A 286,275-nucleotide genomic window follows, 5' to 3' on the forward strand; every position below is an offset into this window, starting at 1 on the left:
GACAAAAATACAGACCTGCTCCGTTTCGTTTCTTCTCAGGGAAAATCCTTCATTAAAGACGCTCTGAAGTGTAAGGCTCATGCCTTGAGGCATAAATTCAGCTGCATCAGCCGTAAGTGCCCTGCCATTAAAGAGATGGTGTTCCAGTTACAGCGGGAGTGCTACCTGAAGCATGACCTCTGCTCCGCTGCCAAGGAGAACGTCCAGGTCATTGTGGAGATGATTCACTTCAAAGACCTGCTGCAGCATGAGTAAGTGCCTCCATGCCAGTGTAGTCAGGGGTGTGGGAGCTCCTTCCAGGAGCATGATGGTGCCAATGGGCTGTGCAGCTGCCCAAGAGCTGTTCCACCTCCTTCTGGTCTTAAGCATGTCTTGTTTTCCCATGTCCTAGGCTGAGCTAATGCTTTCTTCGCAGGGGCCCTTAAACTGGATTATTTACAAAGGGCTAGATGTGACTGTGAATGAGATAGAATGGATTGAAGTTGGATCTCCCTGTCTCTTTGGTCCTTTAGCAAATACAGTGTTGGTCTTTGTTTCCAGAGGCATCTCTCAATGTCTCTGCACTTTCTGAGCTCAAAGGCAACATTCCTGACCCCAGTATCCGTTAAAGATGACAGCTGGAGGAGAAGGGGAAAGAAGGTCTATGCAAAGTTGTCAGTAAGATGACAATTTCTTCTTTAAATACATACTTTTAAATGTCTTGTAGTTAATTGTCCTTGAAAGAGCTGCAGTCCCCCAGGTAATCTCCCATTCATCTTACTCCTTATTAATCTCAGATGCTTTTTAATAAAACATGGAGGTGTACGAAGTGAAGGCACAAGTCAGACTTTGAGGAGCTCATCCCTCAGACTCGGAACACAGCTGCCCTCCAAGGAATGGCAGGCATGAATCCTATTTGGAATTGATCAAAGCTGCTACGTGACAGCAACAAACCAGGCACAAGCTGCTTGTACCAACTCTTTGTGCACAGATGCAAAAATCAGAGGCTGTTTTTCTTGCAGGTGAACATCGCGTTCTCAAACAAGAAGGCTGAGCCACAGCCTGGCAGTAGGTTTAACCTAAGAGCATCTTCTTACCACACCTCTATGCTTTCTTAGTCCTATTGAATACTAGCGCAGAAACACCAAATCCCAGCAGTTGGGATGGATCCTGTTTGGGTTTGGAGGATTTTTGTTTGGTGGGCTGATTTCTTGCTTGCCTTTTCTGTTTGGTTTTTTTTCTGGACTCTTAGCCTTGCATTTTCATTGGTCTCCAAAAGAGCTGTACCATGATTTCCCGTATTTTCTGTTGAAAATCACCCCCCTGATACTTAGGCTGCAGTTGCAGAGAGATGCTTTGATGCCAGTTTACTCTCAAATGCAGTATCGTTTGCTGTGGCTTCTATGAGCTGAACGTGGCCTGGAAGCAAGGCCCTTTGGGCATTCCTGAGGCTGGAATCAAACAGAGCTGGTGACAGGTCTTGGCAAGGCCAAGACCACTGGCTGTGCCCAGGGTTAAGGGCAGCATCCTGCTGCCTCGGGAAGCAGGGCTGTGTCCTGCACAGCAGCACTTCTCTCAGACTTTGTTAGTAGGCTCTAAATTAGGTACTTGGTCCTAATTAACCCTCCCCTCATCCTTTAGAGTGGAGAAAAACGATGAAAGCTCTGTCTAAAGAGAAGTTATCCTTGATTTACAAATAGGCTAAAGCAGGAATGCTCAGAGGCAGCTGCTTATTTCTGGAGAGCTTAAATGGGGGGTTCCCAGTTTGAGAAGAGACGGATCATTCAGCTGAACACCTATAATTTGCACGATCTCATTAGAGCTTCCTACGCTTCAGCATCTCACCGAGTCGAAGCTTAGCTTTCCTATGCAGGACTCCCCAAATAGAAGCCAGCCAGCCTCCTCCCCTCCCCTAAATTTAGAGGCCATCTCTGAAGCTTTTGAAGTAAGGAACTTGTTCAAGATCAATAGGCAAGTGTGGCAGAGCTGGAAATAAAGTCACATCTGCTGACTTGCAGCCTTGTGCTCAGTTCAGGTACCACGGGCAGGCCAGCTGCACTGCAGAAAGTAAAACAGGGAAGGAGAAATGGGCCAGTATTAATCCGCAGGGCTCTGGCAGACTCTGAATACCTGAAATATTTGGCAGCTGAACCACTTTTTAGTCATACCAGCAACTTTTTCCTTACAAAGATTTTTGTAAAGGTTATGCCCCATTTCAACAACTGATAGTTCTCTGCTCTCTCGTTTCTTCTTTCTGCCGGATCACTTTGAATGCGATGTGCTCAGTCCTCTCTCATCTTCTATTTCATGTTTAAAACAAAACCTAAGAGCAGAGAAGCCAGTGGCAGCTCTCAGACTTGTTCTCTGACTGTTTTATTCTGTTTTCTCCCGATGAGTGTTGTGGAAGGCGATGAGGGCGGCGAAGTCTCCTCCTGAGTCAGCTGCAGTGAGGTGGGGCTCAGGCCAATTTGTGACGGTGAAGTGGTGACAGGCCCTGGCAGATCGGTCACTGCTGCATTCCAAAGGGCTTTTTTATTTTTAATGGCAGAAACAATCCAAATGTGGGATGTATTTTGAGATTGGGGAATAGGTGGCTCTCCAAGATTAGTCATTCAAAATGAGCTTAAGCAGTGGGGCAAAGTAAAATCAGAGTAGTGTCAGACACTGATCATAATCTGTTGGTTTGCCTCGTCTCTTCTGACTTAGTTCATGGGAGGAGGTTTAGACTGTCCAAAGCCACCACAGCTAGTGGACAGTGTGCCCAGAAGGTGCACCCCCACCACCCCATACAACCACGACTGCTGACTCCAGGCAGTTCTCCACTTGAAAGTGTGGGTGGTTCCTAACGTGGAAGGCTTTTAAGCACGCCCTTCTGGACCTCCCCCCCGCCGCTTGCAGCTGAGCTGTTGTGTCAATAGACAACATCAATATTGACCCACAAAGCTTGTGACCACAACTATTTTCAAATTGCTGCACTCGATGACCCGTGGCTGAGGAAGCCAAAGCAGCTGCACTCAGGGTGCATTGTGCTGTAGGGGCACAGAGGGATGGGTGAGAAGCAGAAAAAGTGTTGTGCCACAGCTTGTTTGGAGTCCTTGTTTGTCTGGGAAAAGGTACATAGTGAAAGCTGTAAGGAAATGAAGAAAATAAACTTGGTGTGAGGAGAAACAGGGCAAACAAAGTAGATTCACACGTGTCTGAGCTCTCTGCAGTGTGCTCCTGAGTCTAGATAGGTTCTTGCTTGTCATGGGGAGAGCAACACACAGTGAAAAGGCGATGAGAAAAGCCAGAGAGCCTCTAGCTGAGTGTCTGATCTTTGCAGAGGTGAGGAAATGCAGAGTAGTGATTGGTGTATGCTCTGTGCCACCTGGAAATAGCAAGCTGTTTGATGAAGTTGATGGCACTCAGCATGAACAGGTTTCTTTCCTCGTGTGTCCTGACTTAAGGTGAAGGGGTGTGGAAAGAGATAGAGGTATGAGGTGTGAGACAGCAGTTCTTCCATTTGAGAGCTCCATTTGTCCAGTGTGTAGAGCTCATATTCCTCTCATGGTCATTTCAGTTCTCCCAGATAGTCTCTGGCACAATCGGGCAGGTCCAGTGTTTAAGTGAAGCTCTGTTTGACAGGATGCCATTGTGTGTCTTTCTTAACACAATATGGCCAAATAGAATGTAATACATGGCATGGTGCTGTATGCCAGGGAGGGTAAGGCAGAGAGGCCATCACACTTGTTCACCCATAGATAACGCTTCAGCAGTTTTTAACTATCCTCTCCCTGTCTCCTTCACCCCTAGGCCATATGTTGACCTGGTGAATATCCTGCTCACTTGCGGCGAGGAGGTGAAAAAGGCAATAACAAGAAGCGTTCAGGCCCAGTGTGAACAGAACTGGGGAAGCCTCTGCTCCATCCTGAGCTTCTGCACCTCGGCTGTGCACGGTGAAGCTCTCCTGGGCCCCGAGAAGAAGGCGGGTGAAGGCAGCAAGGCCGCTGCAGGCCGCGGGGACGTGCTGGCCCACTCCGACCCCGACCACAGGGAGAGCTCGCGAGCGTCCAAGGCAGAAAGAGGTACTAAGGGCCAGCTGAGTGCCCACGGCCGGGGCAAAGCTGGAGGCCACGGTCCCAAAGGGGCACATGGGATCATGGACCGGGCAGATGAACTGTCCGACTTCTCTGACATCCGGAGGTGAAAAGAGGCACCAGCTCCCCCGTTCCCTCCATCCTCCCCCTCCCTCCACTGGAAGCCACCTCCGTTGAGTCCCATCTTCCCGTCTATGGACATTCCAAAGCATTTCCCATTCAGAGGTCAAGCACAGGGCATTGCAAGATATATATGGACCTCAGCAACAGTGTATATAGTAGCAAAGGGAGAGCAGTGGCAATGGGTTATTGATCCAGCAAACTCGACACTTGCGCAGCCACCAAACGTGGCAAAATGTTTCTGACTAAATTCTTTTCCCCTGTTTTATAGAGTGGACATCAGATGAAATTTAGGATCTTGTTTGGGGGTTGTTGGGTTGTTTTGGGTGTTTGTTTGGTTGGGATTTTTGTTTTTTTCTTGGTCCCCTTGGCTGGGGAGAAGGTTCCAAGAGGGCTCTGACAGATTGCATCTGGCTGCTTGTGGCTTAGCACCTCCGGAGGTTTGGGGCACAGCCTTGCAGCAGATGGCTGAATTCCAGGGGGATATGGTTTCTGCCTGTGGCTGAGAATGCAAGAGCTCAAGGCTCTCTATGTGACACTCTTTAATGAAATAGCTACCCCAGTCACTGGCACAGGAACCATGGGGTCTGGAGCTCCACCACTTTCTCTTACCTAACTTCTGAGCCGTTGGTCCCATCCGGGTGATGCTGCCTAGTTTAAGTGCCCCCTGTTTGTTTTTTAACCACTGCATAACTTGACACTTGCTAATCCAGTCACTTTAGCATATAAGGCAAGTAGTCAGCTTCCAGACATGGCAATGTGACTGTTAAGACTTGCATGGTATGGAGTACCTCCAAGAGTATGCTCGCGCACCTCTAAAACCCCTGTGCATATTCTCTGCTGGCACCTGCCCACTCAGTGATACAGGTCCTCTTCCTCTAGGGGCAGACCAAGGTTAAAGGATGGGTGTAGGCTCAGACAGCGAAGGACCCCATACATTTAGCTCTTCTGCAGGGCTGTGTTGAAGGCCCATCAGAGATCTGTCTCTCCTTAGCAGGAGCATGGTGCAGTCTGCTGGGATGTTGAGCCCCACCCTAACCTGCCTATCAGCTGTGGTTTATCCAAATGCCAAAGATAAGGAGAGGGGGTTGACTTGCATTTTGTTTTGAACTGTCACGCAGATAGTGACCACCAATCTCTGCAGAATGAGTTACTAAAGATGAAGAGTGTCAAGAGCTTATTGTCTCAAAGCGGGTTTTCAGTGTGAATGAGGTGTTTGGGCACATCTCTCCTACCCCCTATGCAATTGCAATGCTCAGGTTGCAGCTCTGCAATCCTATATCCCCAGACATTGTGCTGGAAATGGAGGTTACAGCATCCACAGGGGACAAAAGGGTGAGCTCTTGGTGAGTTTTCTTAGACAGGAAAAAAAAAGCAAGCAAGTTTTCTTAGAAAGTGGGAATCACACCAGGGATTGGAGCCTTCTCATTTAGAAAGTTTGGGAGGAAAGCTGTGGGGGCCGGAAGGCAGTTCAGTAGAGACAGAACGTACCCGGTGAACTAACGTACGTCTTGTCGCATGGTGGGAAGGAGCTGCATAAACAGTAGAGGGTGTTGGAATTTGGCTACAAGCTCCAACTCAGTTTCTGCTAAGTGAACGCAGCTCCTAATAGCTGTATGCAGGGTTTAATGCATGTACCCACCTGCAGAATTTTAGAGGCATTGCTTTTAATAGAAGCCATGTAGGAAGCGAGAGAGGACCGTTAAGTTGAAAAGGTGTGTCTCTATGTGAGCACCAGGCCTTTGCTTAAGGACATGACCTTGATCCTGCCTGGTTTTAGCTGAGTGCTGTGACTATATGTTTTAATTGGGAAGAAGTGGGGCCAGGCCTGCTTCTGACAGCAGCCAGCTCCTCTGCTCCCAAACCTACGTGGCTGCTGGTTTCTAGTGTGCCTCCATGGGTTTCCCCGTGAGCATCCTCTCCCCCCTTGGTGACATACAGTCACCATGAAGAACAAGCTCAAACCAAAAAGGAAAAAAAAAAGACAATCCAAGCATTTTAGTAAAACCAAAACAAACACAAAACAGAAGCAACAACTCGCTGCCAAGGTAATGTTCTTGCATTGAACTAAAACAAGATCCCTCACTCGTTAGAGGTCTGATTCGTCAATGGGAACCAAACAGACAGATCTACATCCTCGAATGTCTCCAGTCAACGTACCACCTCAGCATGCATACAGTTTTGTTTGTATTCATTTGTTCTGGGGGGGGGAAATTGTATATTCCCCTTGTTTAGTGGATGAAAATTTGGGGGGGAGGGTAAGCTGTGGGTGGGAGGGAATTTTTGTATAAGGCATAACTTTTTTTTCCTCTGTGTGTGAAGATTTTATGTGTTCATCTACTGATTCCACATATGCTATTATTGTAAATATTTAACATTTCTATTTATTATAGTGTCTCCATTTAAAAAAGAAAAAAGAACACTGCTGGCTATGATAATTTAAACATATGTCATGACCTGTGTTGTATATATTCATGCCACTAGTATGGGGGGGTTTTTTATGTTTAAATCTACGTAAATATAGTTTTATACAGTTCCATAATGTTATTGACAGCTTAAATCATTTATTTATTGTTAAACCTTCTTTCATATCTAACAAATAGGGTGCGTTTTACCTGAGATTATTTTATTGTGACATCTACATAGCCTTAATTCTTTATAAAAAAGGTCCATTTAGATACTGTATGATGCTTTAATTACCATTCCTTATGAACGTGCTGTTCATGAAGGAGGCTTAGCTTAAAAGCCCAAGGTATGAATGTTTCCCTTTATGCTTTGCATCTGGAATGAGCCTTGTTCTGGAATGAAAATACTGGGAGAAGCAAAATGCCTACTGGAATAAAGATAGCAGTAAACCCTGGAAAGTGCTGTCCCTAACTTAAAGTACTGAACTAAAATGAGAAGAGGAAAAGAGATACAAACTGTCCTTAATTCCAAGTCTCTGGGAGAAAAACGTACTAGTTTTATCTCATGTAGAATTTGCAGCCAAATAAGCTTGTAAAAAAAGAAAATGCATATGGCTTTAGACAAAGCTCTGTACCTTTCACACTATTATTTTTCCTTAAACACTAATAAATGTTTTGAATAAGTCCGTGGCTGGGTTTTGTTTAGCTGGAATTTCAGCTGCTGCGATAAGGGGCAAGAAAAGCCCTCTGAAGCTGGGCCAGCAGCTTCAGCCGAGGAGGGCAGAGGTGATCTGTCTGCTCGTCCCCTCAGAGCCCATTCCCTGTGCCAAGCAGAAGGGCCCTGGCTGGGGCAGACGGGCACAGAGCCAGCCCTTCCTCTCTGGATGTTGGGGAGAGCCAGTGCAGGGGCAGAGACCTCACCGGAGTGTCATTCCCCTGGGGGAGGGAGACCTTGTTGGCTGCTTAGCTGGGACTTGGCAGCTCAGCTTCAGGGCAGAAGGGTGGATGCAGAACAAAGGAGAGAGAATGAAAAACACGAGGAGCAGAAGCTCGTGCCCTTCTCTGGCTCAGACAAAGCCCCTGCTTGCTTCAGGAGGTTGCTGCCTTAGCAGGAGCCATGGATTGGGTTCACTGCAGCATGTTGGAGCCACTTCATCTGCTTTAGATTAGTCTATGTTCAGGTTAGGAACGGATGAGGATGCAGGTGCTCATGTGTTTCTTCTCACTGCCCTTGGATTACAAAATCCCTTTGGGAGGTGGGCATGCTGAGCTCAGCAAGGTTAGCTATTGGTGCAGCTCAGCATCCCATAAGGGCCAGGAAAGGGATCTTGGCTGATCACAGACCCTGCCTGCAGGCAAGGTGTCATCAGACCCCAGCACAGGACCAAAGCCCTAAACACGGGATTTCAGCCAGACCTGTTAAATCTAAAATATCAGTGCTTTCTAAAAGCCATAATAGCTGATCAAGACTTGTCCTGCATGTATAAAAGACCCAGTCGGTTCGTGTAAATAGCAAGAGTTACTCCTTCAAGATTTTACCTTAAAACGAGAGGACATCAGCTATTAATAACTGATCAATAAGTGCCAGCCAATGGCTCCATGCAGAGATGTTACAGGCACGTAGAGTAGCTGTAATTGTCTCTGGAATCACTCTGCCACCATCCCAGCAATGGCCAGATATCAAAATCTTAAATGGTTAACTGGAGTTTCAGCAAAGGAGAAGAGCAAAATCCCCAGATTTCCAAAAAGCAAGCTGCAGAAGCAGCACTTTGTGTTGTCTCCAAAGGCATTTTCATACAGTGTCGGGGTGTAGGCAGCAAGGGGATGGGGGAATTATGAGAAAGCACCTCAGAACATAAAGCACAGGGTTTTTTTTAAGGCTGCTTGCATGAAAAAGCACATTTTTAACACTCCTTCTGTGGAGTTTAAAAATAACTAGTCCAGTTGAAGCCTTTGGATGAGATGGGCTTCTCAAGCCTAAATGTGATTCGCAGCGATCTAGGACCTGTAGCACTTCTTTGCCTTCGGGTGCAGCAGCTCTTTATAACCCCACCATGGATTGCCATCAAACACCAATGGGAAGGTGCATCATGCCAGCAAAGATGGGACAGTTTGGTGGGATGTAATCTCAGACCAGCCTGCAGTCAGGCTACAGCCGAGGAATAGCTTATGCTGGTGGGGGACCACTCGTTGCCATTAAAGATCCCTCCAGTTTTTGCCAGAGCTGGTAAGCACCGTGGCTGTGATGCAGAACTGCATTCTGCCCTCTACCATCCTCCTTGCAATTTCAGATGGAAAAGTTATTTTTCATCTCCTGGTGCATCAAGTGGTGAGGCTGCATTCTGCTCCAAAAAGTGGCAAGACGTTAGTGATGGAGAAGTGACCCTTACCTTCCCTTAGGGCATCACGTCTCATGAAACAGCACAGTGAGTAACAGAGTGCTGACGTTAAAAAATACAGCAGCACAGAGAGAAAAAGAAGCCCTGAACCATACTGCAGAGCAGGGATTCTGCATTGCACAACCCTGAGAAGTGTCTAACTTAAAATGGGTTTAATACCAGCATACAACTCTGCTTCAAGGATTGAGTGATCTTAGTTCAATTTGATCCGAGTCGCTTTACAAGCGAGATAAGGAAAACCAAGTCAAGGCAATTCAAACTGCAAGTGGCACGTCCATACACGGGTCTCATCCAATTGAACAAGTCCCACCAAGATTCGTACAATGTGGTCCATTTGGATTTATTCCCCTCCAGGCTCCCTGTCTAGCCTCCCAAAAGAACAAAATTAACTCCAGATACTGGCTTGCTCAGGCATACCAAAACATTTACAAATGTATATGGCAATTTACATATGTCAGCCCACGTAGGGAGCTGAGTCAAACCTACTGCCAGTGCTTCTGTGTTCATATTTGCTGGTTCCTAAGTGCTGCCCTTCGCTCTCCCCCCTGCCTGGAGCCCACGCCTGGAGCTGCCAGGAGAGCAGAGGCAGCTCCTGAGCATCTCTCTGCTGTGTCACGCCTGATGGATTCATCTCAGCGATCTTCCCAGGTGAGGGAATAGTTAAAAGTTTGCTGGGAAGCCTCTCAGCAGTGCATTTTTAAAGCTATTTCCTGACACCTCACCAGAAACACAAATCCCACTCAGTTTTCGCTGCTAGTTCTGTTCGTGTTTCCATGCTCTCCACGCAGACTCTCGCAGGAAAGGCTTCTCTCACACCTGCTAAAGGCAGAAATTGCTGCAGCCTTCCCCAGCGACAAACAGCAGATCTCGAGCCTTGAGCAACACCGGGCAGCCTGCATCACCCAGACCCACCACAGCCAGCTGCCCAGCAGCCAACCCTAACTGACCCATGGGGAGGGGATGCCAGGGGCTGCAGCTGGACCTCCCCAGAGCCAAGAGCTCCACCGATGCCTTGCAAAGTGCCTCCCAGCTCTGTTCCTTCGGTCGCAGCACTGACAGGTCCTGGCAGAGGGCTGGAGCTAAGCATAACCGTATCATTAGTGAAATCCTATCCATTTTTGTTGCTGTACATTTTCTTTGGGGGGGGGGGGGGCAATGCATCCCAGCCAGTGGACCGTTTCATTTTTGAAATCAAAACCTCATGTGTTTCTTGATGGGGAATGTGAAATGGGGACTTGAGGGTTTAAAGAGATGACAAATTATGGGAAGCTGCAGGGGCTGAGAATTCCTATCTCCGAGGATGCCGACTGTTATAGCCTTGACCTTTCCTGCAAATACCATCCTCCCTTATAAAAATGTGGCTTGGAGTTTATTTAGAAATTCTTTTAAAATAAGGAGCTGTCTTTGGAGAGGCTGCTGTGAGGTTCTCCACGGAGATGGGGGGTACAGCTATTTTTAGGGGTATCTTTTTTAAGGGTAGTGCCCAAGGAGCGGTGCCACTGCAATGAATGTGCTGGGTACAAGCTGTGCATCTCAGTGGCTGTGGTAACACCACAGAGATCAGCTCAGACACGTGGTCCTGCAAGAGGAACCTCAGTGAGGATGAAATCAAGGGTGGATCGGCTTAACGCGGTGCAAGAACAAAATGCCCCCGTGGCACAGGCAGCACCAGTTTCCCCGGTGTCATTGGAAACAGCAGCTTCTGGAAAGGCTAAAGCCAGGCTGCATTTTAACACAGCACAGGATCAGCCCTCTGCTATCTAAGACATTATGGCATGTAATCCCCTCTGTAAACCCCGCTTCCATTGCTCAAATTTTCTGCAGTTTGTATCTGCTTCTCTCTGTCCCACAATCACACCGGGCTACATTTGTCACCCATGAATAATCCCACTTACACTGCAGAATCTCTTCCTACCCTGGAGAAAAATGCAGTGGGAGGTGTGGGGAAGCTCAGTGAAAGCTGACAGCCAGGAGAGACTGGGAAAGGCCTACAGAGTGCCTTATTTAGATGTCCTATTTTAAGATAAAATGAAGAGGAACTATGCACATTCAGCATTTTGTTAAACTGACATGAAATCAAGCCACTATGAAATCAGTTTGCAGAGGGGTGCAGTGTACATTCCTGAAGCCTCCTTGAAAATATCATTATTGTCATTATTTATAATTTTGATAGTTCCTGGCTGCCAGTAAGTTCCAACCTTGGGGCTACCGATCCGTATATCACAGGAACCCTGGCCAAAACAGGTTTCCATCAGTAGAAAACCTCCACCTGCAGAAAACTAAACAGTGTCTACCTGGGCACTCAGCATTAACTCACTGCACAAGATGCTCCTGAACAGTAATCACAGCAATTACATGGTTTTTTTTCTCTCAGATCTACCACCCACACTCGCTAGTCCAAAAGTTAGCAGTAGCTGATGATGAGTCTGCAGAAGCCCAGTAAAAGCATTTTGGCCGGTACAGAAAGAGGGATTTAAACAGCCAGGATGCCTTGGAGAGGGGATAGAGAATGCCCAGGGAAGCTGAAACTGCTCTGCAGCAAGAAAGGGCTCCTGAGGGTCTGGGCAGCCCCTGGCAGCAGCTGCCTGACTCTGCAGATTCCTGGAAGAGATGTATTTTGTGGCTATCTGCATTACATGGACTAGTGAAAGCTGGCCACAGCTGATGATCCAGGACCAAGAAATGAGTTTTAGATAATAACTAAAGGCCCAATCGTGGGTTCACCAAAGTCTCTGGTAAAACATCTTACTGATAATAGTAGGACATGAGGCTGAAGCTCCTGCTGGAGCTGGGAATCACTGAAGCCTTCCTGACTACACAGGCTTAGCAGAAATAGTCTTAACAAAATCAGAAAATAGATGAGGCTGAAAATAATCTGTTCTCAAACATCCCACATGCAGAAATGCCTGGATCTGAGGCACAGTGGGGAGGGGGTTATTTGCAGCACTCCCTAAGCACAGACCATTTGCAAGCCATGGAAGAGCAGGCAACCCTTAGTGTCTTTCAATAGCAGCCAGAATTGTTTGACACTCAAAAAGTGGCAGAGATAGGACTCAAATGCTGCGTTTAAAAACCTTCAATGAAGTTTACTAGGCTTTATAACACTGTGTACCACAGCTTTAGCCCAGCCTGGAAAATTGGTCAGGCTCTTTCTTCAATGGTAAAAAGACCAGCTCCACCTTTCCAGTGAAGAGGGCAGCAGGACCATAGCATTTATTTGGGAAAATAGAGCAATGATTCTGAGCAGTAACACAGAAGTCAAAAAATGTGAAAGGGTGGAGTAAAAAAGGACCAGGAGACAGTAGTGAGTGTATGTGATGATGCAGTTCAAGAACATAAACTCATTTAGGAGCTTGCTTGGAACAAGCTGTTCTTACAGTATTGCCAGACTGACCAGAAACAAGAAGAGCATTAAGGTCCAATTGACCAATAAGGTAGTCAAACCCTCTCTCATGAGACTGCCAGCCAAAACTGTAAACACTGAAGGTCAGACAAACACACAAATGTTGCAACTTATTGGATTCACATTCCTCTGGCGATTCACCTATGTTTTCTTCTGTCAGGACTACGAGATGGTGGGCAGCTAACAGGAGGATCGTGTTTTCTGCCTGCACGAGGCAGTAGAAAGCCAAAGCTTCCATAGGAAAAAGCAACCCCAGTCCCCAAAGCAACACCCATCCTTATCTCTGAAAGAAAACCACGAGAACTTTCTGATCTTCGCAATTCCCTCAAGGATGAGAAAATGAGTGACCTTTAAATCCTTCAAGGGCCATAAAACCTGACAAAGCCATTATAAATCAGGTACTACCACTGAGGGATTGCTTTGGCGCAGCAACAGCAGCAGCAAGAGACAGAATAACCTGAGAGGTGGCTCATCTGCAACAGGCTCGGCATGTGCCTGAAAGCAGCAAGGACAGAGCGAGGCACAGTGTTGCTGGGTGGGCTGCTCCAGAAAAGGCACATGCTTGTGCAGCTCACCAGAGTCCCTCCACAGCCCTGCTCCCTGTGTGCAGACCACAGCCAGGCACATCAGCTGTGGTGAGCACGCTCTGTCCTGAGGGCTGTCACCGGCAGAAGCCACACGCGCTGGCAGCTGCTGTGGGCTCCAAGGTTGTGCCCTGACTGACTGCAGGGCTGTGAGTGTAGCTGCACCGTGGTGCCCCCCCCCGTAGTAACGCTTACGCAACCCCAGCTCTAATACGCTCCAGGACACACACCCCCACAAACACAGGTTACTCCTCCAGCAGAAACACAGCAGGGCCAGTCTTAGGCACTCTGTCTGGGACTGGCAGCTCTGCTCAGTGCTGGTGCCCCCAGTATGGTACCTGGTATTTAAATGCAGGAAAACCCCATTCTGATTGCAATCTCACAAGCCACCAAAATCGCTGCAAAAGCATAAAGCTGGCTTCAAACTGTGCTCCTGATGTTGATATGGTGCATCTCAACTGGATGTGTGTTACTGAGCAGCCTGTTAGTGCACAGAGTCAGCGAGGTCTGTGGGACGCGTGGCATCAGCTCACAGGTTACACAAACAGAGCATGCAATTAGCTAAAATGCTGCTACTGGCAGTAACAGTACAATGGGCCCCAGCTGAGGCTGCAATACCCTTGCCCCGAGCTCATATGAAAATGGCAAAAAAAGGACATAGAGTCCAACCAGAACAGGGGGAAAAGGTGAAGAAAGAAAAAGTAACAGAAACAACAGTTCTTATCCGTAGGATCATGATGATTCTCAGTCAGTACTATCTGCAAATGGAGCAAATCTGTAGAAAAACCAGGCAGAGACGGAAGGAGAGGGAGAGAATACATTAATAGTCATCCCTGCACCTGTCCTGAAGGCTGGCTTTATTAAATTATCCTGCAGTTCAAATGCTTCCAAGCTCCAGAAAGATAAGGAATTAGGGTTTATTGCTGTTGCAGAGCTGTATTTCTAAGGCAAACAGAAAGATATCAGAAGGAGAGGATGCAAGGCAGTGACTGGATTAGCTGCCTTTAACTGCTTGGGTCTCTTTTGATCAGATAGGTGGAATTGCCAGCAACAACAACAAAAAGCCAGGAGGGACAAGCCTGCTGTCTCTAGACTCAAGAAACAGTTGCTAGAGCCCATTCATGGTAGAAAAAAAAATGAATGCTGTGGGAACATTTGCCAATATCTTCACATCACTGGTCAGGAACTGCGCAATCAGCCAGGAGAAGGGTGGGTGGATCAGCCCAACACTGACAGGCCCAGCTGGCTCTGCCCTTCGCCCTCCTGAGAGTTTCCAAAGACAGGGCAACGATTTACCATAAAGAGGCCCTGGGGCACCGACTCCTTGTTTTATTTCTGGCTTTGAACTTGAGAAACATCCAGGATCCACCGTCCTGCATCCTCTCTCACACCAGGTGAATTCACCCCAGGTCCCAGCCTCAGCCTCAGCTTCGGTGCCTGCTTTCCATCTGACAGCAGCACAGCTGAACAAGAGAGATGCAAAACTAATTGTACGGAGCAGGGAGCCAAAAAGGGATTCCAGCAACATGAAAACCAGAGGGAAATGCCAGAGTCATGCTATCTGTGATCAGTATCTGTGACCCTTCATTTTCCAAGAAGCAGCAACGATAAGGCAGCTCTGTCCAGGTGAAAGATATCAGCAGGGCTAATTGTAGCTGAGCAGACTGATTCTCATGGCAATGCTGTTATCTCCCTGGATTCCAGCTCCCAGCAGCTGCTGTCACTGCTCATAATACCCAGCAGCAAGAGAGAAAGGAAGAGAAAGGCAGAGAAAGGAGAGAGGGGGGGAAAAATGAAGAAGGAACAGAGAGGGAAATAACAAATAGGAGAGAAAATGTCAGAACAGACAAAAAGAAAGGGAAGGGACAGAGAAGATATGGGCAGAAACAAAGGCAAATAGGAGCCCTTTGCTTCTCCAAAATTTGCTCTTAAAAGGAGCTTCAAGAGAGTGAAGCTGATGGCAGAAATTGCTCACTGTGGGTGGATGCAAGAGGCAAGCTCAGCTCGTCCCTTCCCTGAGGAGGTACATCTTCTTCAAGGAGAGACTGAGCAGACATGGAAGGCACAGAGAGTAAAGAAATTACTCCAGAGACATCACCTCTGTGCTGTCCCTGCCAGCTGCTTGCTGAGTGTAGAAGCTTTTTTGTAAAACAGTAATAAAAAAAAGAGATGAGTACTACTAATGAGCTGGTAATGAGGCTTAGCCTGTTCCCACAGCATAGCACAGAAAGGGAGGCTGCTCTGGTCTCTGAAAACTCTGCCTCAAGTGCAAAGAGATGTACCTGTCGAATGGGAAGGGAAAGGCAAAGCACTGGTAACTTTGCATCCACTGCCACTGCATCTCCATCCCCAATCTTGCACCTATCCACGAATTTTCTAGTTCCCCCTGCCCTTCCCTTACAGTGCTCTACTCAGTTTCCAGTGTTTGGACAGCCTCAGCTTCAAATGGGCCTGATTACAGGCAGGCTGCCCCCACACAGCCCCCGCGCCGTGCCCTGCGCATTGGCAGCCTGCTGGGCACCGGCACGGGCACAGCCGGCTGGACCGGTCAGACCTGCTGCTGCTGGCAGGTGGGACTGGGCCACATGGTTATTATGCTTTTTATTCCTCCTCAGAGCCAGGTAAATACATGGTACAAGAGTCCATGGACCAAGGGAATGACGCTCAAAACACCCACAGCGAAGGATGAAAGAAGCAGTGAGAAGTGACTTGCTCAAGAGCAGAACAACGGCAGTGTCTGGTGTGAGATGGAAGGGTTTTGGTATCAGGTATCAGGAGCCAGCTGATATGTGCCAAGTTATCTAAAATATCCACCTAGGGCAGTCAGGTATGACCCAGGACATCCTGGAGACTGATGGTCTTCAGGAGCAGTAGCTGGAGGCCAAGGAGGACACTTAAGTTTGCAAAATTGACTCCAGGCTGATTGTAAGAGCAGCACCTGATGCCCCAGGCCACACTGTCTCCTCATGCAAGGATTCAGTACTCTGCACTGGGGAAACACCTCCAGCTGGGATTTGGAAGCAGAGTCATGTGGATTCTGAGGAAGGAGATCTAAACACCTCACAACAACTCTTAGGGCTGGATGCTTTAGAAATGAGTGTCATGAGGATGAGAAAAGAAAATAAGACATCATACCCAGTCAAGGCTGATATCATCACCAGAACCAGTGCCAGCCTCAAAGCAACTTGCTGGGTCATATGGAGACAGCCAGTGGGTGCTCTCAGTGTAGATAAATATTAACCTGTTCTTATTAAATGTTGTTTTTTCGTTTCCCCTACAGACATTGCAAATGACACTAGAGAAACAGAATCTAACTTATTTCTCAATCTGATGAAATCCTCTGCACTACAAACTAAAACTGTACAAATCACAGGTGATGACAGCATTCTGAAGGAAAGTCAGACTGAAATGGTGGAAGCCACAGACCACGATCAGAACATGTGACAAAGCTCAACAAGCTTTTGATGAAAGTAACTTTTACTCCAAGTATGGGGAAAAAAACCAGTAAGACTTGTTCATTCCTATTTATTCAATCAGTTTGGTTGTGGTACTTTATCATTCAGGTGTTAATTAATGCCTTGAGAGCAGGAAAGTTAGTTTTCTAGCCATGAAAAAGTATTTTAGAATGCATTCTGCTAGTACTAAATCCTTGAAGACCTTGACCAGGAAAAACACCTCATTTAACTCCTTAAAAATAACCTTGATGCATCAGCTTTACAGGCAGAACTGGCCTCTATATACTCACTTTGTTTCTCAAATGTATTTCATGCAGTAGACAGTTTCATTTAGATAATAATTCCTTCCCATTCCTCTTCTGAATTTCCATTCCAATCCTGATAAATCTTAAGATAAATCACAAAAGAAAGCCAAGCCTGGCAAAACAGATAAATGAGCAAATGAGCAAAACCTCAAAGGTGCTATGCATCATTTCCTTATCTAATAAAGTCCCCTCATGAGAATCTGAATAAGTGTATGATAGGCTGTATAACTGTGTAAGCAAATGTGTGCAGGTATGGCAAAAACCAGAACAAATGTCGTGCAAGAGTTGTATTTAGGGCTCTGACCTACATCCTCTGGTCAACCACAGCAAACCAGTTTAAGATGCCCACAGGATTTTGCTGTGGCTTCTTGACAGTCACCACTCCTGGAGCAAAACCAGCATCGTGGGACACACACCTGCACTTCAGGAGTTCCAGAGTGGGGTTTGTCACATCAGCTTGTCACCAGCAAAGAAGCTATCAGGCTGGAGAACTCAAAGCAGGGCTCATCATGTCCCTCAGGAACACAAGCCAGGAAATTGGGGCAGTAATATCTTAAACTGCTGTTGCTAGATAAGACTGGACTGCAAACAGTCCCAACAGCATGAACCAGGATTTATGCAAGGAAATAACTACAACCTACTTCAGTGTGAGGCAGGACTGTGATTCACAACATAAACATCTCCATTTGAAGTGTGATAATGCCAGTGATCATCACTCACACACAGACCAGCCCACCATGCTGAAGCCAAATCTGCCCTTCTCCTGTGTATGAGGCAGTAAAAGGCACAGCAGTATGGCATAAGCACCTAAGGAATTCCCACCCATATTGCCCTGACACTCCCATATCTGTAGAGCAGGCAAGAGATGGAGGAATCACCAGTGAGTTGGTTTTCTGCAGGGAAGGCCCTGTCCTCCAGCAGCAATGCCTATTGCACACTCTGGCTCTGAGACCCAGCTGCTCTCACAGGCACATTTCCCTGTTCTGCAGCACCACCTTGCAGCAAGAGGGAGGAAAGCACCTTCCTCAGAGAACAGCACGAAGAGGTCTACCTGAAGGACATGGCAGTGTGGACTGTGGTTGCAATCAGAAGCAAAACAGACAATAGATTAAAGACTTTGATTAGGGATGGGGATTTGTACCATCAAATTTGTACCAGCATCAGCGCTGGGGTTCAACTGAACTTGAGAATAGTTTGCAGGATTCAGTGGTTTTAAACTCTTCTTCCCTGACAGTCTCTTTTCTGCCTAATTCCCTTGCTGGTGGCTGCTTCTCACTCAACTGAAACCAAGATATCTGCAAAATATTCCCTCTGAACCTCCCCATGAGCATTGCTCCCAGCACAGCCCTCCAGCAGCCACCAACCTGCTCAGCCACATCTGTGAAGGAAAAGAGGTTTGTCCACACAAAGGCAGCAGCAAGCATCTAAAAAGTCTCATACATCCCCACAATCTCTAAAATGTTGTTCCCTAGTACCAGGTTTTTCATGGTCTCTCCCACTCAGAGCATTGGAGAGAGCAAAGGATGTGACTGAAACCATTGCAGCAACAGCAAAATGACCATTTACACTCTTTTGCCTCCAACTGCTCAGGCAATATCAGACAAGAATGGTGAGAGGACACAGAGCACGTGGAGATGTTTGCTTTGAGTTTTCAGTTTGTTTGATAATACTCTTAGTTTGGTCTCCTCACTTCCAGAGACGAATTCACCTGTCTCCTGTCAGTGTCTAAATTTCTCAGGTAACTGAGAACAGCAGAAGAGGTGCAAGTACTTAGAATAGGAAGAATATTAATTTAGAAGTACCAAAAATAGCCAATGGACTTTGAAGCAAAGAAATCTTGATGTTAACTTTAAGTAAGCTTTAAGGGATTACTTTAAGAGATTTTTTAGTAAGGCATTTCAATTTAAGGAAGCTATTTGCAGGAAAATGACAGGCTGCTCGTGTCATTAGTTCTGCAGCTTGTTGCATTTTTCATGAGAAAAAATGATCCAAATGGACCAAAATTACCTGTCACCAAGACATCACATGTTCTAATTCTCCACTAAAAGCAAAGCAGAGTGTGCAGCTGGGAAACAGGGCAACGCTCATCCTCTTGCACACTGCAGGATGCATTCTCCCCTTTGTGCCAGTGAGTGTGAGCACCCATAAAAACTTGGTTTTATTAAGGAAAAACCCTGCTAACTTAACCAGAGGAAGGCTGAGAACAGCCACCACATTGTGTGTTGACTGGTGAAGGCAAAGCCTCACCTCCTTTTGGCAACACCAGCTTTTCCCACAAAACCACAGCTCGCATTTGTATGCAGCAGTGGGGAAGGAGTACAAACTGTTTCTAAACTCAGTGGGTTGTACTGGCCACACATTATGGTCGGGAATACCAAAGTTATGTACATTTTCTCAAATTAATGGGTGGTGTTTTTCTGTTCCTGTGTCTTTTCTTCACAGGCTCTTGTGCTCTGAACTCTAGAGCTCTAGCTGGGAGTACAGCTCCCAAACCTGCTTCAGTCTTGTCCTGTTATCCTCGCCTCCCTGCAGTACCTTTCTGTTTTCACTTGAAGGCAACCTTGCACCGCACATATCTATAAAAAGAACCAGGCTGGGAAAGCACTGCAGCTTCACCCACCAGACAGACATCCCACCTTGCAGGTGGAAAGAGAATGAGCAGCAAGCCCAGAGGAGAAACAGCTTCATTGTCCTTACAAGGTTTGCCTCACCAATGTTTGCACACTGCTGACTTTTCATTCCCCTCCTCTAAATGTGATTTCACCATTCACCGATCGCAGCCATGTCAAGTGACAATCTACATCTGTGCAGCAGTGTGCATGTCCCTGCTGATGCCTCAGTGCTCATTGCCTCTTTTGGCTCTTCTCTTTACCAAAAGCATCAACAAGGACCACAATTAATAGCAGGGATGGAACAGAAGGTCAATTTTGAGCAGAGGTAGAACATGCTGGAAAGTGATAGGTAAGAGTAGTATTTCCTAATCAGCCATGTCCAAGGAATTTTATCCTTGGATACTCTTTGACACAGTTACCTTGGCCATTGTGAGGGACAGGTGAGATACCAGCAGGTGGGCAAAGGCAACATCTCCCTTCAAAAGCAGGAGACAGGAGGAACTCAGCAATTAGAGACCTGTCTGCTTAACTGTGATACTGGGAAAAATAACAGGAGAAGTAAGTACCTGAAAAACCCAAGATGAATAGCAGGACCCACAAGAATGGTCAAGAGCAAGTGGTACAACATGATGAGTTGTTTTATGCAGAGAAGAAGAATGCAAGGTGATGCACTAGAGAAAAATTTAAGAGTCCAGGGCTTTAAACACGTCTTTTAAATTCATTTCAGGGAACAGGCACGTTGATAAATTATATCCATCCAGCTCTTGACACGACACTACTTTGGAAAGAACAACCAGTAACCTTACTGTGCATTAAGCTGCATTTATGAAACCACTCTTCAAAGCAGAGCAGTATTTAACATTTTCTTCTTTTCCTTCTGTTCAAAATGACCATCTGGCAACTGAGATTCTGGAATGGAGCCTTTTCTCTGGTTTCTGTTTGCGGACAAATCTGTGCCAGCTTCCAGCAGTTCATGTGATTTAGGGAAGCAGAATACACTTCTCTTCTGAAACTTACGTGGGCTTGAAGTCAAATTCAGATACCAAAAGGAGCTGGTGTAAAACAAGCTGTGGGTTACAATAAGGTTTCCTCTATGTGCATGCAATATGTCAAAGTAGAAAGATTTGCATCCCTTTCCACACAGTCTCAGCCTAAGTGGTAAATTCTGTCTGTTTTCCACAGTTATTTCACTTGCCCTAAGCTAACCCCATCAAGCCTGTCTGAAGTTTCTGTTAAAGCCTATAGGAACTTTCATTTCAGGATGTAAGGTCCCCCTTAGATATAACAGGCATAGTTATGGTCAATTAACTTGTCATTGAACATAAAAAAACACACCACAAATTCAAACTGCAAGAAGCTAAGAGGATTCTGGGGCAAAAACTCCCATTTCATGAGGATGTGGGAATCTGGGAAGACACTGCAGACTATCCCTAAAGGAAGAACAACTCTCCCTGTGCATCAGCCTGTGTTGGTTTTAGAAGCAACATCTAAAACTGTCAAGAACTGGAGTGTAGTGTGTATGCTCAGTCATCACTGCACACACAGAACCCTGGAGACACAGCCAGGAGAGAACAAATAGTCTCACCTGCACCTGCACTGCCTCTGTAACTCTCTGGTCCCAGTTCTGCCTGATCTGGGCAGAAAATGGTAGGAAATGAAATGTAAGACCCTGCTTGGAAACTTCAAGATAGGTTTCTGATCTTTTTTCCAAATGTCCCAGCAGACTGGTGGCAGAGCTTTGAAAGCTGCCCATGACCATCTGAGGCACAGGAGCAGGCAAGGAGCTGCACAGCCAACGCTGGGAGAGAGCATCAGCACGAGAGGGTGAGCTGGGGTCTCCAGGCTGAGAGTCATCAGAGGATTAAGAAGAGGACAGGCATGTGGCTTGGGGAATGCCACCAATCTCTCATTATTTCTCAGGGAAGTCTCCAGGAAATTATCATCAAATGAACCTTTTTTTTCTTAAAGGATTCCTCTTTCTCAGTCTAAAATGTGGGAGGATGGTGTTAGAGTGTGTTAGAAATGGATTAAAAGTATCTTGACTTTTATTGCTTGGAGAAAAAAAATGTGAATAAACAGTATTTCCAAGACACCATTTCCAGTTTCTACCTTAGTGTCTAAGTAGAGGAAAAGATACAGACAGCCTCTTTGCCTTGATGAACAGAATGAAGTGCAAAAATTAACATCAAAACCCAGGAGAAATACATTACTTTTTACAGTTCCTTTCACCACTCCCAGCTTTTATTTCCCTTTATTAGATCTGCTAAAGCAGGAGGCTCAAGGCAAAATTTTTACATCATCAAATCATGTTGCTTCTCTTCCAACAGCCCCAAAAGCAGTCCACAGTTTTCAATGATGTCTTTACTTAGCTTCATCTTTTTTTAAGGAAATGACCACTTTAGAAGCCATCCCAAAATGAAAACAAAGTGTCTGTCAATAAATCTGAAAAGGATGTTGCATAGTGTTTGCTTTAGTCTTTGAGGGGGCAAGGGTTAATAATAAAAGCTGGTACGACTGGTTACAGCCCAGTCCAAACTGTGCTGGTGTGCAAGTGCTGCACAAACATACATTAGAAGGCAGATCACGTTCCAAAAACCTTCCAATCAACAGTAAGGAGATGGACAGGGTCTTATCATCGTTTTGCAGGTGAAACAAACAGGTTTGCATCCTCCCAGGGAGGCACTTGCTCTCTGGTACAATGAGGAAGGCTCTAAGTTCAGGGGAGGCACTGGGAGCACCACCCCAGAGCTGCACCATGGAAAATCAGCCCTTATTGCCTACATCAGACCCCTCAAGGAGCTTTCTGGAGAGACCCTGGGACAAGCCTGCACAAGACAGAGACTGAGAGCCCTTCCAGGGTTTAAAATAGAAACCAAGCTTTCCTTGTAATGACAGAGAGGAATCTTCATGTCATTTTTAGTAAGCCTGTAGGATTTTTTGCAGTGGCTCTTGGTTCCTGGTGAGCTGACATCCACTCCCTGCACACCCTCCCGTTTCTGGTAGGTGGGCCAGGCCTTTGTGGTTTTTAGCAGACAATTGAGCAAGCTGCATCCACTGGGTACGTGTTTCACATCGTAGGGGCATTGTGCTGAGAATATAGTGGCTCTCTTGAGATAACAGCAGCGTCAGAAGCACATGGCTCTCCAATGCAGGACAGCCACTCAATCTACTCTAGTTAATATCGCTGGTGAAGTGGAACAAGTGTACAGTCTCCTGCCTGATTCACCTTCAGCAGTTTGGATGCTTTCATAGTGAACCTTTCTCATCATTTGCCATTTTTCCTTCAGGAAATTGGATAAAGCATCAAATATCTCCATTCACACAAGACCCACCCAAAAACCTGCACCCCTGAGGTCGTATGTGTGAATGGCTCCTAGACATAGCCATGGAGGAAATAAGATGCTGAGTTGGCTTTTTGACCACTTCTCAAATGCTTGCTGCTGCCTCCTGGCAAATAGTAAATAAAGGCTACTCCCCACTCTGAAAGTTACAGCAGCTTGGTTTACCTCCCTGCCAGAAAGACTATAACCTAATTGCATGCCCTGTGGCTTTACTCAGTGGTTGTTCCTTCCTTTCTACTATCACATTGTACCCACTGAGGGTACATTGGGCTGGCACTTGGTCTGCAGCACATCCTGAGGCAGCCTTCCTTATGCACCTCTAGAGACCAAAATAAGAGGAGGATGTGTGCTAGGGGTGCTGGATCACAAACCTTAGCACAGTGTTACCCAACAGTGAAGCCAAAGGATGTGATTTGTCAGGAAACCTTGATACACAGTTTTTGTTAACTCTCCTGAGTGAGCAATAGCTCTGGCCCAGCAGTGACTGTTGACCAGGAGCACAAGGGTATTTGGCTGTTCAGAGCTTATAGGCCTCTCTACTGTGGGTGCACACTGCTTACAGGGAATTCCTGCTGATAAAACTTACAGCTCTTTTCAGTATTATAAAATAGCCAAAGAGTAGAGGTAAAGAACTACAGCAAGATGTTTCTATCAAACAGATAGGCAAAGACTGACTTAGTGCAATGGTTCAAGCTGGCAAAAAAGGGGAAAAAATAAGATAAAAATAAGATAGAGGAGAGCAGCAGAGAAGGGATGGATGTGGAGCTTGTGGAAAGGTTAGCTAGCTGTACTGTATTGGTTCGATTCGTTTGGGAGAAGACAACTGAGACAATTAGCTTATCCAGCCAACAAGCTGGAAGGGAGTCCTGGACAAACATGCAAGAGGCATAGGCCAGTGTGTGCTTGTGGGTGTTCCTGGTGTCATAGGAACTCCATTGCTTCTCCAGGAGATGTAGAAGCAGCCAAGTCAGATGGCAAGCAGCCAGTTCCTAAGTATCCAGAAGAAGATCTGCTTCAGGCCTTGCTCTCAGATAAGCAGGCAGCTCACATCTAGATGCGTTATAGACCTGGATATATAGTCACGTGGGCATGAGGGGTTTACCAGTGCCAAGGTCAGCTCCTCAAAATGCTTAGACAGAGGAATACAGCAGGCAGAAGCAGAGGTTACTCCTGTCAGGATCTATCCTTTCCTAGACTGTCGTATACAAAAAGAGAATAAAAAGCAGTTCCTATTCCCCTGACTCTGCCAAAAGCTGGCAGCAGGGTACATGATCCAAGCACTGGTTCCCTCTGTAGAAATTAGTCCATCAAGCCTCCTTCCCAGTCACAAATAGCCCCTATCTCTCTGAAGATCCCACCCAGCACTGACCTCTTGCCTTTCTGCTCAGACCATCTCTCTAACTAGCTTTCTTCTGACATGACTGTTAACCTTTTGCATCCACTAAATTCAAAGCAATGTGTTGGAGAAGCCAAACAGGAAAAACTACAGAGCCTCCCTTCCCTGGAGCACCTGCTCAGACTGTCTTCCACCCAGTTAAAACAGAGTGAGTCCCAGTTCCATGTACACAGATACAGATAACAGAGTGCATTACCTGCTGAAATCAGGCAGGAACGTCAGACTGCTCTGCATTAAAAGAGGAAAGAAGCTCTGAGTTCACTCCACAGACAGCTGTCAGCTCCTTGGACCCGCCAGCTGTGCTTTGGCCACAGCCAGGCTACAATCTACCAGCCGTGTCAAATGTCCCGTTTCCCCAAGTCTGCAGAGCTCAGAGAAAAGAGGATCCAGACAGTGCTTTATCTTGGTGACAACTTTCTTTTCTGAAATCAGTTGGGAACAACATGTTCAGCTATTGCCAAAAAGATCACCAGCAGCTATTAGCATCAGCAGCCCTCAGTTATGTGGTTTCCCAAGTGACACAAGGGATGACAGATTCATAATAATTCCAGTCATCAAATGGATTATAAATACTCCCCCAGCCAGTTGCCACCTGATAGGACCGTCCTTGAGTCTTCCAATTGTGGAAGGGAGTTGTCAACTCTAAATTTACCCACCAACATCTATTGTATAAAACATGCTAGTCTGCAATCCTTGGTAGCCACTTGTGCTGTAGCCCAGCATGGATTAGGCCAGAAACTGCTAGTTCTGTCAGACATCTCACCATCGCTTATCTCAAGGCTTCGACGGCAGGAAGGAGAGAGGGATGGGTTTGACAGGATGCGTTGGTGTATTGGTCATGCAATTGCCACGCCAGTCCCATCAAGTCTGAGTTCAGAGAGTGATCAAAAGCTCGGCCCACCTAACACCTTTCTGATGAGGTAACAGCTTCTCTTCCTAAGGATAGCCTTTCCCATCAGAAAAATGTCCCACCACGACTGATATACGTAAATCCACTCCAAGGATGGGGTGTTCAAAGACAGACAGAGCTGATACAAAGCAGACTGAGATAGTATTCCCTGTAAAAAGCAGTAGGCAGGACGTTAAAACTGTGTATACATGGACTGTTCACTTGAAGTGACTGTAATTAGATGGATTTAACTTTGCAAAACAAAAGGCAAGCAAAAAGAAAGCAAATGGGGAGCTCCACTTTTTTCTAGCTGTAGAAGGGTCCTAATGTCTGCAAACTGGGAAGATGCACAGGGCAGTGGCATCTGTTTGCAGTAGATTTTCTCACCCACCCCCCCCCACCCCCAAAAAAAAAAAGGGGTCAGCCTGAGTGGGAGGGCAGTCTGTAAATGATCAGTTCGGGGCACTTCACTAAAGTGAGCCCATTTTAATGGCTGTTGCTTGTTCATTTACACAAGCTTTCCAAGTTCATCAGCTGGAGACAGCATCTCATCCCTGTTGCTCACTGACCATAGCTAAAATCTGCCCTCAGTTAGACAAAGACAGGGGAGTTTCTGTGTGATCTGATCTAGGTGAATCTACTTTGGCAGGGGGGTTGAACTGGATGATCTCTAGAGGTCTCTTCCAATCCCTACCATTCTGTCATTCTGTGAGCTACCAGAGGTTGTGTGACATCTTACTCCACTTTGAGCTTGTTCTGATTTCTCTCTCTGCTCTTCAGCTCTCCTGAGGATACCAAGAGCCTTCTGCTCACCATCTACACTCACAGCCCGGTTACCCACCTTGCCTCAAACCCTGCAAGCCTTGGGGGCTCCCAGGCAGGGCTGCAGGTCCCACAAGATGGCACTCAGCCCCAGGGAGAGGGACAGCAGCCCAACAGCCCAGCCCTAGCTCCTGCACAGAGCAGGCTCTCCAGTCTAATTGTTATTTTTACCTGCTGAGCACTTTTTAGCAGTTGAGCCAAAACAGTACCTGCTTGCTTTCTGGAAAAGCTCAGGGGACAGCAAAGCTGGGAAATGATGCATCACAAAACACCTGGGGATCTCTGCTTTGAGAAACTCTATGACACCCCTGTGTTTAGGACAAGATCTGGCCTTGTGCCTTTGTATCAAGAAGAGGCTTTCTGTCACCTATATAAGAATCACCCTAAATATAGCAAACTATACACCCTGCTAAAAGCAGTTTCTCCATTCCTTCTGTGTACTTGAAAGACTGTAGTATCTTTTAACATCAAAAATACTTTTAACTGGCACTGCAGCTCTCTCACATGATGTACCTCAAATCAGTGGATGCTTTTAACCTCAAACTCTGCACCTTAAATTCTTTAGGCCATAAGGGTAAAGCTCCTGGATTATTTCCTCCCCACTTGTGGGACAGGCGAGGGCAGCACTCATACCTTCAAAGCACTTGGGCACCTCTGAAATGAGAGAGGAACTGAAAAACTCCTACTCTGTGATTTAGCAGCTTGCTGTGGAACGAGGCCTGGAGCTCAACAGGAGGGATAAAACTAAATATTGAATGGCTGCTTGTTGCACAAGCACTGTGCATCCTGTACACTTTGTGAGACAGAGGCTTTAGGGAAAAAACAACAAGGCTGAAACATAACCAAAAGCCCGATGGGGAATGTACACAACAGAGAGCCGTGTCCTGAGTGCTGAGCGCCTGACTTTGCAGCTCACAGAATCCCCCTTTCACCTCATTTTTCCTCATGTGTGATACAAGTAAAAAGTAGCTCAAAGTCACTGCAGCCACACAACAGGCTTTGTCAAAACACAGATTTACTCCAGGGCTGATGGAGCTTCTCATTGAAAAGTACCTAGAGCCACAATCATTTCCTCACATCAAAATGCAGAGTAGAAATCTGTATTGCAGGACATTTTGTGCTACTGGAACTTTAATCCAGCTAACACTGACCAGTCACTCAGAATAAATGTGATGGCAATGAGAACAGGAGAGAGAGTCAACCAAGCAATTGCATCTACTCTATTTCCATTTGCACTCCACTACAGAGCTACACCAGCAGTGATGAGGCCCTTGCCTCCTCCTGCACACCACCTGAAGTGTCAGCACTAATGCAGACAAGGATTAAGCTCACAAAAGCACATCCTCAATGAATTTTTAAGTTCCCAAGACAGGAGATATGTGGTCATTTCCCGTTCTGTTGTTGCCACAACTTCCATCACCTTAAGTGCAAAGCACTCCCTGAATGTGAACTGCCAGATCAGGTTCATATTTTGTAAGTATGATTGTTATTTTGTGAACTTTGGCATCCATAAGAGTAAAGCTAGAGAGGCTGGGATATGACACAAGCATTTTGAGCTTGATTGGGTTTTGTTCATTTTTTTTCAAGTAGGGAAGGAGAAAGAAAAGGATAGTTTAGGCTTGTGGTTAAACACTTTTTTTTCTCTAGAGACATTTTTTTGCCTTTGCTTTGTTTATTCCTCTTTGTAACTAAGTAAAGTCACATTTTTAAACATAGGACAACCCCCCTTTCCTTTTTAAATACTAATAATCTAAGAGTCACCCTAAACAAGGCTCAGGTTGCTCTGACTCCTTGGAGCCAAATGCATCCTTCAGAATGTTTTCTTGTGGCCTAAGAAAGTATTTACTTTTGCAGTCTTTCCACTTGGATGTACCTTTGTTCCTTTTCCAGGAGCAATTCAGTTTCACAATTTCTTGCTTCTAAATCACAATGTGTAAGAGAGTCCCTAGTTTGGGCCCCAGTTCTGTTACGATGCTTCAGGCACATGGGTGATCCTTGTAATTCAGGTATTTAAATTTTGACCAGCACTTTGCAATCTTACTGAACCAGTGCTTGCTTACATAACTCCCTATTTCTCTATTGGGGGTTTACTGTCTTCTCACTTTTCCTGAAAGGGGATGAATACAGCTCTGATTCACATATAATAAAGAGCAAGTTTTTACCAAAGCTTGTTTTGACAGCATGAGTGGTGAAGATCAGGGTCCTGGCTGAATGTATGGATGTACCCCTCCTCTCCAGAATGGACTCTGCCAAAAGGGAGGGCTGGAAGCCATGGGGCAACTAATCTTGAACTATACATATGGGAGTAGTGGGAGAAACAATTTCTGCTGGACACAGCAAAGGGAAAAACCCTCAGAAAATACTCCTTAGAGGATAAATGTTTCCACCTCCCCAGGCTGGCTGAGTCTAAAATGTGTTTCCAAACCTGAGGAGCCACAGTGAGGATCCTGGAGGTTTCAGTCCCCCTGCACAAACAGTGTCAAATCTCTGTCAGCTGGAGCTGGAGGTCGGGAGTGCACAGCCCAAGCAGAGTGCCCTGGGCACAGAGGGGCTGTGCTGGAGCAGACAGAGGGTTGGAGCAGAGAAAGCGTGTGGGAAGAAGCAATGCAGAGCCTGACAGCTCAGAGCTGACCAGATGTTTTCATCATTATGGAAAAAATCTGTTGGTGCCTCTTTGCCCAGAGAAACACTGGAGAAGGAAGTATCCTCTTGAGCTCCAGTTAGGGTTGGACTGTGATGGGCCGGGGTCAAGAAGTAACAGAAACGGGAGGAAGGGATCTTTTCTGACTCTGGTTCTAATGTTTAATGTGGAAGTGCCCCAAAAGGCTGTGCTACCTCCCCAGGGATGGAGATCACTGCCTCAAAGAGCCAGAGAGACGGGACCTGAAAGATGGGCTCAAGTGATGTTGCTCCCACTCCCCCCCCGCCCCCAATCTCAGTCCTCCCTCATCCCTCCCGCTGCAGCAGGTGCTGTCCTGCTCATAGGCAGCCCTGGGAACGTGTCCCTCTGGGCTTCACAGCTTTGGAGACAGGCACTCCTGGGGCTGCAAGGAGACTGAGCACAGCACTAACACAACCAGGGGCTGGAGATCCCTGCCTTGGCTTACAAAACAAGCAGTGAAGGAATACAACTGCCCTTGTGCTCTCCTGCCCACCCCAGGCCCCTGCTTTTGTGATGGCACTAACACCAGGAGACACCCAAGAGCAAAACCCAGACTCAGGGCTGGGGTTTTCAGCTGCACGGGGTGGCAGGTTCCAGGTTTTCCTTTCTCTCCTCCCATCCCTGGCTCCCGTGCTCCCCTCAGCCCGAGGGTCCCCCATGGTCAGCCCCTGCCCTGGGGCTCCCCCCCACGCAGCTCCTCGACAGTCATTTCCCCCTTCCCCTGTCCCCCATGGGATCCTGCACCCAGGCACGAAAGGTACAATGCAATTAAAACACAGAAGGAAGCTCCGAGGACGCCCGGCAGAACAGAGTGTAAAACCGTCAGAAAACGGCACCAGCCAAACCCAAATCCCTCCGGTTTCTATACGAAATCAATCCCGTCCGCGAAGTAAAGGGTCGATTAACGTTTTTCAGACGGATTTGTTGTTGTTGTTGCTGTTTAATTGCCAAACAGCACAAGCGAGCGGCGTCTGGGCTGGGGAGCGGGGGGTAACCGGCGCAAGGCTGGGGGGAATGAGGGGCGCAGACCCCGGCACCGCGGGACACTCTCACGCCGAGCCTCCCTCTTCCTTCTACAGCATCGCTGCGGCTCCAAGGGAAAAACAAACCAAACCAAAACCAGGCTGCCCAACAGTGCTTTTCTCTCTACCGTTGAAAAAAAATGAGGCGGTATTTAATTCGGGAATTGGGGGGAAAAAAGATGCAGATTTGGTTTATTTATGCCACCTTCCTTTGAAATTTAAAGACCCTTGTGAAGATATCGGAAACTTGGGATTTTTAGACAGAAAAAACAAGTTCAAAAAGTGAAAATCTAGAAGAACTTGAAGAAGATTTTCGTTTCTTCCCACCTTTTTTCTCCTTGATACACGCTTGAAATGCGTCGCATTTTTGTTCGGTGAATGGTGTGTTCACCAGGCCGACGAAAACACTTTTCTGCGCGTACATTTCACAGCTTCTTTCTCTTATCTATTTTATTTTTGCTCCGATTTTTTCCCCCAACCGTTTTTCTCGGTGCAAAACAAGCCGAGGGAGCACTCGGAGTTTTATTTTTAAGGGGAAGACGGAGAAACGGGACCTTTCAGAGGAACCGGCCCATTGCCAAACCGACACAAAAAGCAATTTGCCCGTTTCTGCGGGGATGGTGGGGGAAAGAATAACCCACAAACAAACAAAACTCCACCCAAACTCGAGTGAAAGGCCTGATCCTGGTGCCGGGGATGCAGGGCTTGAGCCCCACGGGGGCTGGCAGCGTCCCGCCGGCCCCGCTGGAGCCCGTTTGCAGAATCCCAGGGTGGGGAAAGAGGAACTGTCTCCGCCAAACTCGGGGCAAAAATGAGAGCGGGTCGCAGCTTCCCGGGCTAGCAGGAGGGGTGGGGGATTTTTTTTGGTTGTGTTGAGTTTGTGGGGGTTTCTTTTCTTGTTTGGGGTTGGGGAGGAAGGGGTGGCTTTTTTGTTATTTATTATTACCTAGAAGGCAGCCGGCACTCCCCCCCGGAGCAGCAGCCGCCCCGGGGGCTGGGGGCATTTTGCAGGACAGGGATGAGGCCCGGCCCGGCTGTCCCTCGCTCCCCCGGGGCAGCCCAGCTCCACTGCGGCAAGTGCGGGAAGGGGAACGGGGCCGTGCCGGGAAGCCGCCTTCCCGGTGCGTGGGGCAAGGAGGAAAGGCAGAGTCACTCACCCTGCAAAGGCCCCGAAGGGGCAGCTTGGCTGGGACAGGGACCTCCCTTCCCTGTCTGGCCCTTGGAGCAGCCGATTTCATGCCTCTCTGGTTGTGGGTCACAGGCTGGGCCCTCGCCGGAGCAGAGGTGGGGGTCAGGGCTCTGTAACTCTACTCGCCCGGGTCCATCCTCTCACCCGTCTCTGTAGAGCTGGGTTTTGATGCAAGGAGTCCCGGGGGAGCCCGCAGCTCTGGGGCGAGACCTGCGGCAGCCCGGCGGAGCTAGGAGCCGGCATCCCGGGCAGGGCGGGGGCTGGGAGCGCTGCCGGGCTCTCATCTCCGGGAGGGGCGAGGGGGAGATCACTTTTAAGACAAATAAAGTCCAAACGCTGACCCATGTCAAATATGTCCCCGTCCGCCTCCCTCCCCGCCCCGACCTGCGCCTCCAGGCTGCGCTCCCCTTCCCGGGCAGACCCGGCTCCCGGGGGAGGTCGGAGCGGGGCCCCGCTGCCCCGGCCGTGCCCGCTGCCCCGACCCTGCCCGGGGAACCCCCCCTGGGCTGCCGGGGAGCGCAAAGCGCGCATGATGATATCTTAAGGCGGATCGGATTTGCACGGCCGGCGGGAAACATCCGAGAAGCCGGACCTTTATCTCTTCTGGAAAACATCGTGAGGACAGACCGGCTGAGAACGCCCCGGGATCCTCACGGTGGTTTCGAGCTTCTCAGCCAAGCTCTGCTCCAGCTCCCACCGGCGCCGGTGGGAACCTTCCCGAGGGAGAGGGCAGGGCAACCCCGCCGCATTTAGAGCTTTGTCCTTCGAAACTGCCCACACCTCACAGTGCCTGGAAGGTATTTCGTTTTTAAAACAGTTTTCTTGACCGTCACTAGGCACCGGTGCGTCCTGGCTGCTGGACGCGTGTGTCAAACCGTTGTTGCATTTACTAAACGGGAAAGTCTCTTCGATCATTTAAGCTCCCCGTCCCTAAAATAGCCGTATTGCTCCTGCCTTCCCCTTGGAAATGTAACGAACAAGCTCTTTTGTAATTAACTGCCCTCGTTGAAAGAGATTTAACTCGAACACAGGAAAGCGGCGGGTGCTGGAAGCAGCGTTAATACCGGGAGCCACCGTTAGTAACGGGATCGCTGCAGCAACGCCCCGGTGCCGGGAGAGAGGCAGCAGGAAGGACCACGAAATCCCAGGTCGCTCTCTCCTCACCAGTGAAACCGGCAAAGTTACAGGCAGGAAAAGTTATAGGCAGAGAAAAGTTAAAGCTTTTGATTCATCTGACTAGTTCCCAGCTTTCACTTCATCCGTGGGGGGAAAAAACCTCACCTCCAGTGCCCGGGGTGCAAGACTTTAACTGTGAGATTCCAGGCACGGAGCCCGGGAGAGGAGGGGAAAATCCCCGGTGGTGTTCGCTACCCCAGTCCCCCAGCCCAGGTCACCCTGTCAGAGTCACCGATGGAAGTGGAAAGCGGGGAGCCAGACACATTGGGGGCTGGAGGTCCTGAAACCGAGATACTACGGAGCAGTTAATTCCGGGCTTTGCAAAAATTGGCCTGAAATCAAAGGAAAACGCTTCGCTGCGTTCGCGTGCTGTTCACGGACACCGGCTTGCCCGGCGGCATCGGCGCTCTGCAGACGGTGTGTAGGGAGGGAGAGGGCCCGGCATCCTCCAGAGGGCACGGCAGGATGAGATGGGACCCTACGGCGGCGAGCAGCAGCCCCGGAGCCCGAGCAGAGGCGGCGGGGATGGCGGTGGGACAGCCGCCTCGCACCCGCCCCGCTGCCCGATCGCGGGGCCGTCCCGGAGAAGCGTGTCCCGTGTCCCCCCTGCTCACGGCGCAGCAGTCGCGACCCCCGGGGCAGAGGCGAGGCCCCTCGCCAAAGCCGCCGTCACGTCAAGGTCTAAACAATCATTTTCTTGCGCAAATGCCGGGGCCGTGGAGCAGAGCGGAGCCGCCCTCCCCTCCAGCAGCCCGGGCGCTGGGAGCGGAGCGGGGCAGACGGGGAAGGCGAGCTTCGGTAGAGCTCTGCCGGGGACGAAAGAAAAGAATGGGGGGAAAAGGAGGGAAAAAACCCCAAACAGGGGGCAAGAAAAAGGAGAACATTTTAGACGCGACAGAGCGGAGGGCCTGGACAGCTCCAAATCCATTTTCCTCCGCAGAAATTCGGAGGGCTGAAAGCAAACCCTTCCCCGGGCCCTGCCGCTCCCCGCAGCCGGGCAGCGCGGCTCACCCGCCACCTCTAGGTCCCCTCCGGGACCCGCCGTGGGCCCTCGCAGCTATAACCGCGCCAGAAGTGTTTATTCGACCAGGGCTCGCCGTTTTGTAGCATCCCTTTTCATTCGTTTGAGAGAAATATCTGGCCAAGAGGCCTCGAGAGCCCCCGGGGACCCGCAGAGGTGCCGAGGTCCCAGCGGCTCCCGCCGCCCGCGATAGGAACCGGGCGATTGGCACAAGTTCTCGCAAGCAAACCCTAATAGGCTATTTCTGGACTACAGGCTCTTAACAAATCTATAGCACCTGAAGTGTTAGCACTCAATTAGTGACAAGGTTTCAAACTCCGGCGTTTACTGGCGAGGTATAAACAGACTCCTCGGGAGATAGCCGGGAATTAGAGCGAGAGGGGGCCCTGGACATCTTAACCGACTGGGATTAAGAGGAAAACTTTTTTAAAAGGCCCCATTTCTCTCTCTCTAACTAGTCCGAGGTGTCGAAAGCTCAGGGAGAGCGAGGACGTGGTCTCCGCAGCTAATTGCGGGGTAGGGTTTTTTGTTTGTTTGTTTTCAGCAAGAAAATTGGGGTTTGATTTTCATGTGGGTTTTTTTTTCCTTAAACGAATTGCATTTAGCTATCCAGGAGAGAAGAAACGAGTGGGTGTGGAGGGGCCTGCAAGGTGCTTTTCTGGGCTTGGGGGCCAGACCCTGTCCGGAGGGGGCGGCGAGAGCAGTCTGCAACCAGCGCCCCCGCCTCCCCTGCTTTGCTCACCCCATCTCTCCCACGGCCACTCTCGGAGCCTGGATGAGCTGGAGAAGCTGCCTCATTGAGCTTCTCCGGGGCCCTGTCTCCGTTTACTCCTTTTTCAGTGCTATTTAAACGCCATTCTAATTTCGACAGCGGTCAGAAGCAACCCCAGGGAAGGCAAAAGCTGTGCGCAGGAGCGAGGTGCGGGTGGTGCCTCCTCTCCCGGGGCATCACCCCGGGCTGGGCAGGACGAACGAGCCGTGTCTAGCAGGGTCCGGAGCTGGATGAATCGGTCGTCTTTGTGCCCCTCTGCTCGGCTGCCCCGAGCCGAGCCGCAGCTTGTAGTCGGAGCCTGATTTCAGTGGGCTGCTGGCGAGTGCCGGGACGGAGAGAATGGGGGTGGGGGGAAATGGGTGCTGAGCCCCGACCCGGAAAGTCTGTGAGCTGCTGTATGTCAGTAACTTACTCATCAATCAGCCGGACACAGAGCAGACCTGGCCTCTCTTTGCGGAGTGTTTGCTTTTTCACCAATTATTGCGGCCCTGCAGCTCTTTTTGTTGATACAGTAGTTCTAAAAAGTGCTAATGTTCATTTATCAGGGGGCCGAGCCCGGGACTCCCACTAGTTGTGATTCTTCCAAAAATATAAACACCAAGAGAAGGGCTAAGGCTAAACCCCCATTTGTTTCTAAACTGCAGTATTAAAAGTGATGCATTGTTGAAGATAAAGCGGAGATAACGCTGTCTGTCTCCAATGAATGTCTCCCCGACGCATTAATGACATTCCAAATGATAGCTCCGGCTTATCGTTCAATTAATCACTTCCACCCTCTGCAGCCGGGCCCACATCGATCGAGAGCCGCCGTGTGACTGGGGGTCTGGAGTGAGCCCGTCAATCCTCAGTCCATGGCAGTCTGTCCTCCCACCGGACGCATGGCCGGGACGTGCTCGGGATACCCCCGGGTCCGTGCCGCCTTCCCCCCATCCCGATTCTCCAGGAGGAGATGGACTCCGGGGCAGGTGCTGCCCTGCGAGCTCTGGGCCCGACCTGGGCAGGGTATTTTGGGCCCGGGGTGGAGGGAATGAGTGGTTGGACCCCGTTTGTCCCATCCCGAGGGAGGTGGATGTCACCAAGGCGGGTGAACCTACGGCAGTGGATCTGGGCTGGGGGGCGGGGAATTAGGATCACCGAGTTATTTTAGCATTTATCTAACCTGTCCCTGTTAGCTCGTAATTTAAAAGCGGCAACGAAGTTAGGAAGATTGCAGAGCGGTGCAAAAAGTCACGGGGTGCCGCCGGCACCCGGCAAAGTCCCGCCGCAGACCCCTCTCCCGCGCCGGGCTGCCTCTGCCCTCCCCGGGCACTTCAGCCGTCGCGGCTGCCCCTCTGAGAGCCTGCCCGGGCAGGCGCAGCCGCTCGGCCACCCTCCTCCCCTCACTAAACAGCAATAATTCAAGCCTCCCCGTACACACTAATCGCTCCGACTGTCACCGCAAGATCCGGATCTGGTTCGACGGCAAAGCGCTCCCGAGACACCCAGCAGACGGCCGCAGCGAAAGGCTGCCAGCGCCGGGCAGCCGTCCGCTCAGAGCGGGGCCAAAGTCACCGCACCGCCCGCAAAAACATCCTTCACTGAATTCCCCTGAACACAGCCCGAGGGTGCCGAGGCACACAATCGCAAGGAGGGGCAGAGCGGGGGTTGGGGGGGAGGCAGGAGCTCGCGTCCTCACCTGCCTCGGAGTTCCTCCTTTGCGGGAGCAGGATTTGCAAAGCGCTCCTGGGCGACCTCGTGGTGTCTCCGGGCAAGGGCCCGGCCGAGAGATCCCACAAACTCACCACACAGCCGCGGGGCTGCTCCGCTGGGCTGCCCGGGGCTCGGAGGCTGCGAGCGCATCCCGGTGCCTCTCGGAGCCGCCGCTCCGCACCGCAGTCCACAGAGGAGGTTGTTAAAATCATGCTCTTTTCTTTGCACCCCACTCCCACCGAAGCCAGAAAGCGCCGTAACGCCCCTCCCGACCCCGCGGCTTTGCCTCGAAGGTTTGTTTTAAGGACTGTGACCGCGTTAAATTCATGCGCTGCCCCGCGAAGCCAGGGCCCGCAGCCGTCCCTGCTCCCCGGGCTGCGGGGACCCGCAAACCAGCGGCCGGTGGCTTTTAATTGCTTCTCCCTCGCCCCTAGGACCTCTGTAGATTTCGCAACGCCCTCAGCTTGCGGGTTTTTGTTGTTTTAGGGGTTCTTTTTTTTTTTTTGCAGGCAGTGATTGGGTTGTTGTTGTTGTTTGAAAGCTTTACAAACAGGCGGGGGGAAAATCCAACCGGCATTTTCCCCTCTCCAAAAGCCAGGCAGGGGCTGTTTGGGGACTCTCTCCCCTATCAACTGGGTTTTGCAGTGTTTCAGGATACGTATCTAAATTTTAAGCGCGGATTTCCCCTTGAACGTGCTTCACACAACCATCAACTCCCGTTTTCCAGTTCCTGCCATCGGATATTGCAGGATCTCAAAAAAACGAAACCTCCGTTCCCTCGGAGGGAGGGAGGGAACAACAACAAAAAAAAGAAATCAGCACATATCTAGCTGATGGTTTCCTCCTGGCCTGTTTATTTAATGTGACTGTATGATAGATGGCATCAGATAGTGGCTTTGTACACATTAGGCCATTCTGGATTTTTTTTTCTTGTAATGGATCAACAAACTGAGCGGGGAAAAGCTGGATAAATACAGTGCCGCCCCTTTAAATGAGCGGGGATGTTTTTGAGATGTATTACTATATTAGGTGACATGGAACTTTGCATCTCTCATACCATCACCGCAATGTTGGCCAATAGAAAGCTAAAGTCACCCAAAAACTGCCTAGTCCCTCCTTCCCTTCCCTTATGGTCTGGCCCTACCTGCCTTCAGTGCACAAGCCAAGGCTACCCGCGGGGATGCTATGTGCCCCCTCCGTGAGACCACGCTTCACCACTGCTCCAGGTTGGCTGCTCCCCACCTACTCTTCCATGACCCCGAGCTCCGGCTGCTGCTCCGCTCCCCTCCGCAATGTTTCCTAGCCCTGTGACAACGACACCTTTCTCGGTCAAGGATATTTTGAACCTGGAACAGCATCAGAGCGGCCTGGCCTCCATGGAGCTCTCCTCGCTGTCCTCCCCGTCCTGCATGCTGGCCACTTTCAAGCAGGAGACGTACAGCGCCGAGCCGCCGGCCCTGCCCGACCTGCGGGAAGAGCTTCCCGAGGCGCCCGCGCCCAAACCCGCCGCTGCCTTCCCCGGCTCCTACTACGTGAAAAGCTACATGGAAATGGACTCGGCCAAGGACGCCAAGACGGACAAGAAAGGTAAAGCCGGCGAGGAACGGTGGTGCTGGGCTGGCCGGTGGCTTCCCAGCTGAGAAAAACGGAGGGCAGGCGAAAAGCAGCCCGGGGAGGTTTGGGGTCCGCCGGGGCAAGAGGGGTCGGTGCGGTGCTGCAGGCGGGAGGCAGCGCGGCCGCTCCCAGCTCCATCCCGGCCTCGGGGCCCGCGGGAGGTCAAACGCTGGAAGCGAGAGCTTATTGATGCCCTCCCAGCCCCGCGGTGCAGAGGCGGGACGGACCCACCGGCCTCGGCACGGGAGACCCCCGGCTCCCCCGACCGGGACCGCGGCCGCGCTGGCTGCCCCGCGGGACTGGTAGAGCTGTAGGACGATACGTGGGGTCTCAGGCTAGGCTAGAAATTAGGCAACAAATGTGACTTGTTCATCCCGCTGAGTGTATCACCCATGGGGTGAGGGTGGGATTCAGCGCAATGCCTACACGCTATAAATCCAGGCTGTGGCACAGGCGGTTGCAGCTGAAAACACTGCACGGAGCTTCCTTGTTTTCAAACAAACAACAACGGAAAACTGCCGAAGAGGTACTTAAGGAGTGGAGCAGGGCCGGTCTCGCTGCCGCAGGAGCGAATCGCTGCGGCGGCCCGCGGGGTCAGGGCACAGCGAGGCCGGGGAAGGGGCGCAGGGGTCGCTCACGGTACACGGGGTTTATTGAACTTTGCTCTATATTTTTGCACCTTTCCCCCCCCTTCCTCCTTTTTCCTCGGCCCGTTTATTTTGCTGCAGAACTGTGTTCCCTGCACAAGAGCCTAGAGCAGGAGAAAAGAGACCTGGAAGATCCCGAGCGCCCCAGACAGAGGAAAAGGAGGAAACCTCGGGTCCTCTTTTCTCAAGCCCAAGTCTACGAACTGGAGAGAAGGTTCAAGCAGCAGAAATACCTCTCGGCTCCCGAGAGAGACCATCTAGCGAACGTCCTAAAGCTCACCTCCACCCAAGTGAAAATTTGGTTCCAGAATCGAAGGTATAAATGCAAAAGGCAGAGACAGGATCAGACCCTCGAAATGGTGGGCATCCCTCCCCCCAGGCGGATAGCGGTGCCGGTGCTGGTTCGCGATGGGAAGCCCTGCCTGGGGGAGTCTTCTCCCTACAGTTCTCCGTACAATGTCAGCATCAACCCTTATAGCTACAACGCTTACCCCGCGTACACCAACTACAACAGCCCCGCCTGCAACGCCAATTACAACTGCAACTACCCCTCCGTGCAGCCCATGCAGCCCTCGACGGCCGGTAACAACTTCATGAACTTCAGCGTGGGGGACTTGAATTCAGTGCAGGCGCCCATCCCGCAGGGCAGCGCGGGCATCTCCACGTTGCACGGGATCCGAGCCTGGTAGAGCTCCCCCCGTCTGCTCCCCTCCCTGGACCGCGACCACCGGCGAGACCCTGCCGCCGGGGATGGAGGGGGGCTTCGGCCGCGCCTGCGAGCCGGTCTCGGGACATTTCCAGGCTGCGGGAGGAGGGGTGGTGAGGACAGTTCGAAGTAGCATCCCGGCGTGGCGACCATTTCCAGCTTGGGGGGTGGAGGGGGCTTCAGTGTTCCGTGTGGGGCCACCGGGCAGGGAGCTCAGGCGCTGCCAGCACCTCTCGACCCTTTTTCTCTCCCTCTTTCACTGGGGTCTTCGCCCCGGTAATTCCCCTCCTTCCTACCTACAAAGCAGTGGTCATTTTGCGTGGCTTGTTCCCGACAACAGGTGGCCAAGCCCTGCAACTCTTAAAAAAAAAACCCCACCAAAAAACCCCCACAAAATTACTGTGTACTAATTATTATCGAGACCCGCATTTAATTGTTGCACTTTCCGTACGGTCCCCTCAGTGTGTCCCCAGCCCCCCGGGCTCCCCGTGCGAGGCTCCCGACGCCCCGCAGCTGGCTGAGCCGGGAGCGGGGCCGGTGGCGGCTCCTGTCAGCGCACGGATGAGGACAGACCACCCTCCATCCCCCATGCCGGCCGAGGAACATCGACCCCCCGGTGTCAGGTCCCCGTAGGGTTATGCACTAAACCGTGAGATAGTATTGAAATGCACTGTCCGCCTCCCGCTGGTACGTGTTTCCCTTTGCTGTACATGCTGATGGAGATCAGCGAGTTGTCATTAAAGAGAGTGGCTTCACTTTGCGCATCCCTGACCTTCCTTGAGCGGCCCGGGACCCCCCAGCATCCCCGATGAGGGGCTCCGGGGTCTCTCACCGGGCAGCACGCTGTCCCCTCCTCCGCCTCGGGAGCCTTTCCCTGCCTGTTCCCCTCCTTCCCTCTTTGTATTACCCTGCCGTAATTTCAGCAGTTCTCATTTTGACGCCAGCAAACGGTGCTGCTGATATAACACCTTTCAAAAAATCATTTAAAAGACGCTTTTTGAGCTCACAGCCTGGGCAGGACCGCGATGTGCTGGGGCGGGGGCCGGCCTCCTTCACCCAGCATCACTGACCCCGGAGCTCAGAGCCTCTTGGAGCGGGAGGGAGAGCGACTGGTTTCCTCCCTGCACAGAAAAGCAACGAGGATGCACCAAAAAAAGAGGGGATACAAACACCCCGAGCCATTCACCAACGGGATGGAGCTTTGCTGGAGGGGAATTGCCCCAAAGCATCCATGGGAGGTTTCTGCAGCCCCTCCAAACGTTGTCCCCATAGGGAAAAGGGTCAGAGGCAGTGAGCAGGACTCCCCATCACCTGGGTCCTTGGCCTCTTCACTGCCTCAGCCCCAGCCTCTCAGTGCTTTTACAGTAGTCGCTATCAAATGTCAATTATTGGGAGTGAGAAACAACAAACATTGTAATTCAGCGCAGTCAAAACATCCTCTGAGTGTCTGAGATTGTCCAGCCCGGTGACAAGGTGATTAGGAGAATCTGCAACCTCTCCTGCCTCTGCCATATCGGCCTCCATCAGTAAACAGGGATGGAGACAGGGTGGCTGTGGCCCTGGGACATGGGATGAAAGGCTGTCGGTCATTGGAAGTTGCTCCCAGCCTCTATCCCTCCTTCCCAAGGGGACCAACCTCACACATCCCTCACACACACCCAGGTAGGATTGCACAGATAAGGAGCTCAGACCTCCTTCCTATCTCTGCAAATGGAAGAGGAGCCCTGGGTGCCACTCACAAAGCCCCTAAATGCAGTATGGATCATAGACACCTGTCTGGGGCTCAGGGCTAGGTAAAGGGTGCCCTTCTGCCCCCCCAGCTCCCCCAGCAGAGTCTGCCTCTGGGGCACTTACCCCAGAGACCTCTGGGTCTGTTACAACAAAGAGGACTAGAGCCTGCCAGCCTGAATCAGAGACACAGGGCTGCCTGTCCATAAGTGCATGGGAGCTGGGGACAGCCCCATAGCAGTGCAGTCTGGAGAAGAAGCAAAGGCTACTTCTCCTCATTTGAAACCTCTCCAATCCTGTTATCACTGGCTGCATGATGACTTTTGCCTCTTCCCACACAGATGTTGCATTGGAAGGACACAAAGACTCTAGCAGTCAGTAGAGAGGCAGTAGGTCAGCCAGAAGATACTCTAAGGGGGCCAATAGCATCTACCTACCCAAGAGCACGAGGCAAAGAGTGTGGGAGGGGGCAGGAGAAAGCTGGGTTTAAACTCTGCTGCTGTTGGATGCTGTGGAAAAGTCACGGTTTGGTGCCTCAGTTTGCCTGATTTGCCTGAGCACAATGCTGCCACTCTGGGACTCTGGTGTCACTGGTACTTTAATACTGCCACTGAAGAGTTTGGCCAGGATCAGAGCTCATAGGGAGCCTTCAGGAGACAGGACAAGCCCTGAGTTAACATGAGGGACAACACAAATATTAGCTGAAGCTTGAACCACCAGTTTCAGAAGCTGGCCCTGAGTAGGGCCCTCTGTTGAGTGATCTACCAAGATGGACTGTGGTGAGACTCCAGGAAAAACTCCACACATCAACACAGCACTCCCCATACTCTGAATGTCCTTTCCCTTCCTCAGATTCCTTAACTTCTTCCAATCTGTTTAGTTTCCTCCTGTGAGATCTCAGAGCTACAGGGAACGTGCCTGTGCGGTGGGCTTTAGCCTCCTGTTCCTCTGCAGAGACTGTTCTGGGCACCAGCTTTGGGCCTGATTTCCAGGACTTCACTGTGCTCACTCTCAGTAGGGATGGATGTACTACAGCCTCTGCCCACCCTACTGCTCACACACTCCTCCCCATTCCTGTGGGAACTGCATCACGAGCAGATGCACGGCAGGATAAGACAGGGGCTTGGAACAGCAGCTGGAGCCTTGGAGCCCATTCAGAAGTGATTTAGGCAGAGGACAGAGCTGCAGCTGGCTGAGGCTGAGTGCAGCAGCCCAGTGCTGGCACAGGCACCAGCAGCCAGAGCAGGCATGGTTAAAGACCTTTCATTAGGTGGATTAAGGGGAAGTGCAAGAGAGATATACAGCAGGAATTAACCCCTAGCACACCGATTTTGGCCAAGAGGGCCTCACTATCTTCACACATGCAGTCACCCCACTGCTGCTAGTCTTGTTCTTCCAGGTCTGCTGCAGCTCCACAATGAGAAGACACACCACAGCCAGTGCAGGCAATAGGATCAGACAGAGAAAAGGTCTCTCTGGGACTTCTGTTACCACCAAGGCCATCAGCACCCACCACAGCACAATGATGTGCCCTCCTGAGCCCAGTTCTCTCAAAGGCTTGCAAAAACAGAACGTATCAGACTTGACACGTTTCTCTGAGCCTCAACTGTTTCACATCTGTAAGAACATTATGAAAAGTCTGTGCTTAGAAAACATGATTGCAGAGAAAAACGCAGGATCCTGGTGTTTCCCCAGGGAACTCAAACTCACAAGATCCTCTCAGTGTTTTGGGGCATGCTAAGGGGTGTAGGAAAGAGCATTTGGATTTGATCTCACTGTTCTTTCCTCAGCTTTTTGATTGCACAACTTGGCACTGGCATTCATTTCTCTGGTTTAGACAGGTTTTTGAGAAGGATTCAGTACCCTAACTCCACCTGAAGGTAGCAGGACCAAGTGTAGCTCAGCATCACTTGTCTTCTTGAGACAAACTGCATGTGGTAGGTTTATGCAAACTATTGGGAATTCACATAATTCGTACAGGAACAAGTTGTCATCTGTAAGGGACTGATATCAAGTCCCTTGCCTCTAGTAGTTTTTTAGGAAGAAACTGAAGAAATTGGGTTTCTTTTTTCCCCAAAGAACACTCATGCAGTTCCTAAAGTGCATCTGTGGCCAGAGTTCCTTGAGTTCAAGGAGTTTCCACATAGAAAGTTATTATCTGGAGTCAGAAAACAGGGAGATATGGTCCTGGCAGCAATTAGCTAAATGTTGCAATGCTTCTGAGAAGCCCAGCACCAAAACAACAGATCAACAACCCTCTCTCCTTAGCCCCCTGCTCCTAATTCATCTCGCTGACAACAGTTTAGATCGGTATCAGCAGTAAGTGATTTCTTGTTAACCGGGATTATTAAGAAGAATCAACACCTTTAAAATGCTACTCCACATTGTCTCCAAAGTGAGAAAGGGATAGGCTTTCAGGCTGGAGCCTGATTTTTCATTCCTGGGTGGTTGATTGTTGACTGCAACACCAACTTAATGCCACATTTGGATGCAGAAAGAGAAGGGAGTGGAGATTTCTCCTAATCAGAAATCAAGAGCTGGCAATACATTTGGGAAAGTTAATCACGTTTTAGCAAAATGGCATGGAATAAGCTGCTTGAAAAATCTCTACCTGTCTCCTGAAACCATTTGAAACCCTGCCACTCCAGAGCATCACTGTAGGAAAGCCCCATTTAGCAACAAGGTCATCTTCAGAGTAGTCCCTCAGCCACAGGCCTTCCTTAACTGCTTCCTTGTTCATTTCCACAACAAAGGGAATTTCAGTGGGGTATTTTTTCCCCCCAATTATCTTTTCCTCTCTCAAAACAGTTTATTATTTTAATCCAGCCTCAAGTTCAGTCTCAACAGAAGTCTCACCCTTAATGCTTCCTTCCTGCACCAATTTTTCCTTTCTAGGTATCAACATGGGGTCTTTAAGGAGTTGAAACTCCCTTCTTCTCACTTCCCACTGCAGCCCTCAGAAAACAGAGTCAAAGCACCAGCTGAACTAGATTATTGCTGCCTTTCACTACATTGGAGGTTGTACTCCTGTGCCTGAGCTGATTGACCAGTTTTAAAGCATTTCTGCCATTTCTATCATAGTACTGCAGACGTGCCTCAGCCTGGTACTTGAAATGCCTACTAGGGCTGATAGGCTGTCTGAGATGAGTAAAAATAGGTGAGTCTCTCTGTCTTTGCATAAAGGAGTTACTGCAACTGCAAATCACATACAAGCCATGTCAATTGAGTGTGGATGAATACACTTAGAGGCAGGTTAAGACAGAAAATGAACTGTTTGCCAGAAACCAAGCAAGAGGAAAAGCTGTCAAAAGCCCAGGAAGAGAGATGAAGATTCAGAAAAGCAAAGTGGGGCATTTCAAAACCATCTCTGTGTGCTGAGCAACTGATGCACTGACTCCACTGACACTATAACATGTCTGTTAAGTCATCCCTGCTTAAAATAACATTTTTTGTGTGTCAACAAAGCAGTATAGGTGAATGGCTAAACCACAGGTCTGTAAGTCAGACCTGGGCCCTTTTCCCAGCTCCATTAGAGAGGGACATGTGTTTGTAATTGAGTCAGCATAGGTAGACCCTCACTCCTACATGACTGTAAGCAGGGGCCATGCAAGTGCAGGACTCACCAATACAGTTTGCAGAGATCACTCAATACTTGCTTAGTTTTATGTGCTGGAAAAATAAGATGTCCAAGTGAAAAAATAACTTGCAAAGGGGCAGAATCTCGTAGTGGCCAAAACTAATTTTCTTTCTTAGGGTTGGATAAAATTAACTGGTCTTGGGGAGACACCCTGGAGCTAAATTGCTACGTGTGGAGATGGGTGGGCTGAAGGAGAAACAAGCATGAATGACAGTACTGCACAGTGGGCAAGGTCAGGAGTTAACAGGCTCAAATAGGAAAAGAAAGTTTGTCAAGCATTTCAAATTCCACGAACTGCTCTAACTTGTACTTGGTAAGAAACAAGCATAATTTAGAAAGGCATTTGGAGCTTTAGTTCTAGAACCAACACAACTGGTTGTTAAACACATTATTAACTTCCACAGTTAAAACATCTACTCTCAGAAACATTTTCTAGGTGTTCTGTGTCTTGGGAATAGGATCTGGTGCACTCTGCTGCTGCAAGAACATACCATAGTTTATTTTACCACAGCAGACATTTCCTAAATAGACTGCATTGTCTTCCAGCACAGGCTTTGGTTAAGTCACAGTACTGGCTCCTAGAAATTGTTCCAAAATCCCATCTTCCTGGCCAGGATTTTTTTTCTACTCCTTATTATCTGTGACAAATCAAAGCTGCTTTCAGAGCAGGCGCTGCAGGCAGTGGAGGTGCAGCCTACAGCCGTGTGCACGCTGCTGGCTGCCTTCATCAAGAGAAGCCGTTAAAAAGCAGGTCCCACAAAAAAAACCACAACCCAAACCCCAACCAATTTCAGTCAAATAAGGGAGTTTCTTATGTTTTTAAGTATCAACAAGTTAGCTTGAAGTCCTACTGCCTGGCTTCAGCAGGTCAGTTCTAGTGATATCAAGGAGCTGATTCACGCTGTTTCAGAGAAGGAAAATAGAAGTCTTGGTTGACCTGAGGTTTCATGTGCTGCTTTCTGCATTGTGCAGTGTCAGCTGCTTCCCTCTCCTCTGCATAGCCAGAGACAGGTCCAGATCCATCCTGCAATTACACACACTTCACTTTACGGACATGGTTAATCCCACTGAAGATTCTCATACCGACACGGGCGGCGTACGAGGGCTCAGAGTGGAAGTAGACGGATATGCTGACACCCGGCTACATTTCTGGCATCCTCCCCTGCTGAGTCTCTAGTATCCTTCTGCTATTTATTTCTGGTTATGAGAGTTACAGGAGTTTTTATGCTTGTTCTGGGTTACAGGGTATATCCGAGTTTTTCTTTCCAATTACATGCCCAGGAAGCAATCCATACCCTGTACAACAGGGGATACTGCAAGAGTCCCTGTCCTAGAGCCACTAAACACAGATGCCACACAGCCAGCCACGCTCAGAGTGCAAGTTCCTCGCTGGCATCTTGATAGACAGCCCTTTTCAAGCAATGCCAAAAAAAAAATGCTTTACTTAACCCTAGTTCTGAAGACATGAAAGCAGAATTGCTGCTATAAAAAGAGACGTTCTGCCATATCTCTCATCCAACACTCACAGGCATCCAGCGTGCCTGTCTGGAACCTCAGGCTACTTTCTCCTTTTAGATGCATGAAAAAAGAAAAAGGAAGAAGAAGAAAAAACAATCATTGAGAGCTGCAGGTCACCGGCCCCTCTGAGACCAAGGTCTGAGGTGACTGTATTTGAGTGGTTAGACATCAGTTTGGAGACCACCAGTATTTCACCTTGAGAACCGAAGCCTAAATGATTTCTTACACAATGAGGCATTAGAACTGGAAACTAAACTTCCCTATTCAGTCCTCAGCAGTAATATTACCTCTAGCAGTTCACTTTTTTGCACACGAAGATTATTCTCCATGTAACACAATGAAAGTAAACACGTGATATTTTTCCCCACAAAAGAGCACAGAAGAGAATCACTCTCAGTGCAGCATGACAGGGACAGTTGTAAGTTAATTCCCAAACACCCTTTTTGCTTTTCTTTTTATTTCCTAACCACGTTTCCAGTCCTATTGGTTTCAATATTCTGGTTGTGAAAACACCGTGCTCTGCCCTCTTTGATCAGCTACCGAAAAGCCCTTTCATGTCTTGCTGTCTTCATTACTTTACATTTTAATTGCTGGCCTTGCATGGGACAGACAGGTGGTACAAGGTCACAAGAGGAGATGACGGATGGCTTTTGGCAGTGTGTGTCCAGATTACGCGTGCTGGAATCAACCTGTGCGGCAGTAACCCATCCTGTGCTGGGGGATCAGCGGGGCACACACAACCACCTGATGCCCACAGCCACCAAATACCTATCTTAGGTCCTACTGGGAAATAATCATGAGCTACCCTTCGTTGGTTCTTTCAGATTAGCATTTCAAAGCACCACAGACACACGTGTTGCTTATCCGAGCGCTACCATCCCTACAAGTACTGGGACCATCACATGATACATCCAGCAACAGGGATTTCACTCAGGGAGTGTTATCGCAGAGTTTCACATCAAAGCTCCTGCACTGATGTCTGAGACCTAGTGAAGATTTCTGAATAAAAGAATTAATTTCAAATGCCAATCTTATTTTAAACCATATTACAATCACTGGGGCAAGGGAAATGGTTTTTCTTTTACACACCAAGAGCTTCCCTTATTTTTCCCTAGAAGGTGACAATTGAGTGCTTTGGACTCCTGGTGTACAAGGACCTTGGTTTGACCCTGACTCCATCTGCTTACACTTAGCAAATGCATCAGTACCATGATACAGAAGGCTTCTTCTCCAACGCCTTCATGGTCATAGCAAGAGTTACACAAGGTTTGTCACAGGACAGCTATGTTGGATAGTAGGTACCACACTGCTATTTTATCCACTCAAACAGAGAAGGGGTAAGAAATCATTAGGAGGAAGACACTTTGGACTATGTGATAGTAGGTATCAGGCTAGACCATCTTACTTCTCATTTTTCACCTTAAAAACCTTTAGATGGAGCAAGTGGGTCCCTGAAGCAAAGTCTGGATACCATGATGATTCTAAATGTCACATGATTCAGACCCAAAGTGGAGTTCAAGGCTCTTCATAGAACAGAGAAGATATGATTTTAGTTTTGGTGACAATGCTCTTCTGGTGAAAGTCAATACTGCCTTGCTCAACTTGTGTAGGAAGCTATTTTGGGGGTAAGCCCATTCAAAACTCAGTGTATAATCAAAACAGAATAGACAGGGTATTTTGCCAAAATCAGATGCTTCTTTGCTCCCAGCAGTAAAATGTACCCTTACTACGAGAGCAAAATTAATTGGCTTAAAGATTCTTGTCCAGGAAAGCCAAGTTGGCCCTCCAAGATTTGTCTTGAAAGACAGAGACCACGTTTAACTGCAGAACAGAAGGAAACGTCTCCTGACTATTCCCACCTCCTCCCCTGCCTCCCAGATGCTCATTCCTTTCATTTTCCGTGCAGGTTCCTTCCCTTCAGGCAGCTGTTCCCAACTGCAGCTGAAATAAAGACATTGGGACTCATTAGCTCTACTCTGTTCCTTTCATCCAGAAGTCAACGTGATGTGCTCAGGGAGCGTAAATGACAGGAGTCAGGTTTAGGCTGAGGTACAGGTGTCTGGGACTGGAGAGACCATTCAAGCAATTAATTCCCACCTTGGGTTTTGCTTTTGTGGGTTTAGGGGGTTTTAGTTAGGTGAAATAACATCACACAAATTGTGCAGATTTTAGTGTGTGCCAATTGGAGAGCATCCTCCTTTTTAAAATGCATTAGCCAAATGCCTTCAAATCAAAAGTCTTTGAGACCATTCCTGTTTTATCAAGCAGGACAGCAGCATTCCACCCACTTTCTGGGGGAAAATGAAAACAGAGGAGGTTCAAAAGGAAAAAAAAAACCCATGAAATGATGAAAAAAACAGGTTTGAGAAAAAACATGTGGGCAACGGGACTTCATTCTGTATTTTGATTCTTACTTAAATTCAGAACTGGGAATTTTTGAGCCACTGACATTTTGTAGAAAAGCTTTTTGGGAATTGATAATACTAAATAATAATAATAACCTTGTGAAAATACAGCTTTGCTGTAAGTATTGTTCTGCAGAATGGTCTTTACTTCTCTTTGCTATTGTTGCAGCATGTACTGCTTGTTGCTTTGCTTTTTGGAGTAGACTCAGCCTTAGTGAGAGCTCGAGATTGGGGAGAACCTATTTGAATTGTATCTCTGACACTGAGCTCTTGCAGGAGAGGAACAAGGGTGCTCCATCACCCACTGAATGCAGACAGGCTGCAAAGGCACGGACAGAAATCCCTGCTCCAGAGTGCACGGCTGGAAAAAGGGCTGGGGTGAGAGATGAGAACAGGAAAGCCTTTGCACAGAGAGGAACTGACTTTTCAAAAAGAGAAAACGCTTTCTGATGACCTGAGCTAAAGATAGGGTGAGCACAACCAGCAGCTTTTTAAAGCAGCAGATTGAGTCTTATCACAAGTCCCCGAGGAGGGCAACGGCGCTTCCGCCCAATAGGGCGTTTTAAAAGGCTCTTCCCCCAGCCACAGGGATCACTCACAGCATCTTGGTCCTGCTGGGGGCCTGGCTGGACCCTCAAAGTTTAGAGGGACCTTTCTTTGAGCCACATTATCCCAGTGCTCCACTCGGGGGAACTGCAGGCAGGCGCTTCCTTTATCATTTTGACTTTTGACCTTGAGATGGACAGAGCTCTGCCCTACCACCGTCGCCGCTTCCAGCCAGCCCAAACCCCCCTGCTCCCCCAAGACAGGGATGCTTTAAATAAAGGGCATTGTGGTGATAGATTCGTCAAGACCAAGGGTCAAGTTTATGTTGATCTACAGGTGTCAGAAGTGTATTGATCCAATGGTTAAGGTCCCTGGGAGGTCACCATAAATCCTCAGGGGGATGAAAATACCACATAAGTTGCTCGCAGATGTTGCAGAAGAAACCAGATAAGGTAAAGCAATCGCCCAGCAAGTGTTAACAGACACTGTTAGAGCAACAGATGATGCTACAATGTTATTTTACTGTAAGGCAGGGTGGCCAAACTCATAAAAAAAGTGAAAACATTGAGCAATTCAGGCCTATGTCAGGGCAAAATGAGGACGTGTGTTTCACTGTGAATTGGGGGGTCTTTGGCTTGCATGAGATGAGAGACAGTCTTTAGTGCAACCACTTTGTCCTTTTTGGTCAGCACTGTTCATGCTTTTCCCTGAGAGCTGTGAATTACATCCAACTCCTAAAATGATTGTGTTCACGAAAGCTTTCTTTTTGGAAGGGACCCGCAATGAGCACCTAGTACAACCCCCTGATTTTGCAGATGGAAAATTCATTAATCAGGTACAGCCCCAGCAGATACATAAAAAGGATCTCCTTATCCTAATTTCCAGCTCCTCAGCTGATGCTGAAGTTCTTCAAAGCCTCTGACAATGACCTGCATGCACACCGTGATCTCTGAAGGCAGGGACCACGTGGAGCTTCCCGGCAGCGGTGGCAGCTCAGGGTTTCTGTAACTCGAGTGTTTAAGCCCAGCAGTTACTGCAGAGCACGATGCTCAATCCCTTTATCATGTCTCCTCTCCCTGCAGCAGCCAGAGAGAGGTCTAATTTTAAAAAGCAGTGATATGGTGCTGTTGCAGTCACACACGTTACAGTTGGCTGCTGGGTATTTAATGTGCATAAGCTGCTCTACAGTCAGGCTCTTCCACAGTTGGCTCTATGGAGCTGAGTGAAACAAAGCACAGGAAGTTAACTGAGTTGTTGAAGCTCAAAAGTTAGAAGAGTTGACTTGCCAATTTTGGTTTTGGAGTACTTTTAAGATTAAGAAAGTACTTCTCTGATCAAACTAAAGTCATTTTAATAAAACCCAACAAGTTAATAATCACACCCCAATTTTTACCTGGCTCCATTCCTCTGGAAGAATAACCCTTAGCATATTATTTCAAGACAATGCATATATCTTTGTGAAGTGTCTCTTATAGGAATTGATCAATCCTATTGAGACAGAAGAAACTCAGAGTTTAACTGAAAAGAATGTTGAGTATCAAGGAGCGAACTGATATATTGGACTCATTTCCCGATTTCTCTGTAAGAACTAGAAAATTATATTCCAATCAACAGATTTTTTTTAAGAGACAATAACATGCAACAAATCTGAGTCCAGTACATCTTGGCTACCACATGCAGCTGGCACAGTCAAAGCACAAGGATGAATTTTAGAAATGCTCATAGCACCCGTGCTGCAGAGTTTTGGTGCTGACACTCACTTAGGAGCAGAATAAAACATAACAGGTATTTGTGCTTCCAAACTGGAGCTTTCATCTCTGTAAGCCTCTGCTCTGCTTCATCAGCACGTGCAGGCAGCTCACACACTTTGGGCCAGCACATGCTGGAGTCTTTTGCTGAATACTGCCCAAACCATCTCAAAGCGTGTATCGTGGCTGGTTTCTCCCAAGTGTGACAAGTTTTAAACCCACCCGTGTTTCCTTTACCCGTGCAGAGGCCAAAGGTGCTGGACTTTGCATTCTCAGTCCTGCCAGGCCAGCTGGGTGCAGGGAATGCAGCCAGGCTCAGCAGAACTTTATTTCACAGTGCTACCTAGTGGCTTCTGGAACAAACAATCAGTTCCTCAAAATGCATTCTCCACACACAGCCTGTGTGAAGTACAAGGGTGTGTAAAACCTAAACCTTCATCACTGCCTGAGAAAGGTAGGAACTATATATTTACAGTCCTGGGGGGCACGGGAAAAGAAGGGAAAAAGTGCATAAGAACATATGAATCAATCCCAAATGTTTCTAACTGGATATTCATACACACATGCACATCCACAACTCCATCCACGTGCTGCAGCTTGGAGATAGGCACTAACTTTGTTCAACAACCAGGATATTTTTCTCCCTCACCATTGCTGGGGATGAGCACAGGAACATGGGCCTAGTGGCCCTCACAGTCCTTCAGACACCATCTCTCCCCTTTCATCCTCTTTCATAGCATCAAGATGTTAATGCCAAACCCTCTGATCACATTTTCCCAGCTTCCCTGCCAGCATGGGGACACTCATCAGAATGACAAATTCTGCACCTGCCCAAGATCCCTTCCACTCTCAAACTTTCCTTTGCTCCATAACAATGACAGTGGCTGCTGATCAGTCTCCTGCACTGCTCAGCACCACCTCCTCCCTGCCACGCATCTGTCAGTCTATCCTGATCTATATATTGATCTACCCACTTTCCAGCATAGCAGGTGCCTCAGCAAAGGAGCAGCACTGTTTGCCCACATAGAAGACAGCCCTGCCTGGGTATCAGGGTGCAAGGTTTGGGTGCTCCAGAAGCACAAAGAAGTAAAGTCCTGTTAGAAACAGACAGGGCAGACCGATAGCCAAGTCTGGCAGGAGTCAGTGAAAGATGTTAAATCCAAGGATGAGACACAGCCTCTGAACGTGGCAGTTTTCCTGTGTTTAGAAAGGGGAGAAGGGTACTTGGTTCCCTGGGCAATGCCTTATGATCACCAGATGAAAGGAGTCGTGTAAGCACTAAGTAGTATTAATAGTCACAGGTGTAATATATATATATATGAGAATAATATAGTCAAACAATACTTAACAGTTATTTCCAATAGCAACATTTGTATAATGCCATTGACACTCAACTGCTGATAAGTTGGACACACTTAAGGAATTTTAATAAGCCTTTGAAAAGGTTTAACTGATGTGAATTAAGCCCCGAGATAATTCAGCCACAGGGCTATCGTCCTTCAGTTTAAAAGAATTGATCTGGAGTGTAAATGGCCCATCTTACGCCCCAGTGTACAAAGAAAATGTCATTTGTCACCAGCAGCGCCTGGGGCTGATGAACACGGTACCAGAGAAGTGGCAGCAGCTCTGAGCTGTGTGTGCCAGGGCCCTACGAGGGACCCCGCAGCTCTGCACGCCCAAGGGAGCTTTTGCTCTCCTGGTGTCACCGACACAGTACCTCAAAGTAAGGGTCAGATATGTTAATTAGCAACACATGTGTGGTTATTACGCCAACAACACTAAACCCAGTGCCCTAGGCATTGTGGGGAAAAACTGCTAATGTCTTTTGGCTTTAGTCTGCTCAAATAGCTCTGCCAGTCCCCTCTCAAGGCACAAGCAAAGCCTTGAGCTAGAGTTCAGTGCTCAACAGAGAAGTCTTTTCTTTTGGAGGGGAGCATTCTATATTTACTGCTTGATGCTCCATTCTGGAATCCTCTTAACAGACATGTCATATAACGTCTTTTTGACAAGGTGATAAGAGCAGAAGTTCTCGTTCAAATGTGCAAACCTTAATATACACGCCCACATCTTCACAGAAATCACCTAACTCGCAGCACTGCGAATGCAAGTGCCCACGTGCTGCCTTCCAGCACGAATATCACCCCATTGTCTGCAAAGTTATTTACCATGAAGGCTGTGAAACATCACAAACTAAGTTTGGGTTAAAGTCTGCAGTTACCAAAGACGCAAAGACAAAACTGTTCTAAACAAAATCTGAAGAGAAAGGGAACGGTGGTGTTTTCTTCTCCATCCTCCCATTGTTTTTTTGCTGCTGGTTGGTTTTGAGCAAGCAGACAGATCACTGGCACAAACCAGGCAGTGAAAGCCAGGAGTCGCTGGCATTGAGCTACTTGCGTTTTTGCCTCAGCTATTTTCCAACACAGCCTCTGACATTTAAACAAGAAATAAAGGGAATAACATTCTGATCCTCAGCAGCATTTGCAATTTCATACTCGAATGAAAAGAAGCAAAAGCAGCATGCTTTTAAGAACACGACTCAGAAAGAAATTCCTCAGTGTTTAATCCAAATGACACAGCATCGAGATACACGGAATAGATCGTTTTCATATGTGTACACACAATATGTAATGATATACAGAAGAGGGGAAGGCTCTCTGCTCTTGGAAACATCAAGTATTTGCTATTATCAGACACGGGACAGGAGGCCAACTGGATCAATAGATTTACTCAATATAGAAAACTCTTATCTCCATTTCAGACTAGCTAGCCATAATGTCAGCACCTAGATGCCACTGACAGAGTTATCTCCCATCAGCAGCAGCAGCAATAACTCTGGGAGCTGGGCGACACCTATGAAAAGCCAATAACCCAAACAGAAATATTCTGTTCCGCTGTCCATTTCAAAGATAAAGGGGAAGTGACCCACCCCTCCCTGGTCTGAGCGTGTCTGTCATGCCTGCAAAATAAGGCTTTGCAGCCTGTGTGAGGTTTCAGCTTCAAATGCCCATTCCCACTGGGGCGATGCAAACTGAAGACCTTGCGGGTATAACAAGACCAGACCCCTGGAAGGGTCAGGTCCAAAAGCGTCCCTGGACGTGATACTTAGCCATCATGCTGTTGAAAAGAAGCAAGCAAAAAGCTTTCATGTTGTTCTATATATATGTGGTTCTATCTATAGGGCCTGGTGTGCGCTGATCCCCGAGGAGCCGTTCTCCCTGCCTGCCCTTTGGGCGCTTATCGCGGGAGCAGAGGGACGCAGGCAGCATTATCACCGGGCCAGGCTCAGAGCAGCCGAGTGGCACTTTCCTTTCATGCAGCCCCCGACACCGAGCGCGGGGCGAAGCGCTGCACAGCGCTGCAGCACAGCCCACCACCCAGCCTGGCAGCCTCTGAGGGCACAAGATAAGTGGGATACGCGGGGCAGCTCTGATGTTGCAGCAGGAGACAAAGGTCAGGAGCGATAACATCTCATCGGTCTCATGTTGAGAGGTTAAAAATAAAAGGGAGCCCCAGGGGGAGCGAGAGACTGTGGTGGCGAGATGTCACAGCACTCCAGGGAGAGACCTTCACCAGATCTCCATCTCAACTCCTACCAGATTTTTTGTAGGGACTGCCTGGCTGCACCAGCCTCAGGAATGAGACAACGTTTTAGCACCCAAGACATCACTTTGAGGCAGGTGGTACAGCAACGATTGCCACAGCTTTGCTTTACAGCAGTACCCAAGGTCCGTGCTGCAACTGTGGAACCAGCTTCCTCAGCACCACACAAGCCCAGGCTGGGCCTTTCCTGCTCAGGTGGAGTAAGTGTGAAAAGGCAATGGGTGAGGATGTAGCTAGGCAAAGAGAAACTGGTAAGTACAAATCCTCTAAGGTTATTTAGGCATCCAACAGGTACGTGACAGGCTTAAAATCACAACAGCAAACCCCAAACCACAGGCAAATAAAGTTAAAAGCTGCTTTTTTATGAAGCATTCCACAGGGTTCATATTTAATGTGTTTGCTACTGTGAAGACCATATGGCTGCTTGTGTAGAATTTGATACTTTTCATGATCACACAGTGCCAGAAGCGGGGAGTTTATTCTACATATTGCTCACACTGGTGGGACCAGCAGCCTCAGCCCATAGCACAGAGAGGGGACTTCAGCCTGGGAAATCAGAGCTGGCTTTGCTGCCCTTAACCAAATGTCTTTACAAGGAGACACACAGATACAACTAGGTAACGTTTTCTAGTGATTTTGCAGAAGTGTGAGTAATTATAGACAGTAAAGGACTTCAACAGCAACCACGTGTGCTGTGTCTGCTAACTTGAGTGGACAGCTGTGTGTACACCACACAAAGGGCCAGGCCCTAAACCCAGTTCAGTCAATAAACATTCCCAGTCCCATCTTCAGGCTGTAGCTCTCTCTTTACTTGGAAAGGGATCAGATCTTCAAGGCCCAGTTGCAGCACACTGGCACATCCAGAGCATCTCTCTTCATGCATCACCTGATGAAACCGGCACAAACTCTTCCATTGCATCCTCTGTGTGAGAAAGCTAAAACCTCAGCTCAGTGGGACTGACTTGTGCCTTGCTTCACAGAGCAGCCTGGACTCTACCATTTTATACCAGCAAGCAGAAAATAACACTTTAGCTTATCAGTGTAACCATCTCAGCCTGAACAAGTCCATCATCAGCTGCAGGGATAGACACTTGCCTTCAACCAGTCCACAAACAGCTTTAGGCAGCAGCAGGATGATGCAAGACCCCTGGATGCATTCTACACAGCTGACAACAGAAGCAGAAGATGGAGTAATAACTGGTTATGTGATTCCCAGCTACAGTCAGTCTCTGGCTCCAAGATCCCAGTCTGCAACCAAAACACCAGCTTTGGGGAATGGGTCATCCCTGCTCGACCAGCAGCTTGGGAAGGGTTTATTTAGTGACTATTTGATGTGAGCATGGACATTCACAGTGAACCAGGCAGCTGCAAAGATGAAGATGACACTGCTCCAGTTATCACGGTAGCTAGTGATGCTGCTTTCACAACATGAAGTGGAATGATATGAGATTTGTTTTCAGGAAGTACTGGCATTTTATTCCCCCCCCCCCCCAAGCTTTTAGCAATGCAGTACACAGCAGAGAAAGAGAAGTCTGACTTTTCCACCTCTGAACACTTTAGGTTCAATTAACCTTATTTCTAGACAGATAAGTGACAAATCCTGCAGCTACCAAATCCTGGAAAGATGATATCAACTGGTCCCATTATTCACTAACAAGCCTAACTTCAGCTGTACATGGCTGAGAAATATTCAATGATGCCATCAACCGATGCATTAGAAGAGAGAACCAAATGTTGTACTAAAATGTGAAGTATTAATAGAAGCTCTTTCCATCTCTCTGAAGTCGAAATGATTTCTCAACTAATGTATAAGTATCATACTTAAAAGTACAAGTAAGGACTGAATGGAGAGTGCAAGAGCTGAGCTGTTCAGCCCAGAGAAAACAAGGGGCTGGGGATCTTAGCGATCTACTTAAGTATCTGACAGGAGGGTGCACAGAGGAGGGAGCCAGGTTCTTTCCAGTGACACAACAGACACAAACTGAAACAGAAGAGGTTCCCTCTGAACATCAGGAAACATGTTTTTGCTGTGAGGGTGACCAAGCACTGGAGCAGGCTGCCCAGGCAGGTTGTGAAATTTTCACCCTTGGAAATTCTCAAGAGCAATGTGGACACAGTCCTGGGCAACAGCTCTGGGTGGCCCTGCTCGAGCAAGGGCTTGGTCCAGCTGACATCCAAAGGGCCCTGCCAACCTCAACTGGACTGCAACCCTGAGAAACACAGATAACCAGGGAAACTGAGCAACAGCAAAGAAAACTCCCAGCCCTATTAAAAGGACTGAGTTTTGAAGTAGAGTTCCAGTTCTCACCAACTGCCCTCAGATAAAAGAACTGCATCAACTTTCAGCATTTCAAAAAGAAATCACTGGGTAATCCTTGGCATTTACCCCACAGAGCATCAGGAGTGGCCCACACCGCAGCTGCTACTCTGCTCTGGCAGCTTGGTTGTGGCAGAGAGTACCCACTGCCTACTTGGAGAACATGTATCTCACCTTTAAGGGACAGAAACACAGCAGGAGCTCAGGAACCAGTTACATGAAGGGCTTGGTGCCCTCTGCAGCAATATACAAAGACACCACATCTCACTGTAATAGTTGCTTTCAGTTCTGGTGGACCCACACCATTACAAATAGGGAGGCAAAGCACTGGGAAGATGATTTTCTTCCCCCTGCCCCTTCCAAAGAAGAGCCCTACGTATTTGTAGACAAGTATGCACATGCCCCCTGGATATTCTCAGCCCCCAAAGATTCCAGCTTGACTTGCCTGGCTTGCTCTGGACCACTTGGCATGTGATAGCAGCCGCACACATTTGGTAGAGACATTTTTAGAAACTTCCAAGCTATGAATTCACCCTTCCATTTCAGTAAAGCCAGCTATGCAGAAAGCATTCCAAAAGCAGAACTTCAAACACAGGCTTCATTCCCTCCCTCACTTCTTACAGTTTGTTTTCATAAGATTCCTGTATTTGCTGACACTATAACCAATAATTAAGTCAAATCAGATCAGTCTTCTCAGTACAGCCACACTCTATGTTAAAACTCTTTCCAATTCTTTCTCTCAAGTTTGTGCTTCATTGCAATCACTAGAAGATGACTTTCCTTGAAAACGCAGAGCCAACTTAGGCAATGACCTTCATGCTGCACACTTCAGGGTTGTACTGGGGATATGCCCATGACCCCAGCTATGGCAACATAGATACCCAGCAGGCCCCTGCTCCTGCCCACAGGCTTTCTGCTGTGTCCACGTAGGAACGGAGACAGGATCACATCTGCAGCCTGTTAACCACGTGCTGGCAACACAGCTAGATATCAAACAGTCCTGCCTGGCTCCTGATACACTGAGAGTCAACTTCCAGGTGCTCTGCACTTTTCCACAAGTGTTCAGAGAAAGCAAACTGATCTCAGCAGGTTGGACTCTGTAGGCAGGATGTGACATGGGCTCTCACGAAGCAGCAGGCTCTCAATCACTAAACCCACTAAGGCAGCTGAACTGCCCCATCCTCATCCCTAAGTAGCTCCAGCTGCACAGTAAAACACCCATAGTCCTTCAAATGGCTTCAGCCTCCTTTACTGGGAGGACACAAGTAGTTCACCACCACTCAGCTGATGAGCAGGAGTTCATTAACCCACAGCTGCTTGATGGCTACCAGCTGCCTGTCTCAGCCCCTGAACTCCAGGGCAAGGAGATCTCAGGCTCTTTTTAAGCTCCTAAATTCTAAAGGTTTGAAAGAAAGGGATTTTCACTACAACTGTTTTGTGACAGTGATTCCCACTCTCACCCTGCAGTGACCACATCTGATACCTGCTGCCTGGGGGAGGAGCACTCCTGAGTGCCTTCCCTTGTGTATGAACCCTGCAGCACAGCTCTCAACACTGCTCCAGAACCTGCCCTTTCTTCCTCTAAAGCTCCCCAAACATGTTCTACTTCTGCAGTCCTGGAGTTCCTGCTCTCAGGAGGGCTCCAACCCTTAGCCCTCAAGTCGTGCCTGAGCCCAAAGGTACAGAAAGATCCTCTTCTCATCATCCCTGTTGGGTCTGCTGCACTTGTTAGAGCAAACTTGAAGGGTGAAGCACCTAAGAGACCTCTATTCACTTTCAAACAACTTGGTGTGATGGCAGTTTTTACCCTTCACAACCTCAGGCATGCAGCAAAAGCAAGGGCCCTGAGACACACCATCCTGTGTGATTCAAACCCCATCTTCATCTCCAGGGGTGGCCATGGAGATCTGTGGGCTACCCAAAAGGCAGAAGATGCAAATATAAATCCCCTTATAGATACAGAAGAACTGCACAGGCCCAACTGTCCACACTCCCTGGATAAACATTGCAAGTAGGAGACAACAAAGAGCCTGGCACAACCACCTCTTTGCTTATTCAAAAGATCACATATAGACACCTACCTTTAAGCCAGGAACACGGTCTGCAGGTGAGGAGCAAGACAGGTACCAGCCTGAAGCCTGGAGGGAGGATGTCTGAGCACAGGCAGCCAGCCCCAGCTGTGGGCTATATGGGCTGATCAAGGGATCCCACCCTGCCTAGCAAAGATCCAGGGCACCTACCACCAGCTCTCCTCCAGCACTCAACCACCAAGCCAGGGTGTCTTCTGAGGAACCACTTGGGGAGATCAGGCCCAAATGTCAGAGATGGTGCTTCACCAAATCTCCTTTCTTACCTCAAAGAGGAAATGCTATTTATAATGTCTCCACTCATTCTTTCTTTTCAGATCTGTGGCCCACCAGGAGCCTGGATACTTTCTGGCTGCCTGTGGAAGAAAATGGTTCAAGTACTAAGCGCTGCAGATCCACCTGTTGCATCCTGAGGGGGATTTGTACTCTTCCCCTCTCCCAAAAGGGCCAGTGGTCCTTGATCTTTTTTTTTCAGTTGTTTCCCTTGTCTCTAAGGTCTGAACTGACAGTCAGTTCACGCAGGGCAGGTGTTGACAAAAGGGCTAGACTGTATTTTTTAAGTGAAATCTGGATGCAGCAGAAAACAAATGTTATCACAAAGGTCCTTAAAAGTTTTTCTTTTTGCCCTCAGACAGCAGGTCAAGGCCTGAAAGCTAAAATTTGAGGAACAAGATGAGAACATAGCAAAACCCAAGACATTCAGCAACAGACCTTTTCTTTCCCCCAATCCCCAAAGTGCTACATCACAATCCCCTTGCAAAAACATAGAATGATAGAATGGTAGGGTTGGAAGGGACTTTTAGAGCTCATCTAGTCCAACCCCCTCCCAACATCTCCCCTTGGAAAGAAACTTTACAGAAATTCTCAGCACTGTGAGAAAGCTGCTGCTTTTTTTAAGGCTGACTGACGTTCTGACAGGAGCATGTTGCAAAGATAAAGCCAGTGAAACCTCCTGCACACAGTCCCACTGCATCACTGCCTACAGCAGAGCTCTCCCCTCTGCTTAGCTCCCAGTATCTGAGAGATTAGCAACAACCTATTTTTACATTGCATCCCCATGAGGGAGGAAACACTGAGGCAGCTGGTGTGTGGCCACCTGCAGCTACACAAAGTTTCACAAAGATCTGACCATTTTTCAAGCTGGCTGAAAAAAAACCATAAAGCCAAACTACTGCATCTGTCCCTGGAGCAGTGAGCAGCCTGTCAAGGGAGGATTTCATCTTTTCCAAGACCAGGGATCAGGTGGACACACTTTTATCACCCTTTGTATGTTTGTACACCTCTGCAGAGGGGCACAGAGGTGAGCAGGCTCCAGAGAGGGCAGGAGCCTGATGCTGGAGATGATTTGTGTGAAATGCAACAGGCAGTATCACTGAGCTGGCTGAAACTTGCTCCATCGTGCCCCCAGCTTGCAAACTACACATTGCTCTCCCTGGCTTGCAGTCTGTTCATCAGAAGACTTATTCCAAAGCGTGGCTTTTGTTGTGCTTATTAAAAAGCACACACGCGTTGTTACCTTATTTGAGTAACGTCCCTCTTATTCAAAACCAGAACGTGCACACCGACAATTTATTTCCACCTTAGTGCAATTGTGTATCTCGGGAAAGGTTGTGGGGAAGGCTGCACTGACGTATCAACGCTACGGCACAAGCCACATCCCCTGTGGGGAGCGTGGGTACTGCAGCAGTGCCCTCTGCGGGAGGCACCAACTCCCAGATCCCTTGTAACCACTGCACGAAGAAAGGCTGAGGCATCAACTCTTGGGGCAGAGCCCTTGTTTTTGAACTCGATTACCAACTCCACCTTTTCTTGCTTATGCACAGAGCTTCCCCGTCACCACTTCAGCCTTCTGTGCTCGGGTTTGGGTCACAACAACCTGCTGCCACTTGTGGATTTAACCAACCTCGTAGCAGCTGCCAGCAAAAGGGTAACTGGTGACCACTGACAAGACCTAGTAAATGAGTATCACAGTGAGAAGGTGATGGCCTGGTCACCTCTTCTCCCTAAACACACCCTGGAGAACTAACCACAAAGGTAACCTCACCTCAATCTCACACAAACTTACATGCTGCAATTTGCCTGACACTGCTTCTCAGGACATGTGTAGCACTGCCTTCTAAAAAGGTTTACTTCCATCTACTAAATGAAGGTAGTATTTAGCCATTCTGTGAGAATCTCCCAAAGTGAATGTCAATTTTACCAGCAGTGAAGCAGTGATGAAACAATTTCCAGAGGGGAAGGCAAGCTGTTTTAGGAACATTGCAGTGCAGCTTTTGATACCTGAAGGTACTAGATGGAGTGTGGCAGGTTGGTATTTCGTATGAAAGCAAATCAACTCCCATTACTAAAGCACTGGGGATGGGGAAGGGTCATTGTAAATGGTTTTACTCACTTAGAAAACACAAACCTTATAAGCAAGAAAAACTTCCAAACTTAAAAACTTGGCAGTATTTTGCAAATATAAAGTATGAAGTGGAATTCTACAACAAAAAGTAGCAAAAAGGCTTTTGATTTCAACAGATGAGCAATGTGATTCTCCAATCTGTTGTGGGAATTACACAATAACAAGCAGAGCTCACATTCTCACCTGGGTTAGACCCTCCCAAGGCCAGAGGAACAGGACCTGTATGTGTGCTATGCTCCCAGAAAAAAAACAACCCAGAAGCAAACACTGCTATTAAGCAGAATTTTTACACTGGAAGTTATACAGGCACTTTCAATCCATTACACTTTGTTTGCAAACAAAACTTGAGTTTACATGGTTACAATAAATAGTTTTATTAGTGGAATGTATGTGAGTTTCTCCCCCTCCATCCTTCCTCAGCCTCTCAGCACCTTACACACAGATGTCAAAGCAGCTTCCAGTCCAAGCCGAGGATAAAAGTTAATTTCCAGGCAAAATGAAGGAAGGTGGAGAAGCTTGGCACTTTTGAGCACCTCATTCCCAGAATCTACAGGCCAGTTGGGGTTTCTTCTTTCCACACCTTGATCTACCTGCTTCTTCCTGACTCTTCTCAGGCATGCCACGTGCTCCATGGGATAAAGTCACGTCTGGCTCTAACGCTCTTTCAGCTATTGCAGTATCCCTTCATTGTTTTATTGAAAAGCTCTACCGTCACGCCGCCATCCCTCTCTGGTTTTGCTTTGGAATAGTTCAGTTTAGCCTTGGAATATTACAAAAATGGAAAGAGTCTTTTTTTCAAAATATAGAGCACTGTGGCCAGGAACAAGGCAAGGGCGAGAAAGATCAGCAGCTTGTCCGTCAGTTCCCGGCGGTTGTACTTCGTGATCAGCTTTCGCCCCAACTGAATTGTCCCAGACATGGACTTGAATTCTTCATTTGCTTCCAGGATGGTTCGTGAGGAATTGGCTGAAAGGGGTTGGGGGGGGGGGGGGAGGAAAAAGAGATCAGCTGGTTGTGCTTTAGAAATACATGACAAAGGATATAAGCGAAGTATTTGGCAACACAGAGTGTCTGTGAGATCCTGCTGGGTCAGGGTGACTTGTGGGTAAGACAAATGCAGGCTGCTGTTGCAGGAGCTCTCACAAGTCAGTATTCTCACGTGCTAAGGAAAAATGCAAAGCCAGAGTAACGAATGGCTTAGAAGCCCTGCATCCTGAGCCTGCACTTCTAGCTTTTAGGTTGCTAGTTTTGTGGTTTTTAATGAACAAGGACTCATGAGAAGCAGAGTGAAATAAGAATGGTGCTAGAACCACCAATCTGAGAGAAGTGGCTGCCACCATCAGCATCGGTTCTAGCAGCAGCAGGACAGGTCAGTATTTGTGTAAACAACAACTGAAGCTGTTCCCTCAAGGAAGAGCAGTACGTCTGTGTGATTCAGATGCAGAAAGTGCAAAAGCAGCATGCAGCAGTAGGAGATCCTTAGTGATTCATCTCAAACAGTTTCAAGTTATTGAAGACCACTTTTTTTTATTCTCCTAATAATAAAACAATCAACTGAAGTGCACTGATTGGCCTCAACTAAAGAGCAGAATATGCCAAAACAGGAAGATGGACCATCAGTCCCTTTCAACTTCCCTTTTCCTGGGAGGATAACAAGCAAAAAAACCAATGCAGGCCCCAGTGTCCTCAGTCTTTCTCCTTTCAAATCATCAAAAGCCCAGGAGTCCTCATTTTCTTACATTACAGAATGCACACCCTGTACAGCAGCGAATGCTGGTGTACCACTCTACACTGAACTGACTGATGAAAGAAAGGTCAACCTCCACGTCGTCTGGTTCACAAAAACAAGCATAGTAGCAACGTGTCTGTAATATCCTGCAAACCATCATGCCTCATCTTTAAGAGGCATTTGGATCCAAGTGAAAATAGAAAACCTGTTAATGACAAGGCAGAGCTTCCCTGCTTCACAGCTGCAGATATTCACTGCATACCGAGATAGGACTTGCTCAGAAGACAAGGAAACTCTTAACTCCAGGTTCAGCATTTGCAGCTGGGTTTTGTAAATGACCTTAGATAGTTTTTTGCTTGATGAACTCCAAGTGCTGTTCAGTCAGAAACAGGGTGAGAAAGTGTCTGCCAAACTGTCTTTTTACTGGGAGAAGAAACACACTACTTTTTCCCGAACAAACCGTGTCCAGCTGCCATCCTCGGATGGGGGCTGAGAACAAGGAGGGAAAATGGTGTGTTATTTATCCTCATCTTTAAACTGTCCTCTCTTCTGCCCAAAAGCACAGCTAGTAAGAGGCCCTGGCAACACAGATCCAACTTCTAAACGCTTCATGAATCACTAGTTCTGACAGGTCACTTGATTTATTGTCTTAGGAGTCTAAGCCAAAGAACTGGGTGAAATTTTAGTTTCACAGTCCATGATGCACTGCTGACAGAGCAAGTGACCTTGGGTTCAAGTCACTTGATCTCCTTGTCTCTTAGTCATCCCAGCTGGAGACTGGGTGAAAACCAAGTTTCCTCAGTGTATGGACTTGTAGCAACGTTGTTATCTTCTCTGCCATTACCAAACCTGTGCCAGGACAGTAGCACAGAGTGACTCCAAACACACTCTTGGCACTATGTGAACACACATTGCTTTTAAGTGAAGCTAAAACAAAAGCTCCTTATCCTGCTCTCTTTTCCTTTTCATAATCATGAAGTAGAAACTCCAACAAACAGCTCCACGCAATGCTCATGATTGTTCTCTCTTCATGTGCAGAGAGAAGCTCTGCTGGATGGTCCTTTAGTTATCATCATAGTATGTTCTCCTACAGCAAAGCAAGTTTCCACAACGCTCCACACCATGTCAGTTGGCCTCTCCCCATCCTAACACAACTGACAAAAGGTGCTTCAACCATCCAATCCAAACCCAAACACGAGTAACATCTGTACCTAAGGTCTGCACGGTCTCCTCACTTTGCTGGACTTGCTGTGACATCATTCTGCTAATGCCCATCAGACTCTCCGTGATGTTACTTGCACTTTCTGCCAGACTTTCCTTTGTAGTCTTCCTGAAAAAGAAAAGGAGGAAGGGATAAATTTGTGTGTTTGGGTACTGTGGGGAAAATGTTGCTGCCAAGGAGCTTAGAACAAGAGCTTGCCACTAAACATGTCTAGCAATGTACAAAAGACACAATTAGTTTATAACATCAGAAATCCAGATTAACTTCACTAAATAATAACATTATTATTAGTTGTTGTTGTTAAAGTCATAAGCCAAAACAACTGTTGGTGACTCAGAATCTCATGGGGGCCTGTATTTCACCCCTTATTCATCCATGTCTGTACAACTTGATGAGCTGGTGTGGAAGCACCAATACAAACTACTACTGTATTACTCTGGGTATCCCTTTTGTTGCTTCATGTTACTAAACACAGCAGCTTTTCAAAACAGAAATTACACATGTTTACATCCAGTTCTGCACATGCAAACAGTCTACATAATCATCCATTATTTGTTTATAACTCTGACTGGAATTAATGTAAATGACAGACAGAAAGACCAAGAAGGCTCACTGATCCCCTTTTCTGCTTAGATGTGCCAACACCAAGAAAACCTGAAATGACCACGATCCTTGACAGTTTAAATCTCCACAAAAGGTAAAGGTTTTTCTCCACAGAAAAACCATGCTCTGGACACAGTTAAGTAACTTAAAAACATGATGTCACTTCCATTTAAAACCAGTGAATATAGCACACCATTTATATCTTTGACTGTACAGTTTAATACCTTTGTCTTAAGGAGTCTCTTCCCTGCAGCAGTTGATCTTTCTCTGAGTTGTCGATGGCAATTTTACAAGCCAGGTTTGCCTTTCTCCAAGCTGCCTGGTTGCTGAAATCACAAGAGTACAGGGTTGTAACATGACAGTAACACCTTGCAAGCAAAACCAATTTTCCCAAAGCAATCACTGCTGTAACTGTGCAGCCTGGATCTGCGCACAGACTTACTCTGTGTTACACTGCGGAGTATCACCACACTGTCCTGTTATTTATTCTCTTAAGTGTATTGGTTTTGGTGCCAGGGAAGAAGAGAACTGTGCCAGCTGTCAAACTACAGACTCTCAAGACACCTACTTACATGCTCAATTGCTGAAAGGGCCGGGCCACGGTTAGGGGGTCAGGTCAGGAGGGAGGAAAGGTGAATGGAATCCTTTCCACCCCTGATTCTCTCTCATTTTGGGAAAAACAGTATCATGTCAGTGACCTTTAATTGCAAAACGGGGTCCGAAAGATGCTGTACATGTCGAGATTACCTCTGGTTACGTGGGACTGGCAACACGACCCACCTGAGCATTTGCTTCTTATGGTTTTCTACTTCTCGCAGTAAGGCTTGTTTCTCCGACTCTTTATCCTGCTCCTTGGCCATCTGTTCCAGCTCCTTTGGCGGAAAGCAGAAACACGAAGACGCGATCAACAACCGCCACCTGCCAACTCGCACTCCCGGCCAAAGCGAGAACGACCAGCGGCCAGGTCCCACAGCCGCGACTCCCCGCCGCGCCACCGCCTCGGGCCGGCCTGCGGTCACGGCAGCGGCCCCCGCCCGGGAGCCTCACCTGGATGCGGCCGCGGAGGTGGCGGAACTTCTCCTTCACCACGGCGTTGAGCTCCGTGAGGGCGCTGAGCGGCCCCGGGCAGTCCCGGATGTCCTGCAAGACAACGGCCCCGTCAGCGCGGCCCGCGGCGGACATCGCTCGGCCCGGCCGGGGCTCCCCGCGCAAGGCGGCGGCCGCCCCACGGCCCTGTCCGGGGGCAGCCGCGGCGGGGGGGCCGGCGGCAGTACCTGCACGGCCGCTTTGATCTCCAGGTCGAACCTGACGATCTCCTGGTGGCAGACGCGCACGGGCACGCCGCCCGCCGCCGCCATCTTGGGAGGGAAGGCGCGCGCCGCGGCCCCGCCGGCCGGCCCGCGCGCGCCCCCTGCGGGCTCCGGCGCCGCACACGGCCCGCGCCGCGCCGCCACTGCCGCGGCCACAGCGCTGCCCCCTGCGGGCTCCGGCTCCGCACACGGCCCGCGCCGCGCCCGCACTGCCGCGGCCACAGCGCTGCCCCCTGCGGGCTCCGGCGCCGCACACGGCCCGCGCCGCGCCGCCACTGCCGCGGCCACAGCGCTGCCCCCTGCGGGCTCCGGCTCCGCACACGGCCCGCGCCGCGCCCGCACTGCCGCGGCCACAGCGCTGCCCCCTGCGGGCTCCGGCGCCGCACACGGCCCGCGCCGCGCCGCCACTGCCGGGGCCACAGCGCTGCCCCCTGCGGGCTCCGGCGCCGCACACGGCCCGCGCCGCGCCGCCACTGCCGCGGCCACAGCGCTGCCCCCTGCGGGCTCCGGCGCCGCACACGGCCCGCGCCGCGCCGCCACTGCCGCGGCCACAGCGCTGCCCCCTGCGGGCTCCGGCTCCGCACACGGCCCGCGCCGCGCCCGCACTGCCGCGGCCACAGCGCTGCCCCCTGCGGGCTCCGGCGCCGCACACGGCCCGCGCCGCGCCGCCACTGCCGCGGCCACAGCGCTGCCCCCTGCGGGCTCCGGCGCCGCACACGGCCCGCGCCGCGCCGCCACTGCCGCGGCCACAGCGCTGCCCCCTGCGGGCTCCGGCGCCGCACACGGCCCGCGCCGCGCCGCCACTGCCGCGGCCACAGCGCTGCCCCCTGCGGGCTCCGGCGCCGCACACGGCCCGCTCCGCGCCGCCGCTGCCGCGGCCACAGCGCTGCCCCCTGCGGGCTCCGGCGCCGCACACGGCCCGCGCCGCGCCGCCACTGCCGGGGCCACAGCGCTGCCCCCTGCGGGCTCCGGCGCCGCACACGGCCCGCGCCGCGCCGCCACTGCCGGGGCCACAGCGCTGCCCGCTGCGCTCGGGGGAGCGTGGCAAGGCACGGCCGGGGCCATGAGGGCCCTCCGATGGGTCCGTTCGCCCTCGCGAGCTAAAAACAAGGCCCCAGCGCAGCACGTTGCACGACAGGGGGGAAGCAGCGATCAGCATCAGGGCTGCGGCGGCCACTGAAGCTGCAGCTTTGTACCAAACAGCCCTGCCAGGGGTTCTGGCTGGCCCCATACAGTCTTTGCCCCTCAGCAGCAGGGAGGAGAGCCCGAGTGAGGAGGCTGTAGCCCTGAAAGAGGAAAGGGAAGGCAGCACAAGGGCCCTGTGGCTTCTTCCAAACACGTCTCTCTGGTCCTGCCCTCAGACCGGGGCTGTGCAACAAACCGGGTTTGGACAGAGCCAGCAGGTGCTCGAGGTGGAGACCACTTTCACGGCCGTTGCAGAAACCCAACCAAGGACTTGGTGGGTTACAGTTGAGGTTCTCCTGATGGTCCCATCAGCCTGACCCAGCAGGGGTTGAAATTTCCTTACCTAGCTCTGATCCCTCCCAAGGAAAGCTGCTGACCACACCAGAAGGCTGAGGGCATTTGCTTGACACACAGTTCGTTATCACTCCAAACAACGATTCCAGACAGCATTTCCTCCACAATTTTTATTTTAAATTACAAAGGATGTTGCATACATTGATGAATCTGTATCTGAATAGAAGTGCTAAGGGATCAAGGGTGACAGAGTAAACAAAGTCAATAGTTTAATTGTGCCTCTTTTCAAAAAAATAAAAACTGCACAACTATTAACCAACATTAAACATTGCAACTCTTAACATCATGCTTTTAACAAGGTAACTTTATTTTCTAACAGAGACAAGACTTTCATCTGAGCTCCAGTTGGAAGTTGATTACAGAGTATCAAGGACAGCATTACAATCATGACCCCAAGCATAGGCAGGTTACCACAAATGCTTTGCTTTTGTCTGTCAACCACCTACGTCCGCATGTGCCATCAGCCTTAAGAGTTCACCCAACCACAAATACTGAGCAATAAAGTTTTACTTGGACAAAATATTCTGGAGGACAGACAATTCAAATCAGAAGGTATGAATATCCATCATTATAATAAAACTAAGTGCTGCCACTAAGGTTTTAATCAGAAGATTTTGATGGGGTGGAGTGTGCTTTTGCCAATATCAAATCCAACACAGAAGTTTTTCCTTTCAGCAGCTAGTTAACTCACACAGATTTGACTTACACAGATACCCAACTACAAAATATTCTTAACTAAAGGAAAACTCCAAACACAGATGTTATAAAAAAAAGCTTGGAGGGTTTTTTTTTTAATGGAGAAAGAAAAGGAAAAGTGGCTTAAAATAGCACTGGCTCCACTTTTAGCTCCACAGCTCATTAGAAAGACAATAAATGCATAGTCAGTATTGCTCTTGTGGAAGTTCATGAATGTCTAAGAGGCTGAGGATTATAATTCAGTGCACACACACACCTTCTTATCATGCCAGAAGCATTGGGGGGTGAAAAAAACCAACGATGGCATATTGTGAAATGCAAGTCTGTAGAAAGACAGAGATATTTGTTTGTATGCCGCAAAGAAGATATAACCTAAAAGTGCCATCTTTCATTAATGACATTTAAGAATCCCAACTGATATTGGGAGAAATTCGAGAGTGGTGCTTTCTCAACATACTAATGCCCTTAATACAGTTAACAAGAAGAATCAGCCACTGAAGCAGTAACTGTTTGAAATGTAATTCGCACGATCCCTGGGGTAAACAAAACAATCCTCGGCTGTGTGCAAGGCTGTGTCAATAAGCCAAGACCACATCTAGCAGCACACTTAACTCGATGATTCCAACTGAAGCCTCCGACTTAAAATAAAATCATGATTAGACGTGTTCTTGAAATTCAGGTCTCAAGGCCAAATACAGATCCTAACATTCACGATACATAATTGGGTGATGCTTCAACAGAATTTCAGGAAGACTAGCAAGCACGTTTGAGGAACAGAATTGCATTTGCTATTTCTGCTGAAGGCAACTGGTATACAACCCTTTGAAATTCTCCTGATAAAGCCTTCTAGAGCTTTAACAACATCAAGAAAAATGAGGTTAAAATGATTTATGGAAATGAAAAAGCACATCCCGGTCTTTATGTGAATGAGCGAACTGATTGATTAATGAAGGCAAGTATCAGACAATTATTAAGGGGGGGATCTTTTTAAAACAAAACTGACACCACTGCATTTCAGAAGTTGATTTTAGGTTAATTAAGATACCCTTCATCCACTTCAGGGTTTTTTAGGTTGGGTGGGTTTAAAAAAAAATACCCCACAACCAAACACAAACAAGAAAAAACCCACAACTTTTTGTTTTCCCCTGTCCCTCTTAGTACGGAAAAACATCCATCTGTAAAGAATTAGGAACTGAACACAGCTGAGCCTGACTCTCACATCAGCTTTACAGCAACGCAACTTTGTTAAATCACAATGATTTCAATAAAATCCAGCCCATCCACACGTAAACATAGCTTTAGTAGTAAGTCTCATCCCACACCAACCAACCAACCAAAAGTAGTACTCGCCAAGTAGCAGTAAGTGTGTTCAATAAACCATAAAAGAAAGGATTAGCAAAAGGGGTTTTGGGCTAAAAACCACCCTTCACGAACACCCCCACGTTTTGCAAGGCCATTCAAACACTGGTCTTCCGTATAAAAACAAAAGGATTACTACCGAGAGAAACTGAAATCAGATCTATCCGGACTTTTTTCAGGATGCTTTTATCAGTTCTGCTTGAATTTCAGAAGGGTTTAGGTTTGAAGAGTTCAGAGGGAATGAAAAACATTGAGTCCTAGATGTACAAGTAAGGCACAATATAAAGCCACATCATCATCTGTCGTGAAGGAAGTAGGAAAGGACGAGAATCATACATGGTACAGTAGAACAAGCAGTCCATCAATTCAAAGTGTGGCACCTAAGTTCAGACTGACGAGATCTCAACAAGAGCAGTTATGACAGCATGCTTTTAACATGGAAACAAACTCTAGAGAATCCAGTGTATCAGAAAAAGGAAGAGCTTTTGTTTGTGTTAAATCAAAAACATAGACTTGTTTTTGGATATAGGATTAAAAGTGAATATTCACAATGCCTACACTCAAAAACAAACAAACAAAACCCCAGGACTCATTAAAGATCCACATACCATGTATGAACACTGAACGATCTTTAGAAAACGCCCTCCTCTAAAGATCATCCAAAAATGCATGCCACAATTGCCAAAAAACAGAACACGTACATTGGTTGGGGTTTTTGTTTTTTAACATCCTTATAAGGTTTTTTGTTTGTGATAAGTATACACTAAATGTATATATTTTAATGACACTAGAGGAAGCAGATTGTTACTGGCATTAAAGTACAACCATTTGTTTTGTTTTTTTTTCTAGACGGTTTAAATGCCACAGAGTCCCCTGGTTAAAATGTAAAGCTGCACAGCTCGCCTATGTCACCTTTATGATAAAAGTTAAACCAGCAAAAGGTCTTATCTTTTACTCTACATTTTACTGCCAGGTTTTATTTATATCAAGTATCGCTGCAGCATTCTGACCAGCCCAGAGTTAGCAGCAAGTGGCAGGAATCATATAAAATGCAGTTTCTTCTTTTTTTTTTTTCTTCTTCTTCTTTTTTAAATCTTTTTTGTTGTTTTTTTTTTTTAAACAAAGTGCTTTTCTAAGATATACATACATATAAATAGGTACAAAATAAAGTGTCAACATTAAAAAGCTCAACTATTTAAAAGCTTTAACTTAAAATAATACATAGAAAACACTGAAATGCGAGGGGTATGGGATTCACTAAAGATTCAAAGTCTGCTTTGAAATGCTAGACCAAAATCATATTCTGGTTTTCAGACAGAAATAAAAAGCTATAAAGTTATGTTTCTGCCCAGGATTTCTGAGCAGTAGAAATGGGGCTTTTCTTTTTGTAAATACCGTGTCAGTTTAATCAGTCACAGAAAGCTTTTTACCCAATTCCAAAGCTCTCTCAACGTTTTGCAGTGCCGCCTTGTCTGGCCGGTTTGGATATAGCATAAGGACCTATCTCTTATCCCAGCAGCGTCTTTATCCCAACGTTGCCCATCAGAAAGGAACAACAGTATTCAAAATCTTGGTACAGGCATGGCCTGAACTTCACAAGAGACATTCTTTGTCAGGTTTTGCTTGTTATGGGCCATACACATCGCCGAAATAACTGCGACATCAGCAGTAACGACATAGGAATACATCTGACCCAGCATGGAAAGCAGCAGCCAACGCTCACCTCACCCTACCACCACCACCTGAAACAAACACACCCACGTTCCACTCAAGATTTTGCAAGTCTGAAGTGGATTTACAAAGTTTTGCTTAAATTGCCCTGGGTATTCGTTCAGTCTCTTGTAAGAAAAGACTTTCTGTATAGCTCAGTAGTGGTATTTTGGCCTCCTCCTCCCTTTTGAGTCTTCCAAAACATTTAGACACAAAGTAAGCCGTGTGCACACTCACAAGCACGTGGCAGCACTGCCACCTTCATCGGCCACTCTTACTGCACTATTGCCCATCCAGACTTATAGGGGTTTTTTTTTTAATAGTACAAGCTTGGATATAAAAATAATCTACTTATAAACAAAAAGGAATCACAGTACAAACACAGACCAACTAGAAATGAAGTGGAGAAATTCCCCAAAGGGAGCGGGGAGAAAGCCTTCATGGACTTTTGCATTTCTATTTTTTCAGCAGCTACATTTGAAAATATTTGGTATTTCTATTTTCAGTAAACAGTGTTTTGTCTTCTTTAAATAGGGAGAGAAAGAACAGGGAGGAAACAGGGAGGGGGAACCATGAAACCAGAGAATGATCTTGCCTTGAGATAAAGGACTTTCTCATCAAAGGCTAAAGCTTTTAATCTGTACGTTAACACTGACTACAAAGCCAACTCTTATTAGCAGAAGAGCAAATAAGAACTGTGTGTTAATATTCCTCGGTCATAGAAACTACTGAATTAACAAGAATAAGTCACATATAAGTCTGAAGAAGCTAGATTTGAAATACCTGTACAAAAATATAAAAGTCTATAAACTTTTTTTTTCTTCTTCTTCTTCCTGTTTAGTTTGAAGCCTGTGTTGATCCTTGGAAACATCACATGCATAATAATACATCGACTGGAAAAGTGGCAACTAAGGAATTAGATATCTGTAGCTCTTTTTTTGTTTTGTTTTGTCATGTTTTCTCTTTACATATATACACATTACAATAAAAATAATTTCGTTTTGGTTGTTTGGTGGAAGTATACTACAACAAGCTAAATAGGAGTGGGGGGGGGTTTTTTGTTGTTTTCATTTAAATTCTCAAAGTCAAAAACTATTTTACCAATAGCTTACTAAAATCCAAATATATTAAAATCTCCTACAGTTAAGTGCAGAGGAAAAAACAAACAAACAAACAAACAAAACCAAACCAAAACCAAAAAGGATTTAAAGACTCTGAGACGGCCACCAACTTATCTACCATGGAAGCGACCTACAAGAACAGCAAAGTAATATTGTTATGTATGAATGCTCCTTCTGTAGATAATTGGACCCAAACGAAAAAGTTCACAGTTCAGTAAGATCCCTAACCCTGACCTTTAATTTTTTTCCTTTTTTTTTGTCTTTTTTTTTTTGTCATTTGTTGTGTTTTTTTGTTACATTCAGTACAGTATCATATAAGCTGTGCAAAACTTTACTTAGACTGGCAGTTCGCCATATCAGTTGCATTTGTCTTTGGTACAAAAATAAACAATCGCATTAATGTGCAAGTATTTGTTTTCTTCCGGCCAAAGTACCGAAATTGAGTTTTCTAGAGCCATCTTTTATACAATACATAGACTCTGTGGCATATATCTACATTTTCAACATATTCCTATATACATTCAAAAATTTTAAGAGCTGGAAACAAATACATTAAAACCTATAATCTTACCATCTATACATCATGGTTTTTCCCCTCAGGGTTTTCTTCATACAAAACTTTACCAGCTTATACTGATAGCTCTCCCCCCAAAATACAAGGCACAAAGAATATACTTTTTTGTGGTTTTTTTTTTCTCTTGCTTGCACAGACATTTAAATACTATATTAAGCTCAGAAAATTAAAAGTCTTATATGGCACACTAGCTCTACTGCCACGTGTGCTATGTACAAGTTAATGGTTGCGAAGAAAGCTTACTGGGTTTTTTAAGAAGAACAAAGAAAATCCAATTATTTGTTTAAAAAAAAACAAACAAGAGCAAAAAATACTCCCTAAATCAACAGCTTTTACCAAAAATACACTTCCTCTCTTTATCCTTGGAGCATAAACCTGTTGCAATGTCTGGCATACGCTAAAAATTTTTACTAGCAAACCCAAGTTTTTGCTTCTAAACCAAAAGTGATATATTCTGGTCCTATATAACTTCATTTAAAAAAGAATCCTCATTTCTGCATTTAAGCTTAAAGCAGCTTTGAAACTATCTGGAGTTTATGGTCCAAAAAAAAAAAATGCTGTTCAGCATTTTATATCATGCTTTGATTTGTGTTACTACATTGCAGTTTAAAAACAACGGAACCTAACTGTAAGTGTTTACGTAATGCTAAACTGACATGCAGACCAGAATGTGATTTACAACGAAGTACTTGACAGCACAGGGAGAATCTGACCGATGAGAACAGCTGAAGTCATGCCTTAAACTTTTGCCATCGGTATTCGTAGCCCTACAAGGCCCCCGGTGGGGTCTCCTTCTGCAGTCTTCTCTAAAACTTGATTCACAAATTCTGACGTCTGTCCAGCTACAGGGAGTCCTAAAAAAGGAAGGTAAGGAAATGTGCTCTAAGGTTACTATTCATTGCATGTATCTGTACATTCCTGGAATTAACACAGAGCCAATGAACACTTTGGCTAGTAGCCAACCAAAAGGCAGAGACAGCTGGAATTAGGAAGTGCTTCTTCCTTTTCTCTAGACCTGATATTGCTGACAATCTAACGTGTCACAGAGCATATGTCTCTCCACATACATGCAAATACATTAAGTTTACTGCTTACCAAGAGTGTCTTTAATAAGTATGTTCAGCTTTTGCTCCATGTTGACTCCTCTGTCGTCCTTAGGTACCTGCACCCGATTAACTATTTCTTGTTTAATGGAGTTGATCACAAACAGTAAATTATCTGCAAAGAAAAAAACCCATCGATCAAATTTACAGCATATTCCCCCCCGGAGCAAAAGAAATCCACAGTTGTCCACACACTGTAAGCATCAGAGGCATCACATCACACTGACTGTAAAATTAAGATGTAAAAGTTTACATCTGTAAAGGTATTTTCAAAAATATTTCCACGCCATGCACACATTTACGTCATGTACATCTGCAAAGTAGCTCAACACTGCAGGTAACCCAATCTACGTACACTTCATGGAATGGACTGGTTTTGTACCAACAAAATCGTTGGGTTCGTACCAACTCTGTTGTCCCTATAAGCTGCCAGGTATGACCCAGGTTATGTGATGGTGCAAAACACAGACTTGTCCAAACAAAAGAGAAATTAAGACGTGAAGAGTTGTATTTACCATATTCCGTGTTGAGACCCCAGAGTTTTACTTTATTGGCTTCATACTGGGCTTTCTTTTTTAGTCTACAAGCCCTATAGTAAGAAGAGGGGAAGAATTAGAACACTAACAAAAATTCCAGAACACTACGAGCATCTGCTTGTTTGCCACACAAACTTATCAACCAACACTCCCAGAGCTGTGACTACACAATCATCTACCTACTCACTCGCCTTCACTCTAAGCATTCTGCTACCTACATGTTTACATTTCCCACTTGTGGATTTTATCACTGTATCAGTCATTTGCCCTGCAGCTAAGTAACCCAGCTTCCAGTGGAAATGCGCTGTTGTCTATGGAACAGGCAAACTACATCTCCAAAGCACCAGCTGCTCTGCTTTTTGATAAACTGGTAATTAGCCCATTGCAGGAACTGCCATGGTGAAACAGGAACTCTTGAGGCAAAAATTAGTTGGATCTTACTCATACAGTTGTATTAATCTGAATTTACTCATCTGTGTGGCATTATCCAATGTATACCTGGAAGCCAGCTTGTTCTTTTCTTTTCTTGACCTTGGTCTGGCAGTTAAGGGAAGTTCACTGACTGGCGTCAGGTCACTGATCACCTTATTCAGCTTCCTCAGCTCATTACCAATCTGCAGAAGCTTTCTGGGGTTGGGAGTCAGGTCTTCTACATCAGTCCTCCTTGACTTCTTTGCTGCATATTTGCCTGTTTGAAATATGCAGAGAATTAGGTTGGGAAGTGACACAATATGTACACAAACCTCTGAAAAAAAAAACCCACCCCATTCTTAAATGTGTGGGGTTTTAGGTGCAGTTTCAGTTCCTTTGTTCATGACGAGAGAATGTACTGGAATTGTGTGATCCCTATGGCCTTTCACAATAGACAGAACATTTCCAGACAACTGCTTTGTACAATTCATATTATATCCAGATCAGATAAGAGCAAATAGTGCTGGCCAGGCTACTGGATGTAACAGATGGTATTCACACAACTGTGCTGAAAAACGTACATGTCAAGTTTAAACCCAGTTGTTTTGCCCCACTTGTAATTTGCCAACTTACGTGTTCAGCCAATATATCCTCTAGCACACTCAAGCTGACTAAATTCCTACATAATCTTATTGCTGAAGTTCTGTATTAAGAGTGTTGAGGCCTGGTACACATAAAGGCTACTGAACCCCTTTTTCATGTATTTAAGACCCGGGTTTCCTGAAGAAATGCATACATTTGAGACAAAAATCTTTATTCCTTAAGATTCTCTGCCACTGTTATGTGTCCGTTTCTAAACCTCACTTCTATAAAATATGTCAGTTGCTCCAGACTTACATTGAAAATGTTAATAAAACTAACAAAAGCTGCTACAGAAACATTTACCAGAGAGATGGCAATTTAGGATGATTTATCTGAGGTAGGAGATGACCTTGGTACACATCTGTATATGAAAATAAAGACCTCCTAGATGTGTTAACAATCTGTAGCTTCTGGAGTGTTTGATCCGACGTATCTCTTGCACATGCACTGGACTTAAAGGTCACTCAGTACTCCAAGTGTCTGGTGGGACTGAGTCCCAGAGGCATGTTTGGTTGGTGGGTGTTTCATAACAAGCACAGATATAAGCCTTCCTAAGAAGAAGCAGCGATAGCAACCTTAGGTACTGATATTTCTCTACAAGATAAATAAACATATATAAACTAAGGAGATTGAAAAGAGAAAACTTTTGCTTTCCCTGAATAAATCTAGAGGTAACAACAAAACCAAAATCCTTTGGTTTCAACTGCCGTGTTAAAGAGAGCAATTTTCAACCGTAAGGGAATGTCAACATCACCACCAGGAAAGCTGCTTTTATTTTCTCCTCCGAAGCCAAAATCAAATAGAGCAGCCTACCAAAGAGGTCCTTGAAGAAGAAAACAAACATTACTCCTAAGAGTGGTTTGTTCTGGGTGATGTTAGTCATGGGTGCGCTACAGCAAATTGCTAATCAAAAAGTTATGGGAATAAACCACAGTTATTAGACCAATGGGTTTAAGTTCCTAAGAGGATATTTTAAAGAAACAGTTTATTCAGAGAAGAGTTAACTGCTTCACTGTGCTGCGTTCACATAGCTGAGAGAAACAAGTAGGGAGGAGCAAAAACAGACAGTTACGCCTTATTGCTTGTCCTTTAGTTCATGTTGCAGTTAGTGTGAACTTTGGATCTGGGGTCACTTCCAGCTCACATCTAACACAAACGGGACTGCAACTAACAGCTCCAAGGAGCAAATATCAGTCAAGCAGCCCATCCAATATGTTTACAGTATGGCACTGAGAAAATTTTAGAGTTTCCACTGAAAGCCCTTGGAAGTTACAATTCTCGATTCACCCCCCTTCCTCTGGAAGAAACCACACTGAAAGTTGCTACTGTATGTTCACTGTGCCTTCCTTGGACACCACGAAGAACTCTGCTAACTGAGCAACAGACTTACAGTGTTTTAATGATTTATTTTCATGGCCAAAAGACAACTTCTCGGCACTTGCAAGTATAGGAGTTTGGCTACCGAGTGTGTCAGAACAAAAGACATTCACTTGCAACCAGGACTCTATTCTTACCATGATGGAGACCATTCTTCTGATACATGTTACTGGGTAACGTATCTCGATTCCACTCGGATGGCCTCAGCATTCTTTCTTGTTGCGATGGGGTTAGCTGCTCACTGTACTCCCAGAAGTATCTTCGCTTGCCTCTTTTCCGACAGGATATTGCAGTCATTTCTTTTAAATCCTCCACAGAATCATTTTCATACCCTAAAAGGATGTATTGCATGGTTTATATAATGTTGACAAAACTGTTTCTGGCCCTTTAATGGAGGACAGAGTATTCAAGAGCAAAACCACAGTCGAGGCCTGTTTTACATTATCGAACAGACTTGGTTTGCAGCGTCAACTGCAACTGGCAACTTGCCTTATATCCAGGGACAGACATTGATTCAGTGATGGTGCTTCATTAGTTGAAAAGAAACAAATTATTTATGCATTGAAAGCCCCTTTACATTCTCTGACCTCTTAAGCTCTATTGCTCTTCTCCCCCACAATCCCATCACAGCAGTGTACAGATAACAGCTGTTGGACACTGTTCTTCCATCCTTACAATCCTCTCCCTGAGTTTGCAGGAGCATAATCCTAACTTGTCTCCAGAGTTTAATTCATCTCTAATCAGAAAGCATGAGAAGAGAAGCAGACAATAAAGATGGATTAGCAAAAGATCTATAAAGAAAGCAAAATCATTCAGTCATAGAATATTCAGAGTTGGACTCAATGATCCTACTGGGTCCCTTCCAACTCCTGCTCTTCCTTAAGTTTTAATATCAAACCACCCACCTCTATTAGGCTACAGGAGGAGGGGGGGGGGGGGCGTCTATTATCAGGGCAATGACCTAAAGCCCATAGCAAAAGACCATCCAAACTGAAGGGATCTAGACACAAGCAGTTCAGTATCTTCCTCAGCTCTTTAGTGGGACGAAATGACTATCAGTCAACCTGCACAATATTTTAGAGGTGTACTGTGATGCACTCAATATGACAAACTGTTTGTGAAGTACGTGGAAACTGTAATGCCATTAATTCATTGCATCATTAATGCCATTAATTCACTGCATCAGTATTTACCCTGCAGTTATGTAAACACAAACCACGGTTTTAAGCAAGTGGAGGCAACTTATACTAAGGTTAAAAAAGCCCAAAGCACTGCACCACCTTTTGTACTAAAATGCTATGAATAGTTCACATTTACTTTAAAAGGAATGCATTTCAAACCATCACATATACTGGGGAGGCTTAAGGAGAAGCCAGGGACTGTAAGCTTAAGCCTTGACCCCGTATGTTTGAGCTCTGCTTCATCTTTTACCAGTAGCACAAAGAACACTTTCTTCTTTTAAAACAGTCCATTCAATTAGTCTGTTTGCACTTGAATTAGCAGTTGAAAGAGGAAAACCAAACTTTCTTGCTTTGGTCTGACTCCCACCTCGCAACCAAAAGTATGAATAAAATTTAGGTGTGCAGAATGATGAGATCAGTTCTGAAGTTCTGTTTCTAATCATTTCATCGACTCATTTACTTTGATTCTCGAGTTTATTAAAAAGACAGTATTTTAAAGGCAAATCAAACAAAAAAAAATCATGCTTTATAAAACATTTTCTCTTGTATAGCCAAAATGATTGTTACAATTTTCATGAACTATAGCTTCAAATAGCATAAATATTTTAACTGTACTTCCATTTTCCCCAAATGCTGTTTGACACAAGTATCAAAATACTCTTAAAAAACCCACTTACTTTCCACTTGAAAAAACAAGGCAAGCTATGGAACTCATTATATAGACATGTATAAATTTACCCTGTCTTCATGATAACACAGAATTAAGCCAACCAATGAAAACAAATCTCTTGAAGAGCCGATGTGTACAAATGTACAAGGTTAACATCAAGACTTCCTGTTTGCTTATTTAAACTATAATTAAGTTAGCAACTTAAATTATGTTGAGTTAGTGCATCCTGCCTTGGAACTCTAACATTGACCTGCTTTCCTTTTAAAGTTACACAGAATAGGCTAGTGTACAATGTCCTAATCTAGTCTGTAACATACAGGAGTGCCACAAATCACTTCAGCTTTTCTGCACTGTATTCATCTTCCTTGAATTCTCCTCTTAGCACTTACTGTCTTTTGCAGGCTTCTAAGAAATCCGAAGGAGTTCTATTTAACTTTCAAGCCCTTTGCAGATCCCACCTACAAACCTTTGTTCTCATCCCTATCACTTTAGGTTTAAATTCACCAGGGCTAAACTAAGTAAAGCAGAGAACAGGATAGACATGAGTTCTGCATCTTAAAAGATTAAAAGCAAAAACAGCCTCACCAAAACAAACCAGGAAAACCCCTTTTCTTTGACCATTTAATTAAACTGACCTCTGTCAAACCACTTATGAGTCTTTTTCCCCTAGCTGGTGGTGCAGGTGTGCAGAACAGAGGCAGTGCAACTTCTTTAAACAATCTTCATGTCTCTAAAAGCACTCTCCCTCCAGCTATTTCTCCTCCAGTGCTACTGAAAACTGCATCAGTTGTTCCATCTCCCATTTCTGAAATCTCTTCACTATTTGATGGGAGAAGCAGTCATTTACAAACATTTCTATTAAATGAGATAGGTAAAATATACTAGTCATGGCAAACAAAATCATAGGATCATAGAATGGTAGGGGTTGGAAGGCACCTTTAGAGATCATCTAGTCCAACCTCCCTGCAGAAGCAGGGTCACCTAGATCAGGTCGCGTAAGAACGCGTCCAGGTGGGTCTTGAAGACCTCCAAGGAAGGAGCCTCCACACCCTCCCTGGGCAGCCTGTGCTAGAAAAGTGCTGGAAAGTGCTAGAAATGTGCTAGAAATGTACTAGAAATGTGCTAGAAAGGGCTAGAAAGTGCTAGAAAGTGCCTGGGTTGACAAGTCCCGTAACAAACTACCCTTGCAGGTGACCAATATTGCTCTATCTGTATCATATGGAGAATAAAAGTATTGTTGCCAAAACTTGTCTGAGAGCCAGTCACATATTCAGTTATTTCTCCAAGTTCCTGAAGTTAAGTACGTCTCAGTATCTCCTCAGACAACACAAGTGCTTTAAGAAAGCATTTCATGCGCTCCAAAAACACGCATGAAGGAGAATAAATGAAAACAAGCTGCATACAAAATACATCAGAGGGTCAGCAATAACTAATGGGTTTTTGTCATTTATGAGTTCCATCCTCATTCTAGATTTTTAATCAACTGAATTTGGTTTCAGTACTATGGAAGGTTAAATACCCCACGCCAGGCCTATTTTTAGCAATCCCATCCATAATATTTACCTTTACTGCAAAGGTTAAAAAGCAACACAAAGCACATAGTGACACAATTTAAACAGCTGGAGACATTATCTTCTAATATAAACAAAACATATGGTGAAACTTTTAGTATCACCATACTGGAGGTGAACAGCTTCATTCACTTGAAGCTCCTGCGAGCTTGTCCAAGTGCCTCAGTTACTGCACTGCACGACACAGTGGGATTTAGAAGGCCAGAGCAATTGCTCGTCAGGAACACTTGAACAAACAACAGTTAATGGAATTCCACCAGCTGAAATCCCAGCATTCTAACATGACATCTCTTTTTTCAAGGTTAGCAGGCTTACTGTGCAATGTGCCTCCGTGGGCTGCAAGGCGCTGCGCAGCACAGCAATCATCACAGAGCTGTAATAGCTACTCAGAGCCCCAGAAAGGAGAGGGAGTTCAGTTCAGAAGAAGGGAGGAAAAAGGTTTTAAAATGCTCACAAAAATGTGTTGTGTACATGTAGAAGTAACATAAAGGGCATAATGCTTAATATGTTTCAATGTCAGCTCAGGAAATCGACTTAGAAAACAATTCAATCTGGGAGTTCATCATGACCAGCACTAACAAGCAAGCGTTAGGGAAGCTGTTGTTTTTAAAAGGGCAACATTTCAGCTGCTTCCCCCACCTCCCCCCAAGTTACATATTGCCAAATGTCTGACTATCTTAATTCTTATACTCTACTACAAAGCATTTATAGAATGTGAACATTTGAATACTTTCTATAATTAAACTAATACTTGGTTACAGTCCTGTCCCTTTCCCTTCAGAGTTTATTTTTTCACAACATCACCGCTTTGTTACCTTCTAGCTGAAGGTTTGTTCTCATTTCTGTTGTTAAGGCTCCATTTCTACATGCAGAAGACAGGAATTCAGCATCCTTTGAAAACCCACTAAGAATTACTGCTGAAAACCACCAAGAAACAGTTCTATTAGTTTCAGTGGTAGGGATTCCTTTGGATTCTGTGGAAAACATTACCTATATAGGAGAACTTCAGTAATTATGAGATTATTTCTCTCCAGCTATTATTTCATATCAGCTAACTCTGGATAAATTCAACCCTCAGCAACCTACTGAAGCACTGGAAGGCTCTGCATGTCCTATCATCAAGCCATGAAAAAAGAAGACAGCAATTGCAGGCAGCTGCTCTACAACCTTAGGCTACAAGCTAGGTTTCCTGAATTCTCTTATTATTTTTGTTGCATGAGCACAGTTTATGCATTTTTTTGGTCAAAGCAGGGCAATAGAGCCCTTGTAGACTTTTCATTAATTACATTTTGCAAAGCACTTAGACAATCTGGGACGACAGTTCATAATTTGAGTGTTGCTCATCTGTAACTATAAAGGATTCAAAGGCACTTTTTCCCACTTGGCAGGCAACTCCGTTATCCTCCCTGTTAACAAAGTGCAATACTGCTGGTACCTGGTTCTGAGAAGGTGTCGCTGATGTCATCATCTTTATCATCCTCGTAATCTTCTTCCTCATCATCGTTTTCAGACAGCTCGTGCTCACTGCCAAATCCCTCGTCATGGTCCTCATCTTCAATATCATCCTCATCATCCTCCTCCTCCTCGGGGTCTCCTTTGGCTGACTGCTCACCCAAGCTGTCTGTTACAAAAAGAGAATAGTTGTGCTCTTCTTTCTTCTGTGAAGAATCCGACACTGATGTGCTGGCAGAAAGACTGCTCTCCCCCACAATAAGTCCTGGGGTTTCCTGGGGTGGACTGAGGAGCAGTTCTTGAGCCTCTTTAAAAGGCAAAACAGGAGGCGTACTGTGACCGTGAGGGGACTCGATTCCTTTTCTTTCTTGTCTCTTTGCTACAGCACCACAATAACAGGTGTTTTCCTTCGCTGTGTCAGCACGTGTTTGGCTCAGCACCGGCCTGCTCTGTGGCAAAGGATTGATCTTTACTTTTGCCTTTTTAACATAGTCTTTACATTCCACATGAATGTTCACCTTCTCGTTATTGTACACGTTGGTCTTCACCATGATTTGTGTACTGGAAGCAGGCTGAGTTGCAGGTTTGCTTGCCTTCTGAACACAGTCCGATAAAGGTGCCTCAGCCTGAACGTTCTTGGAGGAACAGACTGGGGCTGCTGCTCTGGTTGCAATTTTTTTGCCGGGTAAGAAAGAATTTAACGGGTTTTGTTTTACGCTGAACAGCAAATCGGGGTAATAGAGTGAATCAGAAACAGGTTGGGAGTCCTCACTGTTAAGCTGAGCCAGGGTTGGTGTTTTGCTTATCACCTCTTCGTCTTGGTATGGACTTGAAAAGTCATCAAGGCCTAGGTAATCCACCTCTTTTGTTCCCCAGATGTCACAGCTGGTTAATTTAGTGTACTTAGTTAAGTCTTCACAGTAAGTGTCCCACTGCTCCCACTTTGACGTGAGAGCAGCTTCTTTGTCCAGGATGTCCGTAAAAGACTCCAAGTTCTCAAGGTCTTTGCAGTCCTCCATTGAAAGTAAGTTGTCTCTGGAGCTTTGCTGATAGTCCATTTCTCTGTCCTGTGCATAATAAGACGAGTTCAAAATTAATACCACAAAAAGTATCAATCATCTCTTCCCTCTACTTGATCTAGTATGGTGAGCTTAACTCCAGTGACGTGTTAAGAGCGATAACGTAGGAAGATACCTCCGCTTCCAACTGGAAGCTGTTTTTGAGGGTCAGAATGAAGTCCAGCTTCCATGCTTCATCAGCAGAACTCTCTGAAGAGATGGCTAAAGTTACAAGTCAAATGCCATTGGATTCTTTTCCAATGTCACTGCAAATTCAGCTGGTCACCAGGAACTAGTCTAGTACCATTATCCATGTACTTAAAATACAAAAGACATCACAGGCAAGCTACTCCAGTCTCTATTAACCTAGGTCAATATTTGTTGTGTCCTTAATAGAACATGCTCATGTTTTCCAGTTCCTGGAAAACCTCATTCTAACATGATCAATTAATGACTGCGAACTACCTTTCCCCTTTGATGCAGGGGAAAAAAAACCAAACCAGGAATGCCAGTTCAAGTAGCTCATGAGTCGACTTTTATTTGGCTTCCCCTGCGTTCACAGCTTGGGTGAAGTAGCATATAGCTGCTCTTGCAGAAAAGACTGTAAGGAAGAGTCTCAAGCACCATTACATAACATCAACACAGCTCTACTTGAGACTTGGATGTCAAGCCTCTCCTGATAGCTGGCTGTAACAAGCATCTATTGAGGAAGCATCACATTTGCTGGACAAGCAGTCTCTTCGCTAATCAGTAGCTACAAGTAATGAATAATTTTCTAGCATTCTTGAACAAACACCCCAATTTATTACTACACTAACTCAGGGTATTAGTCAAGGAGAGGAAGTTAATGGACACACACAGAAAGATGACCTACCAGTTCATACATGAAGTCTGGATCTGAACTGCTTGCCAAGAGATCTGTGCTCATCAGAGTCTGTTCTGAAAATGCATGGCTCCGAAAGGCGTCCCCAAAAGGAGGGTCCATTCCACTCACACTGGGCTACAACAAGATTGATACTGACATTTGAAGCATGCTATAAAAAAAGACATATTCTTTTCTTCAACAAAACATACAGAGTACTGCCATTTCATCCATGCCTCTGAACTTGTGCTGCCCTTTCGTCTGGAAGGCTTTTACCTACACACATAAGCAAGACGCTTCTCGGAGCGAGAGAATGCTTTTAAGAGCAGCTAACAACATGCAGCTCTTTAATCAAAGGACACATTTGTATTCGTCATATAGCTGCAACAGCATTGCTCATTCACTCTTTTTTGTTGGTTTGAAATTCTCATGGGTTTGCCAAGTGTAGGGATATGTTAGCATTCGTAGAGGAGGAGAGCAAGTACTGGCAAGATCTGTGAGTATCAACAGGCGCTACACGCTTGCAGGGCCTTCACCCTAACACAAACCACTCTGTGCTAAGGCAGTGTTGACTGTTTTTTAGAGCCATTAGAACTCAGAAAACTTCCACCTGAGATGGTAACAAAAGCAACATTTATTAGAACTAAATCAAGAGTGCTAGTCTCTTGAGAACAAAGTGGAGCTTTGCAAAAAAACCCATTATGCAGGATGCCTGGGCAGCAGAGAATGGGCAGCAAGGTTTTCTGCTACATTTAATTCCAGGCCTCTATTTCTCTTCTAGACACACTCGCCCCGAGGGTTGGGAAGGGAGAAACACTGCTCTGCTGAAAGTCATTCAGTGTGGTGATGTGTGAATCACTGCAGTAATAAAAGGCTGCTCTCCAGGCATCCACCCTCAGCCAGACAACAACTTCGCCTTGTGAACAAAGACAGAACCAAAAGCAGCAACTTAGCTTGTGCCATATACACCACCATGACCCTGAAAAATATACACCACTTCACCTCCTAGAAATCTCTCTGCTGATGCCAGTCAAATTTGCTCTAAAAACTTTGTGGGGTTTTTTTTCTTTTACAAAAAAGGAAACAAAATTATTTGCAGAAGCAAATAAAATTGTATCAGACTTACCTGAGGCATTTCCAAGCCCAGATTCCCCAAATCCAATTCCAAACTTCTTGTTTTATTCACCTGTAGATTCCTTTCCAGCTTTACTTCAGTCTCAGTGAGTTTACACAATCCATGCAATGAAATTTTTCCTTAGGATAACTTCAGTTCACCCTGTTGGAGCTCTTCTATTTGTGGACTTTTCTATATAGAATAAACACAGCAAAACCCCAAGGAAGTGAGTAATTCTTCACCAAAATGTAGTGCTTAAAAGACAGCCAAAGTGAAGTAAACACAAAAATTTCCCCCGAAAAGTGATTATTCCTCGTGCTGGAATGTACAGCAATTTTCTTCCCCTGCCATCTTTCATCAAATGAAAAGCCACAGATGATGCAAAAGAGTTCCTGCAAAAACCTTTTTGGTCGAGTTACATTTTGTTGCTTTTTTTGCTCGCTACCGAGACCATGAGCTTTACAGATGTAAGAAAAGAAAAGCCTGCCTAATTGGAAATAATGACTAGCATGCTGCTGGGTATACAATAGAGGGGAAAAAAATCTTTATGACTAATACAACAGAGCCAATAAATTCTAAAAATGTCTCAGGCAAACGTCTCAAAATTCTAATTTCAGAATAGGCAGTGATATAGTTCCAGTGGTATCTCCTCCTTTTCTTAAGCGATTAATCCATCCAGCATGAGATAAGATTATACCAATCACTCACACAGCAACATCTAGTGGCAGAGGATCACAGCAAGCATGCTCACCCTCCTGCAGCTGGAGAAGGGAAAAGACCGACTTCCCCAAGAGAACAAATTACAAATGCTGTCAAATTCAGAGTCATCTAATAAAAAACCAAATCTTCTCTATTCATTTCAAGTAAGGCACATGAAATCGGCTCAGCCTATCTATTAGCAATTTTACCAGTTTAGTAGTTTCTACAGACCTGCTGCTACTTCAGCTATACATCTAAAAACTTTTCAGAGCCTCAGACGCTGCTTAATCCTGTGTTTCTAACTGTGTCAGGGGACAAAAAGGGAATGGTAGAAAAGCAAGCAACTTAGTACAAACATTAGTAACTATATCTACGATAAAAGTAGGGCAAAAGACTTGTAAAATAACTAACAGGAAGTCAAAAAGAACAATGTTGTACCAAAAACAATAACATAGAAAAATAAAGTCATCCATGGTATCAGACTGTAGTATCTAACGTAACTATGTTGTCTTCAAGGACACTGTTTTCCTGCAGTCTTGCTTGCCTGCAAGATCCCCACCCTTATATAAAAAGTCTCTTTAACAAAAAAGTTGCCTTAGAGGAGCATAATCAGAAACTGGCACATCATACTTGTACTTTATCAGAATTATCAGTTAAAATAGATTTGTTTCTTTGAGCAGAATTCTTCACTCCATCAGACTTCAGTGCAATCCGGTCAGGCTATGCTTATTCTCTTGTTTTGAATAAAAACTCCCAACTAATAAAGTAAAAGTGTTCTCCTCCAGCAGAGCTGCCCTCAGAACCCTCCTCCCACCAGCACATGACAGCATCCCCGTGATGATTCCTACTTTCAGATCGTACCGCAGCTACTTTATTCCGTTTGGCATATATACCATCAGACTGTGGTAAAAAACAGACACTATGTAATAAAGCCTTTACCTATCACAATATATTGCTTTTCAAATAGCAGCTAGAGTATCAAGAACAACAATTACAAGAGCAGTTATACCCAAGTTCTCAGCCCCATGCTACCACTGCCGAAGCGAGCCATTCCTCACAGGGCCTTGTGTCAAACAAGAGCCAGTTCCTTTCCAGCAGATTTCCTCTCTGCTCTAAAACTTCCAGGGAACTTCATTTACTTAAAGTAACATTTAAAGCTGAGCTTGTGTCCCAAAGTAACATGCTTCATCAGTCTCTGTCTCCTTTCACACAGCAAAGGCCTGACTGCAGCAGAACTAGTCCTTCCCATCCTGGTAATGCAACATGAAGGACTGAATCACTTTTCAACCTGGCCTAGCTTTTAAAAACAAATAAATGATGTAGGTAAAGAAAGAGGTGAGGAGAATATCATCTAATGTCAATCTACACCTGAGTACTATCTTGCTTTCTTTCCATACAGAGTGGCAGAGAATGACGCCTTTGCATCAGAACATCAGGTAAATGCTTATCAAGGACAATACCAGAACAGCACCAGCGTCATCTGCACTCACATGGGAGACTGTCAGAGTTCTGCCACTGCACAGTACGAACAGGAAAGGAAGGAGATGGTTGCTGCTTCTTTACTGGTTATTCTTTGTCATGGTTTCGTTGAAACATGTACCTCAAGCCATTCCACTGTGTCTGGTGCACAGCTAGGAAACGGGAGTGAACCTTCATCTGTACTGACACCGACTGCAGTAAAAAATGCCTCCAGCCACCTGGGAGCTTTTGGATCATTTAGAAATCTTCAAAATAGACATTAAACATTCAAAATACTTTTAGCATCTCAAAGACTGGAGTGATCTTTAGCTATAAACTTAGAGTACCATTTAAGAATGACAGTGTATGTCTTTCCAGGTCAAAAAACTACGTACTGATTGCTCCTGTCATTCCATTTGTACTTCATTCTTGACGTTTTTTAATATCAATATTTAAATGCGACTGGAATCTTATTAGGATTTATTCAAACATTCTACAACAGAAGCTCTATGGAGGAAGGAAATGTGGAGAGGCCATAAAAAGAAAGATACCACCTCGGGGAACTGCACAATCCAGGCATGCTTCACGCTCCCAACACAGCAAACCTGCTTCCATCTGCTTTCTAGATTTCCCAGAATCATCAAGACCTTCTCTAAAAGACTCCCAGTGTTCACACTTAACTACTCGCAGTTTTGGATGAAGTGGTAAATAAAGACATATAGTAGGAAGTCAACGACACATATGGAAGCACAGATGTAAAATCTGAACTCCTTATGAAAGAAAGTAACTTTGTAGACTGCAGTTGAACTCCCATTTTCACTGAATTTGTCGTTACTGGTGCTCTCAGACTGATTTAGAACAGAACAATACGGCCGTTACGTTATCTATAATGAACAAGCATTTGAATGAACTGAAAGATTTGTGGCAGAGCTCAAGAATAGCAGTATAAGAATTACTGGAGATAACTATAGCAGGAATTTCTACTTCAGGACATCTTTCATTAATGCCTTACATCATCCCTTTCCGAATGCAGAGATAGAGGTGAAATCCTGTAGTTGCTTCACAGCAACTGAACCGCAGGTGGAACAGAAAGCCGGAGGTGCTGGGCATGGTGCCACCACTCCTTTTGGCAGCAGCCTGCGGTTAAATCAGATTAAGGTGATTAAGGAACCAGTCCCTGAGTTGGATCTGTGTCTGTAGGTTCTTGAGTCTCATCAGGGTAGAGCTGTGCCCCTTCTCCTGGGAGAAGGCTCCCTCGTTCGCTTGGGCTTGAGGAAGGGCAAGACACCTCGGGAACTGCCATCCTTAACATCTAATAGCTGATGGAGGCATGTAATGCATATATGCATCGGTTAAACTCCCCACCAGTCATCAATAAGTTACCAAAACCTGTTCTGTAACCGTTCATTAATCTAATGACAGATCCTAATAAAAACCCTCTGCCTTTGTATTTACTTTCTGAAAACGTGCATTTAGAATACTTTAATGGTGGTCCCGAGACTCTTGGGAAGGCTGAACTTTAGAGAACCTAATGGCAGGTTTATTACATGACATTACTGATGCAGTAGCACATTTAAATTGGCAGGCAGCAGGGTCCAGACTCCAAGCACGCAGCACAAAGGTGACGCATGGCAGTTACAGTCCAAACGCCACTTCCCTTGAGGAGAAAAAACACCCTTCTGCGACAACACTTTCTCTCCAAAGAAGCCCCTACAAGAGAAAAACCTAAACCCAGCAGCTTTCAGTGTGACAACTCTGAAAGTCTTCCTCAGTCACCTGTATGAATCATTTGTACCGTGGCTGTAACTCAAGTTGCTATTTCCGTCTCAATTCAGATGTGTATTCTGTAGGACTTGAAAAGCACACGGAGCTGTACCATTTGGTTAACTGTACAGTGCTTATTATCACAGCCACTAAATGCATGTTGCAAACACATTACATGAACAATTACACTGCTCATGATCGATGCAGATAAAAAATAGCACATCATGAGAGCCTGTCAATACTGAACCTACAAACACAGGCTAAAACCTTCAAGATGAATCTTGGGAGAATGCACTAAACCTATGCCATGTGTTTGAAGAGAACCATTAAGTACTACACAGTGTTTGCTGCATTTGGACACTTTATGAAGTACTACAGTTAGAGATGTAAGAACTTCTCCTACGCTGCTCTTAAAACTTTTGTTTTCCTTCGACAGCTTGTGCCAATTTGCTTCCTATGACAGAACATATTCTGCTCGATGTGGTCTCCAAGTGCAGAACATTTTTCTTACTTTGTTTCTGAGTGTGATGTTCTTGTTGTTTTGTTTTTTCTCTTCTTTCTAAATGATTCTTCAATTAGTCACCAGACTTAAAGAAGTACTTTTCTCCCCCACCATAAAGTTTTCTTTTGTGTTTTGGGGAGGGTTTTTCGAGGGTTTTTTTCATGGCAGGTGAGCAAAGACATTCCCGTCAAAAGTCTTTCTCTGCTTCCATCCTCTGTAGCCTCAATTCCCCTGCTCATCTAAGACATCATGCCCTTTGCTTTCTCTGTCCTTGACAGCAAACATCTGCTTAAGCCACTGAGATCCTAAGTTTGATGGAGCACTGCCACTAAAAAAGAACTAAAGACATGAACACTGTTTCACTTCTTTGAAGCGTCTTCGCGATCTCTGTTCCTCTTCCTCTGCTGACCTTTCTGCCTGCTCCCCCCCTTATTATTTTTCTAATCCTGCTTGGCCACAGCAGACAGACTTCAAGATCTGGAAGTGATACCACAAACCAGAAGCTCTGGTCTCCAACCAACACATACAACACTTTAAGTAAGAAGGGATGATGGATTACCCCAAAGAGCATAGCACTACATTCTCTGTTTAATAACCCTACCCGCCAACGCCAGCAACCCAGCTTTGGAGGGGGATGTCACTTCAGCACAACTGTGTGAGCACACAGGCAGATGCCAGTAACTCATCATCATGCAAGAGGCAGAAGAAAAAAAGTGCTGGGTTTGTTGTTTGTTTGGGTTTTTTTTTAACCAACAAACAACAAATGGCATCTATGTATTTTATAACAGCTACATCCAGAACAACATTTTCCTACTAGAAGCATTATGTTTTCTGTATGTTCTGGAACAGAGAATGAGATTTCATCGTTATCTGAATGCCAAGAGTGCGATGTGCAGCATATTGAACTTATTAGAACTATATTAAGACACTTCAATTAATTATAAAACCCTGTTTACAGTTAAAATCTGAATTGCATAAACCTTTATTGAAATACTACCATAGAGTTAGGAGAGCTGTTTGCACAAGAGACTTAGCAGTAAGACTAACACTCAAATTTCCTTTGGAGCCAAAGGTTTCCCCTGAAACAGAGCATGGCCAAAGCAAACACAGAAAACAAAAGCAAAACTAGACACGAATTTAGTTTCCATTCTCCAGCAACATCCTACATTCACACAGGGGGTTGTTTCAGTATTTTTTTCCAGACTGTGCAAAGCCTTTCAAGGTAAGAAAAAAAACCCCAAAACAATTCTACAGTTCCCAGGAAAAAAAAAACCCAAACCCAACCTGTTATGAAGAAGGGAATGGTACAATCTAGTCTACTCTTCATACTGCAGAAGTATGGCTTGCTACACTTTTGTTACAAAGGGGTTACCAGCGCATCATACTTTAAAGCCAGTAACGAATCAGAAAGACACATCAAAATAGTTCCCCCCCCCCCAAGTTCAAAACCAGAGAACTAAAAAACAAACCAATACAAATCAGGGAAACTACTACAGCAAGGTCTAAACATTAAAATGGATGATTTTCAGAAAACCTTCCACTTGACTTTCAAGCCAATGCCAGCTTTCAAGTGCTTTCAGACTTTTTGAAGCAACAAATCTCTCTGTCAGTCTTTCATTTAAAAGCATTGTTTAAATAGGCTTCACTAATCACACAGCATGGACATGCAAGTCATGGAATGTAAACCAGCGCGTTCCCTTAGTTATAGCACACACAGCGGTCTGTTACTTGGACAGAACCACAGAATGGAAGGGGTTTGGAAAGGATCTCTAAAGATCATCCAGCCCAACCCCCTGCTCAAGCAGGTCTGCGTAGATCAGGTCACACAGGAACGCGTCCAGGCGGGTCTGAAAGCCTCCAGAGAAGGAGATTCCACACCCTCCCAGGCCAGCCTGTGCCAGGGCTCCCTCACCCTTACAATCAAGTAGTTTTTCCTTAAGTTTACATGGAACTAAGCTTCTATTTATTCCCAATTAATTCCCGTTAATGCTCAAAGGACTCCAAACCTTCATCCTTCAAAAAGCTCTTTCACCACTCCTGTTATTTTAAAAACCCCACGTCAAGGACGTCCAATGGCTTCATGTCTCTGCTACTGATTTCTCTGATCAGCTAATACTCTCATCAAACAGGGTAATTCTTTCTTTGCACGGGTTACGAAGCACAGTGTGAGGTCTCAGAGCTATTATTCGTACCTCTAAAAAGTACCATCGCTGAGCACTATTTCTACCAGAACACTTTCCTGCTAATACAATCTATTTCCTATGGAATTGACTTCACATTTGATTTGCCAACAACAACAAAAAAAACCAATCAAGTTTCTAAAGCACCCGTGTCTGCTCCTCTGTAATTCTTACTATGAAAGCTTATATATAATAAGAATAATTAACCTTTCCCACAAGGACACTTAGAAGCGCTTGGTTAAGTGGCTTTAGGTGAAAGGCCTCTTTATCATCACCTTTAAAGCATTTGAAAGATAGTATCAGAATCTGGTTCTGTTTTGCAGGTGATTTATTGCACGATTTCGACAAGATACCCTCAAGTGGCAGCAACACAGAAGATTACTCTCACTTTAAAGGAGAAGTTAACATTTCAGCTGGCACAGATGAATGACTGAAACTGTCACCTGCTTGCTTAGAGAAACCCGAGGAAGAGTGTGTGTTTTACACGGGAGTGTGACACAGTGAATTCTAGTCTTAAATGATCTTTGATGTCTGATCGATTGGATCAAACGATGCCCTAGGGAACACCGCGGGCTGGCGTTGCGTTGAATCACCGGGAGGAGACCAGGGCAATGCCAGGGATACCGCGGGCATCCTTACAGAAAACCACATCCAAGCTACCGGCCTTCAGGGCCGAGGGGAGCAGAGTTCAGGCTCCGGTGGCGTGAGGGGCTTTCGGCGAGCTGCCCCCGCCTCACCGCAGACGTGTGGGGAGATGCCGAAAGCCTGAGACACAGCCGCAGGCAGCTCCTCGGGCGCCCCGGGGAAGCTCCCGGTATTTCATCCGTGAAGCCTGTGGGAGCCGGCTCGGAGCGGGAGGGCGCGGAGCCGGGTCACCTGTGTACGGGAGCCGCCTGTCCCCCCGCCCCCCGGGGCTGTGCACCCCCAGCTGCGAGACTCGCCCCGAGGCAAAGCGCTGCGGAGGGCCGGGGCCGCGGGCAGCCCTCACCGGCCGCGGGCAGCCCTCACCGGCCGCGGCCCGCACCGCGCCCCCGCCCCTGACCCACTAACACACCTCCCAGCCAACATGGCCGCCCCGCCAGCCCGAGCGCGGCGCAGCCTAGCCCGACCGCCGCCGCCCCACCCCGCCCAGCCCCGCCCTCCCCGCCCGCTCACTGGCTCGCTCCGCAGCCGCGCGCGCTGCCATTCGCCGCCGCCCACGCCGCTCACCCGCCCAGCGGCCCTTTCAAGATAGGGTGAGGCGACATGTAAACAAACCCCCTTCCGCCGCTCCGGAGGGCACCGGCCGCGGCCCCGGCCCCCTCGGGCCGCCCCGAGCACGGCGGAGCGGCGCCTGCCCGCCCTCGGGGCCCTAGGAGCCCGCGCCGCCCTGCCCCCGGCCCCGGTGGGGCGGGAAGGGAACGGAGGGCTCCGTTGCCCCGCGGGAGGCAGCCCCCGCCCCGCGGCCCCCGCGTGGGTTGGGGGCGGCCGGTGTAGCCTCTGCCGGGCGCGCCCCCCGCTGCCGGGGGAAAGCCCCTTCTCAAGTGGCCGGGGCTGCCGCTCACCGTGGGCCGGTGAACCTCTGTACTCTCCCCCACCCACCCAAGTCAGTTACATAAAACGCCCTGCCGGAGCGGGGAGAGTCCCTCCCGCCGCCCTGCTCCACCACTCGCACGTTGCCCGCCGGCCCGGGACCCCTCTCCGCCTCCTCTAGCCCCACAGTCCGTCCTACGGACAGGAGCCGCCCCCTCGGACACCAGTGGGCCGCAGTCAGAGAAACCCCTCACACCCCCAGGTCACCCCCTGGCCGTCCCGAGCATTCAAACAAGTCTACAGCGGAGGAGGCGACTAGGAGCCTGAGAAGCAACAGAGTGCGGGGACCGGCCCGGAGTGCGGCAGCGCCGAGCGCATCGGCACCTCTCAGTAGGGCAGCCGAGCAGCAACCAGAGCCACCGGTCTCCCCGGCAGGACGGCGCTTTCCTTTTCCCGGCGCTTGCTGCCAGACTCGCTTTCCTTGTAAAGGCACGGGCCGCTCCTGACGGATGGAGGCTGGAAGGGGTGCTGACAACTCGCTGCTAAGCCCACGCTCAGTCCCCTGCGCAACCCCAAGCCCCTGCTGCCGGGCCCGACCCCCCAGCTCCAGGAGCTTGACAACCCCCCGCCCCTCGCACAGCTCCTCTCCCGCAGCACCGGCAGCCACACCCCCCCCCGCCGAGCGACAGGAGCCCGCTCCAGCTGGGCACCATCCTTTCCTCCCCGGCGCCCGGCAGCCGGGCAGACACACCTCTCCCAGCGCCCCGCCGTCCCCTGCCCGCCACACACCGCCAGCGCCTCCTTCCCGCCGGGACGCCCTCCGCCCGCCACCGGGCCCGCCAGCCGCGCCTCCGCGGGCGGCCCCGGGGCGCCCCGCAGCCCCCGCGCCGCCGCCCCGCGGCCCCCGCCCGCACTCACCGGGCGGCCGCGGCTCAGCAGGGGGCGCCGCCCGGCGCGCTGGGGCCCGGACCCTCCATGCGGCTGCGGGTTTGTTTTGTTTATGTCCCTTCCTGACGGGTTCCCGGAAATCGCGTGACTCGCCCCCCTCACGTGGGGAGGGAGGGAGGGGGGGAAGGCCGCGCCAGCCAATCGCCGGCCGCCGCCTCGCCGTCCAATGGGGCGCCGCCCCGGCGGGGGCCTCCCCCGTCACGTGACGGAGGCGCGGCGCGCGGGGGGAGCAGAAGAAGGGCGGTGGGCAGCGCCACAGCGGGGTCGGGCTTGGCGGGAGGCACCGACACTGACAAGTACTGATCCCCTCCCCTCCCCTCCCGTCCCTCAGTGTTCCCCCGTTCCTCTCTACCTGCAGCTTTGCGGTTGTGGCACTCGCACACGTCGCCCCCCCACCTTTGCCCCCTGCCCCCCCAAGAGGTACTTTGTCTCCATCACTACGGAGACAGAGAAATTACTCATCAACTTCTCAACATGCTGTTCTGGAAAGATGGGAACGGGCACCGAACCTATGAAAACAAAGTTAAAGACCTTTCTGTCAGTCAAGTGTTTCCATGATTTCCAGCAGGGGAAAACCAAAGTTCGGTAACAGTTCAGAACGCTTCTCACGTGAAGGGCACAGATGAAGATGTCTGAATTCCCTAAACAATATGAACAAAAGAAGTTAAAAGCATTTGAAATGATCCCGAGTGAAGCACCTGCTGTACATGCTGCCAATGTCTTGCACAAAGTCTTCAAGACTTGACTATGGAGTCAGTTTTGTCTGTCTTCCTCATTATTACCTTCCCCTAAAAACATCCATACTCAGACAGGGACTAGACCACTTCCCTCCAGACTCGGGCTTTCAGGCCATATCAAATGCTGCCAAGCTTTCTCCATGTATACTTTACCATGTTATGTTCTCTTCTGTTCTCACAACCCCAACAGGAAGCTGTTAAAGGCTCTGATAGCTGCATTGTTTGTTGAATGCCAGTGGATGAATCTGTCTGCTCCAAGTTCCTACCACCCTGCACCACCCCTCTAAATAAAAAAGGAATTATCTGAAGCAGTGTTAATTCCTGGCACACAGGGAGCAGACCATGCTGCAATCATGGTGCAGACAGGAGGTCACTCAACAGAACAGAAACTAAATGTTATTTCTTTCAACTTCTTCAGTGATGCTAGTACCTGGTTGGTATCTGTTTCAGAGAAATATTAACCCTTCAAGATAAAGGGAAATGTCTTGGCCTGGAAGGTACCTAAATGAAAATTGAACTATGGCGTGTTTGTCCAGGTTTTGAACAGATCTTTCAATTCACCAACAGGTAAATTCATCATGTGAACTGTGTCTTATTTCTCCCGTATCTTCTACAAGGAGCAATGCATAACTTAGACCCTAAAACAGAAGGTTTGTTAGAGAAAGTGACATCACCAATCTACTAACACCAACACTCGTCACTGGATGCTTCCTTTTTTGATGTCTCCCTTTCAGGTAAATATGACAGGCAGATCAATATATTTTAAAAACTGTTGCATATTCAAAGTTGTCAACAATACCTTGAAGAATTTCTCCTCTCATCCCAATACAATGTTGACATATGTTATTCTCCACACAGTTAAATACACCCAGCCAAACAACATAGTAAGCTTTTGTAAGACCATTTGGTTTCACATTGTCTGGGGAATTATTTGCCACAGACTCTATAGCACTATGGTGTGCAGCTTCTGGCATGTTAAGACACAGCTCTCAGTAGTGGGGAATATAAACTCCTGCCCCAACACCATTCCCATGATCACAGTCACTATTCTTGTTTATAACAGCAAGCACCTTGTCTCTTTTGCAATTCATGTTGTCCAGTTTGGTTACTGCAAGTTACAGCATTTTGTCAGCTCTTGGCATTTCCTGTCCAGTAATGAGCACTGGCCCAGTGAAAACTGAACAGTGCTGCCCAAAAGAACTCAAACAAATACTACCACGTTCCGCCACATCCTCGTGCATAACAACGAAACGCAGCAAGGAACAATGGCAATTTATTTGCACATGATGGAAAGAGGCAAGAAAGTATAGACAAAGGCTCCTGTACACACAGCAGTATTTATATCCTTTGAAGCTGTTCCTCAGTAAATAAGAGAGTCACCTCCAATGTCACAGACCCAGCTGATAGCGAGGAGCCTCAGCGATCTCTCATCTCTGGCCCACTTTGGCTAATGCTTCATCAGGCCTGTGATTCCACGTGCAAGAGTCAAGTCAGTATAAAACTGTTCAAGCTGCTTATTATGATATGTGTCATCAAAATGGGCAGTAAATTAATCTCCTATGAAAATGACTATTTCTGCTTCATTCAAACTAGTCGTTACCTCTGCCACTGAGTTCCTCTAGTATCAGACAATGGGAAGTTCTGGAGAAGAGGCTGTATGTTAAGCATTCACTTCTTCCTGCAGAGCTTTCAGCAGTTTTAGATTGCAAATACAGGACTACTTCAGAACTACTTGAAAGGTCCTGACAGAGACAGCAAGCGTGCTCATCATGCTATATGACTTCATTACAATCTATCCATACCATCCAAGCTTCCTCAGCTCAACTCTGGGCCACTACGGTTTGACTGAAACCACAGAAAAACACATCAGTTAAACATGGCACAAGAGTACTTTTGTGTTAAGCAGAGGATTAGTTTTATTTCCAGGCATGAGAAATTGCAGACCAGATTTCCCAAGAACACAAATAATTTTAAGCAATAAATGCCATCAGCATGTGGTACCACTGATTTTCCTCTCCTTGTACAGTTTCATTGCACACATTTTTTTTTCCCCCACGTGCAGTCAGACAGAACAGCAACAAACAACCTGAGAGATATATACAGTGCTCCTATGGAGTGAGTGAAATGAATGGGAAAGCTGACTCTATGACCTATAAAAAGGTTAGAAATTTTCATCCCATCAGAAGTCAAGGCAAAAATTTACAGTACCAAAGAGGAGTATAAATTGCACCAGGCACGTTGTTAAATCGTACAGTAGGAAAAAATACAGGTGCTGGACAAGCTGTCTGAAGCACAGTAGAAAGGTTAAGGCATTAATGTAGGCTTGGTGTCCAATCAACTATGGTAAGGGCATCTTTGGGTCAGTGGAGCTTTTCAGCTGGAGGAAATCTCTTCTTCACCTGCAAAGCAAGAGGCAACGTAATTACTCCTTCCCATGGAGACAATTTAGTAATGAAAGACCTGGTTGTTAAGCACAACTATTTCCATTCCACAAATGCACTGAGAAATGGTCTAGAATCAGAGATAATTCTCCTTCCTTGGAGGTCTTCAAGACCCGCCTGGAAATGTTCCTATGGGACCTGATCTAAGTGACCCTGCTTCTGCAGGGGGTTGGACTGGATGATCTCTAAAGGTCCCTTCCAACCCCTACCATTCTGTGATTCTATGATAATTCACCTCTATGGAGCTTCAAGAATAGTCTCTACTTCCTTGCTTTCTTGGCAGTTTCATTTACATTATAGCCTGGTAGAACAATTATTTCACGAGCAAGCTTTCCATGCTGTAACAACACCCAGACGAGAGACTTTCTTGCTCTCACATGAAGAAAGCTCCTGGTCTGAGAACAGAGACTGTCAACTGACAGCCGGGAGAAAAGGGGAGCATTAGATTGTGTTGTTTAAAAAGAAGCTACAGCCCGTCTTTACCACAGCTACACAAGTCTGCATGTTCTTAAAATACTGCCAACCAAGCCATTATTTGATTATACAGACAAGTCATCTGATGCATCTTTGTCCCTTGGAGAAATACTGACTGAAAAGACCAAACATCTGTCATTTGGCACAGGCCAATCGAGACAGCACCTGCAGAAGCTCCTCACTAGAATGCAGCAGCCTTCAGTGTGCACTTTCAGCCTGCTCTGTTGGCCACGTAAAATGGGTTTGCTTAGACTATCCTCATTTTTTACTAAGACCTCTCCACACTGGAAGTCAGTACTCCGTTGTCTTTGCTCTCCTGCTTTGCATTGTCTGTACTAATTCAGTCAAACCTCAGCTAAAAGAGAAACAGGAGGCAGAAAATGTATCTAGTATAGTATATTAAAAGGTATAGTACCTGTACCTTGAATGTTGGAAAAAGCACATCTTAAAAGCCAAAAATAACTGGTTAAACAAGAAATGGTGGCTATATTTATGGGATTCCAGCAGTGTCAGAGATACATCCCAGCTCTTTCAGATGGCATCTAATTCACAGCTTCTATCTAGTGAGAAACTCAGCAGGAGGCTCTGAGTGCAGAGGCACACAGCAGCAATAGAAAGGATGCTGCAGTCTGATCAAGGCAGCCACCTCCTTGCTGCTCGGCTCACTCAACACTGCAAGAGGAATTCTCATACAAGAGAAATTCCAACAAGACCAGGGTGAATAGTATGACCTGTAATAGCATATTTCTGGCACAAAAAACATAACATTTAACTCAAATATCTGAGGGTTATTATAGGCTCCTATTTTAAAGCATTCTTCTTCACAAAGACGAGAACCTGCATTTTATTCCAAAATGAAGCCAATAAAACGAGACATATCAAAGGTTAAAACAAACTGCTTCATATTACACAACAGGGAACACTACACTGGTATCAAATTCTTCATTAAGGAGTTTAAAAATGACATCTCCTTACAAACTTTCTGGCCATCCTAGAATGCATTACTTCCCTCTATTCCTTCGTACAAATTTACCTTCAGTTCTCTGGAAAATCCTTCACTGAAAGGGAAAACCACGACTGTTTTAGCAGGCATCTAAATTCCAAGAGTTGTATCTCATCTCCAGTTTGTCCTTGCTGGTTGCAGTGCACAGATCACTGATCAGTCTGAAGGAAGCCTGACTTTCACATCCAAGGCCCTGATAACACCTGCCCAGATAACTACATTTCAATTTCAGATCCCAGGCAACTGAATTACCCTGTGGGACTGAGGTACCTGTATGCCCATTACCAGCATACATTGGGCTCTGTTTTAGCTAACTAATTATGTGTTAGCATATGAGTAGTGACAATGCACCTAGGAAATTCAGCCTTACTGACTTAGCTAATTGCAGGTCTTTACTTGATGCAGGGCCACATCTACCTTTAGCTGCTGCTTAAACGAGAAGATACAGACACACACGCCACAGTCTGACAACACAGTTCCAATGAAGCCTACTTTGAAGCAGTGGAGCTTTGCTTCAGGGTAAATGTTCAGGATGCTTTACAGACAGCATTTAACTGAGCTGTAACATCAACTGTCATCTGTCTGTTCCTATCAGTCTTCTGTAAACAGAAGTTAAAGTACCAACAGTAAGGGGATAGGCAGTTAAACCTATAAGGATCAAAAAGAGGTGAAAAAAGCTATGTGTGTCTAATTATTCAGTTATCAGCATAAGAAGTAAAACCATGGGTACTTCTTTCCACAGTTACCCTTTATTTGACCTTTCAACTCTAAGTTCTAGAGAAGCATGAAAACATCAAGGATACTGTTAGTATGAGACTTTGTATTTCTGCCGGTCACCCCAGAAACCATGCCCAAGAACTGCAACAGCAGCATTCCAACAGCACTAGCCAGACAGCAGCCACCAGGCTCACCTATGATTAAAATTGCACACAAGCTATCATTAAAAAAAGATAAAACATCCACCTGCAAGCTGAGGGTTGGTGCTATACATTGACAGGAGACAAAGAACCATTCTAACTGCAGTTCTCGCTCTGACTTCCCAGATAAATAAGTGCAACTGTACATTTCCTTGGAAATCAGGATAGGTCTTGGATGAAATGGTAGTAGACTTGAAGAGAGTTTTAATGACTGCTAAAGATTAGGAAATGCACTTATGCCAGCTATTAAGACACACCTCAGGCTGGTGGGTTTGATTTTTTTTGTTCTTCAGGAAGAAATGTACTGTTTTCCTTTTAAACCTCTGCTTACTGAACACAGCACCACATGACACGATAGCAGAGCAAAATAACTGCATAAGAATTCAGACCGTGCTTTTCACAGTAGCCAGTCAAGATTAACACCCAAAATATGTTTTGTTACAGCCTATAGGAAGACAGATTTCTCCTGCAAAACAGCCAGCAATTCTCAACACACAGTTATGCCACTGTTCAATTTCTCCTGAAGCTTCAACATAACAAATACATTAATAAATCTGATAATACTCACCTAATCAATAAATTGCAGCAGACGACAGACATCCTTAAGGCCACTGATATTTAAGATACCAGATTGTTTCATTGGTTAACTGCGGCCCAAAGAGAGGGTTAAGCTGAGCCAGAATCGCAATCAGCCAACTGCAAGACAACCCCCCAAACCCAAGAGAGACAACATCAGCCAAATTACAAAGCTTATGGTAACTGAAGTACTTGTGCTTTGGACAGGCATTTATCAGAGAAGGAAAAAAAAACCTCCATAAAACTGTTTTCAGGAAGGTTTAATAAACAAAAATCTGACTGGAGCTCATACACAGAGATCAGATACCAGTAATGAAGATCTGACACTGAATCATTCCTCAATGGAAACAGTAAATTGTCCTGTTCAATTTAAAGCAGCACAAAACCACCCAACAGCATTTCTCTTGTCCTTTCCTTTGATGGGAAAGTGCTCTGAGAGGTATGAAACTCAGGTATTTGTGGGCTCAGAAGACAGAAACATGAGAGACAAGACAGATTTTTTTTCTCAGTGGCTTCAAAGCATCATTTAAACAAAAGCCTCTGGAGAAACACACTCATTTGCTCTTATTTTCAGTGCACGACAGCCTACCCTTGCAGACATGGGATATTTTTCATCAGAGACTGAACAAAAGTGAATTTAAACCTGTCACAAAGGTCAAGAAAAGGGGACCTGAAGCAACAGGGTACGATGCTACAGGAACACAGAAATAATTAAAAACCCCAGAGCAACAAAACCAATATGTCAACAAGTCCCAGACCGTCAGCAACAGCAGCCTTGCCATCAGAACAGTTCACAAACTAACCCTGCAGAAGCCACAGCCAGAACCAAGAACAAGAGGAATGTAATTTGTGGAAAATATCCCGGAAAGCTAAACAGAAATAAATAATCCCCTGTTAAAAGATATATTTGCTTTGTAAATATTACAAGCTTCTGAAAAAGCGATGGATGCTTCCATGGATTTAAATCTATGTTAAATACTAACTACATAAACACATTTAGTGAACACACTGGCTCATCTGTCTGCTATTTCTAGAACGCTTTGTAAGGAGGAGAAAAAGCAGAGCAGCTTTGTAATGGGAGCTGCCACAAATGTATCAGAGTGCTTAGGCAGTCATGGAAAATTCCACACAAACCTTGATGCTTTGACCAGCAAACCAAGTGCAGGTCTGTTGTAAAAGGGCTAGAACAGCCAAGGGCAAAAGATGTGGGCTAGACTTAAAGAAGACACATCGATCCTCTCAGCATTTACTGATATTTCTTTTCAATGCTGCTTTCAGTTCTGCACACAGTAGGATCCTGGTTAAAATGACGTGCTGAGCCTGCAGCAGTCTATCTGTCACGCAAGCCTTGAAATACGTAGCAAGCTCTACAAAGCAATTAAAACAGAAGCAAGTCACCACCAAGAAGAGCCAATAACTGTTAGGTTGATGTGTTTCTACTCTGCTCGCCAAAGTGATGGCAACACTGTCTTTTGAAACCACGTTAATAGTTGTGGTGCATCTACTTAAGGGAAAAGTAAGGTAGCTCTTAAAAATACCACAGAATTTATGTTGCAAGGGTTAATTTTCAGACACAAATGGCTGGATAGAAGAGGGGCCAGAGCACTGTACCATCTGCCTTTAGCAACTAACAGAAGTAGGAGGAGGGTAAGAACATCAGAAGTCTGTTAAAGCAAATTCTTCTCTTTCTCAGTGTACAGAAGGAAGGAACTCTATGCACAAATCTCTCACCTCTCTGCTTCCTGAGTTCAGACCCAGCATGGCTGTGAATTAAGTGAGCTGGAAGCACATTCAAAGCACTGACGTGTCCCAGCTGTACAACCATGCTCGAGGCAAGCACTGTGCAGTTTTCAAAAGCTATTTGTTGGGACCATGCTGGATACCCAAGCTCCAAGCCATAGCGGCATTACAGGTCAATAGTTTACTTCTCCTCCCTGCTCTGCTGGGGCCTCAATTTAAAGCAGTAGTTGGGCACTGAACTCTGTGACTTCCTTGCATTTAAGGCAAGTGATGAAAAAGCTTTCCCCACGTTTTGCTTGAGCGATGCTGCTCTAGACAAAAATCTATCGCGGCAACGCAAAACAGAATGCGGCATTCAAAATGAAACAAAGCAAGCCCTGTATCCAACGGGCAATGTTCTAGAGTTGCTAAATCAGGTATGGCATTCGAGCCACCCACAGGTCCTTAAATTCTACCAGATACCACTTACAACAGTTAGTGCTAATTACCCAGCTCAGACAAGGAAATTAAAGTCCCTTATGTTCTACCAAAAAGACTTTTCAAAAGGTCTTTCTACCAGAACTGCCATCTGTCTGTGCTGTGTATTACAAATTAAGGTCCTGCTATCTCTGCTTAAATGTCAATTTGAGCAACCATATTTTAATCCCTTTAGAATCAGCAGTAAATAACACCATTTTTCAAGGACCCTGTTCTCCTGATACTGTTTCAGGAAGTGCCTTGTAAACAGCAAAATAGATTTAGACTTCCACAGTACCATACAATATGGTGTAACCTATAATTTCTGCAGCAGCAACTCCTTATACTTTGCCTTATGTTTTAGCAGGTTCCCAAGGCTTGTGTTTTCTCCCTCAAAAAGCTGCTGGGTACAGTTTCTGTATACAAATTATGCAGTTTACTCATGCAAAAAACTTTTCCTCCAACAACCAAATGAATACCATGTGACCAATATGGCTATTCAAAATTATGACTGTCCAATGTAAACACGGGCTTCCTTCAAGACTGGTATGAAAAGTAAGTCTCTAATCACTCAAATTAAAAGGTGTGAATTTTTTTTCAGTGTCTCTCAAAAAAAGACAAGGATATGGCAAGAAAAAAACCCCACATTTGAATAAAACAGAGAACTGAATGGTTGGACCAGATGATTTTAGAGGTCCTTCTCAACCAAAGCTGTGCTATGATTCTACACAGACTTCACGGAAGGGAAGGGTAAACTCTGTGAAAAGCAAGTTCTGTCTTGGAACACAAAGAGAAAAAACTGCTTTTTGTTGTATTCTAGCAAAATGACACTATAAATGTAGCTGATGTGGTTGGGTATAATTACAGATGGTTTAAAGCAACAGAAAGATTTTGCTGCTTCTCTTTTTTCAAGGTCTAATTGGAGAAAACCAAAGGTAATACAGAGAACAAGTTAGAGTCCACAAGATCATGAAAGACCTCCCCTCACTGGACATGCAAGAAGAGATTATAAATCATATTAATAACACCAGCTTTATAATAAGTATCAGCAAAAAAACCCACAGTTTTAAAAAGTCACTAAGCTTACAAGTGAAATACCCACAATATTTGAAGAGTTCATAGCAGCCAAAGTTAAAAAATTCTACAACAAATACATTCCACATCATAATCCAGAGGATTCTGCAGATGCCACATTGCCTTGACTGCAAGGAAACTGTCCTTCTTTAAACAACAAGAAAACAAACCCTAAGCTTCAAGGATTTTAGAAAAGTAGGACATTATTTCTTCCAGAGTGGGAAGAACTTTGAACTGAAAGCAAAAAATGCCCCCTCCCAAGTTACTGCAACCTTGTGAAAATGAGCATCCAGTTGCCCTTTCTTAGCCAAGCATTTGGGACATACCATGAGATTGGGCTGCTACGCAGTTTACGTGCAGGCACCAAGGCCTTCAGAGCACTGAAATTCCCAAATATCTACGCCAAATTCAAGTCACTGGCACTACAAATCTCCTCTAAGTTTCCACATCTACTTAGCAAAGCTTTATTTACCAAAAAAACCACCAAACCCCAATCCAGAGACACAAACCACAGAACCAAGTTCTGTGCACTTTTACAGTTATCGAGAAGGATCTCTTAAGACTTCATGTGTCAAATACTCTCAAGAATAAAAGACACCCTTTACAAACTAGGCCTCAGCTGTAAGAAACCTGAATATCACAATATTGAACTACATCAAACCTGCATAAGCCTGTGCCATAGGCCAACGTGACACAGAACCAAACAGGCTCCTCGTGAAACACACTGACACTGATAATAAAGCCTTTTGGTTGACAGTTTTTAAGAGTAGGTCTTGAGATCAGAGATGAATTTCTCTAAATAGTCATGTTAAGCTCCTTAGAGTAGCATAAATAATGCCTAAATACTTCAGGAAAGTATGACTACTACTCAGGCTCAAGTGAAAACGTGAATAATTACCTTATTATCAGTTAATCCTAAAGATCTAACCAGACTTACCAATTTACTCTCCATAAGAAATTCTTCCAAAACACCTTTCAAAGTTATTTTCTTTGACAAGATCAGTCTCTATGGTAGTTTTTTTTTCCCTTTAAATTAATAACAAGAATACAAAGAGAAGGAGAAAACAACAACCACCCCCCTTTCTCTTGCAGATTCGAGCTACAGCTGGCTTTTGACAAAAAACCAAAACGTGCTATGAGGAGTTCCTTGACAAGTCATTTGGTTATTTGTACTAATTCTCTTAAGAGAAAAAAAGGCAGCCTCAAGATATACTGGGCATTTCAGAAGAAAGAGTGTTCTCTTACCACCCACTCACTGCTCTACGAGATTTTGAGAATATATTCAACCAGACTAAAACAAAACTCATCAGTAGGTTTAAATCAGTATCACCTTAGAAAGGAATATAAGGGTATAAGAGATGAGAAAGGCAAAAAGTCATTGCTCTGTTGTGAATCAGACACATTCTAGAATTGACAAACTGCCACCACACTTGTGAGTAAATGAGACAGTGAATTAGAACAAAGTAGCATCAAATCAGCTCAACAACTATGTGTCAGAAGACAACACAGAGAGAAACTCGAGTTTGTTTTAATTCATCCACCATCAGGAAAATGTTTTCTTTTGCAGGCTGAAGAAGGTCTTTAGCACTAAGGATTCTAAGAGCTGTCAAAGAATACCATGTGTCTAAATCTCTGTGACATGTTTGAAAAGCTTCTTCCTAAGTGTCTTAAAGATATAAAAAAGGAACTTTTGATGACATCAGAACTGTACCTTGATTAAGAGGCAAGACATTATTTATACTTACAACAGGTAGCAGCAAACAGCACATGTGACCAGCATTGTGTTGATAACACTGCAAAAAAAGGAAGGGGAGAAACAGCTGATTAGGAGTCATGTTGGGACTGACCACAAGATGAATAGGGAAAAAAAACCCCAACAAATTCAACTTTGATCATATGGAAGGTGACTCAACATGAGCGTTTTAACTTCTTCCAGCTCAGCAAGTTGCAGAGGCCCAGCTAAGACTCTGCAGAAGAACTGACAACTCTAGCAAACACAGGTATACAGGTGCATTTAACAAAAAATCACTGTAAAGAGGAGCAAAACCTTAGGCATTCAGTGTCCTTGCTCCATTTCATAGTTACTTCTATCAGCAAGTTAGTAAGCTACTGAAGGCGGATATCCTAACAGTCAACAAGAAATGTTTCCTCCATTTGCAGAACTTTGCTTACAGAAAAGTTCAGATATATTTTCTTTTCATTTCATGAGTGAGGACTTTGCATGTTGAATACAAAAATGAAATCTAAAAGCCACTTCAAATTACCTGTAGAATAAGATTTTCCTTTCTTGCTGAAAGAAAATTGTGACAGAAAACACAGTTAAACTGAAAAGGAGCAAGAACCAAGCAGCTCTTGAAAATGAGGATGGTAAAAGTGCAGCTACATACACACGTGATTTTGAAATGGGAAGAAGGAAATGAGATTTTTCTAACAGTGAGTGATCTCTGCAGCTCATGGAACAAAGTGGAAGGGTTTATTCTTTCCTTTAATTTTCCTTTTCTTTAATTTTTTAATAAAAAAAAAAAATACAGGTTACCCTCTATTATTTAACCCCAAAACTGAGCTAAAAAACCTCATACCGTGTCAGTTTCTTCCAACCTTTTTGGGATAACATTCAATATTTGTCATCTATCAGTACACATTTACCCTGTCAACTTTCCAATGAATGCTACAAAGCTAACATAACCTGCATTAATCTTCAGGAACCCCTCCTTTCCAGGGACTCCCAGTGTCCCTGTTTGGGAGTTTTAACCTACACAACGTGAATATTTAGGTCAGTTAAAGTTTGCATAGACTTATTTTTGTTAGAATATGAAATATCTTACTAAAACCCCCGGTTTTGGATAGAATTATTGGGTTTTTTTAAGAAGATGAGAAGTTAACACCCTACACAGTGTTACCATGGGCGTGCTATAGAATCAGAACACAGCAGTGCTCTATTTATATTTGTTAAACATCACGTTTTGGAATAACAACAAACCATCTGTCTGTGACCCATGTACTTTAAGGCCATGCCTGGAAGACATGTTCACAAAGTGTTTCTGAGGACAGACAAATTTTCAGGCACAAAACATGCTTCAGGTTTGCAACTGAGGCAGTAAACATCAGACACAAATAGAACTTGCGGAAAATTCCTACAAGTTTATCTAAGCAACTAAGAGGAAAAGATAGCTGGTACCTTAGAGGGGATGTCAGAGAGAGGAAGAGAGATTAGGAAGTCATTATCTCCTAGGGAAAAGAGAAAGACAAAAACTCATCTACTTTTTAATCTAAGCAGCTACAGTCGCTGCAGGAAAAACGTCTCTGCATAGATGCCCTGCTTTTGTTCTCAGGTCACCACAGCTACACAGCCCCGGTATACATTTAAGCACAGAATGATGATCTACTTCAGCAACTTTTCCAGTCTCATCGGGTGTGAGACTAGAGAACGGCAGAATATGTTAGAGGAGGTCAAGAAATGAAAACGGAAGTCATTGCTCAAACGCCACCTATAACTCAGACTGACATCTAACAACAGCCGCCCCTGCCACAGGACGCTGCAATGCAGACGTTTGCGGGGCTTCAGGGCAAAACTCAAACCCAAGGAGATTTATTAAGACTCAGAGGCAGCGCTCCGGCCCCTCACTGAGGGAGCCTCCCTGCCGCTTGCTCGGGCCTCCTGCCGCCGCCCGGGTGTCGGCTGGCACGGCCGGTCGCCCCCCACGCTGCGCCAGCACAGCGATGAGGGCCCACAGGACTCCTGCGGCAGGAGGCGGCGGCTCCGGGCCCGGCGGAGCGGTGAGCCCGGCAGATACGGCGCCGCAGGGCACGGCGGCTACCCTTAGCCTCGAGAGCTCCTGAGAAGCGGAGCCCAAGGCCGCTGCTGCACGGCGGGCCCGCAAAGAGCACAGTGCGCCGGGCCCGCCTCCGCCGGGGGCCTCCTCACACGCTCCCTTCTCCCCGCCATGCCCGGAACGGAAGGGAAAGCGCCCACCGCCCCCCTCAGAGCGGCCGCAGCCTCCCGCCGCCCCCCGGTCACTCACCCGCGGTTAGGCCCCTTGGGCACGAGCCACGGCAGGACGCCACCGACCACTCCCCAGAAAACGCTCATGACGATGATGGGCACCGTGAGGCCACCGTACGCCATGGCCGGGCCGGCGGGGGGGGGCGGCGGCGCAGGGACGCTGCTCGGTGCGACCCGACCCGGCGCGGCGCCTCCCCTTCCTCACCGCCGGCCGCCGCGCCCCGCCCCGCCGCGCCCGCCAATCGGCGGCCGCCACGTCACCGCGGCCCGCCGGTTCCGGCCCCGCCCCTCCGGAACGGCGCTGCCGCCGGCCCCAACCCGCGCGGGGCGGCCGCCCCGGGGCACCCGAGCGGGGAGGAAACGGACTGCCTGGGGGTGAGGAGGGCTGGACACCGCGGGTGGTTGGAGAAGGCTCCCGCGGGAGGGAGAGCACGTGCTCGCCCATCGACTCGACCGCTGGAAAACGGCCTTCCGTGAACTCCTTTTCCCAAGGGGCCCTGGCTTGCTGCGAAGAAAGATCTTACTAAGCAGCACGTGTGAAATGCGAGGGATAAACCCTCTGAACCCACATGACAACATTCAAGGCCATCTTCCAAAGCAACCTTCATATTCACACCTGTGAACAACCCGACAAGTACCACTATCTTTTTCCTCCCTTCTCAGCACTGTTTTTCAGACTGCAATGTTGCTCAGGCAGGAGCTGAGTTTCTTTCCCTCTGTACCAGTAATTAAAGGGCATTCACTAAGTCAATCCACTTAATAACACAGCTGTTTTCAACACACCAGCACCTCTCAATTATGTGTGTATGAAATGCTAAAGCCCTAATTTCCTCTTACAAAAATGTTCATCCAGAATTAGCAACAGTGCTGAAGTTGCCTTCACTTCAAGCCCTTATCAAACCAGACAGTTCTGCCTCGCCAGCACAGGCAAGGTAAACTCCCTCAGCTCAAGCTCTAGCAATAACTTAAGATCTGCATCACAGAGCAAATTTAGCATTGTGTTTGGTCACCACACGCCCAGTGAGCCACTAAAATGCCATCCTTTACTGTCAAATTCAAAACAGTTGAAAAAAGGTGATTGAACAGCATTACAGAAAGAGATTAATGGCTAGAAACAGCGTGCTTCAAATGACTGATAAAATATTCAACATGAATATGAATGCACAGAATTGACATGCTCATTTAAAACCATGGACAGGTGTAAGGGCTGAAGAGGGCTGGAAGGGACAGAAGAACGATGGTCATGAGTTGTGTGTTCTCAGGGTTGCACCACTCTTTCTAATGCTAGTTGAAACATTTCATTACAGGGGAAAAGTCTTTTGTTTTCTTGAAAGTAAAAAAAACTGTACAAACCCTTTTTATTTTAGTGGAAGTATTTTTTACACAGCCAACACCAACACATGAGAAGGAGTATTCAAACCCTAACCAGACACACTGTACCAAGACAATCCAAAGGAGATGACACACCAACAGGTTTAATTTTAGCAGTTCTTTAATGGTGTCAAATAGGAAACCATCTATTCTTGCATCTTCTCGATTGTTTCTTCTTTGTATTTGCCCTTCTCCTTGCCAACCTGGCGAGACTTGGCTTTACGCTCCAGGATCTTCTTGCGGTCTTTGTCCAGTTTTAGCCTAGTGATCACCACCTAGAGAGAGGACAGAGTTCAGTGCCTCTTTGGTGTTAAAGCACAGCAACCCAACAGAAATGTGGCAGCAGCGTGGCCCAGGAGGATCGTCACTAACAGGTTTCACTTCCACTGACAAGCTAATTTGGTTTGGGCAGGACAGAGGTATCCAGCTGCCTTCTGTATTTCAAAGCACTGAGCTATGTTGACTTTTCCAGGTACATTCAGGGATCAGAAGATATGAGCAGTGTTGTCAGTGTACAGCCACAGCATTTGGAAAAAGTGAAGATCAGCCAAATTTCTATCAATCTATATAATAACTACTTTGAAGTAAATCTGATTTCCTTACGCTGCTTCAAATATGATGGATGCTACATCCAGCTGAAACACAGCAAACAGCTGAGTCGTCTTCCCACCACCACAAAGATCAGCAACGCAGCATTATTTTAATTTCTCCATGTTTTAAGCAATGCTGCCTGAGTTTGGGAACACTGGAAAACCAGCCTGCTGCCACTGGCTGTGTGGTTTGGAACGGCCAAGGTGTGAGGCTGAACCACAGGCAACAGCAGAATCTTGTGCACTGTGGTGACTCATGTAAAGACACTTGGAAAACACAATTGCCACTCAACAGCCATGACATTTCTAACAAAGCAGCAGCAAACTGAAGCCCTGATTTTCAGCCCTTAAGCAGCCTTCAGTGCTCCTTGTGCTCACGGACACTGGCAAAGACACAAATCAAATTCTAAAAAAACCATGTAGGCTGCAGCAGGGCACATGCTCCTCCTCACTTCCACTGTGCATTTAGGTGTCTCTTACTTGCAATTAATTGCTACCTCTTTACCTAGGAGACATAGAAACTGTTAATCTGCCCCAGCGCAAGTTTGTAACAAAACACTTTCCTGTTGCTTTTGCTTTAATAACCAGAATCTTTATGCAAACCTTCAGCAAGGTCCTTTCCCAACTCGAGAAAACCTTCACAGAAATAGAAGACTAGCATAAAATTCAGTTCCTCTTACTGCTATTTATCACACAAGTAGGATGTATCCTGGCTCCACTGCAATGTCACCTTGTCCCTCAAATGTTTTTACTGTACACAAGTAGTTATGCTGTTTTGGAATGATTCTGTTCTCCTCCCACTGAACATACCAATCACTCAGACCAGAAAACCTGTTAAAACTGGTTTTCTTCCACCAGGTTTCTTCCACCAACGCTTCAGTACACATGCCCACATGGCAAGGCTGAAGCAGACTAACTTCAGCTGCTTCAAGACAGATTTTGGCTAGCTGTTCTGTTTAGTTCGAAATGTTTTCCTGTTATGATCTAAACAGGCTTTGCCTGGTGTTCATGAACTCTAAACACTGTAAATCGTTGCAGGCTAAAACTAGACTCAGAACTTGGTTCACAATAACCCGCAAGAACAAAGGGTGGTTCTGAGCATCTATCAGCACATTTCTAACACCTTTAACCAGTGCAAGTGTCACACGGTGAAGATGAAGCGTTGTCCTAAACAATGTTTCGTGCTTTAAAAACACTGAGCTCTTCCAAAAAGTATTTTAGCAAGACTCTAAAATCTGTAGCAGCTTCTCCACCACGGAAGCCCTAGAAATACTGAGGAGTTCTTGGTTTGAACTGTCACTTCTCTGCTATTGTGACACGTTTCCTTCTCCTCTGAGTGCTGTGGTATCTCAATCCATCATTGATCGAATCACAGAATGGGGTTGGAAGGGAGAGATCATCTGGTCCAATCCCTCTGCTAAACCAGGTCCACCTAGATCAGGTCACATAGGACGTGTCCAGGCTGGTTTTGAGACCTCCAGAGAAGACACCACACCCTCCCTGCGCAGCCTGTGCCAGGGCTCCCTCACTCTCACAGTAAAATAGTTTCTTTCTGATGTTTAAATAGAACTTTTTGTGTTCCAGCTTCTTTCCATTACCCCTCATCCCATCACTAGACACAATACTCATGCCAGCAGCACTGTCTCCAGTCCCCAGCAAGGTCTCCTCACGCATTTGGCCCTACCTTGCTGGGATGGATCCCCACGTGGACAGTTGTGCCGTTCGCCTTCTCACGCTGAACACGTTCGATGTAGATGACGTATTTTTTTCTGTACACCTGGACCACCTTGCCAATCTGCTGTCCTTTGTAGTGCCCCCGGACAACCTAAACAAGAATGTGAGAAGCACACCGGCCCATACTTCAAAACCACTCCTTAAACAATTAATTACTAGGATCTTGCAAACCATTGATTATCCCAACTGAAAACCAGACTTGCACAGGCTGAAATCCCAACTCTGCTCCACATGTGCACATGGCACAATGACATCAATCCCTGGGCAATTTCAGCAATCAGAATGGATCAGAACTGTACTTTCCCCTCATTTTCCCAGCAGTAAACTCCAATGAAGGAACTCTGTATCTTTTCAATCACAAGGCTAACGTCAACTTCCAACAGTTTTTATCTTAGTTTTTCACTTGTCACTGCATTTTATATATTAAAAAAGCCACTTAACTTGCATTCATTTCTAAATTGACCTTTCAAATATCAGAGGTAGTAAACAGCCTACAAAAGCAGAAAACAAACAATTACTTGTTCTGTACTTTACTGTTAAATGCCTTTAGTCCAGTGTGAAAGTCAATGCATGTAACTGAAGTGCAATAAAGTTGCCAGTACACTTGTGTTCCTTGTACTTTCTTTGTGATTGATGTGATTTCAAGAAACACCCAAAAGGCCAGGTCTACAACTACATCAACTTGTATTATCTCTGCAAGACTCATGGCACAGCTCCAGCATCAATTTCAATGTGTCCAGCCCTTCCCTTTTGCATGGGCTATACCTGGAAAGTAAACCACAGGATTCTGCATGTGACCATACAACTGAAAGGACAGAGCAGCTACCTGGACTTCATCATCCTTGCGAATGGGCATTGAGCGGACATTGTACTTCTGCCGCAGCTCCTTGGAGAGAGGGGAGGACATGATTTTCCTTCGGATGTGAGAAGGAGCATTGAAGTGCCGTTTGCGGTTCTTGCTGCGGTCTGAGGTCACAAACGGGTTGAACTTCATTTTGGCTACATAAAGAAAAAAGTAGTTTCAGATGGGTAACTTACATGTACTGCTCTTTATCATCCACCTGCTCAAAGAGGGTTTTAACTATTCTTAATCCTACCTTCAGCTACAATATCCTTACAAACTGGACTAAACCCTGTGACTGACAGGTGCATGGCACACATGCACATCAGACCATGCTTTCTGACCCAAAGCTCGCTCTTCTCAGACATCAGGATATTCAAACAGCCAATCTGAGTTATGCACTGTATCATATACTGCCTCCACTTATAGAATGTGAGTCGTGGTTGTGCAGGGAGCCTCACATTGCTCTGATGTCTCCCAACAGTGCACAACATTAGACTGTCATGTAAACTGAAGATACTCTGGGCCTTTCCCAAATCTTAATGAATGCAACTACCAGACTGCCTGTCATGGCATCATGCACCCTGACTAACAATGGCATATCTACTAAACGATGCTTTTATTTGTCTTCACAACTTCTAAAGTACTGTGCACTTGTACATCCCGTGCACGCCAGCCTGGGCTGTACGGCCAGCCAGGGCACGCTGCAGATCTATGCGCTGCCTGAGCTCTAGCAACCGAACAGCCCACTGCCAAAGACTAGATCATAGGAAGGTGCGCTCTCTCCGGAACCCGAGCTCCCAGCAGCACAGCCGCAGGCAGCTCCGGGCAGGCTTGTCCCACCGGACAGCCCTGCAGCCAGACCCCAGCGCCGGACTGCCACACCAGCTCACCCGAGACGCGAACACCAGCAGCGCCCTGACCCTCGGGGCACACCCGGGCCAGCCCCGCTGCCCTCGCCAGGCGCACAGCAGCCCCATTCCCGCCAAGACGGTGTAGGCCGCGGAACCTCAGCAGGGCCCGAAGCGACCGAGCCCCTTCGCGCTCCCCTTCCGCTTCCCCGAACCGGCCCCGCCGGGTACGCCGCGGAGGCCCTGCCGAGCCGCGGCCAGTGAGGGCCACGGCAGGGCCACTCCGCGCAGGATGGCAGCGGATGGCCACGGGCCGCGCCACACCACCCTTACCCCGCTGCTGCCGCCGCGACGCTCGCCCGGAAAGAGGAACGTGAGGGACTTCCGCTTCGCCAAGCGGGCGCCGGGATCTCGCGAGATCCTGTGCGCGGAGCTGCGGCCACTCGCACCCCCTGGCGGCCGGCGGGCAGTGCTACAGCCGCCTGGCACCCACACGGGCCCCGGCACCGCCTCCCGGCACCCACCCGGGCCCCGACCCCCGGGGAACGACCTGGCGGCACCCACACGGGCCCCGGCACCGCCTCCCGGGCACCCACCCGGGCCCCGACCCCCGGGGAACGACCTGGCGGCACCCACTCGGGCACCGACCCCCGGGCAGCCACGGGTCTGTTCCCACATCCCCTCCTTTCACTGAGCCCAAAGTCAGAGCTATAGAGCAGCAGCTACTTCCCTCTCAATCCAGTCCCTCCCCAAACCAGCTTCCTCCTCTCCAGTTCAGCTCCCAAAGCCCACGTCCCTCAGACAAAAGAGAGATGGGTTTGCCAGGGCTTGTGTCAAGTTCAAATGCCCCAGCCCCGACCCCTCTTGTGTGTTGTGTGCACGGCTACCTGCATCCATCGCCAGCCCATAAACAACTCACCTGCACAAACTGCTTGTGTTCCAGGTAGATTTGGTGCTGTTACATCCCTTCTGGACACAGGCTAATTTATTCTTAATGAAAATTCTTATTCTTGGCTCATTTCCACCGTCGATCAGGTGAGAAGCAGAACAGACACTTGACTGGGTTTTGGTTCTTAAAAGTAGGCTGGAAAAGTTTCCAGGCTGGAGAGCTGCAGGAGGCTGAGTCAGACAAATGCCTTTATTCATATTTTATACAGAGTAAGGAACCTTCAGCACCATCCTGTCCCTTCAGGAAATCCAAGTTCCAGTCTGTACTAGATGTTGACTAGAAGTGGGTGGTATCTCTTCCTCCACAAAGATGTCGTAGAGCAGACACTAATGTGTGTAGGCAATACTAGAACTTACAAAGAATTACAATTTCTTAACATGGTGCAGATATATCCACTGTGTTGCAACCCTTTACTATTTAATCTTTAATAATTGCCTCAGATGCTTATTTCTACATACTTAGTGAAGCAAAGCTAAAAGGAAATTAAAGGGGGGCAGAGGGGAACAAAGAAGGAGTTATTTTATATACCAAGTGTCACAGTGACTAAAGCCAAACACAGCAAGTTCCAAGCACAGTCCAATCGCCTCTCATTATAATAAAGGGAGGTTAGGACACTTGGTCCTGTTCAAAACCAAGCACTGAATGTCCAGACATGACTCAGTACCGATTACAAAAGAGCCTCATGGTAACTTTCTGCACAGTGACCTGGCTTACGGTGATTTCACTGTGTGATAACGCTTTGTTCACTGAAATAATAGTTAAAAACAAAACAAAAGCACCCTTTTTTGACTGATTTGCTGTGATAGTGCAACAAGAAGCCAATTAAAACACACAAGAGTCTTAATTTAATTAGAGAACTAAAAAGGCTAATATTTTATTACTGTACAGTTGGAAATGAAAAGGGAAATGCCAGAAACTCCTTAATGACCTCCACTGTAAAAACACAAAAGACTTGTGCTTTAAAACATCACCATAACACACGATGGGACAACATCCTCCCTCCCCTGCTCCTCTCTCCCTTCTTCCAAAGTCTATAGGAGAAACACCTCAGTGATACATTTAATCTGAATGGGTATTCTAAAGCAGATATTCATCACAGTAATTTTCTGCCTGAATGGTTTGTGTATCACACAAATAAAAAGCCACTTTAAAGGAGAACTATTCAGAAATGACCTGCAGACATCACCATCTGCACTGTAGACTTCGCTTTTTACAGAGCACTAGTTGGATGCAAGTACTGGGTAAGTCAGAACAAGCATTCACAAATTCATGGCTTCAAAGATTTTTCTTATCCGATTTCCATTTTTTTTGTTAAAAACCAATCTTCAGCAGTCCACCCACTGCCTAGAATACACCTAAGCACAGCTTTCCCTAGAGCTCCAACACTGTCAAGCATCCTACGCCCCAAGTTCTCACCGTCTGATGGAGCGTAGCTTTAGAGGGACTTATGTAAACTGGAATATGTGCAAGTTCTAAATATTTTACTTCCTATAGGGGTATCTTTCCTGGAAAACCACAAATACTTCTGTCAAAATACTGACTGGGAAGAGCAAAGCCAGGAATATGGAGGAACATTTACAATTGATGGTTTTCCTTCCACTGGGACTTGAAATTAGTTTTGTTTGCATTGATGTTTAAAAGCAACTAAGCTCAGTTTGCGCCTAGAAAGTGAAAATAAACATGAAATCTAATGAGACATGCATGCATGGGACAGCACTGCTGTAACAGTAACTACCTTGCTCTCACATTTGGAGAGATGAAGAGCAGATTCTTCTATAAACACGTGATTCAGCATCATTAAAAGACTCAAGCCAGCCACATGTGAAGGACAAGCTCGCCACAACTTGAGTGGACCCAGAAGGTGGCCTTGGCCTGGCAGTACTCAAAGGCTTAGCCCTGGTTTAGAGAGCTGAAATGCAGGCTGCTTTTTCAGCAGGGTTTTGCCAGAAGTGGACTTTTTGTCAGAGAAAGCACACACACTGCTGTATGCATCTGTCATTCCTGTGTGACCCAATCTGGGTGGATCTGCTTTGGCAGGGGGTTGGACTAGATGATCTCTAAAGGTCCCTTCCAACCCCCACCATTCTGTGATTCTATGATTTCCAAAGAAAGCCAAACAATTTCCCTGGTCTGGTTTACAGAGCTGGCCTGGGCTGCACAGAAGGCAGCGTTTCATGCAGACAGAAGACGGGGAGAAGGGCAGAACACACCCAGTGACACAAGGAATCTGCAACCAGCTTTGCTTGTGTCAAAGACATTGTACCAGGGAACAAATTTCAGAAAACTAACAGTACAATCCACCATGCTACAAAGATCTGTTGCACAGCTCAGGAGAAGGACACACTGCTAAGGCGTGACAAATCCCATCCTTGTAATCCACTGGCTTCACACGAGCAAAGGCTCAACAAACTCCAAAGGCAAAAACCTAGGACATTTTTGCTGTAAGCTTCAGCTGGTCACAGTGGATTTGGAGCAATCTTTCAGCCAGCAAGAGAAGCAATTGCCATGGCAAATCCCAGCTCCCATGCCGCGGGTGGCACAGGGACACACGCACCCAAATGAAGACAAAGCATCTGGTTTTTCAAGTTGATTTTTGTAAATGGAAAAAAAAAAAGTATAAAATCTATCCATACATCAACAGATACAGGAAGTTACACAATCCAGTTTACACCTAAAGTAATAGCAATCAGCCCATAATAAGGACAGGGAAAAACTTCAATGCTGTAATTGGTCTGAAGTCACTACAGGGCGCGGGGACAATGGTTGTCGTCTTCTTCTTGAGGGGTGTGGATAAAACTGGCTACCTTCCCTACTTCCAAAGCAATGGTTTCAACAGACATATATCAGGAATACTTTTGAAATGCATCTGACTCTAGCATTAACACTGAATATTCAAAGATTCATATTATCACAGCATATTGTTTGGATACTTTTGCCTCCAGGAAAGGGCGGTGGGCAGTAGATATTACCCAAGAGAAATCCCGTCTTAGAATTTACAGCATTGATTGACTTCAAGATTTTTATTTCATGATGGTTTTTTTATCCATCCCAGAACACTTAAAATTTGTGTATCCTCAGCTCAGACATTTACAAAAGCATGCAGAGACTGTTACTACTCAAGGAACATTCAGGAGGCTATGGAAAATGGGCCAGTGGCATTGGTCTCATTTTAGTGAACTCATGTCTACCATTCCATGCAAGCCACACCTGGCAGTAGTTTTCCTCTCATGCCTCCATTTACTGGTGGCCCCAGATGACAAAGGCTTGAATGAATGGGCATGGAAGCTCAGGTACCATTTTAGGGAATAAACCAAACCATCTACTAGCAGGGGTCAGCTTGTGGGGATACCTGCCCCGCTGTGGTGTACCTGAGGGTGAACAGAGTCAGCCTAGGGCTCAGGAAAGATGCCTGACTGAACTTTAAAGGAAAAAGGAGGCACCTTAAACCCTGCAAAGACAGACTTCCTGTGTTTGACAGGTGTATTCAATATGCACACACAAAGCAAGACAGTAAGCTGTGCTCATCCACCCAGAATGCACCATTTTTCTGAACACACAGAATGTACAACCCCTTTTCAAAATAACAACAACAACAATATTAAAGCAGAAGTGCAGAATCCAGACTGTCGGGTGGTCTGTGTTTAAAAAACATAAGAAAGAATAAAAGCTAATGCTGTAAGGACAACTATTCCCTTTCAAAGCAAAGGCCACATAAAACTGTGTTGCTCAGTTTGGCTTTTACTTCATGCCACCTGTAAACACAAGACTGGATATTCAGTTTCTGGGAAGAAATGAAACCACTTTTACATCCAGAGTAAAAGAAAGGCCCTCCACTGCCCAGATCACGGACTACCCTGGAAAAGGTAGCTGGGGAAAGGCCTCCCCTTGTTGTTTGCTCATTTCATAAGAAAGGTCATATCTGAACAAAAGAGCTTTCAATAAAAGCACAAAACATTTCTTGATGTTATTTCTGCCCTTTGTCTCTAAAGTTTACTATGGGAACTAACACTTTCCATCCCTCACCAACAGATACATCACCTTTTTGGCACCACGGGTGGAATTTCTTCCTAATGTATCTTTTTGCCTTATACACAAGTCGATTGTCTAATCATGCAAATCCAACAGAATCCCAAAAAGTGCCACAAGACAGCTCAACTCTTTGCAATCTACTACTTAATTTGTACACTGCCATAGGAACCTCCCAGAGAACAGACTTGTCATCCTTACTTAGATCTGACGGTGTATTTCAAATATGGCATTTCAACCTCTCTTTCTGGGGGGAGAGAATCAAAATCCATGGCCTGATTCCATTGATTTTTCAATCTCAGAGCTCTGAAATGCATGGAGATTTCTTTGATTTGTTGAAGTCGTCTTCACTGAACAGCCTGATTAGAGAAAAACTTATTGATTCAATCAAATAGAAAATACAGACAAAAACAGGTAGTGGTAGATTTCTCAATCTTTGCTCCTGTCCTTGGAGACTAGGGTAGAGTTTCACTGTTACTGCATTTTCCCCAGCTGGATCTTCTTCCAGGCCTCTGATGCTGTGAAAATGCAGGAGTCGAGGATCCCAGCTACAGTAAATGTTCCTCCAATGATGGCACATATCTGAAATGTACAGAGAGAGGAAAGGGTTTGTCAGTGATGAGGGGGGAAAACTTTTATGCAGTTTAAAACTGGTGGGGGGAAAGGTACTACTGCCTACTGCTAGGGTATTTTCTGGAAGCATAGTATGAGCTGGGTACCAGTAATGAAGACATAATTACAGGACAATCATTCAGGAAAACCATTGCCTACAGTGGAATAACTTAGTGCTGTCCTGAGCTCATCACAGCCTGAGCCAATCATTAAATCTCAGCTCCTGCGAGCCTACAGCATGAACGCTGTTTCTTCCTGGGCTAAATTCCACCCAAGAAAGCTTTCTAGAATCTCTGTGTTGCTCATACCTTCCTACTACTGTTTTCTATTATAAGTACCACAGCCTTGTAGTCTTTTCCTTATTTCACAAGATGCAGCATTTGCAAACAGGCAAAATACACTGAAATAGCATGTGAAGGACAGTGACTAACAGAGGCACTAGCTACCAGTGACACCTACAGCTAAGGCTGTCTAACACTTTCCATTACAAAGGCTGCTTACAAAAGCACTGCCAACTTAACTCTTTGTGGGCTGAAGTTTTCCATGCAAGATGTCTTGGGTTGAATGATTACACCAGTAAAAACACATAATCATTTTCATGAACGGAGTTATTAATCTCCTGATTAGCAGAACAGCCTACTTCAGGTCTCAAGTGCTAGAAAAATGCAAAACTATTCTGACAGGTCAAACCAAAGGCACTTGGGCTTGGAGCACATAAAATCAGAGGGCACCAGTGAGATAGGACTTTGCAACACATTCAATTCCCTTATCTTTGAAATGGGGGGTAATGCCAAACTTGCCTCCCAGGGAAACTTCAATACCCTGACAACAGCCATCTCGGAGTTCTTGTGAAAACACATGACTTGTACTCAGGACCAGGTTAATAGAAGCCACATACTAGCCACAGATTTGACCTTAGGATGGGAAGAAGCGCTGCTCCCAAGGTGCCACCCTACCCACACACTGCACAAGGCAGGGATCACATGGAAAGTGTGACACACAATCATGTAACCTAATAACATTTAACAGTCAAACTGTAATTACCCAGGACCTGGCATTCCTTAACTCTCACATTTTTTACTTCATAACTGTGATGCTCTTTCAGTTTGGTCTTTTACGTTGTGTAGGATTAGGAGTGTCTGAGAATAGGAGACACCAGGTCAGTGAGAGGGGACAAGATACAGAGCTTATCTCCTGAGAAGGGTCTGCCTAGGAAAAGGGGGATTTTGCCATGAGCTAGAAGCTGAGAGAGACGAACCCAAAACCAGGAAGCCAATGTAGCAGGGTATCAGGGAAATGCAATACAGCTGACACAGAAGGGAATCAGTGCCACGCCAGGGCTACTGTGCCACGTCTCCTCTCCCACACAGCACTACACCCCATGGGCAAAGTCACAGACAGAAGAGTAACACAGCAGCAGCAGCACTCAGCCCTGCAAGGAGTTAGCAGTGGCAACAGAACAAACAGTTCATTAATGGAGAGTGAAGGCAGCAAGAAATAAAGCCCTCATTAACTTGCTTATTAATAATAACTACGTTGAAAGAGCTCAGTGAAAAGACCAGCAGTAAGTATGGCTTCTGCAGGACAGCTGGCATTCCAGCAGCTAAAGGCTTCAAAAACTACAGCAGCAGCCTGAGGCAGAGTTAGTAATTTTAGGGGACAAGTCCAGCTCCCACCCTCTGCACCCCCCTCCTCGCTGTCCCTCGGATTCTGACGCAGGCTGACTTTTCAGGGGAAGTGACTGCAATGGAGTTGGGTTATTTGAGTCCACAGCAGCTCAGCTGACAGAGGATGTCACACCGCAAACAAGAGAAAAACCGTCCAACACCAAGACTTTACATCATATGGTAGGAAAATCTGATTTCAGTGCAGCAGTGCAAAGGGGTGGGAAGAGAAAAAAATATATATCCATCTGCACAGCTCTGTAGTGCTGAGTGTTTATGAGTCACACACACCTGGCATTCGCTTGGAGCTGCCTCCCAGCACGCACACAGCCCGCTTGTTTCATTGCGGCCAAAAAAATAGGCAGCACCAGGGTTGGTCTTTAGGTCAGCACCAAAGCTGCAGCCCCGTGTTTCTTCATCAGCACTGTTCTAATACGTAGGGAGTGTTGCTCCTCAGCTGTGCTGAAGGAAGTCAGGCACCATGCACTTATTTATGTTTAATGGAGTTTTATACTGGGAAGGATCTGCGTTTGGCTCCGTGAGGTTCCAGTTTGACTCAGGACCAACCATTAAAGGAGGAAGGGAAAGAAATATCTAAGTGTAACAATTAGAGCAGTGAGAGGCCACGCAGTGATGGGTATACACAAGGGTTTAGAACAGAACACGACTACAGGACAGTGTCTGGGATGCAGGCTGGAGTCTAAAGGACAACAGGAGTGGATATGTAGCAGGAGGCAAGGCTGGGCTGCAAGCAAGATGACAGAAAGCCAAGTGCCAGGTATGTGACTGTGGACCTCAGGGATATCTTAAGATCCAGGAATTATGTTTAAGGATAGAGGGGACCAGTAGGAACCCCAGGTAATTCCTAGGAAGATGAGCTGCAGAATCCCATTCAGATATTTCTGGCTGAGCTGCAGCACAGCTTCTAGAACACCACCACCTTGGTTTTAAAAATGCCATGGGACTCAGTCTACGACGAGTCTCTGAGTTATTTGTTGGTAACAGGTCTCATGGCTACAGTTGTTCCCCCTCACCATTATTTCCAGGTTAATTTTGTTCACACCTGAAAGGAAGACAAGTCTCCTTATATGAGGGGAAAAAAAAAAATCTATTATTTTCTTTGGATTTTGAACACTTCAGCAGAACTTTGGCTTGTTTTCTGCCTGCTCTCCCCTCCCAGCCTGATGACCTCATGATAATGCCTTCTTTCAGTTTGGCCACTTAGAAGAACTCATAAATTTTAAGCAGTGAAACTATTCCCCTCGCTCCATAACCTCAACCAGGAGGCCATGAATGCGTTCTCTTTATGGGGAGATGCTCTGATTTTAAGCAGTACCATTTAACAGGCAAAAACTACTGCGCTTATCACTATGCCAAATGTCTGTGGTTAACCCCAGGATCCATGGCAAATTCACAGCACAGTGACAATGGCAGCACTGACCAACAAGCAGTACAAAAGTTTAGTTTATGCTGAACTTTTTGAAATGTGACATGTAAAGTGAAACCTCTGCTAAAGCAATGCCTTTTGTCCTGCACAGGAAGCATCTCCCACATGGTACAGAACATTAGGATAATTCTTCATACCTAAGGAGCAGGCATGAGTTAGAGTGGGTTCATTGAGAAGACTGTTGAGGTGCTATAATGTTGCCCTTCACAGTGCTCAAGTGTTTTTGGGGCAAACTCATTACTAACAAAGAGCATCAGATAACTTTCTCAGTAGCAAAATGAGTTGCCCTGGCACAATGTCTGTCTGGACCTCAGCCCAGTGCTGATCACCACTAACTGGTCTCCAGAGCAACTGTGATGCAAAAGGCCACGCTGGAGATACAGGAATGGGCTAAAGCGGTGGAAAGGACTTCAGAACAGATCATGTCATCAAAATAGGGCAAAGAAACCTAGGACAAAAAGTATTTTGATCCCCTGCAGCACTGCTCCCCTCTCCAACCTTTTCAATGTCACCTTGAACACTGTAAAGCTTTACAGCCAAAGCTGCCCTACTGTAAACATTCCTAGCCCAAATGAAAGCAAGGGCAGGCCATCTGTACCGGGGTTAGATGGTCCAGACTGACAGTCACAATATAGCATCAGTGAAAAGGATCTGCCTCTAAGTCATCCACATCTGACAAGGGTCTGGCACACCTGTCTCATGTACAGCATAACAGCTACTGCAGATATCAGTGTCATCCACATGTCTCAGTAGGAAGGACAGTCAGTTGGAATGGCCCCAAGTGGGCTGCCTGAGACTACTGACATTTATAAGACCAAACAAAGAAGACAAAAATCAGTTGTAAAACTCTTCTTCAGCAGTCTAGCTGCCAGCACGTGCCTGACCAACTTTACAGACAGGATGGGGCAAAATTCTAGCTGAGGCCACCTCAAACCCAAAAGGTCACTGTGGCAGCCAGTGAGGAAAGGCTCTCCTGTGGACTCCTTATGTAAACTCTGAAACATGGTATCAGATTCAACAAAGATGCTATTTATATGCATACAATGGCCTATCAGCAGTAAGTCAATGCTAGCTATGGACATGACAAAGAATAATGCCAGCTGTCAATCATTTCCAAACACCATTTCCCACTAAAAACAATTCCACACCCTTACGCTCAGCAAGATGCAGAAGAAACTTATGACAGCATATTGTTAGGGAAAGAAGTAGAAGCAATATGAGATGCCAAGCCACAAAATGCTGATGTTTGAGCTTTTTTAGGATTAAATTTTGAAACCAAGCAGACGTGTTAAGGAGAGAAGCTCTTAAACCACGACACTTAGATTTTGCTTCAAGTCCCTTTCTCTTGGTATTCGTATATCCTAGAGATCACAAACGTTTCCAAAGTGAAGTGAAGGAAACTTGGTGTTTATCAGAAGCTGCAAAATCAAAATCTTTAAGTGCAACACAGTCCCACTGTTTATGTTACTTCCAATTAAAATATTCAAACAGTTTAAAAATCAAAATCTGAAGTCTTCATCCCAGCCAATTTATCAACTACTTCACATTCTACCATGCCTCACTGGCACAGCAGACTGCAGCCTAAATTTTAAGCCTCAGGGCCCATTTTTTAAAGTTCTGAAAGACCTTTAAATAGCTCTTTGCTTAAGTAGCAGTTTGGACAGTACAGCTTTGTTATAGATGCTGAGATCAGTACTGCAGGATGTTATCTGCGTAGATCAAAACATAACTTGTCAGGAGAACACCTCTGGAATTCAATAATGCATCTCTTCTCCACTTCTTCCCAGGAGTAAATGGCTGGAACTAGCATACCCATATTAAGCCAAGCAGCAGCACTGAGTAAAACAACTGCCCTATATTCTCTGCAAGTTAGATCCCATCATTAGAGACACGGTTTATTGCAGCATACCACACTAGCTCCGCTTCCAAGTTTCTGACATGCTGCAATAGTGCCCATCGTGCCTAGACAGAGTTTGGCACTGCTGGAACAGGATCATTTTCTTTCTTCTTGTGCCTAGCTATTAAATGAAATTGTCAGAGCACAGGGCTTACCAGTTACCTCACTCACACTTCAGTACAACTGCAGTGATGTCCTGCTTTATTTCAATCATGTCACAATGCTCTGAAGCAGAAACTCAATTCTTTTGGACAAGAGAGGCTCAGAAGAGAAATGAAAGGCAGGCAGGAGAAGGGAAATTAAAGACTTGGAGTCACTCACCGATGTGATAAACCTGTACAAAGGCTGTCGCCTCTCTGTGTATTTCACTGTGATGGGGCTCAAATCGTAACGAAACCAGATGGCTGGGATGATGCGGCCAGTGTGGCTGTAGGCCACGTACTCCTAGAAAGAAAGTGGGGGGAGAAAATGGCAGAAAATGTGAGCAATCTCATTCCAGATAGTCTGCAATAAAACTGTTTCTGTGGATCTGACTCTTACTCCTCTGTTTTCTACTAAGGATCAGACGGAAAGAAGCAAACAGTTAATTCTTGTATGACTGCTTACCCCCCATCCTTATCACACACCAAAGTAAGTTCTTCAGTGTGATAATGATACAGCTGGGAACATAGGGTGAGAGTGCTTACTCTCACCTTCATTCAAAGTTACAGAAGTAAACAGAAAGGCTGTCATTGATTTCCCAAGCTTAGATCTGCTCTATTTAAATACAAGAGGTCTCTAAGTGGTGGCAGGTGAAGTTTTTGTTCTGTCAGTATGTAAATCATACACTGGGATATTCATCAAACAAATGGAATTTAGTTTGCAAGAATGTGAAAATCCTTCTGGTCCATGCACTCAGAATAGCAAGCAGCAGCTCCTGCCTGCAAGGCCCCCTCAGCACTGGGACCAACAATGTGAATTCTCTGCCCACTCAGCATGAATCACCTAGAGCCATGTTTAAAAATCATGCTGAAAGCCAAAATGAAACTGTATACAGAGAAATATTGGCAAAAGTTCAAAAAATATTCCAAGCTGGTTCAGAAGAGATGTCTCTAGTTGCCAGTGATAATCTCTAATTAATTTCTTTAATAACAGGTACAGTGCAAGCTATCAGCCACAGGACAACACTCCAAGACATACTGCAGAATGACAATGTAGAACAGATACTAACATCAACTCAGTATCACAAGTCACATCTTTTGAGCAAATATTTTGTCTGTGCTCTCACTGGAAATAGTTAGCAGTTTTCAAGGATCTGGACTTTTATCTTGACAGACTGAAGAAAAATCAGAGAAAAGCAGTCTGAGGACTCAGGCAATCCCATGAGAGCCACCAGCACTTGGCATTGCACCACTGCTTCTTTAGCCAGCTGCTCTCCCCTTCTTTAGTCTGACATGCTTGCCAACTCAGATGACCCCTTCTGTTTTAATCCTCATTCACACAGAGGCAGAGACAACCTCAAATACTTCAAAAGGCCAATGTCAGGCCAGTCTTCAAAAAGGGCAGGAAGGACGACTCAGGAAACTCCAGGCCGGTCAGCCTCACCTCCATCCCTGGAAAAGTGATGGAACAGCTCATCCTGAATGTTATCACTGAACATATGAAGGATAAGATGGTTATCAGGGGGAGTCAACATGGCTTCACCAAGGGGAAATCCTGTTTAACCAACCTGATGCTTTCTATGAGTGCATAACCAGCTGGCTGGATGAGGGGAGAGCAGCGGATGTCATCTACCTTGACTTCAGCAAGGATCTGACACTGTCTCCCACAACATCCTCATCAGAAAGCTCAGGCAATGTGGCTTGGATAAGTGGACAGTGAGGTGGATGGAGAGCTGGCTGAATGACAGAGCCCAGAGGGTGGTGATCAATGGCACAGAATAGAGTTGGAGGCCTGTGGTCAGTGGAGTTCCACAGGGATTGACTCTGGGGCCAGTCTTGTTCAACATCTTCATCAACAACCTGAATGAGGGGACAGAGTGTACCCTCAGCAAGTTCCCTGCTGGCACCAAACTGGGAGGACTGGCTGATTCCCCAGAGGCTGTGCTGCCAGTCAGTGGGATCTCAACCGGCTGGAGAGTTGGGCAGAGAGGAACCTCATGAGGTTCAACAAGGACAAGTGCAGAGTCCTGCAGCTGGGAAGGAACAACCCCATGCACTAGTACAGGCTGCGGGTCCAACTGCTGAAGAGCAGCTCTGCAGACAGAGACCTGTGAGTGCTGATTGATAATAAGCTAAATATGAGCCAGTAATGTGCCCTCATGGCCAACGAGGCCAATGGCAGCCTGGGATGCATCAAGAAGAGTGTGGCCAGCAGGTCAAGGGAGGTTCTTCTTCCTCTCTACTCTGCCCTGGTGAGGCCTCATCTGGAGTCCTGTGTCCAGTTCTGGGCTCCTCAGCTCAAGTGGGATAGGGAACTGCTGGAGAGTCCAGCACAGGGACACCAAGATGATCATGGGACTGGAACATCTTTCATATGAGAAAAGGCTGAGGGAACTGGGGCTGTTTAGTCTGGAGAAGAGGAGAGTGAGGGGAGATCTTATTAACATGTATAAATATCTAAAGGGTGGGTGTCAGGAGGTTGGGACATCCCTTTTTTCTATAGTATCCGGCAACAGGACAAGGGGTAATGGGATGAAGCTGGAACACAAAAAGTTCCACTTAAACATAAGAAAAAAAACTATTTCACTGTGAGCTGAGGGAGCCCTGGCACAGGCTGCCCAGAGGGGTTGTGGAATCTCCTTCCTTGGAGGTCTTCAAGACCCACCTGGACATGTTCCTATGTGACCTGATCTAGGTGACCCTGCTTCTGCAGGGGGGTTGGACTAGATGATCTCTAAAGGTCCCTTCCAACCCCTACCATTCTATGATTCTATGAAAAAGACAAAGAAAAGAAAAGCAAATAGAACATCTATGAGCATGAGACAAAAAAAGTATAACTTTGGTTCCTGTGAGTTCAGAGGAAGCTAGTGAAACAGCATCTCCATCCTTTAACCTCATCTGTATCTCAAATTCCACTCTATTTAGGATTTTTTCCTATGGATGACAAGAGAAGTAGAATGTGGCTGAAGTCTCTGGTCATAATACATTCAGGGCTTCCATTGCAGAAGTTCTGCAGTGTGTCTTGGGACAGTGGCTATCTGGGAAGTGAGGAAACAGAAGGTCTAGGAGGTAAAAGGGAAGAGGAGCCAGGCAGTTCACACTTAAGACTATTTGTCTCTTCGTACCAGTCAATTTGTGCCAGACTATTCCAATGGCTTCCAGTTTCTGTTTCCCACTGATCAGCATGGGAATCAAGGACTAAAGCATCACTAAGGGAATTTTTCTTTTCAATGGGAACAGAAAACAGAGGCAGGGCTGTTTCTCTGCACTTCAGTTTTGATAGAACTGACCTCATTTTTTCCTTCCTCTCCCCTTTTCCCCACCAGCAATCCTGCCCTACTGAGTCAGTCTTGGCTGAATGCCCCAATTTGCAACCACACTCACAGAAGTGTCAAAAGCTCCTGCCGTCTATTTTCCATATTACTTTCAGAACTTGCGTTGCACGAGTCTTATCAGAACAACAGTTGTGACACTAAGCAGAACAAACACATCGTAATCTGAATAGAGGGAGACATCCAAGTCATCGGGACACGCTGTACAAAGCAAGACCAAAAGTCACTAGAAAGGAACGTTAATCTCAGGCCTAGTCCATGGGAGTGTGTGCTTGATACTCAGCTATGGCATACTAGCAGTAATTGATATGATAAACAGATGCTGGACTTGCAATTAACACCTGACTGGCAAATAATTTTGAATTGAAAGAGGCTTTTAACCTCAAAAACTAAATAAGATCTTTTAAGAAATAAAATACAAAGTCTTCCCATTTAATGTAAATTACTTGAATTGTAAAGTTACAGCAGCTATCATAACCCACTGTAACAAACTACCCACTGTGCAACAGACGTAATTGCTGCCACAAGTTCAGTGGCTTAACATCTGAAATCAGTTGTTAAGAACCCTAACTTATTTGTCTGATACATCCATCACATTTGAGATTGTTTTATTAATAAAGTGCTGTTTTGTATGTTTGGTTGGATTGAAGTTTCCATCCAAATGCACCTTGACATAAGTCAGAAGAGCTCCTGAAGCATGTAACAACCTTCCACACCATTTATAGCAATCTACATCAGTTAGAATGATGTATGGGAAAAGGCAGGAGCAAGAATACATTTCTCTAGAATTTAAACAATACCACCACATGCTATGACTAGCCCTCGCAATCCCAGCCCTGGTAAAGGCTAGCATCAGGAGAAACAGGAAGCCCTGCTCTGAGGAGCTTCAGTTCCTTCTCCTCCCAGCAGGGGCTACTGCTCGCCTACAAACAACCATATGCGGCTGCAGAGCAGAGGAGCAAGAGGGAGGAGGAAGGGTGAGGGAAGATTCTCCATGCACCCGCTGGGTTGCAATGAGGAGCTTCTCTGAGAACCACCCACTTCTTTACCTTATTTGCTACAGTATATTGGTAGGAGTATCGCTGCTTGCCACTCATGTCTTCATACACTGTTGGGACTATCTTCAATATGTAATCGTGAGATGCAAGAGCTGTAGTCAGGGAAGGAAAGGATACGTTAGCACTCTAAGAAAGGAATCTCAGCCTACATGCTTTAAAGTAAATGTGCAAACAACTAAAACAAGCCACTGAAAAGGTATATTCTGCCTCCTTATCACTGAATCATAGAATGGTAGGGCTTGGAAGGGACCTCTAGAGCTCATCCAACCCAACCTCCTGCAGAAGCAGGTTCATGTCAATCAGGTCACACAGGAATGTGCCCAGGAGGATTTGGAAAACCTTCAGAGATGAAGCCCCCACACCCTCCCTGGGCAGCCTGTGCCAGGGCTCCCTCATCTCACAATAAAATAGTTTTTCCTTATTTTTAAGTGGAACTTTTTGTGTTCCAGCTTCTTCCCATTACCCCTTGTCCTGTCACTTGGGACAACAGAAGAAAAGTGGCACCCCATCCTCTTGACAGAAGCATTTAGAATGTGTTTAAGTGTTATCTCAGATTCTGTGATGAACTGACAATTTCACATCCTATTTTGTGTTCTTTGTACAAAACTTTGTAAGGTAGTTGGATGACATCAGAACCTGCCCACCATTCTAAGACTGTAGCACCACAACTCACAGAGCTGAGTTTGGGTCACTTGAACCTTCCTAACCGCTTGCAACTACAAATGATAACACTTATCAGCATCACAAAAAGCTGTCCTGGTTAAACCAAGAGCTAGCTAAGGTCAGAGCTGCAGCTCACTGAGCTGCTTTTGACAGAAAAAGCTGAGGCATCACAACCTGTGTAGTCCTATTTCTTGATCCTTCCTTCCTTCCTTCCTTCCTTCCTTCCTTCCTTCCTTCCTTCCTTCCTTCCTTCCTTCCTTCCTTCCTTCCTCTTCCACCTCCTACAGCTGCTTAACAATTATTAATTGTTTATTCCTTTCCATTACTTAAATTACTTGTCTCATTTTTGACATCAGCTGAAGCAGATCTAAAACAGAACTCTTAACTGATTTCTCTGCAGGATCCTTTGGCCAAGTGTAACACAATGGCATTTGGCTCCTGGAGATGAAATACAGCACCGCAATTGTCTAACTTCAGGAATGGCCACAGAAATTTTGTTCCAAGAAGTGGACAAGAGTGATAACCTGTGGGACTCTGAACACTTGAAGGAGAAAAACTACACTAGATTGTAGCATGCACTGGCGATTTCTTTTTGTGTTGGTGGTCATAAGGAAGAGCAACAAAATCTATCCTTCCAGCTGCAGGGTAGAACTTAGAGGGAACTTAAGAACTTGCTAACTTGCAACACAAGAACAAGGAAAAGTTCAGGTGGTGGTGAGAGCAGCAAAGGGAAGCTATAGGAATAAGATTTGGATAAAAAACTTAGTAATTCTGAGTCAGTCATAACAGAGCTGTAACAATATCCAGGTTACAGAAGGGCTGCAAAGGACCTTTTGCCCTAAGCCTTCTCTATGGTACTGAAGAAAATGGAAATGTCAGTCAGCAATGTCTGGATCATTTTGGTTAAAGAGGCAAATTAAAGACTTCTGGATACACCAGGGTTGCATGAATGGCCCTGTTTTCCCTCCTGCAGGGCTGAGACCTGCAATCACCAAGAATACATACGATTTGAGCTGAGTTTGTCTGCTCCCTCCAAGGCATTGAATGCTCCATGAACATTGTGGACCTGGAAAGCAAAAAAGTATATGAAGAAACTATGCTATGACTTGGTAGCCTTGATCTTTGCTTCCCTATCTGATCCTGTAACAGGGAGATCAGCCTGATTCAATCTTTCCAGAAACAAAGCCTCAACCCAGTAACAGATGACTTGAAATATCTTTCAGTGACCATCACCACAGAGGTGGGATCCAAGTAAAAATGTTGATTTCACAATGTCTTACAAGATGAAACTTCAAAACCACTCCAAAGCTAAAGGAATTGCAGTTGGAAGAGGCCAGTTGTGAAATTTCATTGTGAGATGTTTCCTAAGAGCTCTGCATAGTTAACTGTGAAATTAATGTATCAGGCTGAAAGGGGAATAAACAGGAGTAACATTCAAGAGTTCTCCATGTCAGAGCAGTTGGGCTTGTACAACTTTAACTCATTAGCCCAGCTTTCACACCATTCACACTATGCCCTTGGAGATGGGAAGGACACATGCCAACACTGCCATCCATTCAGCTTTTCCTGCAGCTGGTCCCAGGCATGCAAGTATCTGTTTGCCCAGAATAACAGGATTTCCATCCCATGGCTTCCAAATACTATGATCTGGAGTCTGATGTCCACCAGTAGAACCATCAATTTGTGAACTCTCTAGACAGGGAAAACCCCACAGCAACTGCTGTAGATGAGAGGTTGCATCATTCACATAATGTACAGTAAGCTATATAGAATGGACAAATAACTCCACAACCTAGAAATTCCTGAACTTAAGCCAGACAACAAGGAAGAAGAGTTTGGAAGAAGTATTTGGTCATGGGTGTGACAGAGTTTCACCTCACTAATAGGGCATTGCAATCTCTCCTTCCCAGACCCTCTCAATAACTGACAGCACGTGGATGTATTTGTCTCATCCTAATGTCTGTTTCCCTATTGTGAATGTTACAGAGTGGATGATGGTTTGTAGGAAGCACCAACTGAGCTTGTTTCTCTCCTGAGAAAGGAAACTCTAAAGACAAAATCATCAGCAGGTTCAACTGGCAAGGTGTTGGCAACAAGCACAGAGCAAAAGCAACAGCTGGACCTTCTACAGTGCCTTTCAGTCTGCTGGCATTTCAAATCTTTTACACATCAGCAGCTGTTTCTGAACTACACCTGCAGACTGCACATATTCTTTACTCATTGTAAAAAGCATACAAACAAAGAGAAGCCCCTGGACTGGACTAGAATATTATGTTCCATTCCTGATACAGCTGAAAAGCAATCTCTTACAGCATATCTAGGCCACAGACTTTAAGGTCTACTTCAAACACTCTAATAGGAAATATTTGAGTGGTTGCTCAGCAAATAACTGTATCTATCCTGTGAGGTACCTGTATTTTCAGACCTTGTGCTTGCCCTTGGCTCTCCAGCATTCACATTTTTGTTGATACGTAGAAGTTGTCTGCTCTGCCTCTCTCTACACAGAGAGTTTGCAAAGCTGGAAGTTACAGGGCTTCCATACAGCCAAAGCCACCAGACATCTCCAAAACCATCTGTTTCTGTGCCATCGGGTCCTTTGGTGCATCTGCCTCTCTTGACTTTGCAACATGGATGGTGTTTGTAACTCCTAGACTGATGTTTTACCATGATTTTGCTTGTGGAATATTCTGGACTCCCATTATAATACTTGCTGACCGTAGATTGCTAATTACTGTCTGCTCTACAAAGTGCACAGGTGTGCTCCTCGGGGGAGCATACTTGTCTGTACCTTGTTAAGTACCTGGAGGGACTTCAACAAGCAATCAGTTTTTGTCCACAGTACCAAAATTGCTTTGCAACAGAGAGCTTAAGCAAGCCTGTTAAGCCAGACATTCTCAGGACTCTGCTGCACTACTGAGGCCAAATCTAGTGCTTGAGGTTGTGGCACAGGAGGCTAGTCAGTGGTTTAATAGTACCAACACCTTATTCTCCTGTAACATGGACCTCAAAAAGATGCTTGCCAGGGCCTTGAACACCCTGGGCTTTAACCTCTACAAACACATGCAAAGACAAGTAACTGGACATGTAACTCAGAGTCCAACAGAAGGCTAAAATAATTTCCAAGCCTGCAGCTATCAAGGGAAAACCTGTCACAAAGGTTAAAACTAGGATTATTCAACACCATGATCTAGCACTTAAGAGAATGCTATGATTAAAAATGTATAGTCTCCTACTTTCCACATCTCTTTCTTTACCAGGTTACCTGATCTGCAAGAACCTCATTGGTCTGAATTTTGGTCTCATTTATGTGAGGGAAAAATGTACAAGAAGTCTGCCACTACTATGTATGAACTATTGTTGAGGAATTGAAGCTCATTTGATGTCAGACAAGAATTAATTCTCTATTTCAAGCAGACAGGTTTCTCTGGAGCAAACTGCATGTAGCTTAGTCGATTGTTCTGGCTGAGCTGGTAACAACCTACAAAGAACTAACTCCCAGCACATGACCCGAGCGAATGAGAAGCTCCTCACACCTTTTAAGACATGAGCATATATTACATCAAAGCAGGTGGAGACAATCTCAAGTATTCAAAGGTGTATCTAGGTTGATTTAAAGCTCTCCATACTTGCTGTGCTGCCTGATGAGTCTTGGTAGCACCTGATTAGTGAACATACCATTTTTTAACTTGTGCTGTTAAACCCAATCAGCAGCACCTACATGCTCCACTCTTGTGTATGAAGATGAGTAGTCAGTTTGTAGCTTTGAAAATACTAATCAGAACTTGCCCAAACCAGGAGCCAACTACATGTTTGCTAAACAGGTTTCTCACCACCAGAACTGAAGATGCTTGCTCCTTTCCCCCAACTGTCCAGGCTTCTCATTCATGCTGATTAGCACTTCAGCTCCATTACTCCAAGACTCCCTTAGAGCAGTGATTTCCCACACAAACTGCAGAACTCCCTATTAGCACTTACCTAGTATTTTTCATAATCTCAGTGTGCTTTACAGACATTAAGCCAAGCTTATTTATATGTTAATATTTCAACGTTCCCACACAAGATGTTTCCTAAAAGAAGCCGGGAGCGGAGTCAGGAGGACTACAAAGCAACGCTTAGACTTGTTAGCATGAAAAAGGGTTTATGAAGTGGGTGTACAAGAAGGAGACTAATGAGATGTCTGTGCTGAGGAAAGAAGATTACAGAGAGACTATGGGTAAGCAATGTTTAGGGTGAGTCGCAAACTGGGTGTGCACATACATAACTCCCACCTCTGATGCTGGCTGCTTGGAAGTAGGCTAGAGAAGTGCCGTAATCTGTCCTCATTGAGAAATCAGGAATTATTACATAACTTGCAACACCTGGTGAAACTCTATCCACAGGGCAAGTGCACACATCCAGCTTCTTCCCAGAGGGGAGCCGGCAGTTCTGAGTCTAACTTGTGTTTCATAGAACAAGTTTGACTAATAGGTGTCTGCTATACAAGTATGGTGAAGTGAATTAAAAAGAACTTGACTGGTGCCACAGTGAAGACAGTAGCAAGCACACATCTTCCCTTTGCATACTGGCTGCTCCTCTGCAAAGCCAGTCAAGATTAAGGTTGCTGTACTGCACAGAATTTTGCAAAGCCATGAATCCTCACTTGTACTCCCTGCAGGAAGACAGCCACATAGTTTTCCAAAAGCACTTTCAGTTTTGGATACAAACAGCAAAGTTACTGTATGACAGAACACTGCTCCTTCCTGAACTGGTGGCCTGTGAACAGTTTGTGAACTCTTCTGGACTGAGTGTACATGGTGTGAATGCAAGAGAAGGTCTTGCTTACCCAGGTAGTCCTTCCTTATGTTCTCCCCACATTGTATGTGACTCTTCCACAAAACCAAAGTGTTTAATGTTAAAATGTCTCTGATTGCATTCATTCCCCTAGAGCTAGGGAATTTTTAATGAAGAGAACTCACCTGTAACTTGTCCCCAAATGAGAGCTTGTGGATGATGTGAGTCATGTCAGGATTCTGAGGCTGCGCAGTGGCACTGTGTGTGGACACATGAAAGTTACCAGGGACCTAAAATTAATCAAGACAAGGAAGATAGGATTTCATATTTTATCCCTCAAGGCATTGCTAGGCTCTGTGATATGAAGCAGAAATGTCTGAATCTGTCCAGCCCAGCATGTTGCATCTACTTAGCAGTGGACAACCTCTGGCACATCAGAGATGGGCTCTGAAATACATTCGTGCACTTGACCAACACCACAATACTGCACAGCGAACCACACTGCAGCCCAAGTCTGGCACCCTCACATTCCTACTGCTGCTGACTAGGAGGTGATGACTGGATCACTCCCAACTTCAGGGATTCCTAACACTTAAGGCTATGTCTTTCATCCCCATTAAAATAAGATTCATGTCTCCAATAGGCAACAAACAATTGCTTAACGTTTTACTCCCACATCTTGCATTTGTATATGTGTCTACTGCTGCAGAACAACTCAAGAAAGCTTTGGATATATCTTTTTTTTGGTAGCACTGGCCATGAGAAACCTTATTTTTGAGAAGATTGTGCATGAGTTTTACATAAAAAGAGAGAAAAACCCCACCAAATACTATCAGTCTTCCTATATAAACTAAGCTAGATTTTCAGCTTCCAGCCCTGGCAACAGCTCTTCCAAGCACAGGATTTTCTGGTTTTAATGTTTTAAATAGAGAGAAATACAAGTTCTGAAAAAAATACAGATTTCACTTCAGGACTTAATTCCAGACAAAAAAAAAGCGAGCATTGGTGACATTCTGATGGGATACACACACACACTTTGCAGGTCACTAGCCCTACTCTCTGAAGCCTTTCAGCAGATTGAGCTCAAACACTGTTATGGAAGGTGCAAGAATTCTTTCCTAGCAAGGAAAGGTTGGGAAATTAAGCAGTCTGAAGCAACACTGAGGAGCAATGTGACACGGCCTAAGACAAGAGTGGGAGGATGGTTATACAACAGCTGCCCATTGTGCTCTCTGCAGAGATGCCTCACCAGCAGGGCCATGGGAGGCCACATGCCAGCTCCATGTGCTTTCAGGAAACCTAATTTAAATGATTTGAGGAACAGCAGCACACTCCTGGGAACACTTTCAGGTGTGGACACAAGCTGTGTCATACACAAGCTCGGTAAACAGGGTGGCAGACTCTAAGGTAAGATCATCTCACTGTTACCCTTATTCTCCCTCCTCAGGTTTAAGAATAACGCTCAAGTGCAACCCTTGATCAAGTCTCAAGACCTGGCCATGTCCCATTCCAGATGACAGCTCATGCAGAAGCCTGCACAATTTCTGTCCAGGGATTGAAGAATTCCAGCTCATATTTGAGAGGCTGAGATTTTCAAAGCCAGAAGCCCTGTGTCAGGTCCCCTACCCCTGACAGCAGTCTCAACCACTATATGAAACAATACAATTAGTGGCCTTTCACAGATTAAGCAGAGAAGTTCCTCACAGCAACATCCTTCTGAGTTGCTTTGGTGAGCAGAACACACCACATCTAGCACATGAAGCCCCAAGTTTTTCAGCTCTGTGCTTTGGGAATTAACAGAACAAGAACTACCTTTCAATAAGCCCTTTCCCAGTTTTGTGGACTCTCAGCTCCCAGTAATCTTGGTGGCTTAGAGACGAGGAAAGAAACGTCCTCTTTTTAAGTCCCTAATCCTTTCCATGCCACAGAATCAGCATGAGGTTCTGCCTGTTATTTTTAGATGCGATTTAACATGACCTAGGAGGAAAAGAAGGAAGTAGGATTTTGTAGCCTGTGGTACATGAAGAGGCGTGAATCAAGGGTGTGCTGCTCTTAGGACATCAGTGGGCCCCACCACTGCCTCCCCCACCCCAGCTAGTCATCTCCAGCATTACATAGCAAGATTATTCAATTCTGAACACACCCATCCCAGAGAGGATCCTCCTCCAGGCCTGGATTTTCATTCTTTGAGACAGAAGTGGAGCATCCCAACAAAGCATGCGCAGAGTCCCCGTGCATGCCGCTTCTGTTATGCTGGCAACCTCTAGCAGGGAACATTCCTGTCATTCTGTGGCTCTTGGAACAAAAGAGCACTTGGACAGAGACATTGCCAAAGACCTCTGCACAGCCAGTCACATTTTGGAGGTGCAAAAGTTCTAAGGAGTGAACACAGAAGCCATTCGGCATTTGTAGGGAGTTCACACATCCCTTAAACACTGGCTGCTGCACTGAGGGAGGCAGCGCTGGCTGCAGCACAGGGCTGCTCTCTGCTATTAAGCACTGCCATCTCCATTACCTGGTCTGGAGAATGAAGGAAAAACACCTGATCAAACACATTTTCTGTAGGTTTGCCCACACAGTTCTGCTGCACTGAGACTTAACCTTACCACTGATAAGAGACATGAACATACACTCTACAGGAGAGACACTGACACACACATTTTCATGAGCATTTTATAAATGGATCGTGCTGGCATTTCTCCAGCCAACACATGCTCACCCACTGTCATTGTTACTCACCTTGTTGATGCTGAAATGGCCCTCAAACCTGCAGCCATCCCCATTATTGAGAGGTATCTTCATTGAGTTGTCAATATGACCCACTTCATGCCTTCCCATTTCATCTTGGATGTCCAGTCCAACTACTGCATAGGTGGGAGGGGATGAGACAAAAATCAAAACAAAAGAAATATCAGGAAGGTTGCATAGGAGAAGCATGCACTGCTATCACTGGGGAAAAAACCCCACATCTTTTTTTCCTGACATTTGACTAAACTGTGCTAGTAATGTCATTTGTCAAATATTAATTGTTACACCAGCTTTTCGGACAGAACCTTGAAATCAAACTTGTCATCCTGTCTATTTGACAGAAATATACTTCCCACACCCTGCCAGATGACTGCAATCTCAATGAGACAAACAGAAAAACTTCAGGTTGACAATGCAGGTGATTCATGGAAAGCCAACAACTAACTGGTGCATTCTGAGTTACAAATGAAACTTGGGAGGTTTCTTGCTTCCAGAGACAAAAAGGTTGCTATGAAAAAAAAGAAACAAGACTTAGAAAGAAGCTAGGGAGGGAGGTCAGCCACTAAGACAGGCTGCAGAATGAGCACAGGACCCAATAAAACAAGTGTCCTGGCCTGTAAAAGAAAGCAGTGGGATGTCAGCAAAGGTTGCAGCTACTTGATCTCCATCCATCCTATTACAGAAGAATGGCCACTGTACCAGTTTGGGCCTATTTAAATTACTACTTAAAATACAAAGAAAAACTGATAAGAAAAAAGAGGTACTCACGTTCACAATGGAGGTTTGGCAAACTTATGTTCAGATTCACTTCTATTTTACCTCCACTGTCTTTGTCTGGGTCATCCACGTAGAGCTCATTAACTCTGGAGAACAGAAAACACAGGTGGTTTCAGGCACATAGCTACCTTCCGTGGAAATAAAGCAAACAACTTGCATGGGAAGGGAAAAAAGGAGACCATGAAGCAGCAGGTTTGCCTGTGTGACAGCAGCAAGAGCCACAAGAGGGACAGCAGGAAAAGCTCTCCATAACTACATAGGGACAAATCGTGATTGAATTGAACTTCTCCCTGGGCAAGTGCAGGAGGCTTTAAACAAGTCCCTCACACCAGCAGCAAACAAAACTCCTGCTCCGATTTATGCTTCCTGTCTCCTTCCCTAACCTGAGTTTCCAGAGGTGATAATAAAATGAGAATGTAATGTTGAAAAGGCTGGTGTGCTAGCCCTCTGCATACCTAGGCTGATATTCCTTTAATGAAAGAGAAGCATATGCTAGTTTCAGAGAAAGGTCACTATCAACTGTCCCACAGGAAAGTTTATTTGTGTAACTAATTGGCATTTGTCATTGCTACCCAGTTAACAGAGCAGCAGCAGGAGAAGGCAGCATGGCATACTTGTATCTCCCTCCCTAATATCTCGTTTCCTTCTGTGAATGGCAACCAAAAGCAATGACTAAAACTGAGAAGAAGAGGATTCGAGCCAGGAACAGATGGAAAGAAACATCCTGGACAGCAGGATCTATGAACAGTCTCCCAAAGAGTAATGTTGTTTCATAGCACCCACAGTGCTGGCACATATTTCATAGAAGACAGATTACAGATACAGAGTAGAAGGAATACAAGAGTATAAATATTTAGTGTTGGCACATACAATCCATCTGACACAATAAACCAAAGAAACCCAACACAAGCACAGCCAAATTAGCTGAACTGTCCTAGAAAACCCACTCCAGCGAAACTCACCAAACTGAACCAAGAAGATGGTGAGATTACCTAGCAGCTCTCCCTCCCTCCAAGTCCAAAACTGTTCAGTCTCAGAAAATAAGATTTGACAATCTATCTTCCAGTCAAGCAGATTACAAAGTTATGGGAACTTCTGTTCAGGCAAGCTACACAAAATAAATGACATTCACTAGTAAGCGCTCTGTATTGTTTTTATTTAATGCCAAAAGTGCATTAAATCCTTTGCCAAACCTTTGCTGAAGACTCTGTATGCTAATACACAAACCAGACTAAGGGCAGCTACAAGACAGATTCAAAGTGATTTTGCTCTGGTGATACATCTCTGGACCATAATATACTGTTTGCCCCGTGGATTGAGAAGAAACAAACCTTCACACTGACAAACACACAGCTGCCAGTTTTTTTGGAGGTAATTACTCACAGGTCAGTGGGGTTTACAGACACTCATTTAAAACCAGCACAGCATTTGTCTTTAGCTTCACAGCCCTACCTTTCTCTGTTTTTAATTGGGTTGACAAGTTGCTTGCAATCATTACTCAACGTATTTTTCAAATGATTAATAAAAATGACACAGAGGGAGGGGAAAGATTGCTCATCAGTGACCTAGTTAGAAGCTTCTTTGCTGAGCCCTCTTCTCCTGGGTGGAATGCATTAAATCTTCTATGTTTTTTTTACTGGCAAGATTGGGTAGTGATCAGGATTAAGTCATATGTCCAAATAGGGTTGTAAGGAGCAGCTCCATCCAGGACAGGCATTAATCCCCCAAAGCAATGCACCTTTCTGTGCTTCCTGAGACCTCTCATCAAGATCCCAGTTACTAGCCAACCTGTTTCATAACAGCAGCTGGCTTCTTCCCAGCTCTCTGCTGTCTGAGATGTGGGCCATGCCCTGCCAGCGCTGTGGGCAACCCGATGTTACTGACAAAAGGGAGCGCTCATGCCAGGGCTGGCAGAGAAGTCTGTTAGGTTCAGCAGCACAGCAGAACATCCAGGCTCTTTGGAGGAAAGCACTAAGAAGGTCAATATTTGCTATTTGCCAATTTCCAGTTCTGAACCTGTCAGAAAAGGTGTCGTCAGGTATGGTCTGTAAGCAAAGGCACATAAGCCTTACAGTGATAAGCGGGTAAGAAGTGGTTGCTGGTAGATGTCAAAGGATAAACTCACACAGAGAACCTATGGAAGCTCTCACACAGCAAGGCAAGCAGTGAGGTCACTTGGTTGCAGACTGGATCACTAAGGCAAAGAGAAGTAGGCCAGTTTGTCTGTGTCACATAGCCCATTAGTTGAAGGAAACTGTTTCCTGTTCTGCACTTCAGCCACCGGACCAATGGCTCCCAACTTGTCCCTCGGGCAAGGCTAATGGTCACTTCCTCCTCCCCCTCCTCCTCTTTACCTAGTAGCCCCCTGCCCCTCTCCTACTCATGTTCCTGATTTCATAACCCTATCTATCATTCCTTAGCCACCTGACTGCTCCAGACACTGTTGTTCCTTCCCCTCCCTTGGACCTGCAGGGCCACCTTGCATGGGACACCCTGCCTGCTTCCCCCTCCCAGCCCCAGCCACTGCCTCCTCCCTGCAGAGTCAGGGGAGCCAAGCTAACAAACGCAGCAAGGTTTCTTATCAGGGGCTCCAAAGTGCACCTGTTGTGCTGATCTGTTCTGTTCCCTCTCACTTTGGGGAGCCAAGGGCACAATGACAGTACACCACAGGCTTTGCTTGCTGGGGCAAACCTTAGAAGAAACATCATCATTTTCAACAAACTGGAAATTTCATTCCCAAAATACATTCTGGAAACCTCACAGGTAAAGCAAACTTCCAGGGTCAAGGACACTCTTTCCAGGATGTCCCCATGAACCACAGCTACCTAAGTGTGGATGGAGCTGGCACAGACCTGGCACTCGTGCCTCCCTGGCTATCCTCCTTTCCTGGGCCAAGAAGCCAAATTGCACACAGCGTTCCTATTATTCAATCGGACAGTCCTGGGATGTTGGGAAAAGCGCTATTTACTCTCCCTGAAGGGATAACATCTCCAGTGGAAGAAATAAAGTTGGCTCTAATTTATAGTTGTCCCTCCTGGAGCATAAAGTACCCAGGAGCAACAGTGTTTAACGGTGAATCTGAGATGGTCACAAGGGAAATAAAACCCAGGTCAGAGAGAAAGACGCTGGAAACGCAGCTGCTTCTGTGGCTGCTCAGAGAGGCAGCGCAAAGGGTCATATTGTGACTCTGCAGGTGGCACATACCTCCTCCAGAGATTCTGAACACATAGGAGTTAGTATTTTACTGGTTGCTCTAAAGGTCTATTTTAATAAAAGTGTCACAATAAAGCAGGGGTGAGGTGCAGAGCTATGAAAGTACAATGAGAGCAATAGGACAGCTGTGAGGCAGACCTGTTCCCCAACAAGGCCTCCCACCGCTGATTCAAGGAAAGGGAGGAAAGCTTCTCCACGCAGCAGGAGCCATGATCCACAGAGAAAGAATCTGCCTCGTTTCTACAAAGAGCCACTTTGAAATACTTTACATTCCTGAGTGGTGCTGCTGGGCTTCCTAGTTGCTTATCATGTTTGCTTACAAACTTGCAGCATTACACAGAAAAAGTTGGAGGGACTCTTTGGCTAAGATTGCAGATCATGCAAATGGCACGCAAGAGAACGAAAGGGGGAACAGCAGCCAGAGGTCTCAGCATTTCTTGAAGATTTTATCCAAAGAAAGCCAGATCCCATTCCCCATCCTTTAGTACTCAAGATTTATGACATGACAGCTTTGTCTCCCAGGAAACAAAACTTCCCTGGTAACTTATTTCCATCCAGCAGCCCTGGCCACTAACATTAGACACTTCAGCACTTCAACAGCCGAAACGCCCGCGGTCCTTTGAATACAAGAGGAGACACACTGAGACCTTTCAGAGCTTCACACGCTGCCTCGGTGCTCTCTAAATACACTTTCCTTGTCCTCTGTCCTCTTTGTCCTAGTCTCTGCTTTGAGTTTTAGCTTTTTATCCCCCTCCTTTCACAGAAAACAACCAGATACCCTCCTCTCCAGTTATCAGCCATACAACCACTTACTCCAGCAAGCTGAATTTTACATTGTCCTCCAACTCCCAGGAGGCACTCGATGGTTTCCAGGACCCTAAACCTAAGAGGGAAAATAATTACTCTTTCTTGAGAGATCTCAAAGCCTCTCACAAGACTTTCTCATGTGAGACCTCCTGGCTCTGCTTACCATTCCAGCTCTAATCAGCCACCTCCTGCAACATAACCATCCAAAGCTGAGATTTCAGCACTACTGTCTTTTCAGTTGTGCCAGACCAGAGAAGACCCAAAATAGGACAAACAACCCATCTTCTTCCCAATTTGTGCAAAGAAACAACAAGCAGGTCAGCAAATTCTCCACTACGTAATAACTTGTACATATGCCTATTGGTGTGCCATTTGTAATCTTCATTCTATGCTCTGAATCAAAATCAGCTCTTCATTGTGAAGGTCTTTGTCTCAGATTAGGTCTTGGCTCAACTGTGAAGCACAGAAAACATACTGTCCTACAAAGGAAGGAATTACAGCTCTCCAGGAGGCAGGAAGAAGGAGAAGGGTTCGAAAGACGTCAACGTAGATTTGAGTCAGAAATTGCAAGTGACATCATAAACTGACCTTCCGCTTCCTGCTAATCCCACAGGTACATTAGGCCAGACAGCACAACAACACTGCACAAATATCTAACACCTTTGATTAAGTAATCTCCAAGTTACTACGCAAACATTAATTAAGCTTCTTAGCACCCCTGAGAAGTAGGCAGCTAAGTATTACATCCTTCTACAGAAAAGTCTCAAGGTCAGTCTGTGGCAAGCGAGATTGTAACTCCCATTCCCCTCAGACTATTAGGCTGTACTCTCTATGCTGGTCTAGTTCACTCCAGCATTTCATCTGCCTCAACTGGATGAGCTGGTAGAGTTGGGAGTTGCATCTCTAGCTTAGTGTCAGTACACAGGAGTTGGAGCATGGTGCTCCTGGTGCAGATGGCTTACGCTCCAAGGTTATGATTTCCAGCAGAAAGAACTCTTTTTGCACCAGAATCATACTCTGCTGCTTACAGCAAGTGCAGCTTGACCAACAGCCACAGGACGTGTTCCACATACCTTGAAGAGACAAAGAAATTCTGAGGGCAAGTATCATAACAATTCTGCTTCACTCCAGGATCAGTCTTGGGCATACAAGTAAATACAGTGTAAAAAATCAATGTTGCTCTTGGAAGCTCCTGGCATTTTGCTTCCTCCCACATTTGAGGTACAGGACAGCCTGTGTTACAGCCAAGTTGTGCTGCATGTGATATGTTCCCAGCATGGGAGCTGGGCTGTGTGATGCTCACAGACTGGCCAAGGTATTTTTCATAAAGCTTAAAGCAACCAGATGTCCCCAGTGAATGATCCTGTCACCTTAAATGAACAAATTATTTGGACATTGTTCATGATACATTCTTTTATGCAAAGACGGTGTTTTAATTACAGATATTCTGCTTAAGTAATTAATTGCCTTGCAGGGGTGCACAGCCTTCCAAGTGGCAGACTTGTCACTTCAGGCTGTTCTTTGACTGTTATTGCATTGAACGAAAAACAAAACACTGCCAGGAATGGTCTGTTGCTACAGTGTGCTGTAGCGGATGAATTATTGTTGAGCAGCTACATTCATACCACAGGTATCACATTAATACCCTCCTACCCCTTCCCGCAGCTGCCAATGCAAGACAGACTAGATTAGTTAATTACATCTTCCTTCTTAATGATGGAACACTTGGAAAACTCTTATTGATCCTACAATTCATGACCTAATTACAATGATAAAACTGTAAGATTATCATCTTGCCAGCTATTAACTTCTGGCATTGATCTGAGTTAATTAGAAAAGAGATAGGTGATTTCTACATTCTTGATTTGCAGCATCACAGTACAATGAATGAGAAAGGCTGCTAAAGGAACGCAAAGCAACTTCTAGCCCTCAATCTACTCTCAACCTAGTATAACCCCGCTCAGGAAATACCATGTAGTCACATTTAATACTTCAGTTTCATTTCTTCAGCCATTTGAGCCATTTGCTCAGCGGGACAACAATGTTTGACACTGTGTGGAGAATGTACCTCTTTTTCCTTATTCATTTTGTATAGAATTGAGAAGGTTAATCCAGGTTCTTGGTTTGGTTTGGACTGTCTTCAGTCAATCTCAGCTTGGAGAGTACAAAAAATACATATTAAAAAATGAAAAAAAAATCAAGATTTTAGAGTTAAACTCCCCCTCTCCTCAATTGCAATTAGGGGAGAGATTTTTCTTTCTTTGCTGAGCCATGAGCCCTTTACTGTGCTTTTCCTCAAAAGGATGTAGCCCCACCTAAGAACCATGCTTTGATTTCCTTCATAGCTGCTCAGAGGATGCCCGGGTCACGCAATAAATCTAGAAGATGAGAAACTAGGAGTTTTCTACCCTACTCAGGGTCTGTCTACACAGGAAGCTAGTCAGCAGCAGGATAGGATGTGCATTTACAGTGTGATACCTATGCCACATGAACTTCCTGCACGTCTGCTGCAACGCACACAGGGTCTCGGTTCAGCTTCCTAACCCCAGTCAGCTCCCGTGCACAGATGCAATCTTAGACTTCATTAGAAATGCCCACACGAGTTATGACATAGCAACTGTGAGGCACACTATCTCCCCCACATAGGTAATATGTTTAGTTTTAGTGTTATGACTGATATTCTCAAGATGAGGGTGTAATTTCTTGGCCTCGTGCCACCCAGACAAGTCTTCAGCAGTTGAGACTACAAACGCTAAGACAATGGGCTGGTCAAGGAAAAAGAGCTTTGAAGTTGGGCAAGAGTGACCGAACTGAGATTTCTAGTAATACCAGGCATTTAAGTTCCTACAGCCATATGAATGTAGAAGAAAGTCCAACACTAGGTAGAAGCTAGCAAGTATTAGGGTTAGTATTTTCTCATGTTACAGCATGAGTTCAACAAACCACACCAACCTCTCACTTTAGATGCAGATACCAAAGAAACCTCTCATTGGTGAGGGTTAGACAGCTTATCCTGTGGGTACCACTGCTGTTGAGGTTGCTGCTGACTTGCCCTGAAGCAGGCTGTCAGTGCACACACATACACACCCCACATGCAATTACTTGGCATAATAGAGCTATGAGGTAAGCGTGAGTCCCCATCAGCAAAACTGGTACGTCTCTGATGGAAGGCATCAAGCCAAGTGCTCTCGATTTCACCTTGCCATCAACAAAATGTGCAGCTGTCTCCATGCAATCTGGTTTTGTCAAGTGCATGACTGCTCTAAGGGAAATATGACACAAGAGGAGAACGACTGATGCAGTCTCACAGCACAGCTGGCACTGGCAAAGCAGGAAAGCTCACCCCATATAAGCACGCGCTCTAGTTAAATATTCTAGTCCTGGCTGACACTAGGAAACTTAAAGCTAGGAGAGATATGTGGTGTAGGAGACTCTTAATACAAAAGAAACTCAAAACTTGCAATAAAAGATGATGAGAATTGAACAGTTTGCACATGAAAACATCTTCCATATCTTTGAAAGTATTTGATGAATGGGCAAACAAGGCTCAAAATACCTTTGTGAGACAATACCTCCCCTGTTACTTGCTACCTTCCAGTTTAAATGGTGGCACAGTGTTCTCACTGTTGGAGACCACATAAAGCTCCACAATTCTGCACTCTTACTCTGAATGATGAGACCATACTGCCTCGCAACATGCTGCCAGTAATATACACTTGAAAGCGGAGCACAAGTGGTTTGCAACATCTTTGAACACCTTTAAGGTACCGGGTTTCCCAGAAGAGAAAGCAATGAGTAAGAAGTGGAAAAAGTTTCCTTCTATCTTAGAAGTTGCTGAACTGGGAAGTAGTTTGTTATGTGACTTTGAAGTATTTCCACCATTACAAGGGAAGCCTATTCATAAATGCTGTGGGGTGATCTGTTCGCAGCAAGAGATTTTGATGACTTATAACTCATCAGAAGGAGGTTTTCACATTCTGTGAGCTATTGTGTTGGACGCTCCATGACGAATCAGTTTCCTGCATTCATCTGTCTCAGTCTCTTCCATGACATCCTCTCTAAAATTCGACTGCTTTATTGCTTACAAACACCTCCCCACACAGTTCCTGCTGGGAAAGGCAGTTTACCATCTCTCTGACCTTCTAATGAGAAATTTAACAGCTAAGCACGCAGGAACTCACAGCACCTCTAATATCTTTTCGGAAAATGCATCATCTTGTTAAGACAAAAGCATGCAGAGGGCTCACAGAATGACACAATTTTGCTGTTCAAAAAGAGATCTCTAGTCAGGAAACTACCACTACATAAAGAGACGTGCACTCAAACAATTGGATCAAAATTAGGTAAATATTAGTAATTCCTCTGGTAAGGCACTAGCTAGAAGAAAAAAACAAAACCAGATGAGAGAACGAGGTCTTAGAGGAGAGCAAGAAAAAGTACTGTTTTACTTGAAGTGATTTGTCTGGCTTTTCCCTATTTTTTAAAAGAAGAAAGTTCAGCTCCTAAGAGAAGTGGGTTGATAAGGTGACCTCAGTATTTTACAAGCAAATGTGTGGAACTGAATTCAAAGAAACAGCGAGTAAGAAACCTAAGATATCATCTCTGAAGTAAACGTGCTATGGGTGTAAAAAATTAGCTAGAGCTAGATTACACTACTGTCTTGAAGTTAAACATTACTCAAGGTTAAAATTATTCTTGCAATTATATTCTTGACCCAAATCAGAGCTGCACAAAAACAATGCAAAAGCCACATGGTTATCAGAAGCCACGTAAAGCATTGTCAGTCTAAATAAGGCACATGAGCACAATGAGTTTCAGAGGTTTCTTGCTCAGCAGTGACATCTGTTGCTATCTGGACCACCATGTAAGTCTGACACGAGTTCCACCCTTCCTAACTGTCCAGGAACTGTGCATCACAGTTCAGTGAGCTCACTGCCACATCAGCAGGATGATGGAGAACGTTTCCTAGAATCCACACCAAAGGTACTCGTGTTAACAGTTACTAAGAAGTTTACTTCAAGGCAGCAGGAGAATGAGAACAGGAGAAAGAAAACAATCTAACTAAAATCCTGTTTCTATGAGCAATTTTTTAAAGCAGAAATTATTTCCATTTTGCTCAAAGCAAGGTCTCAAAAAGGTTACCTGGGACTTGTCTTCAGCCACAAAACCTGTCAACTAAGTTTCCATGTAAGGTTCAAAAGGCAAAAAGCAAGCAGACAAAATTTATGAGCAAGTGAAGTCATCTGCTTGTATCAGAGATTCAGTTCTGACATACAAAAAGGGTACTATTAACACTGAACTCAAAATAGTTTGTATTTTATGCAACTGATGTTTCCAAAAAGCATCTCCAAAACCACCCAGTGAAAACTGTCAGAACATCCTACCCATTTTAGCCCCAGGGAAGCAAAGGTCTTGTCAGAGATCCCATGGTATCTGCAAAGAGACCCCAGGCCACAGACCATGTGGATTCAACCAGAAGGCACGAAACATTTAAACATATGGTATCACTGATGAAAAGTACTCTAGTTTTTGAGAATCAAACAAGTACAGAGGAAAGTGCCTATTCAGGAGAGATGGGAAATAAATCTCAGATGAGGATAAGAAATCAACAGCCTAAGGAGAAGGAAGGAAACTGCAACAGACTGGCACTGATCATCTCAGCATTTACTCTGTTTTTTACCAGAGAACTGAAAAAGGTCAGAAGCTTTTGACGTGATCTGTGGTCACATGAGAAATATCCACTGTGCTCAAGAGAGAATGCCAGGATGCAGCTAATACAGGATCGAGCAAATCTGGAACAGCTATCAGAAGTATTCTAGTTTGCCTAGTGTACTTTAGCAAATTAAAAAGCTGAATGAATGACTGAGAATTCATACTCAAGCAAAAAGAATCCCAAAACCATTAGACAATTAACTGACCTAGAGAAATTATAGGCACATTTTCCCAAGGTAACTGAGTAAAGCGGTGAAGAATCATATATGCACATACATTCACACGAAGGAAAACGTGACTTTTACTTACATTTCAGTGGCTATGAATCCGGTGAGCTCAGACAGGAAAAGAAACAGTATGAAGAGACAGCAGCAGACAGAGACTGGAAAAGAGGCAAGGAGAGGAAAACATTAGTTTCATATCTCCAACAAAGACAAAATCTGTTCTCACACAGGCGTAGTATCCCCCCACAAGATATGCCACCCAGACACACTTGAGCATTAATACTCTTTAGAGACAATGACCCAGATGAGACCATCAGAGCAGCGATTTCAATGGTACACCAACAGCCAGCATTCTGCTGGGTATCATAATTCTTGGGCTTTCTCCATCATAACTTCCATCTCCCATTCTGCATCTCCAGCACACAGTGTTGGTCTGCCAGCTCTCTCTCCTTGACAAAGCTGCTTGACAACATGACATCTTTGGAACCCTTGCTCCAAATGAAATTTTATTACTACTAAAACTTACAGAATGGAAAACATAAATCAGCATCTCCTGGCTTTAAAAGCAGACAGTCAGCTGCACAGTGTGTTGTGGCTTAGGAGACATTTAGGTTCTTTGTCAAGTTCTAAGCCTATGTGTAAATCCTTTCACAGCCTGCACTACCCACTAGATAGAGCTGGTACAGCAGAGACATGGTGATAATGGACTAGTCTAGCCAATGCCTTATACCTCTCTAATGATGTATTGACTCTTCAGAGGGAAAATTCCCAGTGAAGGAACTTCCAAGTATGTGGACAATGAGTCCCATGTCTTTTCTAAGAACAGCAACCTAGAGATATAATTCAGGAACTCAAAGTAGCTGGCATATTACTGCTTACTTTTCACAAGGAAACTATTCAAAACTTGTACTGTGACATTCATTTGGCAGTGAGAGAGTCATTGACCCACACAGGAAGGGCTGGAAGGAAGGACAGTGGTAAATCCTATTGAGGAGAGATGACTGGAGGTCAAGAAGGCCAATGGCATCCTGGGATGCATCAAGAAGAGTGTGGCCAGCAGGTCGAGGGAGGTTCTTCCTCCCCTCTACTCTGCCCTGGTGAGGCCTCATCTGGAGTCCTGTGTCCAGTTCTGGGCTCCTCAGCTCAAGAGGGACAGGGAACTGCTGGAGAGAGTCCAGCGCAGGGCCATCAGGATGATCAGGGGACTGGAACATCTTTCATATGAGGAAAGGCTGCAGGAACTGGGGCTGTTTAGTCTGGTGGAGATTGAGGGGAGATCTTATTAACACTTATAAATATCTAAAGGGTGACTGTCAGGAGGCTGGGACATCCCTCTTTTCTATAGCAGACAGTAACAAGACAAGGGATAATGGGATGAAGCTGGAACACAAAAAGTTCCATTTAAACATCAGAAAAAACTATTTCCCCGTTTCAGTGAGGGAGCCCTGGCACAGGCTGCCCAGAGGGGTTGTGGAGGCTCCTTCCTTGGAGGTCTTCAAGACCCACCTGGACATGTTCCTATGTGACCTGGTCTAGGTGACCCTGCTTCTGCAGGGGGTTGGACTAGATGATCTCTAAAGGTCCCTTCCAACCCTAACCATTCTGTGATTCTATGAGTAGCCAAGGATGTGCCAGTTCAAGGAGTGTATTGCAATGTGTACTTGTATTAAACAAAATATCCAAGTTCATCATGAATCACTATACAAAAGAGTAAAGCAGGAAATGTCATACTATTCCAGGGCTGTGACCACAGCAGTACAGTCTGGTGCACTCTTCAATCCTAGCAGAGTTGCCATGGCCAAGCACTCCAACACTTTACCACAGTCACTAATTAGGATTGAGAAATACATAAGAAAAATCCCTGTTCCTCAACTTTATTTCACATGACCTATACAGCCTGAATTCATCCAGGAAGCTGAAGCAACAACTGGCTGGGGAGCAATTTTATCATACAACTGAGCCTGTTCAAACTCCCTTGGCAGAGAATGTGAGTGGCAAGGCAAAGAAAGAGGAGGTACTTGAGGCAAGTACTGAGACGGACCCTCAAGTGACCTAAAGCCTTGTGCCTCATTCTTCAGATTAGTCAGTTTATAGTTCTGAGGAAAGAGAAATGTGTTGCTTCCCCTTCCTCATCGGAGACATTTCGAGGGTGGATTGAGTTACTGATCCTCTGAAAAGTGCAAGGGATTAAAAGAGTTGCCAAAAAAACCCATTAGCTGGGATAAAGAAAAAGGGGAAAAAAGCCCAAGATGAGTAGGAAAATGGAAAGCAGAAGAAGAGATTCATTTCTAAAGAGAAAACCTCAGATGGTTACACGGTTGCTTCCATGTCTTAGCTATCAACGCCAGAACAGTAACAGTGCTGCAACCCAGCCAAGCCACTGGCATGGTACACCATGCAGCACGGGAGAGGACCAAGGTCTACTTAAAGCAAATTCTTCTGAGAACACATACACCTCTGTAGGAGCACAAAAAAAGTAACCTAGGCACAAGACTTGTCGATCCAGTGTTTCTTACTGTTCATCACCAAACAGCAGACACAAGACCTCTGATCTTTGTCAGTATGCAGGGGAAAGCGTTTGACAGAGACACAACCCTTTCTTCTTTAATTGCTTCCCATACTACTCTCTGCTTATTATCACCCTGTAAAGGCTTTCCAAAGCATCAGCTACATCTCTACTCTCCAGAACTTCTGTGCAAGCCTGGTGCTATTAACTGTAAAGTCTCTCCCAGAGCTTTCTCTTTCAAACTTTCTTCTCTGCCATTTATATAATCAAATTATCTTCTTCTTTTCCAGTATATAAAATATCTGCTCCCTCAAGTCTGTCTTCCAACTCAGCTCTTGCAGTGAAGGCTTACGACAATACTTAGCAAATACAGTACAGCAACATTCCACTAACCTACATCTAAAAAAATCCTGCAAGAATGCCCTGAAACACCTAGCAGGGACTGTCCTTCAAAGTTCCTCAATGCTTTTGCCAGTCCTCAAACTGTGTGGTCAGTTTTCAGCCCATAAAAGAGATTACTACGGGTGGATGTGAAAGAGGTATATAAAATCATGAGGAGCCTGAAGGTGATGAATGGGAAACACACGCTCACTGTCTCTTCCAGTATGGGAACTGGAGGGAAGGGGGGAGCTGGAAACAAGAGGAGGTTTTCCTTTACACAACATCTAACTGAATTCTGAAAATCCTTAACGATGCATGTTGAGGCTTAAAAATAAAAATCAATACCTTTTTAAAAAAGAATCATACATGCCTTGACAAGGAAATCCATTGAGGGCTACTGAACACAAAGGAACTGCCTCTAGCTCAGGAAGTTCAGAACTGCCAACTGATTGAAGCCTGGCAAAATGATAAACCTGTGCTCATGCTCTCTCAGACAGCTGGTGCTGGCCACTCCTGGCAAAAGGACACCAGGCTACAAGGGCATTTGCACAGATGTAGCTTGTATGGCCACTCTTGAGTTAAAATCCTCTTGTATACACACATTTTCAGGGTTATCTTCAGTCCAAAACTTATGTGAAAGCCTTGGTGTTAAATTGTCTCTAGAGCAAATATTTTTTCACACACAGAACATGAGCTCGTCTCCTTAGAGTGGAGCTACAGGCATAGACAATGTTCCCAGCATAAGGATTTAGGCACACAGTCCTTCAGCTCCTTATTTCATGGTGAAGGCCTTTACTTGCTTCCACGCAAATGTGCAGTTCCTGTCACCTCCATTTGACAACTGTATGCTATTTGGAAAAGTAGATGAAAGGCTAGGATCAGACAGAATAAAACAACTCATGCATAAAGTTTAGCTTAACTGCAAAAGCACTGTGTTCCCACAGAGCTCAAAGGCCCATCTAAGACAGGTTTCTTAAAACTTTAATATGATAATACGACCAATATCAAAGGCTGCTGGTGTTAGATGCACTGGAACACGCTGATGTTGGCTATTCAGGAATCCCAAAAGGACAGGAAATTCTGCCCAGTCTTTTTTGCTACACTAGCTTCGACAGCCTAACCTTTCCGTACATTTCCCTTCTGATACATACTCCAGCCATGTACATTCCTGACTCTTCCTCCCCACCCCACCAAAAATGAAAGAAACGCAGTGTTCAACACATCATACAGACTGAGACAGCGGATCCATGTCTATATTAAGGCATAAAATTAATAGTATTTATTATTCAATGGAGCAGGCTGCTATGAACTACAAGGAACGGGTCTTGTTACAGATGCCACGTGAATCATAACTTTGATATTTCCTGATGTGTATTTAAAACTCCAGCCTCCAAACAGCATAGAGTATTTCTGGATAACATTATCATGTGTGCATACAACATGTGCATGTCAACTATGCATCCCCACTGACTGTTAAACAGTAGGATTGCTACAGCAGCTGTCTGAGTTGCAGGCCCCTCTCTCAGGAAGTCAGACTGCTCTTATCCAAATAGATGCCAACTGTCAGCCAGCCAGGGCATGTGCCGCTGCTGCTGCTTATTTACCCAAACATGGCCAAGGTGTCACCAGGTTACTCAGGTCTGTTAGAATGGCTGTGTGCTGGCATCACAGACATGCTACACGGGTGGGAAGGCCTACAAAGACTTCCACAAGCATCTGGTGGAAGGACAGCGATGGCATAACTGGCTGAGTGGCGTAGGGATCACAATGCTGCCTGAAAGAAAAGATTTTTATTGAGGAAAAGGAATGAGTGACTTCTGCAGACTTTTCAGAGAAGCCCACAGCAGTGGGTATGTTGTTCTATACAAACCTCACTCCAGTAAACCGCAGTGGACTGTTCTTGGTTCCTTCATTCCTCCTAACTTTTGGTAGCCGGAAGAGTTGCTACAGAGATCTGAAATATTTTGCATGCTGCCTTCACTGCAACTTTTAAAATTGCAAAACCATATGTAACAGAAAGCCTCAATAACTCTCCAGTTGGCATTTGGACTTACTTGCATTCCAAATACCCTAACAATCACTGTCCCCGGATGCTTCTTTACTAGAATAGGCCACTTTAGCTCTGGTGGTCAGAAACAGAACTGGTATTTTCCATCTCTTTTCTTCTGTAATCTCATCTATGCCTTCTTCCCTAATAAACTTCAAACTTTTGGAAAAAAAAAGGCCTTTTGCAATCCAAAAGTAACTGTAGGAATCTTGCCATAAATCCATTCATATTCCAGAAAGCCTTCAGCACCAGAAGTGATACTGAAGTAAAGCTTCAGCAGAAATCACGTGGGAAACATCTACATTAATAGCTGGCTACTAGTGGCTATTTTATATCTGCTCTGTAAAAGCTGGAGGACTTAAAGCAAAAATACAGTTGCAGCCACAGTCATTCCACATATTTACTAGACCCTAAAAGATTTTTTGGGAGGCAGAACCTTCCCCTAGCCTCAAGCCCCCAATGATATATGAGCTGGCTTCCCTAAAGCATTTATCACAAAATCATGCAGCCTTTCCAGGCTTCAAACTGGCATGGCAATGGGCTGGTCTCATTCATGACCTCCTACAACACACAAGATTACTGGCTTTCAAATGACAATCTCAGGCTTGGTCAGACAGAAAGCCCATTAGGAAAGCTGCACACAAGATGCTCACATGCAAAGCCACCACAGTTTTTTTAGCTGCCTGTGTGGTTAAAAAGCTTATATCAGCCTGTTTAAAAAACACCCTGCCAAAAAGAAGGAGAACCAGTTAGAGAAGAAAATCAAACCCTGAGAAGTTGCAAATAACAATAGAAAGAAATAAGTCAGCTAATAATTTTAAGTAAGAGTCACAGCCTTCAAGCCTTCCCACAACAGACTTATCACTTGAGCTGTTTACTGCAGATCAGAAAGCCTAACACTGGATGGCCTTTGATGGTTTTTTTGTTTCTAAAACATACTCTTTTGCAGGTGATTCATAACAAGACAAATTCTCAAAGGAAGCCCAGTTACAGTGTGGGAACTCTTAAGTTTCCAAAACAGAAAAGAAGGCAGGATCACTCACAAGTTCAAAGTGTTCTTTCAGAACACTAAATCTCATCCGCCTCTGAATTAGCAAACAGTTTTATTCAAGCCCTTTGTTCACAGTTTCAGCAAACCTAAATGGGAGTCAACATACAAGTAATTCAGCAGCCACTGAGAACAAGGAGGACAAGGACTCTCTGAGAGTAAATATTTAGAGTACTGTGCTATCTTCACAGAAGCACAGAATAGTTGAGGCTGGCAGGGACCTTGCTGGAGATATCCCATCCAATTCTGCTCAAAGCTGGGCCAGCTAAAGCAGGCTGCTCAGGGAGAAGTCTAGTTGTTTTGAGTATATGTCCAAAGATAAAGACTCCACACCACCCCAGGCAACCTGTTCCAGTCTTCAGCCATCCTCACAGCAAGGAATGAGGAGTTTCTTTAGCTCACAAAGGGCTTTCCTTTGTGTCCATTGATTCACTGGCACTGACTCAGTTCTATTCGATGCCAGTTGTCACCAAGGGATATGACGTCACTCACGTCAGCAATGACATACAGGACTACTGACCCATCTACAAGAATGGATGGATGGGGCACAGCTACACGATCAAAGGAAGTCACTGCTCAATGGAACAGGAAAACTGTATTAGGCGTCTAATTACAGGCCTGGCAGGATCAACCTGATCAATGTTTACCGCTTTGCACAGCACGCTCACTGCATATAATTGTATGAAATTGCATTACTCAGCCTACAGCCTCCCTCAGGAGGAGGAAGGAAGGAAAAGGGGCCCAAGGCAAGAGATTTACATCAGTCAAAGTCTATGTATTGATACATGGGAGTGAGAGTGGATTGCTATCGGTGGTTTCTGACAAAATGACTTTTCTTCTTTAAAGCATGACACGTAAAAACAAAAGATCTCTGCATATCAGCCCCACCAACACCACCAGCTGAATCCCCCAAGTATGTTGTGGGAGAAATATGTACTTCTCAAATGATCTTCGCTGCTGGCCACCACAGATTGCCACCCACACTGCTCCTTACTCACCCAGAATCTGGATTCCCTGTTTGCAGCAGTTTGGTTCCTCAAGTCTCTTCAGCAAGCAAATATCTGGGTACACTAATTGTGAATGCAACTGTTACCAGTTGTTTGTAATGCTGATGTCTACCAAAGAGGTAAAAAATCTCCAGTCATCCCCTCCATCAGTGTTTGAAGTAGACTCACAGCTTCTGTTCGTGGCAAGACAGCAGCAAAAACTTCTCTTTCTACTTAAGTAGCTGGCAGAAGGGGTATTTCGGTGCTTTCAGACACTCCCTTTCATGACAATGTATGTTTACTACTTTTTGTTGTTGAGATTCTGAATCCATGAAAACCACTCCAGTGTTTGATATGACCTGACAGATTGGGCAAAATGAGCTGTCTCAGCAAATAAGGACACTCTTTCCAGTGTTTAATATCCCTTTAAAAAAAATTACCCGGAGACAGAGGAGCCAAATGATCTTTAATTTTAGACCAGGGGTATGCAAGGACATCAAAAAGAAGTGTTACTTACTAATAGCCCCTGTGTAGGTTGGCTGTGTAAGGTCTTTTGGCACCTTCCTGTAGATGTCAAACCTGAAAGAGGAAAAGCAACAGCCATAAAACAGGTGGAACATTTCAATGCATTTCACATCCCCACAGGGATGAATGATGCTAAAGTTTTTCCATCCAGCTTTCCAACAACATTTTTGCAGTTTGCAGAAGGATATGAGAAGAAAAAAGAAAACAACACCAAAAATCCCCCTTTTTTTGGTACAATTATGTAACTGCGCTCTTTCTTGGCTCCAATTTCCAAAGCACTTCCCTCTACCTCCCTCTGCCTTGCTGTCCTGGATCTGTTCAGTCCGAGCTGTGAGAGGTGCCAGGGAAGAAGTCATGCTGGACAAGTTTACAGACCACCGTAAAAGGAAAAGGATACTCCAAAGACTCCTGAAAAAAGAGGCCTGGCAAAAAAACTCCAACACTGAGACACAATTTACATCGTCCCTTGCAGTTTGTATCCTGCAACGGGATCAACAATAACAAAGCCAGAAATCAATCTTGAGACAAGAAACCTACCCTTGGACACTGGATACACAGGAGAAATTAACCCAAGAAATGTGTTACTCCCTCAGTAGAATCCAGTTTAATATTAGACTGTTGTTTTGATTCAGTCATATCTTTTAATATCCATATGGCTCAGTTTTGCTATTTTAAACCCTCCATGGTTAAACTTTCACTGCCCTCATGATGCTAAGCTGTTTTATTTCCTACAACCTTGTGTTCCTGCACATCCAGCCATAATGCAGCTCTGACATCACTTTTTCCACCACTCAATAAAAATTAATTAATCCATTAAAACCACACATCCACCCTAAAGAAGGAAGTGACTGTTTCTCCCTCAAAACAGATTTTTTTTTTTCAAGTGGGTGACATTTGATGCTTTTTCCAGTCCTGGAAAAGTCTTAGAGACATAAGCTTCCAAATTCCTATTCTAGACTGCATCAAGATGAAACTCTCCCATGTTTATTCAGTAGCTCCTACTACATCAAATGCTATACTGAGAGTTTAAAAACTAGACTATCTTTCTTTTCCTCACTCTTCATCTATTGAGATCACTTATAACTTGAAGGCGTTCTGGGTGAACAAAATAGCAGATGCCTCAGATGAGATTAGAAGGACATTATTACTGTTGTTCCATTCAAGAGTTGAAGCTGGAAGAAGGAAAGGTAAGAGAGGGAAGGAAAGCAGGTATAAAGATAGTTTACCTGCCCAGTTCAAGTCTTGAACAAGATATATAATCACTTAACTGTTCCAACAACCCACTGCGACACACTTGACAGAACATGCTGCACGGGATACACATGGAGCTATATATTTTTATGACTCTATTCACTGCCATCTCCTAAATAGATTAGTAATATTCCTGAACCTAACAGTCCATTTATGGCTCTCCAGCTGCCCTGAGAACATCTGGAAAATGCTGTTTACATTCTTTCCACATACACCAAAGCAACAGCAGCATCAGATGGTAAAGCAGCCCAGAGTAGCTGGTGACATCACATTCGGTCTCACAGGCAGAGGAAGTAGCTGATTGCTCCTGCTCACAGCCCATTAAACGCTGATGGCGTGGTCTCAAAGTCACAGTGATGGATCAACAAAGTTAAAAAAGCTGAGAGAGAAAGAAAGAGAGAGAGCCCACATGAACAGGAAAGCTGCTGAGTGTGAGTTAACAATTAGAAATAGGAAATAGCTCTCTGCTGGATTCAGTAAAAACAGCAGCATGTGGATACTATAAAAGGAAGTTTGTTCTTACAATGAGAAATATTTACTAGTGTGAAAATGATGACCCATCACAGGATTAAAAAAAAAATTATAGCTTTTAAAATAACCCAGTGGAAAGTTGATGTCATGGCAGGGTTGTCTCCTCTCGTACTGACATTTTAATCACATAAGTAACACCCAAACATCACAAATAAAGTTTTACATGGTGTAAGTATGCCAGGATTAGGCAAAGACACTAGAGAAAGCGATCGATGGCTCCCAGCCACACTTATCTCCTGGCTTTAAGTGCTTAAAAGGCAGCCCACTGTCTCTGTGCTATTCTGCTTCCCATCTCTTCCACCACAATGTTACATTCCCTCTGTCTTCTGTTACTATGACACACATCTAAAAAAGGGTTTAAGCAAGCCTCTGGATATGATTTGCCTGGAGTTTGGAGAACTCCTGGGCCTACACCCAAGAGTTCTGTGATATACTCACAGGCTCAAGCCTCCTTCCAAGCACAGTACAGCACGTTCACAACAGTTGTCATGCAAGGCCCTTAACGTACTTTAAGGAACATTTCATATATGAGCACAGTGAGTGTACGCAGCTCGTGAGGCAAAGAACATCAGGCAAACAGTGTCCCAGCCTTGAACTGACAGCCTAGAGGCGCAGGCAAGAAGTACAGAACAACCCAGGGCAGCTGAATAAAGCCTTACTGGCTTTGTTTTGTGGAATTTATACATTTTTAGGTAAAGACTCTATTGGGAAAACAGAGATCAAGAGTGGACACCATATGCAGAAGAGGCAACAAGAGCAGACTGGATGGTGGGGAGGAAGGAGGAAAGCTCCATTGAGATCTTATGGATGAACACAGAAGCTTGAAGGATGGCATCCAGAACCTGATTCAAGCAGTAAAAAGGAAGAGAAGCAGAGGAGGTGAATTTAAGCTTGCAGGATGCCGAAAGGATGCCAACAATTAACAACAAGGGAATGGAAAAAGATGAGGTTGGAATAACAGACAGACACTGCTGGGTAGGTTTTGCTCACTGACATGTGACACCAGTAAGTTTAAGAGACTACCAGTCCAAAAGAAAAAAGGCTAGCTATATGCAAGTATCCTGGCAGAACATTTGCAACAGGCATGCACTGTATTGGGAGAGTTATACTTTGGTAAAGGAACAATATTCTTCAGGGTACCAGGCATCTTCCCATAAAGTACCTGATACTGGCACTAGCTTGAGAAAATAGACTTTACTTACTTTGGTGAAAACAGCAATTGGGTTCATGCACTCAAAGAAGGGCAAGTGGGAAGCCTCAAAGGATAGCTAGATGCCAAACTTTGAGGAGAATGATGGAGATGCTGCCATGGACAGGGAAGACAGCTATTTTACTAACTCTGATTTAAACTCTGAGTTAGAAGAAAACACTAAATGCACAGGATTCAATGACTACTTGAAAAGTATATTTGTGAGACACCAGAGAGATGAAACTCCAGCAATAAGTTGAGGAAGGAACTGCAAAAGTGGTCTCATTAATTACATACAAGTAAATCAGGCAAACTTCTCAAAGAAATCGATGAAGCTGACAATTTATTTTAACAGGACACCCCAATCCCCAATCAGAGATTGGTGAGAGCCACAGCTTCTATCAAATGTAAGGCTTAAAAATCTGATTAACTTCTAGATTCTATTAGACAAATCCTTCTCCTTTTGCCACCTGCTTCTTGCCTATGTCACAGAGCCTAAAGTAACTTCAGGGGATCACTTACACTGTCCTGGGAAGAGAAAAGAATGAGGATTAGACACCACGATTATTTGTAATGTATGAGGGAGGAGGCCATGGAGCTGTATGCATAGTAAATGGAAACAGGTTTTACTTGCCCTCAGGTCAGATATTCCTGAAATCACCTGCAGTAAAAATTCCAATAAGTCTCCAGGTTCCTGAGGCATTGGTCACTTACAAGAGTATTTGTATCCTGGAAACAGAGAGGAACCTTGTGCTTTGTATATTGCAAAAGCTGCCTTACAGCTTTCTGATACTGGTACATTGAAAGCAGTGGAAAATATTACTAATACTGGAGGAAGACTGGATGTTCAGAAAGGTTGTACCAGCCAGCTCATAACACAGTGAGACACACAGTACTACGCTGTGAATATTCACTTTGATAGTCTTGCAGTCATATCCTAAATGGCCATGAGAAACCAGGGTGTAGATTTCCAGCATGTTCATAGCCTCACAGTAACTGCGAAGTGAACTCCCTGAACCCACAGTCCTGTGTGGCACTAGGGATACATCACTCCAGGCTTATAAAACACATACACATACAGTTTCCACAGGACAGTCAGCATGTTATTTATACATAGCTTTTGGCAACTTTCTTCCTGCACTCAGAAAAGCAAGACTTGTAAGGTGAAGTAATATCTTTGAGTTAATCAACTGACATAGCTGCAGCGTGGAAACAACTCTGCAAGCAAAGTTCTTCCTCCAGGTCATGTGTATCCTCCTGAAGAGGAAGGCTGGACCTTGCAATACCAGAATACAAGACTACTAGGCTGTCATCAGTAAAATAAAGACATTTTCTGACACATCTAGTACATCTATTGTCTCTTCTTTCCATGGAGAGCATGGTTGCAAACAAAGAAGTAAAAAAAGACTGTGTTGCAATGGCAGTTTTGCAGGAATCAGGCATTCATAATTAACATAAGGGAATGCTACCATACTTTTTTTTTCCTCAATCCAAAGCTGAAAGGAAATAACAAATAAACTTCCCCACCTTCCTGATGGGAATGCCAACAAAATGGTAAAACTGCACTGTAAAGAGCAATACCAGGAGGATCACTCCTAAATAAGTTCAGAGAATTCACAAACCTTAGCATGATTAAGCCAGATCTGAGGCAGAACTCCAGCTGTCTGATGGAGAGGTGTGCACCAGTCCTCTCAGAAACACAGAAATTACATGTTTGTAATGTTGCACAAGTGGAAGACAAGGTAAAATTGCAGATGGTTGCACCTCAATGGAACTGATCAAAGGGATGGAAGATTTAAAGTGCCAGTAAATGTCAGAAGGACTTCAAAAGCTGTTACCTAGGCTAACATGGGCCACTGCTACTCAAAAATTTTCTCTTCAGACAGAAATATATGCTCTTTATGTTCACTTTTTAGGATTTCCCAAAACCACACAAAGTGTTTAGCAAGACACAGTTGTACTCCTCTGAGTGGGACAGCCACGAACGATCACGTCCATGGTTGGCTATATAGGCAATGGTATGTCAAACCCAACAGAACAAAGCAAGTTGATATCAGCCTTTGGGGTGATTCCTGGCTTTCCTTTCAAATCTATCTGACTGATACTGCAAGATGGATGACAGGGTGGGCAGAATGTGTCTACCAAAACACTGCAATTTTTCTGGAGTAGATACTTCAAACGCCTACCTTGAGAACAGGGATGAGCTCACTCCCTCAGCAGGAGCTGCTACAGGCAGGGCTTCCTGCCAGGGCATGCTTTATATACACCTGAACAGTTTCAAGTTTCTATCTGAAATATTTGAGGAAATGAAGTAATAAATACATTATTTCACTGAATATTACCACCTCTCTGAACAACAACAAAAAAATCTTCCCTGACAGTGAGAAGATCCTCTCTCCTTTGGGGTTTGAAAGGAGCTTCAGTAAAATACTACAGTAACATCTCAGTAAGATGCAGTTAATTTTTTCATGAGCAAGAAGCAAAGAACTTGAAGCAATAAAAAAACCCCAATCAAACTTCTAAGTAGAACTAACTAGACAGGGGTTAAATTTTGTCTTGTTGCAAAGATAAACTCTCATATATAAAGGAGTTCATATCAAAGAAGGAAGAACACCAATTTCTCCTTCAGTTTATAGCAGTTATTGCAAACCTCAAGCATGCCCACCCCTCCTTGGCATAAGCAAAGGAGCAATGAACTGGCCATGTCACCTCATGCAGACATTTGAAACACAGCTTATAAATCTCTGACTCAGTGCATGGAGTCACTGCAGAAAGGCATAAGATGCTTTAGCTCTTTCTGGGGAGCACTGAAACACAACTCCAGAGAGAGCAAGAATGGGATGTTTTCATGTACCCTTCTGCAAGGTCTGTTTTTACTGACCGAGGCAAGGGAAAGATTGTTTTGCTTCTTTTGGACTGTATTTTGGATTCCAGTTAATCAAGCAGCCAAGCAAAAGCACAACACATTCACATGTGGTACTTGGTCATTGTAAATCAGCAGCACACAGATTAATTTTCATCCCCTTCCACTCCTCAGATGATTCAGAAATTTAGCTTTCATGTACACAGACAGGGGAAAAATGTTTTTGTTTATCAAGCAGATTATATTTTCCCCCAAAAGTACTGAATACTTAAACACTAATCTTTTTTTTGGAAGCATACTTTCCCTGTCATAGGTACTTCAGCATGTACTGAAAGGTGACGGTGTTTAGAGGACACAATCATTTGTTACAGCAAATTAAGTTTCTGATGTCAAAGATGATTAAAAAAATATTTAAATATTAGTTTCATGATTGACATTCTACCTTTAGCAGGTCAATGGTGGCGTAAATACATCATGTCATCTTGTCTCAGCAGCAAGGGTCCGGGGTTGTGACTCACACAGAAGAATGTGGGTGTTGAAACAACGCTTGATCCTCCACCTCCCATATTAACCAGCTTTTAGAAGTGGCATCTGTTTTTCAGCAGATACCACATTTGAAGTTGAGGTCACTAATTCCTGGTGACACTACTCACTCCCAATAACGAGTCAAGTGCACACTGAACAACTACCTTAATTTTGTTACGGATCAGTAGCTTTGAGATCTCTTTGAAAAATGAGATGGCCTGGCATTGCTGAACAAATTCACTTCATTAACGAGGAACTCTGAAGAGATTTGCAAGAACAACACATTTAACAGCAGAGATGTAACTTCACTATTGTTACACAAACTGACAATTCTACAGCAGATTTGACTAGACTAGGCAAATGGGGAAATACCAAGTACAGATACAAAAAGTTACATTTGAAAATGCTACAAAGATTAGGTTGTTGCTGTAGTAAGACATTTTAAGAACTGTGGAGTCTGTGTTTGTATTCCAACATGGTGCATGTTGGAGACCTTGTGCTGGACAGTTCTCCTCATTATGAGTAGGGGGCAACATCTCTATTACAACCTATCAGATATCACAATGTCTCTCGAAGAGGAGCAAAAGGGTGTGAGGTAGATGTCTCCAGGGTTTCCAAGATACAGGAAAAAACTCAGCTAAAAGCCAAGTGGTGAAGCTTCACAGCTGGAACCGTCCCAAAGGGTTTTTAGATCTACAAGAACTTCACCTGATCACTTCCTTCTCGGTAAGAAACCTGAGTGCTCTGAGAAACAGAGGGGATGCAGATTGAAAAGTAGAAAGGCAAGGCACCTATGATATACATGGAGGGACAGGTTGGTTACCTGAACAGATCACAGAATCATAGAATGGTAGGGTTGGAAGGGACCTTTAAAGATCATCTAGTCCACCTCTCCTGCAGAGGCAGGTCCATCTAGATCAAGTTGCATAGGACCATTTGCAGGTGAGGCTTGAAGACCTCCAAGGAAGGAGCCTCCACAACCCCTCTGGGCAGCCTGTGCCAGGGCTCCCTCACTGAAACAGTGACATAGTTTTTTCTTATGTTTAAGTGGAACTTTTTGTGTTCCAGCTTCATCCCATTACCCCTTGTCCTGTTGCTAGATACCATACAAAAAAGTGCTGCCCCAACCTCCTGACATCCACCATTGAGATATTTGTAAATATTAATGAAATCCCCTCTGAGTCTCCACTTCTCCAGACTAAACAGCCCCAGTTCCTCATAAGGAAGATGCTCCAGTCCCCTGATAAAGAATAATACACCTTCCCAAACCGAGATGGCTCCCTGAATCAACAAAAGCCCTCGGTCAAGGACTCAGGTTTAAAACATAGCACAAAGTAGCCAAGAAATAATAAATCCTGTCTTCATTGGAACTCAGCACTTCAGTGAGAGACTGTGGGGCATTCATATAGGCTGCATCACTTGGATTTCTGTTGAGATTACCTCTTCTCACACAATATTTACATATCTGCAGTACAGTTTCACTCCCAAGATAGCTGCATAAGTCAGAAAGCAGGAATAAGTTGGTCTTTTCATAACCTTTTCAAAAGCACAACTGTGTCCCACTAAAACCGCTGACCACCTCGTATACCCAAGAAAGCAAGTTCTAAAATCTGGCATGCCACCTAACACTGCAATTGTAGGCCAAGCTCTCAGATCTACAAAGTGAAGCAAGATTAGGCTGGCCTTTTAAAAACTATTTCATGAAAAGACAAATGTTTCCTTGCCACTGCACAGGTGAATACAAGCCAGTTCGAGTAGTTTTCAACTTATTTCCCCTTCTGTTCATATGCTGGTAATGCCCTTCCCCAGTGTAACAGCAAGTAGCACAGCTCCTGCAAACCAGAGATACATCCAAGTGCAATATTGCTGCTAGGTTTTTTTTCCATTTGTCAAGTCCTTCTTGCAAACCAAAGAAAAGTGGATCAGGGTATGGCTGTAGGCCTCAAATATCAAGAATTCAAGAAGACATGATCTCAGTATTTCTCCACACACATGCCAAGTCCTGACTAATGTAACAAAGAGCTTGCCTGTTCCTTACAAAGTCCATTCATTACCTACTCACCAGTAAATGGAGTTACAATGTGGAAAAAAATTTCTACTGTTACATACTATACTTGTCACATTCAAGAAATATAACAAGGGAGGGGTATCCCATGCACAGTAGACACCTTAAGTTTGAGGAGAGGAAGAGGAGAGGGAGAGGAGAGGGAGAGGAGAGGGAGAGGAAGAGGAGAGGAAGAGGAGAGGAGGAGGAGAGGAGGAGGAGAGGAGGAGGAGAGGAGGAGGAGAGGAGGAGGAGAGGAGGAGGCGAGGAGGAGGCGAGGAGGAGGCGAGGAGGAGGCGAGGAGGAGGCGAGGAGGAGGCGAGGAGGAGGAGAGGAGGAGAAGAGAAAAAGAGAAGAAGATACTTTTTGTCAAAGGGAAGATAAAGCACTTTGTTAATTATACTGGGTGTCTTTTTCAGGTGGATAGAAAAACTGCTGCATAGTGCATTTCTAGGAACTAGCATTCATTGAAAACAACAATCCCAGACTGCTTTCGATGGCCCTGTGGAAGATACGCAAAAGAGAAAAGTAGTTGCCAAACACAACCTTGGACAGTCAAGCCTATGCCATTTGATCTTTGATAAGAGTCATCTTGAGGCAGCTCTGTGATAACAGGTTAGAAAACATCTAGTGTCTTCCCTTCTTTGAGAGCATCTACCATTTAGACATTCTAAATAAATTCATTTTTAGGCCACATGCCTTTGAAGTACACCAGATTCTTTAATTACTCCATACAGACATCAGTGAATCCAGCCAACTAACAATTTCTATTTAGCTACCATTGAAGAGACAAATCATCCTTAACTTTGAGAAGGATTCATTGTCTCTGAAGACAAGGACATAACCTTGGGATTTGTCACTCTACCTCTTCCTCTTCCCATTTCCTATCTGCCGCCTCGAACGTTTCTGTATTACAGACATATGATTCAGAGAGCAGTGATGGTTGGTTCAGTCACCTTTACTTGGTTTCCCCCAGGAGCTATAGATCTGATGCAGAGACAGACAACCAGCTCTTCCCACACAATTTGTGTGACTGCATCTATTTTTAAGTTTGTCTTTTCATGACAGAAAGGGTGCATTAGCAGTTCAGGAAACCAAGGCAGGTGTGAAATGGAGAGAGGAGAATGAGCAACCTCAACCTCACTTCAGGAAACACCTTTAAGTGCACATGAAATGAGATGGAACAACCAGTCTGCAGAATAGGCTACCCCACAACCCTCTTTCCTTACATTACTGCTGTTAGCACCTCTGTAAAAGCCTCCGTGGAGACAGCAGAAGGGTTTACAGACTATGATTCATTCAATATCTGCTGCTATTAAGGCTCTTAGCAGAGATACCACTTACAGTTGAGATCCAGCAATTCACTTTGTATAAAATGCTTTATCATTTATAAGGAGGACATGGGAAGCAGGAAGAAACTCAGTCATGATAAATATAAGTTGGATTAAGTCCATCTGACATTGAAAGACAACTGTGTACAAATAGACTCCATTTTCTCTCTCCAGGAAAACTTCAGGGGAGGATAGTTTACAAAGGGGAGATGATAATTTAATCATCATGTCTGTCTCAGAAGCCTTCTTCTGCTCCCCCAAATCAGTGTAGCTTGTAGGTAGAAAGGAAAAATAAAGGCAGGCCACATTGGGTATCTTCTATGTGAATTAATGGAATCAAAAGGCAACTATGGAGAAGACTGTTGTCAGAGCAATATCATTCAGACTGGAGACTAATGGAAAAAGGGAAACACCCTTCCTTTAGTACCCAGAGGTATTTCTAAAGAAACCTTCCCACCAAAGGCATGATGTTTTGTGTCAAAGAGCATTTATATCTCTGTGATCTGATGACTTGACTGCCTAAGCAAAGAGATGTCTGTCATCTAACCAACCCTTAAGAGTCAGAAGTACAAGTGCAGAAGAGAAAATCTGTCTTCTCAACAGCTCAAGGCACTGCAGGGTCTACACTGACTGATATATTTTAGAGGTTTCATGAAGCAATTCAGCAAGAGAGGGCTTACAGAGAGCACCCACTGAAACACCCAGTAACAGGCACTTCTCATTCACTTCCCCATATGCCACAACACAAATATGAAGTAGAACGGATTCTCAGGCTGTAGCTACTTGACTAAGAAGCGAAGAAAATGTTGCCCCATATTTTTTGGTGCTTGACACAGACACTAAAAAAAAAGGAATTACAAGGTGCTAGAAAAACTAAGAGAAACTGGGAAGGCATAGAGAATACTGCAATGGCACTGGAAGAACAAAAGATCTTAAACAAATAATCAAATCACTTTCCTAAGAGCTTAAAAACACACAGTTGTTTAACAGGCAGCAACTGTTCCTCTGTTTCCTTGGGTCACTGCTCCCAAATAATGGCTTTGAGACAATTCATCCCCACTTTGTCAACAAAACTGCCTTAGCAGCCTTTGAAGGCTGGGCAGTAGGAGCGGACCAACCCCACCAGCTGAGCAGCACAAGTCATCCACCACTCAGCCATAGGGAGCTTTCAATCTCTACAGAGGCCATTTAAATAAAAACAAGCAGTCTTGTACATACACCCTCTACCAAATGCAGACAGGTACCTCTAACACAAAGCATATGTTTCTGGCTTTGTTCTTTCCTACAAACACATCAGACACTCACAGTAAGATCTTTAAAAGCAAAGCTGTTACTTTTGTATAATGGATAAACTGAAACCCACCAATTTAGTTTTCAATGTGACCGTTCAAGCAGAGACAAACTTAAAGGTAGCACAAATAGCAGAGCTGAGTCAGGTTTGCACACACTGCTCCATCTACTTAAAAAAAGAGAAACAAAATCCCAGGTATCTGAAGCTGCTGAGGGGACTTTTATTGTCCACAGTTGGTAAAACCATGCCTAGGATTACTCTGACCAGGATCAGAAAGAAAAAGATTAACCTCTTTACTTGTTAAATCAATTTTATACAACAGTGCAAGAGAAGGTTGACTCCTAGGGTATGCAGAGATGGCGTGAAAGACCAGTTACCCCATTCCATGTGCCTAAGAACAGGATATTTGAAACAATCAAAACAGCAAATATGGCCCTGGAGAACAACTAGTATCTGGGACACCTATGATAAAGGAACAAGTGGGACACATCTCCCCTCTGCCTAGCTAATCCTGAGAAGGGTTGGACATCATCAGATTCCTTTGGGAGGGAGGAATGAGCAGGTGGCTGGGCAGGTGACAAGACTACTCGGCAATTTTGTAGGCTGGATCATGTATCCCAGGTGACTGAAAGCTATTACAAAAAAAGGTCAGACCTGGTCTGACTAGCACTTTGGAGTCAGTCCCTAAACTAGGAAAGCATGGGCTTGAGAGAAACTGCAATCCCTAAGAGGGCTGGAGACCTCTAAACAACAGAGAGGGTTACCACCTGAACTACCATGTTCCCTCCAAAGTAATGTCAGAACACAAAGAGCCTCTTTCTCTCAGGGGTACTGGAAAGAGTATTACAGTCAAATGACAATATTTACGGAGTAGAACTTCTGTCAGAACTAATTCTCTTAGGTTATTTTGTTTTGGTTTTAATTGGGGGAAACATCAAGAACAGCATGTAAAACCTTTCTTACTTTACCCTAAAAAAGCAGTGACTTCCAACTTCCTATGTGTTTTCAGCTTCTTATAGTTCTGCCTGTACCTATGCTGGACAAAAATCCAGAACTCTGTTCCACAGATCTACCAAAGATAGGAAAATCTCTATATACCAGTTAAAAAACTCTAAAACAGTCCAAAGTAAGTAGAGGTGCCTTATTCTAACATTTTCCTCTATGCATGTATAGCAAGCACTACATTTTCTATTTTTATGGAGAAATATAACTAAAGATTTCATTCAAAAGTGCTTTCGTTAGATCACGCTGCTTTTCTTTCCATCCTGAGGCAAGCATGTGCTCTGACAACTCTGAAGAACACTTAGCTCCTACACAAGCCAGCACAGATAAAAAGTAATAACTCTTCCTCCAACAAAGTAGGTAAAATCTATCACCCTCTTGTACGGAGTGGGAAAACAATGGCAGGAAGTCAGCAGGAGGGGAAGAAAATAGGAACTCTGAGCACTTCATTTTGTGATTGTTAATTCTTTGTTTAAATGAAATTTCTATGTTTCCTGACTGCCAGAAGATGAGAACATAATGTACAGAGAGCAGCTCAGGAGAGCTTCTGGGACAATCATGCTGTGATCCCACAGCAGTGGGAGCCAACCGATCTGGATTTTCTTCTGCTCCCAGCACTGACTCACTGCACAAATTCTGTTCCAGTCAATTAAATCTTTCTTCTTCAGCTTATTCATTTTGTAGAGTGGCACCTGGTAACATTTGCCCACCTTTCATCATGCACATTGAGACATACAGATTAAAAACTTTGCAAATATATGAAGTATTACCGATCAAAGTTACAACTTCTTTGAAGGTCTGTACAAGGAAAGCCACAGGAAGATGGACTTAGGAAAAGAAATTGGATGTGCACTGCAAGAGCAAAGCCTTGGTTCAGTAACAGGTTTGTGCCTAAAGTGCATGTTTCCAAATGCAGGAATGGTTCTGTGAATTGAGACATAAAATTCGAAGCATGTGGAAAGTAAACTAAGAGATCCTGTTCATCTCAGTTTCACATGGAAAGTAAACACTGAATATACAAATACCAAAGCTTGGCCCTGAATGTGAGTTTGAGATGCAAATCTGGATTCAAAGCAGGACTAATAAGCCGATACTCGTAAATACCCAGCAGTTATTAACACGTTTTATAAGATTAACACCTGCGTAACAGCAGATAATATACAAACATCATTAAGTAATCAGCTAGTCCTCATTTACACACAATAGGATATTAACACACATGGTGCAGAAGCTGAGCTTTAATGGACAAACTTTGAAAGCTTCAAAATTACATTGGAAACTGTTTAATCCTGAACTACTTTGAGAAAGCTCTGATGTGCCAGACAATGACTGGACAAGGAGGTAGAGGGGCTAATGTAGTGAAGAATGCAATCTTCACATTCGGTATGACTGACTTTTCACTCACATCACAGTGGTTTTCAAAGCAGGATCCTCCAAATGTGTTGGTTTTTTGACCTGCTGACTCTCCAACACTCTTAAAGTCCAGGAGTGAAACACAGGAATAAGTTTTCTTGCCAGCCAGCTCCTCCCTCTTAATTCTAGTTCCAAGAACATAATGAAACTAACAGAGGAAGTTTCTGAAACAAGGAGGAGTATTGAGAACAAGAAAACAAGGTTAGCTAGGAGAACTGTCATTAATTATATAATCCAGCCTTTGGGTAACTGGACATTTAGGGAAAGGGGCTGAGAGAAATTTGGAGGCATCAGCCTCTGCAGCATTATGTCATCTGGTCTGCTGCTTACTTTGCAGGTATAGGGTTTGTTTTAGAAAAAAAATAAAACCAAACAGAAACCTATTTATTTCTATGACAAAAGACTATGAATCCTCACAACACTTTCAGAAAGAGGGCACAAAAAATGAATACATTCTGCTCCCATTTAAATAGATTTCTTTCCAAGGAGCTGGCTCTCCTATTTTCTCTCTTCTGCCAGACTCCCTGTCTCCATTGTGCTGTCCTGCACACCACCTTTTTGTCAAACATACCCTGACTTTTGTGCTTATTCTTTCAGTGTGTAAGAAGCTTGTTCTCTGTCACCCGGGAATACACAGCAATTACTATTGCTGAAATATGCCAAAAGTACAAACCATTTTAGGAGACACTGAAGAAGGGAAGAGAGGAAGCAGTACATCACTTTTTTTTTTTTCTTTTTTCTAAATAAAATGTTAGGCTCAAACATATTTCAAATGTAAGTAGTGGAGGAAGGTATTTACAGTCTCAAATACTAAATGGTAGAGTCTTGCCAGCAAGCATTTTATTTCCTTTTAGGCAGTGAAGCAAGTGTCAAAATGAAAGATGGAAGAGAAATGTATTTTTAATAAAGTGAGCAAACTCCACACTGCTTCATCAAAGCAGGAGAAAAGTGTCATGAAGAAAAAATGTTCAAGTAAGGTGACTGGTATTTAAAAGGATCCAGCCCTTCACTGGACTGTAAGCACAAGTACTTGTGAGGGGTAGTATCGTATTCTGATGGTCAGAAGGAGAGAATGGGGAACAGCATTAAACACACATGGCTGGTCCCCAAAATACGTATGTTGGTCAGATACTTGAATATTCTATGGAGGCTGTAACCCTTCCTGTACCAGAGTCTTCATCTCCTCAAGCTCAGAGATTCTTGCTCTTGCACCTTCCCAGCACATCCCGGTGCTCCTCATCATTGCACTGCCCAGACACTTCCTCCAGTGCCATCCATCACATGTTTTCTTCTTTATGAGCTCCCCAGCACCAAACATCTTTCCCTTGCTCAATTTGAGGCCTGCTAGCTGCAAGCTCAGAGTTCCTCTACCTCCTGACACGTCCTTCTGCCTACTGACCAGCTCCTGAGTCCTCCCCACAAAGTTCTGATCTCTAGCAGACAATGAACAAAACACAAAGTTGGACCGTGATTTTCAAGAAATTACCTACACACAACTAAGCATAACCACGACACAGCTATGGGGAAAAAAAGAAGCTGTTCCATAGCCTTTCCCATAGCTTCTAGGAATCCCAAAACATTAAGATTCTGTTGCTGTCTGATACTGCTGAACACCTTGAAACAAGATCTGGTTGGATTTTTTTTAGCATCAGAAGCACATAGACTATTTGTGGAAACTGTTTTCTGACAGGTTTAAGTCTCAGCTGCAGCACAACAGCATACAAATCAGAGCTTTGTACAAAACAGCATGAACAAATGTAACATCTGGGGAAGAAAAAGAAAGGGTATATGTGTGTGTAAAGAAAAAAGCTCCATCTTCATAACCCTTCCCTCAAAAGCACACAGGCTAATTCATATCCTACTGCATGGCACACAGACTTCTTCATACCAGTAAGGGAAACTCCTAGACATCTGTTGTGCTCACCAACTCACATTGGACCAGGCAAAGAAAACCATGCCAAGGAAAAACTGTTCAGCTACTGCTCTGTGAAGTGAGTGAGCAAAGTAAGGTCCTTTGAAACATAGTAGTAACTGAGGCTCAGAAAGGCATTGTTACTTGTCTGAAACTGACAAGAGTTTAAAATAGCAGGACCCTGACTTGAGAAAGTAGGCAATGGCATTCAGTGCTGCTTACACACACCACCAAATCTTTCTTTCCCTGCAAAGTAACTGCTATAGAACAAAAGCCATTATTAATACACAAGATTCAGGGGGGAAAAAACAACCCATACCCTTTCCCAGAGCATCCCTCAGATTCAAATATATTGTACTTTTTCAGTATCTAACCTGAGTATTAATAAACCTGCAGTGACCAGCTCAAGTTCTCCTATTTATCCTCCAGTCTAAAGACATGAGTATTTCTGTATGTGCTTCTACAATTTTGTCTTAAGTTGTATATAACTGTATTGTCTACTGGCACATACAACTCATATACATCATCTGGCTTCCAAGCGGAGTTTCTGGATTTGACTCCAAGAAACATCCATATTGATGCAGCCCCACTAGAAAAACATAACTGATAGAGACCCAAGACACAGCTACAACTTGTGTTGGGGATGAGGTTAACCAGTGTTTGTTAGTTCAGATAAAACCTGCCACAATGCAGCAGACAGGTTCAGATTTCAGCTAAGTAAGGTCACATTTGATGTAGAATGCCATGGAATCCAGGTGAAGCTCCAACACCTCACCTTTATCATAAATTACAAAGTCCTATTTACATTACAGCTGCAGTGGTGCTTTAGCAGGCTCTCCAACTTTGCTTTGTTCACAGCACACAGTGGTCTACAGAGGGACAGCAATTAGGAAGCCAAGTGATCTGCCTTAGGATATGACAGTTAAACAAATACTAAGCAACCATAACTGCCCAAAATCTTCTAAGCAGTAATACATGCCTGTCCATATTAACATAGCATCTGAAGGCTTTTCTATTGATGCCAATCTTTCTGGCTTCTCTGGACTGAACTAAACAGATCTCATTTGGAAACACTCTTAAAAAGCAAACAAACAAAAAAAGCAAATATCCAAACACACAGAATTCAAATGCAGTATCATCCAACTAACTACAGTCCTCGCCTCCGTGTGTGTGTGAGTGTCATGACTACTACTAAAATACTCAGGAAAAGGAAGATTTTGTAGATCGTGGCAAGATTGTGGTTAATTTTTTGGCAGAACAAGTTTCCATTTTGAGGGCAGCTGGCTCTGTACAGGAATATCTAGACAACACTTCAGGGTTGGTGCTTGGATAGAAGACAAAAAACCCCAAACGATTCCACTGGTATTTCTTCTTTCATTGCAAGACTATTCTTTTCTCACCACCTCCACCTTTTGAATTACATGTCTAAAAAATACACATGCACACTTGAAAATAGAAGCTCAAGAACTTCCACAACTTCTCAGACCATGCTGGTGGTATTGCTTCAACTCTGTTTACAGTGTGATTCATTCATTTTCACAGCAAGGAACTATGATGGCATGAAGAAAATATCTGTGTCATCAACAAGTGAACAAAGGAGGCCAGTTAAGTTCAGAAGGAACAATTCAAAACTTTCCTACAAAGACAGACCTTAATACTTCTGTATTTATTCAGGAAAAATTTTCTACTCCAACTATATTCTAAGAGAAATAAGGCACTGAAGAGACTTGGGAAGAACTATTTACACACGTGCACGCTACATATAATCACTTATTTGTGGCATAAACATCAATAGGCTCTGTCTGTACAACTCTGCTTGCCCATCTGACTGCTGTGACTGCAGAATAATTTCTCAGGTGCCCTCAAAAGGCTATTGTTGAAACAAAGTTAGTCATGGTAGTGCCTGGCACCAAAATCAACTTTGGTAATTACGTAAGGTGGCAGCAATACCACTTGGAAGGCTTGTTTACCAGAGACATTGCACAATGTGAAGTGGAACATGCTTGCCAGATGTGGCTGCAGTTCAAGAAGAAAATACACTTGCAGAGTTACCAGGCACTCTGAGGTGATCAGCTATTGCTTCAGTATCTGGAGAGAAAAAGCACAGGTCTCTGCAAAGGGTAGAGAGACAATTATCTAACCAACACAGAACAATGTTACAGTCACTTGTTATAAATGTAAATGTTAATTTAGGAAGTGATGGATATGACATATAGATTCAGCATTTTGAACAAAATCATTGTACAAGTGGCAACATCTATGGCTGTTGAAGTGCTGTGTAAGTGAGCATGACCATGCACAGCTTAGTACAGGGCACATGCAAACCCTTTTGATATACCATTGCTACACACAAACTGGTAGGCACGTCTCATCTAATCAGGAGAAGCCATACCAGTTGGCCTGATTTATTCTTATCTCTTGTCCTCACTGCACCGTTTCAGCCAAGAACACACCTACCTGTGGCTACTGCCACCACGTACCATAGGACAGGCACTGTGAGCTCATTTGTTAAACTAAGTTCAGCGAGTAGTTCTGCCAAATGAACTAGTGTGTGTTAACACAGCTAGTTAAACAATGTGCTGTGAGAATGCAAGCAGGTGGATGGAGTACAGAGCAACAGGATTCGATGAGAAAGGCAGAGCTGGTTGAGATTACAAATTAAAACTCCAGTGAGAACATGTACATTTCCATTAACATATGATATTTATTAGGCAGTGCTAAAACATGATGTAGTCACCATTTCTGCTTCAAAAATTGGCAAATGCTCACAGGCTAAACAAATCCCATACAAATTTAAGTGAGATTTGAAGGGCTACAGAAATATTTTAAGTCATGACCCTCACAAACTTGTCAAAAGAAAAATAGGCACATTTGTTCCTTCTTTTCTTAAGCCTCAAGACTAAACTAAAGCTATTTTCCTTAGGCTCACAAGTGAATGAGAAATTGTTGCCCAAGGAGCTGCTGAGTTCGGAAACGATTTTTCTCCTTAGATGCCAAATCACCTACAATCTACCAGTTTGTCCTCACTAATCTGGTCAGGAATCGAGGGTAGACAAACAGACCTCCCTGCTGTTGCCGAAGCAGTCTGTAGCAATGGTTTCACAATTGTGCCAGGTCAGATGTCTTGAGCATCAGTTTGCCTATTAGCCATCACAACTCTCAGGGCATAAACTAAAACCAAACATACTGCCTCTCCTAAAAACACTAAGGTTGGAAGTGTGTCAGCTTCAGTTAAGACTGGACAATTTAAGACATACAGGAATTGAAGCAAAGACCTGCCTGTGATCCAAAACAACAACACTGTTGTTTGTATCTGAATCAGAATAACCATGTAAAAGGTATCATTTATCACAGATGTGCCACAGAACAGCTGACTGTGAGGACTCATTGTACTGTGCAGATGAAGTAAGAGTCTTTGCTGCAAAGAACTTCCCCTCTAAATCAGCATTTAAAGCCAAATCTCTTCTAAGCCTGAGTCCTTTCCCATGACCTCCAAAATACAGGTATAACATATTGTTAATTGATTGAAGTCAGCAATCTGATTAAAAAAATAAAAATCAAATCAATCAACCAAACAAAAACCCCAAAACCAACCAACCAAAAAACCTCCAAAATGAATGAAAGCATCACAATGATTAATCATGGAAAATAAATTCTGAATTGCTCAGTTACATATAAAAATAGAGATTCATAGATAACTGCCACTCTATACCAAAAATACGGCCAGGAGACAACTGAGAATTGCCCACAATTAGAACTAAAACTTGATTTCAGAGCAGTCTATTTTAGGTTTTCTCAGTTAAAGCTACCAAAATAGTTCAGAAGTTTCAGTATCTGCTACAATCCCATCAGTAACTCTTTCACACAAACAGGCAGATGCCAAGAAGTGCCAAGAGATTCCAGAGAACTTGCAGCAATGTTTTTCTCTACTATGTTCATGTCCAGTGTGCAGGAGTCACTTCATTTTTACTTCTGTAATTCTCAACGCTGGCATTTGCCGCTGCCTCTGAGCCTCCCTACCAACTGGATCACACAGCGTGTGAGAAACCTTCTGGTCTACTATCACCATTCAAGATGACCCTGGCTTACAGTTTAATCTAATTATGATTTTAACCATCCACAGATGCTGCAAGTACGTAGGTGACACTGGGTCTTAAAGGCTCAAAGGGGAAATACTCTTTCAGCTCCAGAGACGCAACTCAAAATCCCCAAGCAAATAATTACGAAGCTGTTTTGATAACCCAAGTTCTAAAAATCCAAGGGGAGAAGAAAAAAGTTAAAATCTGCCTGTCTTGCAGTCAAATAGGTTTTAAAAAATGAGACAGAATCAAGCCTTCTGGGAATGCAAACTGATTTAGTGGTTCTGTAGGAGGGCTGGTGTCTCGTGATATGTCCTGAACAGGCCTGTACTGAAGGCTCCAAAGTGGAAGCTGAAAACTTGGTTCTTTACCAACATCACAGCAGGACTATAGAGATTAGTGCAAATGAAATGCTCTGAAGAACGAAAAGCATTAGGCAAGCACTAAGTATTATTAAACCCTACAGATACTTGGGACAGAGTAATTATTATTCACTTGAAATTACTGAAAATGCTATTTCATTTATTTATTTTATTAATTAAATGCATTTTATATCAGCAAAGGAAACTGTTGATAAGCAAAGAAAATGGAAGTCCTACAGAAAAAAAAGGTACAGTACAAAAAAGAACAAAAAAAACCCCAAAACAAGCTCATTTCGTATCTGGTATCAACAATACGCCTCAGAAACACGGAGAAAACTTACAAGAAATACGTTCAAGCACTTTGGGTTCTATAGTTTGGCCAAGTATGAACCCATGAGTCTAGGAGATAAGAAAGAGATTTAGTCATGAGGATGGAAATGCTCTTAAGACTTTTAGTTGGTGAAGAATAGGTACTATTTTGGTCATGGATTGTTTTCATTACTTGTCGTATGTGTCTTTATCTTCTCCAGATGACTCTGGGGCAACCCATTCCTCCTAGAGCTATTTTGTGTGGAAACAGAGCTCTAGCTGGTCTACTATGTCCCTCTATAACTGATGTTACCTGTCAATGTACTGACACTCTAAAATATTATATAAGCACTATTTTTAGGTGGATACAACAATAAAAGCACTTGCCCTCCCAAATGCCCGTGTGGAGCAGTTAAGGATCGTCATTTCTGTTGCATTAGCAACCTGTGAAATCTATGGTCTCCAGAGCAACATAATGCCTTTCCACCTGCAACATCTTGAATTTTGGACTCTAGAAGGTATGGAGGGGCAATCTTAAAAAGTGTTGTAACAATCCAACCTTCCAGTTAGACACAGACGTAACGCCCACCAAAGCGTGTGCTAAAGACAGGGTGCCAAACTGTTATCTGCCAAAGAGAACACCTAGTTGAAATCTCTGAAAGAACTTTGTCCTTTACATGATGACCAACATCACCTCTTCATTCAGAAACTTACTACAGGTAACCTTATTTCTCTGAGAACATTGTACAGTATGTTCTAAAGCTGTCAGGAAGTAACCGTACTTTTTTTTCTTTAATGTATGCATCACACTTTACCTATGACAGTAAAATTTTCCAACCTCAGCAGATTTTGTTCCACTGACTGCACAATGAATAAAAACCACAAGAGCTAAAAGCTACTCTCTAACCTTTGCAAAAATTTTGGTCCTGAACTCTGTTCATGCTCCTAAATCAGGAAAGTGGTTTGCTGCACGTGACAATAGTTTTTCCGTACCTTTAAAGTTCTTGTTACCAACAACAGTCTTTCAAAAATTCATCTTTGCAGAAAAGCTGAACTTCAGCAAGCTTATGTTGACAAAGTGCTTTGAAATGTCTATTTCTAATCCTCCAGTCTGAATGAGAACGAAGCTATTTGCAATTGTGAATCTTAAATGCAGATCTGAACTGATGCCTGTATGCTACTGCAACTCAGTAACACAAACTCTGCAAGTCAGCCTTCACTTAATGTCTTTGTTCCATTCCAAAGTGAAGCACTAGTGCTGTCTAAAGACGATTACTCTTGGTGAGGCAGCGTTTCCACATGCACATTCTAAGACCCAACAAAAATTACATTTTCATAAACATCTGAATTCACATTTTCTTTATCTGCTATTACAAAGTGACAGTCACAACCCAGGATCCCTTATTGTTCTTCTATTGTATAAGTCTGAAAATAGATGGAAATGGGATTTACAGCTGGCAGAATGTCTCCAAAGCTGTGAAGGATTTTTTAATCAAATTTTACACAGAAGCAGAAACAAGGCTCTGGGCCTCGGATCCCACATGATCCAGCAGATGCTGTTTCCAGCTCCAGCAAGTTTTCATTCAGAAGCAAGTGCCTCCACGTTCAATAGTGCCTCATGGATCACATACAAGATCCTGTTAGCCTGTATAAATGAGAGGCCTGATTTAGAATTACAGCAAAAAGTACAAAACACAACTTTTGTTTGGGAGAACTGGAAGAACTGCAATTATCAATATTTCCCCCTGTCATCTCAAAGGGGTGCAAAAGTATGGTTCATGATGGCCCTACACGAGAAGCATCAAGCAAGAATTGTAGCTCACAATTTCCAAATATGTCTGTATTTTTCACTGTAATATTAGTGCTCTAGTAAAATCCACATTTAGAAAACTTAACTGTGCATCTTGCCCACTGCACCTATTAATTTGGAAAGTTACATATCTTTGGTTCAGGAACGGCTCAAAAAGAAAATGAATCCACAGTTACTATTTTGGCTCCATTTGAGTCAAAGAGGTCATTTTCACTTCTGCTTTGGTATTTGAAACCAACTGCTCTGGTCCACACGATGCAGGAGCCCTGCTGCAAGGCCAAATCCTACAACTCACACCTGCTCAAAATGCCAAACCCAAAGGCAGAGGCACCAACGTTATTTCCCAGCCATTAGAGCCATGGTGTGCAGCTTTTCTCATACATAGCCTCACCATGAGTGACTTCCTAAAGCTGCTCTGAGCCCCTGGGACCAGCAGAAGGGGAAGGGGCCCAGGATCTTCACCCAACACCTGCCTGTGTGATGCCCGCAGCAGTCAATCCCCGGCACCCACCGCTCCATTCCCACGTATCTCCTTTGTGCTTTGCACACTGCCTTATACAATAACAGCCGCTCGGTGGACAGAGCCTCCCATTTCCCTCATCTCTTCCCTGCCCAGATTTACTTCTTCCCTCCCTCCATCCATCCATCTATCCCTCCTCCCTCGGCTTTCACCTCGCCCGCAGCCAGTCGCGAGCCCGGCCCTTGCCCCATTGTTGCGGAGCGACCTCACACCAGCGAGTGCTCCCGGGCAGGAGGCGCCCACCGCCGCCCACGCTGCCTGCGCCGGCCGGGGGCGGCGGGGCCGGGGGGAGGCCGGGCGCGGAGCGGAGGCCCCGCTGAGGGCCGGGCTCCGCAGTGGCGGTGGGCGGTTCGCTCGGCCGCACTCACCTCCTGAAGTCAAAGGGCATGTTGGTGGCGGGCGCCGGGTAGGCTGCGGGCCCCGCCGCCCCCGGCCCCGGCTCTCGCCTCGCTGCCGCCGGCTGCAGGGCCAGGAAGTGACGGGCCCCACCGCCGCGCAGCACCAGCCCATTGGGCGGCAGGAGCCGGCCGCCGCTTCCGCCGCCGGGTTACGGGCAGCGGCGGGAGCAGTCGCCTCCGCGGCGGCGGGGTCGAGGACTGCGGATGGCCTTCACGGCACCCCCGGGCCTCGCCTGCCCGGCCGCATCCCAGCCCGCCGCCTCGGGAGCACCCCGGGGCCCCAACCGACCCGGCAGCACCCCAGCGGGCTCCATTCGGCCCCCCACTGTTATGAGGGCCACCGCGGGCTCTGAAGAGCCTCCTCGATACCTGCAGGGCCCGGCCAGCACTTCGTGATGGTGTCCTCAGCCTCCCCCCCCAGCCCCTGCCAGCGTGATCATATCACGCCCTCAGCTGACCCTCTCAGTAGCCACAGCCCCTCAAGGACCATGTCTCTGCCTCACGGGCCTTCTCGATGCCTGTCCAAGCCCTGTCAGCGCCTACTGCCCCACAGCCAGGGCTGCCTAGAGGTGATCCCGAGGGACATCATTTTGTGGTCAGTGTGAGGTTAGTGGTTGGACTTGATGATCTTAAAGGTTATTTCCAACCGAAATGATAATACGAGCCAGCCTGTCAGAGCCGGCTCATCCCTGCCTGGAGTCTGCCGGCCCCTCTACAGCAATCCCAGCTGCCTGCAGGCTGGAGCATGGCGGCTCACGTGGGTGCAGCGTTTCAACTTTTGTCAGGGATCTCTTGCATTCTCAGCACTGCACTAATAACAACTTCTGTTTGTGAACACAGTGTTGTCTTTTGCTCTGTCTGGAGACCGAGTCAAGCTACAGTGACAGACTGGGCAAAGTCTCACGCTTCAAACTGCCTATAAAGGAACGGAGCATCCCTGCACTGAGACCTGCAGCCCTCCCCAGCAGAGCAGGAATGCCTTTGGTGCCAGCACGCCTCTTTCACTTGCTCTTGAAAATCTTTCTGCAGTTTTATTAGAGGCCAAAGAATTCAAATCAGACAAAGTTCCCCATTCTGTAGGCAAGACATTTCCCAAAGTCTTGCAGTTTTGTCTGACTGCATCCCTGCCAGATATGATGCAATACACGTGGCTAATGTCACACTGCTCCATACACCACTCAGGATCTCTCCCTTAATAACGTTGCCAGCAAACAGCATAAGTCAGGGACTTCTTGCTGCTGACCACTGCTATACTAAGTGCTGTCACTCATATATGGCGCATATTAGATTACAGTGCAGGAACAAAATACAGCTACTCTTGCCTTTTCAGTCTAAAAGCAGGGCAAGTGAGAGAAATGACAGCAATTTAAATATGTGATGTGCAACATACTGCTTTCCTAATTCATTCTGTAGCTTCCCTCCTCGTCCTCCTGCTGTCATCATCTCTGTACTCAGAGATCCACACACTTCCATTTTTTACTTACACCCCAGAAGCTGGATGCATATCTGGATGAAAAAATCAACCAGAAATTCAGATTGAAGCAAGCAGATAAAATGTGCTGAAGAGTCAAAGCTGTTAATCAATGCCATAGTCTTTCAAAGGAAAAGATAACAATTCATGCTGTAAATATTCAAAACTAAACTGAAGGAATCCTGAGGATGAGATAACAAGACACAATCCCTCAAGAACCCCCAGGGAATAGATAAAAATACGTAATTGGGTGGTTTTGATCTCAGACATCTAAATTAACCAACCGCATTGTGCAAGCATATTCGGCAGATTGCGAACTGATCAGCCACCAATTCCTGCTGCACTTTGCTTTGTGCTCCAAAACTGAACAACCCTCTGAAATTAATGAGACAACTCTCATATCTCATGAGGTCAAACCAATTACATAGGCATAGCCAGCGGGTACTATCTGTAGTGGAAAAAAACCAAAACAAAACAGTGCCTATCAAGTTAGAGTTACACAACCAAGCGCTCCTGGCAAAGCTTCAATATCATTAGCTGTTATTAACTGCCTTGTGCAAAGGCATTGGCTCTCTCAGGAGCCAAAGAGTGCTGAAGTGGTTACAAAAGCACTTCACTCACACAGTAGACAAATCTTGGGGTGGCCTTGAAGAGTTGTTCCTTTTGCAGACTCAAGGCTCGAGGACATGACACCGTGAGAGCTCACATTGTGAAGATTTTATTTGCAACTAAAAGGTCAAACTCTGAAGAAAGTAATGGGCTTAGAGCAGCACCAGGCCAGCTTTCCAGTTGGGTCCAGCTCACTTACATCCTTGCCAAGGGAAGAAAAAGTTAATGCCCTGAGATAAGACCCTCGTCATAATATTGTTTAATTACATAAGGCTTCTAGTGAGCCTGAGATAAGAACAGGAATTTGTCCACAGTCCAGCTGGGTGCGGCTGCTTGGATCATATTGTGTATTAGAATGGGAACTAAAAGCACGAGTTTATTCAAGATGGTTGTCACATCATTAGAACTGGGATGAGTGCATGGATACTGAGAACTGATTTAAAAGTTAACTCTTTTTTTTTCATGTAAGCAATAAACTGACATTTTCCTGACAACAGTAACCCCAATAGACCTAAAACTGTCTATTGTTTATCTTCAGATTGCATTAGGAACATTAACTGGGCCAAACTGCTACTCTGAAATCAGTAAGTAAATATTTTCAGAACTCTTTTATCAATGAAGAAACTGAAGCAGAGGGATGAATTGACTCAACTAAGACTACAAAGTATGATCAGCTTCAGCTCTAAAATGAGCAAACAAATCCCTTCATCCCTAATTCCCCGTTCATAATTCTGGAAAAAAAAGGAGACTATTTTCTTCATTCTTATTCACTTTCTTCAAGGTAAATCAGATTATGGATGACTCTATATGGATTCCTAACTCATGCCTCACAGCAGCAAAACTGGCACTTCCTTTCTATTTAAAAAGTGGTCTGAAAGTACTTTATTTGAATCATCTTCCTGGATATTTATTCCATGATTTTTTTCATGCCAGTAAAATGTTTTGTCTTCAGGTGTTCTCGCTATTCCTTAGTTTTCACTTCACATCAGTAGTGCTTATATCAATCCTTGATAATTTTGATTATCTCTATTTTGTAATCTCCATATTTCCTCTTTCCCAGACAAGTGTAACGTTAATCTTTACCAGTTCAGTGTGATTTGGGATGCACTAACATCCTGTTACCACTTGTGTATGATTTGGTCTTTTGTTTTGTTTGTGGTTCCTTACACACGGCTGAGTTTTGTGTTAGCCTCTGGCTTGTGCTATGGCTCTTGCATTGGGAATGCATTGTAAGTGCTGTGACTGGGTCATGAGCAGCACTGTTTGCTAAAGGTAAAGCTGGGTACATACAGTAATCGTTTAGGTCAGTTGGGTTTTGTTCATCAATTGGGAATGTGCAGTGACTGTTAAGAAAGGTGCAGTGCTTATTCACTGATGCCCCTTCTGCTGTTGAGGTGTATTTGTTCCCAGCTGAAGTGGAACTTTTTGGTTGGGATGTTGTGTAGCAGGGTACACACTGGGACATTTTATCTCTGCACATTTACTCACTTGTAGCACTTGTGTCAGGGTGGGTTGGCGATTGAAGTGAGCACATTGCTTTGCAGGGCGTGTTTACTTGATTATGTGTTGTATTCTGCAGGGTGTGTCGCTGACTGCATGAAGCATTAAACAACTGTCGTTCAGGAAAAGGAAAAAACATTTTAGAGAATGAAAAGAAAATGTTATAAAGCATTTAAAAATATAAATAACAGCATGTGAGGAAATCTTTCTGAAGGAACAGGATGCACGGTGTAGGTGAAGAATTCAAATACAAGTGCTGTGCTAAGTATAATCAGTAATGAAAGCTCAGCCCTTCCTCTTAGGATTTTAGTAAGCTACATGTTGACAGCACTTTCCAAACACGAGGGAACAGAAGAAAAACCAAGCTGTAAGTCTTGTTCCACGTAGTATGTTTATCGTTATCACATACATCATGCTCTCCATCTGTTATTGTGAGACTGGACTTTCAAAAGGAATACATTTGTCTCTAGTTATGACATAAAGTCCTTCTTTATCGAGTATCTGAGCTTTTTTTGTTAAGAAGACGTAACAACCACCTCTCTTCTTCCTGCTTAATATGCAGAATAAATAATCTGATTATTTGCTAGATCACAGGGCAGGATACAGCTGTCCCATGTCTGAGGCTAGAGAAGGGGGTCTGTGCCTCTTCCTTGTCCAGTGGCAGTGAGCAAGCACAACATTGGGCAGTGCTAAGGGGAATCTACTCTCTTACAGTCCCTAGAAAATATACAGTGTTTTTAATATGGTTTCTCTTTGTTTGTTTGGTTTACTTTTGGGAAAGTCACAGTGAGCAGGACATCTTTGGATTTGTTTTCTTTTTCTACGGTGTAAATAAAATCCACAAAGAAGTTTCAGCTTCTACCACAGGACTAACTCATGCTTTCACAGCATCCCTGCATTGATTAGTGTTTAATGTAGTTTAGCAAACACATGAAAGGTCAGGGCCAAAGGGAGATGCAAGTTAACTGTTAACTAGAGCAAAGTCCTGTAATAGAGGACTTTGAACACTAAGACAGAAGGCCAAATCTCCAAGGGATTTGGCATTACCAGCAAAGAAGAGTTGAGGATCAGCACTTGATTCTCAAAGGGAGAATGCTCTGTAGTGTGTTAAATGCCTAAATTCCCTGTACACTGGAGAGAAATAGTTAGAAACCTAAGGACTTAAATTGCCCTTAGGTAGTAGACTGAGTGGTGAGATGCCTACAGCAGCCAGTAAGAAATACTTAAGAGAAGGGAACATCTGAATATCTCATAAAACTCTGATACAGGACCAGAAACTGTTTGCTTATGAGTTTAAGTAACATATTTGGCATGGACACCTGAATTAGTCTTCTCAGTGAAAACATGCCTGGCAGATGGGACACCCCTTCTGCTTTAACTAGTCACCAAGCACTGGAAAGCGCTGCCCTCGTAGTTAGTCCTGGAACTTTGAACAGAGTGCTGTGAGAAACTTCGGGGCATTCAGGGGAAAGGAGGAAAATGTGTTCTGCCTAGTTGCTGAAGGCTGTGCCACGGTGTAACCAGGAGTGCAAGATTCCTTGTGTTGGAATAGGACGCCTGGTTAGGGCTCTTAGCTGGGAAACAGTGGTGATATTGGGACTGGGATACTGGGGGAGGGATCCATGACTTCATAATGTGAAATACCTATAAGCACTCCCGAGAGCTCCCTTCTGCTGTGTACTTTGAATCCTAGTCAGTTACAGCATGCCTAAGAAATCAGGTGCCTTAAGACCTTACTGGCAAAACCCCGCACCTGATTTCTGGATGGACTTAGGCAAGAAGTAGCTGACAGAATTCAGCCCACCCATAGCAGTGAGGCTGCTGAGCACAAAAAGGTGCCAGACTTTTTGGCGCCTAAAGAAGCTTTCACCAGAAATGGTGAGCACTTACAGCATCTGACGTAGCTGAGGAAGGGAGGCAGAGCTTTCCTGGGTTGCTCTCATGAGCACAGGCGCCAGCAGTCTGCATAAGTTGCACTTCAGTGCCTGAGTGCTATTTTGGATCTCTCCCAGAGACGTTGCACGAACCTATTCTCGGTGGGGATTCAGTGTGAAAGCTCAGCAGGGGCTGGGGATGCTAAGTGCCTGGCTTGCTTCATCAAGAATGACCTTCTCAGGATGGGTGGCTTCTTCCTAGGTAGGAGCTATGGAAGCTAGCTCGAGCATCCAAATGCAAGGTCAGGTTGTGCTCAGATCTCTGTCTACCACAAGGGAATGCTATTCTGTGGGCAGCAATACATGGAAATGAACATCCAACTGAACATGTGAGGATTCAGTAGTGCTGGGTCATCACAAAGGCCCTCAGGCAGTAAACAAGTTAACCAAACCAAAACCTTGGCAAGGAGGAATTTTTCAAAGAAGGTGCTGGAAACTTTGTTGGAAAATTTGCCAAACCTTCCCACAGCACTCTGTGGGAAGCCAGTCTTGCTACCGCAGCTCAGCAGGTTCTCAGCCATCCTTTGACCCATTGGAACTGGTTGTGTGGGTGAGATGTTGAATAGCACTTCACTGGCTTCTGGCATGTTCATCTGTGCTGCCTTATCAGCTTTCTCAGTAGTTTCCTCTAGATACTGTGTAGTGTTCAGAGAGCTGAGTAAGCCCAGTGGGACATTTCAAGCAAGAGATACATACACTTTTTTCATCTTTTTTCATAGTAAGAATATGGGATTTTTAATTGCTTCTTCTGTGATTTGCTACCAGACTCTCTCTTCTGCAAATGACACTTGTGTTTTCATCATTCTCACTTGGTTGCTTGGCAGTCCTGTGGCGGTCAGTGCACTGGGGAGGCTTTCTCAGTGCTAAAGAATCTGTTGCAGAAGTCAGGGTGTGGCTAAAGAAAATATTTTCTGAAGAGATTTTGTTATTCCTCTAACAAATTAAGCCAGAAGTTGTTGTTTCTGGCCTTGTGTTGGTTTCACCTGAGGCCCACGGACTCAGCGTGTCTGAAGTGCTAGTGTTAGGGTATGATTTTTCAGTATCTGGCCTCTGATTTGGAGTAGGATTAGTTTCAGGTGGTCAACTTCAGAAGACTTACAATCCAGTGTAGCATCTATCCTTTTTGCTGACAGCAACCTGCCACTTGGTCAAACAGAGACTCCAAACTGGTGATTATCTCAAAACATTGTCTCTAGTGTGTATGAGATGGAGATGAGACTGCTGAGAGTGCTGGGAATACACAGAGCACACAAAGAAGCATGTAAAATTATGGAAGAATAAAGATAGAAACTGCTTGAGAATTTAATATCTAGCAGAAGGGAATTAGGAAGAAATGACATCAGATCTGTAGGCAGACTTGTGCAGGAACTTAGAAGTGAGGATAAGAAGTTTCAGCCTATGGCAAAAGCTAAGATGCTATGTATTTGGGGAGAGGATTCACCAGAAACAAAGCTTAAATGAAAGGTCCCTTTCAAGTGACAGTGTGGATAATCAGAAATCACTAAACCAAAAACCTAATTCACTTGAACAAAACAACAGATAAAAAACATACAGAAAACTCCCCCTGCCTTTAGAGGAAGCCAGGCCTAACAGTCTCCAGACTTCAGCCTTGCCAAAGAAGGTTCTCTTTACCCTGTTTCCTATGAAGCCACTTCATGTTTTCTTGCTCCTACTTGTCACAGAAGAAAGAGCAAAACACTGTTCTCTTCATGCTGTAATGATAAGCCTGCAGTGGAGTTAGCTGGGCTTTATTTTAATTGGACTTTTAAACTTTTTTCCTGGCACTTTAAAGTTTATGAACGGAAAGGATCAGTCTGACTCAGAGACTGGGCTACTTCCAAACATTAATCTTAGCTGCCATATGTTAATGTAGTTTGGCTCTGCTGCATCCAATGGTGCAAAGTAAGACGTCTGTACCCTTTCATCTCTGGTGTTAGAAGCTACTAAAGGCATTATGTCAGAGACATGGGCATATTGTGATTGACTGACGTGCAATCTACAGACATTTGATGAGATTCTGTGAGTAAGAAGGCCTAGAAAACATCCATATTCTGTTCTCCTGAAATTCATGTTTTGTCATTCTGCAATATCAGTTGCCAAAACTATAATGGCCAGGGCAATTTTTTTGGCCTATGCTGACTCTGAAATACGGGTTTTGGTTATCACCACATTGAGCTCAAGCTAATAAACTTTGGCATATTAAGTTGGGTTAAGTGACACAATATTTAGACCCTTCTCTTTTGGTTGGCTTTGTAGTATAACAAACACATAAACAAAGATGACTGTCTTGTTCATCATGATTTTTCCAGCACTGAGACACGAATCTCTCGTCATTTGTGTTTCACTTTCTTCCATTCCCTCTCTCAATTGTTTCCATTCTGCAGTAACTATTATCAAGTTTTATCCAGTCTTTGAATGTGCACGCTCAAAGTAGTTGGTGTTTTCCTGCCCCTTCCTCATCTTACTCACACATTCTCTTCCCTGAAATCATCATGGGAACAACCCTATGCGAAAAAAGAGAGAAGTTTCCAATTCTACTTATTTCGATGGAATTTCCCTGCTACCCTTTTTCCATATCAGTGGATGTTTTGCTAGCGACAGTACTGTGAACAGCACCAGGAAGATGAAAACTTCATTACAAGAGCATTTGTAAAGGCTAACATTAGCCTAATGAAAACTCATTTTCCTAGATTCCCTCTCAAGCCTATGTGCAGGGAAGGGTTTCCTCCAGGGGCAATTTGGAGCAGTAACCTCATTCCATTGAGGTTATCCAGAGAGATTAACTCCTTAAACCTAAAGATAGAAATCCATTCTCATCTTCAGGGAAGTTACAGTCGACAGATACCTGGTCCTGCTGTTGTAGATGTGTTGGCCTTTTATACTGACATGGAGAAAGATGTTCTTGGTTGGGTAACCACTGGTTCAGGACAACATGCCTTAGTTCTCTCCCCAGCTCTGCAGCCCATTTTCTGAGCAATTCTGAACTGGGAGCCCTCTGGCCTTAGTTTTCTGCATGGAAAATGATGTAAGTCATTATGTTAATTAATATAAGACTTTTCTCAAGGAGAACAGAGATTTTGATGGACAACTGACGGTGGACATTCAACTACAGGTAGCAAAGGCTTAGAGTCGACAGGTTAACTTGAGTTAACAATTAATGAACAGATCTCTTCCACTGCACAAGAAGCTAGACACGTGACTTTCCCATGCTGCAGGGAAATTCTGGGTGCACATTGTAACATTTTTCTGTGTCCCCACTTGCAGGCACTCAAAGAGCCAGGCCGACGTTGGTGAGCGTGTGACTGACGAACGGTACAGTACGTTCGCTTGCTGTCCGGAGGCTCGTCAGAGTGACAAGTTGGAGCTGTAGAAGATAGAGATGACTCATGACTGGAGGTTTATGTAAATGAGGAACCTCTTTTGTTGCGTCCTGTTGTACCAATGGGGCCACGTAAAGTTCACGTCAGTGACACGTTCCCATGTCCCCTCTGTCTTTCAGGCAAGGCAAGGAAATGGGGTAAGATAGGTGTGGTTCCCCCAGAGAGGGCAATAGGTCAAAACTGGTGGTGAATCCGAATGTGAAACCCCTGTAACTGAAGATTTCTTCCCAGCAGCAATGCCTGGAGAAAGTTTGCTGTTGCCTTTTGCTGTCAACTGCAAAAGTGATTAAGCCTCTTGCCACTGACTGTAAATTCTGAGGGGGAGAGAGATAAGAGGGAAGTGGAAAAAGCATTGTCCCCCAGAGAATCAATCAGTGTTAGTAAGATTTATGGGTCATCCGTGTCATAGCTAATAAACTCATTTAGCTTATCCAAAGCACAAGAAAAAGTCCTGCTGCTAAGTAGCAGAATACTGCACGACCTCCCCTAATGGCCTCGTGTAGGCAGCATATCCTAGGCAAGGGCGGTGAGGAGGAGGGGAAGCGTGAAAAAGCAGTGCAGGTGAATTGTGTCTATCCAAAGCCACAGATGATATTATTCTAGGTGTAGGGCCAAATTCTTTGACTCACCCACACAAAAATCACGCTGCAGTTTACCAAAGACAATGGAATTAATCTAGTGTAAAACTGATATGAGAAAGAAGAATGACAGCCTCCAAAAATGTTGACATCCTTAGCTGTCTTATTTCTAGGGCGACATGACTGCTGCATTTGTATTGCTAGCAGATGTAGCATAGCCTGGCTACTGCAGATGACTGCAGAGAGACAAAAGGTATGAACAACTCAGCTAACTAGAAAGGATTTGTCGTGCATTAGTTATGTTGTTTAACATCAGAAGGAAGATTCCATTGCTTCCCGTGGGAGTTGTGCTTAGGTACGGGCTTAGCAGTTGAAAAGAGAGAGAAAAAAATTCTACCTTGCTATCCCAGAGCTCACATAAGAGTGAGACCCTTTATTTACTCCATGTAATTCTGCTCAGACAGATGCAAGTAACTTCTCTCAAATTGTTTCAGAGCCTGTATGACTTTTTCTCAGTATTCAGCGAGTTTCTTCTTATATATGATTCTGTTCCTTTATCTGTAGATATTATCTGACTGAAACTCCAGACAACGTTTTTCTCACCCGTTACAGTCATCCTAATTTGATAATGTTCAGCACACTCAGTTAATTTACCTTTATCTCATTTTTTTCCTTTTCTAATTGATTCAGACACCCATCTGTGGCAACTAGTCCTGCCTATTTTAACCCTACATGTGTTAGTATCACAGCTACAGAATTAACGTGTGCTTTGACTTCCAGAGAAGTCAGCAGCAAACTTCCCAGCCAGATGCTGAATTGATTCAACTCTCATTTCTCACTGAGTTTAAAGGTCAGTCTTATGATGCCTAGAGTTCCTCCATGAGCTAAGTCCTTCATGTGTTTTTTGCTCTTTTCACTGCCTGTTCTCCACTCCATCCCGCAGTGTAATGGCTGATAACTGCACTCTTTTCAATGGCGTATCTCCTGGTCCACTGGAGGAAGGACTTTTTTCGCACAGAAAGCTGACTCATACGGTATGTTGCCTTCTATCCTTAGCAAAAGTGAGTCACTAATGGATTTTACATTATACATTCAAGTACCATAGACTGAAATTTTGTCCTACCAGTTTGCTCCTGAGGTAGTGTTTGGAAGTCTTTTTGATTTGGTATTTTAGTTATGCCTCAGTGAGGGTCTGTAAGATACAATAGATGCTGCACAAGGAGCTGGTTTGTATTATATGCTCTGAGCATTGCCATTAGCTTCAGTAGTTTGCCATGGTTTCACTCTTTGTGTGCTGTGTGCTTCCCTAGCTAAAACCCCATGAAATTCCCTTTACACTTATCTCATGATCACGTGTTCAGCATCTGTTTTCACCCAACACAAAGAGTTTACAGTTGTTTTTCAGAGCTGTGTGAAAGCTGGGGAGGCTGAGACATAACTAAAATAATACGAATCCCATTGGCACTAATGCATAATTAGGATATGACAATTGATGTTTATTATTATTTTCATATTATAATAGTAATAGTTATTATAATCCTTTTGTTTGGGCAACACCACTTTAGTGATCCTTCAGACCCTCAGCGGAGATTCACCACTTCTCACAACGGCCCGTTGCAGAAAGCTAAACGCAATTATTTCTCCTTTTTAAGCAAAGGAATTAAGATTGGGGGAAATTAAGTTGTGACAGAGAAGCAGTCTTGGATTGGATGAAACCCAGGAGACCTGTACATTATTTTTTTTTTCAATGCAACCATAATTTGTATCAAAGATTTTGCTGTATTTAGTCACTGCTGTTCGACCGTGAGTGGTGTCAATTTAAAACTGTGATGAAGATGCAAAAGAGATACTGCTAGGCTGGTTGCTTTGTTGTTCATTAGACCAAAGTGGATCTGCTGCAATGACAAGTTTGTAAATCAGAGTTAGTTCCGTTCTCACACCACCCAGTAACCTTACAATCTCTCTGTCAACTTCCTGAAGACCTTGGGAAGCTACCATTTGTGATAAAAATGGGAGTTTAAATGTTATGTGTATATCAAAGCTGAAAATTCGTGGCTGGCTGACCTTTTCATTTTGAGCAAATGCACTCATTTCCTTTGCACTGCTTACTGTTTCCCTCTGAAGCTTGGCATAAGAGGAAATCCTCCATGATTGTTCTCCTTAATCGGTGGCTCCATTGTGCCGGCTTCTGTCCCTTCCAGTGAGCAATGCACGGGATCTCTCTGCGCTCTTAACGGGGCATCGCTCTCTGTGCTGTCAAGCATCAGTGCCCCAGAAACTCAGATGTTTCAGTCCAACTGCCATGGATGAGAGAATACCACGAATGATGTGTGCTAAATTCAGTATGCTGTCAGAATAAGGAAACAGCCCCCTGATTTTCATTTCAGAAAAAAAAAGACAAGCACTCACTGAATCTCACAGTGAGATTTCCCAGTGTTTGTCATTAGGCTTAGATGAATAATGAAACTGAAGAGCTCTTAAATTTAGATTTTGCTTCATTTCCATATGTTGGGTAATGTCATTTATTGTCATGTCACTGCTAATATTTGCATAGCCATCTGACAATTACAAAGAAGGCGTAGGAATCTTTAGGATAAATAACTTCTCGAGAAATGTATTCTGAAATGCCTACTAATTATGGCTAGCATATCGTTTTTCATTTTCTGATTTATTTCTCTTTGTCATCCAGTCAAGAGACAGGAGATTTACGGTGTGACTGTACACCACAAGCCACAGAGGGTGTAGCATTTATATACTTGCCTCTTGCTAAAAACTAGGCAAGTATATAGAACTAAAAGACATTTTGGCAACAGCTTAACAGTTTGTGAAATAAAACAAAGGCTGAAGTTGCCAAAAAACATCATTTGTATTGGTAACCTATATTTTGTAAAGCATAACATAAACAAAAACATAGTGACAGGCCGATGCTCAGGAAGAACTGATGGTTCACCAAGTCTTATCTTTTGCTTCCTGTTGCAGCACTGTGGTGTTGACATCATGTTCCATCACATGCAATATGCAAAAAGATGAGGGATTGTCATTCAGTGTTGGCACAAGTAAACAATTTTTGCACGTTGCTATTTATTTTCTGCTGTTCTGCTTTTCTCCAATAAAGCTGATGTCGGCAGGGAGCAAGGGAGTCAGTCAGTCTCTGCAGAGAGGTTTTTTGAGAGGAATTTTGCTTTCCTATTGAATGGCTTTTAAGTGCAGCTTGCAATAAAAAAAGGTTTTTAAAGTGCTTGGAGGACTTTAGTCAGTGTGTAACACATTCCTTGTGCAGAATGTTCCCAGAGAGGACTGAGGAGGCTTGTATGACAGTATGGTTAACAAAAATGGCGTAATAAGCCCTGGATATGGCTTCATGCATTTATACTGGAGTCAAATCTCTAGGGAAATGAGCTTTGTGGCGGCGATGATGATGATAATAATAAATAATGCATGCTCCTCTTGGATCTTGGCTGACTGTCAAGACAGACTTCCTGATGATGAGATGCGTATGTCTGTCTCCAGTCTCCTCAAGGTATCTGTAAGGCACCATTTTTTGCAATTACAAAGGGCTGCAGATGAGAACATGTACCATAACAAGCAATCCAGGAGCATTTGGCCCAGACTTTTGTCTCTGATTTCCATAATTGTTCTCATCTCAACTTTTCAGCCATTAGCAAAACAAATATCAGAACAGCTCTGTCAAGTGCTGACAGTGGTGGCAGTGGCAACCAAGAAGCCTGGAGGCTTTCAGTTTTGCCTGTCATGCTGTGCCTTGTTTGCATGAGGATGAGACAAGAGGAGGAGAGGTCCCTGTCACATCATAGACGGGGTCACCCAATATGTCTCTCTTGCTTCCAGTAGAGATTGAGACTCTGCAAGAGCCCGTTACCAAGGGATTCTTCATGAAGACTACAGAAGGTGCCTGCCCCAAACTGTGCACAGCCGTCATCTGGGGAAGTGGCTTTCTGCCAACTGCCAAACGTAACTGAAGCAAGGCCACAGTGACATCTGTGGCTTTTCTGTTGGTCGTGTTGCCAACAATGCCACACTGCTTCAGGTAGGAAAGAGGAAGGGTAGCCCTGCGGCTTTGGTTGCAAAAAGGCTGGTCTCACCCCAGACCGCTGCTCTCCTCCACAGCCCTTCAGCTTCCACGGGCTCTGTTTCTCCCCAGTAAAATGGGAGTATTTGCACCCTCCTTCTTCCCAGGTGCTATGTGGGCCATTCCAGTTTCTAAGGGAAGAACAAAAAGAATCTCAGTGCACTGGCATGTCTACAGGAACACCTTCTTTGCCATTGCAAGGGACAGCGAGTTTAATTCCAGTAAGTCATTAAACAAGATAAATAGGCTTTGGCAATAGCAGGACAGAACTTCCTCCAGCACATGGACCTGGAAGCCTGGCGTGTGAGAGCCCACAAAATTCAACACATCTCTGTACATTCAGGTAGCACTCAAAAATGTTCCTTCACCTGCTAAAAAGTAAACTGATATTTGTGTTTGCCCTAATTTAGGATTGAAATATACTTCTCCACAACTCCTGTCTAATCCACTACTCACCTGAGGCTGGACTGAATGTTTTGGTTTTCTCTTCAATATTTGATAACAAAGAAATGAATGCTGCTTTGCCCAACCTCTCTGACTCTTGGGCTGATTTTCTGTTGTTAATATTCCTGATTTTATCATTGGTCTCGTGACTGTCCAGGTTTAGTCACAGGTACATTCATCTTTCTACATGACCTGTTTAAATAATGTACAACTGAAAGTAACCTTTGCCCAAGGTATTTGGTATTGATTCTTTCTTTCATAAGCCACTGTTAATCAGTGTTGTAAAATTGAATGACTTTTCATGACAATAACGCTAAAGATTGATTCTAGATTTATTCCCTATGAATTGCTTTGTCCCAGGTGCACTAAGAAACGAGCAGGACTTGCCTCTCCAGTCTCTCCTAGAAGGGAAAGAGGTTTCTAGAACACATGGAGCACTAGCAGGGCAGCACAGCCTGGATCAGTATGAAGATTTGTCACCTAATTCCTATTGATACCGCCTGAAAACCTTGACAATCTCATCTTTAGACTTCAGTGACTTGTCAGATAGGAACAGTAGATGATACCTAAGAAAGTCACTGTGAAAGTAGCAACTTTCCCAAACCTATGAGATGCTCAGGGCTGTGGCAGTAAGTGCTGCTTAGGTAGCCTGGGTCAGAGCCCTCTGTGCTGCCTTCAGGAGCATTTGAAAGAGAAAGGAGGAAGAAATCTGATGGCACCTCTGAGCTTGCCCTCTCATGAAGTTGGGAATTACCTGATAGCAACTTTAGGACTCCTCTGGATACGTCTGTTGGCTCATATTTCTAGTACCCACACAGAACGCTGTAATCGCCACATGAACCATCAGGCATCACTTTTGCCAGAGGATTTTCTTTTCAGCCTTTGAAAACAAAATTAACTGTAACTATCCTCTCCTACAGACAAACTGAGGCACAGAGGATCTGAAGGGCTTGTACAAGGTTATGTAGCAAGTCAGAGGCAGTAAATCACTAGGTGTCCTGATTTCCTCACATCCATATGAATCCCTAGAACCCACTATCTCCTATAATAAAGCTTAGCTCACTGCCTTATTTTGAGATTCAATTAATATGCAAAGTGCTTTGATCCCCTTTGATGAAAGAGCCTATGTAATTTGCTATCATATTTTAAAGTAATATTTCTAATTGTTATGCAGCAGTAAAGTGAAATACAAATAATTCCTTTGCTATTTTTAGAGAAAGAACTGAGTATTTTACTCCAGCAGCTTTTGGTTACAGTCATTTTCAACAGAAGAGCTGGGAGAGTTCTGTTGCTGTTGAAACACTTAGAAAGTGAGTATAAGCAAACATACACCGTGTTCTGGGATACTGGCTTTGTAGGGGTGAGTTCCCCAAGAGGATGACTAACAGCAGGATGTGGGACATAATTTGCATGTTCTATGACTCTGCTGCAATCATTTGTGTATTGGATACTTGAATTATACATGACACAGAAGATCGCCCACTTGCCAAGCTGACAGCCCTGATGAACGATACATAGCCTTGGATGGGGGCTGACAGGGAAGGGCTGATGTTATTTCAAGAAATGGCTAGTATTGGGTTCAAAAAGAAACATATGTATGAGAGGACTTGGAATTTGTCATTGAATACTTTGGGGTTTTTTTTACTCATTCTGCACCGCTCTCCTGCTAGCTCTGACTTTCAGGTTTTTTGCATCTGCTTCTGTTTTTTTCCGGTGGTGAATTTGATACTGTTGATAGGTGCCATAAATCATCCCTACACACTCATGCCCTCTCTGTACAGGAGATTCAGCGTGGGCAGTTGCAGATTTCCCCTGTTTTGCCTGCTAAGGCTCCCTTTGTTTTCACTTAGGGATTCAATACTCTCCTCCTCTCATTGCTGCCTACTTGAACCAGGTTTCTTCCCTGACACAGACACCAGTGGGTCTTTGTTCTTCTATTCTGCTCAGAAAACAATAATGAAGACCCACAAACTCATTTTTGTAGACCACCTGTCTGAGAGGAAAGATCTCATCAGCATCTCTCATAGGAGCTAACCCCTCTGAGAAATCATCTTCCACATATTAAACATTCAGCGGGAGAAATACTGCTCACACGTTTCCGCTTTGAAACGTTACTTTTTCTGTCAGTACTGACCGTAATAATCAAACAAAAAAGAAGGAAATGATTCAAAACTAACTGACAGAGTGCACCCATCTAATCATCTGATTAGTTTTCTTGCTGATTGTCACACTATCTCACTATACTCTTTGGGGCAACGACTGTGTTTTACTGGCTAGTGTTTGTACGGGTCCCTGGCGATGCTCTAACTCAGACAGAAACACCATTGGCAGGTGATGCTCTGTGAGCTGCCTGCAGTGTGCACACTTTGAGTCACTGTCATATAGGAGAAGGTTTCTGAGCTATCAAGTTTTACTTGAGGTGTCTGGGCTCCTGTAGGTTTTCTGCCAGTCATGGACAGGACACAATACAGCTGGCAAAGCCAGGGCTGGTAGTCAGGTTCTGCTGGTGCTCCATGCTCAGGTGCCCTCCCAAATTCTCCTTCCTGACCAAAAATATTGTCTCAAGTTCCAGTAACTCCTTCTTGTTTCTTTCTTCTGTTTAGGATTGGTTACCACTGGAAGACCAATGATGGTAGGAACCATTTTATCAAATGTGTTCTTCCAAAATCTGCCTTTCAATACAGTCCATAGGAAAGATGTGAACAAGTTTCTTCAGCATTTCCACAGAGAGCTCAGATCATTTAGTTAACAATTGGTCATTAGACCACATTCACAATTCTTTTCCCTTCCCCACTTCCTTGCATTGGGTTAAACCCATGCAGAGAAAGCAACGCAGGAACTTCTTTTACTATAGGAAAAGCAATACATTGACAAGAAAAGTGTGTTAAAGGAAACCAAAGCCATCTATTTAGTGAGGTTTCCCTCTGTGACAGTAAATACTCAAGTTTGCTTAAAGGTTATTGTTGTGGTCCAAGATGCCTCTGCCGTCTGCTACTAAGCCACGCTTCTTGCCCTACTATGTGTTCCACTCAGACTTTGTTTCAAAGTCTGAACTGAAGCTGCAAAACCCCAAGTGGCAATAAGAACCTTTGAACATTTCCCTCTGGAATGACATTTTTCTCTCCCTATGGTCTGGACAAAGATGGAGACTGCTGACTGACCATCAGGGCTTTCAACATAAAACGTCTTATGATGGGTAATGCTGGATCTTCTTTAAGTCTCAAATGCCTCCAAGGTTGGTGTATTTCTGGGTAGATGACCATGTGCCTCATAATCAATGCCTGCAGAAATCAGAACCTCTCATCTCCACTCAGGATTACAAAGGCAAGGATCTATTCCCAAAGCTGCTTGCTCTTCTTCACACTGAGCCAGACTCCTGCTTAGTGTAAATCAACTTTTTTAACTCTAATCCACTGTTCCCAAATAGATTTACCAGGAAGACTACAAGCACTTCCCTCCCAGCCTTCCCCAGGTGCACTGCATGGCACAGCATGTGCTGCTGATCTGGTGCTGAGGAGATGAGTTCACAGAATCATAGAATCATAGAATGGTAGGGGTTGGAAGGGACCTTTAGAGATCATCTAGTCCAACCCTCCTGCAGAAGCAGGGTCACCTAGATCAGGTCGCAGAGGAACATGTCCAGGCGGATCTTGGAGACCTCCAAGGAAGGAGACTCCACAACCCCTCTGGGCAGCCTGTTCCACTGCTCTGAGCTCCTGGTCCCTGCAGTCCAAGGGTGACTTTGTACAGTACTACGATGGACTATGGGGGAGCTTCACACATTTACACCAGGCAAGGAATCGGTCCACAGCTGTAATTCAGATATTTTGTCACTGACACTTTATAAACAAAAATCATCAGTTTTGGTGTAATGTGCCATCCTCCTGTTTCTAAGTAAAAGACATAACACAACATCCTCAGGGGGGGACAAGCTGTGAGTGAGTAAGAGCGATGGCACAGAGCCTGCACCCCGAGCAGCGTGCCAAACAATATTCCAAGAAAATACTTCTAAGTTACAGAAATTGCGTAAGGATGATTATTATTTTTAAAGCAGGGAAAATGAAGTCCAATTTCTAAAAAAGCAAACACATATTTTTAGCCTCGCTGGTCTCTTGATCTTACACTAATGGGAACCATCTGCACTGGGTCTGGCTAACGTTCCTGGTAAATAACCTTTCGCTGCAACATTCCAGATGTTTCAAAGGCTTCTTTGCAAAGAAGCATTTGTCTCCCTGCCTGTCACTCTCCCTTTCTGCCTTTCCTGTCCATGTTTACTGCAGGAATATACATTCTTTTATTGAAACAGCTTTTGTTAAAAATAGCCTGTCAGGATTTTGGCTAATCTTCAGTATGATCCTTGCTTGCTAGCAGAGAATGAAAGCTTTCATTCCATAGTGTTAGTGCTGAAAGACGAAATTGGAGATTTAAGAAGGAAGCTAAAAAATTTAGACAACCTCCCCTCACACACACACACACAGAGAGAGAAAAAGAGATGGATTTCTATCTCATTTTGGTTGCTCTGAGAATTCCAGCTATTGAACAGACACATTTATGTTGTCATTGAGAGTATGTGACAAACTTGTACGGAATACACAGATGTGCTTTGTAGCAGCAAGGTACTTAACTACAAAACCTTTGCAACTCATTATGTGAGAGCCCTGTGGTTTGCATTACTGCCTCTGCTGTGCTATACCCTGGAGCTGACTGCCTTTCCTATGCAAACAAAAACATCCTTGAACACATTGATCACTTTTTTACCCCAGCTGAGCTAAGATCGGCCGGAACAGTGGAAAGAAAATAAGGAGATTTTAAACCATCCTTTAACCTTTCTGTTATCTCCACCTGGAGCCTGCCTGAAATCTGAATGTGTTACAGCTTCATTAGTGCTGTATCTTGGGCTCAGGTACAATTAGATAAGAAAAGCCACGCTTCCAGTGTCAAACCTCCTACTCAGGACTCCAACACGATGTCTGTATCATCAGATAATGAACCTCTTGATGTGTGCTCTCCAGCCAGGAATTCCTTTGTTTCAAATAACTTCATGTCACTGCTGAAGTATAAAAGCTCTTGAAGTTTAAGGAGAATCTTTCTCTTTTCTGAAGGGGGCTGGGGGTTGTGTGGCTCTGCAGTGGTCTGCTGTGGCTCATGGTGACTGAGACTGCAGCAAACTCCAGCTCTCTGAGGGTTCTGCAGGCTGGGACACGCAGCAGAGCTGAGCGAATAGAGGGTTTTTAAGAAGCTATCCCTTTGTTCTTTTATCACCCATTATCAAATTTGTTTCATAACAATGGCTTCATGAACTTGGGGGTTTTGTGTGTGTTAATACTGGTAATATGAGTTAAATATTCTGATGATTCATTTTCAGTCCAGAGAGCTGAATCAGACATGTAAAACATAACTTGCTTCTCCCAAACCGCTACCTTTTCCATCCTTTCTCGTCATTTCTATAAGAGGATGATTCATGCTCCTCTTGTATTTACCATTTGAGAATGTGCCCCATTCCTTCAGCTAATTTCACTTCTTGTTCCTCTTTTTCAAGGAATAAAAAATGAGCTCTGAGGAAAGCAAAGTGATTGCTGAATGATGTGACATATCCCACCAGTGAACCTGGCATGAGAACTAAACCTGAACTGGACAGAAAAAACAGAGAAAAAAATACCTTGAATTAATAAATTGAGCAGAGCCCAAACTGTGAAATTCAGCCCCTGGCTCACATTCCATGTTTTTGAAGCTCTGAGCGTTCAAGTGAGGGGTTGTGTTCAAATGTAACTCCAGTATAATGACCTTATTTTTCTTGTTTAAAAGCAAAAATACTTTATTTAGTTATTCAATTCTAACTTGTTCTCCTGGAAGCCTGGTTTTTGTTGTGACTGGCTCAACCAATTAACTGGGAGTTTAATTATTGATTTACCTCATTATATGTGAGAACTGTTCTCAGAGATGGCCATAAGGTACATAAAGAAATCTTTATGGTAGGCCTTGGGAAAACACTTGGACTCTTGTCCCCACTTTCCACCTGAGACACGGTGCTCCTCAGCATAACCTTGGGGTAATCAGATCAAGTTTAAAATCCGAGAGTGTCTCTGCCTTCCCTCTATTGCTGCCTATGCAACCCCTGGCCAGACCCAGAACTCCCCAGCTCCTGCCCCAGGTCAGAGTCACTGTGCACACAAAGCTGTGGCCATTGTGGGGCTGTCCAGCTGCTTGTGCCATCCAGGAGCTGCCACACTCAAGTCTCCCTCATCTTTCAGTCCCTTCCATTTTAAGGCTCCCCTCAGCCTGCTTTCTTTTGTGGGAAGCCTTTTTCCTTTATTGGGAAAGGAGTAAAAAACCATTGTAAATAAATACTCTCTAAGAAGTGTATTCGTGTGAGAGTCCCTTTGGCTGGGCCTCTATCTAAACAGAGCTCAGCATTTTGTGCAGTGGCCGAGGTGAAATCACAGCTTGTGACGGGCTCCAAGAGCCTCAGGGCGTCTGGCCACGCGTGTGGCCACCCCCCAGGAGAAATGTCCCATGTTTGGGCAAATTTGTTTGAGCCAGCACTGCTGTATGACTTCACTCCTCATTCATCCCTGTCAAGAAACAGTTTGTCCAACGCTTCGGAGAAGGACAACACGAACCCATGCAAGACTCACCTGAAAGTTTCACAGCAAGGCAATGAGATCAGCTCACCATTGACTTCTGTGGAATCAAAGGGGGCATGAGCAATGAGAGGAAGTCACAGGTGGCCATGACAAGGCATTTCATGGACATAGAAATAGGTTGTCGGTTCCCAGCCCTGAATGTGATGCCCTGTCCCACTCGAGGTGACGCTCAGAGGACACTACTCTGTGAGTCACTCTGCCCCGTATGTTCTCATATACTTCTGAAAACAACACAGTGGGACAAAGTTTGGCTTTTTCCACAGTCTAAAGGTTTTCATATTCAAAACAGTCAAGTGTTATTCTCTCCTATGACTAATACTGTGTTTTCACTAACCGCTATTACACACAAACATCACCTCACTCTATCACATGAGAGAATCATGTCATATTGCAAATATTTTAGCAAACTGCATAGCAGTAAATGAATAAGCAGTTCTGTATTTACTGATATGAGGGTATTTTTGAGCAGTTACAAATTCAGTACAAAAATTGGCCATAAACACCTTGGAAGCTCATGCTAAGAAAGCACAGAAGAAGGCGGGTGAAGAACAAAGAGACTCAGAGCGTGTGCAATGTAATATCCACTGGAATCTCTTTGTGCTTTGCTTCCCTTACAAGTCTATTTTTTTACATCCTCTTATGAAGTGTCACTCTTGGGTCTCCACAATGAGTTACTCCATAGCCCAAGAATGCAGGAATCGCGGCTTTCGATAACGGAAACCTCAGGTTATTTCAGACAGTTTGCAATTGTGTTTACTGTTACATCCTTCCTTTCTTTCCCCCTCAGCAAACAACCCCTTTCAATGCCATTAGACAGTGGTAGATGGTAGCAACAGACCAGGTGAGCAGCTGAGTGCACCTAGCACAGGACTTCAGAAGGAAGCAAGAGTACCTTTCCATCACCTCTATAGCTTTCAGCCCTGACAGTCCCAACTAATTCCAAGCTGCCTACATCCACCCAAAGTTATCCTTGAGCTGGGAGCAGCTAGTGTGTGCGGGGACTCCAAGCATGAAACTCTTTCCCAGACAGGGTCTTTACATTGGGGAAACCCCAGGGTAGCTGGTTGCACTGGCTTTACAGACTCTAGCACCCATGAGCTGGTGGGAAAAGATGTAGCTATAGCTAACGGAGAACAGGTTTGTTCTCCCTCCATGCCAGGTAACAAGATGCCAGGCTCCAGGTGTATACCCTTTCACAGCACTGCTCCATCCTAATAGGCACAAGCCAGAGTAATTCCAAGCTTAAAATCAGCCCCTCTGCCCTTCTCTTGGTTACCATGTGCCACGTACATTTATGAAGCCTTCATCTCTATAAAGATAAGAAGAGCAAATGAGCAACCTACAACAGCAGTACCTCAGCAGCCCTTATCTTGGTCTTTATGAGAGTGGATGGTTCTGGGAATGTGAAGCTCATACATAGTCACAGCGGCCACAAAACACTGACATCACATGACTAGCAATAAACCTGGCTCTCATATTTCTGGCAAGGAGAGCACGCCTCTCCCTGCTTCTTGGTGAGAGGTACGTCATCTGTTTTCTATTCAAATTCTCCCTCCTCCCACGGAAGCCATCCTTTACCATACCAGCCATTAAAGGATGTTATTGAGAAAATATACGTTTAAGCACCAGGAAGAATAATTTCCCATAAGTATATTTTATTATAGATCTAATACCTTTCATCTTGAAATATGAGAACTTGACAAATATAGTGATTTTATGGAATAAATAACCTTACGCCTAGCGCACGGTATGATTCATAGCAGATTAATAGAGGCAATTAAATGGGAGATTAAATTGCCTAAACCATTTGGCCTACTAATCTGGTCCCGGTGCTGTGAACTGTATCAGCACCACTAATTCCCAGAGATTTTCCTTTGGAGGCAGGTATTTAATGATTTTGAATATCAAATCCATGGTATCCCAGACTGGCTGGCTAATGCCTATAATCATGTTAAAACGCAGCACTAAGCAACTTGCCCGAGGCAGCTCGGTGAGTCACTGGAAGAGAAAGCAGCAGAACTCCTGACTTGCATTAGCTGCTCAAGCAGACCTGGAGCCACTTGCAAAATCAGGAGGGGAGGGCATCCGCGCTGCAGACTTGTCAAGTGTCTTTGGTTTCAGGCTGTGAGATGCCGTATGTCGGGCCCTGTGACAGGCACACACACATGTATATGGGGTCATACAGTGCCAGGCGCGCTCTCTGGGTCCCGTAACCCAGCGACAGAGGCAGAGCTGATGGCAAGGCCCCACCTGCAGCAGGGGGCTGGCTCTGGGGGCTGTTGCAATTTGGAGCTGGTAGTGCGTGGCCTCAGGACGTGTCCTCAGTCAAAATACCCCAAGCTGCTAACCCAACGATTTTCCACTCAGCGAGAAGTAGTTCTGCAATGCACATGGCACAGAAATAAAACCACGCCAGGTTTTCCAGTGAGTCTCTCTGGGAGCGAGACCCCAGCTCAGAGCTGGTTTTCACATGGTCAGGACCAGCCCCTCCACCTCCTCATTCACCCACCTCATCACCTCCAACAGAAAAAGGTAGTCTGAGCTCAACCAAGCCCTAGCAAAAGGGTTAAATCTCAGGATTTAAATGCATTTAAAAAAAAAGTGTTTTCACTGTAGTATGACTCATCAGTAATTCTATATTGTTTGCATTCTGTTTATTGTAAGCTTTCATGGCTGAATCCTTTGTCTCCTTGCTTCTTTGCTCGCTTTCTCCCCTCACCCCATCCTCTCCTCTTTTTCCTTCTCCTTCTTTCTCCTTCTGTTTCTCGTGAATCTGTGTCTCTGTAAAAATCTGTCCAAATATTTACAAAAGGAAATGCTGGGTTGTGAAACTGAATTCGGAGAAAATGTTACACATGCTGAAGAAATCCAGCACGGTTTCCAAATTTTCCCACATGCATTTTTGTTCCCTGCCTCAAGTGCTGAGGCTTGATCCTCCGTATCTTTATTCAGATAAAACTTGCACTTGAGGAGAGCAGGGCCCAGGCTCGGGTCAGGTCCAATGGTGCTGTAATTCTGGCTTTGCTGGAACGGTTCAGGACTGATTTTGGCCATGAGCGAGCAGTTTAAAAGCCTGAATAACTGGTACTACTGGGTAACTGGTGTGTGCAATGGGCCAGTTCCAGGACAGAGGTTATCTACATTTGTCACTAAGTTGCTAACAAATTGGCATCAGCTGCCTGCAGCCCTCTATTACCCTCCGAGATAAACATCAACCAAGGTAGCGCTGGGAGACCCGAAGCCTCTGGAGAAAGCCAGCCAGGTCTCCAGTCCTGCTGATACACAGACAACACACTCAGCTGTGACATGATGAAATTGCCATGAAATTATTTACACAAGAAGTCCCTAATGTCATGAGTGAGGGCTCACACTCATGGGGCTCTCATGTCATTATTGACTCCTACATACTGTGGCAGAGTAATGTGGGAACTGTTAAAGCCCAGGGGATAAAGGGGGCTGAATGCTGGCCTTGGGTCCCATCTGCTCAAATCAAAGCATCACCTCCCACCCTCACACCTCATGCTCTTGTTTCTATTCTTACCCTTACAATGACATTGTGGCCTGAGTGCAAACACAGATTGTTTTGGAGGAAGGGGTTAATTCTGTATTTCCTGGCTTTTGTTAAGACAGGAAATCTAACCCTTAAGAAAGTCATTCAGGTCAGAGTGAGCCCCTAAAAGCCACTTCAGCCCTGGTTTGTATTTTCCTTTCTTTCATTCTTATGGCAGGTTTATTTAAGAAAAGAAAACACAAATAGAGTAAAGCAAGGAAATAGCTAGTGCAGGATCCTAAGTGATTAAGTACACACTGCCACATGTGATGAATTTTTTTCTTCCCGGTTTGCACTGGGTGTAAACAAGACCAGACTCAAAAGTCTCAGAGTTACATAAGTCCATTGAAGAGCAATTAGCATTGCTGGGGAGGCAAATTCCCTTTGTGCAAAGGCCTCGGCTAGATTTCTTCCCTGCACTGTCTCAGAGCAGCCAAGGTCCCTGGCGCCTGGCCCATGTTTAGCATTTGTATGATGCTGGTTAACATCACAACTGGAAAGGGGGTTGTCGTTGAGAGCACACTCTCACGTGGCTGTGCAGGTATCAGATGGGGCAATTTCTTTAAAACTTGGCAAAAATTGAGGTTGCCAGGCTAAAGGAAAAAATATCTCAGTCTTTTAGCTTTGGGGTTTTTTTTTTGTGGGACATTGAGAAGAGTTTGGGACAAGCAGAGAAAAGCCTGTGAGCAGCAGAGGGATACCTGTGTCTGTGAGCCAGGGCTGGCTGTTCTCACTAACGAGGCACTGGTGGCACAGGATCATTTAAAATACTGCTTTCCATTAAAGGTTCAAATGAGGCTTCACAGCCTACACTCCTGCTCCTGGAGCATACAGGGCTTTGGGCTGGTTGACCTAATCAAGTCCCCTGGTAGGAGGATGTTCCCAGCTCTTAACACTGCAGGGCTTCTCTGCTTAGGGTGGGAAGAGTGCTCGCCTCTCCTGTTCTCCTGCCTGGTGGTAGCTTAAATCACTCCTGCATCATGTTCCAAAGGAGTAAAGTGAAGTGATTCCTGGGCATACACTTACAGAAAGGTCGACATCCGAGGTCCACATCAAAAGGCTGACATTTTCTGTAGGAAATGGTGATGAATAAAGTCTTGTCATGTGGCCATCTGTTATAGTGGTCTCTGTTGTGAAGAGCTGTCAGGCAATCAGTCATTGGTAATTCCTGCTGTTCATCTCCTTAGAAAAATCTGGGTAGGTTGGTGTATGACAGATGATGTGCAAAGTCACCAGAGCTTGGCCATGGCGTTGATGTCACAGCACCAACCAGCTGGGTCGGATCGCATCAGAGGAGGACGGGAGGGTCCACTGCTGCCTGCGTGGCGCCCCGTGATCCCCATCCACCTCCCATGCGCTCAGGGTGCAGAGGGTCGTGTGTCACCCAGCCAGCTGGCTGGCCCCATGATTCACACCCAGTTATCCACTGGGGAGAGCCACGGGGTCCCAGTAACTGAGTGGGTAATGGGGTGGTTGAGCGGAGTCATTTCCCAGCACTGAAGTGTATGAGTGTTTCTCTCACGATCTGTTTCCAAGCCTCTGTTTAAAGAGTAACAACAAATAAATGGAATGAAAAGTGCAATCCTGTGTTTATTTTTAAGGAATGTGTTGAAAAAACAGATTCACTTTGAGGCTGCAGTTCTGGCAAAACCTCCAGTGCTGAGCAGAGCAGGGACAATCCTGTGATAAGCGTGCGAGCCAGAGCTGGCACTCGCCTGTCCGTGCCCTCCCCCACCTCCCCTCCTCCCAGCACCCGTGGGAGTCTGGAAAGCCCTGGAACCCTCAGCCAGGTACAGAGCCTGGCTGGTTTCAGAAGAAAGTCTGAGGTGGTTACAGATTGGGGGACATCAGTAGGGGAAAAGGTGGAAAATTTGAGGACAGACGAATACTCCTCTGTGATGGGGCAGGAGGGTGGGAGAAGAGCCCCGTGGAGCAGCTGTAGAAGGGAAACTAGAAAGCAGGTGAAAGCAGTGAAGAGGGAGCAGCGCGGCTGGGGTTGGCAGAGTGGGGGAAAGAGGAATTGCTGGGAAGGGGCTGAAGCGAGAGGAGGTGCTGGGGGAGCAGAAGTGGCTGGTGGCAGCGAGGAGCCAGGAGCCAGCGGTGCTGGGGAGCCATTGCAGGGAGGCAGGGGAAGTGGCTGCGATACTGACTGGAAGCCCTGAGTAAGAAACACCCGAGTGTCTTGGTGGAAGTCAGACACCCACAGGGAAAAGAGTACTTTTGGGAAGTGCTGATACACTACCAAGGGGAAAAAAAAGAGAGCTTCCACTACTGCACTGCTGGTTACTGAGCAGCCCCAACTTCTGGGGGTGTGCTTGGTGGGGAAAATGAATCTTTCATGGGCCACGAGTCTACTACATTGTTTTTCTTACACTTTCAAACATGATGGGAACAGCTCTCAAGTATGTGTTTACATTATAAACACACACACGAATATATGTATACACATATATATTCAGGTGTAGATGTGTCTGTACATGTACACATGTCTATGCTTAATACAAATACACGTATGCATATGCCCATCTCTTTATAGGTATATTTTAAGAGAAGCATGCCCACACCCGTGGCTCTATGTCCCTCCATGCTGCTGCTCCAGCAGCTTCCTACCCCCAGCAGCTTCAGTGGGAGAGGGGTGCTGGGAGCAGGGGTCGTATGTCTATGTGCACGTATGCATGCGCAGGCAGACACACAGCTATGCTTTTGTGCGTATTTATGTATGTCCGCACATGCACGTCTGTGTTATTTATGTCTGTCCGCATACCCATGTCTACAGCCAGGCGTGCAGTGTCAGCACTTGCACGGGGGAAGAGGGGGAGGTGAAGTGCCTTTGTGTGCGTCTCCACGCGTGTGTGTGTGTGTGTGCGGCTCACGCGCGGGCACACACCCGTGCGCCCCTCTCCCCGCTCCCGTCCCGTCCCGTCCCGTCCCGTCCCGTCCCGTCCCGTCCCGTCCCGTCCCGTCCCGTCCCGTCCCGTCCCGTTGTCCGGCGCGGGCGCGCGCGCGCGGGCGCGCTCCGGCGGCGGATGACGTCATGCCGGCGGGGCAGGGCGCGCCCGCGCTGGCGCGCTGCCAGGTGACGTCTTCGCGGGCGGCCCCACGTGACGCGGCCCCATTGAGAAAACGCGGCGCGGCCCCGATATAAGGCGAGCGCGGGCGTGCGGGGCCGGACCGGACCCGACTGGGGTGTGCGGGGCTGCGATTCCGCGGGACTCCGGCACCTCCGACGCACTCGCCCCGCGCCCTTCTCGTCCTTTCTGCTGCCCTCGCCGCTGCCGCCATGGTCAACCTGCGGGTGTGCGCTCTGGAGTGCGAGGCGCTGCGGGGGCTGCTGCAGGAGCGCGCCGCGCACTGCCTCGTCCTCGACTGCCGCTCCTTCTTCTCCTTCAACGCCGCGCACATCCGCGGCTCCTGCAACGTCCGTCTCAGCACCATTGTCCGCCGCCGCGCCAAGGGCGCCCTGGCCCTGGAGCACGTCGTCCCCAACGAAGAGCTCCGCGCCCGCCTGCGCCAGGGGCAGATTCACACCGTGGTGCTGCTGGACGAGCGCAGCGCCGACCTGGAGCTGCCCAAGCGGGACAGCACGCTGCTGCTGGCCCTCGGCACCCTGTGCAGAGAGGCCCGCGGCGCCCGCATCTGCTTCCTCAAGGGTGAGTGTCCCCAGGAGCGCCCCGGACCCCGCAGGAGGGGAAGGGGAGGGGGCCCGGCAGCGCCGCCCGGGGGGGCTCCGCTCGCCCCGCGGCCGCGGAGCGCTCACCCGGCGTCCTTCTCTTCCCTCTGCCCCCGTAGGAGGTTACGAAGCGTTCTCGTCGGCCTGCTCCGAGCTCTGCACCAAGCCGGCCGCTCCCACCGGCCTCAGCCTGCCCCTGAGCCCCAGCAGCGCGCCCGGCAGCGCCGACTCGGGCTGCAGCTCCTGCGGAACCCCCCTCTACGACCAGGTGAGCGAGGGCCGGGCGGCGGGGAGGGTCCGCAGCAAGCGGGAGCGGCGGGAAGTCCCGGCAGCCGGGCGCTGTCGTATGGCCGCGAGAGGAGAGGCTGGTGGAAAACTGCCCGGCGAAGTTAACCGGTTTGTTCCTTCTGTTCCAGGGTGGCCCAGTGGAGATCCTGCCGTTCCTCTACTTGGGCAGCGCTTACCATGCCTCTCGGAAGGACATGCTGGATGCTTTGGGGATCACAGCGTTAATCAATGTTTCTGCAAACTGCCCCAACCACTTTGAAGGGCACTACCAGTATAAAAGCATCCCCGTGGAGGACAACCACAAGGCAGATATCAGCTCCTGGTTTAACGAGGCTATTGATTTCATAGGTAAATGAGCTCTCTTTACAGCCTGTTCTTTTTTTTGTTCTGTCTGGGATAATATACCCTGGGAAGTGATATTTTTGGGCATTGTTTTCCCCAGTAAAATTCACATCTGAGATTGGGGAGTTTCATTCCATTGGGGAGATAACGTTTGGCAAACATTTCCATTAATTTTTCTCCTCAGAGGAGTAATCTCGGCTCCACAGAGCTGTTTGAAATCTTGAATCAAGAGGCATTGGCTCTTGCAGAAAAGAGCTAGTGAATTTAAGCGGGTCGGTATTAAAGTAATCTTGCAAGACTGCTAAAGTGACCCGGAGGAGCTATTAGTATAATTGGAATTGGAGCCCAGAATGAAAATAGCTAGACTGCTGGTTCCCTCAGGACAAAGGCTCTCTTTGTCTCTAAAGCACCAGGTGCACCTATATGGCTAAGGAAAGGATGGATTAAAGAAATGTAAAACAGCAGACTGTGCTTTTCCACCTCTGGGAGCAGTGGGACTTGTTTGCTAACTTGTGTGTTTTAATTCCTTCAGACTCTGTTAAAAATGATGGAGGAAGAGTATTTGTGCACTGCCAGGCTGGCATTTCCCGGTCAGCAACCATCTGCCTTGCTTATCTCATGAGGACCAATAGAGTCAAACTGGATGAAGCCTTTGAGTTTGTGAAGCAGAGAAGAAGTATCATCTCCCCAAACTTCAGCTTCATGGGGCAGCTGCTTCAGTTTGAGTCGCAGGTCCTTGCCCCCAACTGCTCAGCAGAAGCTGGTAGCCCTGCTATGTCAGTATTGGACAGAGGAGCATCCACCACCACGGTCTTTAACTTTCCAGTCTCCATCCCCGTTCACACCTCGTCCAGTGCTTTAAGCTATCTTCAGAGCCCCATCACCACTTCCCCAAGCTGCTGAGAAGCGGGTGAAAACATGATCAAAACTCAGACTTACTGTCTCAGAAGTGCAATAACTACAGGGGCAGTGTCATCAGTCACTCATGTCTTGTGGGGAACCATCCATTCATCCCAGAACAGTGTCGTAAACAGAGGCGCTCACCCTATGCCAGAGAACTAGGTGTTACTGACTTTTTTTTCCTGCTGACTTTTAAAGCCAATATCTGGATGTCTACACAGATCAAAGGACACTGAACTGTTCCTCCTTGTCTGTCTGTCCTAAGCCTGCTCTATGTTTAGTAGCATGCTCACCAGTATTCCCATTCCTGGACACTTTGAGCAACACTGATGTCTCCTTTTATATGACAGTCCTATTTATTTATTTTTACATTAGTGCATTGGGGTTTTTGCCTTCACAAGCCTAAAGTTTCATTTCTAGAGAAACCAAATACCTCAGTATTTTTTGGTACTGTAACCCTGTGTGTATATATCTGTCAGCTCTTCTCGTTTCCCAAGCACTGACGTGAAAGCACCAGGCGAGGAGTGCTTTTTTTTTGAGTTGCCAAGGGTTGTATGTTTGATTTATTTATGATGTGAAATAATATATTTCTTCTTAGGAAGACATAGTTTTGTTACATGATTATAACTTTTTTATACAAACAGAATAAATTATGATATTTCTATTGAGTTGGATGATACATTCTTCTGAGTCTTGCATTTTAGGGTCCCAAAGTTCCTGTGGCAGCTCCCATGTGAAGAGATGTAAGAAATCTGAGTTTTCAGCTCTGCTGACCTCAAGTCATGACTGAACTAGATAGCAAAATGGGTTTTAACAGCATGATTGTCTAGAAACTACTGCTGCTTCTTAACCTGAGCTTTTCTTTGTCCCCATGTAATTACATGCAGTGGCAGAGAGACAAGGTGCTGGCTTCTCAGCTGTAAGGTGCTTTTGGCTGCAGTCATAGCTGGAGAGCTGTGACATTTTGAACCAGCTGAGGCTTGGGCACAGGACTACAGTGAATTTCAAGTAGTCTTCCTCCTAGGAAGAAGGAAGAAGCTTCCTTACTGCTTGTTTACTTTTAATGCTTCAAAGGTTAAGTCTAAAAATTAATCTCTTGGTAACAGGTCTCAAATGCTTGTGAGTTGGTGCCAAGGTGTTTTCTTTTTCTGTTCCCCCCCCTCCTTGATTCCTTTTTTGCAATTCAAACTGCCTCTGAAGCCTGGTATTTGTCTTGCTGGGCTATCTCTATAAACACATGAGGGCATAACAAGAGATCAGGTAACCAACAAGTCACTGTCTTACCAGACCCAAATAAATTCTTTCCTGCTGCAGATCCTCACTAGAAGAAAAAAATGCCACTATCTGGCATTTCAGGTGAGGCAATGAGGAGTTTTATGTAGCATTATCAAAAGGCAGAGAGGGAGATCAGTCAGACCAGCACTCCTGGAACCTCCTGGGAAGGAGCTGTGGGGTGAGGGGCAGCACCTAGTACAGGGTTAATGCTGTATGGTGTGCCAACAGCACATCTGCATGAGGTGGGGGGAGCAGCATTGCTGTGATGTACCCTTACCAGGGGAAGCTAGAGGGACTTTTACCAGTGATAGCACAAGGAGTGATGGCCTTTCAACTGAAAAAGGGGAGATTTAGACTGGATGTAAGGAAATTCTGCACTGTGAGGGCGGTAAGAAACTGGGGCATGTTGCCCAGAGAGGTTATGATTGCCTTGTCCCTGATAGTGTTCAAGGACAGGTTGGATGAGGCTCTGAGCAACCTGATCTAGAGGAAAGTGTCCCTGCCCATGGCAGGGGTTTGGAATGATGTCATCTCTGAGATCCCTTCCAACCCAAACCATTCTATGAATCTCTGAAGCTGGAATGGAAGAGATGCAGCTGGAAGTTTGCTTTCTTAGGTGAGGTAGTAATACTGGTAACAGGGAGACAGGTGCTGAGGGAGCACTAAGACATTGAGTTTCCTACATCCACTCCAGAACGGAGCTGCCAGTCCTTGCATCTCTGGTACTTGAGGAGTCAGATGCTGCCTTTGCTCCATCAAAACCGGGCAGTAGAGCAGCTGTGCTCTTGTAACTGGGGGCAAGCAAAGCACCACAAACTCCCACTGAAATCCTGCAAGTTACTATCAGTGGTGCAAAAAATCCAGGACTCTTCTCCCGAGAGAAGGTGCCCTTGAAGGATGGATGGGATGATGCACTGCTGCGTCTGACATTCTTCCACGTGAGCTACCCCTCGGCTGCAGCTCTGCCGTCAGCACTACGCACCAGCCCTCGCCAAGCTCCCACCTGCCACCAAGGGAGAAAAAAAATGGAGCAGCTAAAAGGAGGAGAGATCCCTGGGCACTGAGAAAAGAAGTTAGAAACCCACCTATTTCCTAAAGCCTGCATAAACCTCAGAGCCACTATTCCTCCCCAAAATTCTGCCCTGTGCTGAAAACCCTGCAAAACACCTTCATCCGTGGAAAGTCCTTTGGCAGGTTGTGCTGCTCCTAGGATTGCACCTACTGCTGCTCTCTCTGTAAAGCCTGCGAGGCTGTCGCTGAATGTATGAGCCTTTGTACACCTGCAGTAAAGAGTGGAACAAACTTTCACCTTCAAAGTAGAGCAGGGCTTGTTCAGTGGAAAAATACAACCTTGGCAGCCCTGGCCATGCAACTGATAAAAAAAAAAGGGAAAGAAATCGTTGCTGTTAATCGCAGTTCAAACAGAAATCCGCTCCCCTGTCAGCTGGGGAGCTTGTTTGTGTGTTTCTTGGAACAATAAAACTCATTACCTGGCAGCTGATCGGCTTTTATAACCTAAGCAGGCACCTGACAGAGGGGGGCAAAAGAGAAGCTGTTTCAGCACAAAGCCCGTTGGGGAAAAGCCAGGCAGCGGCAGCAGCGCTGTGGGACCAGCAGGCACCCTTGCACGCTTCCAGCTCTGCCCACGTGCCATGTCCTTCCCCAAGTCTTTATTGTGGTCCTTCTGCTGTCATCTGTAATCTGCCTGATGGTGCTCAGAGCCCACAGGATCGCGCTCTGTGCCAAACTGCTCCTGGTCCGAAGACGTGGAGGGTACGGGGTCAAAACGACAGCGGAAAGTAAGAGAGCAGAGTGAGACCTGCAAACATCACCGGGGTGGCACATTTTTTGGGAGGTGGATGGGCTCAGCTGGGGGATGCTCTGCGAGCAGAGGGGTAAGGAGTGGGGCAGACGGTGAGGAGGAGGGCAGAGGAGGAGGTATGAGCTGGGCAAGAAGGGGGCTGAGATGAGCAGTGCCAGAGCCTGTGTGTGACAGAGCTCGAGGACACTTTGATGACACAGCCAAGCTGACCTTTGCCCACTGTGGATGTGTTAGGGACCCATTTTCCCTCTTGGCCCTCATTTATTCTCCCTACTTTGTGGTTTTGTTTGTTTGGAATATCAAGGCACACAGTTCACTCTGGTTTACAGCTTTGAACTCCCGTTTCCCCATCTCCCTCAGCAGCTGGCTGTAACCCCATAGTAGCTTGGCTCAGACAAGACCCTGCTCCTCATATCTGATCCAAGACCCCTAGAAGCCTGGCACAGAGCAGGCATGTGTGTGGCTTTCAGCTTATATAAACCTGTAGTTCTACAGTTGCTTACATCCCCATGGAAACCACGAGGAGTTTCCCCTTGGTGAGGACGGCAGTAACATCACTTCCTGCTGCTGACAAACCAATTTGTCATGAAGTGATAAAAAGACATGTTTTGTGTTTGCAGGAACTGGCTCAGGGCTTTGTTCCTCCCAAGCCAGAGGCTGCTCACCCGCCCCGAAGGCAAACAACAGCCATTGTGTGCTGTGCAGAGCAATGGTGGGGAGATGCTGACGAGCCCTTTGCCCCCTCCCAAAATGCCAGAGCCTGAACCACTGACACCCCAAAGGTTACAAAGCATATGGAGAAAATGCAAGTCATGTCAGCCTGTAACCCAATGCAGCACGTGTGGCTCCCACAGACAGGACCCCACAGCTGAAGGGTGTATGTGGCCAACTCATGTTGGGGACAGCACATGGGCTGAGGGTAGCAGCCTCAACAAGATGCAATACCCAGGGGATGCAGCATACCCAGTTATCACATGACAGGCAGACAGAGCTTCAGATTAGACAGCATCTTGGGTAATCCCCTTGTCTCAAAGCTTTTGCCTTTCTTTTGTAATCAGCTCTTTGAAAGGTGCAGGCTGTACTCAAGCTTAGGGACTATCCTGCATTAGTCACCCCTGGTATCAGACTAGCAGGGCCACGACAATGTGTTATGCCATTACGTTGAAAAAAAAGAACATTACATCCATATCATACACAGCCAAGTCTAGTTTACCCAGTTACCAGCTGGGTTTTTTCTTCTGTCTGTCTCCAAGGCAGGAGAAAGGGCACTGAAAGTCATTTGGAGATGGTGTTTAAGTGCAGCCCCAGAGAGCCCACTCCCCAGCTGGCAGAGGAGTTGCAATGCGATGGGGAAGGAGAAAAGGTCATGATGAGTGACTGTCTAGTGTGGTTAGAAGTCATTGCACCTCAAATCTCATCTAAACCTGTTTGTTATACTTTTCCTTATATAGCAACAACATCCAGGATCGGCACCTACACGCAATGTGGCCAACAAGACTTCATCCAGTGCTTTGGCTTCCCCAAATCTGCTCTGATCCAAGGCTATAGGGAGGTTGGAAAAACAGCTAGGACCAAGGATCAAACCCAGTCATACTGAAAGAGATGATTAGCCCTGAGGTTTGTGCTCTGTGTGGCCTTCCTGCTACATGCTATTTGCTATGGTGGAGAGCCAGGGCCATGGCTGATGGAGGGCTGGCAGCCCAGCCGAGTGGCATGGCCAAGGTGCCTGGCTAGATGGGTCTCATTTGCATCCATCAAGGGCATAAATGGTTAAGTAGGACCGACATATTAAAGGATGGAAAGCAGGCCTGAAGGCAGAGATCTGAGAGCTTTGGGAGAAGCAAGGCTGGCTGTTTTAATGGACATTGTTCTGGGGGCTTTTTGGCATGGTCAGTTGGAGATGTAATGCTGAGGGCAACCTCCAACAGATGAACCCAGGCACCTGGAAGGAAGCAGCTGAATTGCTCTTCTCCTTTTGAGAGCTATTTCCCCCTTTGGAAGTGCTATTATAGAAACCTGTGCCTGTCTGGAGAGCAGTGCCAAGACCCTGCGTGGATCTGACGCTTAGTCTGGCACAGCGCAAGTTGGCTCCGTCATTGTAAGACTAGTGGCCAAAACCAGTGGAAAAGGCAGGTTTGTTCTTTGTCCTTACATGGTATGAGATGGCCTGTTCCCAAGGTGTGAGTTTGGGGGTTTTTTTTTCCTTCCCCTCTGGGAGTTTCCACTTCCAGGGTTTTCCAGGTGCTGCCTGTGGCTGCGCAGCCCTCCACAGTGCCAGGCTGTGTGTGCCCTCGGCACGACTGCGGGGCTGGGGGCTGGCTGAAGTCCCCGGGAGGCTGCTGGGCTGGGGGTTTCCTGAGCTGTGCTCTCAAGCTCTGGCATTTGCATGTGTTTCCTGCTAGACGAAGAAATGACTCGGTCTGGGCTTCCCCTCCTTGCGCCGCTGGCGGGCAGGGGAGTGGGTGAGGCGAGGCACTGGCAATGTCTGTGGGCAGCTTTCAGCTCTCCTTCCAGCCAATGAGGCTGGCAGAGGGTGGAAGTGCCCTTCAGGTGGATGTCAGCAGTGGTTTAGACTCTGGAGAGATCTGAAGGTGTTTAGAGAGCCGAAGGATAAGATCTTCATGAACGTGTCCAAGAATGGGAACGAAGCAGAGATAGTAACAGTAGATGTTAGTAACCCCATTACATCTTACCTAGGTCTCATTTGGTGTTCAGACTGGGTGAGTCAGGGCTGTGGGAACAGTAATTTCATCAGCCAATTCATTCCAAAATCCATGTTGTACAGGCCATGTTGGGGCTATGCGTGAGCACCACAGAAAATGCTTCATTTCTCATAAAAGGGTTCCGTATGACATCACTCCCTCTCATTTCAGTACCTTTTGGTTCCTAAACTATAGGCCACGTCTAAAAATCAGCTCCCTGAGGGCTCTAATGTATGATGTAGTCACCTTCTAACTGGGTAACCAGTTGGCTACAAATTAGCAGGCTCTCATAGTGTTATTAAAAGAATTATAGTCTGTTTCAGAGCCCAACATGAGTCCCAGCTGCACTAAAGTGATGAACTGCACTGTGAATGTTAGACCTCTGATTTCTGATATGATTTAATTGTGGTGATGTCAAAAAAACAGCTCTTGCAGGTCTTCTATATACTGGAAAGAGGTGGTCTCTTCTCAGTGCCTTCCCTAAGTTCTTGTCAAAATATCAGCTGTGGTAAACTTGTTTCCACATCAGTATCTTCTTGTTCTTGCAAACCTTATTAAGGTTTTGTTAATTAGCAACTGGATCATAGCCCTGTGTGGTTTTGATGGCAGGTTTTTCTGGTTTATGGAGGACATAAACTGCAGATGTTCATTAACTCTAACAGTCTTTCCTGATAACTCTGTGATACTTGCAGACTAACTAATGACTTCTTTCCTTTCTTACCTCCTGCACTGAAATCTTGATGACTGCAAATATTCATTTCAGGGGCTTTTTCATGATGAGGATTTTAGAAGTTCCATCTGCGTGACTGTTTTCTATCCTGTATGCATGTACAGTCCTTCTTACAGAGGAAATACACATCAGAAAGGTGCAAACGTTGCTGCTTTTCAGTGGTTTAAAGGGCCCAGGTCTTGTTCCCTTTAGCCAGGCAATGAGGACACCATGGATATAAACAAGTGGCATGAACTACGTGACCGTGTCTGGTGGGTCTGTCTATTCTAGTCGCTCAAGTGCTGGTTTAAATGTTACATTACAGGATGTTTGCTTGGTCTTTGTTGTTAAAACAAAGTCAGCAGTGCTACACGTGTCGGCTGTGATAGAATCAGCTGTGAACTTGCTCTGTGTTTGGGCACTTCCCCTGCGTCGCTGGGCTTTGCTGCTGGGAGATCAAAGCTCCTGGCTGATGGTCTGGGTGCCAGCCTGGCTCTTCTGCAGGCTGGTGAGATCCTATAACCATGCCTGTGGTGGCCGCTTCTCTAACTCTCAGGTTCTAGGTGGTTCACATCTGGCAGCTTGGGGGAGGAGATGACCTCTGGAAACATCTTTAGGCCTCATAGGCAGCTGAGGATGAGGAATCCAACTACTCAGGATGTTTTGAGATACTCGAACACAAACTGCAGCATCTGCTGAGATGAGCACAAGTGGAGTGGGATGGTTGAAGCTGGTGAAACGCTGCAGCCCTGAGGACTGCTGCAGCTTGGCTGGAACCACTGTCACATCACCAGGATGCTCTGAGACAAAGGATTTCTGGCTGCCACAGGAGCTGTGTTGAGGAGCCAGCTGAATAGCACAATGCACAGTACTGAACAATAGTTCCCACCCTTCCCTACCGACTGGGAGGAACAGAAAGGAACAAGGCCATTTGCAAGGAAAAAAAGAAACCAACCCTGCTTTCGATCTTTGTCTTTTGCTGTTCCCACTCCCTTAGGAGAGTATCCTCTGTCCTGGAGCCAGCAGACATCTCAGTACTGAGCAACCCCCGAATTTCAGCACCTGCCCTTGTTCCTCTTTGTTCTCACATTTGTCCATAGGCACCAATGAAAGCAGTCGTTTATAATTGCCTTTTGTTCCTCTGTTTACAGCTTCCCTTCCAGACTCCAGGGATGGCTGACGTCAGGATGCTACATTTGGGTTCCTCCTTACTTTTATCTGGTGTTAATGCCTTCCATGAGCAGCAGGAACGTGGCCAGCAAGGCAAGCTGCTGGGGCGGCACGGAGAGAGGGGGCCGAGGGAGGGCAGGAGAGAGGCAGGCGAGCACCACTGACCCCGGGAAGAGCACGATGCTGCCCACCCTGCTCTCTCTGCCAAGCACCAATTGGTTTGCTGGAGAGCACCATGGTCATTTATGGCCTTGTGTGGGGAGGTCCTGCCCCCTGGCACCCAGTCTGCCTGTCCAGGCAGCTGGCAGGGCTGTATGTGGCACCACGAGCTAAACACTGAGCTATTTTTAAGGCTCCTAGGCTGCATCCCAAGTATAGCATGCTCTATTTCTGGTGCAAAATGATCTTCCTGGGTGGGGGATGCAGAGATTTTTTTCATATGAAACACATGAGTTTGGAGGCAGTGAGAGAAAGAAACAGCTGGACACGACTGGAAGAGACACACAAAAATGTGGAGAGAGAGCTGGTGGCTGTGAAGGTCTCACCCAGAGGGAGAGCTCTCTGCTGCTGTCAAGTGCTCGTTGCCAATGGTTTACTCATGGATCAGGAATCAAAGAGGCCTGGGTTTGGTTTACAGCTGGGGTTTGTTGAGGACACTGAGGGCTTTGCATTTGTTTGAAACAGGCTGCTGGGTGAGTTTGAGATTCCAAAACATTTAACAGGGCTGAAAGGGATGAACAGCGATGCTAAATGCAGAGCTGTAAACTTTGCTGGTTGCTTCCATCAGTTTTGGACCCACCTCTCACTGCAGATCAACTAGCTCTCAAGGGCAGCAGGATGCCATTTGTTGATCAGGGCTTAAAGAAATCCCCAAAAAGAACTAACCAAAAGGAGCTGTTTGTTTACTGCGTGCCAAGAGGCCCTGAGCAGTGCTGGAGACTTCATTACAGTGGGGATGTCATACTCACAGAGTAGCAAAAAGGAAGCTCTGCTCCTGCCTCCTGGTGCTGGAGCAGATAGACATGGCCATCACTCATGTTTTGCCAGGCTGCTTACCACAGGAACCTAGTTTATAGGTAGAAAGTGATGTGCAGGACCATGGATTGACTCCCTGTGGCTGTGGGTTTTGCCAGCGCAACCTTCAAACCTATATCTGAGATGGGACGTGTAAAGTTTCATCTGATGATAACACAAAGGCTTGTGAGAAGATAGAAAAGGATGGAAGAGTTTTGGGGTTCTTTTAAAGCTTAAGAAGAATTTGCCTGTCTTAATTTTTCAGCTACTTTCTATGGATCTGCTCCTCAACTGCAAGTAGCACAAAAATGCTGTGGCTGTGACACTCATCACAGTGCTAATCAAAGTTCTGGTCTCTGAAACCTGCTGCTGTGTTACCTCCATTCACCTGTGCTTTGCCTCAATCAGGAAGCCAAAGTGGAAACATTTCCAAAGCCCAGCACAAGGCTGACAGCTTTTCCTTTGAGATGTACTTCTGGAGGGATATTTTAGGGGTTTTGAGGCTGAAAGGAAATTTTTCCGCTTTCTGGCTTTCAATCAGGGCTGATTTAATACTATCTCCCTTCCAAGGATAGGACACAAGATACATCTACATACTAGCAAAACACAGAAGAAAGGACTGAGTAACAACATTCAGAACGAGAACTAGGTCTGTTTGTGAGTACAGATCAGATCCAGCACGCTAGGCTTGAGGTGACTTTTCTCATCAATTTTTTCTAGTTACCAAGGGCAGCAGATGTAAAGACACAAACTGATTTCCAAGGCCAGAACAGACTATTCTGATTATGCAGTTGAAGATCTGCATAATGTAAGCCAGACTTCTGGTTGAACAAAGAAAAATGGCCTGTTCTTCAGAAGCACACTGGTCTGATGAATGATTCCAACTGATGGAGATGTAACTTTTGTAGGGGAGTTTTTGGGTAGTGTTCCAGTGGAAATAGCAGATGATGGTGTCAGAAATGAACCTGAAAATGTTTCTGCTTTACTTTCACCAAGCCACCCCTTGTTTTTCTACCTCGGTTCATTCTAGAATGAACACTGTGACGTTATGCCTTGATATGATCGGGTTTAATTAGGCTGTTCACCAGCTGGTGATAGACAGAAGTAGCTCACTGGTGAAAGCACACATCCATCAGGCTTTTTCTGGTGGAGTATGTTGAGCATTTTCTAGGGGGCTGCTTCTCCCTCGTTCAGCCCTTCCCACCATGACATAAGTGGATATAAGATATCACCATGTCAGAAGCAGGACTGGTTGCTCCAGGCTGCTCCCATTACAACCTGGCTTTCCACCAAATCGCCATTCCTGGATCTGGCTAGGGATCTCCATTTTCCCACCTTCCTCCTCCCCTTCAAGCCAATAATGGGTCTCTGAAAGGCAGTTAAAGGAATGAGGAATGGCTTTGCAAGAAGGAGGCTGCATGTGGGAGCGTGGTGGACAGCTGAGCAGCCACTTGCCATGGCCAAAGGCATCAGGCTGTGTTGGCAGATGCACTGTGCTGTTTGCCCTGTTGCTTGGTGGCTGATGTGATATCCTTTTCCTGAGCTGTGTGAACTGCTGTTCCCTTGTGCTGCAAAGTTCAGATGAGGTGCTGGAGCTCACTGGCTATAAAAAGCACTGGCCCAGCCAATGTGCCAACAGTTGCATGGGAGCAGCCCATGCAACTGGGGCTGCAGAGGCTGTGTGGGGAGCGAGGGGTGGTGGGTGCTGCAGGAGCAGCTCTCCAGCTGAGCAACAGGCTCCTCTGGTGCCGTGTCCATCACTGCCTGCACGGCAGCGTGCTGCTGGCATGCTCCTTCCTCGCTGGGTTGTCCTGGCACATGGGTGATGTATGTGCATGGTGTGTGCAGTGTGGTGGTGAGGGTAGGGAACAGCTTCCTCCTGCTAAGCACGTAGTGGAGGTGGCCATGCTGGACCGGTGGCCACCTAGACCCTTTCTGAGGATGCAGAGGCTGGGAGAGGAACCAGCCAGACATGCTGCTTTTCTCCTCTCACGTGAAGGCAGAGCAGCTGCTCACCAACAGCCATGCCCAGCCTTGGAGCTCTTGGCTGTGCAGGAACGTGACTCTTGAGGTTCTCACGATAGAGGGCTTTGAGAGACCCCTGGCTTTTTCCTGTATCACCAGGAAAACTGTGTATCCCCCTGGCCCCCCTTCAGCTCATCCATTAGGGAGCAGCCAGCCACAGAGGTCCACGCGCTTCCCTCTTCTTCCCTGGCCCTCCAAGAGAGGGGCTGATTGTGCAGGGCTAAGCAGGCAGGATGTGTGCTGGGGAAGGCTGGGAGCAGAAGGGCTGTGTGAACCTTCCTGCCTGGCTCCTGCACCGCACAGTGACGTTGGTGCCGCAGGAAGGAACAGCGAGTTCCTGAGGGGACATTCCTGCCATAGCTGCGCGGCCGCCATGGCCCCCCTCCCGCTGCACAGCCCTGTCTCCAGTGGCTATTATTGAAACCCATTTCCATGGCACCTTTCCAGCCTCATATTTCTTTTCACACGCCAGGGTGGAAGCAAACCCCCCCCTTCTCCACCCCCAAGCCTTCATCCAGAGGCTTCTCGCAGCGGCTGTACTTTTCCAGGGTGTGCAGAGCATCGCTGCGCCTGCTGGGCTGGAGCACTTTGCTGAGGACTCCTGGAAAGCAGGCAGGAGGGATGCACAGACTGGTGCTTGAACTCAGGTTCCCCACGAGTGAAAGCATCCATGTTCTCATGCCCTTCACCCTTCTTTCTCCTCCTTACTTGCTGATTAAGGTCTAACTAGTGTCCAGACATTGCTTTTAGAATAGAAGTTACTTAAGGGGTCTGTTGCTCGCTGCATCTGGCTCGCTTCTCTGCTTGCCAGCATTCTCCTTTTTGCTGCATTTCTTTAATTTGCCTTACAAAAACACAAACAATTTGTTGGTCAGCAGTACTTCAGCAGCTGGAGGAGGGTTACAGAGAGGGGAACGTGTGTTCGTCCCTGTCCCTTCTTCCTTCTGGGGCCAGGCTGGGTCCTGCCAGCTCAGCACAGCACTGGTGGTGCTGAGGCCCACCTCTGTGTGGATATTTCTGCCCTAGATAGCCACAGCACTGAGCTGTCTCAGGGTTTTTTTGCCCACACAACAGACACCAGGTCCCTCTGAAATGCAGCTCTTGAGGCTGAAACTGAAAGTTCGGAGAGAATTAGTCACTCCTGTACCCTAGTAACGTTGGCAAAAACCAGCCTCAAACACAGTGCAGCAGAGCGTTTTGCAATCCCAGCAGCAGCCCTGAGCTTCTCCTGACACCGAGGGAGCGAGTGGGGGGAGCACTGAGCTGAAACACACCTCAGCCTTCTCCTCCTGCCCTGTGTGCCCCCTAGCCCTGAGGTGGGAGTGGGGTGATGGGGCTGGCACAGCAGCTTGCTTTGCGTTGGTCCTGATCAGTATGGGGGCTCATGTTGTGTGTGTGACGTGTGGCATACCAAATGCAGCCCTGACCGCTTTGTGGGATGCCCTCATGGGTTGCCAGACCCCGAGAACACTCTCCATCTGCGTGCTGCCTCACCCCAGCCTGAGCTTGGAGAGCCTGAAATGTCACCATCCTCAGGAAGGTTTCGAGCCGAGCTCCAGCTCTTTCAGACCCATCATGGCCCGCAGCCTTCCCTGAAAAGTTTGAAGCTCTTTGCAATGTAGAGCTGCTTTGGTGCTCCTCCTCCCCTGGCACTCTCTGTGGGGCTGCTGGGGGTGTGAGGAGGGGGCTGTGGGGCAGGGATGGCTGCCACGCTCTCCCTGCAGAGCCGTGGGGCCGGTTTAACTCGTTCCAGATTCGCAGGGTTCACGTCAGTGCCTGAAACGCGAACCACGCCGTGCTTAACCACCACAAAACATAGCAACGGCACAGCAGTGCTGGCACCCACGCAGGGAGAGAGGAACAACAAAGAAATCAACGTGGAACTAAACCAAACTGGTTTTTCAGGCTTGCCTGGGCTTCGCAGAGCAGAAAAAGGCAAAGCTTCCAGGAAATGGATGTGGGCTTCTGGAGGGATTATTATGGATGCTCTGAGAACTCCCACTCCTTTCAACAGAGCATTTTAGGCAGTGCTGCTCTGGTCCTGGCACTCAGGGAACCTCTGTGGCCTTGCTGTCCCTTGAACTTGCCCAGGCAGGTCTGGGCAGGGCAGGTAGCAGGCAGGAGCCTCAGCGCTGCCTGTTCCTCTCTGCCTTCTTCACTGCTTGATCAGAACTGACCTCCCATTCACAGCTTGGAGCCTCTGCTCACAGGGCTACTGGATGTGCAAAGCATTTACTGTCCTTCTCGAGCCATCAGAGGTTCAAGGGGAGTAGTAAGGGGGTTAGTTACTGCCCTAGGAAAAGGTCCTGCTTGGATCTCAGATCCGGAGGGTTCCTGAGTCCTGGGATCCTCTTCAGGAGAGGAGGGTAAAGTTGCGGGGAGCTCCAGGGAAATGTGAACCCCATCTGTGTCACATCTGCTGCCTGTCTCCATAAATGGGTCCAACCAGTCTTCTGTGTCTGACCATCCTGAGCTGATGGGATGCAGAAGGGAGACGCTCCAGACACACATCTAAGAGAGAAAGGCAAGTCCTTATGCAAAGAGACTACCTCCACTTCTACCCCTCACCCTCAACCCTGAAGCCTTCATGGGTAGGACATTGCCTTACACCTTATGCTGGTCTCTGCCAGCCCAGAGATAGCAATTCTCCTTGCAGTATGTGGAAACTCGGGTCAGAAGCTCAGGTTCTGGCTCCGTGCAGACTTAAGACAGGGGAGGTGGTCATCTTCTCTACAGTGTGCTTCTGGAGGAACCTGGGCAGCATTTTGGGTAGCAGAGAAAGCTGGGAGATGAGCATGCCAGGAAATGCAATCCTCACACTGGGTCACGTCCACTGCTCAGGGCAGCGTCCTGATGCTGGCGTGGATGGAAACAACACGACCAACACGGCCAGCTCTAGCAGTGATGGGCAGGGAGGGAGGCAGAGGGAGTGCTGATGGACCAGCCTATGCCCTGCAGCAGGAGCTGAGGTTAATGCTATCATAACTTCAAGTGCTATTAGTAGTTAGAGAAAACCAGACAGTCCTTTAAAAAAATCCCCTTGCACAATTGAGCCCTCTTGACCCTTCTGGCCATATATTCTCAGGCTTGCTAAGTGCCTCGGGACACAGCGTGTCCTTTTATTGCTCCTCAGTTGAACGACCATTTATAGCCTCCACCTTTGACTGCTGGGTCTCATATTTTGAAGCAGCACAAAGAGGTAGGACAGATCAGCTTTCCTTCTCTGCCTCCTCCCACATACCTTGGTCATGCTACCTCCAGCACTTCCCCTTCCCACACTAAATAAGCTCTCTCAGCAGGGTAAGCACAGCCCACAGTGATAATTTTATTCTCTGCTTAATCTTTTTTCCTGGACTTTACTGGCATTTGCTGGGCAAAGCAAGGCCCTTCCCTGCATGTGCTCTCAGCTCTGGGAGAGGTTTGTCCCAGCTATGCTGTCACTGTAGAGCTCTGTTCTGTATGGTCTTAGAGCTGTGTGTTCCCAGGACACTGGCAAACATATACTTAGGCAACTTGAGGCTTTCACAGTGGAAAACTAGAAACAAATCCAGACTGCAGAGAGAACTAGGGAGGAGAAAACCAGGTTATTGCTCAGTGATTTGCACCTCCAGAGCCATGATGGGACATTAACAGGCCAGCTGGAGCCTGTTAATGAAGAAAAAACCCAACAAACCAGGTGCCTTTCTTCAACAAAAGTTCTACAGCCTGGGGAGGAAACCTCTGCTCTGCCCATATGGATAGTCTCTGAGAGGCAGCTCCCCAGCCCAATGGTGTCAACCCAGAAGGGCATTGCTGGGAGATCAGTGGATGTACCTGGTTTGTCAATGAGAACTGTCAGGCATTGCATCAGCACAGTGACCACCACAGAGCTATGATGGCTTTCAGTGATCTCAAGCTCTTATTCAGACAGCAGTCATATCAGCTTTGTAACCTGATGTGCTTTATCAAGGAGGTGAGTCTCCATCATCTTTACACAGAAGAAAGAGGTGACTGAGTCATGAAGAAACCTGTTAAAAATCATCCAGAAAGTCAATGAAGAAGAGAAACAGGGCTTGGGTCTCTTTAGTACCTTTGCCAGGTCCCAGGCACTGATTGCCAGTGCTTTTATCAGTTTCCACTCTCTTCAAAACACCCCTCGGCACGTTTTCCACCGTTCCTTTCCATTTGGAAAGGAGAGGCCATTCAATCCTATGACTTACAGGACTGACAGACTGACTCATGCTAAGCCAGAACAGAAGTTCCTGTCAGACACCTTCCACATCTGGACTTCCAGCCCCAGGTCAAACTGTTGCTGACACTTCTTGGGGTTGCTCTGAAACGTGCAACACTACTGAGAGGTGTATCAGCACTAGTAAACAATGTTTCTTAAAGGTGTGATGGGAACCTGTCATACCCTGCTTTTCAGTCTGGTGGAAAGGTATGTGAGAACCCTGACAAATGGGATTTGACTGGTGGTTTTTCATCTCCTGCCTTCCACTGTTGCACGGTGCCGCTGTCACCGTCAAAACACTGTTCATCACAGAGAGGTGGGCGTAAAGCCAGCACACCCACAGAAAACACAGTCCCACCTTCAGAGACACTCATCTTGTCCAGCTTTGCTGTCACATTAGCTGAGGGAGGGGTTTTTTTTTAGTTTGCTTCTCATGTGACAACCTCTAAAATAGCTATGGCAAAAAGAATAACTAACTAACCCCCAGGAGTTTAAATAAAGCTGCCTTGCTCATCGTGTCCTCTACAAGTATCTTCTTTCCTACCTAGAAATCTTGTCCCCTTTTTTTTTTCCCAGGCTGAATTTAAGAATCTGGGACACTCATCTGTGGTTCCTGGGGGTTGTGAGGCCACAACAGTGTTTACCCGAGCAGGCTCCAGGCACTTGTGAGCTGACAAAGAGACGTTTGCTGTGGATGAGGGAATGGGATGAGTGGGTCCAAGGAGTGGCTCTCAGTGTGGACAGGTTGCACAGAGTGCATATGAGTCCTCAGGGCAGTGTGTGTACGCTTGTCTGTGTCCATTGAACATAAAAAGCATTTGCTTCACAGTGTATAAACACTGGGCCAGAAAGAGGCATGTTCAGCCTTGAAATATCTCTAGGGTGAAAAGTGCCATTGAAGTATCACGGCATCATGCTCAGCCCAATAAAGCCTGCTGCTGTGGTTGGGAGGTATGGGGTACTCCTCTACGAGCAATAATCCTGTCTGTAACTAAGAGCAGGTTCTTTTCCATCACTGTGTGTCTATCTGCTATCTGCTGGGCTTGGTGGCACCAGGTGGGACGTCCCTGTGGCTGGCAGGCGCTGGCTTGGCTGCTCTCTGGGGCACAAAGCCCTGGGAGCAGGGGTGGGGAACTGCTAAGTGACTTCATTTCATGTGGCCTGCAGCCATGTGAGGTTTTTTTTTTTCCATTTTCCATGCTCTTATCAGATGACCTTTAGGTGTGTGTTGATGCACACGCCAGAGATGTCTGAAGAGTCTGCTGGGGCCTGACCAAGGACGTCTCCTTCTTTCCTGCCCACTCCTGTCCTAGGGAAGATTGTTTGCAGAAGGCAATGGTGGAAGGTGAAGGGATGACGGTGTGATGTCATCTCCCTTCCCTCCTCCTGCAGGGTCTGTGGTTACTCCAGACTACCCTCAGATCTACCCCGGACTGAAATCTGTCCCGGAGCTTTTGACATCTTACGAAACGCTGTAACAGCATGGAAATGTTTGACTTTGCCTGGGGAGGACCTTGGACTGTCTGACTGGATGTCATCCTTCTTTGGCTGTTGCTGGCTGTCTTGACATCAGTTTTGTGCATCCACGTTTATTTCCAGAAGCAAACTGTGAAGCTGTAACAGAGCTGGTGGGGTCCATTCTGTCCACCAGCAGATACAAGCAGCCCGTTCCCAAGTGACACAAGACAAACTCTTCCTCTAGCCTCAGAGTGCTGGCCGGGAGTGTTCTCGGTACAAACCTCTTCCCAGTTGAGGCTTGGCCAAGTTTTTGCTGCTGCCCTGGGCGCTGGTTTGTGGGGAGAAGCTCCCCTCTAGTGGGAGATCCCAGCAGTGCCAGGAGCCCGCTGCAGCCCGGCCCAGCCCGGGATATGCACCCAGGGCTGGAAACACTGCAAAGCAGAGGCATTTCTTGCAAATCTATGCAGAACCAGCAGAAGAGGGTCCATAACTCATTATATTGTCCATAATGAGAACAACGAGAATGATGTAATAGAGCTATCCCGTTCTTATAGATGTTTTTCAGAGTGTGTGTAACCTTCTCTTTTCTTTTCTCAATAGAAAGTGGCTGTTTAATTCCCACAGCATCCTGAGGGGAGAAGCCTGTTGTTAACTGCTTTTTACAGGGGGAGAAAATGCTAGAAAAATAGGGGAAAGACCTCTCCTGGTGAAGTCATCCGAGGTCAGGATTCCAGTGACGCTGGAGGGAGCATCACTTGCATCAGCTGTGCTCATCTGTCACACCACTCAGCTGTTCCTCACAGAAAGAGCAAAGTTTTGGTGTTTTGCAAATTGCCTTTAACACATTTTTTTGGTGAAAAATGTAAAGTGACTAAATGTAAACCCTTAGCTGTTCAACAGCAACTGCAACGTGGGGAGCGGGGGACACTCAAAGGTGCCCAAGTTTTGAGCAACAGCGTGCACTAATTGACACAAAACCAGTCTGGGTACTGGGGAATGGGGGGATTTGTACCAGGACTAGCACTGAGCAGCTGTGATGAGAACTTTATTCCTCCTGTTCTCTGGGGAAAGGGTTCCCTTCAGGTTGGGGACCAAGGTTTGTGGAGTACTTTGGGATCTGCTGATAAAGCAGCTAAGTGTTGCAAAAGCAGCTAAGCATTATTACTATTGCAATTATCAGAGTTTCAGAAAGTAAAACATGGGGTTTTTTTTCCCCAGGATCACAGTGTGACAGAACCAAAAATGTAACTGTGTCAGCAGAGGCTTGATCTTTCCTATTACACGCTAGTCAAGCCAGGGTATCATCTCTACCCATCTGTCTGCATCTTTCCCAGTTGCTGTGCAAGCATCTCTCTGGCAGCACAAGGGGACAGGGAATCTTGAGGGCTTCTCCATAGCTTTCTGCCAGCTCACAGACACCCAAGGACTGGCAGTGCAGCTGCAGTGTATGCAGCTGCAGGGACTGAGCCCAGATGTGCCCTGGGCAATAGCTCCCGTGCCCAGCTTGTGCAAGGGCTGCTCTCATTTCTGTTCATTTGATGTAATGAGTTATTCTTCCACTGCTTCCAGGGCTTGTGGGGAGAGAAAAGGAATGTTAAGGGCTTGATTTGTTACTCACTGAAGTAATTCACTGTCCTGCTGCTGAGGGGATTTGGCCTCATGTAACCTGTCTCTGATGTCTGTGTCTAGGCCAGTGCTTAGCTTTTAAGGATGATATCCTTCTGTTTCTGCAGCAGTGAGGCCAAGGCTGCCCCAGCCCTGATTGGACTTATCCCTGCAGAAACTATTAAGGGTGTGTGCATGGGGCTGGACTCCATCACTTTGTCCTGACTTCTTGCTGGGAAATCTGTGGGCTGCACTGTGCAGCTGTGCTGGCTGGCTGGCTCGCAGTGCAGATGCTGTGTCCCTAGGGCTGAGGTGTGAGAGTTTATGGGGGCTAAAGCTTTCTTTGCTGAAGGCTTTTGGTTCCAGTCCAATATGCCATGCTGAAGGTTAGCTCTTCTTGACAGCTGCTTGGTGGTCTCAGCATGAAATGAGCTGGTGAACCTCAGCTTGGCTCCCAGCAGCCAGATGTTCATGTTTCAAACAAATCACGAGCACAGTCACTGCTAACCAGGCTCTGCTTCTTGCAACAGGAGAAGAATCATAGCTTGAATATGCACAGTAGAATAACAAAGCCTTTCTTCAGGTCAGCCACAATGCATTTTGGCTCCAGATTGCCTGGGAAATCTGTGCTTTTGGTGATATTGAGGGGAAAATGTTATGAAACTTCAGCCTACTCAGGCCTGTGTCCAGAGCGTGACAATGACACAGGAACAGCAGAAGATTATGTGGGGGATATTTTGGGCAATGTGTTGCCAGATAGCCCTTTGTCTGCTTCATAGAATCACAGAATCACAGAATGGTGGGGGTTGGAAGAGACTTTTAGAGATCATCCAGTCCAAACCCCTTGCTGAAGCAGGTTCACCTAGATCAGGTCACACAGGAACGTGTCCAGGCAGGTTTTGAAAACCTGCAGAGAAGGAGCTTCCACACCCTCCCTGGGCAGCCTGTGCCAGGGCTCCCTCACCTCAACAGTAAAATAGTTTTTCCTTATGTTTAAATGGAACTTTTTGTGTTCCAGCTTCATCCCATCACCCCTTGTCCTGTTGCTAGATACAATAGAAAAAAGGGATGCCCCAACCTCTTGACAACCACCATTTATATACTTATAAATACTAAAGAAATCCCCCCTCAATCACCTCTTTTCCAGACTAAACAGCCCCAGTTCCTGCAGCCTTTCCTCATATGAAAGGTGTTCCAGTCCGCTGATCATCTTGGTGGCCCTGCACTGGCCTCTCTCCAGCACTTCCCTGTCCCTCTTGAGCTGAGGAGCCCAGAACTGGACACAGGACTCCAGATGAGGCCTCACCAGGGCAGAGCAGAGGGAAAGGAGAACCTCCCTCAACCTGCTGCCCACACTCTTCTTGATGCATCCCAGGATGCCATTGGCCTTCTTGGCCATGAGGGCACATTGCTGGTGCATGGTTAGTTTATTAGCAGCCAGCACTCCCAGGTGTGTCTCTGCAGAGCTGCTCTCCAGCAGGTCAATCCCCAGCCTGTGCTGGTGCATGGGGTTGTTCCTCCCCAAATGCAGGACTCTGCACTTGCATTTGTTGAACCTCATGAGATTATTCTTTCCCAGCTCTCCAGCTGGTCAAGATCTCAGCTGCTGTCTTCCCAGAAAGAACTTCCCAGCAGATAAGAGCAGCCTACTTTTATCTAAATCTTCTCCCATTCCTGCTCAAGCAACCGCTGGGCTGTTCCCAGGAGGAGGAGACACTATCAAACGTTAAAGGCCAGTTTTAAACACCAATCATGCAACTCCCATAAGCAGTGTTATCCCTCCTTTATGGGGTGAAGCTGCCTGGTCAGATTAAAAGAATCTGACAGCAGCTGCCTAAGAGAACAGACAACCTCTGTCAGAACACCATCTTTAGAGCTTCAGTTTTGTGTAATAACCAGCAGATGAAGCAACACCTCTGGAGACACCTGTCTCAGCTGGGCAGTAATCAGTGGGAGATCCTGGCCCAGCTGCAGAGAAGGTGATGGCTGGGTGCTGCTGTGGGCTGAGGGTGCCAGCTGCCTGGCTCCAGGGCCCCTTTCCCTGGAGCCGGGGTGATGACCTGGCAGAAGGCAGCTCTGCACATGCTGCCTCTGCAGCCAGGTTCCCATTGCACCTGCTTAGGTGGAAGCAATTTCCCTGTTATTAGAGGGCTGGGAAAGCTGCTACTTGCCCTCCTCAGGAATGACAGCATGTCTAACTATTTTCTGGGAGCGAACAGAGCAAGACATCTCCTCCCTTTGGCTTTGAGAAAGTCTGAGAACTCGAGTGCCCTTTTGTTGTTACCCAGGGCTGCAGCTCGCGTCCTGCCCTGGCTTGCTCACGGTCTGCTGTGAACACTCAGCACTTCTGCATGGTGCTGCTGGAATTATTGTTGTTACAAGGGCTATTATTAGAAACCCAAGGCACACTAATGACCCTGAGCGTGGTGGTGATGAGATGACTATAAGCTGTGTGTGAGGATAGCACGGAAAGGCTCAGAAGGCTTTGAAGGTTGCTCAAGTACTCCAGACCCTGCTCCATTGCGCTCACCTAACGGAGAAGATAAAAAGTACATTAGCAGCTAGATAAGGTGTATCTTCATGTCACTGTCACTCCCCTGCTCACCCTCAAGCAAGAGATCCCTTTCTCAGCCAGGCTCTCAACGCATAACTATGGTGTCTGATAAGTGGCACTGGGATGGTGGGGAGGAAGAAGGGCAGCAGCACCCCTGCGAAGGCATCACTATTGCTTTTCTCCTGAACTTGACTGATTTCCAGGCTTGAAACAGCAACACACTCATCTGCACATTATTGTTCCCTTTATTCTGTCTATGGTTTTCAGGGTGTGATGTGTCTTATTCTGCATCTAAACATTTCAAAGCTGCTGGCACCCATGAATGATGTTTCTGGATGCAGCTGTGGAAGAGGAGATCAGCACTGGGATCAATATCAGCCTCCTTGCTGTCATATTGCTTCCTCCTCTCTATTCCCAGGGGTGACTGGACTGGTGTAACAGAAAAAACACTGAGGAATCTCAAGCTTTCTGTTTTGTTCTTTTGCTTCCTCTGAAATCCACATCAGTCCTCAGCAAAAGAGCAAATAAGATAATGGGGAAGAGCATGAGCAGGATTCCTCTCTCATAAATCTCCCAGTTCTGTGGCAAAGATACTGTACAAGATGGGGAAGAAATCTTCACCGTGTTATTTGATAGTGGCCTTCTCCTGCTCCCTGCCATTCCTAGAAGCAGCAGTGCCTCAGAGCACAACTGATGATGATTGCAAGTGGACCACAGGTCTCTAGAAGCAGCAGTGCATCAGAGCACAGCTGATGATGATTGCAAGTGGACCACAGGTCTCTAGAAGCAGCAGTGCCTCAGAGCACAGCTGATGATGATTGCAAGTGGACCACAGGTCTCTAGAAGCAGCAGTGCATCAGAGCACAGCTGATGATGGTTGCAAGTGGACCACAGGTCTCTAGAAGCAGCAGTGCATCAGAGCACAGCTGATGATTTCAAGTGGACCACAGGTCTGTACTAGCACCGTGTTTCAGGGGTTTTTTAAGTCGCTTCAGAGAAGGAAGCAATTCTAGTATATTACTTTAATCGGCATTGTGCAGGGACGATGGAGAAGCTCTTGCCTCGTGCCCATAACCCGTTAATTAAAGACGCCAAGGCACGTGAGTTTATCAGCGGGCTGAGGCAGGCGCAGCAAGCAGCCTGTGCAGGTTGGGTACGGAAAACACTGCATGTGTGAGGACACCCAGCTTTTGCCGGCTGGCACGGGCGAAGCACGGTCCCTTCGCGGGATGACACGTGTGCGGGGCTGCGGGAACCTCCTTCGGCGGACACAGACCCCTTTCCTTTGCAGGCGCTCAGGGAGGGCTCAGCCACTGCCCCTCCTTCGGGAGAGGAGCCGGGCACGGCGGGGAGGGGATACCCCGCCGCGGAGGGTTCGGCGAGCCCGCCGCGCTCCGCCCGTGCGGACCCGCCCGCGGCCGGCGGTTGGCGGTGCCGGCGCTGGGCGGGACGGGCGGCAGCTTCGAATCGCGGTGGCGCGGGGAGCGCGGCGTTGCCCGGCCGCTCCGTTCCCGCCCGGCTGCCTCCGTCCCTCCGCTCTCCGCTCCGTCCGGCCATGGGGAACGCCGAATCCGTCCCGCGCAGCGCTGCCGGCGCCGGTAAGTGCCTTCTCGCCGCGTCCCCTCTGTGCTGGTTACCGAGCTCCAGAGATCGCCGTGTTGTGTCTGTGTGTGTGAGGGTTTCTTTTTCTCTTCCCTCCCCAAGCAAGAACTATGGCCAAAAATGCTTTTTCGTCCTTTGCGGCTCCTGGCAGAGCAATAGCCCTGCCAAATCCACTCAGTGCAATTCAAAGCCCTTCGCTCCAAAACCTCCTGCCAGTCCCAGCTCTCGGGCTGCGAAAGCAAACCCGGCTAAACAAGGGGGCTGGCGCTGGCTTGGCAGCCGGCTGTCAGGCTCTTGCCGCCGTTTACATGTCTTGTGTGTGTCCAAAACGTCCAACAGTCAGCAGCCTGGTTGGCTGGATTTGAAGGGAGCTGATAACTGAACTCAGCCAACCGGTACAAGATGCCAGCCCTCCAGAATACAAAAAAACCCCGTGTGGGAATAAGGAAAGTCTTGGGTAACAGTGAGCTAACGTGAAGCAGCATCGTTACTAGCGTTACTCTGGAGTTTTGAGTTTCAACAAGACTGAACTTGTTTCTTGTTAACCTCACCTTGGCCTCAGGGCTTTGAGATCTGCCTACAGTGTTTCAGATGTGTGTGACCTGCTACTTTTTCACTTGAAAGGCAAATGTAGTCATTCTTCACACTTGATTCTTAATGGCAACTTAGAAATTTGATCACTTTTTCAGGCATTTATAGCTTGATGTGATTTAATGACTTCTTTACAAAAGCTTTAACTGCTTGCTTTTGTTTTCTCTTCCTTTGGGAAAACCCAAAATGTTTTGCTAGTGGAAGGATGAGAGTGTTGCCATAGAATCACAGAATGGTAGGGGTTGGAAGGGACCTTTAGAGATCATCTGGTCCAACCCCCCTGCAGAAGCAGGTTCACCTGGATCAGGTCACACAGGAATGTGTCCAGGCGGGTCTTGAAGACCCCAAGGAAGGAGCTTCCACACTGTCCTTGGGCAGCCTGTGCCAGGGCTCCCTCACCTCAACAGTAAACTAGTTTTTTCCTCATGTTCAAATGGAACTTTGCACCTTGTCCTTTACTTAATGTGCCAGTTCAGTAGTGTGGTGTGCAGCAGGGTAATCTGTGAGGTTGTGCTCTTGCCTGGGCTTCTGGACAGGTGTGTGTGTGGCACACAATGGAGGGAAAGGTCCCACTGGGGCTATGCCAGGGACCTTTGAAGCACCAAGTACATTGCCCTCTTCCCTCCTGAATAGCAAATGCATTTGCAGAGATCTGATAGTCCCAAGTTGAGCAGGTTCAGTTGAGCTGAGTGCTGCATACTGCAGAAGAAAAATGAGTACGGGCGATGCAGTGTATGTCTTCAATAAATACTTCTCACTTGAGGAAATGGGTAATTGCAGGCAACAGCCAAAAACGAACAAAGAGAACAAACCAGACTTTTGAGCCTTGTTTCCTCCTGGCTATTGCTCTCAGGTGTGTGGAGCAATATTGAGTTCAGGAATGCATATGTACATTAAGGGAGGGTCCCTGCTATTCTGTGAGGTGCTGCCAGCCCCAGTGGATTAAGAGCTGATTGTGTTCCTCATGAATGAATGCGTTGGGTGCAGGCAATGTTCTGCTGCAGTGGTTCTCATGTTTCTTGTATTTCTTTCACCTGGGAGCTGCTAATGCCATGTTTGGGTTTGGGATAGTCAGTCACACTCAGATTTACGTGTTTGCTGTGTAATGGAAGATTATTTTGAACTGATGCATAACTGTGCTCCTTGATGCTGGATTTTGTTTTGGAATCCAAACATCTAAGCCTTGGTTATGAAACCAGTTCTGCAAAACAGTGCCTGAGATTATATTTTTGAAGTGAATGCACCATCAGGCAGGTCAGACCTCAATAATACGTTATGTCAACAGCTTGCTGCACTCTCGTTTGCTTAACAGAGAAGGTAAATGAATGCATTTGGTGATACTTGGAGTATTGGACACAAGGATTTGAACCAAGAGTAATTAAAGTGTCAGTGACTGAGAAGGAACGTGTATAAATCTCAGCCTGCTCTCAATAGGAAGTAGTTTCTCTGCTTGAACACTGCAGTAATCAGAAAGCAGAGAAATAACTTTCCAAACCCCTCTCTGTGTCCCAATTATAAAAACTCAAGCTGATTTCTATACCTTTCCTATCGCTGAACTTTCAACTGTGCCTCCTTTCACATGTTCAAGCCATCCACCTTCCCCAATACAGCTCCCATGGGGCTGTGTGCTGCAGCTTCTGTAGCCTGATCCCTTTTAGGAATAGGGGGCATCTCAGGGATTACTGAATATGAACAAATCCAAGATGCTGAGCATCTCTTCCGCTGGCACTCTGCACTGCTGGCACCAGTGTGCAAAGAAATGCTCTGGCCATTAGCTTGTATATATTCTACCTGTAGCAGGACTTAGTATTTGGTGGTAATACCTGATTTGCTATGCTTTCAAGGTGGAGTAATCCCCACTGGAAGGGCTAATCTCTCTGGGATGAGAAAGAGAATAAATAAACTAATAGGAAATGTGTTAGTGCTGTGGCTAGGGACTTGGTTCCTCTGTAGACTTCACTGAAATGACTTGGGAGAAGTATCCTTGCTCCTGAGCCAAAGCCTAGATTGGTCCTAGGATATTTATAAAGCATGGAAGATGTTGGGGAAACGTTTAACTACCTGACTTTCTCTACTGTGAATTCCTGGTTCTGCTGAAGAACCAGTGCTCCAAGAGCTTATATTTGAGGTATCAACGTTTGAGCATAAAACAGGAATGTGGGATTACAAAATCAGTAAATCCTTAAAAGCTGGAGCTGACACTGAGGTACCAATGTTCTCTGAGTAGAAATATTGCTTTGTAGGTCTTTTATACAGAGAAGCAGAGCTGGGGTTTAAGCTCAGGCTCTGCAGCAAGGTAAGCTGCGCGGGATGTGACTGTCCTCAGATTCGCTGGTCCTGGCCAGGAGAGCCTTGGGTGGGCAGAAAGGCACCGGGATGGGCATCTGTCACTAGAGGGCACCCGGCACTAAAAAGTCAGCACTGTTACTCCATAACCGGAGCAGGGAAGAAAAAGAAAAGCTGAATAAATGCCAGGAAAAGGACACTGTGAATTGCTTAAGATATTGAGCCTGGTCAAAAGAAGAGCAAATAACCATGGAGCAGCAGGTCCCTGGGAGAGCAAATCTCTCCCAGTAGCTGAGGAGGACACAGTTGAGTGTGGCTTCTTGTTCCTTGGATGTCCACACATGCACATTCCTGTTGAAGCGAGAATGTGAGCTTCTTTCCTCTACAGATCTGGCTTGTGATGCTTTAGCTGCACTCACAGTGTGAGCACTTGTTATCTGGACAGGTGTTTAATTCTTCAGCTCATTTTGGGCGACTTCCTTGGTACCACATCAAGCTGACCCCTGCTTGGGATGGTTTCAAGTGGACGTGGCTGGGGGCTTGATGCCTGAATAGGCGTTTTGGTTGAGAGTTTGCCTCAGATCTATACAGGATGGCTGGAAATCCCAGGATCTGTTTGATGTTATGGAAATGTTTTCAGTGAATAGAGAAGTCTCTGAGGAGTAATTACCTTTTGGTGCAGAAGTGCTCCTTTCAGCGAGAGTCCAGTGGGGCAATAAAGTTTACAGGACCGTGAACAGCGACCTCTGGTCACGAGATTCCAGGAGCAATGTGCATCTTTCTGAATGGTGGGGAGTCTCTTGGTGTGGCAAGAGCCCTGAAGCATTTGCATCTTCAGTGGGGTCAGAAGTCGCTGACAGTTTTCTGTGCAGAATAAAAGTTTGCTCATTATATCTGTATTGGAAAATCTGTTCATGGTCTCTGAGTGTAAAACCAAATTGCAATGCCTAGGGGGGGGTATTACAGGTCAGCACAGAGTACACAGCCCTCTGTGCTGAGTTTCTTCTTGACTCCTGGTCTGAAAACTCCAGTTGGGTGTTAGTTGAGCTGGAGTGTTGCACGTGTCGCTTGTGTTCATGTGTTTATGGGCAGACCACAAAAATGGCTGCAAATGTTGTCAAGCAGCTCCTCCACAGCAGCAGTGTTTGGTTGATGCAATGTTTGCCCTTCCCTCTAGCCTTGCAGCTCCATGCTGCTGCCTGTCTAGCTTGAGTGTTGTTTGATTGATGCAATGTCTGCCCTTTTCTCTAGCCTTGCATCTCCATGCTTCTCTCTTTCTAGCTTGAGTGTTGTCTGCTCAATTGTAATATTTGTTGTCAAGTGCCCGTGGTCTGCCAGTGAGTAACTCCAAGAGAGTAACTCTCTGAACCAACCCTGTAGCTCATCAGATCTTTGAGGCTTGTTTTTGAATGCTATGACCATCTTGCAAGGGCTTTTGGGGGCACCAGTTGCTTCTCCAACACTTGTTGCTGTTCCTGCAACTTTGGGACGGTAGAACTTCCAGTTCACGAAAGTCATTCCTGGACTCAGTTTTCAGCTGGACAGCAATGAGCTAGTGCTCAAGAATTCTGTACTATGGGGCAAGATAGCTCTTGGGATCTGGGTAGTTCTGATCTTTTTGAGCTCCTCTAGCTCTCTGATGGGTCTGATCTTACTTCAGAAGTGTCTTTCCTGGCCTTCTGTCATCTCTTAGCTCCCAGATTTCTTCTTCTGTAGAAAGCTGTCCCGAAGACATAGTGCTGCACGAGGGCTTTATTATCTGAAAGGTTTTGTTCTGCTCCTGCTCTGAAAAGAAGCAAGGAGGATGAACGAGAACATTTCTGGGTTTAGGGGGCGCCAAATCCTCAAGAAAGCTCAAGAAAACCATCCTGAGCTTGGCAGTGACCCGGCTTCAGCTCCAGCTGGACCTGGTGCTTAACTGCCTGTTGTTCACCTCTCTCAGCCTGAGGAGCAACAGGTCCTGGCTCAGCCCATGCTTTAACGATGTGGCTTATGCAGACAGTGTGTGTGGGTTTAAGCATCCCGTTTGGCTGGTATCTTGTGATTCACGCAGCTGGGAGCTTACTCACGCGTGTTTTCTCCCTGCCGCTGTGCTTCTTACTCCCAGTCACTGTACCCAGCTGCCAAAATATTCTGTACCACAGTCAATTCCTGCATGAACTGTGTTTGCTTGCACTGCCTGTCATGCCTGGATTAGCAGTAGTCACATTGCTGCGCTAACCTGCACACATTAGGCTCTAGGCGGGCTCAGTTAGCTGTGTGGGAAATGGCACATTCTCTTCCTGTTAAGCATGGTTTACTCAAAGACACTTTCATTTCCCACTATGGAGTCTGTTTTCTCATTAACAAATTGCTTCTGCAGAGCTGCAGTTGAGCACTCTACAAAATGCTGTAGGCTGTGCCAAGTTCAGCTTGCTTAGGGCCTTGGGATTCCGCTGTACACGATAGCCTTTGGTGGATTGCTTTAGTGATAAATGAACAACATTTATGTGGCTTTATCAACAAAGGTAATGAGAGTAGATGCTGTGTTTCCTCTTCAATGCACTGTGCTGCTTCAAATCAATCCAGAAGTCTGAGCTCATGGCATTCTCTGCAGCTACATCTCCCGTGGCTGCACTCGGCTGTGAGGCTCAGGAAAAGTTGGTGCTTCGTGGTGATGTCTTTTTGCAGATCTGGATTAACTGTGGTTCAGATGCATGCTGGCAGGCACCTTTGCATTGCCCTGGGACAAACATGAGGTACAGTACAGGCTGGTTCACTCTGTAACAGGCCTTCTCTGGGCAGGGGATCATTCTGATGAGCGGGACATAGCACAGTGGCACCTTGCTGTAGCTCACCTGTGGCACAGCAGCATAGTGAGCAAAGGCAAGAGAGACTGATTTTTCCCTTGAGTGGAAAAACTTGAGAGACTGATGCACTTGTTATTTCTGCATGGCTCTGAAATGCAGGTTGCAGGACTTGTTCACAGGGCTTTTCCCTTTTCCTTGCTGCTTCTCTCCTCCTTGCCCTCTGTAATCTGGCTCAGCCTCTGTAACAGCCTTTCTCCTCCCACATCACTCTTACTGCAAACCCACCACTGCAGGGTTTGCCATACCCTTGGGTTAATATCTGCACAGTTTTCCCTTCCACAAATTGCTGTGACTTCTGTGGCTGCTTTTCAGGAAACTAGAGAATGAAAGGGACCTAAAATCTACTTGCTGTACAAAACATGGCCAAATTGCATTAGGACTCAGTTGAGGTGACTAATTACGGCCCTGAGGGGAGACGGGAATGCCTTCTTGGTCAGTACCTGTTATGTCACCCTGTTACATCCCTATTTGGGGATCTTCACTGAGGGCAAGCATCTTATCTTCTCTACAGGCTACTACACATACCTAAAAAGGAGCATCCTTATGCCCTGACTAGAAAGGAGTCCAGTCTTCAGAGTCTGTCATTCACACAGCACAGTTATAAATGCCCACTCCTGCCTTGAACTGGAACATAAATGTTTATAACTTTGGTTACTGTCTTGACGGTTTTCCCACTAATTTACTGCTGAGAAACCCTTTCATTTCTGACTTCATCTGGATACCAGCCAGAAGGACAGGAACTTTGGTTTTACAATCCTGCCCTCGATTTGCAGAGGTGAAGTTTCTCACATGTGTACCACCTTCTCTGTCTGCCTCTTGCTGTTCTGGTCAGGATCACTTCTGTGGGTATAAAAGCTCTTCAAGGAGCGTGTAGTGGTGGCTCCTGGGATTCTAGTAGAAATCCTGCAATGGAAGGAGAGATGAGGCGAGGGTAGATGAGAAACTTTAGGTCCTAAAATGACGCTGACATTCACCCAGCCCTCTGTTATCTTCATTTCTGGGTCTCTGATAAAACTAAAACTCAATTCTAAATAACGTTGAATACTTCAACGAGGAAAAGCAAGACAAAGAGGCTATTTAAAGCTACCGTCTTCCCAGGGCTTGGCTCACAGGCTCTGCTTCTTTTGTGTCATTGTGTTTGTGGAAAACACATACAAGAGGCTCGAGAAATACAATGTACACTTCTAGGTACAAATTTAGAACTCATGCAAAGGTCATACGTGGTGCACGCTTGGGTTTGGGGAGACAAAGGCCTTGGGGTGATGCAAATGAAGTTGTATTTCTGTAATGCAAGGAGGAATAAATGGAGAGTGGAAGAGTACTGAGACTCAGTTTATGCAATCCACTACAACCTCTTAGAATAACCTGTATGGCCCGTTCCTGGATACTCTTTTTCTGGTCTGAAGTTGAGGCATTGTCTTCTACTCGTAGCTCTGCTTTGTCTTGCTGTTTGAATCTTGGATGAGCCTTTTACACTGGTGATACCCTTCAGTGTCCTTGGTTGTATAATGAGCCTGGGAGTACATAAGCAAAATGTTTGGAGATCCATAAATATGAATGCCAAGTGTCACAACGAGTGCCCGACTTGGAAGCAGCTACAAAACTACCACAGAGGCTGCTAACTTGGAATGTCTTTGTTCTGGCAATAGGAAGAATACAATAAAAGAACTTGCTGAAGGCTTAGCTGAAGGAAGCAGGTTGTTACAGGTTGTTTGAGAGGTCAGGGCATGGGAAGGAGGCTGGAAATTCCCCAGGAGGAAAGGAGAGCACAGAGGGATGTGTTGGAGATCAGAGCTAGCAGGGCTATGAGGCATTGTAGGAAGAGGGAGAATGTCTGAATACAGGACCTGCACAAGCTGGACATAGTCTGTTGTAAGGTGGAGGGACAGCTTGAAAATCTAGCAGGATTTTAGAATCCTGAAGGAGTCCATAAAACCTGAAGAGCTTTCCTGAGGAGATAGGACAGAGTATTTCTCTGAGGATGGGGGGCTGAGTGGGGATGGATACAGATACGTGTGTCCCTGTGCTTTCCTAAGAGTAAAGTGTATGGGTGTATTTAAGAAGTTATAAGAGAACCTCAATGTTATGAAAAGTAGCTCTTACTATCTCTCAAGGATAAAACCCTAGACCAGCAAAGCCAAGAAGGCACAGCCTGACAGAAGAGGGTTGCTTAAGTTATTGGGGTCTATGATGTTTGGGTTTAGGGCCATAGGTTTGTATTCCCAGTGAGAAAAGCTGCTGGAGAAGGTCTGAAACCCAGCACTGAGCTCAGGCAAGCTGGAGGTGAGAATGATGTACTCTATACATACCTCAGGTCACTATGACTGCTTCAAACATTGTGTTTCCAGGGCACAGTACTCATCCAAACATTACATTGTATAACATGACAAGATTAAGAAAATCCACCATTGTGGGGTTGTCTTGATTATGTGAAGGGGAAATGAAGGCATGAGATGATCCAACTTATCTGTAGCAGTTTATAATACCTGTTGTGGATAGAGGGTTTCTATTGTCCTGGCTGCAGCAATCCCCCAATGCTTGGGAGAGTTCAGGAGTCCTGGCTAGGATCCCTGCTGTCATCTCTGAACTGTGCTGCCTTCCCAATGCCTAAGGGTATAAAAACATCACATATGTTTTAAAGCCTTATCTGTGCCTCCTTTCTTCAGCATTGTGATGGATTTTTGGCCTTGTTAAAGTAATCTTCTGCGAGGATTTATCTATTTTTCATGTGTCAAAGATAATTTTGAAAGAAAATTCTTCATGCTGAATCAACTTGTTCCCTGTCAAACCTGTTTTGTTTTTCACTTGAGCCCTAGGAGTGGAAGAACCCGACTCCCAAAAAAAGTGTGTGTGTCTTTCCTCCTGCGTGTGGCACTCCCATGGCAATGAATTCAAACCTTCAACCTGCAAAACCCTCAGAAAAAACACAGCCCTCTGTATCTCAGGGTTGGCTCTGGACCTCACCTCCAATTCCCTTGTGTGATGGGATTCAAACCAGCACGATTTGAGCCATACGTGGTCTTGACAAGGAGACTGAGGAAAGTCATGGCCTCGACACTTTCAGTTTAGTTGGGAAAAACCTTTTCTTTGAGGAGATCTGGATCCTTTTCTGTCCTGTCCACTCATGCCTTGCAGAGGAGAGCTGAAGGCAGTGGGAAGCTGTATGAACAGGAGCCGTTTCTTTCCTTACCCAGACCAGGATAATACAGTTTGTCTCTGGGAAATGAGTCTGTATTGCAAACTGGTGAAGCAGGTTGGTTGTAGCCTGTGAGCTCCTATTCTTTTTTTCTTTAAAATGGTTTTTCTTTAGTGCTCAGAAAATTACAGATAATGGGGCTGAGGCAAATAACCCTCTTAAATGCAACACGGTAACAATAACCCCAGCAGTTCCTGCTGTGGGCTGTGCCTGGGGGTGCTGCCCTGTCCCTGTCTCTGCGGGATGGTTTGGATTGTCACAACCACCTCTGGCCTTGCAACAACTCAGAACTGAGCTGTCCCAGCTGCTTGGGTTTGGAGGGTGCCAGTGGGGTAGGTCCCGAGCACAACTCACCAGGGATTAACTGGACCTCTCATCTGGCTGAGGATGGATAGATGGATGCTGTTAGTATGTCCATTATGAAGTGCACTCAGCAGTGGTTTTTAAGATGCCTCAGGGCTCCTGCTGGTACCAGGGATGCAAACTCCAGGTTTACATCATATCCATACCTGTATGTGCACAGAGCAAGGCAGAGGAAAGCATTTGTGCCATAAGTGTGGCAGGATCAGGGCAGGACCTGTACCATGCAGCTGCTGAAGCTGGGCAAGTTTGCAAGTGGCAGGAGGAGTGTGGGCAGAGGATAACAGAGCAGGCTGTACGATGTGAGAAGAGAAAGGAGAATCTGTCACTTTCTTCCTCATTTTCCTTACACTAATGTGGAGAAACAAATACAAACCAAGCTCTCTTGGCTGTACCGTGACAATGCTGGCTGTGCTGGTGAACCGTGCTGTGACAAGTGTCCTGTGGGGCTTTTCCCTGTCCCTAGCTGCATGTTTTTTTGCAGACGCTGGGTGCTCCTTGCTGGGCCTCATGCTGACAGCAGGCCAGTGTCACATGGGAGCAGGCACATCCCTGGACACTAGGTGTGAACAGCACCTGGGGTGGGAGCTGGGGGCGAACGATGGGAAGAGGAGATGCAGAATAAGACAAACAAGAAGCAGTTATTTTGTTAAGCTGCCTTGTTCTCTCTATTTCTGTAGCTAACCTTTTGCTTCTCAAAGCAATAAAAAAAACCCTCTTGAAAAAATATTGCAGGGTGTTTCTTTGTGTGCTTTGACTAAGCTGTTCCTCATAAACCAGCGGCTTTTGCGTAAACACAGCCACAGCAGGCAGAATTATCTGCTTTTTTTGCAGCTGTCAAGCATCTTTGCTCCCCCAGTAATCTATATATGGAGGCTGGGAGAGGCAAGTCTGCACAGAGCCTGGGGTGCCCTCCTCTGCCAGTGGCCCCATTGCATCTCTCCCTGCTGCCTGCCCCTATGAAAGGAGAGGACTGTGTGGGTCCTCAGCCAGCTTGTTGCTGGATGCCTGGGGCTGAGTGGCCATGAGATCCAGTTATGGGAAACATTAGATCAGCTCTGGGGAGTCCCAGGCTGAACACTAAACTGGTCAAGTATATGAGAGCATGAGGGAGGGACACTGGGAAAGCCCCTTCGTTTGCATCCTTGGGGAAAATATGTTCTCAGGACACGTGCAGCTGGAGGTGGCTATTGCTGGCTTCCTCCTGCACTTTCAATTGCTAGCCAGTGCCTGAGTCTCACAGAGCAGCAGCAGAAGCTGTTTAGTTACTAATTGCTGTGTCTCTGCCCCCTTGTCACCTCTAGTTAAAGCTGACATGTTAAATCCAGTATCAGCTGGAGATCAGGGGGACCTCCCTTCCACCTCTGTGGGCTTCAGGGACTCTTTTTTTCCCCCTCTCAGATAAAATAAACAAAACTCCTGTGTCCCATGAGGGCTCTGATAAGCTGGAGGCTCCAGACATGGCACAGCACAGACTATCCACTGTAGGCCTTTGTTTAGTTTAAAAAACAACAAGCTGAACCTCGCTATCTTGATTATGGGAAAAAAATGTAATGTGCCAGAAGCATAATTGGTGCCAGTGGAAACCAAAAATGACCCTTTGCTTTCCCCCTCCACCCACTTTTTCACAGTATAGTAATTTGCTGGGAGAGAGCTTTTCTTAGGCATTAGTGGACTGCTGCAGGGATCCTTTCTCGTGGACCAGTAGAGCCTTCTCCAAAATGTTATCACTCTTGGATGGTGAAAGGGACTCTGGTGAAATTCCAGGTGGAATAATACACTCCTGACTCTCAAACTCATTTGAATCCTTTCAAAATTATCTTAAGGCAGTAACAATTTGCCCTAGAAATACTTATGAGAGTCCCCTTACCAACTTCTTCTATAATGTCGCATCATCGTGCTATTTGGATAGTTGTGCAGTCTGTTCCCTTTGAGTCTGCCTTGCTGATGGCTGGCTGTGGGGTCTGATCCTTTGTTGTCAGCTTTGCCTGCCTCTTCAAATGTGTCAGAGGAGCTGTTGCTCCTCAGCTAATGGTGAGAATGGATGGTTCCTGAGTGCCTTTCCTGCCCTATCTCAGGCTGGTGGCACTCACAGCTCAGCTTCTGGGGCATTGTGTGACTCCCAAGCCCTGGGGAGGGGAGTGGGGAGAAGAGTGATCCAGGATAATCCCTACTCACTTCAACTGCAAGACACTTTTCTAGGCTGGTGACCCACTGCTGGCTAATGCATGCTTAGCTCTGCCAATCCTCTTTATGAAGATGTGACCAAAACTGTTGCCAAATGTGATCTGAGTGAGCTTTCTTGCCACTGTCTGGGACTAAGCTCTTTGCATGGGACCTGTGTTGAGCCAAGTTACCCTTAATGCATCATGAATGAGGTGAAAGCCCACATTGGGACAACTGTGCAGGTTGGGCTGAGCCTTTGTGCTTCACACTGAAAGCTTTATGTGGGAGCTCTGTGGTGATGCTGCATCAAGTGATGTATTTCATGGGAGGATTATTGCAACGAAACACAATGTGCTTTTGTGCAATTATATTGTGTCTTTTAAATCATTTCCTCTAACAAGACTGTCCACACCCAAAGGAAAATAAGCATTTTGAAAGGTTACAAAGACAAACACATGAAGTTTACCCCTAAGTGCATTCTCCTCCTCTTAAGACACCTGCTCCTTTCCCTGAACAGGATGAACATGCAGGAAGACTGACTTAAGACTATCAACATGAACATTAGCAATAAGTGACTTTGAGGTCCTTCATTTCGTGACCTTAGCATGCTTTTTAAACAGTGACAGGAATGGTAGGAACAAGAATGGTGGAGCTAGGGCTCATTCTGCTGCCTGTTTGCTCTGGCTTTTTAAGGTGAATGCTTTCCTTTCATCCCTCTGAGGCTGGTGTCTAGGGGGATAGACTCACAAGTCTTATTCCACATAAGGAAATTGCCCTAATGAAACTGCCTGCTTATTCCTGTTCCTTATCCCCTCCCTAACCCATTTGCTTCTTTGCCATATCCTGTTGACTATGAGGTTTCTTTAACAGCCTCTCGTGAAGGGTCTCATCAAACATGGCATGAAAATCTGTGTTGTCAACCAGTGCTCTTGTGTTGCCTCCTTTATTCACCCACCCCCTTTCCCTGGTGAGACTTGATCAGGTTAGAGCCTCTCTCTGCTGTGAACCCCAGATGGGAAAGTGCTCTGCTTTTAATTAGCATCTTAATTAGTTTATCAGGAGTTGGCACCAAGCTAACTGACTTGTTATTCCTGGATGCACTTTTCAGTAGAGTTCTTGTTCTCACTATCCTATAGTACTTCACTTTCTCTTTTAGCTTTCACAAAGTATATGCTTTTACAGGTTCAGGAAGATATTCCTCTGGAATTCAGTGTTTGTTAGCTGAGCTGGGTGATGAATCTCTTCTTTTTTTTTTTCCCCCATAAAAAACAAGTAACTTTGTTTTTTCTTCTTCTTATGCCCAGCTCCAGATAGTGCTTGGTCATTAATTGCAGAAATGTGCTATGGTGGGAAAGGTGTAGCCCTCTGACAGATAAGCTTGACTGATACAAATAATTAGCTCCTCTGTACCTTCCTTCCTTAACTGCTGGAGGTGGAGGTGACCCACAAAGTCATCTGAAATACTCTTGCAAACCATCTCTTGACTTCATTTTCAACTGTTTGTCAGCTCTAATCTATGTGGTCATGCTCTACTGGCTGCAGGAAGATAATATTCTGTATTTTCATATCTCTTTTTGCTACGCTGAGTAAAGAAAAAATATAGGTATTTTGTCTACTTTTTTTGGTGTGATCTAAGCTCTGAATATTATATTTTTCCCCTGCCTCTTTCCCTACTGGTTTTGTCTCCCCTGAATTATCTTTATCTTATGATGGACTGCCTCTGATATCTTTCTATTCTGGCTTTTCGCTGGGAAATTGCATTTCAGTTGTTGCCATTGATTTACTCTTGGTTAGCTGGGCTTTTTCTTCTCTTTTATGGCAGAATGTTGCCTGGGGTTTTGTTCCAGAATTACAATGGATCCTCAGGACTACTAAATAGGAATGGAGCTGGAATGAGAACAGTAATTCTGCCTTTCCCATGGCCTACCCACAGTTTTGGGGACGCTGTCCCTAGGTGTCCAACAAAGAATTTGACCACAAGAGGGGACTGAGCAGCAAAGGACAGGGCTGAGGCAGCCTGTGAGCAGAGTTTGCTTTTTGGCAATGTTCACAACCTACATGGTCATGACGTGGACCCTGCTGCAATGGTTGCACTGGGAGCTCGGATGCTGAGGGTGGCACTGGCCATTTTGCTGTTGACCTTGGTACTGGCACTGCTGGATGGTCCATGTCTGTCTGGCATGATATGAGGGCCTGGATATAATGGAGAATATCCTTTCTTCTCCTTCCCAGAGATTCTGCCAGGTGGCTTTTCACCCAGGGGACTGCAAACGTTGATTAGATCCTGGCTAAGACTCTGGTTAGACCCTTAGCTCCATCATAGAAAACAGAAGGGGGTGAGAGAGATCCAGGAAGCCCATTTTCTGGTGATCCTGGGCAGTTTGCTCATCAGTATAACTTTACCAGTCTCTTGGCACCATGAGAGCTTACGTCAGAAAACCCTGCCTCATATTCAGGCCTATGTTCCTCCTTCAGGGAGGCTCAACCATCTCCACTTGACCTGTTGGTAGGCAAAAAAACAGCTCTCCTAATTCAAGAGAGAGCAACCTGAATTATTCCCAGCACACAAGTCAGCATGACCCCTTAGCAAGGGTCTTGGCAGAGCTAAAGCAGCCAGGCAGATGCGGTATGTCAGTGTGGCGTTAACATATTTCTGGCAGATGTTTGTGTTATCTAAGAGGTGGTGGATTTACTGCCTGTGGGAATGAAACTGCTGCACATGCTTTGAACACTGGGGGCAAAAAATAATTGGCTTTTTGCATGTGATTTCACTGGCTATCCAGCAAATTTGTAACTGATGGGGGAATGTCTTGGCTGCTGACCCTGAAGTAGGGTGGGGGGATTCAAGTAGAGCCTTCTTATTTCATCTTTATGGTAGTGACTCACTTGACACTTGACTTTATTCTCTAATTGGGATGTTTTAGCCTGAAACTTTGCAGATGGAGAACTGATGCTAACAGAGCAAGGTCATTTTGCTCAGTTGGTGTGAACAGATCTAACCCAGGGTCTGATAGTCCTTAGTCCTTGTTGGGTTCCTGTGCCAGTCTTTCCCCAACTTCAGATCTGATCCTGTTCTCAGTGAAAGCAATGGAAAGAATGTTTAATGAGGAGGTGGTTTTGGTTACCAGGTTCTCTCTAGATCAAGGTGTAAAGAACATGCCTGGTGTGTTTCCTCCAGGTGGGGGAGGTCGTGGCTGAGAGCAGAGCATCCAGTGGCTGCCTCACTGGAGTGTGTGACCTTGGACAAAGTCATCTGCATTTCTGTGCCTCCACACATACTGTTGACATTGCCAGAGCTTTCTAAAGCGTACTGCAAGTGCTCTGAGATCTGCTGAGAAATAATGCATGCAGGTTTGCTTACAGTGTTTTTCTTCAGAGGGCCTGTTGGCACTCAACCTGGACTCTGGCTTGATGCAAGCCAGTTTCACAAAGCTTTTCCTGACTGGTTTCTGTGTTATGCAGCGTTTCTTCTTGATGAGAGGCGAGAAGGATGCCACAGACATTTTCCAAGGTTCTGAGCTGTCTGAAATACAGTTTGAGTGGACAAAAAGGTGGTGTTGCAAAACTAACACTGCAAAACTAACACTGGGCATTTTTGGAATTAAATAGCTTAAAAAATTATCTCTGTAGGGCTACCATCACCAAATCCCCTGAGTGCAGGACTGGGCCCAATATCTGATTCAATTCCTGAAGAATCATTATATCCAATACTTGTTTTTCATAATTGCTTTTGCTAATCCTCTGCTGTATTTGCGTTTAATTAGTGCTCAGCATCCCCCTCATCCATAGATACAAGCCATGAGGTGTCAGCATCCTGCTTGTGTCCCTTGTGATGCTCACTGGAGCTCTAAACACAAGAGAAAATGATCTGTGGTTGGTGTAAATTATCGAAGCTGTGCTGTTATGAGTGAATCTACAGCAACTTACACCAGCTATGCCTGTAGGACATTTCATTCCTGCTGACTGGAAGAGCAGAAAGCTGGTGGGGGACAAACGGCCTTATTCAAACATACCTGACATAAATAAGACAAGCAGCTGAGCAATTATCAGCTCCTTGGTTTCAGTCTGTTAGGTATTTTTTCTTTGCTAAAACTTAAACAAAACCCCTTTTGGACTTGTATGCTTGCTCCTGCATAGAGCCAGGTGTTTTACAAGCTCTATATATCCACCTGGACACAGAGCAGTCTAAGATGGTACCCCCAGGCAGATGTTCCCTGGCAGCACAAAGGGACATACTTCTGATGAAAAGGATTCCCAGGTTAAATAAAGTTTAGCTACTTGAAAAGCTTCCCTGCACATAATCAGAAACAGAGCTTGGATCTGTAATTCTTATTCTGTCACTGATTCCACTTGTGTTCCTTGTAGATGGTTGAGGGTTGGGAAAGCTGAGGGTTGGGTTGGATTCTGCTGAATTAACCCGATGGTGCTGTGTCAGAAGAGCAAATGCTGCAGGAAGAAAAAGGCACCCAAGTCAAACCTAGTTACTATAATGAAAGGAAATTACTCCTTTTGGACTGGAGCTGAAATTGCAAAATGTTCTCACCCCAACACGTGTCACTGAAACCCTTTGAAACGGGGTCAGATCTAAACAACTTTATTTCATTAAACTCTTCATGGAATAGCAGGAGAACAGGGGCCAGGAAAAGTTATTGAATGGAAAAAAAAAAGAAAAAGATGAGGTCTTTTTAAAAAGAAAAAGGAAGAAGTTGCTCCTTCCCAGCTTCTTGGAAGGAATTGCAAACAATGGAGGTGAATGTAAAACTCGAGATGCAAACTCCACCTCCTGTGCTTAACCCTCCTGCACAGGCTGCTGAGCTCCTGCAGTCATCCTGTCCCAGCACCTGCTGCTGGTTGGCACCATGAGCATCATCCCCTCCCTGCTCTGTGGCTGCATATTTATGTCTGTGTATGTATGTGTGTTTCTCCCTCACTTTCATTCAGGAGAAATGTTGCCAGTGGGCAGATACTAATCCATCCTGACAGCTCTGCCCATCTTCCTGCTTTGGTCTGGCATCCAGCAAACAGCTTGATTAAGTTCCCTGGGGCTGCTGTAGTGCAGTTTGTTGCCTGCAAATTAATCAACAGGTTGCATGTGTTTAACTCTTTGCTGGAGCTGGTTGGAATATGTTCCACATTGCTGTGAGCATTGAATCAAGTCCTTTGAACTGCCTCTTAAATACGGTGTGACAGAAATAGCCTGAAGTGGCATTACAGTCACCAGCTTCCAATCTCTAATAGCAATTTCAGACTTTTGCTTTATTCCCCTTGGCCATTCACTCACCTCCTGTAAAAATACCCATTATTCATGCAGGGGACAGCCTGATGAAACCTGTACTTTGCTTAATTATCCATAAGAAGTCAGATATCCTCTGGGCCCCCTCCAAAGTGGAAGCGTGTGCAGGAATGGGACCTCCTTGCTGTTTGGAAGTTTGTTGTGGAGCTTGTGTGAAAGCTGCCTCTATGTTATATTTTGCAGGGTTACCTTTCAGACTTTGGGCTTGTTCTTCAGCTGTTTGGTCTGCATCACACTGGGATTGGGAAAGAAGTAATGTAATTGCTGTGGTTTATGCTTGAGCTTTGCTAATGAGTACTAGACTCGGGGAACACACACGGGGTTTTCAGGTGACTGCAGAGATACCTGAGTGGATGTCACTGTTGTGGTATTGGTAGAACAGGCTTAGCACTGCATGTCTCAGATGGACAGGGCAGATACTGACTGTGCTCCCACATGCCACAAGCCCTGTGGGGGGTCAGCAGCACTTCACATGTGGAATTATGCTCCATCTGATCTGGACTTCACCCCACAATGAACAATGGTGAGAACAGCCTGAGCCACGTAGCTTCTATCCATTATTTTTAGCAACAATCAAAGATAAAAGAAGAATGTGCCTATATGGCCATTTGTCTCCTGTCTGAGCAGGAGGAGAGCAGCCAGCAGAAGGAGAGCTGCCCAGTCCCATTGCTCTCTGCACGTTCCCCTAGGAAGGATGTAGTTTCTGCAATTTGCTCCAGTTGGAGAAGAGCAGCGTGCGGTGGGGAATTTGCCAATCCTCTGTCTCCAGCAGCTGGCCAACATCTGTCTTCTGGATGATGTAAAAAATCTAACAATTTGAGAATAATTTTCATGCTTATTTTACCAGAGGGCTTTAAATCATCTTAGTTCTCGATTTGACTTTGTTGCATCCAGGTGAGAGCAGTTTTGTCGTGTTCTGTGTGCCAGTGGTGGGGATGAGAGTCACAGAGAGAAGATGTGGACTGCCCCAAGGGTTTGGTTCACAGATGGTGGCTATCCTTGTACCTTTGCCATGAGCTCTTTTCTGACTCCTCCATGAGCTCCTGGTGCTGTCTCACAGCTGAGAGCTCTCACCCACCCAGGACACAGCCCTTTGCATGGGGTCACAGGTGATCTGTGCACTTCCATTGTAGGACTTTCCCTCCTGACACCTCCTCTCTTCTCTGACTTTGGGCTCTCTTGAAGGGAGCTGATTGCTCAGTGTCAATGCTGATCTTTCAGCCTTACTTCCATGCTGGCAGTTGCAATTCTGTGATAGCCAGAGGTGAAAAAGGCAAAGTTACTTCCTGAGGACGAACTGGAGAGTTGGAGACTCGTGACTTAGTGCTTTGTACACTTCTGGCCTCCAGACCCACTGGTAACCTATGATTGCCACGGGGCTTGTAATAACAGCGTGAAAACAAAATGTTAAACACTTGTTTTGTTCCTTTGCCCATGGTCTGGCTCTGCACTGCTTGCAATAACTAGTTAAGGTATCCACGTGGGTTGTAAAGGACTGTTGATCAGAGAGGCAATGATTCCTGCCTTAGAGCAATGCAAACTAATTTGCAAAGCCTGGGGACAAGGGAAGTGAGGCTCCAGCCTTGAATTTTCAGCATCTGCAGGTGTGAAGCAGCTTGTGAGGAGCAAAAGGCAAGCTTTTAGATACCTGCACCATCAGCAAGAGCTCCCTAGTAGGAGGCTGAAACACCTCCAGGTGCCATGTGTCTGGGCAGGAGCTTTCCCATGTTGCTGCCTAAGGTCCTCTCCAGGGATGAGCAGAAAAGCATGTGTAGGGAAGTTGTTCCCTCTGTCATTTAAAATGCTATAACTGTTAATGTGCTCTTATTTGGAGGTTCTTTGCAATAGTCAGAGTGAAATGTGGCATTGCTGAAGGGAGCTTTTAATCCAGATGACTTCTGACCAATTAAGAATCTGGGCAGTCTTGGGAGAGTATTGAGACAGCAGGTACCAGCAGAGCTGGAGAAAGTTACTCTGTTCAGGGGTCTCCTTAGCACAGTTCAGATCATCGTGCTGAGTCTGGCACAGCAGCTCATTCCTCAGTCTCCCATCAGTGAAGATTTTCCCTGTAGGACAAAGATGAGATTCCATCTCTGGCCATCCCTTAGGACAGTTGCATTTCTCTGTTGAGGAAGGCACATAGACTTAATCTTTCATCTTTGTCCACCTTTGCCAGCAGGGAATAACGAAAAGAAAATGACAAACCTATCAACTATGGGATTTGGGAGGGGAAAAGGGGCAACACATCAGCTCAGCATTCTGCATCGTGCCAAAGCTGGTGTGGTTGGCTGGGTGCATCCCTCATCTGAGGTCTGTCACATCCCCAGCCGTTCCTCTTGTAGGAAGTGCTGGCCTTTGCACGGCAGCGTGACAGCGTGGTGGCAGCTGTGACGCATCCATCAGCCATGCCTGCTGCCGAGCCTCCCTTCCCGTTGCCAGGCAAAGAGGGGTGACCTTTTCAGAGAGGAGGAGGAGGAGATGGTAAGGAGAGTGCTGGGTGGGTGGCAAGCAGCAGCAGCCCTGGATGGGCTCCCAGGACTGTGCTGTGCAGAGTAGGGGGGGGGTTCAGGTCAGGGCTGGGAGTGTGGATGCACAGAGCGAAGCCAATGGTCCCTCCCCACTTTGGTTGATTTCATGGGTGCAGAAAGCCCCATCCCCACCTGCCTACTTGGATGGAGATGATTTCCCTGGTGGGGCCTGCCATCTCTGTGGGATGTGATGCCCGAATTAAGGGAGGAAGTATCAGGATGGTGCTTGATAGAATGCTATTTACAGCCTCCTGCAGATCTGACTGTATTGCCTTAGGTATAGGAAATTTCAGGGCACTACAGCCCCTCTCCAACCTGCTCAGCTTGTTGTGAGCCACAGTGGTCACCAGCAAGTGGGAGTTTTGGGTCTTTGTGCCTTGCACTGTGACCCCTGCTTAAGATGGTCATGCTGGCTTTAGTTGCGTGGGTTTTCCTGTGCCTCTAGGACCTGGGCAGTGCTCTGCTGTGTGTGTGCTGATTCTGAAGTAAAACCTCACGTGGGTTTTCTGGAAAAGAAAATCCTTTCCAGGTGTTTGAGGGTCAGCATGACCAGGGAAACTATTATGAGCCCTTAAGTCCGGATCGGTACGAACGGCACTGTCAATCCACTGAGGCAGAGCCCCGTGTGAAGGGGTGAGGTGGAACAGGACCAGACATAACCTGAAATGACTTAACGAGCTGCTGAAGTTTTTAAATGCATATCTCTTCTTTTTCTCTTCATGTAAATTTCCTCTGACATTTCATAGGCTTCATCACTCACCGTGCAGCCAAGATCCATGTGAGTGTGTGCGGCAGGATTGTTTTTACATTTTATTTTAAATACAGATGTCTGGAATAACTTTTTTGCACACACTGTAGGAGTGTAAAGGTTTCTAAGCAACATCATTTCATGCTGTTTGCATTAGAGAATGTAAAACAGGGTTCCTTTTTTTTTCTCCCCTTCCCCTCTTTAAAGTCTCTGCAGTGCAGTGCAGGCATAATTACAGGATCCCATTATGCAGCATTGTGTCTACGGTGAAGCCTGCCCTAATGGAATATTCTGCCGGGTGCTGAAGTCTTACCTGCTTTTAACCAAGACACTTAAGGACTTAATTAGCATCATTAGAAGCTACCACCCCCTTCCTCAGCCCCGGGCATGAAGGCATAAGGACCTGTCCAAGCTACTGTGTTTTCTTGCACGTGGAGGGAGTGTTCTGTAGCTTCCCTTGACATGGAGGGTGAGTGTAAGGGAAAGCATTTCCTATGAAGAATAAATATACTGTGTTTACATGGCCTGCTCTTTGCCGTTGAGCTGGGGTGGTGCTTGTCACTGGGAGGTCCCTGTGAAGCTCTTCCACGTTATGCCTCATCTCGTGCTGTTCTGGCTATACCACCTGACTGACCATGGCACAGGGCAGTGCTGGGCAGGCTCTGTGCCCAGCCCTGCAGGTGTGTGCTGCAGAGCACCCACATGCACTCTGTTCTTTGAAAGAGTCCCCAGAAAACAGCAGGAGCCATGAGCTGTAGCAAGGGCAAGTCTTGCCTTCCCAGGGTGTCCATGTGGATGTGCTGCAGGTGGGCTGCATCTTCCCCTTACCTGCATACGTGGCCACATGTGCATGCATGTCTGTGCATGCAGCTCCTGCCTGCTACTCTTGCTGGATAGTGGCATTGTGCTGGATAGTAGGTGGTGGCATTGCACTGAAGCAGACATGATTGATGGGTTGGAGTGACAGGAGGTGGTGGGCTTGAGGGCACACTGCTCCAGTGCTGAGGGAAGCGAAAGAGGGGGTCATGTTGCTGCTACATGGCTGCAGCTACAAAGCTCCTGTCAGCTGTATGTTCAGGTTTGGTCCCTAATGATTTGATGGTAAACATTTGTGCTGAGCTGTCCAACAGTTTTATAAACATCTGGGGGCTTTTTGCATTTTACGAGATGAAGAGAGTTGGCTTTTGTACCTGAGACAGGGCCAAAGAAGTTTTTATTGCTGGTTAGGTAACTTCTCTGGCATGTTGCATTAGGAGCTCTAGACATTATTAATGAAGTGTGTATGTGCAATGGTGCATGTGTTGTTTCGTGTAATGGCTGTTGCTGCTGCTCTCTATGTGAGGACGTAGCCCTAACACTTTCCTACAGGTGTACAACTCTCAGCCCTCTTCATCTCTTAGGTCCATCCTGTGCTGGCCTTCCTACCCCACCTGCTTCAGGTTAGTGTTCTCCCAGCAAATTCTCTAGAGCTTTACAAACACCTTGCAGGGAGGGAAAACTTACCTGTAACCTCTGCTTTTTGTGTGGTATCTGTTGAAAAGATTGCTACAAGGGCAGTTAAAGAGTTGGGAGCTGATTTAGTGGGACATGCCACTCCTGAGCTTGTAGCTCAGCTGTGCTCAGAGGAGCAGGGCCCTTGAAGTCTTGTGGCCCCGTGTCTTGTGGCATGCAAAGACAATAAAGAAGGAACTGTGATGATGATTATATTTCTTCTGTTTCCTTTGACTCACTCAGAGTCCTGAGCATCACCTCCTTGCTCCCACATCTTAGCAAATGATGCCTGGCCTGATGAGAGGAAGTCACCCATGCTGGTGGGCAACCTTCAAAGCTCAGAGTTCCTGGGTCTCATAACGTCCTTTCTTGCTTTGCCTATGCAGGATGACTCTCCTGAGTTGCCTGCTCCTAGTGAGGACTGCTGCAGTGATTCATTGCCTGTTACTTTTCTCAAGAGCCACTTAGGTGCTTCTCTGGTTGTTCCAGATTCTGCCCTCAAGGATCTGTGTGTGATCCCTGCTCAGATAGCGGGGGATGCCTCCTGAGGCCTCCCGCCTTGCCACACACAGCAGTGCTTGACATAGCATGTCCAGTACAGGCAGGCACAGGCAGTTCTAGGCCCCCACCATAAAACCCATCCAAGCTACAGCTGTCCTTTGTGCTTTCCAGTGAGATAACTGGAGGTCATGGGCAGTGCTTGTTCTGTTTTGCTTCATAAACACTGCAAATGGTGCCAGATGGGACTTTATAGGATCACATCCTCTGTCCTATGCTCTTTGTGTTTTAAACAAACCTGGGAGGGGGGTTCTGGGCTGGATCCTTGTTTGTTCTTGAAGGAATTGAGGCAGGCTTCAGAGTCCTCATCCATCCATCTTCCATATGGAGATAAAAAGTTTTGGCTGAACGCTGCTAAATGTGCCGTCATCTATCACAGCGGAGGCGGGATTGTGTCAAGGAAAAATAATCCACCATCAGGCTCAAAAGAAGAAGGAAAAAAATATTTCCAGTGAAATGCCTTGCTTTTAAAAAATCCAATTCACTCTTTGCCAAGTCATTGTTTGGTTTTAGACTACTTTTTTTTCACGTGAAAGCAACCTTTAAAGGTTACTTTTATCCCTCTTTAATGAGCTATAGAAATGAGTCTGGTCTGCTACGGGGCAGAGGCCAGGGAATGGGATTGTGTGTGGAGCTGATGCATCCCTGTTGGAGTGGCTGTGAGCTGTACCACCAGCTTCCTGGCTGCCAAATTCTGTAGCCAGCAGCTTTCAGCAAGAAAAATGAAAGAGGATCATTGATGTGTATCTCTACCCTTGCTGTGGTGGAAATTATCCATGCTGCAGTGTGTGTGGGAGAGAGAATACATGTTGCTGTGTGTATTTTTCAGAAGCATTCTGGACTGTGAGCTTTGCACCTTGGGGGCTAGGTTTTCCTAAACCCTTCCTGTGCTGGGTGCTGAGCGTTTTGGAGATGTGTTGCAGCAAGAGCTTTTGGAAGTCTAATTCCATGTAGCGAGTGTTAACCAGCTGCAGACCTGGCCCTCATCCTGCCCATGTGAGGAAGAAGAGAGCCATGCTCCCTGCCCAGTGTTGGAGCCCTGTGCTGCCCCTTTTTTCCTCTGCGTTGCCTGGATGTGTTTAGAGTGACAGTGAGGGTGCCTGAGAACCTCTGCAATGATAGACTGTCCCAGCCCTGACTAGCAGGAGAGTGTCTGAGCAGTTAAAAGTGATCAGCAGTGTGAAGCAGAGGTGGGGAAGGATGTTGGCTCAGCTATAGGGCAGTGAGAAACAGATGTGGGGAAGGATGTTGGCTCAACTATAGGGCAGTGAGAAGCAGAGGTGGAGAGGGTGGGTAGGGGGCTTATCTTCTTTGTAGCCCACAAGTGGGGCTCCCCCAGCTCCACGCACCAATGTGACTGCATAAGCCAAGCAGCTCACTGGGGACTGACAAAGGTAACAGCAGGGTCTCTAAACAAGATTCATCACCCTGTATCTGTGGATTGAACTCTTCCTCCTCTAATCTAACCATAGGTAACCCTTTCTGCCCAGGCACCATCCATGAGCAGCTCCAGAGTCCTCCAGCCCAGCTGGGAAACCTCCCAAACTCCAGTCCGAGGGCTGCTGCATTTTCTCACTCTGACTGTGCTATTGTAACATTTCTCTCTCATTTTTCTTCTGATGCGTGTCATGTTGGTGAAGCTTTTAGGTGAGACCTGGCTGATGCAGAAAAAGCAGTAGCAGGGTGTAACTAAGTGGTGTCACGTGTAGAAAACCCAGTGCACTTGTGCTTCTGTGTGTTGGCATGGATGTGATGTTGTAGGACACGCAGCTTTGGGTGAGCCATGTCTACACTGGGGTTGAAGGTAGCTGAGAAGAGCTCGGTGCTGGATAAAGCTGCAGTCTGCTCTCAAGGAGGGTGATTTTCATGACCTCACAGTTTGGGATGCCAGCAGTGGTTTGCAGTCAGCTCAGAGCTCTGACTTTGGCACTTGCCACCCTTTTAAGAGGTTGTACACTGCTAATCTCCTCATGGAGCTAATACTGAGGGCCTCCTTGAGCCCAGGCACTGAGTCTATCCAAGCCAGCCGTTACTGCTAAGTCTTCTGATGTCTATCTGATGCTTCTTCTGGGACACTTACACCTGCTTGGTGTGGCTTGGATGGGTTTTGAACGTGAGCAGGTAGTTGGATGTGCTGGTGCTGCTGGTGATCACGGTGTTCCTGGGAGCTGAGGGCCTGCTGGGTATTCAGGGAAGTGGAGAGGAGGCTGTTGCCAGCTGTACAGTTCTTGCTCAACAGACTCCTCTGTCCCAAGAGGCTTGAGGCAATGAGGCAGCTGTATGTATAGACATGGTTTCACCTCTCCTATTCTGCATGCACATTGGCATGCTATGTCCCTTGGCATGCTCTGGGCTTCCTCTGTTTATATTCAAGTCATGGGGTTTAAAATCCCTGCCTGTGCTGCTTTTGCAGGAGCTGGAATTGCCTGTGGCTGCACATGCCCTCTCTGCACCTTCTGGTGCCTGCTGTGTTGGGCTGAAGGGTGCTTTGCTCCCTCTGTGTTGGCTGCCCTGAGGGGCTTGATTATTTGTTTTCTCCAACAGCAGCTCATGTGCTGTGACTGTCTCTGTGGGTGAGATCTGGGGAAATTAAGCCTTTCTCACGTTCCTGAATGCCTGGCAAGTTATCCACAGGGTTTGTTAAAGGGAGAGCACCTTGGACAGCATTTGCTTGACTAGGCCACCAGGAAAAGTGACAAGAGAGTAATTGTGGGAAGCAGAGACCATGTTGCACAAAAGTCCATCCAAGAGCAAGGACAGAAAAGGGAGAAGAAACAGGCTGGGGACTATACAGGGAGTTAATGGCAGAACTGCTGTGGCCTGGGAGTGGTCTTAGCTTGTCTGTGTATTTCCAGATGTCTTGCAGAGTCACAGCTCTCCTGGTTCCATAAGGTGGTGCTGGGACAAGGGCCTCCCCATCAGCAGATCTGTCATGGTTTCTGGTGTTATTTGTTGTCCTTTCCTCAGGTGGATGAGTCTCAGTGAGACAGGGAAGAGTAACACGTGGTGCTTCTCAGCAGAGGGTTTTGAACATGGCTGCAGTGCCCAAGCTGCCCTCCTGTAGGCATTTCTCCTGAATTCCCTTTCCCAGCAGAAATCATCTCCATCTTCCTCGTTGGGCCCACTTTTAGGAGAAAGGCAGCTGTGATGAGCTTGCTGTGATAATACTGCTGTTGTGCAAAGGCTGATGGGTGCTTCCCCCACAGCAGGACCAGTCACCCAGGGATGCTCCATGTGAGCAGGATGTGATGGCTTGGAGAGGGGCTGTCTGCTGGGGAGCTGACAGCCTGGAAGGAGCCCAGGGGAAAGCCCCTGTGAACCAGAGCTGAGGATGCTGCTGTTTTCTGCAGAAGTGTCAGAAGGCCAGTGGAGGCGGTGGGCAACGGAGAACAACTTTCCTATGGGAAAGTAAAGACTTGTTCCATTTTTAACCCTTGCTAATTGAGTCCAGGGTGAAATGTGACCTCAGGTTACATAGTTGCAATGCCTTCTCAGTGTGCTGGGCTCTGGGCCCTTAGGAGGGGGATGGAGCAGTAGTTTGCTGGTTTTGGCCCAGATCCATGAAGAAGCAAACTTCTTAGTGGCTGTAAATAAAGTTTAGTGACAGGAAGCAGGCATCTCTTTAATAGATATCAGAGCTGACAGTGGGGGATGCCCACCCGAGCCAGTGTGTGTGGGTCAGGCAGAAGGCGGCACAGGAGGGTGGCAGAGGGGAGTGGAGGGTCCCTGGGGAGCCCGTGAGGCAGGAGCATGTCCGTGTGGGAGCCTCCATCCTGGGAAACATGTGAACTGACCCTGGACTGCCACAGCAGGAAGGAAGACAGCCCACATAGGCAATTGTTTTTGGCCAGGGTCTCCTCTCCCCACTCAGCACAGGTATAATGAACTTTCCATGCTCAGCACTCTGCAGACATTCACAGATGGAGTTGTCCTGCAGAGGCAGGGAAGTAGCGCTAATCCCGTGTGATTAGTGGGACCTGAGCTGGGTGCTGGGGCTGTTACAAACCATTCCTGTGAATCTGAGCCCTGTGGGCATTCCCAGTGTCCAGGGAAGGACTAGAAGCTACACCCAGCATGGGTACCTCATAGCAGCAGCCTGCCTGGGAGACACATTATCCTGAGTGACTGGGATCTCCTCCTACACCCTCTTATTTCTAGAAGGCCTTGTAATCTGATGGTTATACCAAGACAACAATGATAAATAATGTATTTGAGCCTTGTCATTAAAAATAGATGGCTGTAGCCTAAAAGGTGAATTGTGGGGTGACTTGTACCTGCTGTCTTGCTTTGTTATGACACCTTGGAAGCTCTTGTTACCTTTTTTTAAGTACTGCTACTTTCCCTCCCCCCCATTTACTTTTTTTCACTCAATATTAAATATGCCAGGTCAATTTGGTTTTGTTGCAGTCTCCTAGGAAGAGCTATCCATTGGGAACTTCCTCTGCCTTGAGGATGTCAACAGATTATTTCTCTTCCATGAGAAAAATGGACATGAGTGTGAAATGGGAAGTTGAGGAGGGAAAGGGCAAAGGTGGAGTTAGCACCAGGCAGCAGTTGCTGACTTGCTTCTTCAAATATCCATGTACTAAATTCCCTGTTGTTTGCAGAGACTGTGAGGAAGAAGGGCAGGGTAGAAAGACAGTAGCTTTTAGTGTTAAATACTGCCAGACCTCCTCAGGCTATCAGAAGGGAGCAGACCAGCTGCTGGTAAAACTCCAGTTGTTGTCTTTGGGAATGGATCTCCCATGGGAGCTGGCTGGCTGTGAGCTCTCTAAGGTTCCTTCTCCCTCTATCTGTGTGGGGCAACTTTTAGGAATCTTATCCCCAAAAATGGAATGAGATTCACCTCACAGGGGCTACCTGGTAACAGAAGGTGAAGAAGAGGAAATGGTAAGAGGTGATTGGAAAGTCTAAAGGATCCTCAGCTCTGTGCACAGGTCTCCAGACCCAGGACGTGCTGCAAGACTGGCCAAGAAGCCTGTGAGTTTGGCTTCCATCTCGGATGTCTCCGTGGGCAGCTGAGCAGGCTATTTCTCAGAGGTTTTGTCATTGCTGGAGACCCACACCAGGAAGCTGCAGAGCCCATATGAGACAGGCTGGCTTGGCTCCTTCTTGGTGGCTCCCTGCCTTCAGAGCAGTGTGGGCTGTATGGAGGTACATCATCTGCCTCCCAAACTGCCAAGGCTGCTCCAAGATGCAGCACTTTCGAGCTGCTGACCGTAAACCATGATGCCAAGAGGACTGGGAGGGGATGAGAGAGAATGTTGCAGTGGGGTGGCTGGAGTAGTGAAGGATCAGCACTGGAGATGGGGAAGACAGACTGGAAGACAGCATGGGATATGGCACAGCCATGACAAAAGTGTGGTGGTGATGGGGTGTGATGAGTGTCAGAAGCTCCATCACCTGGGGGCAAGTGCGTGGGAAGGGGTCACATCACTACATGATGATGCTGCTGGTGTAGATCATGTCACAGTGTGCAGAGCCTCCCTGAAAATGAGGACCTGTCCCTCTTGCTCTTGAAGACAGAGGATTTGTCTCTGGATCTCTTCCAGACACAAGGTTTGGCGTGGAGCAAGACATTCTCTGTTACCCCTACTCCCATCTTGTCCTTGTAAACAAAAGGCACCAAGCAATCCACTTGCCTCTTCCGCCTCTCGGAAATCCTGGGGAAGAAAATGTTTTGCTGCTAGGACAAAAAAATTAGAAATGAGGATTTGTGCTTTCTTACTGGATGTGCCTTTTCCCACCTCCTTGATTAATCTTGGATGCCCATGCTAGTCATTTGCTGCACAGCTCAGGACTTGCTGCGTGTTGCCAAGACTTGACCGGTGTGTCTTGGAGCAACAAAAGCAGCTGAAACATCTGGTCAGGGGGTAGGGGGAAAAAAAGCCCCTGTGGAGCTTCCTGCCAGCTTGGCTGGGAGAGAGGAAGGGACAGGCAGGTGGAGACGGCGCAAACAAGATAGTGTTCAGGGTAGAAACATGTGACCTGGATTCTCCAAAACAAACTTGTCTGATCTCCCGGAGGCTCCCTGAGCCAGCATGAACGGGGTTTTGGCAATGACTGGAAAGTCCAAGCCTGCTGGTCCCAGAGGATGATGAGGGGCATTTTACAGAGAGGCATTGCTGGGTGGGAACGTCCTCTCTGAATTCTCTTGGGGGGTGTTGATGAGGGCTGCTGCTGTTATAGCTGATTGACTGCTGCTGAGCGGGGAAAGAACGGTGATGTCAGATGAAGGCCATCAAGCAGGCAGGGGGGACAGGGGCATGTGACTCAGTGACGCTGTGCCACGGTGAGGATATGAATTCTCCATTAACTGTTACTGCTGAAAAGCTGTATTGTCTCTCAGGGAGTGATAGATGATGATTTGTCATCCTCGTTATTTCAGCTGGCTGCCCCTGGGAACAGACCCCCTTGGTGCTGTCACAGGGGATGATGGCACAGCATCTATCAGGGTGGCTGCTGGGTGGGCTCGTGACGGTGGCAACCCTGTGCCAACCTTGCCTGGCATGTTCCTGGCATGGAACAGCCTTGGGCACAGCCGAGCAACCTCTGCAACCAGCCTGTGTACAGCTTGAGCCTGTTCACTCTGGCTGATCTGGGGCTGAGAGGAGCATGTTTGGGGCGATGTGAGGTGATGTGGTTTTTCAGGCAGCATCTTGGTGTGGAGGAACTGAAAGGAACGGTCCTAACCTCCTTGCTGGGGAAAGACATGCCCTAGTAAACAAGCAAATCGGATCCCTGGGGGCTAACAAAGTGTTGTGGACAGCAGGGGGTTGTGTTTTGGACAGGTCAGCAGGGACAGATATATTGGAGGGTGACAGGAACCATGAAGCTGGTGGGATACTGGCATGTTCAGGCTTGGCGAAAACTGCTGCAGAAGTGAAGTTCATTTTGCGTAGAAATTCACTTCCAGTCTCTGCCCAAAGGAGCCTGTGACTGCCCTTAGCTTTGCTGAACAGAAAGGGGTGATTTCTGTAGGACCTTTTTCCTCTCTTCCTAGCAAGGAGCGTGGCTGGTGTTGCAGAGTGGTTGCAATATCAGACCAGCTTTGGAGTTTGACAAATCATCTTGCAAAACGTGCAGTAAGTTGCTATTTGCAGAGAGGTTTTGTGGAAAAGGCACTTAATGCAGAGGAAGAGGTCTGGTTTCCAAAGCAGTTAGCTTTTAGTCGACAGCAATGTACATGAAGTGCAAGAGTGGCAAAGAGAAGCTTTTCTCTGTAGACATCAAAGGTAAACATCGTTTTAAGACAGTAAAAAACCAAACTAAAACAGGGAGGTAAGGGCCTTGCCCGTGACCATAAGAAAATTGGTGTGAATTCCTGGCAGGCAGCTTCATGTGTGGGTCCCTTGAGCATCCTGCTTGCCCCAGGCTGAGCTGCTGGTGTCTGGGAAGGGGATGAAAGAGCAGCAAAGACTCGAGTGCTGAAAATTGCCTTCCCGCGAAGGACGATCAGTTCTTCCTCAGGGTGAATCACTCTCTGGCTCTAAGCAGCTAATCCTATCGACTGTGGCTGTCCCCTGATAAGCTATCCAGCCAGCTCTGATTAGTTTCCAGCAACTTCATTAGAAAAATAATGTTAGAAGCGATTGGAAGTCAATTATGTTTTATGTGACTGATGTTGTTAATTATTATTACTTTTGTTAGTCTGCCTAATCCACCAAGATTCTCCCATTAATAGACATCACTAACTTGTACCTACAGTGCACTGACTTCCACCAGTGGGTTTCAGAGCATTTCCCAGAACTGCCCTCTGTTTTGTATTTAGTGTAGATTAACATTTTATTTGAAGTTAATTATCTTGAGCAGTAAGTTTCCACGGTGTCCTAGAAGCATCAAGCAAGCTTTGCAGCCTGGGTTATTTTCACAATATATCAGGCAAAGAAACAGTGGATAATGGTTTGGCAGTGCTGGAAGGCATATGATTGAAAAGGAAAATTGGCAGATGAGTGATTTGGAATAGCATACCACTCTCTGTGATGGAAGCGAGAATTGTGTTTGGTGTGGATGGAGATAAAAGGTGGTCTAAGATAAAAGAGGGCCTGACTTAACTTACTTGCCTAGAGACAGAGAAGTGGTCTCTGGTTCCTCTCTGTGGACTGGTGTAAGATGGAGCCATAGGTTAGGAGTCAGTGATTTAGCACAAGGTTTTTGTATAGACACAAAACATTTTAGGGACCGTTAAGACCAGGCTGGATGTGGATGAAAAGCCTTTAATCAAAGCTCTTGTCGTGCTCCCTTTTTTTTCCTCCATATGCAACTGCACCAGAGCAGTCCAAGAGATCCCCGGGCGAGTGCTTGCTGACAGGGCTCAGAGCAAGCAATGGGCTTCCCAGAGCCCTTGGCTGGCAAACAAGCTTTCTTGAGTAGTTGCTAGCCACGTGCCTTGCAACTCATGGTGCTGCTGGGCTTGATGGTTTGAATGCAGCCTGCAAAAAGCCTGGGTTAAAAATGGATTGAGGGCTCCAGGCGATCTCTGTAACTTCAACATGTGTTCAGGCAAACTGTGTGCATAATTCAGCACATTTAGTTGTGTTAACAAAGCTCCTTGCCAGCGAGCAGTGTTTGTTTGGAGATGGCATTGTGTGATCCCTGTATATCTGTGAAAGGATTATTTTCATTCCTTAAAAAATAACAAACCACAGAAGTATGGAATTTATCCTATAGAAGTAGCAGTTGAAGGTCAGGGGTTGTCTGAGCACAGCATCGGGGGCTCTGTTTGTTGTGTTTGGCTTTCAGAGAGATTCCCAGTGTGGTTTTTTTTGAGGCAGCAATAGGTCCTCGTCTGTTTTCGCTTCCTTTGATGCAGTAACAAAATATGTTTGTGCTGCAACATAGATCACTCAGTGGGCTTGGTCCAGGATCATACCAGGGGGTTGCCCATGGGTAGGGATGGTACAAGACGGGGGCTCATCTCATTCAAAACACTCTGGGACGCTCTGGGTCAGTAATTGATATATTTTTAAGCACAGTTGTGTCATTGGGCATCTTGCTATTAAAGACATTGCTTATACTTATGCAGTTGCATCAGTTCTGTACAGCTGAGAGCAGACTTACTGTGTCCTTTGCATTGTGACTGATTTGCCGTGTGTCTTTGGTCAGGTTGCTCAGTGTCCTGCTCCGCTGCAGTTCTCTGCCTCAAATTGGCACGATGCTCATTTATTTGCGAGTTGTAATTCTGAGTGCAACTTTAATGGCAATGTTAATTTACACTGAGTATTTCAGGGTATTATTTGGGGAAAATGCTCTCAGGTTTTCCATATGGTTATCAGGCAGTGACTGTAAAAATACCCAGCCCTCCATTAGACCTAAACTAACAAAAGTCCTAACAATGGTAAGTGAGAATAAAAGTACTCTGCAGGCGGTTAATGTGCTATGTAATTATTTATGGGGAGCTTTCTGACCGTTTTGTAAGAAGTATCATAAACTTTGTGGTTAGTTACTGGGAGAAAGCCACTGCTGGGACATGTTAACAACACAGTTTTTATGCCTGAAGAGCTGTGCCCTGCAGGGCACCCTGCCAGCTCTGCTTGTAGGACTGGGCATCGGTGTCAGAAAAGCTGCACTTGCAAAGGAACAAAGAAGAATCCCTTTTTATTTATTTCTCTTTTTTCTTAATGCCCTCCTGTTGAGGATGGGAAGCTGAGAAGAAGCTCTTTAATGGTCTTTGAGAACTGTGCTTGGCACTACAGGGAGCAGAGTACAACGCACAGGCAGTGAGCAAAGACCAGGGCAAGTTTTCAGGCAGGGATGCTGATATCTGGTCAGCACTTCAGATGCATCCCTTGTGCTGTCCTTGCAGTTACTCACCGCTTTGGAAAGCTGTATACCTAGTGCATTGCTTAGAGCTCTCCTTCATATTTCCTTGGCAGCCCTTTTGCAGTGGCAGAGGAAGGATGCTTGCCCTGTTACAGGGCTGCCTCTTTTCTGCCTCCTGCTTCCAGTGTGAGCTTAGAAACTTGCTCTGGTTTCCCATCCCAAAGATGGGAATAAAGCAGTTGCCAGCTTTGTACACTTAAAGTCAGAGATCAGCCCCATAGAAATATCTTGGACAGGGAAAAGGTGTGGACGAAATGGAGTGTGTTCTTCTTACCCCACACCCAACTGGCATCTCATGAGTGGCCTGTCCAGCGCACTGAGCTGATGGGATAAAGCTTTTTGGGAGGTGGTGTGGTGACAGCAAGGTGGGATGAGTGTTATGAACTGGTTGGAGAGGCTGGTTACTTTAGAGGGGGTAGCCCAACAGCATGCTTCCTGGCCATCTTCTCACCACAGCCCTGAGCACTGGTGACTAGCATGGGGACGCAGGGCAGCTCAACTTTGCCTTTTTTCTGAAGAAGAAAGTATTTGTTGGAAAGTGCTGTGTTGGGTACAGATGTTTTGTGTCTCTCATCCATCGAGGTCAGTTGGAGTTCTGCCAAGATGAGTGACGTTTGTGTAGAAGAGGCCAAAATCCTCCCGCAGACGAGTGCTGGGGGACTTCTTCATGTGCTCTGAAAGACAGTAGCTTGGCACTTAGAGCATTACAGCACAAATAGGGCCCAAAACTGAACTGATGACATCCAGGGTAAGAAGGTCTTGTGTAGCACCACTGGTTCCTGTGCCAGGCTGGCCCCGTCCCCATGGAAAGTTGCAGATGACTCACTTCCCCTGTAAATCTGTGAGCTCCTTCTCTCCTCCCTTTGGACATCTTGCTGTTAGCACTGGTCTTCTGCCCTTCCTGCATGATGCTTTTTGATTGCTAGCTCTATTTATAGGGAATTTAATAAGATATCAATTAAAGAAATGGAAGCAAACCAAAGGTGTCTGTCAGTGGGGAAAAAGAGTGGGGCAAGGTTACTGGTAGCAGTTGTTTAAAATCTTGTCAGATCTTTTTATAGACAGTCCCTGTTGCTATGGGACAGCTGAGCCAGACCCTTGTGTCTGAGCAGCTCATGGCAGCCCCTGTGTGAGACTCTACCCCTCTGCTGGGACCATTATGTTGGGCAGCTTCTGCCTGCCCTGCTCATTATAAAGGGGAGAGATGCTGATGAGGGAAGTAGACTTAAAGGATTCTCTCTTTGTAAAGCACTCGCTGGACAGAGACTGTTCATTAGCTCTTGTGATTTAATGTTTTCCTGTTTGCATAGAGTGTTTTTGGGGGATATGGTATTTATGGTCCTATGGGGAGGATGTGAGATGGCACGGAGAGAGATTTCTGTTCCTTCAGAGCTTTATGATCCTTTTTCCTTTTGAAAACTCCAGCTGTGGGGAGACCAGGAAATTGGAGATTTGTTTCTGACTGAGTGAATTAGCATCTGTGTCTCTCTCAAATCTGTTTCTATATAAGTTTTGCTGCACCCTAAGTATTATTTTGGCTTGCTGCCTTGCACCTCTGCAGTGTCAGCACTGGGATAGCCTCCTGCTGCAGTCAGAGACCATTCCAAGCAGCTGGCAGTCTCTAAGTCTGTCTGGGTTCTCTGTGTTCAGCTGTCCCATGGTTTCCAAAGAGTAGGGGGTAACATGCAGAAATCCTATGGTCAGGATCCCTGCAGGCTAGGATCCCCTGTCTCAAATCTATGGGCACTGGGGTCATTATGCTGAGCACCAAGCATGTGCCAGCACTGCCTGCATGCTCCCAGCATCCTTCTGCTCCTCTTTCAAAGCTATCTGAAAGCAAATTATCTTCCTCTAAAAGCTTGAGCTGCTTCTGTTATGTATTCCCAACCTGGTGACATTATCCCTTGTCTGGTGTTATCTCTGGGGAGATTGTGATGTACAAAGGGAGGGTTTAATTGTCTTTGCCTAGGTGAAGTCTTAGTTCCACTCGTTGCTGCTGTTACTGTCACCCCTTTCTGATCTTTCCTGCTGCTGCATTCATCAGCTCCTGCTGTGACCACCTCTGCTCCAGCTGCCTCCTCTTTGTCAGGTACTTCCTCTCTTCTCCCCTTCACCCACCAAAAAGTTACCCCACTGAGCAGACCATCTCCTCTGACCTTGTTAAAAACACAGGGGATGTGCATGTACATAGTTCCTGGGCTCCATTTGATATTGTTTGATCAACTGAAGGCAGGAGGAAGGAAAGCGCTGACTTGAGGGAATTCAATAGGCGCTGTTAAAAAAAGATGTGTCCCAAAACACAAACGTGACCTCATGCAACATAGACATTGTGATCTGAGAACTACAAAGGGCTGAATCTTTGTGTCTGGGCAAACAAAGGAACAGAAATAGCAATCCAGAAATATTAGTTCGTTGTCAAAATGATTCTTAATCCCCGGCCATATGATTTATATGGAGCAGAAACCGGGGCAGCTCTGCTTTGCTGCTTCGTGAAAGTGAAGAAGAGGGAAAGACTGGTGAAAATCCATGTGGTAGGCTTAGCTCTGGATGCTTCTGTAGTATCAGAGAAAAAGCACTGCTGTGGTCTCTAAGTCACTGGAGTGGCAGCTTCATGACTGCATTAGAAAATCAGCCTTCGAGTCATGCCGTGGCTGAAATGTATCTGGTGCCACTGTCACTGCTAATTTAGGAATATCACTTGGAGGTTGTCAAATAAGCAATACTTTGATCCTGCCTTGGCATTTGCACACCCAGCAGCATCCTGGGGGCTCAATCTAGGTGTCCTCCTTGCCAGCTGTCTCCCATTACCATTTCTGTCCTGGAAAATTAGCCCAAGATGATCCATGGAAAAAGAGCTGTGAAGGACAACCAGGACAAACTGGGATCACAAAAGGGTCTCGGGGAAAAAGGGAGTTGGGAGTGGGGTGAGGGAAAGAATATTTCAGAGGTTTGTCTCAGTCTGGTTTATTTTCCATGTGGACTGTCCCAATCCTTGTAGAATCTCTGGCACACTTCTGTCCAGTAACTACCTTGGACCAGTACCCTAATGGCCCTTAGGAAGCCAAGGGCATCAAGGGTGAGGAGCTGTTAAAAATGAGGTTAAAACAAAAGTCAGAACTGGCACTATGCTTGTGTGTCAGCACGAGATCCTGCTCTGATGAACCATCTTCCTTTTAGCTTGTTATTTTCTGTGGAGTATCTTTTTTTTTTCCCCCTCAGGATGTCTATATATTTCTTTTAAAATTTGTTTGGATGCCTGTGTCTGTGCAGATCAAACAACAGACTTCCATCATTACAAGCCAGTGAGTCACAAGAGCCATAATGACTATCTTAAAAATAACTCCCAAGCCCTAGTGCAATTGCTTGCAGGCTGGGATGTGTTCCTGCATTCCCCAGGGGAAGTTGGAGGCAGACTGAATAAGAGACCCAGGGAGAGATGGTCATCCTCATGAATAGGCTTTGATGACTTTTCATATCTGCTTTTTGTCCTCTTTGCAGCTCAGCTTTATGCTCTGATGTGAGCTCTCTGAAATGGATTTTTCCTTTTAACCCTCCACCACTCCTATTCCTTTTGCCTTTGTCTCCTTCCCTCCATCTCTTTTTTCAGGGGGAGGTTTAGAAACATCTCATCTGTTAATAAACCATGCCTACTCCAGTTACTTTAGCATTAGTGCTGAAACAAATAATGTTTCAAATGCTCAGTTCTTTTTCTCTCCTAGGCAATGGGAGGGAGTGGAAGAGGAGAGGCAGAGTTATTTCCTGACGATGCTCTATTGACAATGAGGTTTTGCATCAAGCTGGAAACTGGTCCATTAATAAATGTGCAAATTCCCAACTTGCAGTACCTGGGGAAATGGAGCAATGCAGAACACTGTATTCTTTGGCCCAGCATGGGGACGCCTGAGCCTCTGCCCTAAGGTTCAGGGAAGGAGGTGCAGAACATGCTGAGCACCTGGGTTGCTTCCCCATGTGCAGGGTTGGGGCAAGACAAGGGTGCTCCAAACAGTAATAAAATGTGGATGTTGGTGCAGCTTGGTCTTGGGATGATTCCTATAACCTCTTGTGACATTCTTCTCCCTACTTTACAGATGGGAATAATGCTTCTCCCTTCCTAAAGGTTGCTCAGTTGTTTAGTTCTTTTGGATGTCTGGACATGTGGCATCCTTAGATCCCCTAACAGAAGAGTCCAGTGCAGCAGGAGTAGTTTTGATGTGTTTTTTTTCTAAGGCAGGACAGTAGAGGTTCCTTTTTATCCACAGATTGGGAATGGGTAACAATAGTGTAGGAGAGAAACATCAGCTCTTGTCCATGAATAGGGATGAGCAGTGGTCAGACCTGCACTGAATGTGTCTCTGTTGTTGGTGTGCCATGTGCCCTTTTTATTTAGAGCCTGCTCCTGTCAGACCTGACAGGGGTTTGTTGTCAATTAAATGGAGAGTTGGAGCATCCAGCTAAGCATCTGTGCTCTGTTTTTCCTGCCTGTAAAACAGTTGCAGGACAACCTCTCTTGAGACCTAATCCATCAATTATATCCATGACTTGTTTTGAGCTGCTGATCTGTCTATGCCCTTTTGTGACCTTAGGAGTGACCCCATTAGGACAAAGACCACATGGGGTGAAGTGGGACATACCATCACCTGCATATCTCAAGGGACACACACTGGCCTCAACTTTATCATCTTTGTCAGTGTCATCACAGGAGGGTGGTTGTTGGCAAGTGGTTATCCCAGAATAATCCAGCAATAACAAGTTTAAGCATGAGACAAGGCTGTCTTAAGAGATGCAGCGAAATCCACACTCATTTAATGAGACACTGACATAACAGATCACAAGTAAGGTATTCATTTTAGTTTTTAGTGATATTTAATAATGTTAAAAATGTGGACAGGAACTGCCTTTTCCCAGCCTTTTCTTGGGCACTTTTTTCTGTTTATTTCTGCTTTTTTACTGTTCAGAGCAGAAAGTGCAACTCTTCCAGCTGCCCAGTTTAGAGTTACCATCTCTGTCTTCCAAATTCCCCCCAAAACTCCACTGCACATCCATATAACTGGTGGGTATTTCTGTCCCTCTGATAAGTGATGGGAAAAGCACTTGCCAGCAAGATGCATTGTAGATAGTTGGAGGGTATTCATGCCCTTGGATGCAGGTATATCTTTGAATCAAAAAAAATCCAAGACCCTCAGTCCAGAGCACCCTCAAAACCTCAAGGAAGGCTTGATCTCCTTCCAGGAATCTCAACTTTTTCAATTCAAAAGAAAAAGCTGTCTCCCTGGGCTGATCTAGCATATCTGCTCTGGCCTTGGGCTTTCCACCAGCTCCTTGAGTACATTGTGATCATCACCTGCACTCTGTCTGCTCTGGGCTTTGGCCCAGGAGAACTATATGTCATACTCCATTGTGTCATGTTGTACTGGCTGCTTTTGGGAGGAATGAAACCACTGAACTCATTTTACCTCTGACCTGAGCAGATAAAAATGGAGGTCTCCAGATGGGCAGCCAAAGGGCTGTGCTAAACACTGGTGCTCTACCTCATTGAGAGCTGCCTTTTCTAGGCAAAACCTTAGATCCCTGAGGCGTGAGTTAGACCTTTGCTCCTTCCCCAGATGCTGTACAAGGCGGTGAGCTCACCCAGTCTACATCCTAAGTGGAGTTTCTTATCAGCTGCCCACTTCAGCCCAAGGGGTGGGTTGATACTGAGCTGGTGCTGGGAATGCATGCTCGGAAGTTGCTAATTGTTTAATGCACCATGTTATCACTGTTCTAGTAATAGCAGGGGTGCAAAACTAAGGAAAAGCTCCAGCTCTCCTTGCTATCGCTTTCCCAGGAACTCCTAAACCCCCTCAGTGTTGTGTTGTCCTTTCAACTGCTTTCTCACTTGGGAAGCTACTGCACTGACTCCAGCCTCACACCTGGGTATGTGAGCTCTGGACCCTTTCCTTCCTGAGAGATTTCTTTCAAGTCTTACCCTTAACACTTCCAAAAGCAAATGGAGTCTAGGAAATAAGCACTGGCTCCCACCAAGACCCATACTGTCTTCCCCCTGAAGAAAAAATACTCCTCCTCCTTGAAAAGAAGGAATTGTTGAGGAACTGATTCTTGAAGTGGGTCTTTGTGAGGATGTGTTTTGTGCAGCTGGGTCACCAACCAGCGAGGGCTTCAGGCAGTTACACTTCTCAAAATGAATTCTCCTGAGGATACAGGAGCTGGTGTTTTCTTCTGTTTCTTGCATGCAAGTGTTAGGCATGTGATGTTTCAAGTTCCTCTGAATAGTTATAAATTATTAGCAGCTGTATCTAATTAATCTCGAGGGATTACTGGTAAGACAGAATACTTGGCCACTTTTGTAGAGTTTACAATTTAGATCTGCTAGTTACATGACTTGCAAAAGTTCACATACTGAGTATCCCTTGCAACTGAATATCTTTCACAGGATATTAATTCTGGTATCAGCTTTTTTCTTATAAGCTTTTGTGGACCACTTTGAAATTGAGTGAGATGAAAAACATAAATAAGCTACTAAGTAGCTTTGACATAATTCCATAAGTAGTGTACCTATTGATATGGATATTGGCCACAGATAAAAGTGTCATTCTGTCTTGGTGGTGATATTATTGGGATGAGGTTCTAATCCAAAGCTGTGAAGACAGATGAGGCATTTTCAAAGGCATATACCCTCTTGGATCTTTCCCTGGCCTTGGAGCTCCAGATATTGAAAGTCTGTGTGTGACATGGCTTTTTAAATTTACTTCTGGTGGTTAAATGTTGAGAGGGACCAAAATACTGCTCTCTAAAGTGTCTTAGGATCCTAAATCTGCCTTGAAAATAATGGGATTCAAGAACCTAAATGACTTTTAACTGAAATGGTAACCTCTACCCCCTCAAATAAACCAAAGTTAAGTAATTTAGGTTCTTTAGGTTTTATGCTGTGTAGTAGCAGGAGTATGTACTGTGATCAGCCCCAGTCAGCCACGCTCCTCCTTCTACCTACATACACTAAATGTATAGAGATCATGCCTTTCAGTGGGTGGCTGGCATTCTGGATGAGGACTCGCCTCTGAGTCAGCTCTAATGGATTTAATTCTCCTTCTCAAGCAACAGTGGTTTACACTTCTAAAGTAAAAAGCCCTTCTGAGTTGCATTGCTCTAGATAAAGTATTACATACTGTACAAACCCATAATATGCCTCACAAACTGATTTAAAAATCATGTTATGCTCTCAGCTTTAATGTGCTAAAGAACAGCCAGGACCTTGACAGCTTGCTAAATAGGAGTAGTGATTTGGAACTGTTATTTGCAGAGTGTCTGTGTCTGGCTCAACAGCCCAAATTGTAGCCTCTGTGAGTGTAGTTGCAATTAATTACATATTGCTGCAAGATTCTGGCCTGGGCTCCTGCCTCAGTCCCACATAGGAAACAAGCACAAAGCTGACAAGGTGGTATGAAGCAAAACAGAAAATTAGGAGAGGATGAAAAGCCTTGCTGACAATTAGTTGGAGAGGGAGGATGAACATTTGCTAAGGATACTAGGGCTATGGTAAGGTATGGCCTAGCAGATGACTGTGTGTGCAGTCATGCCCTCAGACCAGGAGCTGTCAAGCAGGAACCCAGCTCTTGCCTTGACCGTACAGCTGTGTGAAACAGTGTGGTTAGAGCAGAAGTACACACATTTTCTCTTTTCCTTATTTGGGTAGACTGGGGAGAAAGCAAAAAGGCCAAGCCCTGACCCCCCAGGCCATGGAAAAGCAGGTCCTGTTCCTCCTGCATGACTCAGGGCTCTTCTTGGGTGCAGAGGGATGTGAGGGTGAGCAATGCCAGTGTCAAAAAAACTGTACAACACCTCCTCTTAAGCAGGTGTGGAGGAGAAACTAAGTCCAGAGCCTGAAAATAAACTTTCTCCTGGAGCCTCAGGGACACCTGGAGGGAGCCCAGAGGGACGGGCAGAGGAGGGAAGGGAGAGAGAGGTTAAAAGCACCTCCTGGCACTGGAGAATGCTTCTGCTGTCAAGAGGGTACTGTGTGGGTGACAAGCAGAAACTTTCTGCTTTCAATTTAGTTGTGACATCTCTGTAATTCATGTTGTTGGAATAAGCTATGTCAAGCTTCACTGTCCTGGATGGTGGCCTGTCACTGTGGTTTTCTCTAGCATGGGTTTTACAGAGGTGCTGGAGTGCCACACACATGCAGAAAAAGCAAATCCATTTTTTTTTCAGTTTGAAGCACTGCTCTGAGGAAGAAAAGCTCCAAGACTACAGCCCAAGTAATGGTGTTATTAATTATGACACATGTTTTTGGGAAATGTAGTCTTTTGCCCATTTGGAGCTGAATGGGCCTCCACAGATTTATTTCTGCAGGATGTTCATTTATCAAAGTGCATGACTTCACTAGCAAACAGTTGCCAATCTGTAGGACTTTCTTGACCCACTGAAATCAATACCAATATGCCCATCACTCCTAGAGTGAGATCCAAAGCAGACTCTCACTTACCATGTTCCTGTAACATTGCAGCCACCTCTTGATGTTTGATCTGTTTGGTTTTTATGTCTGCCTTATTAACTATGTGCTTTTCCTTTTGAGTTTATCTGCCTCATATGTACATCCATGTGAATTAGCATAGGAAAAGCATAATGGGTTATGCTTTTAAGCATCTCAGGTTTTGTGTTTTGGGTTTTTTTTTGATGAGGGTCTCCTCAGAACAATCTTCACTGATATGATACTAATATCTAAACCACTTCTTAAAAGCTGATGTCTAAACAATCTTGTTGTGCTTATCTTGTTGGCATGTAGATGTCTTTATGAACACACATGGCCTCAGATGATTAACCTTCACAGTTCTGCTGAGAGCTGTAAAGGTCTTGCTGTGAGCAGCAGCAAGTTAGGTGAATTGCCTCAGGTCAGAGGGAACTGGTGATGGAGCTGGGATTGGATCCAGTCCTCCTGAGGCAGTGTGCAATCTGGTTCTTGAGGACTGCCTCTAAGTACATCTGGAAAGTTGGTTTGTATTAAAATTAAAAAAAATAGAAAGAAACAAAGCTATTCATAGCACAGCCCTTGCAGAATCAGCATCTATTTGTTCAGTGCTAAGAACAAGAAGTTTCTTAATGGCCTGATGGGAAAGGCTGCAGGAAATTCTCCCTACACCTGAAATCCACTAATGGTTACTGCAAACATCCCCTCTGTGGTGGATATGTACTTGGACTGGGAAATTGAATCAGAGCTTCTTATTTCTAGGCAATTCCAATGAGATTTGGATAATCTCAACTGAAACTCCACTGGGTAACTGCAGGATCACTTATGTGAAATGTTTCTGCTCTTCCCTGGTCCTAAAGGCCACCAAAATCATCTTGTTGGCCTCCTGGCCAATGCCCACAACAAAACAACACAGTACATGGGGTGGAAGCGTCACTTGGATGCTGTCAGTATGGAATTTTAGGGTCCTTGCAGCCTTAGGAGGAAAAACACTGGGAGGAAACCTTCACTTCCAAGATTGCTGTGTCAGATGTTCTCTAGCACTGCAAAAACCTGCATCTCCTGTTCCCTATTACATCACATAATCACCGACACTTAAGGGCTGAAAGGGACCTCGAAAGATACGTTCAGCTGACAGAGTATGAGGATAGATTCTCTCCTGCAGTGATGGTTTAAAGCTGGTTCATTCCAGAACTGCTGTGTGGCTCACAACTCACTTCTCGATTCCTGCCTGCTGACTTGTGCCAAGCTCACATCATCCAGGGAGCAGAGCGTGGCTGGGGAGGCTAATGGTGCTTGCCTTAGCTCCTGGCTTCTGTGGGGTTTTGTGAATTAGCAGAAATTGCTTGTGGAAAAAAAAAAGATGCCTCTGTTTTGCCACTCATAAAATGGAAGTTCTGCTTCTCTAAATCCCATAGTACTTGCCAAATGTTTTTAGATAAACAGATCAAAAGGAGCTCAGAGGAAGGATCTCAAGGGATATGAATTAGCTATTGGCAGACCTTCAACTGGAGTTAATAAGATGGAGAATTAATAATCCCATGGGTGGGTCAAGCTACACTAACCATGTACCTCTTTGCATAATTGATGATTCCCCCCCAGTGCAGAGATCCGCTCACCAGTGTCCTGGCTCGGGTTATGAATACCCAGTCAGCTGATGCAGCTGTAATTAATCCCTCTGTGCCCATATGGTAGGCAGGTGCCATGGCTTTCCATCAGGGATTTGATCCTGTTCTTTTTCCCGGTGTTGGGTTTCTCTGTGGAAGGCTGAGATGTGAAAGCAGGAGCACTGCCTACTCGGCCTCTGGGAAGGTGCTTCAGTGGTCTGAGAGCCAAAACCAGAGCCAGAACCTGCTGCCAGGGTCTGAAACGTGCCTTGGACGGTGAGGGCAAGACTGCTGGGGGATTTCTTAGCTTCTTTCGATGGAAGCAGCCCTCTGGTGATAAGCAACTGAGGAAGGTGACTGGGCATGTATGGCACGATGTCTCTGAGGAACGAAGTAAAGAGAGGAAAGTACAGCAGCTGGCAAGGTAGGAATGCAAAATCTGCCCTAAAACTCCATAGTTAACATCTCCAGATGTTTGGCACAGTGTGGTGTCAAAAGGTAGAGAACAGTTGGGTAACAAGTACAAAAATGTACATAAACCCCTCGGCACCTTTTCTCATGGTAGCTATAAGGGCTTGGTGTTCTGGGCAAATTGTAGGGATTTTTTTTTCCTAGGTCCTAGGAGAAAAACTACATAGTTCCTCCTACTCTTACAGCTTTCTCCATTTGCAGTTGGCTTGTGCACTGATAAAGAAGCTGATGCCTTCTGCTCCAGCAGCAACTGCCTTGTGCTGGCAGGGTAAAACAAGCCTCCCAGAGCACTGAAATCTTCTGCAATGAAAGGGGCTAGACAGACTGTACAAGTCACTGTTTACGTTCCAGATAGGATGTGCTGCACTCAAAGCTGAGTAATGCATCTGAATTAAATCTGTCCTGGTAGGCTGATGCACCTCAACTGACTGCAGCAGAGCTGCCTGCATTTACATAAGCTGGTGATCCAGCTTTCTGTTGAGTTGCTTTCTTTCTAGACCCTTTTTTGTAAGCATTAAAAATGGCTATCAGTCCTTGGGGCAGACTGCACTTTCCTCCCCTGGTTGGGCTGGTGAGGTGGGAGCATGTGATTTGATTTTTTTGGAGGGGAGGGGTTCTGCAGAAAGCCTGAGTTGCCTCCACCTCCTCTCTTCCCCCTGTGCTGCTTGGAGCTCTGGCTTTGCTGAAAGACAGGGAAAAGTCCATCTCTGTGTGGCATACCTTCTGGAGTGGAGCCAGCCTCTTAAGCTGAGTCTACTTCCCAGCAAGTTAGCTGGTGTTTTGTCAGACTGTGGCCTCTCAGCCCAGCTACTTGCTCTTCAACTTCTCCAGTGTGCTCTGTGTTCCTACAAGGAGGTTGCTGATGCTTAGGTCTTGTCTTAGGAATTACAGCTTAAAAAGAAAAATCAAGCCCAGTTTGTCTTTTCCATATGTCAGTTACTCCACACTTTCTTAGGACTAAGAGAATTCTCCTGTAGGATGTCCTGTCAGGTCAGATATTTGTGTTTGAGAGGTTCAGAATGCCACGTCTCACCCACAATGCATCCAAAGCCTGCAGGCACTGTGCATCTTGCTGTCACTTAGGATGCAAGTACATGCAGTCAGGGGTGCAGCCTCCCCATCCCTGGGATGAGGGAGACAGATGCAAGAGGCTACTTATGCTCTGTTTCTTCGCTCTGTCATCTCCAGGTTCCCTCTACTCTATTTGTGTTTTGTCAAAGGCTGTTTGGAGACCCTTGGCAATGATTTAATTGTGATTGATTGCAGCAGTTTTTGTATCCCTCCCTCTTGATAAGCATCCTGCTGCAGAAGAACCTTATTAGCTTTCAGGTGATAGACATGGTAAAAGACTTGGAAGAGCATGCAGCAGGTTCATTGGTTAGGGCACTGAATCTGCACGGCTTATACTGAGTTTTGTGTTAAGACATAACAGCTGTAAAAGTGGCAAACAAGCATTGGTCCAGTGCCTTGTCATGTGCTGTGTAAAAGGAGATAGACACATGTGGTTTCTGGAGTTCTCTGCCTTCCCAGACATTAAAGGGTGATTCATAAACCAGTTGAACTTCCCCCCCACCATTTTTCCTAGATCAAGGGGAACCATGTGTAACTCCATCAACCTGGTGAGCATGTCCTTTCTTGGAGGTCTTTTGTAGGCTTCTGTTTGCAGAAGAGCATAAAAGAAAGCCCTTTCAAATTTGGGACAGTAGACTCTATTAAGAAAGCTCAAATTCCAAAGAAACAAAAGTGCTGCTTCCCTTAGCTGAGTACTTCCATTAGCCCCAGCAGAACACCGGCAGAAGTGTGTCCTTCAAGTTGTTATCAAACTCTGGCACCTGTCTCCTGACCTCCAACTGTAATCTGTGGGTTTTCCCTTCTGACTGCAAGGAAAGTCTGGTGACCACCTCCAAAAGCTCTCTTAAATTGCCTTAAGGAGTAGCCTAGATACATCCAGTTGTTCTGAAAGCGAAAGTCCTTGTTTTAGGAGCCCTTGCCCAAGGAGATGTTTTCCAGAATTAATTGTTACAGCTTTTCTGTAGCCTTTGGTGGTTTCCACTGTCGCAGCAGGGGAGAAAGCAGAGACCACAGCGCATCGTGTGCCAAAGCCCAGGCTGGGGGAATGGCTCCTTCCACTTCACAAGGGGCGATGTTGTGCCACACACACACAGAACCAGTGCTTGGGTTTTAGACCACATGCTTACAAAGGCAGCTCTTCTAAGGATGCAGTGATACAGTTGGAAGCAGCCCAGCTGTCTGTGCTTCACAGGGAGGTTCAGGGCACTCTTCTCGCTGCGTAACTCCCACAGCACGCCCAAAGCCTGCAGGCACCTTCTCCAACCATACGCCTTCTCGTTGATGGTATGGGCTTAGGTAACAGCACAGCCTCTGTTCCTTTCAGGAAGAAACAGGGAGATGAATACAGGAGGCCACGTGTGTCTAATTTATTCATTCTGTCATCTCCCTGCATTCTCTTTATTCCCTTCTTGTTTTGCTAAAGCCTATTTGGAGACACTTGGGAACAAATTGGTAAAAGCACAGGACCCTCCATGCACTCAGTGATTAGCCTGGCTGCAGGATAAACAGATTATCTCCAACTACATTTCTTTCTTTTTACTTAATTCTTTATCTGGTCCCAGCCAGCAGAGGCTCAGCCCAGTGAAATGCAACATGTGATGATACAGGGTAGGCTGTGAATTTAAAACCTTTGCTTGCCCACTCAGACATCACTCTTTTTTTCTTTCTTTCTTTCTTTCTTCCTCCTTTTTTTTTTTTCCCCTGCTATTTTCTGTCCCCAGAATAGTAATCAACTGGAGATCAGAGTTTTCCACCCACTGCTTTTCTCACAGGAGTTGTATTGGTATAGTGGATGCTGCCAGTGATAACCCCTCCTCTAAAACATGGAGTAGTTAAAACAGGGAGTTTCTCATTCCTTTTGTTTACCTTCCTAATCTTTACTCAGGAATAAAAAGAGATATGGGTGAATCTCAGAGGGCACTGTCTGGGAACCTCTGCCCTGAGTTCAAGTGAGATGAAGGAAATGCAGCAGGAGCTGTGCAGAGCATCAGCCTTTCGGGTCTCAAGTCTCACATTTGCCTCGGTTGTTTCTTATTTCATTAGCTTGACCTTTCCCCCTGGAAGGCAGAGATGCTCTCAGTGTCTGTGTGTGTTGCACACCCATGGTGGGCTCTGCTCCTCCTGCACAAAGCAGACCTGCACATGCTGTCCCTCAGCCAGGCAGCTTGCTGCCAACAGCCCTGGGACTGCTCACCCAGGCACATTTTTGCCTAAGAACTCAGGTGATTTTGCTCAGTGAAGCATGTGAGAATTCCCACCTCCCTTTTAAGATCTTCAGTTTGTTTCGTTTGGAGTTTTTTTTCCCACCCTTTATTGATAGTTTCTGTCACTTTTTGAGAGAAACCAGTGTTAACTTTGTGGAAAGAATTAATCCACCATCCAAAAAGCATGAGAAAAATCTCAAGGAATCAGAGGAGACTCATTTTCATTTAAATTAGCACATTCTGTAAAGAAGAAGGAGGAGAAAAGGGTCTTCCCTGTTGTCGTGTCTTGATAAGAAACAGCCTGGACTCTGTGAGCACTGGCATGCCCTGAGGTGTGCATGGGGATATGTGTTTTGTGGGGAGGATGGCGCCTAACACCAAGTAGCTGAGCTCCTTGCATCCAAGGCAGATGGGACTGCGGGAGCAGGCTGAGTTTTGCTCTTATGGCATGCTGGTTCATCCCTGGCACCACCAGCCAATGTTGTCTCCAGCAGTCCATGCACCTCTTAATCTTCTGTTCCAGAAATCAGGACAGTTCTAGTTATTTTCCTCTTAATTTTAGTTTAGAAAGAGTGAAATCTCTGCTAACCTGCCAATGGCAACAAATGATAGAGTACTCTGTCCCCTGTGAGTCTACCTCTGTCAGCCCTTCTCTGGTCGAGGCTTGTCTCTGAGGTTGGAGCCTGGCCTGAAGTTTGGATAACTTTGCATTTACAACTTAGAATACTATAATAAACAAGCAAATAACAGCATCTTTCCCAGGCACACACATACACATGGAACAATGCTTAATTCTTGCTGTCCACAGGCCTGGGGGCTGTTTATATACAGCATTGCATGTTTATGCATGGAGTTCATCTCCTCAAGTGAAGACAGATTAAGCAGCGGGGTGAATAGACCAGTTATGTGAACTATGGGATTTCCAACCTAGAAATACTGCCAAGACCAAGCCAGACAAATTGGTAGCACAGCAGTGTTTCTCATTAATGTACATGGAAAATTGTGCCTTGCTGATAATGCACAACAGTATCCTGTTGGGAGGTTTGGGAACCATCTGGGAGCAGCTATCAGAGCTGTATTTCAGGCTGGGCTGAGTCTTCTTACTGTCTTCTGTGTTTTCTCCTTTTGAGAACTTTGCAGGGGGAAAAAAAAGCCTGTGTAACTCCCCTGCATCAACACTGTGGGAATATTAGTGAGTGGTATGGTTTGCTGAATAGAAGTAAGGTTATTGTAGCCTCTCTTCTCTCCCCACAGCTACACCACACTGTATGTGGTTTCCTGGGTAAGTGGTTGTGGTTCCCATATTCTATCCCAGGACAAATTAATTCCAACTTGAAAATAAGATTACCTGCCATAATTGTATATGGTGGTTTTCTTTGCTGCCACAAACGTTGATGCTGATGTGCAGATTTGTGGGTTGGCTTCTTTTGTATTCTGGATGGAGCGTGCTCCTATCCTCCCCAATCTCTGCACTCTTAACAGTTCACCTTCTCCTAGAGACAGCAGAAAAAAGCAACAGGCTGAAGGTGGTGCTGGGCTGACCTGGCACTCAGTTGCTGATTCTACTGGGAACTTTTAGGGAAACACTGGGCAAAAGAAAAGAACCATGACTCCATGTTCTCATTCCTAACCAATGCTTTTCCTATTTTTTTCCCAAGATAGGGAGCAAGGAAAAGGTGCATTCGTGGTCCAAATACTTGTTTATGGCAAGGGGTGTGTTTCCCATGCCTGGCACAAAAGGTTACAGTCACCACCACCAATAAATAAGGGAGGCCACTTGGTCTCATTGTTCAGGGACCAGCGTCAGATGAGTAAAGAAAAATACCAGTACCCCAGGGGTCTCTGGTGGGCTGGACTGGGAGGTGCCCTTGTGTTTTTCCTTGGAAAGCCCTTTGCCTCTGCAAACTGGCACTCAGGGTTCTCCCTTGCTGTTTGTGATGTGCACCTCCAGGCTGCCTTGGGTTTTCCCCCAGTTTAAAACCATAGCTGCTATTTTTGGCAACTGCACACGCGAGTCTCTGTGTATTGGAGCTGTGGGGAAAAACCTCTGATAAGGCACACAATCATCCAGCAGCTGGGACTGCAGAGGGGGGTTTTTGTCTGCTGCTGGCCAGACAGCGTGGCTAGTTCCAGCAGCATTTACGTTGGGACCTTCTTGCTTTCCTTTTGTGTTGAAGGAGGAAGCTGGCAAAGGGCTTGCATTGTTCACAGTTGGAGAACAACAACTCCTGGCTTGGGTGGGACCTGACTGGGGATTTAAGCTTGCTCATGGTGGACTGATATGTAATAGTGTATTAATCTGTTTTGGAGGATGATTAGAAACCAGAAAACTTCTATCCTGACATAGGCTTTTTGGATGGTGTGTTAGGCATCTCTGCATCAGATGAGCAACTCTTTTCTCTTACCTTTCTGAAAAGACCTGCCTGCTACCCACAGATGTGGCACAATCACAGTGTTTAATAACCCTTCAGCTCTGGCTGCCCACAACATAAGATGAAAAATGGTCCTGTTGAAGTGAGTCCAGAGAAGGCCGTGAAGATGATCAGAGGGCTGGAGCACTCCTATGAAGATAGGCTGAGAGAGTTGGGGTTGTTCAGCCTGGAAAAGAAAAGGAGACATTATAGCAGCCTTCCAATACCTAAAGGGGCCTACAAGAAAGCTGGAGAGGGATTTTTTTACAAGGGCATGGAGCAACAGGACAAGGGGTAATGGCCTTAAATGGAAAGAGGGTAGATTTAGATTAGCTATCAGGAAGTTCTTCCCTGTTAGGGTAGTGAGGCACTGGGACAGGTTGCCCAGAGAGGCTGTGGCTTGCCCCATCCCTGGAAGCATTCAAGACCAGGTTGGATGAGGCTCTGAGCAACCTGGTCTAGTGGAAGATGTCCCTGCACATGACAGGGAGTTGGAATGAGATGATCTGCAAGGTCCTCTAAACTCAAACCATTGTTTGACTCAATGAAGTGATGATAACAAAAGTTTCTGTTTATTTTGAGCCCTTGGCATGCCATTAACAGCTTTCTCACTGCCCTATTAGTAACTGATCTATTCACAGATTGCCATTAGCATCAATGTGGGTATGCTTCTTAGAGAGCTGAAAAGCTGTAGCTGGCATTTTCTTCTTCCCCAAGAGCATTTCCTGAGGGGGGTTTTGTTGCTTCGGGATATGAATAATATGGGTCAGCCTCTCCTAAAGTCAGTCTGAATTCCTTCTAGTAACTGTGGTGTCTAGAGCTGCCACGTTGTGCCTGACTGACAGAGAAGAGATATCTGTGATTTATGGAAGGGACTAAGAAAAGCAATTAAAGTTAAGAGCTTGGACTCCACATAGAGATACCACAGAAATGCCCAGGAATGAGTAAATACAGTTTTGCCTCTGAGATGAGAGTAATTTGCATGGAAAGTCCTTTCCCTACAGGGCAACTCGGATTCAGAATGATGTCTGGAGAAAGGTGAGGTGCCCAGTTGCTGCAGATCTTCAGTGGTCCCATTTCCACTGCACAACAGTGACTGTCCATCCATCATTGCTTGTGCAGGATGAGTCCAGGAGTGTTGGCCACCTAGCTGAAGTAAATCTGGAACAATGTACGGAACTCTGGTGTAACTCTGCAAAGCAGAGTGACAGGAAGCTGGGAAGCTACAGGCAGGCTTGGCCAACACAAGGTCCCTGAAAGGGGAGGACTTGATTTATGCTGTATGTAAAAACATTGTGGTGCTCTGTGCAGGCAGAACAGTTGCCTTTACCACTGGTGGGTATCCCTCTCTACAGGGAATACAAAGACTGCTTCAATAAGCAAACCCATTAGGGTATAAAAGCATATCATGACCAAAAGCTCTGTTTCTACTGAAATGTATCTGGTTATTTTATCTTCCCTGGTGATAGTCTGTCTGGGCTAGCAGCTTCCACTCAGAAAGATGACCTCGAGTGCTTTCAGTAACATCAGTGGAACAGGAATGTGGGTTTAGGGTTATGCATACACAAAGACTGGGCTGATGAGGAGTGAGCAGTGCTGATGCCCTGTGCCTGTGGAGGGTTTGTAAAGCACTCTAACTTGGCAAGAATAGTTCTCTTGGTCATTTAGTATTTTTTCCTTTGGAAAAGCACAGTTCTTATCTTGTGAAAATATAGATATTTCTCCATAAAGACAGAATTTCCCTAGTTAAACATCCTGGCTCGTCTGCTCCAAGAAACATCCTTCCTTCATTATTTGGGTTTATTTGCCAGATTTTTATAATAATTAAGTAGAACATGAAGCAGTGAAAAATAACACTTTGAAGATGGTTTGATTTATAAAGATCTTAATTCTGTGAAAGTACCCTTCCAACTTACCAGCCTCTGTCAGGAGTTGCATAGCAACTACCTGCCCTCTTAGGTCCTGTCTTGAACTGAATGGAGGGGTTTTTTTTTGTAGAGAAGATGAACTTGACTTAAAAATAGCTTTTTTGCCCCTATTGAGTCATTTTTCACTGGAAAAATACGTAGTTGGAGTATGACTAAACTTCACAAATTTGATCTGACAATGGACATTTCTTGACATTTCTAAAATGTTTTGGTTTGGAGCAGCTAGACAAAAACTAAGGGTTGGGCTGGAGTGACGTTCACCTCTCACCCAGGGGTATGAGGACTTGCCCAGGGCATGGAGGACAATGTGTTTTTCCAGTTTACTCTTTTGCCCAAAGGATGTTGATTTGCTCTCTAGAGTGAAAGCTGTTTTTCCAGAGATCCCATGGGAGGGCCTCTCGTGAAGGGTTCCACCTAGTATGAAACATGTATGTGTTTGTATGGGACCATCTTTCACATGAACTCTTTAGCCATCTGGTTGGTAGATAAGAGATTCTTCTCCATCTGTTCTGGAGAAGTCTGGTCCTTTGGAATCTAATCCTTTGCTTGCATTTGCCTAAGTTCCCCAAATGTTTTGCTTAGGGACAAACAAAACATTGTATCTGAGCCATTTCAGTCCAACAAGGAGGAGAAAATAAAATGCTTTTGGGTCACTCTGAAATTATACTGCTTAAAATTGGTTCTCTCCCTGGTTCTATTTGCAGGAGCCAGAGCAAAGCACTACTGATTTACACAGCTCTATTTTAAAATACATGGGCAGAGTAAGAAAGACTAAGAGAAGAGAGGGCTCATGATCTTTGAGTGCCTTATAACCTGAGGATACTTTGCAGCCCTGTTGCATCTCCCTTTGGAGAGTCAATGTTTTCACTTTTCTCCTTGGGTGGAGGCTGCCTTCTGAATATTGAGAGATGTCTGTGGAAGGAGGCAGCTGGGACAGAAGAACTAAGAGGAGGCTGATGAAAATCACTTGGCTAAATGACAGCTAATGTGGAGGAGATGAAAACGTCTCACAGATGCTCATGGCAAAGGCTAGCACCTAATGTGAGTTTCACCAGAGCAGTTTTTTTGCATCCTTGGGAAAAAAAAGTTTGTCTTCCCTGCCTCCTGAGTTATCACCTCAGATCCTCCAAGGTGGGAAAGGAATAGCTGCAGTGATGGGCTGTGGGTGAGTCCCCTGCTCTGGAGCAGCTGAGTTGTGTCTGACAGTGAAGGCAGTTGGCATATCCCTAATTAGTGTGATCACTTGTAGCTTTCAAGTACAGCTGCTTCTCCTCCCAAACCCAAAGGAGATGCCACACAGTCCTACAATGCTCCACTCCTGCTGACCCAGTCCTGCCAGAAGGAGCATGATGCATGTCTGATCCTATCCTTGCTCTTCTGAATCCATGCTCATATTGTAAATGGGTAAAAATGGGATGAATTTTTCTTGCCACGGGAGATCTACAGTGCTCAACCTAAGGAAGCTGTTGGGTGTCCCCATGCTTGGCATACTTGTGATGAGACCAGGCAAAGTCGCTATAGAACAGTCCATTCTTTGGTGAGAAGACATTCCTGTGTCTGAGTTGTGTGAGCCATGGTAGGGGGGATATCATCTCTGGTTGAGTGCTGCATTGCTTCACTCAGCTGTCTTGTTTTGCTTGTGGCATTTGCTGAAGCTATGTGAGACTCAGAGTTGTTCACCCCATGATGGCTCCTCTATGCCACCTACCAATGAAGCAGAGGAGTAAAGCTTCTGCCTGAGTTCTTCTCAGGATGGCATGGTTTTTCCACTCTCAAGACATCTCAGCTGCAGCTCTTACTTTTGCCCATAAACCTCCATCTCACTTTCTACAAACTGTATAAGTACCCATTCATAACAGGACCTTCACATTATTTGTACAAGTATGTTTATATCTAGTTATGTCTGTATTCTCTTGGTATTTCTCTGTGAGATCTATTTGGTAAATGAGCCTTTCATTCCCTAAGGTCCTGCAAGTTTCTTGTGCAACCTCTGTCTTCGTGTTTTGCATTATGCCTTTTTTCTTTTTTTAAGATAAACAGATAACCCCGAGACCCACAGTGATTTTCTTTCTCTGTTATTCCTTTTACAAGATCATGGGACTCTGTGAAATATGTATTCTTCAGTGGTTATGAAGAAAAATTAAAATTCCAAGTATCCCTGAGGAGAAGGAATAAAGGCAGCAGCAGGGATTTGTTAACATTTAGGCAGAATCAGCCAAGAGACTGACACTGTCCAGATGGAAAGACCCACTTCCTGGCTGTAAAGATAACTTGCTAAAGGAAACATTAGCTGTGGCTGCATTGGCGATGAGAAACACAACCAGGGCCAAGAATTCACCCCAAGCCCGATGGGAGCTGCCTCTTTTTCTTTCCCTTGTGCTAAGGGTTCAAGTTTACTTAGTGGGGAAATATGCCTAGCATTTCCTGAAGAGAAATGGTGACCCATGCTAGGTAAAGCACTCGTGGGTTCTCATGAGCTGGGCCAGTTTCTTGCAATGCAAGAGGCAGTGGGTGACCATAGGGATGTAGAGTAGGTCCAGGTTTGCTCAGATGTAGGTGCACAGCTCCCTGCTGGAATTGCTGGTACTGATCCAGTAAGTCCAGTATTTTCTCCCTGTCTGGGAGCTGTTGGTGATGCCTGGCATACTGGGGAGAAAACGAGCATGTCATGGAAGCCTCAGTGCCAGGTGCCTGCACAGGGTGATGGAGCCCACTCATCCTGAGCAGCTTTCTGGTATCTCATCTTGGTGATGCCCAAAAGTGCAGCAACATAGGTGTCAGATTTTGTGTGTCTGCAGCAGGAATTTTAGAACTTCCCTTAGGAGGATGCTGTATAGCAAAAGGGTGAGGCAGATGTGAACAAAGACCACAGGTTTTTAGGTTTGGGTGGGGGGATTATACACAACAGTGTGTTTTCTTGGTTAACCCACTCTGAGCTTACTTCACAACAGGAATGGCTGAACTGGCTGTGCTAATGCCTCAGTTGCACCCAGTGGGCAGAGGATCTGATGAGATTATATTTATCTGTGTAGTTTTATTTCTCCAAGGTATTCAATAGCCTGTTAAGCTGCAAAATTAACTGAGCAAATTGAATACAAGGCCACAGATCAATAAATATTGGCTTCTAATTTAATGGGGAGGTGAACACAAGACGTATTGCAGTGTGTATTTAACTCTCCAAATTTAGATCACCTCGCTGTGACATCCACAGCACATTAATTTGCTTACTCAAAACGACTGAATTCATCAGAGTCCTGATGCTTGGTTCCAGCTAGTGGGTGTGCCTCAGACTGTAGGTGTTTCACAGCTTTTTCTTTGTTGCCATGGCAGGGATAAATAATTTAATGCACTTGGTTTGGGATGTTTGAGACTTTCTTGGATGTCAAATTGAACCTAATACACAGGACAAATCTAACCTCACGTGTGGGATAGATTTAGGACTTGATCAGTTTTTGTCTCCTTGGCTTTTTTTCTTTGTGAAGTTGGGTGCTCTGTTCCATTTGAGAACGTCTCGTTGTTAACTGGCCGTGGCAGTTTTCTCTAGTACTAGGAGTTAAATCATGAAAATATCCTCTATGTGGGATCTGTTTTGGTTTGGATTTTTATAGAAGTTTATGAATTTTATATTTTTTTTCTCTGTGACAGATCAGGATTAAAACATTTCTTGACAATCTTGGCTTCACAGGCAAAGTGACGTAAGCAGTGGCAGTAAGCGTGTACCTTCTGTGGGAAAGCTAAGAGCATGTGTGAGTGTTTGCAGGAGAATGAGGGTGGATATATGCTTTTCTTTAGGAGGAGGTTTTGGGAGTAGTTTGCCTGTATCTGAGTGTTACTAAATCAATACAAAGAAACAACCTCCTGATGCCACCACGTATCTGAAATGGGATTCTTGACCATCCTTCCCACCAAAGCAGTGACTGCTCACCACAAAGTGCTCAGGCAGATGCTCCACACGAGCTTTGGCTTTTCCAGCCTTGGCTGAGGCTGGAGCTGTACCAAAAAAACAGGGCTATCTTCTTCTATCAAGTCTCTTTTAAAACTTGATCTGAATTTCCTCTCTTTTTGGGTCAGGTCACTCAAAATGATCTGTCCTTTTCTCAAATTGAAATCAGTCCAGCAACTCTGCTTATCTATTTAGGACTTTTTGTATTGTCTTGTCAAAGCTGGTTAGGATCTGGCATGTCATGACTTCACTATTGTCTTCTGGCTCCCTCGTTAAGGGCATAATTTGTCATGTTGAGATCTGGAACGGGTCCATGTTGCACTTGCTGGTGCTCGGTCATCCTTTATAGCACATGAGGTAGAGTTGGTACAGTCCCACATTGGGAAGAGCCCCTTTCCTGTGGGCTGAGGAGTTTCTTTGTGACTTTAGTATTAGAATGTCTCTCCTCTGTGGTTTTTTTGTTTTGTTTTTTCAATCTGGCATGCCAGAGAGATTGTGTAAGTAACTCCTAAAGTTGATATTGCCCAGGAAGAACTCGGGCTCCCATCAATTTTGACATGGCAGAGGGGGAAATAGCATTTGTTTCTTGAAAAGGATACTTCTGCCTGACAGAAGTAACTGTGCAATGTGGGTCAGTGCAAGATGACTGCCAGTCCTCCTAGGAAGGAATAAAGTCAACACTGAGGTGTTTTGTCCAAGTGCCAAGAAAAATGAACAGGGGAAAAAACAATGGTAGAGAATGTTGCAAAGGATAACTGAAAAGAACTACAGGGACGTGGGTGAGAGATGGACAGCTGAGGTTTCATGTCAGAGGGAACCCAGTGGGGAAGGAGAGGGAGAGGTGTGACTGGTCAAAGTGACAGGTCAGGGACAGCACTGTGTTGGTGCTGTGGTTGCACATCAATGGGAGGACTCAGTTTGCCCAGGGTGATAGGGCAAAGGCTGTGGGGATGAACTGCTCCCAGCACCACCCTGCTGGGCTTTGTAGGAGAGATGAAGACATAAATGACTGATTTACAAGCAAAAGCTATGTGAACTTAAGTGGCACATGACACTGAGACTTCTCTGGGAGGAGAAAACATCGAGCTTGCTAACAGAAGGCCAATCTGAGAGGATTTTGCAGGGATTTTGTGGGGAGTCCACAGGCCAGGCGGGTGCTAGGACAGACTGATGGAGCTGCTGAGGTTTAGTACTGGCCATGTGTGAGTTGGGAAGAATGATCAGAGCTGTATCTCTTAGACAGGGCTTTGCTGATAGTAGCAAAACATATAACAACTCTCTTCAGCCACTTTAATTTGCTGTGATATATAGCTGACCTTCAACAAGCCATCCATAGGCATCAAGCACCCTCCAAAGAGCATGCCTATGCCTTAAGGGGACTTCATGCTTGGCTGCAGTCACAAGAAAGCCTTGCACTCTAGTTTGTTTATTGGTAGATTCCCAGTTATGCTACCCCTTGGGATTTCAGCATCAGGCTGAGATGCAAAGGGCATTTGCCCAGAGCAGAACTGGTGCTTCTAGTGCTACCACCTTGGAGAGGTCATGGTTCCTGTGGGGATACCTGGGACTCATCTCTGAGGCTGTGGAGGAGTGCACAAGGGCACACACATCTGTATGTCAGTGCCCCAGCACTGTAACCCACAGGGCTGCAAATAAAATGTTTTAATTTGCAATAGGCTTTATGGGTTTCTGGTGTTGGGTTTGATATCAGCCAGAGAGAAAAGGAGATATGGGGGCTGCTCTGCATGGGGCTGCTCTGTGCCAGTGGGTCCATGTATTTTGCTGTGCCTATGGTGTGTGTAAGGGATGTGAGAGTTCTCAGATACCTACTTCAAGAAGAAGGGCAGTAGGCTGAAAAGTAGGAGAAAACTGGAACTGGGTTTGGGCAGAGAGCAGAGGAACCTGAGGAGGTTCTGGCTGTGATCCAGAGACAGGGGTGACTACAGCCTGGCCAGCAAACTCATGCTCTGGTCAGACTCATGGCTCTATCTGTGGACAGATCAATCTGCCATCATCTCATTTGTCCCCTGCCTGTAGCTGCTTCAAACCTTGGCTGCTCCCCATCCACCACAGCCAGTTCATGCTGTGTGTCCTCATCAAAAGACAGGGGGTGAAATGAGTACTGTTTGCTGGAACCTTTGAGCTGAGCAACCTTTGCTGGGGTTTCAGTGGAGCATGTGGACAGCCCCACTGGCTCTCAGTTGCAGCAAATCCATTTTCCAAGAGTATCCAGCTCAGGCCAAGGTAGTTCCCCCAACAGGCTGCTTTTCACTGACAGAGCTGTGCTCGTGGCTTTCAGGGCTGGGTCTGAGCTTGTGCCAATTGGCACTTTTCAGTTCCAAACTGTTATGATTTGCTCCAGATGGTGTGTGTGAGCTGCCATGCCCCGAGTTAGCCAGTTGCTCAGCTCAAGATCTTGTTCCTGGCACTTCATATGCAACCATTTGCAAAGTTGCCCATGGAGTATGAGAGAAGGAGAAGATGGGCTTTTGTGTGCTCCAAAAAGTCTGTGTTCCTGTCTACTTTTAATCTCTTCCTAAAGAATGTGTCAAGGGCAGAATGAAAAAAAAAAGAGGCAGTTGCCCCAGTGAGTTTGCAGCTGAAATAGAAGCTCTCAGCTGAAAGGGTGGAGGCTGGAAAGACTAATGGTAAAGTGTCAGTGATCTCAAGTTCAGATTGCAATGCCCTGGTTTTTGTTTAGACTTGGTTTCTCTGCTTTCCTTCATGTGTTTTCCTAATGCCTTTTGAAGGGAAAAAGCATCTTTGTGAGGAATGTTTGGAGGGAAGAGCTGGGAGAAGTCGGAGGAGCAGTATGCAATGGCAGGGAAGGGATTGAAAATCCATGGCCTGGGATGCAAGGAGCTGATGGAGGAGACCAGGGAAAGAAGCAGAAAGGTGAAAAACACATTTACTGCCTCTGGTGGCTTCCTACCTTGACTCTGCTTCTGCAGCACCCAGCCTCTCTGTGCTCTCTGTAATCTCTTCATCTGCCACTTCCTCCTCACTGTCACTTTTGGGAAAGCCACTGGCTCCTTCTCAACGTGAAGATCCTCTTAGGAGCACTTAATCATCTCTTAAGGTTAAAAACTCTCACTGTGACAGAGAAATAGTCCATTGTTAATGCTTGTCTTGCAGCAAGCTGTGGGGTCCCAGTAGCTCAGCTGGGCCTGAGAAGATGAGATGGGTGATATACCATGTAGCATGTTTGCAGAAAATTAGACTGAGCTGTCAGCAGAGGGAGGAAGACATGGATAATCATTTGTTACTCGAGGAGTCAAAAATAGCCTTGTCTTCATGCCTGAATATGAGGATAGTAAGTGCCTCTAGAAATGATGCACAAGCATTAATGCTCTTAGATATTTAGGCTCTCCAGGCTTCCCATGCTGACAAGGAAAATCAATTCATCAAGTGCATAAAACTTCTCAGGAAGTAAAGTTAACCCTTTGGGTCTTATCAGCACTGTCCTTTGCAAAGCTAATCACATACTAGTGGATATGCTAGCGCTGCTTTTGCTGGACTTGGAGAGATGGCCCTTCCTTGCTGGGTGCTGCAGCTTGTGGTTTGCACAGCTTGTGCTGTGACTCCCTCGGGAAGCAGCTGCACGGTCCAGGTTTCACACAGGCTGGTGCAGGTCCTACAGAGGAGCCCCTGCAGGGTGTGGGTGATGTGTTGTGCTTTCTCTCATTTTGTTTATATGATGATAAGCTCAGTATAAGCAGCAGACGAAGATGTACAATCTATTTATGGCTTCAATCGAGATCTTCCCATGCCTGAAAGGCAATCTGCCTGACTTAGCATTCCCAAGATGCTGCCAAACACAGCAAAGCATAGAGGAAGTGCCTCCTGCCTGCATAAACAGAAGGCCAGCAGAAAATCAAGCCAGGCTCATGCTTTACGAGGCATTTCAGTGCTGAGGCTCTAGTTGTGTTTGGCCTAGAAGCAATGCTACAGTCCCATAAATCAGTTGTTTTCCTCTAGTGAATGCAAGAGTTGGGATTGAACCCTACAGTGTGTTGTCTCCTTCATGTTGAAGGCGACAGGGGAAAGAGTAGAGACCCTTGACTCTCTTGCCCTTCTCTGCAGTGTAAAGGAAGCCTGAAAACGTGCATGTTTTTCAAAGCTTTCTCTTCCCTGTTTGCTTTTCCTGAGTAGGGATGACAAACTGATATGGTTGTACTCCTGTTTCTCTGCATTCTGACAAGGAGAATGTCAGAACATTTTTCATTGAAAAGGCAAGGAAAAAGAGTCAACATGAAATCTCTTTAGCCTGACTCTGTCTTGAAGTTAAACAAGTGAAGAAAGCATCCCCTGCTCTCTCTATCTTCCTTCTACTCGTGTGTGTTAAGGATACTTTCTTCTCTTCTTTGTTCCTCCTGTTTGTCTCCTCTCCATTGATTC

General features: G+C 45.9%; 8 protein-coding genes across 13 annotated transcripts in view; 3 read left to right on the top strand and 5 right to left on the bottom strand.

The window, feature by feature from the left end:
* Positions 1–6,407, top strand: part of STC2 (stanniocalcin 2) — an 11,472-nt gene extending 5,065 nt beyond the window's left edge. Inside the window, exons 3-4 of the mRNA XM_062002970.1 lie at positions 40–251; positions 3,772–6,407. Coding sequence (XP_061858954.1) covers positions 40–251; positions 3,772–4,165 — 606 coding nt within the window. The 3' untranslated portion in view covers positions 4,166–6,407. The remainder of the gene's footprint in view (positions 1–39; positions 252–3,771) is intronic.
* Positions 6,408–36,609: 30,202 nt separating this feature from the next.
* On the top strand, positions 36,610–38,267 carry NKX2-5 (NK2 homeobox 5). Its single transcript, XM_062002864.1, has 2 exons — positions 36,610–36,904; positions 37,660–38,267. Exons 1-2 carry the CDS (start codon positions 36,610–36,612, stop codon positions 38,265–38,267), a joined length of 903 nt encoding a protein of 300 aa, XP_061858848.1.
* Positions 38,268–60,545: 22,278 nt separating this feature from the next.
* BNIP1 (BCL2 interacting protein 1) lies at positions 60,546–65,204 on the bottom strand. The gene is made up of 6 exons (XM_062003058.1): positions 65,103–65,204; positions 64,876–64,968; positions 64,609–64,700; positions 64,053–64,154; positions 63,215–63,333; positions 60,546–61,240 (listed from the first exon to the last, which is right to left on the bottom strand). The coding sequence occupies exons 1-6, from the start codon at positions 65,184–65,186 to the stop codon at positions 61,044–61,046; spliced, it is 687 nt and encodes a 228-aa protein (XP_061859042.1). The 5' UTR covers positions 65,187–65,204; the 3' UTR covers positions 60,546–61,043.
* Positions 65,205–66,721: 1,517 nt separating this feature from the next.
* On the bottom strand, positions 66,722–93,247 carry CREBRF (CREB3 regulatory factor). 5 transcript variants are annotated; one of them, XM_062003055.1, is made up of 10 exons: positions 93,148–93,247; positions 84,127–84,306; positions 83,013–83,138; positions 81,064–82,147; positions 80,444–80,542; positions 76,344–76,538; positions 74,275–74,464; positions 73,756–73,829; positions 73,233–73,355; positions 66,722–72,991 (listed from the first exon to the last, which is right to left on the bottom strand). In XM_062003055.1, the coding sequence occupies exons 2-10, from the start codon at positions 84,133–84,135 to the stop codon at positions 72,876–72,878; spliced, it is 2,016 nt and encodes a 671-aa protein (XP_061859039.1). In that variant the 5' UTR covers positions 84,136–84,306; positions 93,148–93,247; the 3' UTR covers positions 66,722–72,875. The 5 variants fall into 5 exon arrangements, with proteins under 5 accessions (XP_061859039.1, XP_061859037.1, XP_061859038.1 ...); XM_062003053.1 differs by having other exon boundaries at positions 80,444–80,545; XM_062003054.1 differs by lacking the exon at positions 93,148–93,247 and adding an exon at positions 92,981–93,023 and having other exon boundaries at positions 80,444–80,545.
* Positions 93,248–95,805: 2,558 nt separating this feature from the next.
* ATP6V0E1 (ATPase H+ transporting V0 subunit e1) lies at positions 95,806–106,821 on the bottom strand. Its single transcript, XM_062002448.1, has 4 exons — positions 106,618–106,821; positions 104,341–104,388; positions 99,318–99,445; positions 95,806–96,313 (listed from the first exon to the last, which is right to left on the bottom strand). The coding sequence occupies exons 1-3, from the start codon at positions 106,719–106,721 to the stop codon at positions 99,352–99,354; spliced, it is 246 nt and encodes an 81-aa protein (XP_061858432.1). The 5' UTR covers positions 106,722–106,821; the 3' UTR covers positions 95,806–96,313; positions 99,318–99,351.
* Positions 106,822–108,072: 1,251 nt separating this feature from the next.
* RPL26L1 (ribosomal protein L26 like 1) lies at positions 108,073–112,396 on the bottom strand. Of its 2 annotated transcripts, none has more exons than XM_062002856.1 (4): positions 112,319–112,396; positions 111,120–111,292; positions 110,244–110,384; positions 108,073–108,244 (listed from the first exon to the last, which is right to left on the bottom strand). In XM_062002856.1, exons 2-4 carry the CDS (start codon positions 111,285–111,287, stop codon positions 108,116–108,118), a joined length of 438 nt encoding a protein of 145 aa, XP_061858840.1. In that variant the 5' UTR covers positions 111,288–111,292; positions 112,319–112,396; the 3' UTR covers positions 108,073–108,115. The 2 variants fall into 2 exon arrangements, with proteins under 2 accessions (XP_061858840.1, XP_061858841.1); XM_062002857.1 differs by lacking the exon at positions 112,319–112,396 and adding an exon at positions 112,028–112,117.
* Positions 112,397–117,338: 4,942 nt separating this feature from the next.
* Positions 117,339–176,430, bottom strand: ERGIC1 (endoplasmic reticulum-golgi intermediate compartment 1). The gene is made up of 10 exons (XM_062002317.1): positions 176,318–176,430; positions 153,510–153,571; positions 146,110–146,182; positions 136,060–136,154; positions 135,283–135,407; positions 132,729–132,833; positions 128,779–128,839; positions 127,102–127,202; positions 122,902–123,024; positions 117,339–117,542 (listed from the first exon to the last, which is right to left on the bottom strand). Exons 1-10 carry the CDS (start codon positions 176,335–176,337, stop codon positions 117,435–117,437), a joined length of 873 nt encoding a protein of 290 aa, XP_061858301.1. The 5' UTR covers positions 176,338–176,430; the 3' UTR covers positions 117,339–117,434.
* Positions 176,431–203,709: 27,279 nt separating this feature from the next.
* DUSP1 (dual specificity phosphatase 1) lies at positions 203,710–206,412 on the top strand. Its single transcript, XM_062002663.1, has 4 exons — positions 203,710–204,194; positions 204,334–204,482; positions 204,631–204,850; positions 205,377–206,412. The coding sequence occupies exons 1-4, from the start codon at positions 203,825–203,827 to the stop codon at positions 205,745–205,747; spliced, it is 1,110 nt and encodes a 369-aa protein (XP_061858647.1). The 5' UTR covers positions 203,710–203,824; the 3' UTR covers positions 205,748–206,412.
* The last annotated feature ends 79,863 nt before the right edge of the window (positions 206,413–286,275 follow it).

Source organism: Colius striatus, chromosome 9 (assembly GCF_028858725.1).
Source record: "Colius striatus isolate bColStr4 chromosome 9, bColStr4.1.hap1, whole genome shotgun sequence".
NCBI lineage: Eukaryota > Metazoa > Chordata > Aves > Coliiformes > Coliidae > Colius > Colius striatus.

Excerpts from the sequence above, each read along its gene's own strand:
- NKX2-5 (XM_062002864.1), top strand. The coding sequence starts at position 36,610 with ATGTTTCCTAGCCCTGTGACAACGACACCTTTCTCGGTCAAGGATATT. Across the intron at positions 36,905-37,659 it reads CGCCAAGACGGACAAGAAAG|AACTGTGTTCCCTGCACAAG; the intron begins GTAAAGCCGGCG and ends ATTTTGCTGCAG.
- BNIP1 (XM_062003058.1), bottom strand. The coding sequence starts at position 65,186 with ATGGCGGCGGCGGGCGGCGTGCCCGTGCGCGTCTGCCACCAGGAGATC. Across the intron at positions 64,969-65,102 it reads AGATCAAAGCGGCCGTGCAG|GACATCCGGGACTGCCCGGG; the intron begins GTACTGCCGCCG and ends GTTGTCTTGCAG. Across the intron at positions 63,334-64,052 it reads AGAGACTCCTTAAGACAAAG|GAAGACTACAAAGGAAAGTC; the intron begins GTATTAAACTGT and ends TTTCTTTTTCAG.
- CREBRF (XM_062003053.1), bottom strand. Across the intron at positions 80,546-81,063 it reads CGACACCTTCTCAGAACCAG|CAGTAATTCTTAGTGGGTTT; the intron begins GTACCAGCAGTA and ends GGTGGTTTTCAG. Across the intron at positions 74,465-76,343 it reads GAAGAATGGTCTCCATCATG|GCAAATATGCAGCAAAGAAG; the intron begins GTAAGAATAGAG and ends TATTTCAAACAG.
- ATP6V0E1 (XM_062002448.1), bottom strand. The coding sequence starts at position 106,721 with ATGGCGTACGGTGGCCTCACGGTGCCCATCATCGTCATGAGCGTTTTC. Across the intron at positions 104,389-106,617 it reads CCCAAGGGGCCTAACCGCGG|TGTTATCAACACAATGCTGG; the intron begins GTGAGTGACCGG and ends CTTTTTTTGCAG. Across the intron at positions 99,446-104,340 it reads GCTGTTTGCTGCTACCTGTT|TTGGCTGATTGCGATTCTGG; the intron begins GTAAGTATAAAT and ends GTTGTCTTGCAG.
- RPL26L1 (XM_062002856.1), bottom strand. The coding sequence starts at position 111,287 with ATGAAGTTCAACCCGTTTGTGACCTCAGACCGCAGCAAGAACCGCAAA. Across the intron at positions 110,385-111,119 it reads GCAAGGATGATGAAGTCCAG|GTTGTCCGGGGGCACTACAA; the intron begins GTAGCTGCTCTG and ends ATTCTTGTTTAG. Across the intron at positions 108,245-110,243 it reads TGGGGATCCATCCCAGCAAG|GTGGTGATCACTAGGCTAAA; the intron begins GTAGGGCCAAAT and ends TCCTCTCTCTAG.
- ERGIC1 (XM_062002317.1), bottom strand. The coding sequence starts at position 176,337 with ATGCCCTTTGACTTCAGGAG. Across the intron at positions 136,155-146,109 it reads GGATTCATAGCCACTGAAAT|AGTTAATGAGCTCTACGTGG; the intron begins GTAAGTAAAAGT and ends TCTGTTCTCCAG. Across the intron at positions 127,203-128,778 it reads AGACAAACTCAGCTCAAATC|CTCTTGCATCTCACGATTAC; the intron begins GTATGTATTCTT and ends CCCTGACTACAG.
- DUSP1 (XM_062002663.1), top strand. The coding sequence starts at position 203,825 with ATGGTCAACCTGCGGGTGTGCGCTCTGGAGTGCGAGGCGCTGCGGGGG. Across the intron at positions 204,195-204,333 it reads CCGCATCTGCTTCCTCAAGG|GAGGTTACGAAGCGTTCTCG; the intron begins GTGAGTGTCCCC and ends CTGCCCCCGTAG. Across the intron at positions 204,483-204,630 it reads GAACCCCCCTCTACGACCAG|GGTGGCCCAGTGGAGATCCT; the intron begins GTGAGCGAGGGC and ends CTTCTGTTCCAG.